Source organism: Caenorhabditis remanei, chromosome II (assembly GCF_010183535.1).
Source record: "Caenorhabditis remanei strain PX506 chromosome II, whole genome shotgun sequence".
NCBI lineage: Eukaryota > Metazoa > Nematoda > Chromadorea > Rhabditida > Rhabditidae > Caenorhabditis > Caenorhabditis remanei.
The window spans coordinates 3,413,515-3,648,735 of record NC_071329.1 but is presented as its reverse complement, the minus strand read 5'-3'; the positions used below and the strand labels follow the sequence as shown (position 1 = coordinate 3,648,735).

The 235,221-nt window shown below is 39.4% G+C and overlaps 37 protein-coding genes across 37 annotated transcripts; 19 read left to right on the top strand and 18 right to left on the bottom strand.

The window, feature by feature from the left end:
- Window positions 1–521: 521 nt before the first annotated feature.
- Window positions 522–915, top strand: GCK72_004333 (uncharacterized protein; the record flags this gene model as incomplete). The annotated part of the gene is made up of 2 exons (XM_053724611.1): window positions 522–614; window positions 709–915. The coding sequence occupies 2 exons, from the start codon at window positions 522–524 to the stop codon at window positions 913–915; spliced, it is 300 nt and encodes a 99-aa protein (XP_053588805.1).
- Window positions 916–1,986: 1,071 nt separating this feature from the next.
- Window positions 1,987–5,155, top strand: GCK72_004332 (uncharacterized protein; the record flags this gene model as incomplete). Its single annotated transcript, XM_053724610.1, has 10 exons — window positions 1,987–2,078; window positions 2,130–2,413; window positions 2,463–2,648; window positions 2,701–2,906; window positions 2,953–3,111; window positions 3,981–4,081; window positions 4,133–4,308; window positions 4,463–4,648; window positions 4,700–4,905; window positions 4,952–5,155. The coding sequence occupies 10 exons, from the start codon at window positions 1,987–1,989 to the stop codon at window positions 5,153–5,155; spliced, it is 1,800 nt and encodes a 599-aa protein (XP_053588804.1).
- Window positions 5,156–8,716: 3,561 nt separating this feature from the next.
- GCK72_004331 (uncharacterized protein) lies at window positions 8,717–10,788 on the top strand (the record flags this gene model as incomplete). Its single annotated transcript, XM_053724609.1, has 6 exons — window positions 8,717–8,730; window positions 8,799–8,901; window positions 8,954–9,044; window positions 9,535–9,948; window positions 10,441–10,553; window positions 10,609–10,788. 6 exons carry the CDS (start codon window positions 8,717–8,719, stop codon window positions 10,786–10,788), a joined length of 915 nt encoding a protein of 304 aa, XP_053588803.1.
- Window positions 10,789–10,967: 179 nt separating this feature from the next.
- GCK72_004330 (uncharacterized protein) lies at window positions 10,968–12,012 on the bottom strand (the record flags this gene model as incomplete). Its single annotated transcript, XM_003092005.2, has 3 exons — window positions 10,968–11,265; window positions 11,317–11,528; window positions 11,932–12,012. The coding sequence occupies 3 exons, from the start codon at window positions 12,010–12,012 to the stop codon at window positions 10,968–10,970; spliced, it is 591 nt and encodes a 196-aa protein (XP_003092053.2).
- A 1,538-nt stretch (window positions 12,013–13,550) lies between these two features.
- On the top strand, window positions 13,551–14,717 carry GCK72_004329 (uncharacterized protein; the record flags this gene model as incomplete). Its single annotated transcript, XM_053724608.1, has 5 exons — window positions 13,551–13,642; window positions 13,695–13,870; window positions 14,025–14,210; window positions 14,262–14,467; window positions 14,514–14,717. 5 exons carry the CDS (start codon window positions 13,551–13,553, stop codon window positions 14,715–14,717), a joined length of 864 nt encoding a protein of 287 aa, XP_053588802.1.
- A 139-nt stretch (window positions 14,718–14,856) lies between these two features.
- Window positions 14,857–16,514, bottom strand: GCK72_004328 (uncharacterized protein; the record flags this gene model as incomplete). The annotated part of the gene is made up of 4 exons (XM_053724607.1): window positions 14,857–15,113; window positions 16,002–16,170; window positions 16,216–16,421; window positions 16,469–16,514. 4 exons carry the CDS (start codon window positions 16,512–16,514, stop codon window positions 14,857–14,859), a joined length of 678 nt encoding a protein of 225 aa, XP_053588801.1.
- A 1,360-nt stretch (window positions 16,515–17,874) lies between these two features.
- GCK72_004327 (uncharacterized protein) lies at window positions 17,875–19,165 on the bottom strand (the record flags this gene model as incomplete). Its single annotated transcript, XM_053724606.1, has 4 exons — window positions 17,875–18,090; window positions 18,481–18,689; window positions 18,738–18,899; window positions 18,946–19,165. The coding sequence occupies 4 exons, from the start codon at window positions 19,163–19,165 to the stop codon at window positions 17,875–17,877; spliced, it is 807 nt and encodes a 268-aa protein (XP_053588800.1).
- A 1,155-nt stretch (window positions 19,166–20,320) lies between these two features.
- On the bottom strand, window positions 20,321–21,276 carry GCK72_004326 (uncharacterized protein; the record flags this gene model as incomplete). Its single annotated transcript, XM_053724605.1, has 4 exons — window positions 20,321–20,536; window positions 20,583–20,791; window positions 20,840–21,001; window positions 21,051–21,276. 4 exons carry the CDS (start codon window positions 21,274–21,276, stop codon window positions 20,321–20,323), a joined length of 813 nt encoding a protein of 270 aa, XP_053588799.1.
- A 650-nt stretch (window positions 21,277–21,926) lies between these two features.
- Window positions 21,927–22,846, bottom strand: GCK72_004325 (uncharacterized protein; the record flags this gene model as incomplete). The annotated part of the gene is made up of 5 exons (XM_053724604.1): window positions 21,927–22,066; window positions 22,112–22,142; window positions 22,189–22,394; window positions 22,443–22,586; window positions 22,633–22,846. 5 exons carry the CDS (start codon window positions 22,844–22,846, stop codon window positions 21,927–21,929), a joined length of 735 nt encoding a protein of 244 aa, XP_053588798.1.
- A 1,294-nt stretch (window positions 22,847–24,140) lies between these two features.
- On the bottom strand, window positions 24,141–25,084 carry GCK72_004324 (uncharacterized protein; the record flags this gene model as incomplete). The annotated part of the gene is made up of 4 exons (XM_053724603.1): window positions 24,141–24,356; window positions 24,403–24,608; window positions 24,657–24,818; window positions 24,865–25,084. The coding sequence occupies 4 exons, from the start codon at window positions 25,082–25,084 to the stop codon at window positions 24,141–24,143; spliced, it is 804 nt and encodes a 267-aa protein (XP_053588797.1).
- A 3,062-nt stretch (window positions 25,085–28,146) lies between these two features.
- Window positions 28,147–29,298, top strand: GCK72_004323 (uncharacterized protein; the record flags this gene model as incomplete). The annotated part of the gene is made up of 5 exons (XM_053724602.1): window positions 28,147–28,238; window positions 28,291–28,592; window positions 28,640–28,798; window positions 28,843–29,048; window positions 29,098–29,298. 5 exons carry the CDS (start codon window positions 28,147–28,149, stop codon window positions 29,296–29,298), a joined length of 960 nt encoding a protein of 319 aa, XP_053588796.1.
- Window positions 29,299–30,058: 760 nt separating this feature from the next.
- On the top strand, window positions 30,059–31,164 carry GCK72_004322 (uncharacterized protein; the record flags this gene model as incomplete). Its single annotated transcript, XM_003091999.2, has 5 exons — window positions 30,059–30,150; window positions 30,201–30,478; window positions 30,528–30,671; window positions 30,718–30,914; window positions 30,967–31,164. The coding sequence occupies 5 exons, from the start codon at window positions 30,059–30,061 to the stop codon at window positions 31,162–31,164; spliced, it is 909 nt and encodes a 302-aa protein (XP_003092047.2).
- Window positions 31,165–32,332: 1,168 nt separating this feature from the next.
- GCK72_004321 (uncharacterized protein) lies at window positions 32,333–34,930 on the bottom strand (the record flags this gene model as incomplete). Its single annotated transcript, XM_003092007.2, has 6 exons — window positions 32,333–32,524; window positions 32,576–32,768; window positions 33,905–33,999; window positions 34,051–34,152; window positions 34,209–34,427; window positions 34,703–34,930. The coding sequence occupies 6 exons, from the start codon at window positions 34,928–34,930 to the stop codon at window positions 32,333–32,335; spliced, it is 1,029 nt and encodes a 342-aa protein (XP_003092055.2).
- Window positions 34,931–39,953: 5,023 nt separating this feature from the next.
- Window positions 39,954–42,358, bottom strand: GCK72_004320 (uncharacterized protein; the record flags this gene model as incomplete). The annotated part of the gene is made up of 4 exons (XM_003090306.2): window positions 39,954–40,173; window positions 40,920–41,019; window positions 41,149–41,283; window positions 42,190–42,358. 4 exons carry the CDS (start codon window positions 42,356–42,358, stop codon window positions 39,954–39,956), a joined length of 624 nt encoding a protein of 207 aa, XP_003090354.2.
- Window positions 42,359–47,537: 5,179 nt separating this feature from the next.
- GCK72_004319 (uncharacterized protein) lies at window positions 47,538–50,023 on the top strand (the record flags this gene model as incomplete). The annotated part of the gene is made up of 6 exons (XM_003090467.2): window positions 47,538–47,593; window positions 47,639–47,702; window positions 47,771–47,935; window positions 47,994–48,124; window positions 48,173–48,296; window positions 49,781–50,023. 6 exons carry the CDS (start codon window positions 47,538–47,540, stop codon window positions 50,021–50,023), a joined length of 783 nt encoding a protein of 260 aa, XP_003090515.2.
- Window positions 50,024–52,359: 2,336 nt separating this feature from the next.
- On the top strand, window positions 52,360–57,285 carry GCK72_004318 (uncharacterized protein; the record flags this gene model as incomplete). The annotated part of the gene is made up of 6 exons (XM_053724601.1): window positions 52,360–52,442; window positions 54,973–55,307; window positions 55,356–55,471; window positions 55,517–55,767; window positions 55,878–55,953; window positions 57,220–57,285. The coding sequence occupies 6 exons, from the start codon at window positions 52,360–52,362 to the stop codon at window positions 57,283–57,285; spliced, it is 927 nt and encodes a 308-aa protein (XP_053588795.1).
- Window positions 57,286–64,360: 7,075 nt separating this feature from the next.
- On the top strand, window positions 64,361–67,395 carry GCK72_004317 (uncharacterized protein; the record flags this gene model as incomplete). The annotated part of the gene is made up of 8 exons (XM_053724600.1): window positions 64,361–64,475; window positions 65,245–65,513; window positions 65,981–66,085; window positions 66,133–66,232; window positions 66,287–66,477; window positions 66,523–66,698; window positions 67,145–67,223; window positions 67,318–67,395. The coding sequence occupies 8 exons, from the start codon at window positions 64,361–64,363 to the stop codon at window positions 67,393–67,395; spliced, it is 1,113 nt and encodes a 370-aa protein (XP_053588794.1).
- A 289-nt stretch (window positions 67,396–67,684) lies between these two features.
- Window positions 67,685–87,480, bottom strand: GCK72_004315 (uncharacterized protein; the record flags this gene model as incomplete). Its single annotated transcript, XM_053724599.1, has 9 exons — window positions 67,685–67,792; window positions 67,860–67,922; window positions 69,050–69,922; window positions 72,443–73,419; window positions 74,871–75,318; window positions 77,125–78,071; window positions 79,630–80,051; window positions 82,463–82,763; window positions 87,453–87,480. 9 exons carry the CDS (start codon window positions 87,478–87,480, stop codon window positions 67,685–67,687), a joined length of 4,167 nt encoding a protein of 1,388 aa, XP_053588793.1.
- On the top strand, window positions 84,011–84,306 carry GCK72_004316 (uncharacterized protein; the record flags this gene model as incomplete). The annotated part of the gene is made up of 2 exons (XM_003090885.2): window positions 84,011–84,175; window positions 84,220–84,306. 2 exons carry the CDS (start codon window positions 84,011–84,013, stop codon window positions 84,304–84,306), a joined length of 252 nt encoding a protein of 83 aa, XP_003090933.2.
- A 2,063-nt stretch (window positions 87,481–89,543) lies between the features above and the next one.
- GCK72_004314 (uncharacterized protein) lies at window positions 89,544–94,554 on the bottom strand (the record flags this gene model as incomplete). Its single annotated transcript, XM_053724598.1, has 5 exons — window positions 89,544–89,956; window positions 91,342–91,383; window positions 91,431–91,594; window positions 92,890–93,004; window positions 94,182–94,554. The coding sequence occupies 5 exons, from the start codon at window positions 94,552–94,554 to the stop codon at window positions 89,544–89,546; spliced, it is 1,107 nt and encodes a 368-aa protein (XP_053588792.1).
- A 1,474-nt stretch (window positions 94,555–96,028) lies between these two features.
- On the top strand, window positions 96,029–103,219 carry GCK72_004313 (uncharacterized protein; the record flags this gene model as incomplete). Its single annotated transcript, XM_053724597.1, has 4 exons — window positions 96,029–96,096; window positions 97,924–98,160; window positions 102,328–102,593; window positions 103,113–103,219. The coding sequence occupies 4 exons, from the start codon at window positions 96,029–96,031 to the stop codon at window positions 103,217–103,219; spliced, it is 678 nt and encodes a 225-aa protein (XP_053588791.1).
- Window positions 103,220–104,033: 814 nt separating this feature from the next.
- On the top strand, window positions 104,034–104,300 carry GCK72_004312 (uncharacterized protein; the record flags this gene model as incomplete). The annotated part of the gene is made up of 1 exon (XM_053724596.1): window positions 104,034–104,300. One exon carries the CDS (start codon window positions 104,034–104,036, stop codon window positions 104,298–104,300), a length of 267 nt encoding a protein of 88 aa, XP_053588790.1.
- A 2,609-nt stretch (window positions 104,301–106,909) lies between these two features.
- GCK72_004311 (uncharacterized protein) lies at window positions 106,910–120,136 on the top strand (the record flags this gene model as incomplete). The annotated part of the gene is made up of 9 exons (XM_003093256.2): window positions 106,910–107,015; window positions 108,576–108,660; window positions 111,698–111,764; window positions 113,047–113,181; window positions 113,907–113,986; window positions 114,727–115,086; window positions 115,692–115,898; window positions 117,362–118,232; window positions 120,011–120,136. The coding sequence occupies 9 exons, from the start codon at window positions 106,910–106,912 to the stop codon at window positions 120,134–120,136; spliced, it is 2,037 nt and encodes a 678-aa protein (XP_003093304.2).
- A 9,468-nt stretch (window positions 120,137–129,604) lies between these two features.
- Window positions 129,605–130,347, bottom strand: GCK72_004310 (uncharacterized protein; the record flags this gene model as incomplete). The annotated part of the gene is made up of 2 exons (XM_003093260.2): window positions 129,605–129,763; window positions 130,270–130,347. 2 exons carry the CDS (start codon window positions 130,345–130,347, stop codon window positions 129,605–129,607), a joined length of 237 nt encoding a protein of 78 aa, XP_003093308.1.
- Window positions 130,348–136,379: 6,032 nt separating this feature from the next.
- On the bottom strand, window positions 136,380–148,137 carry GCK72_004309 (uncharacterized protein; the record flags this gene model as incomplete). The annotated part of the gene is made up of 7 exons (XM_053724595.1): window positions 136,380–136,517; window positions 138,145–138,458; window positions 144,391–144,477; window positions 145,253–145,436; window positions 147,243–147,339; window positions 147,441–147,538; window positions 148,096–148,137. 7 exons carry the CDS (start codon window positions 148,135–148,137, stop codon window positions 136,380–136,382), a joined length of 960 nt encoding a protein of 319 aa, XP_053588789.1.
- A 6,238-nt stretch (window positions 148,138–154,375) lies between these two features.
- Window positions 154,376–161,938, top strand: GCK72_004308 (uncharacterized protein; the record flags this gene model as incomplete). The annotated part of the gene is made up of 7 exons (XM_003093247.2): window positions 154,376–154,573; window positions 155,388–155,514; window positions 155,572–155,662; window positions 155,707–155,752; window positions 155,799–155,859; window positions 158,675–159,590; window positions 161,731–161,938. The coding sequence occupies 7 exons, from the start codon at window positions 154,376–154,378 to the stop codon at window positions 161,936–161,938; spliced, it is 1,647 nt and encodes a 548-aa protein (XP_003093295.2).
- A 92-nt stretch (window positions 161,939–162,030) lies between these two features.
- GCK72_004307 (uncharacterized protein) lies at window positions 162,031–166,072 on the bottom strand (the record flags this gene model as incomplete). The annotated part of the gene is made up of 7 exons (XM_003093254.2): window positions 162,031–162,150; window positions 162,219–162,311; window positions 163,308–163,490; window positions 163,645–163,802; window positions 164,810–165,209; window positions 165,266–165,370; window positions 165,923–166,072. 7 exons carry the CDS (start codon window positions 166,070–166,072, stop codon window positions 162,031–162,033), a joined length of 1,209 nt encoding a protein of 402 aa, XP_003093302.2.
- A 2,693-nt stretch (window positions 166,073–168,765) lies between these two features.
- Window positions 168,766–170,900, bottom strand: GCK72_004306 (uncharacterized protein; the record flags this gene model as incomplete). Its single annotated transcript, XM_053724594.1, has 4 exons — window positions 168,766–168,915; window positions 170,199–170,344; window positions 170,387–170,637; window positions 170,758–170,900. The coding sequence occupies 4 exons, from the start codon at window positions 170,898–170,900 to the stop codon at window positions 168,766–168,768; spliced, it is 690 nt and encodes a 229-aa protein (XP_053588788.1).
- Window positions 170,901–173,992: 3,092 nt separating this feature from the next.
- Window positions 173,993–175,400, bottom strand: GCK72_004305 (uncharacterized protein; the record flags this gene model as incomplete). Its single annotated transcript, XM_003093245.2, has 3 exons — window positions 173,993–174,155; window positions 174,202–175,278; window positions 175,327–175,400. 3 exons carry the CDS (start codon window positions 175,398–175,400, stop codon window positions 173,993–173,995), a joined length of 1,314 nt encoding a protein of 437 aa, XP_003093293.2.
- A 1,187-nt stretch (window positions 175,401–176,587) lies between these two features.
- On the bottom strand, window positions 176,588–178,031 carry GCK72_004304 (uncharacterized protein; the record flags this gene model as incomplete). Its single annotated transcript, XM_053724593.1, has 3 exons — window positions 176,588–176,747; window positions 176,807–177,898; window positions 177,958–178,031. 3 exons carry the CDS (start codon window positions 178,029–178,031, stop codon window positions 176,588–176,590), a joined length of 1,326 nt encoding a protein of 441 aa, XP_053588787.1.
- A 1,598-nt stretch (window positions 178,032–179,629) lies between these two features.
- On the bottom strand, window positions 179,630–181,080 carry GCK72_004303 (uncharacterized protein; the record flags this gene model as incomplete). The annotated part of the gene is made up of 3 exons (XM_053724592.1): window positions 179,630–179,786; window positions 179,833–180,957; window positions 181,007–181,080. 3 exons carry the CDS (start codon window positions 181,078–181,080, stop codon window positions 179,630–179,632), a joined length of 1,356 nt encoding a protein of 451 aa, XP_053588786.1.
- Window positions 181,081–184,906: 3,826 nt separating this feature from the next.
- Window positions 184,907–186,005, top strand: GCK72_004302 (uncharacterized protein; the record flags this gene model as incomplete). Its single annotated transcript, XM_053724591.1, has 3 exons — window positions 184,907–185,008; window positions 185,068–185,279; window positions 185,684–186,005. The coding sequence occupies 3 exons, from the start codon at window positions 184,907–184,909 to the stop codon at window positions 186,003–186,005; spliced, it is 636 nt and encodes a 211-aa protein (XP_053588785.1).
- Window positions 186,006–187,891: 1,886 nt separating this feature from the next.
- On the top strand, window positions 187,892–189,392 carry GCK72_004301 (uncharacterized protein; the record flags this gene model as incomplete). Its single annotated transcript, XM_003093258.1, has 4 exons — window positions 187,892–187,987; window positions 188,042–188,182; window positions 189,185–189,259; window positions 189,339–189,392. 4 exons carry the CDS (start codon window positions 187,892–187,894, stop codon window positions 189,390–189,392), a joined length of 366 nt encoding a protein of 121 aa, XP_003093306.1.
- Window positions 189,393–189,737: 345 nt separating this feature from the next.
- GCK72_004299 (uncharacterized protein) lies at window positions 189,738–191,873 on the top strand (the record flags this gene model as incomplete). Its single annotated transcript, XM_003093251.2, has 5 exons — window positions 189,738–189,911; window positions 189,968–190,064; window positions 190,433–190,620; window positions 191,603–191,701; window positions 191,763–191,873. 5 exons carry the CDS (start codon window positions 189,738–189,740, stop codon window positions 191,871–191,873), a joined length of 669 nt encoding a protein of 222 aa, XP_003093299.2.
- Window positions 190,671–191,399, bottom strand: GCK72_004300 (uncharacterized protein; the record flags this gene model as incomplete). Its single annotated transcript, XM_053724590.1, has 5 exons — window positions 190,671–190,803; window positions 190,881–190,975; window positions 191,050–191,145; window positions 191,209–191,283; window positions 191,346–191,399. 5 exons carry the CDS (start codon window positions 191,397–191,399, stop codon window positions 190,671–190,673), a joined length of 453 nt encoding a protein of 150 aa, XP_053588784.1.
- A 19,293-nt stretch (window positions 191,874–211,166) lies between the features above and the next one.
- Window positions 211,167–221,726, top strand: GCK72_004298 (uncharacterized protein; the record flags this gene model as incomplete). Its single annotated transcript, XM_053724589.1, has 13 exons — window positions 211,167–211,277; window positions 212,276–212,468; window positions 213,030–213,233; window positions 214,435–214,769; window positions 214,816–215,049; window positions 215,104–215,172; window positions 215,753–216,112; window positions 217,198–217,598; window positions 218,806–218,873; window positions 220,394–220,515; window positions 220,567–220,635; window positions 220,682–220,836; window positions 221,627–221,726. 13 exons carry the CDS (start codon window positions 211,167–211,169, stop codon window positions 221,724–221,726), a joined length of 2,421 nt encoding a protein of 806 aa, XP_053588783.1.
- A 9,322-nt stretch (window positions 221,727–231,048) lies between these two features.
- Window positions 231,049–232,792, top strand: GCK72_004297 (uncharacterized protein; the record flags this gene model as incomplete). The annotated part of the gene is made up of 3 exons (XM_003093244.2): window positions 231,049–231,059; window positions 232,191–232,294; window positions 232,698–232,792. The coding sequence occupies 3 exons, from the start codon at window positions 231,049–231,051 to the stop codon at window positions 232,790–232,792; spliced, it is 210 nt and encodes a 69-aa protein (XP_003093292.2).
- Window positions 232,793–235,221: the final 2,429 nt, after the last annotated feature.

The following is a 235,221-nucleotide window of genomic DNA, read 5'->3' as shown; positions in this document are numbered from 1 at the left end:
CTAAAATGGAAGGTGAGCCATATATTTGAAGATTTACGTGTACCTCACTCAACACGAGGAATCGAATAGACATGGTCCCAGACCTTTTTTTTTTGAAAATGGTCACTTTCTGATTTCATGAGTACTGTCCATTTTTACGTTTTGATTTGTATCTTTTCAGGTTTCAGTTTTGGTAAATTGGTCCAATGAGCTTTTTTTATAGCCCACACTTTTAGCTTTTTATAACACTTTGAATTTTAAGAAATCCTTCAAAATGAACAAAGTTACGATGTCTCAAGGTGGCTCGACCACAAAATTTTGAAAAAATGAACAATGATCGTCATTCGCTGGGAACGAGTTTGTTGCACCTAAAACATATAGTTTTGTTCTAGTCTCGGTAAGGCCTATTTTTGGTAAAAACATCGTAGAGAAACTCGGGTCACACTCGGGGTCATTCCCTTGTCAAAAACATTTCAGGTATGTTAAAATCAATTGAAATGCGAAATATTGGTAGAGGTGGTGAATTCAGTCGAATTCTAAACATGGAACAAGTCCAACAAGCAAAGTCCGTTAAACTTAATAGTTATTTGGACAGTTTCCCTTTCCACTCATCGTTGAAAAATACGGAAATTTCGGTTCGACTGAAGAACTTTTTCGAGAACGATTTGAACCGACTCATTCGGGCATGACAACTCTCCGGAATATACTTTTTAATCACCTTTTTTTCAGAAATATCTGAACTACGACACATTTGAAAAAGTTGTGATATTGAATTACGATATCCATGATAAACAATGGATGAAAAAATATGTTTCGAAACATAAGAAGCAAGGAAACGACGGGGTGACTATGATTGCATTGGTGAACGGACCGAGATTCGAGTATGAAGTGGTGGTGGAAGAAGATTTGGTCACAATCAGAAGAAAACGTTCTTAAATATAAGAATTTCAGTTTTGGTTAAAAATTTGGGTTCCGTTTCGCGCCCCTGGAGCCTAAATTTTAAATACAAATTTAATCAGAAGCAGGCTTGGTCGGAGTCGGAGAATCGGATAATCCGATTCTCCGATTCTCCGACTTTTTTCGGAGAATTTCTCCGACGGATAATTCTCCGACTTTTTTTTCGGAGAAATTATCCGTCGGATAATTCTCCGACTTTTCATTTCGGAGAAATTATCCGAAATTCTCCGATTCTCCAAAAAAAAAGTCGGAGAATTTCGGAGAATATCGGAGACGGCGACACTCTGAACTCTGTTTTTGATGTATTTCTTCTGGTAAACGCTTTTAAAACATGTTTTAAAAAGGTGAATTCTGAAAAACGCAACAGAAAATCCGTTTTAGAAGCATTTTTGGGAACATTTTTGGATTCTCCGAAATTATCCGAAATTCTCCGATTCTCCGAGAAAAAAAGTCGGAGAAAATTTCGGATATCCGAATCTCCGACTTTTTTTCGGAGAAAAAGTCGGATATCCGATTCTCCGACTTTTTTTTCGGAGAAAATTTCGATTCTCCGATTCTCCGAAAATTTTTCTCCGACCAAGCCTGATCAGAAGAAAGTTTTGAAAACACCTCTTTTCACAATAATTGTTTATTGATATTTAAACTGACATTCCACTTTCACTTGTTTTTGTTCAATCTTCAACTTTTTTTATTCGTTTCTTCAAAACCGGCCTTTGTAATATCTGCATTAATAAAATGAAGCCCGTTTTTTTGAAATTCAGTTTTCTTGATTTGCAGTACATAAGTATTGCGATGTCTTAATGAGACCCGTGTATACACATCGGCCACCTAATGTTGAAGAGATACACAATGTGCACCATTGAGACCACACACGCGACACAAGGGGGCTTGTGACGCGTACGACGAGAGACGGCATCAATAATTTTTCTTCGTGTGCATTACTGTCTGCTTGAAAACCGATTCATTTATGCGTTTTCCCGTTGTTGTTTCTTATTGACTATCATCCAGCGCTTCTTTTTTTCAGATTAGCAAATTTTAAAATAATTCACTATGTCTCAAAGTTCTCGAAACAAGAACTTGTTACTGTCAACTCCATATGTATTTCAACGTCAGTTATTCGATTTCTTATGTTTGGAAACCAGGTATCATTTCACACTAATTAGAGTTTGATATTACAATTTCCAAATTTCCAGACTAATGCTCCGTAAATGCTCCAAACGATGTGAATTACTCGTCGATTACATGCCACTGACCTTAGATTCACTCGATATTAAGGCATCCACCTCAGTGACTATCAAATATTGCGAATCTAAAAATCGAACAAATGACAAACTTGTAAACCTATACATTGCTGACTTTTTCTGTTGTGGTGAGAAAAAAGAAGATGTGACAGATTGTGTTGCGACCAAAGCAGCCAATGAAATTGGAATTATTTTATCGAATCCGAATTTGAAAATAGGGTTACTAGGCCTAACAGGTGAGTGTTATTTTTGTAAATTTACTCTTTTTCAAAAAAAAAATTTCAGTTGGTCATGAAGTTCGTAATATTCAATATAAAGAAAAAGTCGAATCGTTTCTATCCATTTTCTTGAAACACTTGAAATTAATGCTCTCCTCTCTTTCACACCAAATCAACGTCCAGTGCCTTTTTCTCGAAGGGAACTCGACAACACCAGAGAATTACTGTGTATTGTTGTCATGTTTAAAGCCCGGTTGGTTTTGAACCATCTCAATTTATCTTTTCACATATTCCCCTATTTTCAGAAAAGTTGAAATCAATCATTTTCTTAGCGGAAACTCCCAGTGATACATTCCATAAAATTGCTCATTTAGAGCAGATCAAGCGTGTGTCAACTATTGACATTCTTTATACGCTTGATCGTGTTCCATTCGAAATTCTATCAAACACTTCAATGTTTCGTATCTTTGTGGAGAACTTTTCGGAGCCCGAGTTCAATCGAATTGTAGAGGTATAAAAATATTTCTCATAATTTTTCTTACCTATTATTTGTTCAGCATCACCTGCAACGTGACAACTTCATGTTCTGCAGAATTCACTTCAACAAAAGTGATATGGAACCTTGGATAACCGACTTTCTCATAAAGAACGCGGCTGTTAAAACCGACTGGGGAAGTATGACTGTAACACTTGATGGACCAAAGTTTAAGAATACTGTAAATGTTGGGGAGGGTTCAATTGAATTCAGTAGAACAATTTGAGATTCATGTTTTTGTTTTAATCTCTAATTTTTTATTCGCTTCTTCAAAACCGACTTTCGTAATATCTGCCGTAATAAAATGATCCCTTTCTTGAGATTCAGTTTTCTTAATTTGCACTTACTTATTTTACAATATCGTTTCATTTTCACAAATCTTTACTATTAACAAACGCAAACGGCTGTATGTTTGTCTGTATGTCGCCGATCCTACAGCCCTTCCTACTGAACCGATTTTTTTCAAAGTTCGACCAAACGATAAGAAATTTTCCCCACTTGATGCCCGTCTATTTCTTTTTTTCAAAAATCTCAAATTGACGTCTTCTGAGCCAGAAAAAATGATGTGGAAATCGATCGGCGTTTCTCTTGATCCAGATTGATCCACGTCATTAATAGATACGGGCTGTTTTCTAAAAAGTGACGAAAGATTTTTTTGTTAGGATTTCGGGTCAATAACGATCCACACAGAAGGTTAGTGTTGAGAAGGAGGTTTAGTAGCCGGGAGGCGACGTGAACCGATTGACACGACATAAAATTGAAGTTGATTAGTACGGCGAGTTGCAAAAGTGGGATGAGCCGAGACACGCCCATTTCACCGTGCCGCAAAAATTGTTATTAGATGCAAGTACCTTCTATTGTGATTCCATAATATGATCGGTGTATATACAATGCGCACCATTGAGACCACACACGCGACGCGAGGGGGCTTGCGACGCGTACGATGAGAGACAGACTCAATAATTTTTCTTCGTGTGCATAACTGACTGCTTGGAAACCGTCACATTTTTATGTTCATTGGTTTTTCTTTGTGTGATCACCATTTTCCAGATTTCAACAATGCCTCAAAATTCTCGAAACAAGAACTTGCTACTGTCAACTCCGTATCTATTTCAACGTCAATTATACGATTTTTTGTGTTTGGAAACCAGGTATCATTTCACACTAATTAGAGTTTGATTGTACTGTTCCCACATTTTCAGGCTAAATCTCCGCAAATGTTCCAAACGGTGTCAATCACTCGTCGATAACATGCCTTTGACCTTAGACTTCCTCGCTATTAAAGCATCTAGCTATGTGAATATCAAATACTCTGAATCTAAAATACACACAGAGGACGAATATGTATCCTCATACATTGCTATCCTTATCCTTTGTGGTGATAAAAAAGAAGAACCGACAGAATGTCATGCGAAAGAAGCAGCCGATGAAATTGGAATTATTTTATTGAATCCAAACTTGAAAATAGGGAATCTACACCTAAAAGGCTAGTGTGATTTCTATAAATTCACTCTTTCTTCACAAATTTTCAGTTGCTAATGAAGTTCGTAATATTCAATATAAAGAAAAAGTCGGATCGCTTCTAGCAATTTTCTTGAAACACTTGAAATCCATAATTTCCTCTCTTCCCCACCAAATCAACGTCCAGCATTTTTCTCTTGGAGGCAACTTGTTAACACCAGAGAATTATTGTGAACTGCTGTCAAGTTTGAAGTCCGGTTAGTTTGAACCATTTCAATTTATCTTTTGACATATTTCCCTATTTTCAGAAAAGTTGGAATCAATCAGTCTGTTTGGAGAGCGTACTGGTGATTCACTCGACAAAATTGCTCATTTAGAGCAAATTAAACGTGTGCCAAGTATTGAAATTCGTCATGTTGTTGATCGTATTCCATTCGATATGTTATCGAACACTCCCAATTATCTTATCAATGTACGCAACATTTCGGAGCTCGAGTTCATTCGAATTGTAGAGGTATAGAAACATTTCTCATAATTTTTCTCACTTATTACTTTTTCAGCATCACCTGCAACGGGACAACTTTGAGATGGGCAGGTTTTGCGTTATGAAAAGTGATATGGAACCTTGGATAACCGATTTTCTTGTAAAGAACGCTGCTGTAAATAAAGACGATGGAAGCATGACTGTTACACTTGAAGGACCGAAATTCAAGAATACCGTAAACGTTGATGACGAGTGGATTGTATTCAGAAGAATGATTTGAGATTTATGTATGTGTTTGTTCAAAAACGACCTTTGTAATATCTGTCGTATTAAAGTTTACCTCTTTTTTTGAGACTCAGTTTTCTTAATTTTTTTTTCCAAATACACAATTCTCTATATCAAAAAAGAACACGCTTTGATAAAGGACACGACGATCGGCTGGTGGCGGTTTGGCTTCTTTGATGAAGAATTATGGACCCAAGTAGCACGATTGATCAGTACGGGCCTTGAAGACTTGTGCTCTTGAATTGGTGTTTCCTCCGGATCCTCCTTGATTGTTGTTGTTCGATCCACCAGATCCTCCAGAAGCATAATCCTCACGAGCGTATCCAGCAGAGTTGTCCGGAATTCCGGAATTCCGATTTATTTTTCATTCCGGATTCCGGATTTTGAAAATATGATTCCAGTTCCGGATTTCGGATTCCGGAAAATGAAAATTTTTATTAAGATTCCGGATTCCGGTTTTTTGAGTCTCCTTTTTCCGGAATTCAGAGGTTGAAATTTGGAAATTGTTTTGAGTTTAAAAGACAGCTATAGTACGTCTTTTTCGGTTTTGATCCTCAAAAGTAGTTCAAAACTTTATATATCATCGAAAACACTCGAAAAAATGACTGGGCCTTGCAAATTTATCGAATCATTCCGAATTCCGGATTTTTTTGCCATTCGGGTTCCGGATTCCAGATTCCGGAAACTTAAAACTGACATTCCGTACAACTCTGGTATTCAGACGAGGAGGCGTTGGATCTCATGTATCCGGAGCTGTATCTTCCAGAGGACATATATGCGGACTTGTCAGCCATTTCGAGATGTTCTTGAGTTGTTGCTTCTCAGAATTTGCAGAATTTGCAGTACTTCTTTTTACAATTTCGTGCATGTAAAACAGTCTTCATTCTTTGATTAAGATCTTGCACATAAACACGTATAACATTGAAGACGATTAGTATGGCGAGATGCAAAAGTGGGATGAGCCGAGACACGCCCATTTCACCGTGCCGCAAAAATTGTTATTATATGCAAGTACCTTCTATTGCGATTCCATAATAAGATCGGTGTATACACAATGTGCACCATTGACACCACACACGCGACGCAGAGGCTTGCGACGCGTACGATGAGAGACAGACTCAATAATTTTCATTCGTGTACATAGCTGACTTCTTGGAAACCCCCACATTTTTATGTTCATTGGTTTTTCTTTGTGTGATCACCATTTTCCAGATTTCAACAATGTCTCAAACTTCTCGAAACAAAAACTTGTTACTGTCAACTCCATATGTATTTCAACGTCAATTATCCGATTTTTTATGTTTGGAAACCAGGTATCATTTCACACTAATCTGAGTTTGATTGTACTGTTCCCACATTTTCAGACTAAACCTCCGCAAATGTTCCAAACGGTGTCAATCACTTGTAGATACCATGCCACTGTTCATACGAACTTTCGATATCGAAGTTATTGGCCTTGTAACTATGCGATATTGGGAGCCAAAAATAAGCACATATGACATAATTACATACAACTATTCTGAAACGAGCAATTACCGTCAGTACAAATCAGGGAATGAAGAACCTGTGACAGGATGTCTTGCGACAGCAGCAGCAAAGGAAATCGGAATAATCTTATCGAATCCAAATTTGACGATAAGAAATCTAAAGCTGGAAATTCATCACAAATTTTCAGTTGAGTTGCCAATGCGCCCTCGTTCTTGTGGCATGCGCAGAATTTCAGTCAAATTTCTATTGGAAATTAAATTGAAAATTAATTTCAGATGAGCCTCAACTCGGGATGGATGCTCGCTGGCTGGTTAATGGGTGACACTCCGATGAGATCAATCCATCGGGAGAGAGTCGAGAAACGGCTTGAGGAGGAGGAGGCCGCCCGTGTCGCTGCATTGCCACCACCACCGGCCAAGTTTGTTGGAAAGGGGAATAGAAGACGTCAAGTGCGATAATCTCATTATTCTAATTTAATTTGTGATGGTATTTTGCCTAAAATCGTGTAATTCTACTTATATAATCTCACTATTTCATGTAATATTTTGTGTTTTGTGATATTTTGCATAATTTTAATCTCGCTATCTCAATTTCACTTTGTGAAAATTCTTGTAACTATAATTGCTGTAATAATAAGAACTCGACCTTTCACACAATTCGAAGCGTTTTCCTTCAAAAATGTTCCCTTTTTCTCGCTGAAAATTAATTGTTACCAAACTCATTTTTGAATTTCGCGCCAAAAAGTTCAGTCCGCAAACGTCATTCGGTGAACTTTCGAACACGCGAAAATGCACAGTTTTGGAAACACGGCACGGTGATTTTTTCGGAACCACTTGGTTTGATTTCTATGCCATCACATTGGCGGCCGCGAGCAAACCCGCTCTACTGCACCGTTGAAATTTCTAGACCCTCAACTTTGGCTTGAATTTGCTAAAAAGTGAATTGTAACAACCAGCAGTTTAATTGTAATGCCTCTTAAAGAAATGATGGAGAATTTTTAACAATAAGTTTCATACTATATGGCCGTCAATTTCACAGTTTAATCCGCCAGTTACTTTTCTTGACATTCAATACAGTGTAAAAAATTATTCCATTTTCGAACGCGCTCTACCTGCACGTGCGAGAGAAGAGAGACGCAGAGCCAAACGAGTGCCGCAGTTGCAAAAACCGCGTGCCAAGCTTGCATCAAGACTCCGCCCATTTCATTTTCCACTGCGGCCGAACTTTTTTTGGCGCTACCTACTAGCTGGTTCCGAAAAAATCACCGTGACACGGGCGGTTTGAAATTTGGGGTTTTTTAATTGATTGTTCGCGATTTTCAGCGGTTTTTGACTAGATTACTCAATTTTTCAGAGGAAAACTTTAAAAATCGGATGAAAAACGTGATTTTTGAGCTGTACACGTGCTTTCCGATCTCAAAATTTAGAAAAACCATGTTAAAGAGACTTTTATAAGTTTTGGTGAATTTCTCATGTTTTTTCACTGAAAATGCACATTTCCAGTGAGTTTTCCAGTCTAAAAAAAGAAAATTGCGATAAAAACCATACTTGCAACGGGCCGGGCCGGGCCGATTTGAGAATTTTCACCGGCCCGGCCCGGTCGGCTCGGGTCACAGTACAAAAATTTGAAAATTTGAATTTTTTTGAAAATTTTTTGATTTTTTCGCAAAAAAGTAGAATTTTCGACTATGTTTTTACATATCGATAAAACTCAAGTGTACATAGGATTTTTGACGATTTTTGATGAAAATTTTAAATAATTTCGAAAAATTTTGTGAAAAAATTGTGCTCATTTTTTGACTCCGGGCCGACCGGGCCGGGCCGGGCCGGCAACTTTCTCTACCGGCCCGGGCCGATATTTTGCAAGTATGATAAAAACACTATTTTCATCCTGAAAACGGATTTTTTTTTCGCTGAAAAAATTATTCTGACAAAAAATTTTGATCTACCTTCTCATTTTACCGCCGAATATTAGATTTGATGAACTTTGTTGCCGATAAAATCGAGATTGATTTTCTGATTTCAGAGCCCCGAAAATCAACTAACAAAGGAATCCTACGAACGCAGCGATGCCCTTGGTAACGTGAGTTTTTGTGACGATTTTTGGCCAATTCTCTTGTTTTTTCGAGAAATATCCCATCTTCATTCCAGAATACTCCCTCAAGACCTACTCGCCGAACAATCACTAAACCAGCTCTATACCTGCATTGTCTACTCATGTATCGTATTTGCCAGCACTCATTTCGCCAGATGGGTAGGTTTTACGCACGTAAATCCACACGAAAAGCAAGAAAATCGATTTTCAGATCGGACAGACGTATCTGGACGCTGACTTGGAGTGGAAATTCAACGAGTTGCTCAGTACGTTGGCGAGATGCGCGTGTCTCTGGCCAGAAGGTGAATCGATGAAAAAATCGGTGGAAAATCACATTTTGCCTGTTTTATCCCGATTTTTTTTATTTGAAAATTCGGTTTTTTCCAAATTTGTGAAAAAAAAAGATTTCTCTGAATTTTTTCTATTTTTCTTGGGAAATAGCCGATTTTCAGTTGAAAAGCCGAAAAATCAATCAAAAATGACGATATTTCACGAAAATTTAAGTTTTTCTACTCAAAAACAGAATTTTTCAGGATTTCAAGCAAAAATTAATGGAAAATTCCTGCTTTTTTTCTGTTTTTAGCATTGAAAACGGTCGAATTTTACAGTTTTTCCATTCGTTTAGTGAAAGCAGCACAGAAAATTAGTTTGTTTCTGACTTTTACGACGAAAAACACGGTTTTTCAGCTCTCCAACCCCTCAATTTGTTTGTTTTTCAGCCAAAAACTCATTTTAATGATAAAAATTGGATTTCACTATAAAAAAAACCCCCAAATTTCTCGCATATTCCAGGAATAATCCTTGCCCACTACGGCTACATCGCAATGTTCATCACAATCGTGATCCACCGAAAACTCGCCGAGTGTCTCAACAGCGGCGCCGGCGAAAACGCATCAATTCTCGTCGAAGAGGGTGTCGTTCGCGATCGAATGTTCTTCGGCGATCGTCTTTGGCTCACCGTTATTCAAATGTTCACCGCTCTCTTCTCTTATATTTATGCAGCGGAAAATTTTGGATACGCGGGCAAATTGACTGGATTCCCTGCGTTGGGCAAATTGTGTCTGTTGAATGAGACGATTCCGCTGGTGTTGGTGGGCGTGGCTCAGTTTGTGGGCACTTTCTCATTGAGATTCGTTTTGCATCGAACGGCGACGCCGGAGTTGAAGAAGTATCAAGCAGGCGTCTACGCGTTTTTCTTCGTTACAAGTAGGTGTAGCGGCTGGTGTGTCTTTGGCGCGGATTTTTCCTCAGATGATCAAAAGAGCCGAGTAATAACGATCAGAATATCGAATTTCAGCGATTTTCAGCATAATTTAGGAGCCAGAACGGTAGAAAAATGCTTCTACTGGTTCTAAATGCCACAAATATTAACTGAAAAAGATGAAGTTTCCGACTGAAAATAAGTTTTAATGACTTGAAAACGTACTTTTCCGTAGAAAAATCTAGAACAATATGAACACACTTTTTCAGGTCATTTTTCCCCCGAAAAATCAAAATTTTTGAGTAGAAATTGATCGAATACTTATTTTCTGCAGGAAAATCTCTGACACAAAAATTTCAGCTTTTTCATTTAAATTCAGAACAGTAGCTTCTTTTCTACCGCTCTAGCCTCGAAATTTTCATGATCCTCTGAAATTCGATGGTCTAAATGCTATAACTCGGCTGAAACCGTAATTTTCAACCCTTATCCAATTTCAGGTCACTATCTGACCGGTGTCACTGGTCTCGATCCCATCCTCTGCCTCGCAATGGTCTACCCTTGTACCATGAAACAGGAAAACATATTTATGAAATACCTTAGTATCTACTTGGTATAGCTATCTGAATTCTATTCTTTTTTTAATTTTAAACTTCTGAAAATTGCAGTTGTGCGTCAACAGTGGATACGCAATCTCTGCTCGTCTATGCGGTGAATACCCACTGAGAAGCATCCATCGTCAGAGATTCGAGGTTGCCGAAGAAGCTCGCATCGCCGCTCGCCCACCACCATCGCCACCAGCGCCCAAGTTTGTTGGAAAAGGGAATAGAAGACGTCAAGTGCGATAATTATGACTAACTAATTATTGAATTTTATGTATTTTGTGATATTTTGCGTTCATTCTTGTGATATTTACTTCTGTATTGTGTATTGTGTATTCAACTTGAATTATGCCATGAATCTCACTAATTTTGAATGTTTTCAGGTTCTTCTGGACAATCATTTATTCAGTTCAATGGAGCGCATTTCAAAACTTGTACTCATACAACGTATAGTACTTGTAGTTGCACTCATTCCGACGTGGCCCACGAACCTCCTTGAAAGGTCTGACCCACGACGGCTTCTGGGAATAATTCTGATAATTTATCGGCTTTGGCTTTAGGTCGTTATAAGCGTCCGCCCATTTCTGCCACAATGCATCTGGTTTATCGATTTTTTGAAGGACATCTTCCTGTTTCATACGGAGAACTGGGTCTCCGTTGGGCTTGATGATAAAGAGACACGGAATGTTGTTGTTCTTGACGAGATAGTTTTTGGCGAAGGATCTGGAATTTTTTGACTGAAAACAATTTAATTTCCTCTTGGATCAGACTCACTGATACTCCTTCTCGCCGAACGGTGCGAGAACCCATGGGAATTTGAACGGGAAGTGTCTCTCATGAACCGTCAGAAGATTGTTGACAATGAAGACGAGTTCGAAGTCATCGTGCTTCGACTTGATGGCTTTGTAGAGGTCTTTGAGAAGGGTGTTGAAAGAGGTGCAACGCTTGCTCCGCGGGTTGATCGAGGTGAACACGAGGGCTACCATCTGGAGATTTAGAATTAGGGAATTATGAAATTGGTCGAAATAGGAGAAGTTGAGTGCGCTTTGGCTGCGTAGCGACTCATTCTTGAGTCAGTTGATACATAACTAGTATCGCTAGAAGGCTAGAGTCGTGGGGATTCTGAATATGTTTTCAGTTTTTGTCTTGCGTCAAAACCGATGGAGATTCGGTTCTTTCTGTCAGAACTTGATTAAAAGCTCCGTATCTCATTTGATTTTGATTCAGAGCAAAATCTGAAAACATATTCAGAATCCCCACGACCTCAGCTTTCTAGTGATACTCGCTTTGTATCGACTGACTCAACTATGAGTCGCTACGCAGCCAATTTTCAGGCGCGCGTGCCCACTGCGTAGCGACTCACCTAGATAGATACGGAGCATCTCTTACCTTATCCTTCAAAAACGCCCCACCATCCACATCGTAGTCCTCTTCCAAATTCAAACTGTGTCCTTTGAATAGCTCGGACATTCTTATTACAGGGAAGAAAATAAGAAATTCGAACGAAGAAAAAAAAAGAAATGACAGTTCTTGTCCGCCCGAAAATGGGCGGGCGGGAGACAATAACAGAATAATCTAATTATGGACGGTTCACTCCGACGGGTGCGGTATACTGTAGCTGGAGTAATAGACAAACAATAACATGTTTTCGAAAACAAAATTACTGGCGTGCGTTTGACGCGTTTAAGTTATTCCGGACTCAGACTTGTCAAGGGCCGGGCCGGGCCTAAATCAGGAAAAATCCCTGCCCGCTCGGCCCGTTTTGAAAAATTTTTTCAAAACATTTTGTGTTTTTTAACTTTTTTTTTGGAAATGTTTGAAAATTTTTTGAACTTTTTTTGAACTTTTTTGAAAAAAATATAGTTTTCGAATAAACATTTAAAATTGAATCAAAATGTGAATATGTATGATAATTTAAGCATTTTTACTCTTTTTTTTCGAAAAATTTCGAAAAAAATTGGTAAAAATGGGTACCCATTTTTGAATCCGGGCCGATTTTTTTTTGAATCCGGGCCGAATTTTTTGAAATTTTTATCAAAAATAGTCAAAAATCCTATGTACACTTGAGTTTTATCAATACTGTCGAAAAAATAAAGTTTCGACAAGGATTTTCAAAAATAATTTCGCGCAAGCGCATAAAGTTGTGGGCGGAGCTTAAACTGCAAGCGGCGCGGTTCTTCATTTGGAAAAAACAACTGGAATTAGAACCGCGCCGCTTATTTAAGCTTGCAGTTTAAGCTCCGCCCAGAACTTTATGCGCTTGCGCGTTTCAGCGCGCGAATTTTTTTTTGAAAATCCTTGTCGAAACTTTATTTTTTCGACAGTATGTAAAAACATAGTCGAAAATTCGACTTTTTTGCGAAAAAATCAAAAAAAATTCAAATTTTCAAATTTTTGTACTGTGACCCGGGCCGACCAGGCCGGGCCGGGCCGGTGAAAATTCTCAAATCGGCCCGGCCCGATTTTTGACAAGTCTGGTCCGGCCTGACTGGCGCGCTGAACAGTTGTGCTGTCTGGCGTGCCTCGGACGCGTTTTGAATAGTTTGGGATTGCCTGGCGTGCCTTAGGCACGTTTCTCAAGCACGTTAGAAAATTTGAGCTGTCTGGCGTGTTTTTGCGTATGGTTAAGGTCTGTCGTGCGTTTTAATCAGTCAGGATTTGCAGATGTACCTTTGACGCGTTTACTGGAATCACGCTGCACTGCAGCGATGTTTTCATGGGGTATTTCGTAAACGTTGCAAACGCGCCCCACTGAGAACAAACACGCGACACAATGGACTTGCGATGCGTACGATGAGAGAATGAGAGACTCAATAATTTCCATTTGTGTACATTACTGTCTACTCGATAAAACGCACATTTTTATGCTCTCTTTCATTGGTTTTTCTCTGCGTGATTACCAACTTCCTCTATTTATTTTCCTCTCACATTTATGTTTTTTTCCGTTGTTTCTTCTTTGTGTGATTACTATTTTTTCTCATTTTTTTCTCATTTTCCAGATTTCGACAATGTCTCAAAATTCTCGAAACAAGAACTTGTTACTGTCAACTCCGTATCTATTTCAACGACAGTTATCCGATTTTTTGTGTTTGGAAACCAGGTATCATTTCACACTTATTTTGAGTTTGATATTACAGTTTCCAAATTTTCAGACTAATGCTCCGTAAATGTTCCAAACGGTGTCAATCACTCGTCGATAGCATGCCTTTGACCTTAGACTTCCTCGCTATTAAAGCATCTGACTATGTGAATATCAAATACTCTGAATCTAAAATACACACAGAGGACGAATATGTATCCTCATACATTGCTGTCCTTTTCCCTTGTGGTGATAAAAAAGAAGAACCGACAGAATGTCATGCAAAAGAAGCAGCCGATGAAATTGGAATTATTTTATCGAATCCAAACTTGAAAATAGGGAATCTACACCTAAAAGGCTAGTGTTATTTCTGTAAATTTACTCATCTTTTGCATATTTTCAGTCCAATGTGGAGATTGGAACATTAGTTATAGTGAAAAACTAGGATCGCTTCTAGCCATTTTCTTGAAACACTTGAAATCCCTGATTTCCTCTCTTCCACACCAAATCAACGTCCAGCATTTTTCTCTTGGAGGCAACTTGTTAACACCAGAGGATTATTGTGACGTGTTGTCATGTTTGAAGTCCGGTTGGTTTGAACCATCTCAATTTATCTTTTGACATATTTTTCTATTTTCAGAAAAGTTGGAATCAATCAGTTTGTTTGGAGAACGTACCGGTGATTCATTCGACAAAATCGCTCATTTAGAGCAAATCAAACGAGTGTCAACTATTGACATTCGTCATGCTGTTGATCGTGTTCCATTGAATATGTTATCGAACACTCCCAATTATCTTATCAATGTACGCAACATTTCGGAGCCCGAGTTCATTCGAATTGTAGAGGTATAAAAACATTTCTCATAATTTTTCTCACTTTTTATTTTTTCAGCAACACCTACAACGGGATAACTTTGAAATGGGCAGAATTGCCGTCGGGAAAGATGAAATGGAACCTTGGATAACCGATTTTCTTGTAAAGAACGCGGCTGTAAATGAAGACGATGGAAGCATGACTGCTACACTCGAAGGACCGAAATTCAAGAATACCGTAAACGTTGATGACGAGTGGATTGTATTCAGAAGAATGATTTGAGATTTTTTTAAATGTGTTTTTCAATCTTCAACTTTTATTTATTATTCAAAATCGTCTTTTGTAATATCTGTCGTATTAAAGTTTATCTCTTTTTTTTGAGACTCAATTTTCTTAAATTTTTTTCCAAATACACAATTCTCTATATCAAAAAATAACACGTTTTGATAATGGACACGAAGATCGGCTGGTGGCGGTTTGGCTTCTTTGATGAAGAATTATGGACCCAAGTAGCACGATTCATCAGTACGAGCCTTGAAGACGATTGTGCTCCTGAATTGGTGTTTCCTCCGGATCCTCCTTGATTGTTGTTGTTCAATCCACCAGATCCTCCAGAAGCATAATCCTCACGAGCGTATCCCGTCGCACGCGTTGCAAGCCCCTTGCGTCGCGTGTTTGCTAGGTTTAAAAATGGAAAAATTGGACAATGTATACCGGTCACAAACGAAAAGAACGATGACAGCGAAATGCAGCGTTTTCCCAGAAATTCGCAAAAACTATTATGAAAAAGGGAAGGTAAACGATGGAGTGGTCGGCCTAGCAGCTATCGCCAAGGACAAAGGAGCTTACTCACACTTTATAACACACGCAAGCCAGAAAGATGCCGACTTTCTGACCTTTCCAGTCCCTCGCTCCCTTTCTGAATGCCTTCTACAACAACTTAACTCTTAACTTGTCTCTTAAGGTGTTTGCAATGGTTACGAAATATACAACATCCCCCTGAATGAGTGGCCTAGGTTGGAGGAGAAAATTGACATGAAAATTCTATTGGTATTCTATTACAATTCTTGACCAAAACACGGAAGAAAAAGACTGAAAATAAATAACTGAAAATAAATACTTTATTCAGGGATATTCAATCAAAGATTTGATCACAAAAATGAGAAAAAAAGTTGAAGATAAAGTTTGATTACAGTTGTTGAACATAGAAAAGAAAGATGATCTTCTTGTGAAAACGATGTGGTCACGGTACGACCTCACATTTGGGTAGTTAAACCATTTTTAAAAAGTTATTAAAAGAATTATAAGAAAGGTTACAAAGTTATCACAAGAAACAAAAAAACAAGTCAAAGGAAGGAAGCTTCTAGATATGAAATCGTGTTGAGAGAGAGGGCCCTTGGGTCACTGAAAACTGATAATGAAAAACATAAAAAGTTGAAAAATTGTTGAAAAATTATAGTGTAGAAAAGACGTTTTTAAAAACTTTCATACGGAAAGTGTGTCTTTTCTGTTTTGGGGGCGGGGGCCTGAAATTCTAATCAAATTTTCTTTTGATTGTGACCAAACTTTCTTCCACCACCACTTCATACTCGAATCTCGGTCCCTTCACAATTGCAATCCCGTCATTTCCTTGCTCCGCCTGATTTTTCGAAACATATTTTTTCATCCACTCTTCATTTTGGATTCCAATGTTCCTTATTACAGCTTTTTCAACTGTTTCGTAATTCAGAGAGTCCTGAAAAATTGGTGATAAGAAATATATTCTAAGATGTTGTCATACCTGAATGAGTCGATTCAAATCTGACTCGGAAAAGTTCTTCAGTCGAACCGAAATTTCCTGATTTCTTAACGATGTGTGGAAAGGAAAACTATCCCTATAACTGTTCAGTTTAAAAGACCGTGCTTGTTGGACTTGTTCCATGTTTAGAATTTGGTTGAAGCTACCATCGCTTCCAATATCTCCCATACGAATTGATTTTAACATTCCTGAAAAGTTTCTGAGATGAAATTTCTGTTTAAATTGATAAGCAAACCTGGTTTCAGATATGGAATGATGGATAGATGCTGCTCATATTGCATATCCCCGAAAAATTCAACTTTCTGTACTTGTAGGTAATGTGGAAGTGCAGATAGAATAGGTTTCAGCTCTAGAAAGAACAAATGGTTATCATTCCCTCTATCGGAGGGTGTAAGGTGCCTCGAAAAGGACTCCCAATCTGAAAGAATTACAGTTTTCAGATAAATTAGATAGATGTTGCTCACCACGTATTTTCATTTTATCGATTTTCAGTCTTGGAAGCGAGAAAATGACCCCGAGCTGTTCCGCCGCCTTTTTTGCAAAACATCCTTTTTCTACTCTTTGACAGACTTCTTTTCCTGATTCATGGCGACGGTATATTCTACCTTCGTCCAGTTCTCTGTATGATACTTTATCTAGTGTTCCAAATGCCGCTTCCGGGTACTCAATGAACATAGGAAAGCTTGACATATACTTGTCTGACAGATTGTCGATCGAGTTCTCAGATCCAATAATAGATGAAAATGGAAGATCATCATCAGAAATACCTGGTTTCCAAAACAGAAACAGTCGAAAAGATCCCGTTGGAAGAGATACGGAGTCGAAAGTATTACGTTTTTGTTGCGGGAAGTATCAGACATTATCAAAAACTGAAAAATGGGAAAATTAGACAATGTATACCGGTGACAAACGAAAAGTACGATGAAAAAACTATCGATTACCCAGGGGGGTAATTATCGAGAGAGTAGACCGTCGCACGCAACGCAAGGCCGTTGCGTTGCGTGCTTGTTCTCAGTAGAGGGGCGGCATTTGCTTGGTTTACGAATACCTTGACGAATCTAGTGAAATCAGATTTCGAAAAGTTCCTTACGATTATATCAAACTTTGACGCGTTCGATAGAATATCAAATGGAGCATGATCCAAAATGTGTAGAATTCCAGACGCTTTCTAGGTTGGAAGAGAAACTGATGAGAATTCGAGTTAGAAAATTAATATATATTAGTAACAGGGCTGGGCAAAGTATTTGAATTCTTGTTTTGGATGTTTGATATCTTTGGTGAAAGTTGACCAATCTGTTCAAAACTTTCTCGACTGTTTCAATTATCAATTTTTTCATTAGGTGACTCAATTCAAGGAACAAGGTTGTGCGGTTACGGTGAACTGAAAAAGTGGTCAAATAATTTGCCCAGCTTGATTGATATATTGTAAGGATTTTTGACCAGAATACGGAAGAAAACGGCTGAAAATATGTAGCTGAAAATAAACACTTTATTCAGGGACATTGAAACAAAAATTTGATAAAAAATATGAAGAAAAAAAAAGTTAAAGATAAAGTTTGATTATTGATGTTGCACATAGAGAAGAAAGAAGTGATAGTCAAGGTTTATTTTAGGCTCCAATGAGAAAAGTGGAGAAAGATATCAAGTAGTTCTTTTGAATACAATTGCTTTCTGTCCTTCAATTTCTCCAACTTCCACAGTATTCTTGAATTTTGGTCCTTCGAGTGTTGCAATCAAATATCCATCATCGGTTTTCACAGCTTGATGTTTCAAAAGAAATTCTGTTATCCAATATCCTATTCCATTTCCATCAATGTGTACCTCACCCAACTCAAAGTTCTCTTGTTGCAGGTTCTGCTGAAAACGAAATGTGTCAGTAACGAAGGCTGTCAAAAAGGCCGTGGGGCGATTTTATATCTCAGCTCCCAGCCATGGAAAATTTTCGGTTCTTCAGGCGGCCTTGTAGAGGACCAAAAGATTAGTCGAAAAAAAATTCAGCCCATTTGGTTGATCCGCGGCCTCGAAGGTCCTAAAAGCCGTGGGCCGCGGCCTTTTCCTAACGTATTATCGAAATACATCCTAACGTATTATCGAAATAAAAAAGCTCCTACATTTTATCTCACGCGTGTTTGCGGACTTAGTGCAAAATTTATTAATTTATTAATTTTGCACTAAGTCCGCAAACACGCGTCGGTAAAAAATGTCGGAACTTTTTTGTTGCGACAATAGTGATAAATGTTTTTATACCTCGACGAATCTAGTGAAATCAGATTTCGAAAAGTTCCTTACGAATATACCAAACATTGAAGTGTTCGATATAATATCAAATGGAACATGATCCAACATGTGTAGAATACGAATAGCTGGTAAACGCTTAATTTGCTCTAGATGAGCAATTTTGTGAAGTGAATCATCGGTGATTTCCATTGGTGACAAATCGATCATTTTCAACTTTTCTGAAAATAAAAAAATGTTTCAAAAAATCGAATGGAAATTGAACGAACCGCTTTTTAAAAATGGGAGTATTTCATAGCATTCCAGAAACACATATTCAACATGAATTTGGTGTGGAAGAGATGACATCATAGACTTCAAGCTTTGTACGAAATTTTCTTGGAACGAAATGATTTCATTGTGGTCTTGTTTGTCCGGATTGGTATAACCCACTGTAAAAATGTTTTTAAAAAATCGGTTTGAAGAAGCATTACTCACTTCTCAATCCAAGATCAGTTATTTTTAAGTTTGGATTTGAAAAAACTATTCCGATGTCGTTTACAGCTTCTGAAATCGGTTTTTCACTTCTCTCGAAAGAATAATAAAATCTATAAGGCCGATTCGCGTATGTAGTGATTCCATTTTCTTTTCTTATTGGATCTGAGAACTCGATCGACAATCTGTCAGACACGTTAATCTCAAGCTTTCCAATGTTCATGGGCAAGCTATCGACAAGTACCTGACAGCGTTTGGAACATTTACGAAGATTCAATCTGTAAGTTTCAGATGAGACTTTTTATGAAAGAATTAGAACTGTACCTGGTTTTCAAACACAAAAAACTAGACAAATGACGTTGAAATACATAAGGCGTTGACAGGAATATGTTTTTCCCGCGAGAAATTTCAGACATCGTTCGAAGATGTGGACGGCTGAAAAACTTGGGGAATGTGTGACAGACACAACGAGAAAACGGTAAAAAGATGAGCGTGGGTCGATAATTATTGAGTGTGTAGCTCGGTAGACGCGTTGCAACCCCCTTGCGTCGCGTGTGTGTTCTCAATGGTGCGGGGTCGCAATGTGTGTCTTCCTAGGAGTAAAAATTGTATATACCGTTCTCCAGAAAGACTGTTCTCCAGAAAGACGTAATAGAAGGTACTTGCATGTAGTGTCTTCAAAAATATAATTTGCGGCACGGAGAAACGAGCGTGCGGCTTCTCTTACTTATGCAACTCAACGCACGATTGAACGGAATTTTTAGACACGTTTAAGAAAAGGTTGTCTGATTGATATTTATTTCGGATTGAGACTCAAAACCAGAAAAGTGACATATTAAGGAAAAATGAATTCAAAAAAAGAGAAAATGGAGGAAGATATCAAGTAGTTTTTCTGAATACAACTCCTTCCTCTTCAACTTCCACAGTATTCTTGAATTTGGGTCCTTCGAATGTTGCAATCATTTTTCCATCGTCCTTTCTCACAGTTTGATTCTTGTTTTGAATGTTTGATATCTTTGGTGAAAGTTGACCAATCTGTTCAAAACTTTCTCAGATGTTTCAATTATCAATTTTTCATTAGGTGGCTCAATTTAAGGAACAAGGTTGTGCGGTCACGGTGAACTGAAAAAATGGTCAACAATTTGCCCAGCTTGATTGATATATTGTAAGGATTTTTGACCAGAATACGGAAGAAAACGACTGAAAATATGTAGCTGAAAATAAACACTTTATTCAGGGACATTGAAACAAAAATTTGATAAAAAATATGAAAAAAAAGGTTAAAGATAAAGTTTGATTACAGATGTTGAACATAGAAAAGAAAGAAGTAATAGTCAAGGTTTATTTTAGGCTCCAATGAGAAAAGTGGAGGAAGATATCAAGTAGTTCTTTTGAATACAACTGTTTCCTGTCCTTCAATTTCTCCAAATTCCACAGTATTCTTGAACTTTGGTCCATCGAGTGTTGCAATCATGCTTCCATCGTCGGTTTTCACAGCGTGATGTTTCGAAAGAAAATCTGTTATCCAAGACCCTATTCCATTTCCATCAATGATTACCTGACCAAACTTAAAGTTCTCTTCTTGCAGGTTCTGCTAAAAACGAAATGTGTCAGTAATGTAGTGATAAATGTTTTTATACCTCGACGAATCTAGTGAAATCAGATTCCGGAAAGTTCCTTACGAATATGCCAAACTTTGAAGTGTTCGATATAATATCAAATGGAACATGATCCAACATGGGTAGAATACGAATAATTGGCAAACGCTTAATTTGCTCTAGTTGAGCGATTTTGTGAAGTGAATCATCGGTGATTTCCATTGGTGACAAATCGATCATTTTCAACTTTTCTGAAAATAAAAAAATGTTTCAAAAAATCGAATGGAAATTGAACGAACCGCTTTTTAAAAATGGGAGTATTTCAATGCAATCCAGAAACACATATTCAACGTGAATTTGGTGTGGAAGAGATGACATCATAGAGACCAAGCATTGTACGAATTTCTCTTGGAACAAATTGATTTCATTCTGGTTTTGTTTGTACGTAGTGGTAGAACCTCCTATTGTAAAAGTTTTTTGAAAAAATCTGTTTGAAGAAGTATTACTCACTGTTTAGTTCAAGTCTAGTTATCTTTAAGTTTGGATTTGAAAAAACTATTCCGATGTCGTTTACTGCTTCAGACATCGATTTTGCGCTTCCCTCGAGAGTGTATTGAGATCTGCAAGGCCAATGCGCGTATGCAGTGATTCCATTTTTTTCTACTATTGGATCTGAGAACTTGATTGTCACTCCCCAATCCACGTAAATGGCAAGCTTTTCTATGTTCATGGGCATGTTATCGACGAGTACCTGACAGCGTTTGGAACATTTACGAAGATTCAATCTGTAAGTTTCAGATGAGACTTTTTATGAAAGAATTAGAACTGTACCTGGTTTTCAAACACAAAAAACTAGACAAATGACGTTGAAATACATAAGGCGTTGACAGGAATATGTTCTTCCCGCGAGAAATTTCAGACATTGTTCGAAGATGTGGACGGCTGAAAAACTTGGGGAATGTGTGACAGACACAACGAGAAAACGGTAAAAAGATGAGCGCGGGTCGATAATTATTAAGTGTGCAGTGTGGTAGACGCGTTGCAACCCCCTTGCGTCGCGTGTGTGTTCTCAATGGTGCGGGGTCGCAATGTGTGTCTTCCTAGGAGTAAAAATTGTATATACCGTTCTCCAGAAAGACTGTTCTCCAGAAAGACGTAATAGAAGGTACTTGCATGTAGTGTCTTCAAAAATATAATTTGCGGCACGGAGAAACGAGCGTGCGGCTTCTTTTACTTATGCAACTCAACGCACGATTGAACGGAATCTTTAAACACGTTTAAGAAAAGGTTGTCTGATTGATATTTATTTCGGATTGAGACTCAAAACCAGAAAAGTGACATATTAAGGAAAAATGAATTCAAAAAAAGAGAAAATGGAGGAAGATATCAAGTAGTTCTTCTGAATACAACTGATTCCTTTCCTTCGATTCCTCCAACTTCCACAGTATTCTTGAATTTTGGTCCTTCGAGTGTTGCAATCAAATGTCCATCGTCGGTTTTCACAGCGTGATGTTTCGAAAGAAATTCTGTTATCTAAGACCCTATTCCATTTCCATCAATGATTACCTTACCAAACTTAAAGTTCTCTTCTTGCAGGTTCTGCTAAAAACGAAATGTGTCAGTAATGTAGTGATAAATGTTTTTATACCTCGACAAATCTAGTGAAATCAGATTTCGAAAAGTTCCTTACGAATAGTGAAAACTTTGAAGTGTTCGGTATAAGATCAAATGGCATATGATCCAACATGTGTAAAATTCGAATACCTGGAACACGTTTAATTTGTTCTAGATGGGCAATTTCGTAGAGGGAATCATCGGTACTTTCCCCTGCCAAACTGATCCACTTTAACTTTTCTGAAAATATTAAAATACTTTAAAAAATCGAGTGGAAATTGAACGAACCGGCTTTTAAAAATGGAAGAATTTCAATGCAATTCAAAAGTACATATTCGACGTGAATTTGGTGTGGAAGAGATGACATCATAGACTTCAAGCATTGTACGAAGTTTGCTTGGAACTCTTGTTTTGCCGGATCAATATAACCCACTGTAAATAGGATTTGAATAAATCTGTTTGAAGAAGCATTACTCACTGTCTAGAACAAGTCTAGTTATCTTTATGTTTGGATTTGAAAAAACTATTCCGATATCGTTCACAGCTTCTGAAATCCCCTTGAGAGTATAATAAGATCCATAAGGCCAATTCGCGTATGTAGTTCTTCTATTTTCTTCTATTATTGGATCTGAAAACTCGATTGACACTCTGTCAGACAAGTGTATGTCAAGCTTTCCAATGTTCATGGGCATGTTATCGACGAGTATCTGACAGCGTTTGGAACATTTCCGAAGATTCAATCTGTAAGTTTCAGATGAGACTTTTATGGAATAATTAGAACTGTACCTGGTTTTCAAACACAAAAAACTAGACAAATGACGTTGAAATACATAAGGCGTTGACAGGAATATGTTCTTCCTGCGAGAAATTTCAGACATCGTTGGAAGATGTGGGCGGCTGAAAAACTTGGGGAATGTGTGACAGTCACAACGAGAGAACGGTAAAAGGTATGAGCGTGGGTCGATAATTATTGAATGTGTGTGCCTCGTCGGACGCGTCGCAATCCCCTTGCGTCGCGTGTGTGTTCTCAATGGTGCGGGGTCGCAATGTGTGTCTTCCCACACTGGAACTTGGGGGTGTAATTGATTTCGAACCGCGCGATTAAGTTCGGGATCGTCATTTGAACCTTATTTAACAAGAACATAGTAAAAAAAAAGCGTTTCTGACAGTTTATAAAGCTGCCATAACACAAAATTACTGTTAAAAAACTCGTCCATTAACAAAAATGACTTGAAAAGGAAGAACTATGAATATGAAAGAGAACGTAAATAAATACATAATCGTAGACACATAGGGTATTTATTGAGTATGAAAAATGGACCCGTAAAACGCCTCACGCCCGTCTTGCGTTGCGTGCTTTTTTTCGAAAAAGGATGGACGCATGTTTCAAAGCTCTAATAAAAATTACTGCGAATTTTTATTTGAGCTTTGAGTTATTAGTGAAAATGATACAAGACCAGACGGTATTTTATATAGTTATTAACATTGGGGGATAAATAAGATTGAAACAAAAACGCTTCAATAATCCCGAGACGCGTCGCAAGCCCCTTGCGTCGCGTACGCAGCTGCTGAGGCAAAGATCTCGATAACTATCTTCTGTCCTATTTGGACACAGAAGGTGAGTGTCCTACCAGACCGCGTCGCGTGTGTGTTCCTAGTAGGGCTGCATACACAACGTAACGTGCACGCGACGAAAATACGACATCCCCCTCAAGAAATGGTTTAGGTTGAAGGAGAAACTTGGCATGAAAATTGGAGCTAGAAAGTTCTATTGGTATTCTATAAGAATTCTTGACCAGAAGACGGAAGAAAAAATACTGAAAATCAATAACTGAAAATAAAACGATTCATTCAGCGACATTGACACAAAGATTTCAATGAAAAATTAGAAAAAAAATTGAGGATAAAGTTTGGAAAGAAGTGATAGTCAACGTGTCTTTTAGGCTCCAATGAGAAAAGTGAAAATGAGATAAATCCAGGAAGATATCAAGCAGTTCTTCTGAATACAAATTCTTCCCCTCCTTCGATTCCACCAACTTTAACAGTATTCTTGAATTTTGGTCCTTCGAGTGTTGCAATCATGCTTCCATCGTCGGTTTTCACAGCGTGATGTTTCGAAAGAAATTCTGTTATCCAAGACCCTATTCCATTTCCATCAATGATTACCTGACCAAACTTAAAGTTCTCTTCTTGCAGGTTCTGCTAAAAACGAAATGCGTCAGTAACGTAATGATACATATTTTTACACCTTGACGAGTCTTGTGAAATCAGATTCCGAAAAGTTATTCAAATATATATTGAACTTTGGAGTGTTCGATAAAATATCAAATGGAAAATGATCAAACGTGTATAGAATATCAATAACTGGCACACGCTTAATCTGCTCTAGTTGAGAAATTTTGTGGAATGATTCATCGGTACTTTCCCCTGCCAAACTGATCCTTTTCAACTTTTCTGAAAATATAAAAACGTTTCAAAAAATCGATTGGAAATTGAACAAACCGCTTTTTAAAAATGGAAGAATTTCAATGCATTCCAGAAACACACGTTCAACATGAATTTGGTGTGGAAGAGAGGACATCATAGACTTCAAGCATTGTACGAATTTCTCTCGGAACAAGGTGACTTCATTGTGGTATTGTTTGTTCAGATTGGAACAACCCACTGTAAATAGGTTTTGAAAAATCCGGTTTGAAGAAGTATTACTCACTTCTTAGTACAAGTCTAGTTATCTTTAAGTTTGAATTTGAAAAAACTATTCCGATGTCGTTTACAGCTTCTGAAATCGATTTTGCGCTTCCCTCGAAAGTGTATTGAGATCGGTAAGGCCAATGCCCATATGTAGTTCTTCCATTCTCTTCTACTAAAGGATCTGAGAACTCGATTGTCACTCCCCAATCCACGTAAATGTTCAGCTTTCTTATGTTCATGGGCATGTTATCGACGAGTACCTGACAGCGTTTGGAACATTTCCGAAGATTCAATCTGTAAATTTCAGTCGAGACTTTTTCAGAAATATTTAATACGCTACCTGGTTTCCAAACACAAAAAACTAGACAAATGACGTTGAAATACATAAGGCGTTGACAGGAATATGTTCTTCCCGCGAGAAATTTCAGACATCGTTGGAAAATGGGGGTGGCTGAAAAACTTGGGGAATGTATGACAGGCACGACGAGAGAACGGTAAAAAGATGAGCGCGGGTCGATAATTATTGAGTGTGTGTGTCTCGTCGTACGCGTCGCGAACCCCTTGCGTCGCGTGCGTATTCTCAATGGTGCGCGGTCGCAATGTGTGTCTTCCCATGAGCCTACATATTTTCTTGACGGTTGTAGGACGAGGTTATCGAAATGAAGGAGGTTACTAGAACTTGGGGGACATGGCTGACTTTGAGCCGTAACATTAGGTTCACGATCGCCATGTCAACCGTATTTAATAAAAACATAGTCACAAGGAAACTTTTCTGACAGCGATAGTTTATAAAGACGCCGCGTGTGTGTTTTCAGTAAAGCACGCTTGTAGTATAGGATCAGGGAACGGAATTCCGCTTTCCGCTTTCTGCCTAGAGGATTTCAGCTGACAAAAGTTGTACTATCAGTTTTTACCAACAAAAAACAAAATTCAACACAAATTAAAGCATTTTAGGGGCTTCTAGTACCAAAAAGTGTTCATTCCGCCTTCCGCCTTTCGTCATTTCAAAAACCGCGTTCCGCTCAACTATGTATATGATGGACCGTCGCATGTATCAATGCTATAATTGAATCACTGCGAATTAGTAAAAATGATACAACCCCAGACGGTATTTTATATAGTTATTAACATTGGGGGATAAATAAGATTGAAACAAAAACGCATCAATAACCACCAGACGCGTCGCAAGCCCCTTGCGACTGAGGCAAAGATATTATCTCGATAAATATCTTCTGTCTTCAAAAACCTATGTGAACAGAAGAAGGATCGGGTGTGTGTCCAACCAGACCGCGTCGCGGGCATCTGCGTCGCGTGTGTGTTCTTGATAGGGCATTATACACAACGTAACGTGCTCCCGACCCTGCTGGTGGGATACCCGGTCGATAATAAACAGGTATTTCGTTGTTTGTTTCTTTGTGACCACCACCAGGGTTGAGCGGAATTCCGCCCTCCGCTTTTCGTTCAAAATAGTTTTTTTTCCGTTTTTTTGCATTCCGCTTTCCATCATTTCAAAAACCACATTCCGCTCAACTCTGATTATTTTAGTTTGATTATTTAAGACACGGCGGGGCTGCGCCAACGCGCGGACTCCGCAGCCAAATTCCTCGGCCCCGCCTCCGCGGCGCGCGAAATTCAAACGCCAATTATTATCACTTAGCGTCGGCAGGTTATTCCACTTATAGGGGACAGACATATAACACATTATTGGTGATATTAACTGAATTAAACTATTTTTGATTGTTGGAAATTGTGGAAAACTAAAAATCTCGATTATTATTACGTTTTTATCACAGAAAACGACTATTTTGAAAAAAAAAACACGTTTTCTCAAAACTGAACTGGATTTTTTGCCGAAACAGTTCCCTAAAGTAAAATCAGGCCGTGAAATTCAATAAAAACAACAGTTTCAGTCCATTGAAACATTTTGAAGGCCGTTTTCCTTGAAAATATCGAAAAATTAGTGAAAAAAAATCATAAAATTTTTATTTTCTCAAAAACTGGACTGGATTTTTTTCTGAAACAGTTTTCTAGAGTAACATAAGGGTCTAGAATTTTATAAAAACATGAGTTTCAGTTCATTGAAACATTTTGAAGGTCGTTTTTTCTTGAAAATGTCGAAAAAATAGGGAAAAACAATGTATTTATCAGTTTTTTTCAAAAACTGGACTGGATTTTTTGGTGAAATAGTTCCCTATAGTAAAATCAGGCTATAAAATTCAATAAAAACATTTTCCATTTCAGCCAACCTGATCCGTTCTGGTTGATTTTTTGATATGTTATCACCCAGGGTATACTAAAAAATTTCATCTCTTACACCAGAGTTGCGCGGAATTCCGACTTCCGACTTCCGGCGTCCGACTTCCGTTTTGAAAATTTTACTTCCGACTTCCGGCTTCCGAATTCCGTTTTGAAAATTTTACTTCCGTCTTCCGACTTCCGTTTTGAAAATTTTACTTTCGACTTCCGACTTCCGTTTTCGGATGTTTACTTCCGACTTCCGTCATTCCATAATTGTGGAATTTCCGAAACATGTATTTGGCAGAGAAATACAAGGAAAAATGGTCTAAAAGGACAGAAAATAGGCTTTTCTTCAGCCAAAAACTAGTTTTCCACTGATTTTCGCGAATTTTATGAACTTTTTCTAGGAGTTTTTGAATCTTTGTGAAAAAATCTACTTCCGACTTCCGACTTCCAACTTCCGACTTCCGGGCGTTTTTTTCACTTTCGACTTCCGGCTTCCGACTTCCGTTTTCAAAATTTTACTTCCGACTTCCGGCTTCCGACTTCCATTTTCAAAATTTTACTTCCGACTTCCGACTTCCGGATTAGAAATTTTACTTCCGACTCCCGACTTCCGTTTTAGAAAAAATCACTTCCGCGCAACTCTGTCGTACACCATTAGGATCCGCAACCTTTGCTGACCAAAATCAACGATATTTCTGTTTTGAGTTATTTACAGCTACAATAGTACTCGCGCAACCTTGCAGCCTGTTCTGACCATGTTTCAGTCAAACTTGTCACGATCGGCCCGGGATTCGAAATTCAAAACTTCTTGAACTAAATTTTGAAAGAAATTTTGAAATTTTTTCGACTTTTTTCCCAAAAATGTTGAATTTTGACTATACTTCAGGATTCAATCAAAAAATTTCGTTGTACCCTAAGAGCAACTTACTCGTTGTACCCTAAAAGTATAGTACCATGGTACCCTAAGAGTAACTTTTTCCTCGTTATACCTTTTTTCGTTGAACCCTTGTAGTATGGGCACTGATTACCCCTCATCGTTTTTCATTCAGATTTGACTATGTCTCGAACTTCTCGCAACAAAAATTTGTTGCTATCCACACCATACGTGTTTCAACGTCAGTTATCCGATTTCTTGTGCTTGGAAACCAGGTATCAGTTTCAATCTTCCTGAAGTCCTAAAGTCCTGAACTACAATTTCCAGACTAAACCTCCGCAAATGTTCAAAACGATGTCAACTACTCATCGATAGCCTGCCATTGACCTTGAAAACTTTTCATATTTATACAACGGACGGCGTGGTGACTTTAAAATACTCAGAACCTAAGACAGAAACATATCATGGAATAGAATACAGAATGGATCTTCTCACCGACGCTTTTAGTCATATTTTCTTAGGGAATACAGAGTGTGTGACGAGAGGTTGTATGGCGACAAAAGTGGTCGAAGACATTGAAATAATTTTGTCGAATCCAGAGTTGAAGATAGAAAATCTGTGTCTGACAAGTAAGTTTTGCAAATTCTCCACTTTTTTTTTTAATAAAAAAGTTCAGTTAATCCGGAACACATCAAATCGTTCCAAGCCCTGTTTTTGCAACGAATGGAATTAATGATTTCCTCGCTTCCACATCAAATCAATGCCCAGAAAATCTATCTCAGAGGTCCCGTCTTTCGAAAGGATTATCATTTATTATTGTCACGTTTGAATGCTGGTTGGTTTTTTTACACATATATTTCAATGCCTACGTATTTTCAGAAAAGCTACAATTGGTAAATCTGACCTGTGAAATGAGCAATGATTCACTCCACAGGATCTCCCGACTAGAGCAAATCAAAAAAGTTCCAGAGATTTTTATTTTGAATAGTTTTAATAGATTCCCATTCAATTTATTGTCAAACACTTCAAGACTTGACATTTCCGTAAGGGATATTTCACAATCTGAATTCAATCTAATTCTCGAGGTATGGAAACATTTCTAGTTATGTTTTTATGTAACCCACTTCCTTTCAGTATTATCTACAACAAACCAATTTCAAGATGGCGCACATTACTGTCGATAAAAATAAATTGGAACCTTGGGTAACCGAGTTTCTTTTGCAAAATGACGCTTTGGAAAAGGATGATGGAATGATAGTATCAGTGGAGGGACCGAAATTCAAGAACACTGTGGAAATCAGTAATCATTTTGTTGTAATCAAGAGATCTATTTGAGAAGACAACAAGACAAATCGTTTAATTTTATTTATCTACTTTTAACTGTTAAGAACTATAAAAAATACCAACTCTTGTGTTATTTTTACTAAATCACAGTGATTTTTATTCAATCATGGCTTTGATACAATACATGCGGTGGTCCATCCTATACAGAGTTGAGCGGAATGCGGTTTTTTTGAAATGGCAGAAGGCGGAAGGCGGAAAGCGGAATTCCGCTCAACCCTGATCCTATAAACTATTATATCATTGTCAGAAACGCTTCCTTTTGACTATGCGTTTGTTGAATATGGTTGACATGGTGATCCTTAACTCACTACTTACGCCCCCAATTTAAGTGCAGCGAGTTGCATAAATAAGAAGAAGAAGCGCCCGCCCGTTTCTCCGTGCCGCGAAACGATATTTTTGAAGACTCTATGTGCAAGCACCTTTAACTGTAATGTCTTATTAAGATAGGTGTATACACAGCGGGCGCCTAAACACCTTGAGTAGATGCGTTGAAGAGATTGGGAATGCGCACCATTTCTCCGTGCCCCAAATTATATTTATGCAGACCGGTGGTCTTTCTGAAAAACGGTATATGCACATGACTCATAGGAAGACACACATTGCGACCACACACGCGACGCAAGGAGGGCTTGCGACGCGTACGATGAGAGACAGACTCAATAATTATCGACCCGCGCTCATCTTTTTACCGTTCTCTCGTTGTGACTGTCACACATTCCCCAAGTTTTTCAGCCGCCCACATCTTCGAACGATGTCTGAAACTTCTCGCGGGAACAACATATTCCTGTCGACGCCTTATGTTTTTCACCGTCAGCTATCCGACTTCTTATGTTTGGAAACCAGGTATCAGTTTCAATATTTCTGAATTCAATCGTCTCATCTGAAATTTCCAGACTAAACCTCCGAAAATGTTCTAAAAGATGTCAATCACTCGTTGATAACATGCCACTGACTATAGAGGAACTCGATATTTCTGTAGCTACCTGGGTGAAGGTACTTCTCATTGAGGCGAAACTAGGAATCAAAAATAGATATAAATACCCCGAAGAAAATTCCATTAACTCTCTTCGCATGAAGAACTTGAAGAAACGTGCGGCGGCGGAAGCAGTGCGAGATCTCAAAATTATTTTGTGCAATCCAAATTTACAGATTGAAAAATTGTATATGGATTGTTAGTTTGATATTCCTTTTAATCATTTTTCTACTAAAACAATTTTCAGTTGGTAAAGGACAATTGTTGTTTTTGCAACGTTTTGTATCAATGCTCACCTCTCTTCCACATCAAATTCGTGTCCAGCAAGTTAGTCTCGGAGCCATCTTGTCACCAGCGGATTGCGGTGCATTATTGTCGCGTTTGAAGACTAGTTAGTTTGATCAATTCCATATATTTCAATGCTTTCTTATTTTCAGAAAAATTACAGCTGTTAGGAGGAATTCTTGAAGATTCACTAAATGAGCTGTTTGAAATAGAGCAGATCAAACATGTGCCAGCTATCACCATTCGTCAGCGACTCAGCCGTTTTCCATTCAATTTATTATCAAACACCGAAGAATTTGTGGTTTTCTTTGAAAATTTATCTCAAACGGAATTTGATCGAAGCATTGAGGTTTGTTTAAGAACATATATCTCATTATGCTTCTGATCTATCATTTTTCCAGCATAGCTTACAAAGAGACAACTTCAAGAAGGGTCGCATTTATCTCAAAAAAAATGAGCCTTGGATAACAGAGTTTCTTTTGAAAAATCAAGCTGTGAAATCGGAAGATGGAAAAATGATTGCAACACTCGATGGACCCAAGTTCAAGAATACTGTGGAAGTCGAGGACTTCTTGATTGTATTGAGGAGAACTATTTAAAATCATTTTGAACATTTTGTGCTCTTCTCATTTTTTGAACGTCATCAAGTGTTTTATCGAATATGGATTGTTAATAATTTTTATACGTTTTTTTTGATAACCAGCTAAAGTATACATAAAAAATTTTCAATTTTTCTCAGTGGTGTATGGTTAACCAGTTTATCCCGCCAAAGCTGGAGCGATTTTCGTTTTTCTTCATCCTCCGCTGTGTCACGTCAAGCCAACTCGCTTTTTATTACATTTTTATAACATAATTCATAAAGATTGGAATCCTTGTTTTAGTACGTATCGTAGAGATGTATTCATATAAGAAATTGAAATCGCTGACACCAGGGTGGAATCGAACCACCGTCTACAAATTGAGCCTCCGCAGCCCAACCACTGCACAGGTAGACCGCTAACAAGAAAATGATAGCTTTAAACAACTTCTACAGACTCTACATGACATAACAATGATTTTGAAGAAGAGTTTCAGAACTGGGCCGGTAACGGACCGTTGTTCGTCCGTTCGCGGTCGTTTAGCCGCCGTTGGTTCGCCACTCCCACGCCTACGGTCGCTCGGCCGTGGCTCGTCCATTTTTGGGACTTAGTGGTCTACTTGTGTGTGCTACCGGTGCGCCCGAAATTATATCCAAATTTCTTATATGAATTTTAATAACGTGTGCAACAGGGCGTATTGAACATATTACTCATTTCCACTTTCATCATAACTCGATTAACACTTTTGCATATTGTTTAAAAAAAACTTTATTAAGAGGTTTGACAAAGAAATTTTGTAAATTAGAGGATTCTTTAAACTGGAAGAGGTAAACTCATCTGAGATTGGAGTTTTTTTTCTATAACAGGGTAAGATAGTTAAGTAATGAAAATATACAATTGATGGTTGAGTTAATGAAAATCGAAAAACCGGGTTGAAAAGAAACTGTGGAACAAGTAAAGTTATCTTTAGGGATTCCAGAAGATTTCTCACGCTCTATCAAAATTATAATTCTTTAAAATTCTTTAATTTCAGTGGAGCGCGACGACAACAGTGTTGGATCTGGATCACTTATGAAAGAGTTAACAGAGCACGCAAAAGTGGAGAGGGAGGGGGGCTGGAAACACGGGAAACTGATTTTGATAAAAATCGGGAAGCTTGAAAAACCGCACGGCCCAGTACTGTGCTTGCTTAAAATATGCTCTTCTTCGAGGAGTGTGTTTTCCAAATACTCAACATGGCCTCCTCATGAATTTGTGCTGCTTCATAACCGGCGTACTTGAAGGTGACTTCCGCGTGAACTTTTGCAGATTTCTCACCCTTCAATCGTCGTAAATAGATACACGAAGCGACGCCAATCACAAGGTTATACGTGGGAATTGTCTGCAAATCATTTTGATTTCTTGGAACTCTATCAGCGACTCAAAAACCAACAATGTAAACACCGCGGACGGCTACAAAATCGGCAGGCGTCGTGAGAAAGTTGGAGCCAAACAAGCGGATTCCAAGGGTGAAAATGAGGTAGAGTGAGAAGAAGAAGACGTGCACGAATGAGATGAAGGTGGAGAATTTGGTGGTGATGATGTTCTCTTCCATTTGGAAACGGGTGGAGAGGGAGGAGCGCCATCTGGAGAGAAAAAATGTCCAAAAATAGTTTTTATCTCATCAATCGTTTTTGCTATCAAAAAGTTGTCAACTACAAAAATGATAAGCATACAATTCTACATATTTTCGTAGTTGACCATTTTTTGATAGCAAAAAACCCTGCTGAGATATATGCTTCCAAACTTGAAGTCTAGTCCTGATAGACGCAGAGAAGCTAGAGCGTCTGACTGTCTGCGCTCTCTGTCATCGGTTAAGTTTGGCAGGGCTTATCACCTAAACCAGTGATGCATTCAAAAATTATTAACCTATAAAATGTGCAGAATTTTACGCGCTTCATTTTTGTAGTTGACAACTTTTCTGTATCTTCAAAACCTAAAGAGATATGAGCCGTCAAAGTTTTGAGAGACGCAGAAAAGCTAGAGCGTCTGAATGTTTGCGCTCTATCTCTCCAGCGTCTAATGATACGAAAAAGTGGTTTACTAACAAAAGTGCAAAATTTTGTGATCTACATTTTTACATTTTAAAATTTTCACATATTTCTAATTTTCATAAAGTTATGAGCTGTTAAAGTTGGGTAGCGAAATAGAGAGAGCGCAGAAAGTCAGGCGCTCTCGCTTCTCTGCGTCTCTCTAAATTTTGACGGCTTATATCTCCCCAACCTTCAGCGCTATTATAAAATTGTCAATTACAAAAATGTAGCGCTTGAAATTCTGCACATTTTATAGGTTTCTAATATTTAGGTGCATCACTTGTTTAGGCGATAAGCCCTTCCAAAGTTAACCGAGAAGAGAGAGCGCAGGCAGTCAGACACTCTCGCTTCTCTGCGCCTTTTCAAACTTTGACGGCTTATATCATTCCAACCTTCAGCGCTATTAGAAAATTGTCAATTACAAAAATGTAGATCATAAAATTCTGCACATTTCATAGGTTAAATTGTTTGGATATCTTAGATGGCTAGGGAGATACAAGCGTTTGAAGTTTCTGAGCGAGAGAGAGCGCAGACAGTCAGACACTCTAGCTTCTCTGCGTCTCTCAAAACTTTGACGGCTTATATCTCCCCAACCTTCAGCGCTATTAGAAAATTGTCAACTACAAAAATGTAGCCCGTAAAAATCTGCACATTATATAGGTTACATTATTTTGATATCTCACGCTCACTTTTTCTTCAATGCCACATTAACTTTGACCAGTATATAATTGAAAACCAGATTTGCCGCATTTGCAGCCAACAGCCACCAGCACAAAATATTCATCTGTAATAAAAAATTCCCAAATTAATAAATCTTTGTAGCTGTGTGACCTACCCTATACCCAGAGCTATCCGGTACCATAAAATAAGAAATCGATGGTTGTTCAAATGTCTCATACCGGAAAAAGAACCAGACCAGTACCATATCACAGACAACCTGAAAATCCATAAATTTTTGAATTTGAAAAAAAAAAATTTCCCGCCAAAACCTACTGCAATAACGCCAATAATGAGTCCGATGCATAGGCGAACACGTTCATAGCAGTGTGCAAAAATAAGAGCCAATAGACGTTCGAAAGTAATACCGAGAATTGTGAGCATTGGGCAGGACACCCCGAACACACCGATATTTTGGAACACCTTATTTTTCAGGGTGTCTACCAGTAGGTCACAATTATTTTCAGCGTAGATTGGGGTGATGACGTGGTGGGACTGAAAATAGTGTTGTGTGTGTGTACAAGTTGTCATAAGATACAGTGTCCACTTTTAAGCTATGCGCCTTTAAAGACAGATTACTGTAGCGATATCTATACAATCACTGTTATCTATACAGTACTCTATTTTCAAAGACGCATATCTCAAAAGTGGGCGGAGCTAATAAAAAGATGTCAACTACAAAAATGGAGTGCTGAGTTTGGCCTACATTATAATATAAAAATAAATTGAGTTCGGAAGTAAAAATACCCTTATAATAAATAAAAACTTACAAAAACGACGACATTATTAAAGACCGAGAGCAAAATCTCTGCGAAATAGAGCATGTATAAAAATTTGACATTATCGTTGAATGTCGAATTCCGAAGTTGAAAATAAATAAGAAAAGTCAGTGGGATGAGTGCGATGACGGAGGAGAAGAATGTGTAGTATTGACTGGAACGGTATAATGGGTCGAACGACACTTGGCGGGCCTGAAAGATGGGACGTTTTAGAATCATGGGGATATTTTAAAACCGTGGATAGTTTGGAACCGTGGTGGTTTTAAAATGAGCCCTTTTCTGAAACTGAGACGTTCCAAAACCGAGACAGTTTCGAACCGGAATCTTTAAATATAACTTTTGGACGTTTTGAAATCACCCATTTCAAAACCAAATAATTTTGAAGCCCGGCTTTGAATCGCAAACTTTATTACTGTAGGTGATCTTTATGAAAACTTTATGAATGAAAACTTTATGAATTTGTTTCCTGGACGTTTAAGAACTAACACATTTTAGAACCAGACCTTCTGAAACCGAGAATTTTCAAAACAGGACATTTAAGAACCTGACAGTTTTGTCTGTCTCGGTTTCAAACCGTCCCGGTCACATAACTTTTGGCCTAAGTGCTATATATAGCTACCGTAATCTTGATTGTTAATATTTCTGACCTGCACATCATAAGGTTTAATTAATTTGAATGCATTATTTAAACCAGACTCCCTTACTCCAAGGTGGGGGATTATTAAAATTACCTTTAATGCATCAAAATCTAGAACTTCCCTTGACCTTAAACTCAAAAACCAAATCAACTCACCAAATCGCAATACTCAAATCTTGCCACCGCCGCAGCCATTGACATAATGTGATTATATATCACAAATCGAATAAAAAGAGCACAAATGTTGTTACTCGGATTATCAGAAAAAGAAAAAGGAGAACTAATCTTTTACATACACATATGCGTATCAGTAGCAGAGTAGTTTCTGGAAAAAAACGAGTGTTGTTGTGTTGTAAATCGTGGGAAAGTGGTCTTAGAACGAGCGGAAAAAAAATTGTAAGATCTGAGTTTTTTTTTTGATTTCTTGGTCTCTTATAAGACCATGGAGGTCGGAAATCAGAAGGGATTAGTAATGAGATTGTTGTGAGGATACGGTGGCTCTGTTTTTTTGGGGTTTAGTGGAGCTTGTTAATTAGAAGAAGTCATATATATGAATGATCAGAAAAAGAAATAGCAGAAAAACGTGATTTAAAAAAATTTGATAGAGAACTCGGTTGTTGCTCGGATAAAGCAACCAGGACGTTTCGCAACCATACCAGATTTGCAAATTTGGGTCAGTTGAAAATGTTGAATATAAGAAAAGTTATCTGACCCGTTTTTTGACAAAACTATGTTAAACTATTGCTAGTCTTATGCATACTTGCAAACCGAAAAAAAAAAACGAGCCGGCTCGTAACTCGCGTCAAACTCAAAATTATGAGCTGAAAAATATACCAAAATGTAGATCTCGACGAGTTCTACCGTAAAAACTGTAATAGAAGCACAGTTTTATTTGAGGCGCCTTCTAATAGAGGCGCACCTTAAAAAGCGGTTTGAATAATAGTGGCGCACCCTCTAATAGAGGCGCCCCCTTAATACGTTTCGAATATTTTTTCTGGTTTCCAGTCATTCTTTTTCAAAATTCGTGAAAAAACACAACTAAACCCAACTTTTTCGTTCAAAGTAATGCAAATTTGGGGATTTTCGTGTAATTATGTCTGAGAAAGTGTTAGTTTGGTTGAAAATTATTCACTTAAAAGTTGAAGAAATAATCGAACGAACAGGTTGAAAAATAGAGGCGCACCCTCTATTAGAAGCGCCCCTGTAATAGAGGCGCATCTGCGAACTGGGGTTGGAAAATAGAGGCGCATGCGCTTCTATTACAGTTTTTACGGTATGTCCGTGTCCTATTACGGGACGGATGGCTATTCGTTAATGTGCCGCGGGCCGGGCTAGAATGGCTATTTTCGCTATTTTCGCGTTTTTTGGCACTTTTTCCCGGCCTGCGACATATTAACGAATAGCCATCCGGCCTGTACTAGGTCAGTGACATAGAACTCGTCGAGATCTACATTTTGGTATGTTTTTCAGCTCACAAAACTCAGTTTGAAGCGAGTTACGCGCTGGCACGTTTTGCCCGGTATGGGTTAAACTATTGCTAGATTTATGGTGGCGAAATGTTGTAGTTTTGAAGTGTCGCAGTTACGAAACGTCGCGGAGCCACAATAAACGAAGTACGTTCATTTCGGTCGTATGTTAAGTTTTAAAAACCAGACTCGTTATGATCAAAATTTCCGAAAAAAAAAATGAAATTAAGAAGATGTGTAATATGGTGGACTTTGAAGTGTCATGGGCTCATTTCGGTCGCATATTAAATTTGGAAACAGAATCAGAATCCGGAAGTGTTTTGCTTTGGTACTACCGTTTTCACCTGCTTTTTCCTTTGAAAATCACGACACATACAAAACGAACAGAAAAAGCATCCGAGAACTTTGAGAATAATAATTAACAGTAAATAAAAATGAAACGGAATATAACTGTCGAATCAAATTCTATCAAAAAAGTCAAAATAATGGACATATTCTGGGGTAGCAAAAAATAGTTTTTTGCTTATTTTTTGCTATTCAGAGAGTAGAAAAAAAAGCAAAAAACTTCTGGTTTGGAAGTATTTTTTGATTGACCTTTTCTAGGCCAGCCGGCGGATTTCTAGGCCATGTGTAGATTTACGGGGAGAATTATTTGTGATTTTTTCAGCAAAGTTCGGAAAAAAAGATTAAACGATTACAAAGCATGAAATAAATCAATAAAATTACGAACTCAGTTCAAAAGTAGCGATAAAGTTCATCGATGCTGAAAAAGACACAAAAAATTCTCCCGTAAATCTACACATGGCCTAGGAGTCCGTCGGCTGGGCAAGAAAAGGTCAAGCAAAAAATACCTCCAAACCAGGAGTTTTTTGCTTTTTTGCTACTTTCTGAATAGCAAAAAAATAATCAAAAAACTATTTTTTGCTACCCCAGAATAGGTCCATTATTTTGACTTTTTTGATAGACCAGAAGATTTCGGTGGAGCGCAGTTGTAAGAACTGTGCCGAGCGAACAGAAAACTTCATCTTTAGAAGCAAACGTTATATGCCTAGGGAGCTGTAGTTACGGTTATACTGTATCTGTTTTCGAAATGCCGTAAAAACTGTAATAGAAGCGCATGCGCCTCTATTACAGGGGCGCTTCTAATAGAGGGTACGTCTCTATTTTTCAACCTGTTCGTTCGATTATTTTTTCCACTTTTAAGTGAATAATTTTCAACCAAACTAACACTTTCTCGGACAAAACTACACGAAAATCCCCAAATTTGCATTACTTTGAACGAAAAAGTTGGGTTTTAGTTGTGTTTTTTCACGAACTTTGAAAAAGAATGACTGAAAACCAGAAAAAAATATTCGAAACGTATTAAGGGGGCGCCTCTATTAGAGGGTGCGCCACTATTATTCAAACCGCTTTTTAAGGTGCGCCTCTATTAGAGGGGCGCCTCAAATAAAGGAGCGCTTCTATTACAGTTTTTACGGTATATATATTATCTAGAGAGCTGAAATTCTGGATATTCTGAAGCTGTTTTCAAAATGTGTCCAACAACAAGATCAAAATTAACTGAGATGCAGCGGATTTTCCAAATCTCCGCGATCGTAACGAGCGGTTTCTAGTCAAAATTTTCAACAACAAAAAAATTTATAACAAAAGTTATATAACTGGAAAGCTGAAAATGTGAGGGTTCAAAATTTTGTTTCAAATTTTTAATTGTCCGAAAAGTTCTCTAACTACTTCCCCCATTCCAAAAATTACTACCTACTCCATCCGATTCTTGGAAGAAATCATTGAAACATAAATTATTAGAATCTGAAAGAAAGAAGTATAATTTATGACTTGACATTGTGACATCATTCTGTCAGAGTACTTCAGTTTGAGAAAAAGTCTGAAACTACAGAATTGTTTGTATGTCGGTTTGTCCGGATGGCTGAAAACGAATTACAGTTTTTAGTTAGTATACTCCTTGAAAGTTGTAAACGTTTATTGATAAAATAAAAAGAATTAAGGAAAACCTTAAAATTTAAAATCAGTGAAAATTCAGAGAAATACATTTTATTCTTATCTGGAAACAAGTTACGGACTTATGTTTGCAATGGTTTGTCTGAACTTCCACTTACTATTACCAGACTTGTCACGGGCCGGGCCGGGCCAAAATCAGGAAAAATCTCGGCCCGTTTTGAAACATTTTTTCAAAACATTTTGTGTTTTTGAACTTTTTTTGGAAATTTTTGGAAATTTTTACAACTTTTTTTGAAAAAAGTATAGTTTTCGAAGAAACATTTAAAATTGAATCAAAATGTGAATATGTTTGATAATCTAAGCATTTTTACTCTTTTTTTCGAAACATTTCAAAAAAAATTGGTAAAAATGGAAAAAATTGGTAAAAATGGTACCCATTCTTGAATCCGGGCCGACCGGGCCGGGCCGGGCCAAGAGAAATTTCGGCCCGGCCCGGCCCGATTTTTGACAAGTCTGACTATTACAATCTTTACGGACTATTTAAGGCACTCTGATTCTGAACGTAAAAATATTAAAACTGTCGTAACTTCCAAAAACAGGCATCAAAACCCTTAATTCTTTACTATTTTTGATTAATTGATTTCGAAATGTTTTTTGAACCGTTCCAAAAGTATTTCTCATTTGTTGGTTCCTGAAATATGCCCTGAATAAGATTTTTCACAAGAACAAACACAATTTTTTACGGGAATTTCTGAAAAAGTCAAAGTTGTAAAAAAAAGTAATAGGCGTTCATTCATTTCTCTGACGTGATAAATAAAATAAATATGTTTAAAAAAAGAAAAAGTTGGTTTCGTTCAAAAATTCAAAATCACAAAAATTCAAAATCACCTGCAAATGTTTGTTCGAAAAGGTGACAACCCACTCGTATACACATCTATTCTCTAAGCGAGGGAAAAGAAATTGGAATAAATAAATTATAGATACATACATAAACACGTACGGGGTTCGGAGAGATATCAAATCACAAAAAAATTTTTCGAAAATTTTGGGAAAAAGTAAAAAAAAGGAATTTTAATTCCCTTTTTTATACAAATAAGTTAAAAGGGTCTCCTCATTATTCTTGTCATGAGAAGGGTAGTAATCACCAGGTGTGTATGTTCTTTCAAGTAGAAACAAGAGCCTCCTATCGGACACACACATTATAACCGCATTGCGTCGGACAACACAACGACGGGGCCGCCTGAATGCTGTCGAGAAGGGAGGCGTCGTTGGAGAAGAACATATTCTGACGGGGCGCCAGATGAGGTGCACACTCCGCGTCCGAGGTGCACCAGTTGACGTGGCGACGACGGAAGGCGCAGTGGGAGACCAGGGTGGATGGTTGGGGGCACTCGGTGAGGGTTCTGAAAGAGGAGGTGATTTGGAATTGCGTCACGGAAATATGGGTTGTGAGCAGGGCTGTGTTTTCGAAGAAAAAGTTTCGAGAAACTTTTTTTTCGAAAACTTTTGAAAATAAGTTTTTCGGAGGCAAAAGTCTTGAATTTGTATGAAAATTTGAGTATTTCAAGGACAGACCTCCTAAAACCTGTTTTTTGAGTACAAAATTAGGAAAATCCAGACAAAATCGAAACATCACACTGCCTGGAGAGACGCAGAGAAACTAGAGCGTCTGGATGTCTGCGTCTTTGTCTCTCTCACTCTTGCTAGACCAAATTCAAAGCGGTTTATCTCGATAATGTTCAGGGCTACTAACAAATTTTAAACTATAAAAACAATCAGCTTAAAATTTTACACATTTTTGTAGTTGACAACTTTTTGATAGCACTTAACCCAACAAAGTTATAAGCGTTTGAAGTTGAGCACCGTCTTAAGAGACGCAGAGAAGTTAGAGTGCCTAACTGTCTGTGTCTCTCACCTCTTCAAGTTGTTGATAACTCAGTTATCTCAGCGAAAATAAGTGAAATTAAAAAATTTTAAACTGCAAAGTTGAAGAGCGTAAAAATCTGCACATTTTGTTAATAAACAACTTTTTGATAGCCCTAAGCCATAGAGAGTTAAAAGCGCTTCAAGTTTTATCACAATCTGAAGAGACGCAGACAGTCAGACGCTCTAGCTTCTCTGCGTCTCCTGGTGGCCTAACTTTCCTCACCTCTTACTCCCACAACAATACCCATTACTATCAATACACAACTGTCCCGACGAGCATTGTCCAGATTGTTGACAACTTGTGTGGTGTGGACGGCAGTCACCTAAAAAAAAGACGTCACAGATTAGTGACGGTAGGGCGCACTTGTTTATTTTTAGAAAAATCACATTTTTTCTTGAGTAACAGGTCTTTGATGGTTCAAAAGTTGTGTTTTTTTGTTGTAAAAACATACCGAATCCATTCTCATTAGTCACGGGGAGTATCGAGTTGGTGTTTAAGGAGAAGGAGTTGAATCGGGGGACCGGTCTGGCTGGTGTCCATGGGACACTTGATTGTTGAGCAGTTATTTGGGGTCGATGGTCGTGAGCTGGAATATTATATGGTACTGTAGTTCTAAGGGTACTGTAGCTATAGGGGTACTGTAGCTAAGGTAGCAAAGGCCTTTGACGCTAGTTGTCATATTCGCTGAGTAGCGACTCAAGACAATACCGTGACACTTCAAGACTACGGTAGTCCCTCCCTGTAGTTATCGGGTTACTGTTGAGGTACTGTGCTAGAGTATTCCTATGGTAAGGTACTGACGCTAGTTGTCATATTGGATGAGTAGCGACTCAAGAAAGTTCTGGCTTACAGTACCACAAGGTGGAATCGTACGGACCAGAGTTGCGCGGAAGTGGTTTTTTCTAAAACGGAAATCGGAAGTCGGAAGTCGGAAGTAAAATTTTTAAAACGGAAGTCGGAAGTAAAATTTCTAATCCGGAAGTCGGAAGTCGGAAGTAAAATTTTGAAAACGGAAATCGGAAGCCGGAAGTCGGAAGTGAAAAAACACCCGGAAGTCGGAAGTCGGAAGTAGATTTTTTTTTCCAAAGATTCAAAAACTTTTAGAAAAAGTTCTTAAAATTCGCGAAAATCAGTGGAAAACTAGTTTTTGGCTGAAGAAAAGCCTATTTTCTGTCCTTTTAGACCATTTTTCCTTGTATTTCTGCAAAATAACTTTTCGGAAATTCCACAATTATGGAATGACGGAAGTCGGAAGTAAACATCCGAAAACGGAAGTCGGAAGTAAAATGTTCAAAACGGAAATCGGAAGTAAAATTTTCAAAACGGAAGTCGGAAGTGAAAAACAGCCCGGAAGTCGGAAGTCGGAATTCCGCGCAACTCTGGTACGGACACTTCAAGACTACTGTAGTAATTGGGTTACTGTTGAGGTACTGTGCTACAGTATTCCTATGGCAATGTCCAAAAATCCGGATGTCCTTCCCCCAAAACCAACCTTTATGCTTAGCAAACCTCAGCCGATACACTCCATTACACTCGGGTCGAAACTGATCCTTATTCAGATATCTCCAGTAGAGACACCAATCGATGTGAGGCATTGGAGCCATGCAGATGACAATGTCGAGGAAAGTGACGGCGAGCAGGTAGGGAAGGGGTGAATGCATTCTGGAAAATGAAATGGTCACGAAATTTAGAATAACGGGATATGAACGGTTATGAAATGTGATAACTGAAAAATCTGGGTGTGACGAATTGCGAGATATAATGGTTTGGGTGGTATGGGCCAGGAAAATGGAAACGGTATGACATGTTAAGGCTAAAGAAGTTCCACAAAGGTTTTAACCGAAAAGTATAGGGAAACTATAATTTAGAGTCCTGCAATAATACCAATTACGTAAAATCCGAAATTTGTTTTGTCAAAACCGCAAAAAAGGGAAAAAACATCGGGAAAATTGTGATTTGAAAGAATCCGAAATTTCATGACTTTTCTTTCCCGTCTGTACATGTACTTAACTGGAAAATACACGTTTCACAAAAAATGTATTTTAAATAAGATTCCGTCACGGTTGCCGTACTAGTCGCACTGTTTTTCAAATTTCAGTATGTAATAGAACAAATGTAGATCTCTGTTTTTGTAGTTGACAACTTTTTGATATCTCAAATCCCTGAAGAGATATATGCTTCCAAACTAAAAGCCTATTTCTGAGAAACGCAGAGAAACTAGAGCGTCTGGCTGTCTGCGTCTCTCTTTCTCTCTCTCTCTCTCTTGCCTGACACGTGCAAAGCAGTTTATCTCGATTGAAAACTTTTTGATAGCACTTAACCCTACAAAGTTATTAATAATAATAATAATAATTTATTCATCTTTTGTTGTGCAAGAGAAAAAAAGAAATGGGCGAAATCTATAAGAACATATTAGCGTTTGAAGTTGTTCCCCGTCTTGAGAGACGCAGAGAAGCTAGAGTGTCTGACTGTCTGCGTACTCTTCTATGAGTGGTCGTTAAAGCACAGAAAAGAGCAATTTTGGTGCAAAATAGTGAGCTTACTTAACTGGATTATAACTCCTTTAAAGGGACCCCATAAGTTGTAATTATAAGAAAATCAGGTAAACCGTGGCGGATTCACCTAAGAACAGGAAAATGTTAATTTTTGTAAGAACAAGCATTTAAAAAAGAGCCCCCAAAACTCAAAAAGAAATGGAATAAATTGGCACATCCAATACACCCGAAATGCCACACACAGACACCTATTTATTTGCACTAATCGAGGAAGAGAATAGAGAATAGAAAACACCCGTATTGTTTCTTTTTTTGCCCCTTTCTATTGAGACGGAAAATATTTTATTTGATGGTCTAGAGGGGATATCATATTTATTCTCACCACTAGCACCAGTAGCACCACTTGTGCAAAAATTGGGGGAAGAACAGACCGCCCGTGTAGAAATATTATACCACCTGGAGGCTCCGCCCACTTAAGATGTTCTTGATATGTTTACGTGTGTAAGGTTTTGCGTGGAAGAAGAGGACAAAAAATAAGTGAAATGACGGAAGGTGATACCGGAAGGATGGGTGAGTCGGAAGGAAGGTAAGGCGATTGGTGTTAAGAAGATTGAGAGGAGGGGGAAGGGAAAACAAACATGTTTAGGGGGCTCTTCGACGTAGGTGGCATTTGTGGCAAGAAGATAGTGAGATGATATTTTGATCTACTGGGGTGGGCAAGTTACTGTACGGTACAGTAATGGTCATAATTCCAAGGATGTCAAAAAGGCCGTGGGGCGATTTTATATCTCAGCTCCCAGCCATGGAAAAATTTCGGTTCTTCAGGCGGCCTTGTAGAGGACCAAAAGATTAGTCGATATGCAAAAATTCAGCCCATTTGGTTGATCCGCGGCCCTAAAAGCCGTGGGCCGCGCCCGGCCGTGCGACAGCCTTGCATAATTCTAATTTTAGGGGAAAATTTTCAGCTTTGAGAGGGTGTTATGGTATCAGTGATTGTCCCACCAAATGTCCCACCATTGTGTCCCACCAAGTGTCCCACCAAGTCGACGTAGGTGACATTTGTGGCAAGAAGATAGTGAAATGACATTTTGATCCACTGGGGTGGGCAAGTTACTGTACGGTACAGTAATGGTCATAATTCTAACTTTAGTGGAAAATTTTCAATTTAAGAGGGTGTCATGGTATCACTGATTGTCTCACGAATAAAAGTTTTTATTGGATCATACAAATCAAAGGTAGAGCTTTATTGCTGTAGTTGACAACTTTTTTGTACGGACACTCCCTAGCAAGTTACATATTGTCGAAGTAATTTCTCCCTCAAATCGACTCTTTTCAGTGCAAAATAGTGCGATTTTTGAGCTGTCGTCTTAAAATGACCATAACTCTTTAAGGAGTATTCGTACGAAAAAGTTGTCAACCACAAAAATGGAGCTCTATTTTCGAGCTGTACGATCCATTAAAAATCTACTAAATGGGACAGTAAGTATTACCACGACACACTCTCAAAGTTGGGCGTTTTCAACTGAAAAAAAAACCAAAACTTAATACACTTTTGAGCGGTACTGTACAAAACAATACAAAAACTCTTGATAGCGTCTGAATCATTTTCTAGTAAGCCATCAATGTTCACAAACCACCTAACACCAGAAAAAATGACAAAAATGCCAAATCCTCCTGCTCCTAATCAGGTGTGAAACCTCGCCGAAGAATGCCGAAAGGTATTTGCTTCCGTGGAGATGAGCTCATGATCTCACACTTGAGCCGACTTTTTTGTCTATCTCCGCTAGCGGAAGCGGCGGCGGTAGATCAAACAAAAAGGGGGGGGGGGCAGAAGAAAGAAATTGATATGGTCAGATGTTTTATATCAAGAAATTCAAAAAAAAAGTTGTATTTGGAAGAGAGGAACGGAGTATTAGGGGCTTAAGCCATAAGGGGGTGGCTTAAGGGAAAAGGTACACGTCACGTGGAAGCCGCGGCGCCTGGGGGAGACAACAATAGTCTTAAGTTTATGTCATAACAAAAAAACTAGACTGGTCAGGTACAGTAGTCAGACACCATGCGAGTACAACAAAAGTGAATGCGTGATTTCGAGTTGGTGGTCAAGAAATGAAAGAAGGGGGGGGGGGGGGGGGGGGGGGGGGGGGGGAGGTGGAGAGCAAATACTCACATGCTCAAATAATATTGGAGGAGGAGGAGAAGGTAATGTGAGAACAACAACACTATTCGGAAGGAGCGGGGCAAGAAAAGAGTTCTTGTGTTCGTTATGTTCGTTATGCACCTACTTTTTGGGTGTAGTGGAGAAAAGGGGGGAGTAGAATGTTATGAACATCTGACAAACTACAGTACCGGACAAAAAGGTCAACTTCGGCTACTTTGGCTGTTTTCGGAAATCGATACTTCAGGAGGTACGGTGTCAAAATCCATATACAGTACCGGACATAAAAGTATCAACTTTGGCTGTTTGGGAAATGACCAACTTTGGCAGTGTATTTCGGTGTCACCTGATTGTCCGATAAACTCAAGTTTATATTGGTTCGACAGAGCAAAAATAGCGCATCATTTTTGTAGTTGACCATTTTTTTTGTTGGGACACTACCATGAAAGTTACAGGTAAAGAAACCCATTACTCCCTGAAATCGACTAATTTCAATGCAATTTAGCGAAATTTTGGAGATTTTGACTTTGACAACCTATAACTTTCATGGTAGTGTCCCTACAAAAAAATGGTCAACTACAAAAATGATGTACTATTTTTGCTCTGTCAAACCCATATAAAATTGAGTTTAGCGGACAATCAAGCGATACCGAAATACACTGTCAAAGTTGGTCATTTTCCACTGAGAACAGCCAAAATTGATACATATTTGTCCGGTACTATACAAACTATTTAGGGATGAAAATTGAAAACTTCATTTGAAAATTAGTTTCGAAAAACTAAAAGTTTTTTTCCAGTTTTCAGTCAAAAATTATCAACTTATTCGTCGTGATGTCCCGGATTTCCTCATGGTCTCAAATCTTCATGGTCTCAAAAAACTGCAGAAAATTTGCGTTTTGACGTAAAAATTCCAATAACAACAGTTTTTGACTGAGAAAATCGGCATATTTTGAGATCCCGTCACGGTTACCGTACTAGTCGAAATATTTTCAAACTTTAGTATGTTATAGAACAAATGTTGATTTTCATTTTTGAAGTTGACAATTTTTTGATAACTATAAACGCTGAAGAGATACGAGCCGTCAAAGTTTGAACGTCGTCCTGAGGGACGCAGAGAAGCGAGATCTCTTGCTTGACTACATTCAAAGCGGTTTATAACAATAATGGTAAAAGCTACTGACAAATTTAAAACTAGGAAATTGATAAGCGTGAAATTTTACACATTTTTGTAGTTGACAACTTTTTGATAGCACTTAACCCTACAGAGTTATAGGCGTTTGAAGTTGATCCTCGTCTTGAGAGACGCAGAGAAGCTAGAGCGTCTGACTGTCTGCGCTCTCTATCAATATGTACTTACAATCTTTACCCAACATGTGTGACGATTGAAATCAACTCCGGAACAATGGAAGTAATGTATTTTTGTTTATTTTTATCGGACATCAAATTTCATAATGGATTCAGAATCCTCGTGATATCAGCTTTCCAGTCATATAAGTTTTGTAGAACATTATTTTTTTCATTTCAGCTAGATTCGATCACAAATAGTTAAATTAAAAAACAAATAAGCTCGAAAATGAATTTCCAGTCTCGAGAGAACAAGTGAGAGAGTGCGCAGACAGTCAGACGCTCTCGCTTCTCTGCGTCTCTCGAGACGAGGCTCAACTTCAACCGATTATAACTTTGTAGGGTTAAGTGCTATCAAAAAGTTTCAACTACAAAAATTTGTAAAATTTTACGCTTACCATTTTCATAGTTTAGAATTTGTCGGTAGCTCAAACCATTATCGAGATAAACCGCTTTGAATGAAGTCAAGCAAGAAATAAAGATTCTCTGCGTCTCTCAGGAGGGCGTTCAAATTTTGACAGCTAGCTCATATCTCTCCAGCGCTTAGACCTATTGAAAAGTTGTCAACTACAAAAATGGAAATCTACATTTGTTCTATAACATACTAAAATTTGAAAGCAGTGAGGCTAGTACGGTAGACGTGACGGGATCTTAAAATATCCCGATTTTTTCCAGTCAAAAACTGTTTTTATTGGAATTTTTACGACAAAACGCGAATTTTTTGCAGTTTCACGTCAACCCCATATGTACCCATTCCCCCATAACCTTTCCCAAATCCTCCATAATTTATTTCTCGCCAATTTCTCCCAAATTCATAACCATTTCCTATTCTCGCTAATCGTTTAAATGACACAAGAGGTGAACTATTGCATTTTGAAAAGTGACAATTTGCAAGACAATAGGTAATTGTTTAATTAATTATTCAATTAATCCAAAAAATGTTTTAGACAATCTCGATTATCACCACCAGACGAGCACAGTGAGGAGGCGCATGTGAAGACTCCAGTGAGGGTGAGTTGGCATCTGTCTGTCTGTCTGTGTGTGTGTCCGGATGTCCACAAAAAATTCTGAAATTCCAGCGCTACACATTGACGACTGTGGAGAGCCCTCAGACCGAGTCGACGACGTTCCGAAGCATTTCCGCGCCGGTGCTCGCCTCGCTGCTCCGCGATCGTTCTCGTGGACTCCAACTAATAATTTTCGATTGCCGCTACCCGTTTGAATATTTTGGCGGGCATATTAAGGTAGGCCAAAATTCTTTTTGAATTTTAAGTTTGAGCAAGTACGCCCCACTGCACACAGGGCGCTATCAACATCTACTCGCTCGATGAGTTGGAGAAGTACCTGTTCGACGAGTTCGGTGTGAGAAGTACGATGGGCGGTCTCCTACCGATTTTCTATTGTGAATATAGTCAAGTTCGCGGGCCGGCGATGTAAGTGTCTATTGAAATTTTGAGATTTAGCAACATTTTGGGATTTAGGGCGCGACGTCTTCGAAAAATCGATATGCATCGGAATCATCATCGCGCGTCGTCGTTGGATTTCCCGGAGATTTATTTGCTGGATAGAGGATACTTCAATTTCTGGTCGGATCAGATGTTGAGGGTTAGTTGCAAAAATTTGGCACCAACTTTGTAGATCAAATTTAGATCTAGATTTTTGTAGTTGACAACTTGCTGATATGTTTGAATGCTAGTGAGATATGAGCTGTCAAAGTAAAAGAGAGACACAGAGAAGCTAGAGCGTCTGACTGTCTGCGCTCTCTCTCTCTAGCTTGGCTATATTCAAAGCGGTTTATCTCGATAATGGTTAGGGCTACTGACAAAATTTAAATTAGAAAAATGAAAAGCATGAAATTCTACACATTTTTTTAGTTGACCACTTTTTGATAGCACTTAACCCTACAAAGTTATAAGCGTTTGAAGTTTGAAGAGACGCAGGCAAGCTAGAGCGTCTGACTGTCTGCGCACTCTCCCTCTCTACCTCTCGGCCATTGCTAAGTTTGAATGTGTTTATCTCAATAACTTGAATAGCTATCAAATAGTGGTCAACTACAAAAATGTTGAACATGAAATTTTACACATTTTTGTAATTGACAACTTTTTAATTGCTAGTTAGGTTGAGGAGATACAGAGCGTCAAACATTAGGTACCATTTGGGAGAGACGCAGAGAAGCTAAAGTGTCTGCGTCTGTCTCGGATATCACTTAAGCAGTTTTTGAGCATTTAAAAAAAAAATTTTTTAACTGAAAAATTTCCAATATCCTTTCTTTTCGTTACGAAGGGGTAAGTGTTTTTCCTTATACATCTATTTGGTAGTTATAAAGCGTTGTATCTCACCAGGGACGGACTTCACAAGATAGTTGTCACATACAAAAATGTAGATCATAAAATTTTGCACATTTTTTAGTTGACATCTTTTTTATATCTCAAACTCCTAAAGAGTTATGAGCCCTCAAAGTCAAGAGAGACGCAGAGAAGTTAGAGCGCCTGCCTGTCTGCGATCTCTTATCTCCCTAGGGAGCGGTAACAAACACGTTGCCAACTTCAAAAATGTAGATCAAAACTTGTTTTTTTTGCATATCAAAAACTTGAAGTAGAATATTAAAATTTGAAGTCCTGACGAGTTGTCAAATTTGTTCAATGATTTCAAATTTTCAACTGAAATTTTCTTAAACCTAGCTAAAAAGTACCGTATCTCTCTAGATCAAGTTCGCACAAAAAAGTTTTCAACTACAAAAATGTAGGTCAAGATTTGTTCTATAATATAACAAAGATTTGAATTACTGGGATTCCGTGTTGGTGTCTCAAAATTAAAAATTGAAAATTTTTCCAAAATTCAACTTTTTTTAAATTCTTGATTTGACACAGCGTATCAACTCGGCACTGTTCTTAAAATTGCGCTCTACCAAAATGCCTTTAAAAAATGTATCTTTTTCTCTGCGTCTCTCAATTTCGCCCACTATTTTCTTCGGTTTCGGTAGAGCGTGGTTGTAAAAAGCGTGTCGTGCAAATAAATATACAAAAAGGTCTGTCTGTGTGTCTGTTCATCCAGATGTCCTTTTTCTTTCCAATTGAATGATATTCCAGGACCTTTGCGAACCCCGCTACTACATCTCAATGCACGCCCGTCCGTACAAACACGCTCTCCGTCAATACACGCAACACCACCGCTCGAAAAGTATCTCCAATGAGCACAAGAAGAAGAACCATTTGAGAGTGTTCAGTGAGGAGCATCTTCTGGAAGAGGAGCCACCCGTTGTCGAAGAGCTCATTGAGGAAACTCCATCACGACGTGCAACAACGCCACGGACTCGTTTGCTATTCGAGTAGATCAAAAGAGAGAGAGAGAGAGAATTGAACTTTTTGTAATCGGACATCAATGTATATAAAGTCTAGACACTCTAAGAATTGTTTTTGATCAAAAACAATTCTTTTATTGTAGTGCTTTCAGCAGAATAACAGGAACTGAAAATATGAAATATAAATTTAATTCCCCTGTTACTAGGTATAAAAACTCTGAAAAACGTTTTTTGTCTACCTGAAGACGATGGAAAACCAGACGATCATCACTGACCATCTGAAATATGTGATGAGTTTGGACACTTTGACGGAATACTTGTCGATTTTGATTTGTACGCCAGGTGAGTTAAGATGTTTTGGAACTACATACAGTACCGGACAAAAAGGTATCAATTTTGGCTGTTTTCAGTGGAAAATGACCAAGTGTATTTCGGTGTCACCTGATTGTCCGATAAACTCAAGTTTATATGGGTTGGACAGAGCAAAAATAGTACATCATTTTTGTAGTTGACCATTTTTTTGTATGGACACTACCATGAAAGTTATAGGTTGTCAAAGTGAAAAGCTCCGAGATTTCGCTAATTTGCATTGAAATTAGTCGTTTTCAAGGAGTTATGGGTTTCTTTACCTGTAACTTTCATGGTAGTGTCCCTACAAAAAAAAGGAAAAAAAAAAAGGTCAACTACAAAAATTATGTGCTATTTTTGCTCTCTCCAACCCATATAAACTTGAGTTTATCAGACAATCAGGTGACACCGAAATACACTGTCAAAGTTGATCAATTTCCACTGAAAACTGCCAAAATTGATACCTTTTTGTCCGGTACAGTAACTAGGGAATGTTCTAGATATATCTCGACACACTAATTTAGTTTTCTTGAAAATTCTGATTTTCAGCTCAAAATAATCATGCCCTATAAATTCTAACTTAGATAGACTAAAAACGCGCCTAAAGTGCGCCAGACAGGATTTTATACCTAAAACATAGTTTTCAAGGCCCGGTAGAAAATTTTCAAGGCTCTGCCCGTCCCGAAGACCCGGCTTCAAAAAATGACCCTTTTTTCCAAATTTTTTTGTTGAAATTTTTTCAATTTTTCATCGAAAATGTGACAATTTCAAATGATTTTCCAGAATTTCTTCCTATTCTGAATGGTTGGCAAAAATTTGACATTTTCGCGAAAAAATTTCATTAATTCAAAAAAAACTTGAATTTTGAACTTTGGCGCCAATTTCCCGTGCCGGGCTTCAAATTTCGCCTAAAAATGATTTATTTTTATTTTAAAAACCATTTTTTTTGCTGAAAAATTGTCAATTTTCATGTTAATTTCAACAAAAATATGATTTTCGGCTTACATCTGAAAACGCGTCAAACGCGCGCCAGTCAAGATGCAAAACTCAAAACTTCTTCGATAAATTTAGAATGACTAAAAAGCTGACGTCGTAAGGATTCTGAATATCCGTTTTCGAAATTTCAAAAACGCGTCAAAGGCGCTCCAGACAGGCAGAAACCGCTTTTCTCAAAATAAAGGCTCGAAAATGAGCTAAAGTCCATAATTTTGAGACTAAAATCCGCTGAAATCACTGAAAACCATATTCTCCGGGTAAAAAATGCCCCAAAATTGGAAGATTGTCACCTGGAAATCTGGATTTTAGTGAAAAGTACCATTTTTGGACAGAATTTTGCTATCTATGAAGACAACCGGTTGCGAAACGTCCTGGTTTTTACGTGTACCTTTAAAAACGTTTCTGTTTTTTTAACTATCACTGCTTGATTTGAAGTGATCCGTAAGAATTGGTCTTCCTGATAATTCCTTATAGAAAAACCTTCTGAACGGCAAAATTTTCACAAAAATTATTATCACTCGCAAGCTGAAATTATGAGGATTCTGAGTCTGTTTTCAAATTTAATCTACGACCAAAATGAGCCGAGATACACCACTTTTTGATAACGCTCTCCCTAAAAATCGCTGTATCTTCGTTCAAATTAGACTTTGACATGTCCCCTTGGTGTCACATTTTGTCCCAACTGTCCCGAATTAGTATTTTTCTGGTAGATCAAAAATAGGACTACATTTTTCTAGTTGACAATTTTTCGATAGCTTTTCACACTTTCGAGATACGCGCTTTCAAAGATTAGCTGAGAGAGGGAGAGACGCAGACTCTCCTCCCAGGTGCCTAACTTTAAAGGCGCATATCTCGAAAGCGTGAAAAGCTATCAAAAAGTTGTCAACTACAAAAATGTAGTCCTATTTTTGATCTACCAGAAAAATACAAATTCGGAACAGTCCTCCTGATGTCTTGTCGATTCCAGGCGCGATTTTCAACGTCCTTCTGATCTACCTGATCATCGAGCGGACCCCTCTCCAAATGCGTTCGTACGCCGTCTACCTCCTCAACTTTGCCTTCTTCGACTTCGCCACCTCCATCATTTCGTTTTTCTCGTGCCAGAAGTGAGTCAAGTTGTGTTTGTATTTGTATGGATGAGAGATAAATTATATTGTGTTGTTGTGGTGGCATGTTTGTTGTACTTAGAGGGAACAATGAAATGTCTGATGAACGGATAGACATCAGGAAGAAAATCAACGTGGCTAGGTGGCTAAAATCTGCAGAAACGAGCTAAAAATTGTCCTAAAAACGCTCGACTACAGTAGGCAGCAGAGTTGCGCGGAATTCCGACTTCCGACTTCCGACTTCCGGGATGTTTTTCACTTCCGGCTTCCGACTTCCGACTTCCGTTTTCAAAATTTTACTTCCGACTTCCGACTTCCGGGATGTTTTTCACTTCCGACTTCCGACTTCCGTCTTCCTTTTTCAAAATTTTACTTCCGACTTCCGACTTCCGACTTCCGTTTTCGGATGTTTACTTCCGACTTCCGTCATTCCATAATTGTGGGATTTCGGAAAAGTACATCTCGCAGAAATAGAAGGAAAGAAGGTCTAAAAAGACAGAAAATGAGCTTTTCTTCAGCCAAAAACTAATTTTCCACTGATTTTCGCGAATTTTATGAACTTTTTCTAGGAGTTTTTGAATCTTTACGAAAAAATCTACTTCCGACTTCCGACTTCCAATTTCCGACTTCCAACTTCCGACTTCCGGGCGTTTTTTCACTTCCGACTTCAGGGCGTTTTTTCACTTCCGACTTCAGTTTTCAAAATTTGGCTTCCGGCTTCCGACTTCCGACTTCCGGATTAGAAATTTTACTTCCGACTTCCGGCTTCCGACTTCCGGCTCCCGCCTTCCGGATTAGAAATTTTACTTCCGACTTCCGACTTCCGTTTTAGAAAAAATCACTTCCGCGCAACTCTGGTAGGCAGGTACCTAGCATGTACCAATGTGAGTAGGAGTACTGTACCAAGACATTAATTAAATTTAGCCTCCTGGTAAAAAAGAAGTGCATTCTGTTGAGTTAGCCCACTTGAGCAAACTTTGAGATTCTTGTAATATGAATTATGGGAAGTGTAATATGTTATTGGCAAAGTCTAGAAACTGTGGGTGTCTCCCAAGAGAGGGTATTTTCATAATTGTACCACAGGGGTTGTTCGAGTAGCTACATGCACGTCAGAGTTGCATGGAAGTGAAAATTTCTTATCCGGAAGTTGAAAGTCGGAAGTCGGAAGTGATTTTCCTTATCCGGAAGTCGGAAGTCGGAAGTGAAAAAACGCCCGGAAGTAGGAAGTCGGAAGTCGGAAGTCGGAATTAGATTTTTTTGCAAATACTCAAAAACTCCACGTGGAAAATTAGTTTTTGGCTGAAGAACATCCTATTTTCTGTCCTTTTAGACCATTTTTCCATGTATTTCTGCGAAATTAACTTTCCGAAATTCCACCGTTATGGAATGACGGAAGTCGGAAATAAAATTCCTTATCCGGAAGTCGGAAGTCGGAAGTCGGAAATAAAATTCCTTATCCGGAAGTCGGAAGTCGGAAGTCGGAAATAAAATTCCTTATCCGGAAGTCGGAAGTCGGAAGTCGGAACTCCATGCAACTCTGATGCACGTCTAACAAAGGAATTGACTTTCCGTACCCGTTCAGACTTTCGGAGCAAAAAAATCCAACTTTTTTGCACTTTTTGACTATTACCATTCAAAAGAGCAGACTCGAAACTATTAGGGTGCAATTTTATAGAGAACGGGTACGGAAAGTCAAGTTTTTTCTTGTAAAGAGTTGATTACATAAAAAACGGAAATATTTTTTGTGTTCATGGAAAATAAGCAATGAAAATGACAAACGTGAAATTTTACACATCTTTCTAGTTGAACACTTTTTGATATCACTTAACCCTACAAAGTTATAAATGTTTGAAGTTGAAACCGTTATTGAGAGACGCAGAGAAGTTAGAGCGTCAGACTGTCTGCGCTCTCCTGATCTCCGCGAGCCTTTTAAACTCTTCTATCTCGCCAGCATGAAGGGCTACTAAAAAGTTAACAACTACAAAAATAATCAGCATAAAATTTCACGCATTTTGTTAGTTTTCAGTTTTATGATAGCACAAAAGGTTAGTGAGATATAAGCGTTTAAACTTTGAACTGTAGGAAAGGGAGAGCGCAGACAGGCAGACGCTCTAGCTTCTCTGCGTCTCTCAAGACGGGGTAAAACTTCAAACGCTTATAATTTTGCAGGGTTAAGTGCTATCAAAAAGTTGTCAACTACAAAAATATGTAAAATTTCACGCTTATCATTTTGATAATTAAAAATTTGTAAGTAACTCTATAATTGAGATAAACCACTTTGAATGTAGTCAAAGCAGTTTACTTCTCTCAGGGCTATGCTTTAAGTTTGAAAGCTTATATCTCTTTAGCGTTGAGAGCTATCAAAAAGTGGTCAATTACATAAATGGAGATCTAAACTTGTTCTATAACATACTGAAATTTGAAACCAGTACGGCTAGTACCGTCGCCGTGACGGGATCTTAAAATTTACCAATTTTTCAGTCAAAAACGCGAATTTTTACGGATTCTTAAAACATGTTACAATTTTCAGGGTAATCTTCTCTGGCTTCTCCCTCATCTACATCTTCCACGGCCCATGCAAGTACTTCTCCCCGTGGTTCTGCTACTTCTGTCACTGTTTCGAGTGTCACACCCTCGCTCATTCCCAGTGGATTCTTCTCGCCTCATTCATCTATCGTCATCGAGTTCTCGTCGGTGGCTCGCCGAGTGTCAAGGATATGCTCAGGAGCTCCGTCGCGTTTTATTCAATGTCCGCCTGTTTTTTATTGATTTATTTATGTGATCGGAGTGATTCCGATGAGTTGTTGAGGATAATGGCTAGGCTTCACCCGGAGTACCATTACGATGACGACAGGATATGGCATAGTAGGTGGCCTAGGAAAATCCTAGGCCACCCACTATGCCAGATTACAGGTCTCACGCTAAGCGGCAATCTCTCAATGTTCTCCCCGATCACCTTCCTCTCCATTCTCTACATGACATTCCCTTGCGTCCCGATCTATTGTGCCATTTTATACTTCCGGTATAATGTAGGTCAAACACAAAAAACAATGGTAGATCACAAAAAATTCTAGACCCTAACTATCCTCAGCGACCCTGCTATCAATTTATCGCCAGTCTCCAAAAAGAGCCATCAAAAATTGGTGCGCGCTCTCACTGTGCAGGCGGGGATCCCGATTTTCTGGTTGGTAGCGTCGGGGATTTATACGATGGCGCAGTTCGGGTTGATTGGAGGACCGATTCCTGAGAATATCACGTTCCGATTGATGGATTGTATTCCGATGGTTAGCCCCGTTGTCACCATATTTTTTATTCAGCCGTATAGGTGAGTTGTTGGAGCGCGTTTGCTGAAAATGTAAGCGCGCTCCACCGTACTCGGTCTGAGCGCAGTGGAGCGCCTTTGCCTTCTATGTAACTAACAAACCTTTTTTGCAGAGACGGCCTGCTCAAAATCGTTTTCCGAGGATCCGGAATCTTCATTCCGACGACTATTGGGAGTAGTGTTGTTGATGTAAGTGAGCACAACCACAACTTGTTGAAAAACACAAGTTGTTGAAAAAAAACAAGTTGTGGACAAAACACACAAGTTGTAGCCAAAAAACACAAGTTGTTGAAAAATCACACAAGTTGCTGAAAAACACAAGTTGTTGAAAACACACACACACACACAACCACAAGTTGTAGCCAAAAATCACAAGTTGTTGAAAACACACACACACACATGCACACACAACCACAAGTTGTTGAAAAAACAAAATTTGTTGAAAATCAAACACAAGTTGTTGGAAAAAACGCAAGTTGTGTTCAAAAAACACGAATTGTTATAACACACACACACACGCAAGTTGCTGAAAAACACAAGTTGTTGAAAAACACACAAGTTGTTGAAAAACAAAATTTGGTGAAAAACACAAGTTGGTGAAAAACACAAGTTGTTGAAAAACACAAGTTGTTGAAAAAACACAAGTTGTTGAAAAACACAAGTTGTTGAAAAACACAAGTTGTTGAAAAACACAAGTTGTTGAAAAACACAAGTTGTTGAAAAACACAAGTTGTTGAAAAACACAAGTTGTTGAAAACACAAGTTGTTGAAAAACACAAGTTGTTGAAAAACACAAGTTGTTGAAAAACACAAGTTGTTGAAAAACACAAGTTGTTGAAAAACACAAGTTGTTGAAAAACACAAGTGTTGAAAACACAAGTTGTTGAAAAACACAAGTTGTTGAAAAACACAAGTTGTTGAAAAACACAAGTTGTTGAAAAACACAAGTTGTTGAAAAACACAAGTTGTTGAAAAACACAAGTTGTTGAAAAACACAAGTTGTTGAAAAACACAAGTTGTTGAAAAACACAAGTTGTTGAAAAACACAAGTTGTTGAAAACACAAGTTGTTAAAAACACAAGTTGTTGAAAAACACAAGTTGTTGAAAAACACAAGTTGTTGAAAAACACAAGTTGTTTTAAAAACACAAGTTGTTGAACAAAACACAAGTTGTTGAAAAAACACAAGTTGTTGAAAAAACACAAGTTGTTGAAACAGAAAACACACACACAAGATTATTACAACTGGAATACACGATCTGGCACACACACACAAAGACAAGTTGTTGAAAAAACACAAGTTGTTGAAAAATCACACAAGTTGTTGAAAAAAACACAAGTTGTTGAAAAACACAAGTTGTTGAAACAAAAAAACAAGTTGTTGAAAAACGAAACACAAGTTGTTGAAAAAACACACACACAAGACAAGACACATCATCGTATCGTTTGTTTCCAGCCAACACAATCGGCGCCAGTCGGCGATACGGCAGACAAGAAGTCCTACATTATGACCCAACTATAATTTTTATACTCAATACTTCAATAAAGTGATTCTGACTGCTTGAACTTTGATATTCCATTTGTTTGCACTTCTGCGAGTCCTTTGAATTGTAGTTGGAGTCGGAGAGCGTTGCTGATATGTGATGCCTTATATTTTGACCAAAAACATACATATACTAAAATAAAACAAAAACTCAAGTCTAGCATAAAGAAGTTCGTTATAAGATGAGCTGAAATGAAACGAAGCAAAAAACATTAAAAAGGGCAGTGTCTGGGCGGGTGACGCGGGAGAGGAAAAAAGATATGGGTGGCCAAAAAACGCGAATTCTAAAAAATGGGTCAGTTTATTCAGGCAGACAAATTGTGCATTCGCCTCTGTCTGTGCGACTGTTTTTCCGGATGTCCGTCACATCTGATATCTGTTTCCTTGAGGACAGCAGACAGAATATCAAAAAATTAAACCAAAATCAGTTTGAGTTCCTGTCGATCGACATCTCTGTCTGTGTGTATGTTGGTCCAGATGTTCTTAAAAACTATAAATTTATAATTCCCTACCCCGAGGTCAGCAAACCATGTCTTCTAGTAACTAGGAGCTATCTGCCTCCGTCAAAAACTTGAAAAATGTAGATAACTTTCGCATTGAATGCAATACCCTATCGCTTAAATCAGCTCCTATCAGTATATCTGTTCATCAGAATATCCGGATGTCCTCCTGTTTGTCTGTTTGTGTCATTTAAATTACCGCACGTTTACATTTTCTGTTTTTTGATAATAGTTTTACTCGAAGGTATGTGCAGTACCGCTCAAAAGTATGTTAAGTTTTGTCTTTTTCCGTTGAAAACGCCCAACTTTGAGATTGTGTCATGGTTATACTTAATGTCCCATCAATTAGATTTTTAATAAATTATACAGATCAAAAGTAGAACTCCATTCTTGTAGTTGACACCTTTTCTGTACGCACACTCTCTAGAGAGTTATGGTCATTTTAAGGGGACAGATCAAAAATCGCACTATTTTGCACTACAATTGGGCGATTTGAGGGATAAATTACTTTGACGATACGTATCTCTCTGGGGAGTGTTGGTACAAAAAAGTTGTCAACTGCAAAAATGAAGCTCTATTTGTGATCTATACATTCCATAAACAATCAATATTGTGAGACTATCAGGGAGGCCGTGTCACAGTCACAAAGTTGACCATTTTCAACTGAAAACTGCAATTGGCGCATTCTTTATGGCCAGTACTGTATATTTTCTGTTTGTTGATAACAGTTTTACTCGAAAGTATGTTACCAGTTTGAAAATATATTTTTAATAGCCTGTCTGAATATCTTGTTTGTCCAAATGTCCGGATTGCTGTCTGTCAGCCCATTTTCACTCTCAACGTATTTTTTTAAATTCAATTTCATTACGTGATTCTCAGAAAAAGAACTTACATTAAAAAGACCACCCATATCGGCTGTTTTTTTGTGTCTTCTCTGTCTAGTCTTTCTTTTCTTACTTATTACACATCATGTGTAAAAAAATGAGGACACACACATCATCAGAAGTGTACTATTGGAGTTTGTCTGAAAATGTTCGTCCATACTCCATCGGGGTATTCTATTCAGGTTTCATTTGGTTTTCAGAAATTGAACAACATTTTTGGAGCATAAAAATTTGCAATTTAAAAAAATGTCATTGAAAGTGTTCATATTTTAAGGAATCATTTAGTTTTTGGTCAGGCTCTAATATATAGTCGAAAAAATGACTGTTTGAGTCAAAAAATCTGAAATTTTCAAAAAAATTTGAAGAAATTATACAATCGAAAAACGCACTATCACGGAAACTTTCAACCAGATCACTGTCATTTTTTTGTATGTATATTGGTACAATTCCCTTAAGCTCTACCAGTCGAAAATTTCGTATAGTGTATATGCATAGTTGTATCATGTTTACTACCACCAGCACCACCTGATAGCTTCTGTCCATCTTCTAATCTTTGTCTCTGACTCTTAGAACTACAAATACAATAAAATATAATAAAAAAGCAATATTCTATTGTCTGGAATATTTGAAGTTTGGAATGAGTGAGCAACCCTCAATAATACAATTAGGTGTGCACTATACTAGACTTTGTTTGTTATCTTTTAGGTTTCAGTGTTCAAGATGACTAACTAGGATACTGTAGCCGATGTTCTGAAAAGTCTGAATTTGTTCTTAAATTTGTTAGTTTGGTATGACAACGTCTACAGTTCAAGATCGCAGATCTCGGCAAGTTCTTGTCGGAGGTCAATTTTGAATACAGATTCAGAGTCCTCATGTCTTTGACTTTAAAAAAAATGATAACTTTTTTCAAAACTCAGAAAAGCCGGATTTGCACTTACCCGAGAATCTTTTAAGCTTTTTAGTTTTTGGCTGTCGTACAGGTGCGGAATTCCGCCTTCCGCCTTCCGCCAATTCAAATACCGCATCTCAATTCTCTTCACGTGCCCTTTTATCTTAAAAACCAAAATATACTACCTCCGAGGGATTTTCTTTATATTCCAGTAACAATAAAACTCAGGATCATTTAAAAAGAAAAAAGTGTTTACAGAAAAGACAAACTGACCACCCATTAAAAAAACTCAAAATAATGCATTCCTTGAATTTTTGGATTCTGAGAATCCCAAAATTTTTGCCTAAGAATTGGCGTAGGTAGAAAATAAAAATGTTAGTCTTTCATGAAATTTATATAATCGAAAAGCTGAGACAGTGAGAATTCAGAATACATTTTCAGATTTGACCTGCCACAAAAATTTAAAGAGGTACACTGAAAACCTTATATCTCGGTGCATTTCTAATGTCGCTCAAATTTGAAAACGGATTCAGAATCCTCACAATCAGAGCTTTTAGATGTGCTACATTTCGAAGCCAGGACCATTAGAAACTGGTAAATTTTAGACGTTTTCCACAACCTCAAGTCAAAGTTCATCAGTTTAATTCGGTTTTCTAAAAAAAAATGCATTTCGAGGCAGTTATTTTCACCTGAGGACTGTTAGCCTAGTTCCCAAGTGTCCCGGTTTCGAAACGTCTCACCTACCGAACAGACCAAATCTCACACTGATCAATGACTCCACCTCTAACATCCAAAATCGCTCTCTCTTTCTGACTTATCCCTCCTATCTCAGACTGTCTACATCCGCTCTTCTTGACGTACGAAAATGACTACAACTCTCAAAAAATATAAATTATTTTGTCGGCGCCCCCCTTTCTTTCGATTCTCTAACCGGTCTCTTCTGAAATCCCCACTATCTTTCCCTTTTTCGACCTCCCAGTCAGATTTTGATGATCATTAGATTCTTGAATAATAGGAAGTGGTGGTTATTGTGCATTGTAACAGGAAATGAGATTATCGAGTAGATTGTTCGAGAGAAAAATCTAAATGAATATTAGGTTTTGGAGAAGTTTCTAGACGTGGGTTTTTTGTTTTGTTTAATAAGATAACGCGGATGACGTTCTTTGTCTGAAAGTATTGTAGGTATGTAAACACGCGCTACGGATAAGATTATTTTGGTGCGCCTCTTTTAATCAATATGATACTCGATAGTATTAAAACTATTGATTGAAAAGTTGAGACCGTAAGAATCCTTACTAGGGAAGGCCCTCTCGACTCGGTCTGGAGTTATGGGTCGTGACCTATATCGTTGGAAAGCTGAGAAAACGCTGATTTCAAATATATATTCAGTTTTTGCCCTCGAGGCCTGGTATTCGAGAAAAACGAGGTCAAAGTTTAGAGCTTTTAACACGTCAGGAAGGTAATGACTTGTTAGGGGTCCAAACTTTGACCTCGTTTTTTTTGAATACTTGACCTCGAGGGCAAAAAATGAATATATATTTGAAATCAGCGTTTTCTCAGCTTTCCAACGACATAGGTCACGTCCCATATCTCCACAATGACTCGAGGGCCTTCCCTAGTTAGTGCAAACTTTGTTCCTCATTTTCTTACAAGGGAAGTACTCGAAGAGTCCTCTTTCAAACGACTCAAAAATTTGGGCCCTGATACTTTCGCGTCTGTAGATTCCGAATCTGAAATATAATTCTGCTAAATGTCTCTGTGAAATGTTGGTTAAAAATTATGACTTCAATTTTTTCAAAAAAAATTCAACTTTTTATATGATTAAGCTGTTTTTGCGTGACACGCGTTCAGCCGCAGTGTTTCAGCCGCAGATCAGCCGGGTCAAATTCTTGAGTCGTTTGAGAGAGGACACTTCGAGTACTTCCCTTGCTAGACATGGTGTTTGGTTAGGTTGAAACTGAATACATATTTGGGATCACCATGCACTCAGCTTTTGGATAATATGTAACATTTCCGGATTTTTAAAAAATCATTGTATATCGGTTCATATTTGTCGTAAATCAAATTTAAACACAGATTCAGAATTCTTAGGATTTCCACTTTCTTACGGTATAAATATTTGATAGCTGTGTGTCCTAAAATAACGTTTTATAAGTCATAATTTAATCGAGCGGTGTTTTATGGTGATTTGAGGCGTTCTTGACTTTGAAATATTATAACTCGGCTCCTTTTGGTCGTAGGTCAAATTCGTTAACATATTCAGAATCCTCGCGTTTTTAATTTTGCAGTTAAGAAAAAATTGTTTTCAGTTATTAAGCGGCAATGCATAAATACAGAGTTTTCCGAAAGTTAGGGTTCAAGATTTTAGTACAATTTAGATTTTTTTAAAAATCAGAAATTCCATCACTTTTATATTTTTTCAAATAAAGTAAATTCTGAATCAGATTTCAATATGACCAAAATGAGTACCACACTTTGTAGATGTTTATACTGAAAGACTTGTACAGTACCGCTCAAAAGTATATTAAGTTTTGCCTTTTTCAGTTGAAAACGCCAAACTTTGAGAGTGTGTCATGGTAATACTTATTGTCCCATCAAGTAGATTTTTTATGGATTATACAAATCAAAAGTAGAGCTCCATTTTTGTAGTTGACAATTTTTTTGTACGGACACGTGCAAAATAGTGCGATTTTTGAGCTGTCCTCTTAAAATGACCATAACTCTCTAGGGAATGTCCGTACAAAAAAGTTGTCAACTACAAAAATGAAGCTCTACTTTTGATCTGTACGATTCATTAAAAATCTACTTGATGGGACAATAAATATAACCATGACACAGTCTCAAAGTTGGACATTTTTCAACTGAAAAACCCAAAACTTAATATACTTATGAGCGGTGCTGTATATCGGTAAGTTTTTGTCATTTTACAAATTTAAAATCAGAGTCAAAATTATCAAACTTCTTAGTCATATAAAATTTGGTACATCCAGCTTCCTTCTTTTTGATCTCCGTCCAAGTTTTACTCTATTTTTCGTTGGAACTCTCGAAATCTCGTGCCTTGATCCCCTATTCTCCCGGGACCCATCTTAATTAACACCATCATGTGATTTTAAACGAATCATCTAATTCTACAAACTCTTTTAGTTTCAATATTTTTGTCATCCTGAAGAGCAGAAACTATGAAATTAAAACACATATTCCGCTAATGAGCGTATGTATATATTGCATGATTTCTAATTGGGAACTTCCGGCAATTTTTAATAAGAATTGAGTTATTTTAAGCGTTTGTGCAAAAGAAAAGCATTGTTTTAGTTGATTCGAGGAAACTATCACTGAAAAGTGGAGAACGTGAGGATTCTGATTTTTTTTTTAAGTTTGGCCAAGATAACAGCCATTTAGTGGGAAGCGTTCCCAAAACTTGGTGTACCTCGGTTTATTTTGGTCGTGGCTCAAATTTGAAAGCAGATCCAGAATCTTCATCACTTCAGCTATCTAATGGTATAAATATCCGGTGGCTGAGTTTTCCAGAAATTAGGTTTTCTAGGCCATTATTGCTTATGAGGGATTTTAGAGGGGATTTGAGGTGTTCCTAAGAGTCTCATAACTTTGTTCATTTCAGTTGTAAATCAAATTCAAAAATTGATTCAGAACCCTCATAATTTAATCTTTCTAATGGTATGAATATGATGTGGCCGAGTTTTTGAGAAATTAGGTTTTCTAGGCCATTATTGCTTATGAGGGATATTAAAGGGGATTTGAGGTGTTCCTAAGAGTCTCATAACTTTGTTCATTTTGGCCGTATATTAAATTTGAAAGCAGATTTGGAATCCTCGTGACTTAATCTTTCTAACGGTGTATATATTCTGTGGCCGAGTTTTTGAGAAATTAGGTTTTCTAGGCCATTATTACGTGCTTTGAAGCGTTTTTCAAAGTTTTTCCGGATTTTGAACAGTTTCTAAAACGTTTTAAGACCAATTTTCATAAATAACAAGGCTCGCAAGGACGGGTCCTCAAATTTCAGACGTTGGAAGTCATTTAAGCTAAATTTGACAGTTATCTAAGATTCGACTGTATCCTTAAAGGCTATTGTACTTTTGGCATCAGAATAAGCATACAGTAGCACAGTACCCCTTGCTAAACTACAGTAACCAAGCTCCTCATGATAATAACCAAGCTCCTCATGATGATAATATAAATAGATCCAGGAAGCGCAAAACCTACAGTAAGCTACGATCCTGACTAGAACTCCCTTAGCTACAGTATCCTCAAAGGCTATAGTACCTTTAACACCACAATAACGCTACAGTAACCCACAAGATACAGTAGCCCAGCTGATGATCTCAGAAGTCACTAACGTAGTTGAAGTCTCATAGCTCAGTTCATTCAGAACGCAGAATCTTCACAATTTCAGTTTTCCTTAACATTCCAAACTATGTCAGATAGCGTTCTGTCACATGCCTTCACTTTAATTTCTCATGGGGACTGTTAGGCAGATAGGTACATCTATAATTTGTTTTTGTTACTAATATCTACAATTTTTGCCTCTCATCATTATCTTCCCATCCAAGACCTATGTACCCACATCATTCTCTTCTCTTCCAAGAATTCCCCCCAGATAACCAAACTACATTTCCAAGCATTAATCAGACGCCCTAAGGGGGCGTGGCCTCCACAGAAGCCCCGCCCCTTCTTCACCAATTCTGTTTGGTTTCTCTGAATCTCTCATCTCGCTATAAATTGTGTCCTCCTCATATATTCATATTCATTTTCAGTCTGAAAACATGGCGACTCCCACCGAGCTTGCCTACAATCGGGCCGCCCTCATCGACAGTTTGCAATTCACTTTTTTGATGGACGAGGTCGGAAAACATCTTTCGGAGGCGATTTGTGGAGCTGGTGAGTTGAGGGGTACTGTAGTGAAGATCTAAGAGTACTGTAGCTCTGAAGGTACTGTAGCCCTAAAGATACTGTAGCTTCAATGACTTACTGTATGCCTAGATTACGTTTCTGAGGTTACTGCAGTAACTGAGGGGCTAAGGGGTACTGTAGCCCTAAGAGTGCCGTAGTGAAGATTTATCAGATTACTGTAGGTTAACAAGATCCTGGATCCAACTCTGGGTCAGACTACAGTAGGTAGATGGGGGGTACTGTAGGATAAGGAGGGTCTGGTCTTACGGTCTTGGGATTACTGTGGCGTGAGGGGGTTACTGTTACCGTAGTTGCCAGGGTACTGTAGCTGGGGTACTGTCAGGCTACTGTCGACAACTACAAAGGTACTGTAGCTTCATTAGAGTACTATAGGTTCCTGCAACGCGTGGAGATCCCGCGATAATAGCTGGGTTCTGTAGGTGTCAAGGATACTGTAGCCTTGCACGGTACTTTAACAAGAGGAGTTGAGAGATGTGTTACAGTATGCTAGCAATAGGTACTGTAGGCTAGCTGGGTACTGTAGGTGTCAAGGATACTGTAGCCACTAGATTTCTAGTCAGGATCGTTGCTTACTGTAGGTATTGCGGATCCTGGATCAGAGGAGCTGCTGGGTTACAGTAGTCTCTCGCCAAACTTAAAAACCTCGTATCTCCCTTCATTTTCGGCGTAGATCAAATTTCCAACCTCTATCAGAATCCCCACGACTACCTCTTTCCAATCATTCCCCTTATTCCAGGTATCGTTCTCAACCTGCTCCTCATCTACGTCATCTGCCACCGTACCCCTGTCCACATGAAAAGTTACGCCGTTCTCCTCTTCAACTTTGCCATTTTCGACTTGCTCACGTGTGTGGCGTCGCTGTTCGCTTGTCAGAAGACCATTTTCTCGGGATTCTCGTTGACCTACATTTTCCACGGACCGTGCAAGTACGTGGCGCCGTGGTTGTGCTATTTCTGTCACTGTTTTGTGTGTCACGCGATGGCTCACTCGCAATGGATACTGCTGGTGAGTGGGTACTGTAGCTCAGAGGGTACTGTAGTGTCTCAGGGTACTGTAGCTCTGAGGACACTTTTGCCGTGAGGGTACTGTAGCTTCATTCGGGTACTGTAGTTGGGAGGGGTACTGTAGCCCCAAGAGTGATGTAGTAAAAATCTGAGTGTTCTGTATCTCTGAGAGTATTGTAGTTGTCAGAGGTGCTGTAGTTGGGAGAAGTACTGTAGTGAATCTGAGGGTACTGTAGCTTCATCGTGGTACTGTATGACTAGATTACGTATCTAAGGATACTGTAGCTTCCTGAGGGTACTGTAGGTCTGAGGGTACTGTATGATTAGACTATGCTTATAATGGTACAGTAGGTCTGAGGGTACTGTAGTCCTAAGGGTACTGTAGACACTGTAACCATGCTGTAGCTGCATGATGAGTACTGTAGCTCCCAGGATACTGTATCCCCCAATTTTTCCCCCGCCTCGCAGATCTCCTTCATCTATCGTTGGCGCATTCTCGTCGACGAGGCCCCCGGCGTTAAAACCATGTCAATGATCGTCGCCGGCTTCTACTCCATGTCTTTCGTCGTTTTCGTAAGCCACGCCCCCTTTTCTGTCAAATCTTTAAAAACAACTTTCAGCTCTTCTACTACCTTGATATGGGGGCTTCCGACGAGTTGAAACAAATCATGTATGATCTACACCCACAGTACCACTATGAGGATGTGGATATTTGGGGAAGTGAGTAAATAGTCAGAAATTTTTTTTTCAAAAAAAAATCATTTTTTTTTGCAGACCTAACCGTCAGCGGTAACACCACCATCTTCACCATCCCCTCTATGACCGCTATCATCTACATGACCGTAACCTGCGTACCAATCTATTTTCTGATCCATTGGTTCCGTAACCAGACGCTAAGCATCCTAGCCTCCAGTGCTTGCAGCATGTCTGAAACCACCAAAGCGTCTCACGCTAAGCTTATACTGGTAAGCCACGTGGCCTAACTTCCCCCAAAAACCAAAAAATTCTAGGCCCTGTCTATCCAAGCCACCATCCCATTATTCTGGCTACTCGCCTCGTTCATTTTCACGTTGGCCGAGTTCGGTGTGATCTCCGGTCCGATTCCCGAGAATATGACGTTCCGTTTGATGGATTGCATTCCGTCGTCGAGTCCGCTGGTCGCCTTTATTTTCATCGCTCCGTATAGGTTTGTAAGGCGGAAAAAGGGAATAAACAAGGAAAAAAGAGTTTGGTCGTGAAGTTCCGACATTTTTTCCCCCTCGGTGTTTGCGGACTCAAGCCAAAATTTGATAATTGCTTGAGTCCGCAAACACCGACGAGGAAAAAATGTCGGAACTTTTTTATTTCGATAATAGAGGTCTAAGGAGCGCGGGCGTATAAGAATGCGCGCCGACCTGCTTGAGGTGGTACTGGGTATCAAAAACCGAAATCACACTTTCAGTTTGTGAATCCGTAATTCCGGATGAGTCTACAACCATTTCACAAAAAGAAAAAATGGTTTGCCACCATGAGGAATTGAACCCCTGGCCCCTCGGGCGCGAGGCAAAAGCGTAACCACCTGCGCCACAACAGACACAAAGATAAACAAGAGGGAGTGCGTATAAAAACGATCTAATTTCCAAATTTTTGCAGAGAAGGTCTGCTACGCCTCATCTCAAAAACCGGCATCTACAAAAAGGCCACCGAAAATCGGGTTTCCAGCACTGTCGAGGTAATTTATTCTTAGATTTTCAGTTATATTTAGTGTTCTTCCTACTCAGTTCTCTATCCCTTCTAACTCTTTTCATACCCATTCAGAAATTCAGCCAACCACCCAAGCAACCGTCCAATCCATTCAACAATACCGCTCCAATGGTCGCAACGATATGAGGGCGATGGCTTGAGAAAATTAAAAAAAAACGTAATAATGAATATTTTGGTTCCTGAATAAATATTTTTCCCAAAAATCCTAACAAAAAAAGTTACCAAAAAGTTATTAACGAATCAAATTCATCAGCTTACTTATTTCGGTGATTCACACACATATAAGAGGGATATTGATGAGGTAATAACATGAAGCAGTAAAAAATGGGTTTGGAAAAATTTTTGAAAAAAATTTCCAAAAAATTTTTTTTTTTCAAAAATTCAAAAATTTCAAAATTCGAATAAAACAAAAATTCAAAAAATTATGATCTACTGTTGCTGGTAGTCCTCTTCGAAGACCTCTTCCTCCTCGAATTCGAGAATTTCTCCTCGTGCCTGCGCCTCGCGGATCTCCTCTTCGGTTAGATAGCGGACGGTCTGGAAATTCATGGTGGCCTAGGAAAAAGTTAGGCCATGGTGTGTGGCCTAGAAATCCAAAACTCACTCTATTATCCTCTTCGATCTCCTGATAGTCGCCTTCTTGTATCATTTCGTAGTTGCCTTCGGCCTGGAAAACAATGGAAAATTGAAAAGTGTGAAGTGGTGGCCTAGAAAACCAAATATGGATTTCTAGGCCATCAAGTCAATTTTTGAAGTCGTGGCCTAACTATTGCTCAGTTAGGCCATCCGAGATTTCCGACTTTTTAATAGTGGCCTAGGATTCTAACGTGGCAGATTTCTAGGCCATGGCCTAACTTTCAACATTCTCAATTCCTAGACCACCTACTACTACTGACGTTTTTTTTAATCATTTTGAGCCTTGAAGCCACAAATTTTATGCCCGAACTCAGAACTTTTGAAACGTGGCCTAGAGTTCTCCGTTCACAGATGGCCTAACTTTCCAAACATTGGTTTTCTAGGCCATCACCTCAAAATGATTCTTTTCGCAGCTTAAAGTCTCAATTTGTAGCTTAAATTCCGCGTTTTTCCCTAGATGGCCTAACTTCCCGAAATCTGGTTTTCTAGGCCATCACCTCAAAATGCCTTATTTTTTAGCAAACACTCAATTCAAACTAGAAATTCAGTTTTTTCAAGATGGCCTAACTTTCAAACTATGTGGTTTCCTAGGCCATCATCTTTACCAATTTATATTTTTGCTGAAAATGCATTTCTAGAATCCTAATAACATCCAACTGCAAAGCTCAAATCTATTGCATTTTGTCGGTGGCCTAGGATACCAAATTTCCGGTTTTCTAGGCCATCGCCTGCTATCATCTATTAATCACCTCAAAATGCTTCTTTTCGCAGCTCAAAAAGTCTCAATTTGTTGCTTAAATTCCGCGTTTTTCACTAGATGGCCTAACTTTTCGGTTTTTAGGACATTTTCAGCTTAAAATGTTTCAATTTGTTGCAACCTCTCCCTGATGGCCTAACTTTTCGGTTTTTTAGGCCACCACGGCCATTTTCCGCTTTAAACTTTCAAGTTGACGCTCGAAATTCCGCGCTTTCTCCCAATGGCCCCCTAACTTTGTGGTTTTCTAGGCCACCATGGCCATTTTCAGCGTAAAATGTTTCAACTTGAAGCTCGAATCTATCGTTTTCAGACGGTGGCCTAAGATACCAAATTTTTGGGTTTCTAGGCCACCAACGCCTAAAATCACGTTTTTTCCAGTTTTCAGCCAATTCAAAACCCACCATAATCTCATTCTCCTCAATCAGCACATGATCCGGATTATTCGCATCATACGTCGGCATAAACTCCGTCTCCACCTCTCCTACCACATCATTCTCCTCCTGCATGATCTCCTCCCGGTATTCCATAACAATCGGTTTCACTTCTGTACGGAGCACTGGCTCCGCCTCCTGTGGCATCTCCGGTGGCTCATCGGCTCTGAGTTTCTCGGCCATTTCCATCGCCGTCTTATGATCCATTGTCTCATTTTCCATTAGTAAAATGTAGGCGGGTTCGTTGTTCTTCTTGATACCATAGACCACTTGAATCTTATCAAATTGCTGATCGAAATTCTCTTTTCGAAACTTTTCCAACTCAATCGGGTCTGTAATCAGATCTCCGAATCGGATCACCGGTTTCTTCACCGCCGCTTTTTGGATGTTCGTCGTCTCAGCGATCTCGGCGCCACTTATCGATTTTCCAGATGTTTCCGGCATGACTTCCGGGTGTTTCAGACGGAGATGACGGATGGCTCGACAGATATTAAATGGTTTATGAAGGGCATAAGTCAGACTACAAATGAGACACTCCACAAGTTGCGGATGCACGAATTCCATCGATCCATCGCCGATTCGTTCGAGTCTCGCCTTCACAAGTTCATATTGCATTCGATCGATTTCTGCCGGGTGGAACTCTTTGAAGTGTTTGATGGCGCCGGCGGAAATGACGGCTCCGTAGACGGCACGAGAACACAGACGACACTTCCATTCGCATGCGGATTTCGCCTCGAAATACTCCGAGTTTGTTGGACAGATTTGACGGAAACACGGTTTGACGAACTTCCGTTTTAGACGGTTACGACGACCGAATGATTGTTGAGAGTTGGTGATTGAGATCTGCAACAAAAAGAGAAAAATTAGAGAGAGAGTTTCAGGTTTTTTTTTCTCTGATTGGAAAGACTACAATTTTGGATTTCAAGATCAACGATACAATATGCCCTTTTTTCTGTAAAAAATAGGGCACAATTTCAAATTTCTAAAACGCGTCAAAGGCGCGCCAGACAGATGGATCCTACTCCAATTTTTGCGAGGATTTTTCCAAAAATAATCTAGCTAACAGCGCGTCCAAAGCGCGCCAGACAACGGAAATCACTAAAAATCAAGGTTTCTAGTTCAAAAACCAGCTTAATTTTTAATTTTTGGCAATTTTAGAGTCAACAAATGAGCTAAAAACCCCAATTTATTAGTCCAGAAGCCGCAAATGCGCTAAAAATCAAAGTTTCCAGCTTAAAAATTGTTTTTTTTAAATCCGTTTTTTGGCGATTTTTGAGGAAAAATTGAGCTGAAAACTCTAAGAATCGAGATTTCGGCCCCTCTTCTTAAATCGCGTAAGTATGAGCGTGCCGATTTGGAGTGGGCGGAGCTTGTCCAAAAAAAAATGTCGATAATTTTGAAGCGCTTTTGCTTTTTGAATAACTTTTTTCGTTATAAACATTTTCGAAAACTTCTTTTTTGTTTTTGTTTCAAAACTTAAAACGTATGTGGCGACTCAGATAAGGTGGGTTCGAAGTATTCAGACCAAAGTTGTGAGTACAAAAGTAAGAGCAACTTTTTTCGCTCAAAAAAATGGCTTGAGAAATTCACGATTTTCGCCTTTTCCTGCTTCGTACGGCGCCAGTTTTGAACATTTCCGACAGATTTTTTGGACTTAAGATCTCTGAACATCTGGCTATCGAGACATGTAAAAATTATCTGGAAATCTGGAAAAATGTGATTTATGGCCATAAAAGAAAGGGAACTACTTTTTTTCCCGAATTTTTTACTTTCCTCTCGATATCTCGCGTTGTATTGAACGGAGAGCTTTGAAATTTGGTACAGATATGAAACTTGGCACGGGGAAGGTGACTAAAAAATCAGATTTCAAATTGGGTATGATGCATTCGAGTTATACTCAAAAAACAGTTAAAAAATGAGCAATTATCGATCGATCCTCCTTTTTCCGCCCAAAACTTTGACCGGCTGTAACTCGCTCAGTTTTGAGAAATTTCAGGATCCGAAAAAAAGGAAATGTGTAGAAAAAAAATCTCTATCGAACCATGTAAAATTCAATATACTTTTAGCTGAAAAAACTTTCAGAAAACCGAATTTTGTGATTTTCGTGGTTTTTCGGTCCGGTTTGGATTTTTTCTATTCGCTGTCCTGGGAACTGGATCCACTGAATCGCTCTGAATTTTTGACACCGATCCAAACTTTTGGAGATCTAATGGAACCAAAAAGTCCGATCAAAAAATATTGATATCGGACGATTCTGTGGAGAAACCTGAATCTACACTGACATTTTTTTCGAATACACTGACCATTTTGTCATTGTATGTGTCATTGTACAGCTGCGAGGAGCTCCCCTCTTTTCTATTCGCTCCATGACGTTGTTTTTCTGTGCACAAGTGGCGCAGTGGAAGAGGGCGGGGGTGATAATCGGTGTGGTGGGGGTTCGAAACCTTCTTATTCGTTTTTGTTTTTTTTGTTTTTTATGAACTTTCTAAATGAATATGAAAGGAAATATTGTAAAAATTTCGATTGTTCTGGTCGAATACGGGGAAAATGGGATCAGTCGGTGTGTCTGTTTTGAATTTAAAAGCTGGACGTTCTTCCATTTTCCTTTAAATCGAGCAAGCTAATTTTTGAATATACCATAAGAACTCTATTTGAGGTGCCCCTCTATTTGAAGTGCCCCTCTAATAGTGGTGCCCCCCGACAGACTCTTTGAACAATTGAGGTGCACCCTCTAATTGAAGTGCCCCTCTAATACAGTTGCACTCCGACGGACCCGTTGAACAATAGAGTTGCATGCACCTCAAATAGAGTTTTTACGGTAAACCTTGCTAAGCACCGCGCACGAGGCGCAGCCGAGTACTGCGGAGCCCGCCGGGAGGCGGGGGACGCTAGTCAAGGTTCAAAAATCAACTAAACATCTAGTAGAAAAATTTCCCAACAACTGGATTTCTGAAAGATTTTCATCCGAAAACCAGGATTTTGTGTCATTTTTAACAGAATTTTGCTGCTACCGCACAGGGTCTCGGGATGAGTACTGAAAATAAACGCGCTCCGCTGAAATCAGCTAAAATTTTAGCGCGAAATTAAAAATAATTTTTTATTTTAAAATTGTATTTATTTATTTAATAGAATTGATCTTGAAAATATGCGAGACAGTCGAAAAACTGGCCAAAAATGCAGGAAAACTGACATAAATCGGCTCAAAGATTGGTCGATTAGGCTGCGTATCAAAATGCCACGCTTAACTTCGAATTGAAAACAATTAAAATTTGAATTTGCCGCCAATGTCTAGTGGAGCGCATACGATTTCACTACTAACCCCTAGACCCTGTGCTACCGATTTCCAGCGCTCATCAAACCTACCGTAGTATCATCATCGGCATCTTCATCCTCATTATTCTCATTGGCATGCTTACTAGCCCTCTTCAAATACTTATCAATCGCCTTATCCATCGCCTTCTCCGTCGAACACTTCACATTCAACTTTCCACTAAACAAATGGAATTCATCAGGTAGACTAATCCCATAGTCCTCTCCATACTTCTCCATAAGACGCGCGGTCGCCACCATTTCCTGAAGACAAAGCGAACAATTCGGTACGATGACTTGCTGCGAGTGAATCTCCGAGAAATGCATGCCCAACGCTTTCCGATCCATCATCATTCCACACCATATACACTGCAGATTATTCTGATCAGTTTCAGTGCTCACCACTGCAAAGTCATGGAGTGACAGCGGTTTTCTGGCGCCGTTAGATGACACCATCGGCTGATCCTTCCACTCTTGGGAGCAACGGTGCTCCGCGGGGTGCCACGCGTTGAAGTGTCGTACCAAGTGTACGACTTCAAATTTCTTGTTTAACGAGACCACCGCCTGACAGATATCACACCGCGCATGAAGGCGATCGACTAGGGAAACTGGAACTTTCCTTCCCATTTTCTCTATTATTTTTCGTTTCAACGCCTTTTCCAAGTCGTCAAACGTCATCTCATTCGCATTAATTCGAATCTGTGAGACCTTTCTCATCTGTCGTAAACCCTTCGAATACAGTCTCATCGCGCCTCCAAAACCACCGCCATCGTGCTCATCGTAGTGACGGAATCCGTTTTCCATCATTTTCGACTCGTGTTTCAGACGGGATTTCAGCCATGAGTTATAGGGAACCTCTTCGAGTTGAATTCCTGGAGCCAGGTACTCGGGATGGGCGTTTGGGAGATGCTCTGAGACGAGTTTCTCGTAGAGAACAATTTCACCGCACAGACCGCAGCAGATGTTGTTTGTGTCGAGGAAACTGCATGAATTCATGAATTCAATGTTCGCACGCTCGTTTGATACGGTCACTGTAAAGAAATGGTTTGTGGGGCTTAAAAATGCTAGTTTTCATGCTAAAAAAATGATTTTCCGTCTAAAATTCTAACTTCGCTAGTCGAAAAACGCGCCAAAGATGCGCCAGACTATGTAAATGTGTTTTTAATCTGAAAATCGGGGTTTTGAAGTGATTTTCGTTTGATAAGGTCACTGCAAAGAAATCATCGAGTTTGTGGGGCTTAAAAATGGGATTTTAGGGCTAAAATTACTGATTTTTTACAACTTTTAACTGAAACCATGATTCTGAGGCCCAAAATTCTGATTCAGATCTGGTAAAAACGCGCCTAAGGTGCGCCAGACTTAAAAAATATGGACTTTCGCTCAAAAAATCAAATCTAGCTAATCCGAAAACGCGTCCACGGTGCGCCAGACGATTTCCAGATCAAAAATCGTCCGAAAACCAGATTTTTGACAATTTTTAAGTCAAAAATAAGCCAAAAAACTCAAATTTTAGCTTAAACTGTTTTAAAAATTTGCAGAAAATCACGAGAAAAACCAGTCGGAAAATCATCTAAACTAAGAGCGCGTAGAAGGCGTGCCAGTCAACGGAAATTGCTGAAAATCAAGATTTCCAGATCAAAAATCACCTAAATATCCGATTTTTGGCAATTTTATAGTAAAAAATCAGCCAAAAGTCCCAAATTTTAGTTCAAAATCAGCTGAAAATCACGAAAAAAAGCTGAATTCCAGGCTGAAAATCATCTAAAAATCTCTGTTTGTCTGTCCCTCTGTCCATCCAGAATAAAACGCGTAAAAGGTGCGCCAGCCAGATGGATTCTTCTCCTAGGAATGACGATTTTTGGCTTGAAATTTCAGCTAAAAGCGCGTCCAAGGCGCGCCAGACAACGGAAATCGCTGAAAATCAAGGTTTCTACGTCAAAAACCACCGAAATATCCGATTTTTGGCGATTTGAGAGTAAAAAATGAGCTAAAAACCCTAATGTATTACTCCAGAAGCCGCAAATCCGCTAAAAATCAGAGTTTCCAGCCAAAAAATTGTAAGAAAATCTCGTTTTTTGGCGATTTTTGAGAAAAAAATTGAGCTGAAAACACTAAAAATCGCATTTTTCGAGGTCCAGATGCTAAGAAATTGCTGAAAATCACCGACAAATTGTGATTTTCAGGTCAAAAATAGCCCAAAAATCAGTTTTTTGGCAGTTTTTGAGGAAAAAATAAGCCAAAAAATCCAAATTTTAGCTTAAAATCTTTTAAAGTCTGCTGAGAATCACTAAAAATCGGGATTTCCAGGTCAAAAAAGACCTAGTTGTCTGATTTTTGGGGCAAAAATAGGCCTAAAACCCCAAATTTTCGCTTAAAATCCCAACAAAACCAAAATTCCAGGCTGAAAATCATCTAAAAACCCGAATTTTTGAGTCTGTCTGTCCGTCTGCCCATCCAGATGTCCCCCCCCCCCCAAACTCACCAACACCCTCTCCGACTCCTCCCCCATCTCTAGCTCCGCCCACTTCTCCTCCTCCACCAGCTCCGCCCCCCACAATCTGTTTCTTCTCTTGCTCCTCCTCCTCCTCCTCTTCCACAACCATATGCTCTTGCTGAGCTCCGCCCATTCCACTCGGCTCCACAAGTGCTCCAGAATCGGTGACGAGCTCCACAATATGGCCATTCTCATCCAGGAATACCGTATTCCCTTGCTCATCTCGGACGAGACGGACGTCGTGGGAACGGCCACCGGGTGACTGTAAACGTATCGTCTCGCCATCGTCCATCATGTTGAAATCGAAATTTCCGTCCTCGTCGACGGGCATTCCTTTGTCTTCTCCGACGACGTCGCCGCCGACGTCTTCTGGAACACCTTCTGGTATCAGATTCGGTGGTAGATCGTCGTCATCGTCATCATCTTGAAGTTCCGTCTGAAATTTGAGCATTTTTTGACGGAAATTAGCTGAAACATGACGTTTTAGACATAAAAAATTATAATTTGTCATGTTTTTTAATCTAAAATATGGATTTTTGGCATTAAAACAAAACAAATTAGTTGAAAAACGCGCCAAAAGCACGCCAGAGAGCATTTTTTTACTGAAAAATGATTTATTTTTAGTCTAAATTGCATTTTTTGATGGAAATTACTGTTTTTCTAGGCTGAAAACCATATTTTTAGGTTCCAAAATTCTAACTGAAATAGACTAAAACGCGTCTAAGGTGCACCAGCCATAATATTTGACTTGAAAATTGGAATTTTTTTCCTTAAAATCGCTAGTTCTTTAGAAAAAAAAAACTTTAAGAACGCGCCAAAAACACGCCAGAAATTGAAAAATTGCCATTTTCATGTTTTTTACATCAAAAATATGGATTTTAGGTCTAAAATTCTAGCTCAGACAGCATTTTTTCATGTTTTTCTGTAAAATCGCTAGTTTTTCAGAAACATATTCCAAAAACGCGCCAAAAGCACGCCAGACACTATTTTACACTTAAAAATGATTTATTTTTAGTTAAAAATTGGATGTTTTGCTAGAAATTGCGAGTTTTCATGCTTTTTTCACATAAAAATAAAGGATTTTAGGCATAAAAATCTGATTTAGCTAGTCGAACAACGCGCCGAAGGTGCGCCAAACAGAATTTTTTACTTAAAAATGATTGATTTTTAGCCTTTTTTGCTGAAAATTTGCCAATTTTCATGTTTTTATCAAAAATATGGATTTTTGGCATAAAAATCTGATTTAGCTAGTCGAACAACGCGCCGAAGGTGCGCCAGACAGATTTTTTTACTTGAAAATTGACTTTTCAAAATTGAAAACGACATGTATATAATATATTTGAAATGACTAGTTTTTTCAGAGAAAGATTTCAAAAACACGGCAAAAGCACGCCAGACAAGATTTTATACTTTAAAATGATTTATTTTCAGTTTAAAATAGGATTGTTTGCTAAAAATTTGCCAATTTTCATGTTTTATATCAAAAATATGGATTTTCGGCATAAAAGTCAAATTTAGTAAGTTGAAAAACGCGCCTAAGGTGCGCCAGACTATGTACACGTTTTTTAATTCAAAAATAAGGTTTTCCAGAGATTTTCTGGCTGAAAAACTTTTAAAAACGCGCCAAAGCACGCCAGACAGAATTTTTTACTTAAAATGATGTTTTTTCAGTCTAAAATAGCCAAATTTCATGTTTTTATCAAAAATATGGATTTTCGGCATAAAAATCTGACTTAGGTAGTCGAAAAACGCGCCGAAAGAGCGCCAGACTACGTATACTACTTTAAGCTGTTGCTGATGTTGCTGCTAAAAATCGAGACTCCAAGGCCTAAAAATTGCTTTAAAATCTCTGAAAATCGCTAAAAATCAAGGTTTCTAGATCAAAAATCACCAAAATATCCCAATTTTTGGCGAATTTAACGTAAAAAATACACCAAAAAACCCTAAAAAGAACTCTAAAACGCGCCAAACACACACCAGCCAAGGTTTCTAGATCAAAAAACACCTAAATATCCAAATTTTTGGTCATTTTTGAGTCAAGAATACGCCAAAAACCCAAATTTTTAAATGCGTCAAAGACGCGCCAGCCGGGTGGATCCTACATCACCGGCCTAGAAACCCTAAAAGAGGAAAAGTTCGGCCAGCATTGGTCACTTCGAACGTTTTTCAGGAAGAAAATGTGCGATTTTTTTTGTATCATCATTCTCCTAAGCTCCGCCCATTTTATGAACTCCGCCCCTACTTTAAGCTGTTGTTGCTGTTGCTGTGAGCTCTCCTGCTGAATCAAGTACTGTTCCTCCTCCTCCTCCACCCCAACAGGCTCCGCCTCCTCCTCCTCAATCACATCATTCGGATCGACTTCATACACCACTCCATCCTCCTCCATTATATACTGATTCTTCATCAATCCTTTCATCTCCTCATCCTCCATCATATCCGCCCGTCCAATGCGATCCTCAATGAAGCTTCCACCTTGAAGTGTCAAAACTCGTTGATGTGGTGGCGCAGCGGGGTCTTCTTCTTCTAATAAATCATATCCCAACGCAGCCTTATCCGCTCCAAATGGGTGGAGTCCTCGGGTCGACACATGGCGTGCTTTCTCCTTGGGAAAGTGCTCAGACGGCAAATCTTTTCCCGCTTCTCTCTCCTTTTTCTTGGCTCCGCCCTCCTGCTCCAGAAGCTCTGGGGCGGCTCCCTCGTCGTCTCCTATCACCACTTCCTCTACCGCTTCAGGCGCCGCTTCCATTTTCACCTCCATTTTTCCGCTATCATTCAACTCTTCCAGCAGAGCCATTTGGCTCATCGCTCCGGCTCCAGCTCCAACTAAACGTGGCGGATGCAAAAGGGGCGGGGCGTCACCGCCGTCAAGATTCTGGAGCCCCCCTTCCGTTTTTAAATCCCTCCGTTTCGCTGCTAGCCCCGCCCCCTCCCTGGCTCCGTGTCTTTTCAGAATCGATGCTCCCGGTGGCACCAAGTCTTTCGGCAGAGGACGACGATGCGGTGGAATCGGATTCGCCGGTCGGCCACGCCCATTCGCTTTGTTCGCGAGGTGACGTGGCGCTGGTGGTGGACCGGCTGGCGTGTCGTCGATGACGTCATCTGGAGGAGTCGTCGTGGTGGTGGTGGTGGGGATGTTGGGCTCTATGGTTGGTGGCGCTTGTGTCTCCGTCGTCGCGTTGGTTGTTGGTTCTGAAAATCGACAAAAATGATGGCCTAGAAAGTCAAATTGTGTGGTTTCTAGGCCATCACCTTTAAATCGGAATTTTTGATGGCGGCCTAGAAATCCTGGAATTTGGGATTCTAGGCCACCAATAAAAACCAATTTTTCCGCACAAAATAGACACTTTTGAGCTGAAACTGGTGGCGGCCTAGAAACTCATGAATTTGGGATTCTAGGCCACCAACTGAAAACGTTCAAAATTGGCACTTTTGAGCTCAAATAACATTGGTAGAAAGCCTGAATTCAGGTGGTGGCCTAGAATTCGAGAATTTGGGATTCTAGGCCACCAATTAAAACCAATTTTTCCGCACAAAATTGACACTTTTGAGCTCAAACTGATGGTGGCCTAGAAATTCGAGAATTTGGGATTCTAGGCCACCAACTGAAAACCTTCAAAATTGTCACTTTTGAGCTCAAATAACATTGGTAGAAAGCTTGAATTCAGGTGGTGGCCTAGAAATTCAGAAATTTTGGATTCTAGGCCATCATTCATAAACTATCTTGAAGCTTATTTTAGGGGATTTCAGGGATGTCCTAGAAACGCGAACATGAGTTTCTAGGCCGCCAATCTAAATTGGAACGGGGAATAGTTGAAAATCGAGTATTCGGATTCTCAGAACACTATCTTGGAGCACAGTTTTAGCGGATTTCAGGTGATGGCCTAAAAATTCGAAAATTTGGGATTCTAGGCCACCAATAAAAACCAATTTTTCCGCTCAAAATTGATACTTTTGAGCTGAAACTGGTGGTGGCCTAGAAATCCTGGAATTTGGGTTTCTAGGCCATCATTCCAATTCTCCGATCACTATTTTGAAGCTCAGATCTAGGGGATTTCAGAGGTGGCCTAGAAATCCAAATACGGATTTCCAGGCCACCAGCCTAAAATCGAACATAAAATAGTTAAAATCGAGTTACTGGAGTTCTGAAAACCCTGTCCGGAAGCCTAGATTCAGATGGTTTAGGTGGTGGCCTAGAAATTCGGGAATTTGGGATTCTAGGCCACCGCGTATGCTTTAGTGGAAGAGAATAGGCCTAGAAACCCAAATTCTCTGAAAATCCCCTAGAACTGAGCTTCAAAATAGTGATCGGAGAATTTGAATGATGGCCTAGAATCCCAAATTCTCGAATTTCTAGGCCACCATCAGTTTGAGCTCAAAAGTGCCAATTTTGAGCGGGAAAAAAGGTTTTTGCTGGTGGCCTAGAAACCCAAATACCTGGATTTCTAGGCCACCATCAGTTAGAGCTCAAAAGTGCCAATTTTGTGCGGAAAAATTGGTTTTTATTGGTGGCCTAGAATCCCAAATTCTCGAATTTTTAGGCCATCACCTGAATTTCGGCTTTCTGACAAAGTTTTTGAGCTTGAAAATGCCAATTTTGTTATGAATTACTTATGAATTTTTGGACTCTGAGGACACCGAATTGTAGCTCAGATTCAGACGGTTCAGGTGGTGGCCTAGAAACCCAAACTCAAGAAATTCTAGGCCACCGCTTAAAAATCCCTCAAAAATCTCGAATTTGCGCGCTTACTCAATGTCTCTTGCTCCTGTGCTCCTCCTCCAACTTGCTCCGCCCCTTTTTCTACTACTTCTACAGGCTCCGCCCCCTCTTCCACCGTATTCTCAATTTTCTCTTTAGACTGTGGCGGCTGTCCTCCGATCACAAAATCATTGAGTCGTTTCGGCGCGTGTCGTTGTCTCGTCCCTCTTCCTGATGGCTCCGGTAGTGGCTCCGCCGTTGATGACGTGGATTCCAGGGGTCCCGATTGAGATTCTGAATCCTGAATCACTTGTTGCATCGTCATCTCCTGCTCATTGTTGTGATCTACATCTTCTTCTTCTTCGGCTCCGCCGAGCATCAATTGACTTGAAGTACTCTGACGACGTGGACGACCACGTTGACGTTTTTGAGCTATTGGCGTGACTAGGAGCATTTTTTGCTGCTGGATTTGTCTGAAAATCGAGAATTTAAGTGGATTTTCAGCTAATTTTGAAGAAAAATGGGTTAAAATGCCGTTTTTTTAGGTGTAAAATTAAAAAATTCGAATTTTTGACTACATTTGTGAGTGCTTTTGGTGCTTTTGAGCGATTTTTCAATCTTTTTCAGCAAAAATTTATATACAGTGCAGGTGAAAATGCGCTCTATGGAGAATAAGCGCGTTATGTAACTTTGAGCGAATTTTTATTAAGAATGGGTTGAAATTCGTTTTTTTTTAGTCAAAAACAAGTTTTTTTTTAGAAAATTTTTGAGCGATTTCTCAAGTTTTTTAGGCTCAGCAAAAATTTGTATTTGTAAAGAGTGAAAATGCGCTCTATTGAGAATTATGAAACGAAAAACATTAAATTTCATTAATTTTCAGCAATTTTTGGACAAAAAATTTCGATATTTTGCTCACCGGTGCAACTACGCTCTACTGAGAACTACAGAGGCATTCATTCTCTATGGAGCGCGATTGCAACAGCGGCGGAAAATAGTCGTTTTTGAGTTTTCAACCTAAAATATAGGAAATTGGACGGAAAGTTCAGATTTTTGACTGAAAATCAGGATTTTGAGTGAAAAATGTGCCGAAAAAACTGATGAAATCGCTTGAAAATAACATTTTTGACTTATTTATGTAGATTTAAGCGTCAGAGCTGAAATTCGATGCTCAGATGCTCAGAGGAACACGGTCTGGAATTGCTTTTAAAAAAACGTCAAAAACTGATGAAAAATTCAAAACTGGGATTTTTCAAGCTTTTAAGTAGGGACCGCAATGAACGTGGGCGGAGTTATTCATTTTCTTCTCTTGGGACGTCATGGAGAGATTATCAGAATGTTTGACGGTCTGCCCTGAGAGCCCAGAACGCTAAAACAGAATGAAAACTTTTTTACCCTATGTAATCGAGTACGTAGAATCCGATGAACACACTTTCGTTTCACCCAAATTTTTAGTTTTCTCAGAAAACTCAAAAAACGTTTTGATTTTTTCAGAAAAATGTCACGTTGAGATCGATGTAGGTCAGACTCGCATCGTTTTTTTACTGTTTCTAGTAGTTCTTGACGTACTCTAATAGGTTTTGAAGGAAAATTTAATTTTCGTGTTGTCGAATTTTTTTGGGAGCCAGCTGAACTTCGAGGCGTCACATGAAAAAATTTACAGTGATTACCTTTATATTTTTGGACATATTGTTTTCGGAAATCTCTTCAGATACCTGGGGCCAAGATTTGGAAAGCCATTGATTCGTAAAATGTGGTTTTTTTGGTGTCGGAAGACAACAGGCTCAAAAAGAAAAGTAGTTTTTCCGAAAGTTCAGGTTAATGCAAGTCAGACTCGCATCGTTTCTCGACGGAATCAGAATCTACGCAAAATTTCGATCTAGACCCACTTAGAAATTAAAAAAATCCGTATTGTAGAACTTTAGATATTTGATGTTTTATCTCGAAATATGCTGAAAATCCTACAAAAAATTCTCTTGAATTTTAAAAAATCACGTCAAAAATATATTTTCCAATTATCAGCGTCACATTTGTGTTCATTTGGCTCAGTGGATAACACGCTGGGGTTTTAATCAAACGGTTTCTGGTTCGAACTTTCCTAAATTTTGCAAAAATTTGACGGATTGAACGTGAAAATAGAAAATATTTTTTGCGTGGTCAGGAAAACGAAAGAATTCCCCAAGAGAATTCAGTAGAAACCATGGCTGACTAAAAGGTCCTGTAACTTCGGAGAGTGTGAATATTTTCGGAAAAAAATTTGGGAATGTACTTCCATTTACCTGAAGAACAGGCCAGGATGAAAATTTTTATGGAAAATCGAGTTTGAAAAAAATGTTGCGGTCTCTACTTTTAAGCAAAAAATTTGTATCGAGTGTCGGTGAAAATGCGCTCTATTGAGAATTGATGAATCTTGTTACGAACAACGTCAAATTTGACAACTTTTTGGCTTCTGAGCTCTAGAAAATTCGAAATTTGAAGAGTTTTTTCTGAAAATTTTGTTGAGTCTCCCAACATTTTCGGTGGTTTCCAGTGCCCTGACACCATAATAATCGAGTTTTTTCGTCAGAAGTTCAGTTGTTTGGAAAAAAAAAGAAGCTATTTTTCAGCATTTTTAGATACATTACAACTGTGAGAATCGCAAAAAGACACCTTTTTGACTGAAAAACTTGAAAAATCGGTCAAAAAACCATATTTTCCAGCCATTTTCCGAATTTTTCTAACATTTTCCGGCTTTAAAACGCCAGAATCGGTTGAAAATCGCAAAAAAACTCAATTTTTTGCACTTTTTCGACTGAAAAACTTGAAAAATTGGTCAATTTTCACCAATTTTTTCCAATTTTTCTAACATTTTCAGCGTCTAAAACCTAAAAATTTGCCAATTACGCACTTAATCTTCTCCATATCCACTCCTCCGTCCTCTTCTCCGTCTTCTCCTCCTCCAACTTGTTCTTCCGTTTCCACTTCCACTTCCTCCTCTACCAACTCTCCATGGAAATACTCATCATCTTTATCATCTCCGACACGAAACATTTCCCCCTCCTCTTCCACCTCTTCTCTCGTCGTCACTTCAGAAGCAGAAGACGTCGGCATCTGAGGCTGTGTCGCCAGTGGAAACTTGCGTGGGCGACCACGGCCACGACGATTGTCGAATAGGTAATCAGAGTGGGAGTGGTGAGAGCGCGGGGCGCCTGGAAAATGCAAAATTTCAGAAATTTTCAGAAAAATTCAAATTTTGGATAGTTTTCAAGGCCCGGATTAAAAAAAAAAAGATACCTATTTTAACCAAATTTTTGAATTTTTTTGAAATTTCACATTTAAAATTTCAATTTTTGATGCATAACATTTTGATTGAATACTGAAGTATAGTCAAAAATTCGACATTTTTGGGAAAAAAATTCAAAATTTCGTTCAAAATTTCATTTCAAATTTTTTCGTTTGCTAATTTAAAGAAATTTTTAAAAATTTTCAATTTTGTATTCTACAAAAAATGTTAATTTTTCGACAAAAAAGTGAATTTTCTGGCTTTTTTCAACAAAAAACCTTCAAAAATGAGAAACTCAGGCAACTCGATGTTAGTCTAATTAGACAACCGAAGTCTAATTAGACAGAACACCAATCTAAAGACAATCTAACTAGATTAGCTCAAATTCCAAGGCGCGATCGCTGTGCGCGCAATCACAATCATTTGCGCATATTATTTTTTATTAAATAAATATATTTTTTTTAATTTGTTGAGCCTAAATAATCTTTCCAAGCATTTATTCTTGTTTTTTTTCGCTGTATTAAATTCTGAAACTGTCAAGATTTTCCTCAATATATGTTTTTAAGGAACAAAAATCATTTCGGTTCATTTTTTGCTAATAATTATGTTGTTTAAGAATATCTTTTTTCCAGCGTAATATGTCGAAGAGACATGAAAGATTGACTACTGGTGTGATATTGAATCGTGTGCAGAGGAAAAGAAAACGGGTCAAAACAGCGGCAGTTAATTCTACTCATGTCTATGCAGTTTTCGGACGGTGACTTCAGTTCAAACAAAAGAGATGAGCAAGATGAAAATGCTTGGAGTTGTCTTGAATCTGAGACGCTTGCCAATTATGAAAATGCTTTTTCCCGAAGTTAAAACTATGAAAATATGCCTTTTATTCTTTTTAGAAAATGACTGCCGGTCAACCACAAAATATCGAACGCGATGAGGAGACAACTAATATGTACAATTTCATGATTGAAAAAGCGAAAACCCCCGGAATCTCCGTTGAAAATCAAAAAATTGTGCGAAGAATTTCAGGCAGAAACGAAGAGGACGCTCACATGAGCTCACAATCAATAGCTTGTGTATACAACGTAAGAATAAATTAGTTCGATGTCATAAAATTTCCTAATTAATTTTTACAGAATCATTGAATATCGTGTAAAAATTCATGAACTCGAAAATATGGACGAAGAGACGAAAATTCGAATGATATTCGCTTTGAGCGCTCCGATCGACAGTAGTTTTCTTGTTAAAATTAAGGAATCTGATGACGTTCAAACAGATCATGCACGGAGAACTACTGAATACACAACGAAAGAAGACGGTTTCGAATTGAAAGGAACTTATGTAAGTGCACCGGTGTATATTGGTAGCAATTCGTGCATTTTCAGCTGTGGCCACATTGTTTGAGTCAAAGAGAGAAGAAGAGAAGAGAACGCTGGAGTTTCTGGCAAGAAAATCAAAGACGACCGATTTGACTGCATTTATAACAGATTTCCAAAATTACACTCAGACATCAGTCTCACTCTCGACATTAGAGCAAAGGTTTTAGAAAGTTTGCAACGCAAGACGAAATAATCATCGAATTCAGATCTCGGACCATCAAAAGACATTTGCATTCGTCTTCCAGCAACCACGTCCGTTCTACAGACACCAACAAATCAATGGACTGGACAACCGCCAATCAAAATGTCAAAGGAATAAAAAATTTGTAGAAAAATTTCATATATATTCTCTAGTTTTGTTGTTTTTCCTATTATTTTTCTTTTTCTGTTGATTTTTCCGTATTTTTCAATAAAATTTTATTCGAAAATCCAGCAAAATTCAATTCAAAAAAAGCGATAATAATTAGATTGAAACGGAATCTAGCTAGATTGTTTGTGAGTCGCATTAGACGAAATGCTAGTCTAATTAGAAGAAATGCTAGTCTAATTAGACGAAATGCCAATCTAACTGGGTCGCGTTAGTCTCGCATTTTACTACAATTAGATTACCATTTTGTCTAATTAGATTGATATCGAGTTGCCTGAGAATCACCCCAACCATTTAAAAATTGAAAATTGTATGTTTTTTCGGTTCGAAAAAGTGGGCGGAGCCTAAAAGGAGCGTGGTCTGAAAATGGGCGGGATCTAAAAGTGGGCGGAGCTATTAAAGTGAAAACTGTCAAAATTTGACATTTTTGCCAAAAGAAAGTCCGAAATCCCGTTTTTTCATGAAAAACCAGCCTGTCTCCCCCGCCTTCGGCGGTTGAGCCGGCTGGTCTCTCTTCATTCGCGTGGCCATTAACTTTTGAATGTGCCCGCATGGCCGAGTGGTCTAAAGCGGCGGTCGTTGTCCAAAGCACGCCAGTTCGGTTTTGCCCGCTGGCTCAGTTTCTCTTCTCTTTCCAAAACCGCTGCGGACATCGCCTCACAAGGGAAGTCTTTGGAGACGCCACTTTCAAACGACCTATAAATTTGGACATAGGTACATTCGACTACGCAGATTCCATTTCTGCAATCAAAATCTGCTAAATGTCTCTGTGAGCCGAGTTATGAGCTCCCAAACATTTCATATGGTTAAGGTTTTTTACACGGAACTCCAAATCGGCGAATAGTAAACGCAAAAGTGTTCACTTTTTTTCAACGTACGAGTGGTTGAGTGGTAGTGGGTCGGTGTAGGGGGAAATAAGGCCATGGTTCGGCCCCGATACTCATTTTTTCTTTTTTTGCTTTTTTATTTTATCGCTTTTTTCTCTTTGTATAAGTGTTTTACGGCGAGAGTGATTACATCATTTTCAAAAAATATAAAAAAACACATTATCAGTAGCAAAGATGCCAGTTTAATGTTTTTTCCAGGGATGACGAATATTATACGAAAATGTGCAGAGATAGTATCTATATAATTAGAAAAATCTTCACAAAGTTCCCTGCAGTTACTTATGAAGTGAGAGAACGATAAAATAAAAAAGCAAAAAAAGAAAAAATGAGTATCGGGGCCGAACCATGGCCTTACTTCCCCCTACACCGACCCACTACCACTCAACCACTCGTACGTTAAAAAAGGTGAACACTTTTGCGTTTACTATTCGCCAATTTGGAGTTCCGTGTGAAAAACCTTAACCATATGAAAAGTTTGAGAGCTCATAACTCGGCTCACAGAGACATTTAGCAGATTTTGATTGCAGAAATGGAATCTGCGTAGTTCAATGTACCTATGTCCAAATTTATAGGTCGTTTGAAAGTGGCGTCTCCAAAGACTTCCCTTGTCAGACAAACAGACAACGCCCAATTGTCTTTTATATATAAGAATGATAACAAAAAAATTGACTTTTTCATCAAAAAAGGTGGATTTTCTGGCTTTTTTCAACCAAAAAAACGCTTTATTACCTCTGCACAGTTCTTACAACTGCGCTCCACCGAAATGCCCTTGAAAAATGTCTCTTTTTCTCTAAGTTTCACCATTTCGCACACAATTTTCTTCGGATTCGGTAGAGCGCGGTTGTAAGAAGCGTGCCGTGCTAATAGGGTCTCGAAGCGAAATTCACAAAATGGTTTTATTTTAAATTTATTGAAATCGTGGTGAGACCAGCCGGTAATAGGTCTCGCAACGATTTTACAGGTAAATTTTCGCTACGCGACCCGAGTTGAGCGAAAACCGGATTTTCGTGGTGGGACCCGGAGTTTTGGGTCTTGAAACGATTCTACAGGGAAAATTTCGTGGCGAGACCCAAAATTGGTGACTTTTAGCATAAAATTCAAATTTCTTAGTTAAAAATTGCAATTTTGAAACGAAAAATCAGATTCTCTGCCAAAAATTGTGATTTTCGTGGTAAGACCCGCTTGGATAAGGATAAAGGTCTCGACACGAAAAGGAATGATTATGTTTTCGTCTCGGGACCCAAATTAGGCAATTTTCGTTGCAAGAGTCTCAAAGTTGGTCAGATTTGCCGCGATTTTGGGTCTTGCAACGAAAATTGCCAAATTTGGGCCTCGAGACGAAAACATAATCATTCTTTTTCGTGTCGAGACCTTTATCCTTATCCAAGTGGGTCTTACCACGAAAATCACAATTTTTGGCAGAAAGTTTGATTATTCGTTCCAAAGTTGAAACTTTTAACGAAAAATTTGAATTTTCTGCTAGAAATCACCAATTTTGGGTCTCGTCACGAGAATTTCCCAGTAGAATCGCGCCAAGACCCAAAACTTGAGGTCCCACCACGAAAATCAGATTTTTTGCGTTATCTGGGTCTCGTAGCGAAAATGTTACTGTTTTTTACAGAAAATTTGATTATTCGTTTCAAAATTGCAATTTTTAGCAAGAAATTTGGAATTTTCTGCTAGAATACACCAATTTTGGGTCTCGCTACGAAAACTCCCCAGTACGATCGTTTCAAGACGCAAAACTCCGGGTCTCGACACGAAAACCATAAGAAAATGTCGCTGCGAGACCCGATTACGTGTTTCGAAATATTGCGAAATATTTCGGAATTTTTGGGTCTCAACACGAAATTTTTTCGCTTCGAGACCCAAATTTCCGATTTTTACAGGATTTTTTCGAGTTTTTCTCCGATTTTATACGAACTTTTAGCGGATTTTTCGATATGTTTCATTTTCGAAAAAACCGCAATTTTCAGTGCACAAACCTCTTGACAATTGACCTCTTCCAGTCATTTTCAGCTATTTATTCGATATAAATCTGAAAATTTCCAATTAATTCATTATTCAATTGGCTAATTAAGCGAAAAAGGAAACTGTAAAACGAAAAGCGTTGCGAGACCCCGATCGATCGTGGCGAGACCGCAGGGGCAGACGGCGGCGGTGAGAGACGCTTCTCTGCACTCTCTTCACTCTGTACGCTCTCTCGCCTCGTTCTCTTTTTCTCTGCGTTCTCTCACTCTCTCTCTTTACACTGTTTTCTTTGCAAATAAATGAGTTATACATTCAGATATTTCGACAGAAATAGGCGAAAAATAGTCATTTTTAGATTTTCAGACAATTATACCAGTATTTATTAGAATTTCAGAAATTTTCGGCGGGAAAAAAAGAGAGAAATCTAAATTTTTTCTGGAAAAATCGGGTTTTGAGATTCAAAATGTCGTTTTTAGAGCTAAAAATAGGGAAAAAGGGGGCTAAAAATAGGGAAAACAGCAGAAAATGAATGTTTTTTAGGTCTTAAATAGCGGGAAATTCAATTTTTGGCTGATTTTTCGGGTTTTTTTCGAACATTTTCAGAGTTTTGCCTAAAAATATGTTGAAATTAGCCATTTTATAGTTAGAAAACCATTTTAGGCGGAAAAAACTGAAAAATTCGAATTTTGCACCGAAAAACAGAAATTTCAGCGAATTTTCAGCTAAAACACTAATTTTTGTTCAATTTTACCTTAATTGGTCTGAAATTTTGGAAAATTGCCAGTTTTCTGTTCAAAAACATGTAAAATTCTGATTTTGGACTGAAAATTGCTTGAATACGATAAAGAATCACAAAAATTAGCCAGAAAATGAACGAAAACCTATATTTAGCCTAAAATTGCTCATTTTTGGTTGAAAAATGATAGTTTTCTGCTCAAAAAGATGTAAAATTCCGATTTTGGACTGGAAATTGCTAATTCTTAGCAAATTTCGTGTTAGATACGGGAAAACCATTTAAAAAAACCGAAAATTTACCATTTTCAGTTGAAAAATGCGATCAGGGGTGTGCGGAACGGAATTCGGAATTCCGAAAAATTCCGAAAATCGGCTCATTTTCGGAACGGAATTCCGATCGGAATATTCCGAAAAAAAAAATTCGGAATGGAATTCCGATCGGAATATTCCGAAAAAAAAATTTCGGAATGGAATTCCGATCGGAATATTCCGAAAAAAAAATTTCGGAATGGAATTCCGATCGGAACGTTCCGAAAAAAATTCGGAATGGAAGAGAAAGTACTGTATTGATGGGATTTGATTAGTCTCACATATTTTCTGTTAAGATTTTCTGTTTTCTTGTTGTTTGGAATCTATTTGCTGAAAGTTAAAAAATGAAAAATCCGAAAGTCCGAAAATCGGAATATTCCGACATTCCGAAAGTCCGAAAATCCGAAATTCGGACAATTCCGAAATTCCGAAATTCCGAAAATCCGAAATTCGGAATAGTCCGAGATTCCGAAAGTCCGAAAATTTGAAATTCGGACAATTCCGAGATTCCGAAATTCCGAAATTTTGAAACTCGGACATTTTTTAGTGTCCGAAATTCCGAAATTTTCCTGTCCGCACACCCCTGAATGCGATTTTTCCTTTGAAAACCTCGCAAATTTTAGTCCAAAATCGTATTTTTACACGCTTTTTTAGCAGAAAACTGACATTTTTCAAATGAAAATGACTAATTTTTGGCTTAAAACTATTAAAAAAAATCGTGAAATTTTCAGATTTTAAACAAAAAATGACTGTTTTTGCTGAACATTCGCTGAAATTGCTATTTTTCAGAGCAAAATTCGAAATGTTCAGTATTTTTCGCTTAAAAATGTGAAAAAATCGGGTTTCCGAATAAAAAACATCTCAAAATCTGAAAAATCAGTCTCTTTCATAATTTCAGACCGATTTAAACTGAATTTTTGATAACAAAAATAGTGATTTGGCTGAAAATTCGCTGAAATTGTTACTTTTAGTTGAAAAACCTCTCCAAAACTCCAATTTTTCCATTAAAAATCACAAATAAATCAATAAATCAATCAAAAAAGCACAACAAATAGAATAAATTAAATGAGTCCATCGAGTTCCTTCATAAAATCATTATACGCCTCATCAGTGTTCTTCGCCTGTTGTTTCTGCTGCGTCTCTTGTCTTCTCTGAACGGGCGGTGCCATCTGATGCACAGCGGCACTCCGATTGTCTCCAGGACGTCGGAGCAGTTGAGCCGGCACCAACTTCACAGTCTCTCGACGCAAATTTCGGAGTTCCGGAGCGGCGGAGAGCGTCGCCGGCGCGCCAGCCGCATCAGAATTGCCACGATTGATCTGAGGCGCTGACGAGATGACGGCGTCTTCGTGATGATTTTGGAAACCCATTGGATTGTATGGGTGATGAGAGTGAGGGTGTGGATGGTAATTGGGCATTCGTTGTGGCGGTGGTGGCATATTGTTGTGGTGGTGATATGATGATGGGGGACCGTCTGGAAATAGAAATTTGTGGATTTATGAAAGAAAAAACGGCTCAAATTCTGAAAAATTAGTCAAAAATTGACCTTTTAAGACCCAAAAACATCTATTTTCAGCTGTTTTCCCTATTTTTAACTATGAAAACGACATTTTCGACACTTTTGGACCCCAAAATTGCTTTTTTTAGTACAAAAAACATAGATTTTCAAGGAATTTCGAAATTGAGGGTCCAAAATGGAATATGTCATTTTTAGAGTTAAAAATCGGAAAAACCGCTGAAAATTGACGTTTTTGGATACCAATTTTTGAGATTTTTAGCCGTTTTTCTGCGGAAACACTATCATTTATGAGGTTTTTGAACTAAAAACATAGATTTTCAAGGAATTTCAGCATGAAATCGTCTTTTTTGACATCCGGACACCCAAATTTTTCGGAAATCTGGACAAAACCAGACACAGACAGACCATTTTAACAAATAGGAGTTGAGATGAAGTCTGGCGCGTCTTTGACGCGTTTTATTATCGAAGTAAAAAAGTTCCAACATTTTTTTCTGGGGCGCCTGCGGCGCGAATCGGGGTCTTAGAAAGGCTGGCGCACCTTGGACGCGTTTTTCGGAAAGTTGTAGGTGTTGACAAACCGACACACTGATAGACAAGTTATCACAGAATTTCAAATTCATATTCAGTCTGGCGCGCCTTTGACGCGTTTTTCAACAAAAAATTGCGACTGAGTCTGGCGCGCCTTTGACGCGTTTCCCGAAACATGAAATTTCGAGATTTCGGAGAAACAGACACACATACAGACATACATATTTACTCAGAAAGTGCGTTAGGCCTGGCGCACCTTTGACGCGTTTTTCAGAAAATTAGAATGGTAATTCGGACGAACAGAGACAAACATGTCATCACAGAATTTGAAAAATTCTGAATTTCGGATTGAGATTCAATCTGGCGCACCTTGGACGCGATGGAAAAAAACTATAAACACGACATTTTCGACCAATTTTTGTGCCTCACAAATCCATTTTTTCCTAGAAAAATTCAAAATTTCTCGATTTTTCTCTTTTTCCCATCGCGTCCAAGGTGCGCCAGATTGAATCTCAATCCGAAATTCTGTGATGACATGTTTGTCTCTGTTCGTCCGAATTACCATACTGATTTTCTGAAAAACGCGTCAAAGGTGCGCCAGCCTTTCTGAGACCCCGATTCGCGCCGCAGGCGCCCCAGTCATCAATATTTGAATTTGGATCTTAAAAATCGATATTTTTAGAAATTGCTTGAAAATATCTCGATTTTTTTCGTTTTCCCGCCGAAAATCTCTAAAATCCAAAAATTTGCGAGATTCAGGGACAGCCACTGATTTCAGCGATTTTCAGCGATTTTCCCGTCTAAAAACTCACAATTCCTATGCATCGGCGGGTAGTGATTGTCGAATTCGGGAACTGAAAATGCATCATTTTTCTGTCTATAATTTCAGCCAAAAACTCACTTGGCACCGGTGCCAAATCTCCATCATCATACTGTTCATCGTCGTTGATTCCCTCGTCTTCCTCTTCGCTATCACTGAAATTCGGAGCCAATCCACACGGGGGTCCAGGTGGTTTCTGTCCAGCACGGGCGGGACGGGGTGGTAGTTGGAAGTCGACTTTTCGTCTGAAAATTGGCAAAATTTTAACCAAATTGCATAAAAAAAACGTCGGGTTTCTGATCAAATTTTGATCAAAATGTGAGATTTTCGCTGAAAAATTTTCAGATTTTTCAACTCGAAATTGCCAAAAACACTAAAAAAAGATATTTCCACGCCCTTTTTTATAGCATTTTGAAGCAAAAAAAGTCAGTTTTTGACTAAATTTCAATGAAAATGTGAATTTTTCAGTGAAATTGTTCGGTTTTTTGGTCAATTTCGGCATATTTTTAAGCAAATTTTCAGACTTTTCGACTGAAAATTGCCAAAAACACTAAAAAATAAAATATTGGAGAAGCCACGCCTCCTTTTTTGCGTCTGGAAGCAAAAAAAGTCAGTTTTTGACTAAAATTTAATGAAAATGTGAGATTTTCAGTGACATTTCTCGGGTTTTTTGGTCAATTTTGACTTATTTTTTAATTAAATTTTCAGACTTTTCGACTCAAAATTGTCCAAAAGCTCTAAAAAATGAGATATTGGAGAAGCCACGCCCCCTTTTTCAGCTAAATGTTGCGACTTTAAGCTCAAAATAACAGAATTCGAACCAAAATTCTCGATTTTCGGCTTTTTTTTCCATTGAAAACAGCCTTAAACATTCTGAAAAAAAGAGATTTTTGCGGAAAAAATCTGATAAAAATTGTGGTTTTTGGCTTAAAAATCGGAAATTTTTGGTTTTTTGGTCAATTTCGGCTCATTTTTGGTGAAAAGTGTCAGATTTTTCGGCTCAAAAATGTTCAAAAGCTCTGAAAAATGAGAGAAGCCACGCCCACTTTTCACACGGCAAAATGGACTGAAAAAGTCTATTTCTTTGTGAAAATCTGACATTTTTAGTTCAAAAAAACCGAATTCCAACGAAAATTCTCAGTTTTTCATCATTTTTTCTCCTAAAAATCAATTTTTCAACTGAAAATTGCCCAAAAACTCTGAAAAAATGAGTATTCTGCGGAAAAATCTGATAAAAATTGTGGTTTTTGGCTTAAAAAATCGGAATTTTTCGGTTTTTGGTGAAAATTTTCAAATTTTTCGACTCAAAATTCTCAAAAACCCTAAAAATTAACTATGGAGACGCCACACCCACTTTTTGATGCCAATTTCAAGCAAAATGGACCGAAAAAGTCGTTTTTGACTATTTTTTCAGTGAAAATTTCAAATTTTCAGCTCAAAATGATCGAATTCGAACGAAAATTCTCAGTTTTTGGTCATTTTTTTTTTCAAAAAAACCAATTTTCAACTGAAAACTGCCAAAAATAGGGATTTTCTTTACTTAATCATCGCGGGCGCCAACAATTGGCTATTCCTGTCGGGTCCAGCCATCGATACTTCACCCATTGGAAGTGGAATCATGTCGGGATCGGCTTCACGAGCGAGACGCGCTTGTTCTGGAAAAAAATATGGATTTTTACCGAAAATTCTGAAATTTTTGGCTCAGAATTGTCAATTTTCGCATTTTTGAGCAGAAAAATCGGTTTTTTTACTGCAAAAGAGCCTGGAAATAGATTTTAGAGCCCCAAAACCTGCTCTACAACTAAAAAGTTGATCAAAACGAGGATTTTAGTGAAAAATCTGAAATTTTGACTTAAAAATGTGAATTTTTGCATTTTTGAGCAGAACAATCAGTTTTCAGTCGCTGGAATCGGATTTTTCACTGTAAAAAAGTTTAGAAAGACTTTTTTTTGAGATATTCAGTTCAGAAATCCAGTTTTACACCCAAATTCTCATTTTTTAGCACAAAAACCTGCTCTAAAGCTTAAAATAAGACTAGAAATCCCAATTTTTGGACTAAATTCGAGATTTCCGCTCAAATTCCCTATTTTGAGCTTTAAAGAGCGCATTTTGTGGTGAAAAATGTCAATTTTCGCATTTTTGAGAAGAAAAAATCAGTTTTCAGTCGATGAAATCGGATTTTTCACTATAAAAAAGTCTAAAAATGGATTTTTGAGCCCGACACCGGCTCTAGAAGCAAAAAGTAGCTCAAAACGAGGATTTTAGCACAAAAACTTGCTCCAAAGCTCAAAAAAAGACTAAAAATCTTAATTCTCGGTATAAAATTGAGATTTTGACTAGAAAATCTGAAATTTTTGGCTCAAAAATCACAATTTTTGCATTTTTGAGAAGAAAAAATCAGTTTTCAGTCGTTGAAATCGGATTTTTACTGTTAAAGAGCCTATAAATGAATTTTTTGAGGATTTTACCTCAGAAATCAAGTTTTTGACCAAAATTCTCACCATTTGAGTACTAAAACCAGCTCCAAAGCTTAAAATAAGACTAAAAATTCTAATTTTCAGCGAAAAATCGAGATTTCTGCTCAAATTCCCCATTTTTAGAGTTAAAACTAGCTTCGGAGCGGATTTTGGAGTGAAAAATTGGGGTTTTAAGCTGGAAGAGCATTTTTGGGCGGTATGTGGGACTAACGAGCTGAAAATACCAATTTTTAACAATCTAATAAGATTTCTCTCGTCTAAACCCAATTTTAGGCTCAAAAATTGGATTTTTAGCTTGAAAATCAACTTTTTCAGGTCAAAATCTTTTTAAAAACTGCATTTTTTGAAAACTTACGAGCTAGAAGAGCCAATTTCTGGCAATCCGCCTGATACGCATTAATTTTCTCATTGAACTTTTTCAGCTCGTTTTCCTCTTTCCCCTGTTGCAGTGTCAACCGCCGTTTATTAATCGAATCTTGTAGAACTTTCTGTTTTTTTCTCAACACATCAATATGAAACGGTTGGGGATCGAGCCCGAGAATCTGTCGTTCCAACGCCAACAGTTTACTCGTCGTCTCATCCAAATTACAGAATTTGGCCATCGCCTGTCTTATCTGTTGTCTGTCTCGTTTATTCCGCTTATTCTCTTTTTTTCGGTCCTGTTTTCGAGCCTGATCGGTGGGCGCGCGATAGCGCTCACCGCTTTTTGTTTTACTTATTGACGGCATTTCTGGAAACATATTTGGTGGTTTTGGGTGGTTTTTCAGCAAAAATCAAGCAAAAATCGAGAAAAAACGAAGGAATTTGGGTATAAATTAGCAAAAACTGGCGATTTTTGTCTTGAAAACATCGAAAATTGAAGTTATTTCAAGTTTTTCACAAACTTTTGGCGTGGAAAGTGCAAAAATTCACTTTCCACACAGAATTTAAACCGGAAAATCAAAAAATTGGAAAAAATATTTTTCAAAAAAATCAAAAATTGTGCAAAGAGATGACAAAAAGCGATTGTTTTAGGTTAAAACTTATCGAAAATCTATCAAAATTCGTTTTCAATCAGTAAAAATCGGATTTTTTGCCATTTTTTTGAGATTTCTGCCATTTTTCATGTTTTTTCAACCTAAACACGTTTTAAAACCTTTTTTAATTTCAAAAGTGCAAAAAATCATAAAATTTGATTTATTACAATTTTTCACAAAAATCCAATTTCAAAATGTCATTTTTCACATGTCAAAATTATCTTTCTCACTTCAAAACCTCATTATTTAGATTCAAAATTCAATTTACTTTATAAAAACAAAAAATTTAATTAAAATCCCCGCAAAACCGACTGAAAAATAGATTATTTTAAAACGAAAATATGGAGTGAGCATCGTCGGAGGCGTTGCGTGCGGCGACCGCCACGCGTTCAATGGTCCATGTTTGCATTATCTTGGTGGTTGACAACGGCGGCGTCTGCAGGAAAACGACGATTCTGGGGCGTGGGAAGGTGCAAACGGAAATCTGATGATGGGATCGGATTTTGGAGGTCTGAAGGATTCTAAAAACCTAAAATTTTCTAGACTTTTCTCGTAAAACTTTCGAGAAAATCGTGTTTTAAAATTTTTCACTGGTGCAAAACTAGAGAAGCCGCCTTAGGGGGGCGCAGTGAGGCGTCTTGGCAACTAGCAGGAGAGCATCTCCATTGTTGGGAGTGAAGGGACCCTTCTTCCGCACACATACACACACATCTCCTCTTCTCCTCCCCTCGTCCCGTCGTCAGCCGCCATCTCCTCAACAACACGAGAGACCCGGCTGACCAGAAGAGACCGCAGAGCGCCGTTTCTCTGCTCCTCCCCGTGAAGACCCAACAACAAACGACACTCTCTCACACGCACACGTACACTCCCCCCGGCAACCGAGGGAATAACGAAAAGGAGATTGCTGGTGAGAGGGAAGGGGGGAGAGAGGGAGAGGCACAGCAGAGTGGAGACACCGAGAGACACACCCCAACACTGCCCGCACATATTTTATCGACGACGCAGCAACTTAGTTTCGTCCCTTCCCTCTCTCTCTCTACTCTCTCTCTCCCTAGGCAACCACCTTCTCCTCTCCCTCTACCTTGTTTTCCACTCGTTTTACGGTTTCCATAGCAACGTGTCTCTGCTCTCTCCCACTCTCTCACTCATATTTCATTTTTCAGGGGGCTCATAGAGAAAAAGAGACATGACCAATGAGGAGCCGGTGCCGTCGACGAGCTGTGTGCTCAGCGCCGCCGAGAAGAATGTGAAGAAGTGAGTCTGAAAGTGTGGAGAAACCTGTGGGAAAGAGAACCAAAAAGAAAAAAAAGAAGTGACGCGCGGCAAAACTCGAACTCGGGATGTGTGGGGTGGCGAACGGGTGTGTTCCCGCCTGCGCCAAGTGTGAAGATAAAAGTTTGAAGGGCGCAGGTCGTACAAGAGTAGGCGGCTTTTCGGGACTTCTGCAGAGGTGATAAAAGGTAGTGTCGCCGGGAATTTGTGCCTGAAATAGATGGAAAATAGGGTTTTCCGTGTGTAGAATCTAATTTTTGTGTTTTTTCATGTTGAAAATGTGGTAAAACCTGCCAAAATCTGAAAAACCTTGCAAGTACCCATAACGCCCAGTTTTTGGTGTTTTTTACTACGGAAGAAGAGCGGAGACTCGATTTTTTGTAATTAGACGTTAGTTTTTCTACTTTTTTTGTATAAAAACTCTAAAAATTGCATTTTCCGAGGTAAAACAAGTAAGAAACCTTTCTTGCACAACTATTTTCGGAATTTTCTTTCCAAAAACCTTAAAAATAGCCTTGCAAAAAAAACCAAAAAACAAAATCTCGTGCAAAACTCGAACCAATAACCCCAACCCACACCAACACGTTCCCGCCTGCGCCACGCGTGCACCTTCTGTTACTACCATGCTCGGCCCAATATAAACCTTCCGCCTCCCCCGTTTTATCACCTTAAAAATCAAAAACCACACAAGACCACCAACGCCGAGGAAACTGTTATCTTATCAGTCACCTTCTCTTCATATCCCATCACTTTTTTCCCTTTTTTTTCGTCTCAATTCGAGAGAAACAGAAATAAGAAACAAAAAAGAAGACAGATGACCTTCACTTGACTGGGCGATATCAGAAGGGAACGATTCGACAAAAAAGGCGAAAAAAGAAGAAGACACACACACAACGAAAAAAAAGTGTGATAGTTATATTGAGACAAAAAAAACTTTTTAGGCGAATCACCTGGGGGACAGGGAAGTTGTAATCACTTTATTCGACGAAAAATTGGGGGGAAATTGAGAAAATACAAACCTGTTATCGATGGAGCGCAGTTGCTGAGCATTTGATCTGGAAGGGGAAGTGGACGAGCTTTCGCCTCGTGGCCGAACTTTTTCGAAGTTTCGGAAAGTTCGGCCACCGGTGAGAAGGGGGGGGGGAACTAGAAATCCCATCATTTGGGTTTCTAGGCCACGAGAATAGAAAGTGAAAACATTTTTTAAATTTTCGATTCAAAACTCGGAATTTTCAAAATGCGCTCTATTGAGAATCTTGAAAACCGAATTTTTGGAATTAGCTGTAGAGCGCACTTGCAGACCTCTTTGCTTTTTCAAAACTGCGATTTTCAGTTTTGTCAGTAGAGCGCATTTGCATAGCTACACAATTTCAAATTTCAAAAACTTTGCGAAAAAATCCCTAAAATCCCATTTTTCAAGTAAAACCGCAAAATTTCGATTTGTATCAGCAGAGCGCATTTGCATAATAACGAACATTTAAAATTTATCTGAAAATTTATCAATGGAGCACACTTTCTGCCACCTTTTTAGATGAAATTGAAAAATTCCGTTTGTTATCAGTAGAGCGCACGTGCATAGAAATGAAAGTTGTCAACAGAGCGCATTTGAAACCAAACCGTTTCTGCGTTCAACGAGTTAGCGATAGAGCACGTTTGCAATCCCAATGTTTTGCAAAACCACGAAAACCCGAGTTCTGATCAATGGAGCGCACTTACACAGAAACAAATTTTCAAACAATTGTCAATAGAGCGCACTTACCTCTAACCATATCAAAATCTCAAAATTTATCCAAATCTCTCCTATTTCAGCCCGACGCCTCCCTCCTCCTCAAAAAAGCGTAAAGGTCTGGATATCGACGCGTTGTGGCGGAAGAAGTTAAAAGATGTCGAGAATCAGGTGTCACCGGAGAAGTCGGACACGTCTTCAGAAGGCGGCACGTCATCAGAAAGTGTCAAGGTGGTGAAGACGACGGTTTCAGAAGAAGATGAAGAAGTGAAGTCAACGACGTTAGTGGAAGAAGTGAAGAAAGAAGAGGAAGTTGTGAAGTAAGTGGTTAGGTTGGAAATGGTGGCCTAGGAGTTTTCTAGGCCACCAGGTGTTGTATCTCCTGTCAGTGATAAGTGTTGTCGTGGCCTAACTTTACCATCTAGGCCACCTACCCAAGGTTGATGACCTGGTAGCCTAACTTTCGCAGCCTAGGCCGCCTCTCATATCCTATTCCTTTTCTCTGCTCAGAATTTTCGTTCCTTTTCTGGGGTCCTCTCAGGGGACGTCGTGACGACCACCGCGAGCATAAATTAGGAAAGGAGTCCCCCTCTTCTTCTCCTCCTTTTCGCCTATTCAAAACCCGAGTGAGAAGAAGAGAATGACCAAAATAAGTGAGGCACACAGGAGGAGAAGATGAAATTATAAAAGTTATGCAGGAGGTGTCGAGACGAGGAGATGTAGTTGATGGGTAAGGGAGGGGGGACTTCTTGTTTTGGTGGCGGAGCAAAATGAGCAAGATGAAGTGAGCAGTACACACACATTGGAGCAGGACAGGAGGGGACGATGAGATTCTGCAAAAAAATAACGAATTGGGGAAAGTTGAGATTTGAAAGAAGAAAGGGTGTAGGTCAGGGAATTGGAAAAATGCATGGAAATTGAAGGATGCCAAACCAAGACCTACATTTTAGCAGTAGACAACTTTTTTGTAAGAGCTGATCCTAAGAAGTTATGGGTTCTTGAAGAAGTCAGACAATAGATATTCAGTACAATATACCAAGTTCTGCACACTATCCAAATCATTAGATTTTTCTACCAAAATTGCTATGACTGTATTCCTCAAGTTAAGACCTTCAGTTTTGTAGTTGACCACTTTTTTGTACGGAACCACCCTAGAGAGTTATAGGCCAGTTTAAATATGAGGGAGGATGTCCAGGAACGCTCTGTACAAAAAAGTGGTCAACTACAAAAATGTGTAGCTCTAGACTTGTATAGTATGGGTACAAAATTTTGGAGTTATAGGGAAATTTAGTGAGGCCATCTTGAACCTAACACGTAATTTTCTGTGGTTTTGGTTAGAGCGTTAGAGCAGTTGTAAGTGGCGTGCCGTGCTAATAATACAAAGTGCTACATTTCTAGAACTAACTAGGGAAGGCCCTCGACTCGGTCTGGAGATATAGGACGTGACCTATATCATTGGAAAGCTGAGACAACGCTGATTCCAAATATGTATTCAGTTTTTGTCCTCGAGGCCTGGTATTCGAGAAAAACGTGGTCAAAGTCCGAAAATGTCCAAAAATAGTCTTATTTTGAGACAGTACACCTTTCCACACATTACATATTCACTAGCTTAATTATTATATTCCCTTGGTACAGTCACAAGTCACAATACAGGGTGCCATTCTATTAATTATGGTCCCACCACGACAATTGTGTTAGTATGTGGTGATCAAACTTGTTCAAAATTTTTGTTCAAAATTCAGTATGGATCCGCCTTCAAACGTCTATAACTTCCTACTGCCCTTACAAAAAACTGTCTACTGAAATATATTATGTAGGACCTGTTTTATATACTCACAGAATTTTAAGCCTCATGGATTATACGTGACACCGTGACAGTAGACTAAACGTTGTTCTAGTAGGTATAGGCTTGAACACAAGCGTACATAACTATTTAAGAACCGCTCCCTTACTGAAAATTTGTCAGCCACAAAAGTGTACAGTACCGCTCAAAAGTATATTAAGTTTTGGTTTTTTCAGTTGAAAAGGTCCGACTTTGAGAGTGTGTCATGGTTTTACTGATTGTCCCATCAAGTTGATTTTTAATGGATCGTACAGATCAAAAGTAGAGCTCCATTTTTGTAGTTGACAACTTTTCTGTACGGGCACTCCCTAAAGAGTTATGGTCATTTTAAGGGGACAGCTGAAAAATCGCACTATTTTGCACTGAAATGGGATGATTTGAGGGACAAATTACTTCGACGATATGTAACTTGCTGGGGAGTGTCCGTACAAAAAAGTTGTCAACTACAAAAATGGAGTTCTACCTTTGATTTGTATGATCCATTAAGAATCTACTTGATGGGACAATCAGTATTACCACGACACACTTCCAAAGTTGGGCAATTTCAACTGAAAAAGGCAAAATTTAATATATTTTTGAGCGGTACTATAACTCTAGGCTTGTTTCTTAATCTCTAAAAATTTTGGGCTTAAAGAAGCATACACAGAATTTCTTACCTGGCACCATGACAGTAGCCTAGCCTTTAACTCTCTAAGGACCGCCCCCTTACTGAAAACGTGTCAACTACACGAATGTAACTCTAGGCTTGTTTTTCAATCTCTAAAAGTTTTGGGCTTAAGGAAGCATTCTGAATTAGGCTAAACAAGCATTTTGTGGACTTGTGAAGTTCCAATGCCCATAACTTCGTAAGAGCCGCCCGTACAAAAAAGTTATCAACTACAAAAATGAAGGTCTAGATTTGTTCTATAACATGCTAATATTTCGAAAAGATAGGATTGCATGGAACGTTGCGACACACTTTCAAAAGTGAGAGTCCAAAAAACTTTTAAAATGTTTCTTACCAATTTTCCAAACTTCACAACTCAAAAGATACGCTTGTCAAATGCGAACCGGACACGAAGCCAATTACGGAACTAGCCGAGCAAAGAGAAAGACACTTCTGGTTGGTTGACTGGCATAGTCAGTGGCTGTGTGCTGTTTTGAAGGGGGGACTGGACACAAAATAGATTTGATAACAGAAGCCCCCTTTTTTTCTCTGGGTTACCATGGAAACGTTGGGGAATAATGAAGAAAAGGCAACCACGACGGCTCCCCCTTTGGCTGTCTCCGTCGTGAAGTCACACAGCGCCGAAAATATTGAGACGTCGCTTTTTTTCTCATTTTTTCAATAGGAGACTATAAATCTTATAAGATTCGTCATGATTCGAAAACTTTAAGTTGTTTATCTTGGAGTGGCGGTTTTAATTAAAGGTTTAGAGTTCATGTTGTTAAATAATGAAACCTTGTCTGGAAGAGTGTGGGCGGAGCTACCTATAAAAGTTACTGTAGCTCTGTCAGGTGTAACCCCTGTCAGTGGTAATCTCAGACGATGCGAAACCTTGAATCATGGATCCTGTAAAAAAGTTGGTGGCCTAAATTTCTTTTGCATTCGTTTTCTAGTTCATAGAGACCGACTCCAAATTTATATATGTTCATCATATTTCTTTCTCGTCTAGCTTCTCAATAACATTATCACATAAAACCTTGGCACCATAATTTTTACAATGAAAATTTTTGTACAGCTACATGTCTAGCTATCCCCCCATGACTGTCCTACTCACCGGCTTTATCATGAAAACCTGATTTTTTCTCAAGAAAATCTTCTGCTGCCACTTTATGCGATACATTTCACTATGGAAGTGAAATTTGCGCGAGCAAAATAGTTTAACCTATGAGTGCTGCCCAAGTCAGAACTATCCAAGTTAGAACCGCCCGGATCAGAACTGGTACGAATCAGAACCGGCAAATCTAGGTCTACTGGCTTAACGTTTAACCATGTTTCAATCGGTTCTGATTTGTTTCAGTTATGATTTGGGCGGTTCTATTTCGGGCGCAGCATACTTGCAAACCGGGCCGGCTCGTAACTCGCGTCAAAATGAATATTATGGGCTGAAAAATATACCAAAATGTAGATCTCGACAAGTTCCATGTCCGTGACCCACTACGGGCCGGATGGCTATTCGTTAATGTGCCGCGGGCCGGGCTAGAATGGCTTTTTTGGCAATTTTCGCGTTTTTTTGGCACTTTGTTCCCGGCCCGCGGCGCATTAACGAATAGTCATCCAGCCCGTAGTATGCCAGTGACATAGAACTCGTCGTGATCTACATTTTGGTATATTTTTCAGCTCATAATATTCATTTTGACGCGAGTTACGCGCCGGCCCGAGTCGGCCCGGTTTGCAAGTATGGGCGCAGTATCATCCTAAGATAGCAAAACCTGATATTTTGTAAAAAACCAAGGTTTGCAGTCTAGAGCAATGTATACCAACGCCACCTTGTTTATTGAACATCACTCCGAACAATTCACAGAGCTATAACTCGGTTACTGCTAGTAATTAAGCAATTCTGATTTAAAAAATGGAGTCCGCAGAGTCGAATTAGTCTAGTACATAACAACCAGCCCAGCAAATATAAATCTCATCCTAACCAATCTTCCCTCATTTCAGAATCACCCCACCTGCTCTACTTCTCCCTTCAAAACAACAACTCCTACAAGAAGAAGTCAAAAAAGAGGAGGACTCACCTCCAGTGTACCGTAGTACTCGTTCCTCCAGAAAAAAGGCCGAAACCGAGAAGACAACGACGACGACTCGAAAAATGACGGATCTGGAGGATGTGAAGCCGAATATCAAGGCACTGCAACAACAACAACATAAGAAGACTCCCGCATCGTTTCAATGCTCGAATTTGGACGATGGAAGTGTGAGAGAGGGTGAGTGTAACGGAGGTGATAAAGAAAGATGTAAATGGGGGCGGGGGGTTGGAAATTTGGAAGTGACAGGAAGATTTGAAAATTGGAAAGGTAACTTGCTTCACGCTCAACATTGTGAGCTGAAAAATATACCAAAATGTAGATCTCAGCGAGATCTATGTCTGTGATCTACTTTTATCGGTTTCAAACTCATGCCGAGGTATTAAATTTAACTTGGGAATTTCGCGGAATGGCCTCATAGTTGAGAAAACTCAAATTCATTCTTTTTGAGCTTTGGAGGTGTGAAAAAAACTGCAAATCGTGTTTTTCGCTTCAAGGACGTCTTGTACAAAATAGATACTCGGGTCCGGGTGGCTATTCGTTAACGTGCCGCACGCTACCATAGAATGGATTTTTGGATCATTTTCACGTTTTTGGCACTTTTCCCCCAACCGCGAATCCTTAACGAATAGCCTTCCGGGCCGAATTATATCAAAGACGTAGAACTCGCTGAGATCTACATTTTGGTATATTTTTCAGCTCATAAAAATCAGTTTGAAGCCAGTTGTCCGGTTTGCAAGTATAATAATTCAACAGGAACAAAAATAACAATTCTGAGAAAAGGGGAAAATGGAAATAAAAAGTAGAAAGTGTAGTACATGGGAATCTGAACAAGAGAATATCAACAAAAAAAAATTAACACAAGTTGACTAGGATTTCTAGACCCTAGACTCCGAAAAACCTCTAAAACTTTAAAAATGTTTTAAGAAAACTGGAAGTTTCAGAACTACAGTAACCTAAAAGACATAAATATGTAACTGTCAAAGTATTGAAGGCTTCCTCCTCGTTCTCACTTGCTTAAATTGGTTGTCTAGAACTTTCCCCCACCCTTATAACCCCCTTACGCCTGCTCCCTAAATGTCTCAAATTTCAATTTATAAGACGACTCCCGAAAATCAACCACCTGGTGCCATACCCCTCAAGGATGAACCCATATCTCACAAGAAGACAAATGACGGGACGCTAATCTAACTCCTCCGCCTCCTCTAAGGGGTAAACCATGTGCCAAAGGGTAAAATTAAAACGCGCGCGGGAAAAGAAAAGAGGAGGATAATCAAAGGTGTGTATATATGGCAAAAGAAAAAGCGAAAGAGAGACGCAGAGTGAGCAACCCCCCGGATAGAGATAAGGAGGGAAACAGGAGACGTCGTGTGATAATAGGACAGCTCTCTCTTCCACCCCAACGACTCCGTCTGCTTCGTTTTGAGAAGAGGTGAAATAGAGAGAGAGATAAGGCACATAGAGAGAGAGAGCTGGAGCCCACCCGAGCAAGCACCACCCACTATCTCCACACACTCTTCCCACTGATACATATTAGTAGTATTGTTATTATTGTTGCTTCTCCCAGTTGCTACTTCTATTCAGTTTCCTTCCCCCGATAACTATACTACCACCCCCCTAATGATGGACCATCTTACCAACCACGATCCCATCCTCCTCCCCTGTGTGGAACCATGTTGTGTGGTGGTCTCCCGGGAGGAGATTGTCTATACAAGCAATCATCGGTCATCTCTTGTAAAAATGGAAAGCCTCGATGATGAGTATGAGCCGAATATGGATGGAGGAGATGAAGAGGTGGAGGAGGATGGGATTTATGGTGGTGATCAGTATGTTGGTTATGGTAGGTTTGGGATATGGGAGGAGCAGGAGCTGATGGCTGATTTGTAGGTGGTAATAGGCTCAAGGCTTGTAGGGTCCGTGAGAAAGTTCGAAAGTGAAATTGACAAATATTTTAACGGCTAGGACTCGTGTAGGTTGTTAGGCTTAAGGCTTAAGGATTTAGGCTTAAGGCATAAGCATTTAGGCTTAAGGCTTAAGGATTTAGGCTTTAGGCTTAAGGATTTAGGCTTAAGGCTTAAGGATTTAGGCTTAAGGCATAAGCATTTAGGCTTAAGGCTTAAGGATTTAGGCTTTAGGCTTAAGGATTTAGGCTTAAGGCTTAAGGAGTTAGGCTTAAGGTTTTAGACTTTAGGCTTTAGGCTTATAGGATTGAATAAAACGGAAACTCTATTGGTAAATCACAAATTCTCGGCGTTACGGGCTTTAGGCTGACTCGTATGGTGGCTTGGTTGGTACATCAAAAAATTCTTTAGTCAAAACTTTTCACCTGAGGATCTGGTAGGAGGCTTGAGTGGTAGACAAAAAATTTTCCGCTAGGCTATTAGGTTCAGGGCTAAAGGAATGGAGAAGACAATTTTGGGGGTTATAGGCTACTAGGCTTGGAACTTAAGTAAGGTCCGTTAGAAACCGTGTCAGGATTTTACGTTATTTAATTAACTAAAATTTGATATTCGATGAGCCTTACGTATAAAGGCACCTTGAGTAGCACCAGTTAAACTAACCAACTTGTTACACGGAATATCGGAATATCGGAACATCGTAACAACACAATTTTGGGCTTATTAGGTTTTAGGTTAGTCTAGACAACCTCTAATCAACTAGTTAGTTAATTTTGAGACCTTGAGGGATGCCCCGCGTTATTTGAATCCTAAATGCTCACGGGATTGCGAAATTTTGTCGGATTTTTCCAGAAAAATGGGAATTTCCGGTTTTGAAATTTTGATCAACCTAGCTTTCTAGAGAGCTGAAATCCTGAGGATTCCGATTTTGAATTCAGATTTTCCCTACGAACAAAATGAACCGAGGTACTTGGGTAAAATTGAAAACAGACCCCGAACCTACATAATTTCAGTTTTTCAGTCATATAACTTCCATTTTGGAAATCTAAGCACTCGAATTCTGACTCCAACTTTTTGAAACCCCCATTCCCCATAAAAACAAATTCACACTCACCTCATTTTCTCATAACCGCCACACAGATTAATAAGGAGAAATACATTGAATAGACTCTCTCCCTGACACTAAGATTAAGTCCACCTGCCCCCGTTCATCGAAGGAAGTGAACGAGGGCAGCGAGTGAAAATTCAGAAGCAGAAATAGGGGGAGTTGAGTAAAAAGGGGGAGGCAAGAGATGATTGCTCCGGAGACGTTAATGGGGAAGATGGAGTCTTTTGAAAACGGTGGGGGCACCTGTCCTAGGATAAAAGGTAAATGGGCTTTTGAGAAAGGTCAGTGTTCTTCCTTCCGGTGTTCGACTTTTTTGGAGTGGAGAATTTTTGGTTAGTTAGGGCACAATTGGGGCTTTAAGGCGCAACAAAGGAATTTCAAAATCGCGTTAATAGGTCAGGAAGATCGAAATTTTGCCTTTTTTAGGTACACCTTACAAAAGGACAGTTTCAAAGAAGGCTCAAAACTCAAAATGTCGGGAACTTGTAGAACAAAGCTAGGCCTACATTTTTGTAGTTGACAACTTTTTTGTACGAGCGGTTCTTAGCAAGTTATGGGCATTTGAAGTCCACAAGTCCGCAAAATGATTGTTAAGCCTAACTCAGAATACTTCCTTAAGCCCAAAACTTTTAGAGATTGAAAAACGAGCCTAGAGTTACATTCGTGTAGTTGACACGTTTTCAGTAAGGGGGCGGTGCTTAGAGAGTTAAAGGCTAGGCTTCTGTCACGGTGCCACGTATGATCCATACGAGGTTTAAAACTCTGTGAGCATATAAAACAGGTACTAAGTTTTCTCAATAGACAACTTTTTTTTGTACTGGAAGTCTCTATGAGGGGTACAAAGCCTAAACCCCTGTTTCTCAACGACAGGGATGTAATTCCGTAAGCCTAAATTACTAGGGAAACTCAGTTTGGAGATATGGTTGGTGACTTATATCATTGGAAAGCTTAGAAAATGCTGACTCCAAATATACATTCAGTTCTTGCCCCCGAGACCTGGGTTTCGAGATAACGAGCGTCAAATGTAAGACCGCTATCACACTTCTACAATTTTTATTTAAAAGTCTTACATTTGACGCTTGTTGTCTCGAATATCAGGTCTCTAGGTCAAAACGAACTTTATCAAAGATCAACTTACTCCTTTAAGCCCAAAAACGAATCTAGACTTACATTTTTGTAGTACACTTCTTAAGACGATCTCTATCCAACCAGCACAACAAAAAAATTTGAACCTACCCACCTAACCTAAATGGCAGAGACACACCTGCCTTACGTTTCTACCGGAAGGGCGGTCCCGTCGCCCTTCTCTCTCCAATCCAACCTAACGAGCTTCCACCTTAAATCAGCCATAAGCTCCTGTCTAATTGGTGGCGTGTGTGTGTGTGTGTCTCTCTCTCTCTATTCGTGTTTGTCTCTTTGACCAGTCCCCCTCCCATTCCCTATTCCCCCACCCCAATATTCATAATCTACGGCTTCTGTAGAGATAGACTATGACCATCTTCCATTTAGCTGCCATCAACCAAGAAAGTATGCATGTCGATCCGGACAAAGTCACACTTCATCAAGTGACAGTGTATGGTGAAGAGTCGCAGGATGGTAAGGATATATGAAATTGGATTTGTGCTGTGTTAACTAGGGGTGTCAAAATGATAGGTGTGCTCCTGGAGCTTGTTTTGTTATATAGTGGTTTGTTTTGTATAGGCTTAGAAACCTGACCGAATCTATTTTTGGGTTTTTAAAAAGGTTAGTATAAATTTGAAAACAAATTCAAAATCCCTAAAATTTCAGTTTTTAGACTATGAAGTTATGAAGTCCTGGAATCAGAACCGATGTAGCTCGCTTAATTTCAACCCTAGGAAAATTTTGAGTACAGATTCAGAATTTTTAGAATTTCCACTTTTTAATAGTATAAACTTGATTTATTTCTACAAAATTGTAGGCTAGACGGACCTTAGTTAAGATTAAGCTCCAAATTTAGTTTCAAAAGGTGTAAAACTAAATTCCTCGTATCTCTTTTATTTTTAATGCTAGAAAAGTTTCAAATACAGATTCAGAATCCTTAGAATTTCAGCTTTTCAATAGTATAAACTTGATTTATTTAAACAAAAATGTTGGCTCCAAATTTATGTTCCAAACTTTTAAAAAAGTGCAAAGTTTAAAAAAGTGCAAAGTTAAAAGCCCCGTATATTGGTTCATCTCGACGCTAGAAAAATCTTGAATACAGATTCAGATTCCTCAAAATTTCAGCTTTTTTTGTGATTAAAAATTAATTTGCATTAACAAAAATATTCGCGGAACACACCTAAAAAAACAAAACTTGTTACTCCAGCTCCAAGTTCCAAAACTAAAACCCGCATATCTCAGTTCACTTTCACATTAGGAAAATTTTGACGAGAGTTTTAGAATTCTCAGAATTTCAGCTTATCAGTCATACAACTTTAAAACTAGACGCCTGCCCTAGAGTCCCCCAACCTAGATAGCCTGATTTCTAAAACCTAGAAACCTAGTGACGTCTTCAGATTTCCCCCTTCAGATGAATACGTTGCTAATGACATTCTTTGGTGGAGCTTAGATTTTTAGATTCCCCAAAGAAGGAACATATAGAAGTCTTAAAATTTTAGACTATACGGTCCACTGACTAATCCTTTTGCCCCTTTTACTCAAAAATCCAAAATTCACTTCTGTCTCATAACCCCTTAATCAGGCCCAGCGCCTGCTGTTTTTTTTGCTTGTTCGTGTCTTTTCTTCTCTTTTTCACCTTGCCTTTATCGATTTCTTTCTTATTTCTTCGAGCAAGCCCACGGCACTCCCCCCTTTTCTTATCACAAAAATATTATTGGACTGGAGGACCATTCTTAGAGCGGTAGGTCTCTAAAAGAAAACAATTAGAGCTTATATATAGAGACAGGCGGTTGGCTCTAGAGCTCGACCTCACACAAAAGAAATTCTAATTATCTATTATCCTCTTTTACCTCGTCCGTCCCCGGGTAATTAGAGGGACCCCCTCATTCATAATAGCTGTCAGATGGGTGGGCTACCTGAGACGGAGAAAACAACAATGAGAAGAAAAGAATCCGGAAAAGAAATTAATATTTCATGGGGAAGGGGAGCACTTTAAGCAAAATGAATATTCAAAATTTACCTTCCTTTTTTCAGAGATGGAAGTGATTCCACGCAGAAATGGTGACGAGTCGACGGACGCCAGAGGAGAGGATTATGCGTATGGATTGGAGTATCAGAAGTGAGTACATATTCCCCTGGGGAAAAGGATGGAAGAGAAAATTCGGGATTTGGGTTGTTAGGTCATGTTAGGGCCTTAGATTCCGGGTGGTTTTGAAGTGTCTGGGGACGCTCTAGACACCTCAGACTGGGTAATGGTGTCTCAGGAGGTCTAGACACCTCTTACCGACTCAGAGCTCAAAAAAGTCTTATGGGATGCTGGGGTGCTTAGGAGGTCAAAAAAGTGCTCAAGACAGGGATAGCGCAAGAATGATGTAAAATAGAGGTATGTGCGTGCCTAGAGACGTCTCAGGCGGTCTATGAATGGCTCGGGCGGTCCGAACAGGGCTCGGGTGGTCTAGACGGTCCAAAGAGTTTTTAGCTACCTGGACAGAGCTAGGACGGTACAGTAATCTCGGACACCCCAGACCCTGGGACTGTCTCAAAGAAGTCTAAGATATGGTACTCGGGCGGTACAGAATCGCGTCGGGGATCTTTTCAGAGCGAGGGGGTCCAAAGATCCCCAGGTGATTTGAAGGGGTCTGAGACCCTTGAAAGGTTGAAAATGATCTAGAACACAGGCTCCCTAAAATGTTCCTTGGAAAACATTAAAAGCTTTTGAGCAGTCTTAATATAGGACTCTAGGTTTCTAAGGCCCAAAATTTTTTCGGCTTACTTGAACCGAGCCGTTGTTCCCTAGACTTACCATATCTCCTGTCCGTCAAACCATAAAATCAAAGTGATGAGTATATAGAATGTCACAAGTTGTCTCAAGGAGTTTTGAAGTGGTGTACATATAAAATGTGACGACGGCAACACAGCTCAGTATAAGAAGAAGCAGATGAAGACGAAAAGGGGAGAAGAAGGAGAAAACCGACCGATCATCTCCAAGGTGACACACACACATATAAGATGAGGCGCATATACACAAGGAGCCATGTCCGGTGGTGGACTACTCTCGAGACCAACGGTTTCCTAGGAGAGCACCAGGTGCCATGGATACCTAGGAGTATTGCACCTCTTATAGCCAGAAGGAGGATGGATTTTAAGACGAAAAACGGGGTGGAGTGGAAATGAGATGAAAAAAAAGTCGAGTTGTTGTTTGAGTGTGGCGGTGTTGCACCTTGGCAACGGTGGCGATGGAAACCGAAGAGAGAGAGAAGGAGGAGGAGGACTCTCTCTGGAAGTGGTAGTAGTAGTAGAGTCATGTATATATATATACATATAATGGAGACTGGAATTTGTAAGTGTAGAATGTTATGATGTGAATCGGAAGTGACATGGAGGGGAGACTTTGACTTTAGCTTAAGAGATCGAGCTAGAATTTAAAATTGAAGTTAAGGCTATGACAAGGGTCTCGGTTTTGTGCTAGTGGAGAAAACAAGGGTTACAGTAAGACAGAGCCGGTAACTGAGGTATTAAGGCACCTGGGCCAGGATATTGGGACGTGCCAAGACACTTCGGCTATGATCAAGCTAGATTCTGAAATATTTGAGGTGGTCTTACGGTAACGGAAAATTGAGAACCTATGGCCTGATTAGCTTGAAACAGTGTTCTAAGGGTGACATAAAGAATTTTCACAAAATGACGGTATTACGGTACTCATGACGTAAATTATTTTGGGTAGTGGTAGGTGAAAATCGTCTAACTCAATCATGAGCTTAAAATTGAGCTACCGGCCTAAAAATTATCCTATTAAACGTGGGCTATCCTTACTAGTTAGAACGTTGTTTTGAGCCTAAGAAAAAGTTGAAAACCTCGATTTTGGTTTGTTCTAGATGGTCTTGGTCCAGGCTAAGACAGAACCAAGTTAGGTAGGGTAAACCAAAAATTTTACCAAGTTTTAGGCCCACACTTGATTTTCAGCCTAACCTTGCCTAAATAACCTCCAAACTTTAAAGACCGTAGCCTAAATTACCCGAATTCTATCTGAGCCCAAAAATGTTTTTTTTCCCTGAAAACTGACCTGAAAATTCCAAAAATCCATGAATTCCCGAAATCCAAGAAATCATAGCTGTGTAGCGTCTCGAGTCAAAACCAAACAGGAATGCGCTTATCTCTCCGGGCAACCATGTCTTAGAAAAGAGGTGTGCCCCCCTTCTACCCGACTCCTTCCCCCTCTTGGCTCATACATAGCTTAATTGTCTTGGTAACCGTTTCGATCGTCTTGGTAACCGGGAGGGAGCTGTGCTCTCAAGAAGCTAAGGTGGCTGGAGAAAAAGGGGCGTGGTTTGTTGTGGATCTGAGGACCCTAGACATGGTCGGATGAGCAAAAATATACGAAAAGTTTTGTGCCGTAAAAAAGTCATAAATCCCGAAACCCATTAAGCGTGGCGTATCCGTCCGTCGAGTGAAGTCTCAAGCCCCTCGGTCTGGAGCTCCGAGTCCCGACCTGTAACCATGACGCCTCTCCATAGTTTCAAGACACAAAAGGGGGGCGCGTCCGCAAAAGGATGGCACAAAAGGGGGAAACGTAGACTTTGAATCGTTAATGGCCTTTTTTGGCGTTTAGCATTACAAAGCCACACACGGGCGGCACACATTTGTGGCTCTGAGCTCCGAGCGGCGCTCCAGATTCTGATTCTGATTCTGATTCTAATTCGTTTTTACTCACGTCTTCGGCAGCTTAGCGATGTATCTCCCACAGTGTAACGCAATGTACAGGTATGTTGCTCCGCGAGCCGCGTCGGAGCTTTTGAAGACAATGACTCCTCCGAGGACACCATTGGTTACTGTTGCCCCAGGCTCCGTCCCCCTATTGTCATGTATAGAAACGTCTTCGACATATAACATATAAACTATTCTCACCAAACTATGGAAACTGCTTTCGCCCTGGTATGGCCAATGAATTTGTCATCAAGGTTTGAGGGAGGCAACCGTCATTTTTTTTTGCTAGGGGGTGGCAGGCAGGTGGTGTCCGCGTGAATAAGCAGAAAATCTTAGAGACATAATTATGGGTCTTGTACCGGGATTGTGCGGGACTGAGCACCTGTACTATCTACAGTACCTCAAATTATTTCATTTCATATGTTTATGTATATATACAATATGTGTTGCAGCGCTGTCACACCCAATGGCACCTACACCATCTACGCGCCCGATTCGACATATGCGCAATACTATCCGGTAAGTGGTTCTGAGGGATTACGGTAGCGGGAAAATAAGATAATTAAGTTAGTATACTGTCTCAAAACAAGCCTATTTTGGCGACTCTTGGTTGTTTTTTTTTCTAGAAATGTAGCATTTTGTATTATTAGCACGACAAGCGTCTAACAACTGCGCTCCTCCGAAACCACAAAAAATTGAGTGCGAAATTGAAAGACTTCGATGGAGCGCAGTTGTAAGAGCTGTTACGGTAGCTGGAGCGAATTTTTTGAATTACATATAGGCTTTAAGATGACATCACCAATTTGCCCTATAGCTTCAAAATTTTGTACCCATAGAAGGCTAGAGCTACAATTTTGTAGTTGACCACTATTTTGTACCGAGGTGAGTTTTAGCGTCCTCAACTTTAACGGTCTATAGCTCTCTATGGTGGCTCCGTACAAAAAATTGGTCAACTACAAAAATAAAGGTTTTGAATTGAGGAATACAGTCATAGCAATTTTGGTATAAAAATTTAATGATTGTAAGAGTGTGACATAGAACTTGAAGGTTCTCACTTCTTCAAGGGCCCATAACTTCTTGGTGTGGGCTTATACGGAAAAGTTGTCAACTACAAAAATGAAGGTTTTGACCTGAGTAATACAATCATATTAGTTTAAATACTTAAAAATAGATTTTGAGACCATGGAATAATGCTGAATTTGAAGAGATTTTCGGTCAGCAGTACTGTCCTCCAAAAATATTTCGTCTGGATTCTTTAAAAGCATATAACTTCTTTAACATTGGAAAAGTTGGTAACAAAGAAATCTCCGTTTTAAATTCGCCCATCATAACCAATACATATTATCTCTAAGTTGATGATATGTATAATCTACTCTGGCGCGAAGTTTTATGTAGCCGTTTAAAAAGTGCCAGCCTTGCACCGCCCATCTTTAAGTCTACCAAAAATAGCCATGTTCAGCATTATGTCACACTTCCAAAAATATCATATTTCTAACACCAAAATTGCTATGACTGTATTTTTCAAGTCAAGATCTTCATATTTGTAGTTGACAACTTTTTTGTTAAATTTGAGGACGCAAGAACTTCCCATTGGTACAAAAAAGTGGTCAACTTCAAAAATTTGGCTCCTGTCTTTTTTGTATAGTAGCCCTACAAAATTTTGGAGCTATATCGCAAAATGACGCCATCTTAAACTTGACCTATATAAACCAACTTATAACTACAGTAACACTCAACAATCCCCCCTCCCCTCCATTAGACCTAAGCCCTCCTACAACTACAGTAACCCTCAATATTACAGTACCAAAACAACATGCAATCAAGTCCACAAGACAACGGTGCCTACCAGGTCCTCGCCGCTCCACAATCCCCAGTCTCCATGGACGATCAGGATGGCATTCAGCAGCCGAATGCTCAGCGAGCATCGCCAGCGACGGTAAGAGAGTGAGGGTAGCAATCAGTGTGATTGAATATGTGCATATATGAAAATGGTGTGGGAAAGAGGAAAAAGAGGAGGATAATCCGGCGGGTTTACGAGTCTATCATCCTCTTTTGAGTTCTCATCATCACCAGGGTAACCGAGAGATGGGGGAGGATAAGAAAGTGGGCGGAGCCACCGATCAATAGGTTATGAAATCCTATAGATGTAGAGGGGTGGGGGTATTGGGGGTATTGTGCATTCAAGTGAGCCATAACGACCGGAAGCCGTGTGTCGAGCAATTTTGAGTCCCTTCCATTGCTTTTACCTACTTTTTCTTTTTGTTGACCTCATAGCCCCCGCCAAGAAACCACGCCCCATTTTACATATGCGGTGGGGAGGAAGACGACAGCATCCCTAGCAACCATCACTCATCCCGAAGAGAGATAGAAAAGAGATATATATTTTTTCCTCGTTAGTCGTCTTCTTTTTCCTTTTCGCGTTTTTTCGAGAGTCAACACGACTTGTTATACATAAATGTGCTTGAAAAGAACACCGCGACCGAAAAAATCGCTTGACATGTTCTTATGGAAAAAACGGATGACGTTAATGGGATGCTCACCGCTTGACGGGTTGGTCACCGATTCTAAGTTACATGTGAGTTGTAGAAAGGGCGGTTTCGAAACGGTATATACTTGTTGGTTTTGAAATAACGGGCGGCGCGAAAATGCTTGATATTGCAGGTCAATTGGCTATTCGACAACTATGAGATTGCGGAGGGCTCTTCGTTGCCGAGATGTCAGCTGTATGATCATTATAGGAAGTGAGTTAACCACTTTTTTGTAGGAGTATTTCCTTATGAGCAATTTCTTAGTTTTGAGCATATAGAAGCTATTGACAAGAATTGATAGAAACTGACGGAAATATGAATTAAGAAAATAACGTGCCTAACATTCATATATATGTATAGGAATTTATGTTTATAAATAATTGACGGAGTCGTTCAGGGAAAAATGAAAACACGTTTGACCGATTTCTGAAAAAGACTAGGAATTAAATATGGCAAAGAATAATGAAGTTAAGTATGTTAAAACCATTTTTAAGCATCGATTTTGATTTTTCAGTTTTTGGGAAAATTCGAGTAAATGTTAAAAATCTGAAATTTTCAGAAAACTCTTTAGTTTGATTGTTAAATAATCTTATTTGCCATAGCTTATTTAGTATTCTAGCCGATTTTCAGAAATTTTGAATATATAATTTTTGAGAAATTTTTGAGAAATTTTAGAGCTTAGATATACAGATCACTACAGCCGGTCTTTTTCTAAAATTTCTCCAAAATTCTATGTTTAAAATCTCTGAAAATCGGCTGAAATACTAAATAAGATATGCTGAATAAGAATATTTACAAAAATATCAATTAAAAGTTTAGTGAGTACATTACAGTTCCCAAAAATTAGAGCCCTTGTAGAGACTGCTGAAAATTACAGTTTTTAACCAAAGCCTCTTTTTTCTTAAAAACTGAAAAATCGAAACCGCTCAAAAAGGACCCCTCCCTATTTCCAGACACTGCGCTGAGCATCGTATGGACCCCGTGAACGCCGCCTCCTTCGGAAAACTCATCCGCTCAGTCTTCCAAAATCTCAAGACGCGTCGGCTCGGCACTCGCGGAAACTCCAAATATCACTATTATGGAATCCGGATGAAAGAGGGATCGACACTAGGCCAAATCGCACCTCAGGAGAATCTTCTTATCCAGGATAATACGTATATTCCGCCAATGCAACAACTGGTTCAACAAAGAGACGCGTATGCTGACACCGTTAATCAGGTGGCCGGGGTGAAGGTCTATTTGGATGGAGAGATTCCACAGAAGAGGATGAAGAAGGAGCAGCATCACTCATCGTCATCCTGCTCTTCCAGGGAGTGAGTTTTCTAGGCCACGGCCTCAAAGTGTTTAGGCCAAGGACTTAAAAGTACGGGCCGGAACTGGCCGGCGCGTAACTTGCGTCAAACTCAAACTTATTAGCTGAAAAATATACCAAAATGTAGATCTCGACGAGTGCTATGTCCGTTTCTTACTACGGGCCGGATGGCTATTCGTTAATGTGCCGCGGGCCGGGCTAGAATGGCTTTTTTGGGCATTTTCGCGATTTTTGACACTTCTCCCCGACCCGCGGCACATTAACGAATAACCATCCGGCCCGTTGTAAGTCACGGATATAGAACTCGTCGAGATCTACATTTTGGTATATTTTCAGCTCATAATATTGAGTTTCAAGCGAGTTCCGCGTAGGTCCTATTTCGACCCGGTTGACAATTCTGACTAAAACCAAAAGTTCATTTTGACGTTAGACAATTTTTTAAAACAGATTCCGAATCCTAACAATGTTGGCTTTCTGATAATCTAAAAAAGTTTCAAAAAATTTTGAACTCAAAAAAGTTCAAAAAAAGGTTTTGAAAACGCTTCAATTGCGCGCCTTTTCTCTGGTTGACAAGTATACAAAAATTGAATACAACTTTTATTACAGTAGTATCTCCCCACCACTCGACATTATCCCAAATCAACAAGTGCTCGTCCATCAGACCAGTGTCGACGGTGTCCTCCCCCCACAACCACAACTTCAGATCAATATCCCCGCCTATGTGTTCACGGAGAGTGATAAGGCGGCACTTGGAAAACTTGACATGCCGCCGGTACCATTTCATAATAAAGAACAGTTGTTGGTGACGATCAAGTGAGTGATTCAGTTTCGAAAAATAAGAAGAAGAAGAAGCCAGGAGACAGAATATTTGTTTAAAAAATTTACTTTTTTTATTTCAGTGAAATTTCACGAGTGAACAGCAATGGAGTGTATGTTGACTTTTTTTGGTTTGAAAACTTGTAAAAGATATTGATTTTTTTAAACTCTAACCTATTTATGTGTTTCCTCTTGTCCTTCCTCAATATCTTCTACCTTCTACTTTTTTCCCCTCAAAAACTGAAAAAGCATGCACTAACCATACATCACTAAACTTCTCCTAATTTTTTTGTTTCAAACGCTTCTAACCTGGGGTTACGGTATTGATTGATGAAAGGGGATGAAAATTCTGAGAGGAAGGTAATTGGATCGTGAGGATTTCGATTTTGAACTCAGAATTGAAAAAATGTTGAAGAGGAAAGAGTTAAGAGTGTCCAATTTTTTAGGGTACTCAAAATTCACGAAAACGAAAATTTTAAGTTTTTTCAAGATTTTAGTTCATTTTTGACAAGAAAATGGTAATTCCAGTTAGTGGTAGCTTTGAAGGTTTTTTGAAATTATAAATTTTAAAAAATTGAACTGTTGTTGAATTTTAATGAAATTCTCAAAAAAAAAAAAAATTTCAAAATTTTTTTCAATTCAACAAATTTTCGTATTTATCTTAAATTTTTGTTACTCTATCAATTTAAAATGTGGATTTTCTTGCTTTAGAACCCATAAATTCCATTTTTTAGAATAAAAAAACTTTAGGCCAAATTTTGTTGGCCACTTTTTTTTTAAAATTCGCTGAGCAGCGACTCGTGGAATGAGACCGTGGTTTTTTTTTCCTTTAAAAAATTTTCGGTTTAAAAAATTCCAAACAGTGACCAATTTTGTAAATTTTGGGCTCTTACGGGCTGGGCTTATTGCGCGAAAACTTCGTTTTCCACTTTTTAAAAAATTCGCTGAGCAGCGACTCGGAATGATCATGATACGGAGCTCAACTTTTTCAATGTCTGACTTGAAAAATTTACGTTTTAAAATTCCATACTTGCAAACCGGGCCGAAACGGGCCGACACGGGCCGGCGCGTAACTCGCTTCAAACTCGATATTATGCGCTGGAAAATATACCAAAATGTAGATCACGACGAGTTCTATGTCCGTGATCTAAGTGCCAAAAAACGCGAACATGACCAAAAAAGTTATTCTAGCCCGGCCCGCGGCATATTAACGAATAGACATCCGGCCCGTAGTAGGTCACGGAGATAGAACTCGTCGAGATCTACATTTTGGTATATTTTCCAGGGCATAATATTGAGTTTGAAGCGAGTTACGAGCCGGCCCGGTTTGCAAGAATGAAAAAATCCTCTCGTCTCAAAACTCTTATCCTCTTAAATCTAATTTTTGCAATAATCAACACCGCAACCTCACAAACCAATTCCCTTATCCGATTTTCATTAATTCAACTTTTTTTTTGCAGTTTCCGCAAACTCGGCATGGGCATCGACGAACTCAACAAACTCATCGATTGCTATCATTTCATGTGCAAGGAAGTGCTAACACTTGTCAAAAACGTTCAGTTCACGAGTGTAGAAGACGTGTGGGCACGCTTCTGGCTCGGCGGTGGTGGCATCTCTCACGAATCGTTGTCTGCTCTATGCACACTGGATAGGGTACAGGAATATATAATTCAGGCGGATCTAGCCCTCTACCAGACTATTGTGGACTGCCTGATTCCGAATGTGTTGCTCAGCGAGTTGTCTGCAGGAATGACTCAATCCTGTAGAACCTTCGCGAAAAATATCGATTTATACCTGAAAAAAGCGCTTCAAGATGGCAAAATGACGGATGGTTTTATCAAGAAAAAGCTGCAGGCTATCAAGTACATGCAGCAAGGACTCAAGAGGTACACGTCGCTGAATCACTTGGCTCACGCCGCCCGTGGAGTACTTATGAAGGAGGAGCAGTGTCAACAAATGTATCAGGACTATATAAAAGTGGATATCAATACAGTACACCAGCAAGCCGGTTGGATTTGTGGGTGTGATAGTCTGATGGTGACTCATGTGAACAACGCGTTCAAACAAAACCTCCAACAAATGAGTCCGATGAGTGTATGGGCGGAATGGTTGGAGAGTATCGTTGATCAGGTACTTGCCAAGTACCATGACAAACCGGCTGAAGTGGTGTCCAATGTTGGGAAGCAGTTCTTGCTCAATTGGAGCTTCTACACGTCGATGATCATTCGAGATCTCACACTGAGATCTGCGATGTCGTTCGGATCGTTCACGTTGATTCGGTTGCTGGCTGATGATTATATGTATTATTTGATCGAGTCGAAGATTGCGAAGGTTGGTTTCTTCTAAAAATCTTCGATAAAAGGGGATTCTGAATCAGGTTTCAGATTTTAGCTAGGATTAAGTTGAGCTGACTAACTGCGAACTCTTGTAACTAGGCTCATTTCTATTCTAGCTGAATTTTGAAAGCAGATTTAGAATCCTCATGACTTTTGCTTTCTAACGGTGGAAATATGATTTGGCCGAGATTTTGAGAAACGTGGTTTTCTAGGCCATCATTGCAAAAGTGGAGGAAATGAGAGAACCGTTCTTGACTTTGAAGTCTCATAACTTAGTTCGTTTTAGTCGTTAATCAAGTTTGATTATTGATTCAAAATTTTTTTGATTTCAGCTTTCTAACGGTGAAAATATGATTTGGCCGAGATTTTGAGAAACATGGTTTTCTAAGCCATCATTGCTTAAGTGGGGGAAATTAGAGAATTGTTCTTGACTTCGAAGTCACATAACTCGGTTCATTAATATTATAGATTAAGTTTAAAAACAGATTCAGAATCCTCATGACTTCAGCTTTCTAACGGTGCAAATATGTCACGGCCAAGTTTTTGAGAAATGAGGTTTTCTAGGATATTATTGCTTAAGTGGGAGTATTAGAGGCAATTTGAAGAGTTCCTGATTTTGAAGTCTTATAACTTAGTTCGTTTTAGTCATTACTCAAGTTTGATTATTGATTCAAAATACTTTTGATTTCAGCTTTCTAGCGGTATAAAAATGATGTATCCGAGTTTTTGGGAAATCAGGTTTTCTAGGCCATCATTGCTTAAGAAGTGTTTTGAGTCGATTTGAGGTGTCCTTGAGAATCTTATAACTCAGTTCATTTCAGTCATAGACCAATTTTAAAAACAGATTCAGAATCCTCATGACTTCAGCTTTCTAATGCTGTAAAAATGTTGTGGCCGAGTTTTTGAGAAATGACGTTTTCTAGGCCATCATTGCTTAAGAGGGGTATTAGATGCGATTGAAGAATTCCTGACTTTGAAGTTTCATAACTCTGTTTATTTATATTATAGATTAAATTTAAAAAATGATTCAAAATCCTCACGACTTCAGCTTTCTAACGGTGTGAATATGTCATGGGCGAGTTTTATGAAATGAAGTTTTCTAGGTCATTATTACTTGTAACGTGTTTTGACCACTTCTCAAACGTTTTTCAGCATTTTGAATAGTTCTTAAAACGATTTAAGATAAATTGTTTCTAGTTTTACAAGTTTAAGACCGGTTAGGATGTATTCTGAAATGTTTAAAAGACAATTTTCTGACATTGGAAGTTATTTTAGGAAGTGTTGGGCGTTTTTTCTGAAACTTTGAGTAATTTCTGTGCCATAGACGTCGACAAGATCAGAACTTGGAGTTATGGAACGTGATCTATATTGTTGGAAAGCTGAGAAAACGCTGATTGCAAACATAAATTCAGTTTTTGCCCTCGAGCTCTGACATTCTAGAAAAACGAGGTCAAAGTTTGGACTGATGCCAAGGGGTGCCACACGTCGGTAAAGAATGTCAGCGGTCCAAACTTTGACCTCGTTTTTCTTGAATTCCAGATCTCCAGGGCAAAAATTGAATATATATTTGGAATCAGCGATTTCTCCGCTTTCCAATGATATAGGTCACGTCCCATAACTCCACGGTCATTTCTTCCCTAGTCAGTCTCAATGTAACCTTAACAAAGTCGAAATTCAAAAAATATACAACCACGCTCAATCGCTCTCTCTCTCTCTCTCTAGTGGAGCGCACTTACTCATAATCCCGTCATATATAAATTTCTTCATTTCCAGGCCGGCAAACAACAACTCATCACGGTAATCCGCCAGGAGAAAGATTGGCCCCTCGCGAAGAACAATCAGGAGTATATAGTGACCGACAGCTCGGAGGATCAGGATGTCAGGCATAATGTTGTGTAAAGTAGTGCATTTTTTGATCTCTTGAGAATTTTTTTTTTTGTAAAAAGTCCCTAGTACAATAGTATCTAGTCTCCTTCCTCATCCCGATTTGAACTTTTTTTTGAAATAATGTCACTCTAATTAGTCTTCTGAAAAAAAACCTCCATCTTGCCATACACCACTCTCCCGAAATAATATAATTGTGACATAATTGTCTTTTATTTTCTCTCCAGTTCCAATTGATCTCAACCCTCCACTTGATAATCCTAGTGATACATATATATATATTTTAAGTTCAATTTCATTTTCGCCAAAAAATTTTCGTTTTTCTCGATTTCAGATGTTTCCCCTTCCAGATGCCATGATTCTTTTCTAATCCTTCCTTTCAAGATTTTTATATAATTCTAAGTCAGAAAAAAAACACCTTGTGATTTCCCCCATTTTTCGTAAATTTCTATTTTTTTCCCGCCCGTAATAAAGTCTGTCTCCATGTTTTGAACATCAGCTCATAACGTAAGTGAATTAACTAAAAAAAAGTTCTTGGAAAGAGAAGAAAGGCGACTAAAAAATGGGGAGGATGAGTGGGTGGAAGAAGAAGAGCAAAACAACAACAATAATAATAATTTTTAAGTGGAAAATATTTAGGAAGAAGAACAGACAAGTACAAAAGATTTGTGATCCCGTCCTGGGAGAAATGGCCTAGAAAAACGGAAAACTAGGCCACGTGTAAAACTTTTTGATTCGGTAGGGAAAGATTAAATTCGAAGCACATGAACAGGTATAAGAGTTGCGCGGAATTCCGACTTCCGACTTCCGACTTCTGGGCATTTTTTCACTCCGACTTCCAACTTCCGTTTTGAAAATTTTATTTCCGACTTCCGTCATTCCAACACTGTGAAATTTAGGAAGAATACATTTCGCAGAAATACATGGAAAAATGGTCAAAAAGACAGAAAATAGGCTTTTCTACAGCCAAAAACCCAATTTTCCAATGATTTTAGCGAGTTTTATGATTTTTATCTTTGAATTTGGAATATTTTCGAAAAAAAATCTACTTCCGACTTCCGGGCGTTTTTTCATTTCCGGCTTCCGACTTCCGGATTAGAAAAAATCACTTTCGCACAACTCTGCTGCTGACTCTTCCGTCTGATTTGGTAGGGAAAGACTAATACATATCGAAGCACATGAACAGGTATACATTTTGATAAGACATCAATACTACGAATAATTGAAAAAAAGAAGAATATACAATATACCATGAACAAAATTAGAAAAAAGCGTACAGTACCGTTAAAAAATATATTAAGTTTTGCTTTTTTCAGTTGAAAATGCTTAACTTGAAGAGTGTGTCATAGTAAAATTAACTGTATTACAAAATAATTTTTTATGACATCATACAGATCAAAAGTAGAACTCCATTTTTGTAGTTGACAACTTTTTTGTACGGGCGGTCCCTAGCAAGTTACATATCGACAAAGTAATTTCTCCCTCAAATCGACCAATTTCAGTGCAAAATAGTGCGATTTTTGAGCTGTCTTCTTAAAACAACCATAACTCACTAGGGAGTGTCCGTACAAAAAAGTTGTCAACTACAAAACTGGAGATCTACTTTTGATCTTTATGATCCATTAAAAATCTACTTGATGGGACAATAAGTATTACCATGACACACTCTCAAAGTTCCACTGAAAAAGGCAAAACTAAATATACTTTTGAGCGGTACCGTATATTATCTGATAAGACATCAATACTACGAGTAATTAAGAAAAATGGAAAGAAAGAAAAATATTTATATTTGGAATATATCATGAACGAAATTAGAACAAAAAACGTATTTTGACAAGAAAAATATTGAACTCGACTGTTTTGCCAGGTTATTTTGATTTATCAGTTCTGCAAATTATCCGAAGGAAATTGCCAAATACAAGAAAATATTGATGATTTCTGTAAAATGGAGGGAGTGAATGTTAGTGTTACATCATATAAAAATTGAAGCGGAATCAAAACAAAAGAAGGGGGTATTTTAAGATTAAATCATTTTGATAAGACGATCAAGCACTTTCACTTTGGTATTATCCGACAACTTTTCATACTCCGGAGACTGATGCAATTTCTTCACCTTCTCCACTGTATCCAGTTCGCGAATACATCTCTCCAGAAGGCTTGGCATTACATACTCATCAGCCAACCATATCATCCTCTCGTTATTGATTTTTGAGTTGTTTAGAAGATGATAATCGGAAATACTTATGGTAGACGACACCAGGAAACGGCTACCCATTTCTAGAAGTTTCTCGACAGTTCTGTCATTTGGGAACACTGGATTTGGGTAGAAACTGCTGAGAAGTAGAGCGAAATCTTCATATGAGACTTCTCCGATTGAAATTTCATCCATTTGTCCTTCTTTGTAGTTCGATGAAAAGAGTGCGCGGAAGTATTCGGAGTGGTAGGAGAGGAACTGAAACATTTGTTGGCTCTATTCCAGTTTAGATGTCCTTTGAAAACTAGAACGTCCCAAAAAACACTTACAAGGGAAGTCTTTGGAGGCGCCACCTTCAAACGACCTATAAATTTGCTCATATATATTTTCTTTTTTCAAACCTGCTAAATGTGTCTGCGAGACGAGTTATGAGCTCTCAAACTTGTCATGTGGTCAAGCTTTTTCACATAGAATTCCAAATCGGCCGTATATACGCCACCGCGTGGTTCCATTTGTGTTCCACAGCGGTTCTCCTGTGCTCGTACGTTGCAAAAATGAGAACATCTTTGCGTATACTACTTGTCGATTTGGAATTCCATGTGAAAAATTTCAACCATATGTGTTGTGTCCTTGGGATCCGGCATACTGTAGCCCAGGCTTGGTCGAGAAAAACTTTTCGGGAAAATCGAGAACGAAAAAAATTCCCGAAATTTTTTTTCGGGAAATCGAGTACTCGAAATTTTTCTCGAATTTTTTTTTCGAGAAATCGAGTACTCGAAATTTTTCTCGAAACTTTTTTTCGGGAAAATCGAGAATTTTCGAGAAATTCGAGAATTTTGTCAAACTGACTTCAAATGACTTAAAAATAACTATTTTTCGATAGATTTTATTTTTATTCATTAATGTATACTTGTTTTGGCTCTTTATGATTTAACGGGGGTTTTAAGAATTAACGGGGGTTTTAAAAATAGACGGGGGTTTTAAGAATAGACGGGGGTTTTGAGAATAAACGGGGGTTTTCGACAAGTTCTATTTACTTATACTAAGAAAACCCCAAAATGGTCAGAAATGACTACATTCCCTCCAGTACACATTTTTTCATAGGCTAGATCTCTCCCTAGTGACTCGACTTCTTCTGGGTCGGTGCCCGACTCAGAAGCTTCAGGCTTAGCTCTATTAACCTTTTTTCCTAGTAAATCTGGAAGCTCACCGATTTCTAGCAGATGTCTTTGAAGGGATTCTGCGATACGGGGAGCGTGGACCTGCAGATTGAAAAGCAACTTTTTCGATTTTTCAAGTTGTGAAGCTTGGAATTGGACGAAAAGGGACTGTCTGTGACATAGTTTGTCGGACTTGGGGTCGAAGTGCCTTTTGACGATAATTTGGACACTCCCACTATTGATTTTTAGAACCATAGCGATCTTGCTTATACTGATATCATAATTGCGGGAGATTTTTCTTTTGATTATTCCTCGAGCCCTACAAGTGTTGCCTGTTGCTGGTCGGCCGGATTTTTTTCCTTTCTTAGAGACTTCCATCCTTTTTGAAGGTAACCAACAGCGTACTGATGCTGATGGAATGTCAAGACGTTCTTAAATGTTGGCGCTCTTCATTCCCTCCTTGAACAAAGCCCCCATCGCTGATAATCGTTGTTCTTGCAAAAATCTCTTTTTTAATGTTTTTTTTTTCAGAGATCATACCAGGTTTCAGATTACGTCTGATTATGGGCAGCAGGATTATCGAATCTACCTTATTAGTCTTCCTTTCCAGCAATCCAAAAACCCAAACAGTTGGACGATCTACCATATGATCCCGATTATATTTCGCCCGAAACATCGCCGTTTCGTCGATTTCAAATGTAGAGCAAAAGAAGAAGGAGGACAATTATTACACTTCTCTGATCAAAAAACAATGCGACGTACAAAATATATAAGTAAATGAGAAAATGCAGAAAAAACAAAAATAAACAAAAAAAACCAAAAAAATTTGAAAAGCCTATGAAAAAAAATGTGTACTGGAGGGAATGTAGTCATTTCTGACCATTTTGGGGTTTTCTTAGTATAAGTAAATAGAACTTGTCGAAAACCCCCGTTTATTCTGAAAACCCCCGTTTATTCTGAAAACCCCCGTTTATTCTGAAAACCCCCGTCTATTCTTAAAACCCCCGTTAATTCTTAAAACCCCCGTTAAATAATAAAGAGCCCTTGTTTTCACAGTTCGAGATTGGTACCCCATCAATTAAACGTTTTGCAGGAGAAACATCAGTTTCGAAAAATTTTCAGCACTCAATAGTTTTCTATTTTGGAGCACCATAGGTGAAAATTGAGAAGCATTTTGTTCAAAAACAACAAAAAATCGGTTGAAACCCTGTAAAAATAAATGGAAAATTTCGAACTTTTGAATTTTACTGTTACAAAAAATTTCCCGATTTTCTCGAAATTTTTCGGGAAATTTCCCGTCGGGAAAAATTCTCGAAAAAATTTTTCGGGAAAATTCTCGTCGGGAAATTTTCCCGAAAAAAGTCGGGAAAACCGAGAAATCGAGTATCCCGATTACCCGACCTCGACCAAGCCTGCTGTAGCCGGGTTGTGGTCCAATGAACAGTGGAGAGAATAGAGATAGAGTTTATTCAGGGGGCTAAACGATTACAGAATAGTAGCCACTAATAGGCTGGGAAAGAAGGAAGAACTAGAATGAGGGATGTCAGTCCCTTATATAGGGAAGTCTGACCAAACTACAAACAATGTGTAAGAGAGACGCGCATACAGACCAAGGTGCGCGCTCTCACTTGGGGTAGATCATACCTAAATACTTATGGATGCGAGCCTAGAATGTAACAATATGAAAAGTTTGAGAACTCATAACTCGGCTCGCAGATATATTTAGCAAGTTTTGACTGCAGAAATGGACTCCTCGTGGTCGAAAATACCTATAATCAAATTCATAGGTCGTTTGAAAGCGGCGTCTCCAATGACTTCCCTTGTTAGACGTCCCAAAAACATCCCTTAAAACATTTAAAAGTCCTTTGGGGTTTCAAATATGCTCAAAAATGTTTAAACGGCCCTCAAAACATTTAGACACACCTTGAAATATCAAAATTTGGTTTCACATAATTATACGTCCCAAAAAACATTTAGACGACCCTTCAACATTAAAAGTCGCCGAAGGGTTTCAAGAAACGTCTAAATATTTTTTGGGACGCCTAAACGTTTTGAAGGACGTTTCAAAAATAAATAGAGTTTCAAAGGACGTTTAAGAGTTTTATAGAACGTCAAAGTGTTTAAGAGGCACTATCTGTAAGAGTGAGAATGTTTGTGTTGGGCCTTGGCACAGTTGCAAAAAGTAGTTTCAATCCGAACTCTTTTTGCAACATATGTACCCCTATGGTAGTGATTTACAAACATTATGTCACCAGTCCCCTATGACGTCATCATAGGAAAATATGACCAATAATTGACTTTTCACCCAAAAATTCATAAAAATTTCTATTTTTCAAATAACTTTAGGAAACTTTCGCAACATGTTAGGAGTGTTTTTGACTACCCCTACACACATTTTCAGCCCCTCAGACACCCCAAAAACCGTTCAAGTGAACTTCACTTTCATGTTTTTCCAACTTTTCTCGAAAAATCCCTCTAGAAGTACTCAAATTTCAAATCGTATTCGTATTCACCGCAAAAAGTTATATTAAGTCCAGTTAAAATCATCAAAAAACCATTGCACCATTTTGAGATATTCCGATTTTTTCAAAAATCACATAAGGGTCCCCCCTTATGAAAAAAAATTTTTCACTAAAAATTCCAAGAAAAAATTTGTTCCGAAAATAATCAGAATATTGATAAACAATTTAGAATAAACCAATTTCGAGATTATATACCTCAGAAATTGGTTTGAACCGATTTCATTTTTTTCTTCATCGAAATTTTTTCCCATTTTTTTTTATGTTTTCATCAATAATTTGTACTGAAGTACACAAATTTCAAGTAATGTACTTATTGCTTGCTAAGTTTAACAAATAATCAAAATAAGACAAATGAAAAACCATTGGACCATTTTGAGATTTTTCCATTTATTTCGAAAATCACATAAGGGTCCCCCCTATGGAACAAAATTTTTATAGAAAAAAAATTTCAACATTATTTTGATTCAAAAACGTTCAGAACATCGATGCAATATTACAAAATGTTTTGTAAAAAAGTTTTGAGCGTTTTTGAATCAAAATAATGTTGAAATTTTTTTTCTATAAAAATTTTGTTCCATAGGGGGGACCCTTATGTGATTTTCGAAATAAATGGAAAAATCTCAAAATGGTCCAATGGTTTTTCATTTGTCTTATTTTGATTATTTGTTAAATTGAGCGAGCAATAAGGACGTTACTTGAAATTTGTGTACTTCAGTACAAAATATTGATGAAAACGTAAAAAAAAATGGGAAAAAATTTCGATGAAGAAAAAAATGAAATCGGTTCAAACCAATTTCTGAGGTATATAATCTCGAAATTGGTTTATTCTAAATTGTTTATCAATATTCTGATTATTTTCGGAACAAATTTTTTCTTGGAATTTTTAGTGAAAAATTTTTTTTCATAAGGGGGGACCCTTATGTGATTTTTGAAAAAATCGAAATATCTCAAAATGGTGCAATGGTTTTTTGATGATTTTAACTGGACCTAATATAACTTTTTGCGGTGAATACGAATACGATTTGAAATTTGAGTACTTCTAGAGGGATTTTTCGAGAAAAGTTGAAAAAACATGAAAGTGAAGTTCACTTGAACGGTTTTTGGGGTGTCTGAGGGGCTGAAAATGTGTGTAGGGGTAGTCAAAAACACTCCTAACATGTTGCGAAAGTTTCCTAAAGTTATTTGAAAAATAGAAATTTTTATGAATTTTTGGGTGAAAAGTCAATTATTGGTCATATTTTCTTATGATGACGTCATAGGGGACTGGTGACATAATGTTTGTAAATCACTACCATAGGGGTATATATGCTGCAAAAAGAGTTCGGATTGAAACAAGTTTTTGCAACTGTGCCAAGAGGAATCCTCTTCTTACAGACAACGCCTCTTAAAGGGACATCCAAGAGTTTTTTGGGACATTCTAGTTTATAAAGGAATCTAAACTGGAATAGAGCCCATTTTTTAAATTAATAGATTTTCTGATAGAAAATAAACTCACCGATCTGCTGACATGAAGCTTCTTTCCGTCGACAATCAGAATAGTATCGTTTTGATCGGACGATGCAAACATCTTATCGTATGACGGATTCTCAGAAATGGGGATGTAATGAGGAGTGAGAGAATATTTATAGTAGACAATATTGATATCAACATTGCATGTCACTTCTTTTGTGATTACTTGGTTATTTTCTGTCAGTATCACATCAATTGTCTCTGGAGCTCGATAATCGTTTGCTGGGAAGACATAAATGTGTCCAGTGAGCTTGACGACTCCTTGATTTTTGAGCTCAGTCCAATCAAATTCCCATTTGAAATTGAATCGAGTGGGTAAGTTACCAAAATGTCTTCCGCTCCAGATACTGAAAATATGTTTCGGTTTTGTTCCCGTACAAATCATTTAACCATACTTGCAAACCGGGCCGGCACGGGCCGACGCGTAACTCGCTTCAAACTCAATGTTATGAGCTGAAAAATAAACCAAAATGTAGATCTCAGCGAGTGCTATGTCCGTGACTTACTACGGACCGGACGGCTATTCGTTAATGTGCCGCGGGCCGGGAAAAAGTGTCAAAAGTAGGCCACGGGCATAGAACTCGCTGAGATCTACATTTTGGTATATTTTTCAGCTCATAATATTGAGTTTGAAGCGAGTTACGAGCCGGCCCGGTTTGCAAGTGTGCAATTAACTAACCATGTGATTCCATTATCTGTTTTTGTTGTCTCCACAACATCATTACCCTCAAGCATTTCATAACGGTGGCTTCTGTACTCAATTGCGTCACCCAACATTTTCGTTAATTTCCCTGCAATTTTTGTTATTAAAACGGTTAGAAGCAGTCTTGTAACCGGCCGGGTCGGGCCGATTAAAAATTTCGGCCGGACCGGGCCGAGATGTTGCAAGCCTAATAAGAAGTGAAGGTATTTAATGAAGAAATTGTGGCGAAAAGATTTAAATACGGGCAAACAACATCAATTGAAAAATAAATAAAATTGCTTTTTTTTTGCTGAAATTTAATTTCAAAATAAAATGAGCAACATTTCAAAATATCTATTCACTGCCTAGCAACGCTAAATGCACGAGAAAAGCGACGTCCGACGTCTCCACTCTCTCATGCGTGCAAATAGAGCAGTTGCATTAAACACTGACATTTTTTTTTGTTGCTGGAATTGAAAAGATTGTCGGCAACTGGAAAGACTGAAGATTTGGAGACTGAAAAATGGAAAAGGAAGATTTTTAGGTGTAATTTTCGATACGAAACATACATTATGACTGGAACAGTTATAGCAAGAAAAACAGCAAGAAATAAATATGAATTTATAACATTATCAGAAAGTTTTTTAGTTTTTCTGATTTAAAACTTATAAATTGTGTTGATTTATGATGTAATATTGTTGTGTAGCAATGCCCACATAAAACGCATCTGTCTCGATTTGCCACATAGACATACAGTACCGCTCAAAAGTGTATTAAGTTTTGCCTTTTTCAGTTGAAAACGCCAAACTTTGAAACTGTGTCATGGTTATACTTATTGTCCCATCAAGTAGATTTGTAATGGATAATACAAATCAAAGGTAGAGCTCAATTTTTGAAGTAGGCAACGTTTTTGTACGGACACGCGATTTTTGAGCTGTCCCTTTAAAATGACCATAACTCTCTAATGAGTGTCCGTACAAAAAAGTTGACAACTACAAAAATGGAGCTCTACTTTTGATCTGTATGATCCATTGAAAATCTACTTGATGGGACAATAAGTATAACCATGACACAATCTCAAAGTCGGACCTTTTCAACTGAAAAAACAAAAACTTAATCTACTTTTGAGCGGTACTGTATATGCATTAAAATGTTTGTACACCTTCATATAATATACAATTTTTCAGCGTCCCTGATTCTTGAGGTCACACACTCCACTCTCAACTTGACTAATTGTTTTTGTTTTCGAAACTTTTTGGTTTTTCAGTGTCTGTTTTCATATCATGTCTATTTTCGTCAAAAAGGAAGAAACAAAGAGACGGTTTATTCGGGCAAACCCGTTGAAAAGCCAAACATTAGAGTTTTTTTTTGGGAAAAATGGTTTCAGAAGATTTAGAAGACGTCCGAGAAAAGGAATCACCAGAACTTTCTGGAGAAGATCTGACGTCGCACAAGATTATTGTTCATCTGCTCGACACTCTGCACACGCATTATCTCGTTCACCATGTTCTCCAGAACGCCCTGTTGCGGGAATTGGCGGACGACGTCTCCGTCGTCGGACAGCGACGATGAAGCCTGCAAATAATTTTCTATTCACACACACACACAATTTTTGCACCTGTCTTTTCTCAATTTCGAAAATGTTAGCGTTTTTTTTTCAACATTTTCGTGTCTTAGTTATGTGCATATGCTATGTATGAATAATGAGGTTGTGTCATTAGGGGAAGCTGGAAAATATGACAGGGGAATGCGTGGGGTCTGGTAAAAAAACATATTTCGTCACAGACATTATTCATGTTTGTAAGTGCAGCGTACTCAGTGGCGCCAGGAGTACGGTAGACATCAGTAGAGTGCATTTTCTGACTTCGGATCCTGTTAGCTAACGGCTGGACCAGGAGTACGGTAGAGCGCACTTGCTAGAGGTAGAGGTCTTACTGTAGATAACGCTAGATATCATTAGAGCGCACTTGGCTTTTTCAGCTTACGGTAAATTACTGTGGCTAACTATCCGTCGAGCGTGTTTGCTATGGCTTATCAGTAGAGCGCACTTGCTAGAAGTATGGGTTCCGCGTCGAACTTACATAAAATGGCATGGCCGACGAGACGGCGACAAGAAGGGCCAAGCAGATCAGCACACACACGAACACTGGTGATTGCATCTGAAAATAAAAATTTGGAAAATGAAAATGTCTCAAAAAAGGAAAAAGCAGACGAATAATTAGAAGTATCCGGGAGGAGAGGAAAAAACAAAACAAGACAAGGGGGAGGGGGCGGAGCTTCAGATTTTGCCCTAAAAAATTTTCACCACCGTCATAAAAATAAGAAAAGGAGATGAAGCCTTTTGACTAATTCGAAAATGAGGACATAAAGATGAAATTTCAAAAGTGGAGAAAGTTTTTATGGGAAATGGAGAGATTATGGATAATTGGTGCAAATTTTGAGAAGGGATTACGGTTGGTTGGTTGAGGTGACGTGACCTAGAAATCCCGATATAGACTTATCGGCCATAATTCAGAACACAAAACAACTCGCTTCAACTTCAACACGATGTATCTCGGCTCGTTTTGATCGCAGAGAAATTTTGAAAACAGATTCAGAATTCTTATAACTACTGCTATTTGCTTATATGAATTCATTTCGGGAAAACTTGAGCTCTTTATATGACATTGGACCCTCCGTAGGTTGCTACTCACTAGGGAAGGCTCCCGAGTGACCATGGAGTTATAGAATGTGACCGATATTGTCTAAAAGCTGAGAAGACGCTGAATTTAAATATGTATTCAGTTTTTGCCCTCGATGTTTGGCATTCAAGAAAAAAGAGGTCAAAGTTTAGGCCGCTAACAAGTAATTCCTTACCTAGTGTGGCACCCCTTTACAGCGGTTCGAACTTTGACCTCGTTTTTCTCGAATTTCAGATCTCGAGGGCAAAAACTGAATATATATTTGGAATCAGCGTTTTCTCAGCTTTCCAATGATATAAGTTACGTCCCATGCCTCCACGGTCATTCCTTCCCTAATCAGTCGCTATGTAACCCTAAGTCTCAGTCACCACAAGCTGGGCCCAAAATCTTGGTCCAAAGAGTGTGGCATGGATTTTAAAAACAACACTAAAACAATCTAAGAACCTAAGTATTGGATGGTACAATTTGTATAAGAGACTTACCGAAATTTTTGGTTAGATATGTACCTACATAAGCCTAAGGCCTTAATAAAGCCTAAAGCTTTAAGCTTAAAGCCTTAAGCCTAAATTCTTAAGCCTAAATCCTGAAGCCTAAGTCTTTGAGCCTAAGTTTTTAAGCCTTAGTCACAAACACTTTTGACACACCAACCTAAACCTCTGCTAAAAATGTTCTTAAATCTGAAATCCAGGATTCTGAACAGGCCCCTAACATATCAACAGTACTTTTGGGCGACATTACAAATAACTTCCCAAAAAATTTCGGTCACATAAAAGGTCTGGTACTGCACACTACATTTACTAGAACTTTATATGTCAGAAACCGAATACTGGAAAAAGAAATTAATAGTGAAATAACATTTGAATAATAGGAGAATACATTTGAGCACAATAAAAACAGAAAACTGCTTGCCATTTTATACCAAAAAGTTTTTCTACATACTAGACAGGTGAAATCTTAAATAACTCTTAGAATAGCAACACCCTCACCCGATGCTCCACGTAAATGCCTGCGTGCATGCATGGAACACCTGTCTCTCCTCTTAAAAGGGGCGGAGTTAACGGAGAAGAGTTAATGGATGCACACAAACTTTAGAAAAGGGGAGGAGCCTCACGTCACCGACTCTGAGGAGTCAAGAGGAGGGGGAGAAGAAGACAAATGGGCGGTCGACATTCGAATGAGCACTTTTTTGGGGCTAAATATGGACTAAATGAAGAGAGAAAAGATGAAGAGATGAGAGGATAATTAGTGTGATTGGTCTTTGAACGGAAAGTTTGAAAAGATGGGATATGATATCAATGGGACCAGTGAAAGATGAGAATATGAGAAACTGAAGGATTGGGAAACACTTCTGGAACAGTCTCCCCCGCTTCCGGTAAAGCAAGGTGCGGTGTTGCGCGTTTCGCGTGTTTTTGTTTGCGCACTTGCCGATTTTTGTTGACGCATTTCGCAATTTCGGCGCGAATTCAAATTTTAGACCCCATTTTTTGGCTTGAAATGCAGTTTTTTGGGAATTTAAAGTTTCTGTGACAATTTTTCCGAAAACAATTCCCATACTTTTTTAAGTTAGTGTTTTTCGAGTCTATTAAGCACAAAAAGTTGAATTTTTATTCAGCGTAGGAGGAGTTCTATACTTTTGAAGTTTCATGAATTTCACTGTGAAAACGGCCGTATCTTTTTATTTACTCCACCAAAATTAAAGTTTTTACACTTTTTGAACGTCTCTCAGTCTAAGGAATGTCTTTCTAACAAAAACAATCCGTGAAATGTAACAGAATAAAAGATCGAAAAAGGCTAAAATTTTCGAAAAATCGTCCGAATTTGCGCCAGCTACTTGATTGACGCGTCTTTTTCTGGCATTGCTTGGCGTATTGGAAGCTTGGGAGCCTGTGTTCTGGAACAGAGTTGAGCGGAATCTTTTTGAAATGGCGGAAGGCAGAATAAAAAGTCATAGTTAGAAGTTGAAAATGATCATATGTACTCATGGTGAATTTTGTTTTCAGGTAAAATTGATATCTTTGTTGCAAAAAACCTCAAAAATATCAGTAAATTCGAGTAAGCGATAGTTAGTTAAGTTTGAGGTCCCGTCACGAGCCTAACTAGAGCTGGTAGATCAAATCTCCATTTTTGTAATTAAGACTTTTTTCTACAAGTTAATCCTCGAGAGATACGGTAGCGTAAGCCTCTACCGTAACGCTACCGTATCTCCCCAGGGACCGCCCGTACCAAAAAGTTGTGAACTACAAAAATGGAGGTCTTGATTTGATCTACACAATGAGTATAATTTCAATACGATTGAACATGACAGTCAGCCGTGGCACAATCTTAAATTTGGTGATTTTTAACCGAAAATTACCTAATTCCACCTTGATACACCAGTAGTCCTACAAAATTTTAAAATAAATGGCCTAGAAACCCCAAAACAGCAAAATCTAGTCCTCAATCTAAAGACCGTGGGAAAGATTATTCAAATTTTTCTATAATAGGTGGCAGAACTTTTGCACGGCCATGATACCAAAATCTAACACCGTTATGATATTATTTCTAAGAACCTGAATCGACACAACAAGAGAATATAAAAAATATCTCAAATTCAAAAATATTTTAAGATTTTGCACAAGACCACAGTGGCTTTCGTATGAAATAACATAACATTAGTTTAGTTTTTTGAAAGGGTCACTCAAATAATCACAAAACGTCACTTTTCCATAGTCCACCTCAAATTTTGTACTTTTTTTGCACTTTTTAGCGTTCATAAATAATATTTTCTTCTTACTTCCCAGTATTTTTTTGACTACTGACTATGAGGACTAAGTAAGATCGTGGGAACAGCTTATTCTTCTTATTCTTATTATAAGAGGAGTGCAACATAGATTGCTGGACTAAAACCCTTCTACTTCAGTACGCTTTGTGGTTCTCTAAAATTTGAAAACGGATTCAGAATCCTCACTTCTTTAGGTATCCAGTCATATAAAAATGTGAAGATATTTCAAGGGTAGTCCATTAAAAAACCGACAAAAAATGCACCTAGTCATTCACTCATTCAACTGGAATTCCAAGAATCCTCTCCTCCTCAGCGATATTTAAACAACATTCATTCCTTATTCATTCCGCCCTCTCCCCATGTCATGCTGCTAATTTTATTGTAGGTCAAATATTTCCACTACTTCCTCCCCCCGCTAGTAAAAGATGCTCATTTATTTGTGATCTCTAGGAAGAGAGAGAGTTGTTGTTTTTCATTTCTATTAGCTGGCTTAGCAACTTTTTCGGTTTTTCGTCCAAACATCAAACACCCAGGGAAAAACAACGAATCGTAAATTGGAGATCATGAATGATGTAGATTGGTGAGGTTAGAACAAAATAACATTTGGTATCATGGCCGTGTGCAAAAGTTCGGCCATCAAATTATTGAAAAACTTTTTTTTAAAAATTTCGATCCAGACGGAAACTGACACTTATGGACATCTGGATAGACAGACAGACATGTGGACACTGAGGAACACAGACATATTGGGGGGACCGAATATGGAAGTGGACATCTGGACACACAGACACACAGACACACAGACAGACAGGCTAACATAATTGTACACTTTTCTAAATCGGTAAAGATTGCTGTCAGGGGCGCCATTGACGCGTTTTTCAACAAACAAAAAAAATAGAAAATTAGTCGGGGGCGCCTTGGACGCGTTTACTTGGAAATCAACATTTTTTGAAAGTCTGGACAAACAGAATCTTACAAAAAAATTGAGAGTGAGTCTGGCGCGCCTTGGGCGCGTTTTCCAAAAAATGGGAATCCGGACACTTTTGGACATTTGGAGAGCCAGACAGAAATTCGGATACGGAGGAATACGGACATCCGGACATCCAGACACACAGACAAACCGACAGACACAACTTCTAGAGGACGCGTCAAAGGCACCCCAGACAATGTCCGGTTTTTGAAAAAATCTTTCTATCTGTGTGTCGGTTTGTCCAGATTTCCTTCATTTTTACCCGTAAATATCAGTATTTTGGACATCCAGACACACAAACACACATACTGAAACTCTTTTTCTATTCTCAAAATTTCTGGGAACATTCTTTTCCGAAAAAACCTAAAAATTCGAAAAAAAAATCAAGAAAAATTTCTGAAAAAATGAGTTTTTCGGATCTTGAATTTTTATGAAAACTGTAAGTATTTCCTGTTTCTGAGTACAAATTTAGAAAAAAAATCAGGAGAAATCGAAAAATCACAACTGTTTTGTTTAATTTTTGAAATTTTCAGCGGTAATTTTCAAATTTTTTCGAACGGTTTTTTTTGGAAAACTGTTTAAAATTGGTCTTTTTTCAAACAACCCTGGTCCTAGAAATCCAGTAGTCCTACAAAACCAAAAATAGCGAAATCTAATTCAAAATATAAGGACCGCAAGAAAGAAAAATTCGGTCACCATGATTTTCGATAATTCTAATTTTTTAATAACTACATAGGTGGCCGAACTTTTTCACAGCCGTGATACCAAATCCTAGCATCATAAGAATGATAAACAGATTTTTGAAGTCTTTCCTTTAAATACTTACAGTACCGCTCAAAAGTATATTAAGTTTTGGTTTTTTCAGTTGAAAAGGTCCGACTTTGAGAGTGTGTCATGGTAATACTTATTGTCCCATCAAGTAGATTTTTAATGGATCATACAGATCAAAAGTAGAACTCCATTTTTGTAGTTGACACCTTTTTTGTACGGACACTCCCTAGAGAGTTATGGTAATTTTAAGACGACAGCTCAAAAATCGCACTATTTTGCATTGAGGGAGAAATTACTTCGACGATATGTAACTTGCTAGGGAGTGTCCGTACAAAAAAGTTGACAACTATAAAAATGGAGTTCTACTTTTGATCTGTATGATCCATTAAAAATCTACTTGATGGGACAATAAGTATTACCATGACACAATCTCAAAGTTCAACTGAAAAAAGCAAAACTTAATATACTTTTGAGCGGTACTGTACACTTCTCATAGAAATTCAACATTTTTGCCGGCAAAAACTCATCTTTTCAAACGATTTTCTTGAATTTTTTTTTTTGAATTTTTTGGTTTGTTCGCTCAAAAAATAAATAAGAGACCAAAAAGTTCATGGACTAGGATTTCCAAGAAATGAAACGTCTAGAAACATTCTCTCATATTCTCCATATTTAACATAAACAGGGGTAATTTCTTATAATATCTGAATAAATTAATCCCTCCCCGTTCTTTGACTCGTTGAATCGAATAATAATGATATATTTATTTACTTTCATGCTTAAAGAAAATAATTCTGAGATATAAGGAAAAGCAAGAGAAGATTATAAAACAATGGACTCGTAAGGGAAGATTGGAATGCTGAATTCATAGAATCCACGTCATCTGAATGATGTCAGATGAGTCGATGACCGTAAAAGTTGTTTAAAACCAAAGCGATGAGAATTTGAGAGAGTGAGAAAAAGAGATTTATGTGATAAGAGGAGACGTTTCGCAACCATTTCAAAACGTCCCTAACTGGATGGTGGTGACGAATGAGTGGAGGAGGGGCTCGAGTGGAGTACGTGTTGGAAGAAGAGTGGGTTGAGTTGGGGGCTCGTCGTCGCGTAGCCTGGCAGGAACATCATTGATGGCAGGAGTGTGGGGTACGGCTGAAAAAATATAGAATGGAAAATATTTTGATGGCCTAGAAACATGAGAAAGCTGGGGAACTAGTCCGCAGTACTGACCACGAAAAGCAGAACTATCTGGTGGCCTAGGAAACTCAAAATCTGGCGCGTCTTGGACGCGTTTGCCAAAAAATGGGAATCCGGACACTTTTGGACGTTCGGATAGACATCCGGACATCCAGGCACACAGACACAATTCTAAATCGGTAAAGATTGCTGTCAGGGGCGCCATTGACGCGTTTTTCAACAAAAATTGAGATTGAGTCTGGCGCGCCTTGGACGCGTTTTCTTGGAAATCAACATTTTTTTGAAAATCTGGACAAACCGATACACGGACAAACCGAATCTTACAAAGAAGAGACTGAGTCTGGCGCGCCTTAGACGCGTTTTCCAAAAAAATGGGAATCCGGTCACTTTTGGACATCCGGATAGACATCCGGACATCCAGACACACAGACACACCGACAGCCACAACTTCTAAAAGAACACGCGTCAAAGGCACCCCAGGCAATTTCAATTTTTCGAAAAAATCTGTCCATTTGTGTGTCGGTTTGTCCGGATTCCCCTGTTCTTGGACATCCGGACACACAAACACACAACCATCTGGAAAACGCGTCCAAGGCGCGCCAGACTGATTCTAAAACAGAAATTCTGTGATAACATGTCTATATGTCTGTCTGTTTGTACGGATTCCCATTTTCTGGAAAACGCGTCCAAGGTGCGCCAGCCCTTCACGCGTTTTTGGATAGTGAGTATGTGTCTGTCTGTGAGTCTGTTTCACCGGAATCTCAAAGTGTCAAATTCAAGGGAACGGCGCGCCAGAAAAAGGGAAAAAACGGTACATTTTGAAACGGTGTGCGAGCGCCTACCTCATGAAACTTGTATTGGTCATGTAGATCAAATCTAGATCTACATTTTTGTAGTCGACCATTTTCTTTTACGGGTGGTCCCTAGGAAGTTACGGGGGTGGTAAAGTGAAGATAAGCCATATCTCCTTAGGGACCGCCCGTACAAAAAAATTGTCAACTACAAAAATGGAGATCTAAGTTTGATCTACACAATGAATATACATTTCGTGCTAACGTATTGTAGAGGGAATCGCGACGGGATCCTAAACTTTACTGATTTTTCAATATCGAGCAATCATCTGTTGTAGAACGCAGTAAAATGATATTCAACTTTGAGGTCCCGTAACGAGGGAATTTATAGATAAGCCGTGTCAAATTTATATTTTATTTTGTAGATCAAACCTAGATCTACATTTTTGTAGTTGACAACTTTTTTGTACGGACGATCCCTAAGGAGATATGGCCTGTCGGAGCTGCAATACTCCAACACACCGTAACTTTCTAGGGCCCGCCCGTACAGAAAAGTTGTCAACTACAAAAATGTAGATCTAGGTTTGATCTACAAAATTTAATACAAATTTCATGAAGTCGGTGCTCTGACACACTTTCAAAATTGACCGTTTTTACTGCAACCCCTAAGTCGCATCTTGCCCGCTTTTCACCTATTTTTTGGACTGTATGTTCAATTCAAAGCCATGGAGACTAGTTTTCAAATTTTGAGATTTTTCAGGTCATCAGATTTTTAGACCACGCCCACTTACCGTCTGTGTGCCTGCCGCAAATCCCTGATGCACATTATACTGATGATAAATGGGCATATTCTTTCGACACCTCGCCCTCCGATTCGAGAACCACGTCATAATTTTGTCCTCGCTGAGTCCGGTCTCCTTGGAGATGTTCTCCCTCGCCGGTCCGTCTGGATACGTCGACGCACGGAACGATGTCTCGAGAATGTCGAGTTGTTCGGCGGAGAATGATGTACGATTGCGGCGGGCGGCTGAGGAGTCGTTCGTTGTGGTGGGCGATGTCGAGGAGCTGTCTCCCTCGTCATCTGACGATGATTTACTGCATTCGTCTGGAAATTCGAAAAAATGACGATTTTTATGGGGCAACTATAAAAATTTGAGGTGAAAAAGGAGCGCGGGGACTGGAGAATAAAACTGAAAAAATCTAGAGAGGCTGGGGCGCCTGCGGCGCAAATCGGGGTCTTAGAACGGCTGGCGCACGTTGGACGCGTTTTTCGGAAAGTTTTAGCTGTTGACAAACCGACAAACCGACACACAGATAGACAAGTCATCACAGAATTTCAAATTCATATTCAGTCTGGCGCGCCTTTGACGCGTTTTTCAACAACAAAAAAATTGCGACTGGGTCTGGCGCACCTTGGACGCGTTTACTCGGAAACCAAAAGTTTGTAAAAATCTGGACAACAGACACACAGACAGACATACATTTTTACTCAGAAAATGCGGGGCTGGCGCACCTTTGACGCGTTTTCTAGAAAACGGAAATCCGGACAAACAGAGACACAGACAGACATGTTATCACAGATCTTCTGGTTTAGAATCAGTCTGGCGCGCCTTTGACGCGTTTTCCAGATGGTTGTGTGTTTGTGTGTCCGGATGTCCAAGAACAGGGGAATCCGGACAAACCGACACACAAATAGACAGATTTTTTCGAAAAATTGAAATTGCTGGGGTACCTTTGACGCGTGTTCTTTTAGAAGTTGTGACTGTCGGTGTGTCTGTGTGTCTAGATGTCCGAATGTCCAAAAGTGTCCGGATTCCCATTTTTTGGAAAACGCGTCCAAGGTGCGCCAGGTTATGTCTCCATTTCTTTGTAAGATTCTGTTTGTCCGTTTTCTTGTTTCGGGTTTGCCCAGATTTTCAAAAACTTTGATTTCTGAGAAAACGTGTCCAAGGCGCGCCAGACTCAATCTCAATTTTTTGATGAAAAACGCGTCAATGGCGCCCCTGACAGCAATTTTTACCGATTTAGAAAATTGCACAATTATGTTAGCCTGTATGTCTGTGTGTCTGTGTGTCCACTTCCATATTCGGTCCCCCCAATACGGAGTCAATTGTAAAGTGAATGTAAGGGGGAAACGACGGAAAGATTGAAATCGACACATCCGACGGCACATCCAGCCAATTACAATATATCATGTTGCGCCACCACCACCACCTCACCGGGTGGTCTCTTCCCCGAGGAGGATAATACTTCTAATCGATAAGGATCATTGACTGTCTCCCCCCTTCTCCGGGAAACTAATTTATAGACTTGACACCTAGTCACGATGCCCTATTAATTTGTTTTTTTATCTATCTCTATGTCATTTCTCAGGTGGGTGGAAGGTGGTGGCCAAGTTTTATGAGCTATGCGCTAATCGGGGGTGGACAAAAGATGGATTGCTTTATTATGACGACGGACAACTTGGATTGATTTCAAGGACTTTATCCTTCTACAGTAATCTATTAGAAATGCGCTTCACAGAGTTACAGTAACCCAAAGGCAGAGTACAATGACATAGTACAGTAATTCAATGGTATAGTACAGTAATCCAATGACATATTACAGTAACCCAATGAGATAGTACAGTAACCCAATGACATAGTACAGTAACCCAACAATATAGTACAGCAACTCAATTACATAGTACAGTAACCCAATGAGATAGTACAGTAATCCAATGACATAGTACAGTAACCCAATGACATAGTACAGTAACCCCAATGACATAGTACAGTAACCCCAATGATATAGTACAGTAACCCCAATGATATAGTACAGTAACCCCAATGATATAGTACAGTAACTCTCTCTCACCACACTAATCACATTATCATTAGAGCGCACTTGATTTTCATTAGAGCGAATTTAGAGCGCACGTGGTGAATTTTAAGTTAAATTGAGCGACGCAATTTCAGGAAGAGGAAGGTAACTTTTTGCACCTGTTCAACAAAATAATGTCAGTCCTAACGTCTTCTTCCTATTTTTAGTTTTTTGTTTGACGTTGTGTTTCTTTTTGTGACCAAGAGACAGGTGAACTACTAATTTTGACAAAAAAAAGTTTTTAAGTGTTGCAGGTTTAAGCGAAAAAGGGGTTAACTTAAGTTATCACGGAAAAAGTACACGTCCAAGGCGAGCCAGTCTGGTGTTTTTTGAGACCCCAAAGGCAGTCTGATCATTTTAGTAACGCGCCAAAGGCGCGCCAGACAAATTTTTTCAAAAGTACAAGTAATCTCACAAAATGGGAGTACTGTAGTTAGAAGTATCATTGTAGTCGAAAACGCGTCAAGGGTACGCCAGTCCCCAAATTTTGTCAGAGGTCTAGGTGCCACGGTGTGTTTCTGTGTGCCGGATGTATGTTTTAAAAACGCGTCAAAGGTGCGCCAGACACTTAAAATGTGCTGACGCGTTTTCAAAATATACATCCGGACCAGACAGACAGCTGGCGCACCTTTGACGTCAATGATATCCGGACATCAGGACTAACAGACATCGTTATATCACATTAAAACTTGAAATTTCCCATTTTTCGCATTAGAGCGTGCTTGCCGCAGGGTTTGCCGTCCGATGAGAAGACATTCGGACACCCGGACACACAGACAGACATATAACTTTCAAATATACAGATAACACAACGAAGGGTTTGTCTGTGTGTCCGGATGTCCAGTTGTCATTATCACGGTGTACCTTATGTGGCAAATACGCTCTAATGCGAAAAATGGGAAATTGTCGGGTTTTGACCAAAAACGCGCCAAAGGTACGCCAGACGATGCTAATTCGGTCCGACGGTAAACTTTTATTTTGAGACGCATCAAAGGCGCGCCAGTCAGCCAGTCTGTCTGTGTGTCCAATGGTCCCGGATCTCTGTTTGTCATAAAAACGCGTCAAAGGTGCGCCAGCCGGTCCGTCTGAGTGTATGTTTTGAAAACGCGTCAAAGGTGCGCCAGACACTTAGGATCTTTCTTGTCTGTCAGTGTGTCCGGATATCCAGAATATTGTACCACTTAAGATAGGTGGGTCTACAAACATGCTGTAATGCGAAAAATGGGAAATTTCGGTTTTGACGTGATATAGCGATGTCTGTTAGTTCGGATATCATTGGCGTCAAGGGCGCGCCAGCTGTCAGGTCCTTAAAAGTCCCTAAAATCCCTTTTCCAACATTTCCCCACATACCGTAATCCCCTCCCCCCGTTGTCTCCTAAACACTGACATTTCCCATTGTTAAATTTTTTTCGCGCATCTTCTCTCTCTCTCATTCCGTCCGTCCGTTCCCTTCGACCCCTCATCACTATTGCCGTTTAGTCTGATCAATTGGCCATATTGGAATAGTGTCCCCCCTCCCCCCTGACTACCTATTTGAATAGGAGGGGGGCACATATCAAGTGCGCAAATCTATTTCTTAATTGCTATGTGAATTGAAAGGAAGTTGAGATGGGGTAGGGGGGAAGAAAAGTTAAATGAATGTTCACACCTTTTTCTCTACGTCTTCCTCTTCTGATGACTTGACATAAGATTGACGATGACACTTGTTGTGTCAAAAAAAGTTAGAATACGACAAGTAGGAGGAAAAAGAAGAAAGGAATTGAAACAGCGGGTGGTGGTGGGACAAGAATATGACTCCCGGGTGGTACGGTATTGAGGACATCCGGACAGACGTAGACAAGAAAAACACTTTTTGCATTAGAGCGTGTTTGCAGCAGCAGGAAACCCCATGTCTTAGGTTGTACGGTATTTTGGACATCCGGACAGCTGGCGCGCCTTTGACGCCCATGATATCGGGAAAAGAGGACATAGTGGTGGGACAAGAACACAACACCCGTAGACAATTGATATCTAAATTTTAAAAAATCAGATTCCTTCCGATTTTAGCGTTAGAGCGTATTTGCAGAAGAAAGACCGGCTGGCGCGCCTTTGACGCTGACCATCTGTCTTACGTGGTACAATATTTTGGACATCCGGACATCCGGACACACTGACAGACAAGAAAAGTCCTAAGTGTCTGGCGCACCGTTGACGCGTTTTCAAAACATGCACTCAGACAGACAGCTGGCGCGCCTTTGACGCCATGGATATCCGGAATCCGTTTGCAGTGTCTGGCGCACCTTTGACGCGTTTTTGTGACAAAAACACACTGGACCATTAAACAGACAGACTGACTGGTGTGCCTTTGACGCGTCTCAAAAATCTGTGGCGTTGGAGCGCATTTGCATCGTCTGGCGTACCTTTGGCGCGTTCTTGACTACAATGATACCTGTACTTACTACAGTACTCCCATTTTGTGTAATTCTTGGTATTTTGGAAAACTCCAAACTTAAAATGTGGCTGGCTGGCGCATCTTGGACGCGTTTTCAAAAATATTTGTGGTGATGCTCAAAAATTTCAATTTTCTCATGATTTTCAAAAAAAAATCCAAATATTCGTGAGAATTCTGAATCTGTTTTTGAAAATTGTCCTGTAGCGGAGGTATAAAGTTTTCAACGGTATCAATTAGCTAACCTACAGTATCCCCTGATTCGAATTAGTCATGGTTCCCCCCGTGATCACTACAAAATTGACCCCCCCCCGCCACACAGGTAAATATCGAATTTCTCAATTCATTTTCTCATCTCGTTGACATCCCCCCCCCAAACACACTTTTCATCACCTCCGCCCGCAGGCGCCGTATTCTTTATTGTCTTATCACACACCGTTAACATACAGAGAGAAGAGAAGACAACGACTACATGATGAAGACGTCGACGTCTACACTAATCAAAGTGTTAATGACCGTTATTATATCAAGTGGAGAGGTGGTGTTGAAAAGGAGGGGGGGACTAAGAGATACGGTAGAAGCGCGTGAAATAGTGTACGCTGGTTACAGTAATCCGGGATAGGTGCACTTGAGGTACAGTACTCCTTGAGAGATACGGTATGCTCAAAGTCAGTAGCGTCTGGAAGGGGTACTGTACTCTTTAGGAGGTACTGTATGCCTAAGGTAGAGATTCGGTAGGGGATAGAAGCCCGTGAAACAGTGTGTGACAGAGGATACGCTGGTTACAGTAATCCGAGATTGGCTTAAGGTACGCTTGAGGTACAGTACTCCTCTAAAGAGTACTTCTCAGATACAGTAACCTAATGAGGTACAGTACCTTCTAGAGTGAACTTGAGAGTTTGAGCATTCATCAGATATAGTACTCCGTAAGTGGTACAGTACCTTTAAACCAAAAAAACACAAATTTTGAGGATTTTTGAAAAATTAAGAATTTCATGTTTTTTTTTCAAAAGTTGAAATATTTAAGGTTTTTAAGAACATTACGGATACAGTAGGCTTACAAAACCCCTACAAATACGGTAAAGTGATTTTGCGTGATTTCATCAGAAATCTTTTTTTTTTTTGAAATTTCACAAATTTCCGAAAAATGTGATATTCGGGTACAGTATCCTTAAGAGTTTAAAAGCTCAAGGTACAGTACTTCTTAGGAAGGTACTGTAGACTACAGTAATCCGCTTCGGTAAATCAAGGTAAAATTTTCACGACTTTCCAAAACTTTTATATTTCCAGGGTTTTTACGAACGTTGAGCGTGAAATTTTTGAACGGGTACAGTAACCTTTTATGCGTACTATACTACTCACGAGTGACTACAGTACCCACCATGCTGCTACCGTACTTAAAGGGATTTAAGCCAACACAATCTTAAGGTACAGTACTCCTAAAGTATTACTTACATTAAGGTTACAGTACCCCTATTAAGCATTTTTAAGGGCTGATGGAATCTCAAGGTACCGTACTCCTTAAGGTACCCCCATACAGTACTGCTCAAGGTACAGTACCCCCCTCAAACCCCTCCCGTCTTCTCCAAACCATTTTCCCAAAAAGTAACACTTTCCCCCTTCCCCTCCGTTCCCCCTCAAAAAAAAAGTGGTGCGCGCAAATTGGACAGGAAATGAGTGTCCTCCAGCAGCAGCCGAAACACAAATTAACAAATGTGTGAAACCCATCTCTAAGGCTAAGGCTTACCAATCGAAATTCCCAGAATACTGTCGATACTGTAGCTGAGACGTTTTCGTTCCATTTTTTTCGTTTGTGGCATCACACCACCGAGACCTGCAAAAATTTCAAGTAGGAGATATGAAAAAAGGACAAAGGGAGATGATGATTGGCGTGAAAAAATGATTGATAAGGTGACGGAAAGAGACCTAGATATTCGTGACTTGATAAGCGTGGCGATGTGTTCTTTCATGACTTTTTTGATTTTTTGATTAAGTACTTACGTGCAATTTCCTGAGACCAAAAATTTTGGACCACTTGGGATCGATGGCCTAGAAACTGAAAGGGTCGGACTTTAGGCCACTAGCGCAAACCACGGTGGCCATGGACTCGACTCGGCCATGGTCTCAACTGTTTTAATTTTAAAAATCGAAAATATTTAAGTTTTTGTTAAAATTTTGAGATTCTAGGGCCTTAAGGGCTTAGAGGCTTAGGGCTTAAGGGCTTAGATCTTAATGGTTAAAAGTTTTCAGTATGGCCTAGAATCTGCACAAGTGTGACTTCGATCGAATTCTAGGCCACCAGCAAGGTGACCGCTGGCCTAGAACCTCCCCCTGTCGGATTCTAGGCCACCGTCTAGTTGTCAGCCAAACCGTACAAATGTGTTCCCATGAATCAATTTCCCCACTTTTTTTTTCGAAAAAAAACCGACATTGAAACATGACGATGCCATGCGTGACTCCTCCGTCCGTCTCTCTTTGAGAAAAAAGAAAAAAAAAGAGAAGAAGAACAAACAAACGTCACAGCTATCAGAAGCGGAACACCTATTGTTTGTCTTCAATTCCGTTTTTTTCCTCCATTCAAAAAAAAAATTTGTCAAATTGCTACGTACTTTTCGACCCGATTAGCCTTTTAATAGCGGGTACTGTCGGTGCATTCCCTTTTGTGCAAATCTCTTTCTGAATGAGTAGATCACGAAGTTCTGCGGGGCTGAGATGCGGATTCTCCTCGTAGGCGATAACGATCTCCTTCTCGACGGCTTGTACGGTGAGACGGGCACGGGGACTTCCACCGATCTGGAACGAATTCTTAGTGCTGATAAGGCATTATTTTGTAGTTGACCATTTTTTAGTACGCGGCTCTTCTTGAGAATTATAGCCCGTGAGACATGGGCACTTTATGTCATCTACAGTACCGGACAAAAAGGTATCAACTTTGGCTGTTTTCTGTGGAAAATGACCAACTTTGAGAGTGTGCCATAGTAATTCTGATTGTCACACCAAAAAAATTTTTAATGAATCATATAGATTGAACGTAAAGCTCCATTTTTGTAGTTGACAACTTTTTTGTACGGACACTCCCTAGAGAGTTATGGTCATTCTAAGACGACAGCTCAAAAATCGCACTATTTTGCAGTGAAATTGGTTGATTTGAGGGAGAAATTACTTTGTCGATATGTAACTTTCTAGGGAGTGTCCGTACGAAAAAGTTGTCAACTACAAAAATAAAGTTCTACCCTTGATCTGTATGATCCATTAAAAGTTTTCATGGTGTGACAATCAGAATTACTATGGCACACAATCAAAGTTTGTCGTTTTCCACTGAAAACAGCCAAAGTTGATACAATTTTGTCCGGTACTGTAGGTCTTCCAGTTTTGCACATATAACAATAATTTGTATACCATGTTAAAGAAAACTTCAGGACCTATATTTTGCAATATTGTTTCCCTTTGAACTCCTTTTTCAAACCTTATCCTCAAAAGTTAAGAGCGCTCGAAGTTTTTCAAAATCTTCAAAACTTTTTGAAGTTGGTTGACTTCAAAAGTGTTCCAAGCAGCAACAATTATATAATTTGCAAAAGTTTGTACATCATTATATCAAACACACCTCGACCTTCATTTTTGTAGTTGACAACTTTTTTTCCCAAGCGGTCCCTGGGGAGATACGGGGGCCCCAAAGACCTCAGTGCACTTAGTGAGACCGCGCCATTTCCTGGGTACCCCTTTTCACCTCACTGTAAACATCTAGGGACCGTCCGTACAAAAAAGTGGTCAACTACAAAAATGAAGGTCTAGGTATGTTTGATATGATAATGTAAAAACTTTGGCAGAAAAATCAATTTTTACTTTTTGGGACACTTTTGAAATCAAAAATCAATAATTTCAAAAAAAAAATTTGAACATTTTGAAAAATTTTGAGCGTTCATAACTTTCGAGGATAAAGTTGCACAAAAAAGTTGTAAACTACAAAAATGTAAATCAAAACATTTTCTATTAGTCTACATTAAAAAGTGTTTAAAATTTGCGTTATCGGAAAATTTGACGTTGCCTTAAAGGCGCCACCAACTCCTAGTCGATGAAAACCACTTGATGGATAAAAATTTTTTGCAAAAAAGGGCTCAAGGTAAAAAAATTGCAAAATGAAGACCTTGAAATTATCTTAAGTATGGTATATTTAATATTGTTAAATGAGCAAAACTGGAAGACATAGATGTCATAAAGTGTCGCGCTCTTTGATTTTCCTATAAAATGTTCATCCCGGTTACAGTACCCTATCTTGCCACGCATATACCAATGTCTAAAAAGAGAGACGCATTTCATTCAATTTTTCAAAAAACCATCTCCATCTCGCTGCCATCTCGCTGTGGGGCGCCCATCGTCGTCGCACCTGCGCGGCCCCTTTTGCAAAAATATTGTTTCCCGCTCACGAAAAAGTTGTTAGTGTCTTAGTGTCTTACTGTACCTTTTTTTTGAATTCGCCTATAAAAAGACGGGCGGCACGTGTCCTATTCAAACACAATTTTTATGGTTATGATTTGGGTGACCTAATTAATTGGAGACTATCTTATCATTAAGAGCAACAAGAGAGCAACGAGACCGTACCTGTCCGGGAGATATCGATCCGGTTTCCTGGTAGCGATTCAAGATTTTTGAGACAGCACCGTGGGACACTTTGAGTTGACGACTGATGTGGCAGGGTCTGGAAAAAGGGGCGGGGCTTATATTATGAGAAAGCTTTAATTGTCGTAACTCCGCCCACTTTGTTCTGATCGAACATTTGAAAATGGCGCCAAAACTCACTTGACACCCTTCTTCGCCATTGTAATAATGGCATGCCGGACTTGAATCGGTAGCGGCCGGCCGTTGATGAAGACACCGCCGAGTTGGTTGACACGGCCCTGGAAATTTGGGGTTTTGGGCTTAAGTTAAAAATTTGGACCCTCTTGGAGCCTTCCGAAAAATTCTGACCCCGTTTTTGAGCCACGCTAAGTAGATATGACATCAGGAACCATTTAACTAAAAATAATCGAAAAAAAAATGCGAGCTACAGTATACTGAGACTCAAAATTTCGGAGCCAGAGTCTTCAATGTTTTGAAGTTTAGCACTTTACGGCCAAAATTTTTTTATCGGGGGTCTGAGAGGGTCTCATGCAAAATCTTAAGGCACTTAGGGTAAAAACTGTGGACCTCTTAAAACTTGTAAAAAATTTCGGCGCCAGGATCCTCAAAATGAAAAAGTATGCTACAGTATACTTATAAGCCTGAGACTCAATATTTTGAGATCTCTTAAAGTGACTTTAAGCATGACCAACAAATTTTGAGTATTTTAGGTAAATACCTGAAAAAATGCGTGCTACAGTATACTTATAAGAGTGAGACTCAAAATTTTGGTACCTCGATGAAAAAACTGTTCTTTAAGGTTTTTCCCTTTGGTAACACCCAAAACACCGCTTACCTGCCCAAGAATATGATTAAACGTGATAGAATCTGTTGTCATTTTTGTTAGTAATTATATAAAATATATCAGAGTCGAGTGGGATTAGGACATGTACCTACAAAATATATTATATGTAGAGAGAGAGTGTGGATACGCTTAAGTGGCGAGCTGACACGCCTTGTCGAAAAACTGTGAATGGGCGGGAAATGTCCATGTCTCTGTCTGTCGTCTCGAGACTCCGCCCCTCCCCCCACAACATCTTCACGCCGTACGGTCTCGAGGATACGGTAGGTGTGAAGGGAGAAAGAGAGAGGGGGCAGAGAGACACGGGCGGCCGCATCAAAGGGCGTACTAGTAGTCGGGCGCGTGTGCCGCATTCTATATTATCAGAATTCACGGGGAGGTCTAGGAAGATTTATGTGACGGCTCTTACTACATCTGCTTAATGAGTCAGGGAGGATCTGATGACAATGAATGAAGTAAGGGAGTGTGCGCCAAAAAGTTTAAATACCTGGGAGGGGACTAGTTTGGGATTCTAGGCCTCGGACGGTCGGTGTGTCCGGATGTCCAGATGCCCCCTCTATATGTTATTTCCCTTGTTCTATAAAGTACAAAACCGTATCTTAACGGAAACCAGTATCTACTATCGGCTACCGATAAAAAACTGCAAACTAAGCAAATAGAGAAGGTGGTGGCAGAAGAAGAAGATGACTAAACCGGAGTAGTGTAATACACGGGGGGAACAAGGGTACTAATAGTAAGGTACCAAGAAAAATGACTAACTTTTTTTTAAAGTTTGAAAGTTTTCGATAAGTTTGTGCGGGGGACTATTACCTTTAAGCTAATAAACTTGGAAATCGTTAGAGGGCTAATACTGGCTGAAACTCATCTAGGTCTTCCAGTTTTGCACTGAAAACAATATTATGTATATACACATTTGTAGAGAATTTCAGGACCTTTATTTTGCAATATTTTTTACCTTTGAACTCTTTTTTTGAAAAAAGTTATAAGCCAACGCCTATAAGGCGACGTCAAATTTTATTTATTTTTGAATGTGAAATAATATAAAATGTTTTGACCTACATTTTTGTAATTGACAACTTTTTTGTGCAACCTTATCCTCGAAAGTTATGAGCGCTCAATTTTTTTTTTCAATTTTCAAAACTTTTTGAAATTGGTTGATTTCAAAAGTGTCCCAAGCAGCAACAATTAATATTTTTGTAAAATTTTTTACATTGTCATATCTAGCATACCTAGACCTTTATTTTTGTAGTTGACAACTTTTTTGTACGGGCGGTCCTTAAGGTTATATAGCCTGTTGAAAAGAAGTCTCTGGTTTCGGAAGTAGATTTTTTCGATGGTCTATAACTCTCGAGAAGAGGCGCGTACTTAAAAGTTGTCAACTACAAAAATGAAGCTATCAACTTTTTCTATCATTTTTTACTAAAATTACAAAAACTCCACGTCATCTAACGCACGATGACAATGTCTCAAAGGCTGCATGTATTCAACATTTTCGAAAAAATAATTGCATTTTGAAGGTTTCAAATTTTTAAAAAGCATGTCGCTTCTAAAACTGTCTCAAAATTAACCAAACCGGTTCACATGACCCCAAACTTTTAATAATAATTAAAGAAAATTCACAAAATTATAATTTTGGACACCTGTGACATGTTGTCTTCCTGTTAACCGGACGGATTTCCAATTTCCAAATTTGCAGGTGTCTCTATGATGAGGTGGAGAAGATTCAGGAAAATATTGGGTAGGCTAAATATACTGTAAATATGAGAAACGGGATCGTACCCATTGGATCTCATTGGTTGTCATGGACCACTTTGGAGAAGTCTGTCTTATCTCCCCGCATATTTTCACATTTACATTTTTGCATTTTTGCTACGAGCCCTTTCAACTCCACCGCCTCCCCGTCTTATCTTGTCTAAATCTATTTTTGATCTACCAACATCAGATATACAACACAAAACAAGTTCATCCACGAACTGTCACTCTATCTATTAGCAAGTGAGCCGCCTCCCCCTCCAATTATCGAGTCGGTGTTGTCATGAGTCGTTTAGTGAGAAATGAGTTATAGGCTCTATGTAGATCGGGATCTCTGAAAGAAAGTGTGTACATACACTAATTGAGACGTATAGTTTATTACTGACAAGTCGAAAAATCCCTGGTAGCTCTTTTTTTTGTAAATTCTTTTACAGCCAATTTTCAATTTTTTTTTGTCTTCGGTAATTTTTGTCTCCGGTTGTCAATTAGTCGATTAACGGACTCCTCTTGTTCCCTGGGGTAGTTCACTTCCGTTTACCAGAAGGCACATCTGCAACCTGTCTTGACTCCAATTAACCCCGGAAGGAGTCATAAGTGAGCAGGTGTCATGTCATGTCAGTAAGGTTGAGACGGAAAATGTGTGAAAAGTTTTGGAGATGTGGAGGGAATTGGTTAAATGTTTTTCAGAGGGGTCAGGGGTCTTCTCTGGTTTTAAGATACGTAACTCGCTTAAAACTGAGTTTTATAAGCTGAAAAATATACCAAAATGTAAATCTTCACGAGTTCTCCATTTTGGTATATTTTTAACTAATAATATTGTGTTTTGAGCGAGTTACGCTCAAGGATATCAACTTCTGGTTTTTCGACCATAACTTTTGACCTGAAAATTTGGGAAAATATTCATTGTAGACACTTGGCAAACGATTTGAGGGAAAATCATGTTTCAAAAGTTTTTGTAAAAGTTTCGAAAACTCTAAAATACGCGCGAACACACCTTCCCTCTGGTTGACACCCTCCCTCTGATCGCGGACATTGATGGAGTTTTACTGTAGGAGGCCGGAATATTTATATATTGCTGGAAAGCGGAAATTATGGGGATTCTAAACCTGTTTTCAGTTTTTTTCTGGGACCGATTTGAACCGAGATACAAGCGATTTTGTGAATGTCCGCGATCAGAGGGAGGGCGTCGAGCCACTTTGGAAATTTTTCTCGCGGTTAATTAATGTTCAGCAAATTGTATATCGCATAAAAGCTGAAACCATGAGAATTCTGAATCTGCATTTAAATTTCATCTACGACCAAAATGAATCGAGATACACCGCTTTTGGTTTCGCCACTTTTGGAGACCGCTCGTATCGTTGACACCCTCCCTCTGGTCGCGGACATTGAGGGATTCTTTTCACAATTCTATATCACTGGAAAGCTGAAATTATAAGAATATTGAATCTGTTTTCAGATTTTCTCTAGGACCGTTTTAAACCGAGATACACCAGTTTTAGTGGAGGTCACTTTGTCAGATAAAATATGTTCCTTTTGTATCTCTTGAAATCTGTAATTTCAAGAACCTATACCAAATAAACCAAATTTGAAATCGCATGGTTGAAAAGCTGACGTCATCAAGATTTCGAAACTGTTTTCATATTTGATCAGCGTCAAAAATGAGCCGAGGTACACCAGTTTTAGTGGAGGTGACTTTTTCAGCAGTTGTTTATTTCTCCTCACGAAATCTCAAGTCCTTATAACCTAAGCTTTCTAAAAACCATCATTTTTATCAATAGAGCGCGTTTAACAACCGGACCTTACACCATCTAGTTAACCTCTCCTAAGTAATAGATGCCCTTTTCCGATAGCATCCTCCATATTATCTCGCGCGCGAATCAAATCGGATAAAGATGAAGATATCAGTCATACAAAAGTGTGAACCCCCCTCTTGTCATCGGCACGGGCCCTTAATTAAGATCAAAGGGAGACGTGCCGCCTGTCCTGATAACATGGTGGTCCAGAGATTATCAGTGGTAGAAACAACCTTGCGCAATTCGTGGAAGACACGTGCCGACCGGTGCGCGGGGAAGGATGGAAGTGTAAGGTACTCGAATTGATCTGTTTTGGGTTGTTCGGATTAGAATAAAGAACAGAAGTACATAGTAATGGCGGTGAGCTTTGAGGAGGAGAGGTTGCGTAGGAAGGGTACAACTTTTTTTAAACGGAAGCTCAAGACAGGAAAGGGTACTGTAAATATGACACAGGGAAGCGTACACCTAGCTAGGTTAGGTTCCTCTTGGTTGTCATGGATCTCTTTGGAAATATTGGCTACGGACATACAGTACCGGACAAAAAATGACCAACTTTGGCAGTTTTCAGTGGAAAACGCCAAACTTTGAGATGGTGTCATGGTAATACTTATTGTCCCATCAAGTAGACTTTTGATGGATCATACAAATCAAAGATAGAGCTCCATTTTTGTAGTTGACAACTTTTTTGTACGGACACTCCCTAGAGAGTTATGGTCATTCTAAGACGACAGCTCAAAAATCGCACTATTTTACACTGAAAATGGTCGATTTGAGGAAACAATTAATTTGTCGATATGTAACTTGCTAGTGAGTGTCCGTACAAAAAAGTTGTCAACTACAAAAATAAAGTTCTACCCTTGATCTGTATGATCCATTAAAGATGTTCATGGTGTGACAATCAGAATTACCATGACACACTCTCAAAGTTGGCCAATTTCAACTGAAAACAGCCAAAGTTGATAGCTTTTTGTCCGGTACTGTACTTGGCAACCTTGTGATTTCCTTTCCTCGGTTTCTCAACAATTTTTCGAAAATTTCAATCAAAATCAGTCGGGCGTACCTTTTGCGTGTTCTCCTACTACGGTAAGGTACAGTAATCCAAACTAAGGACATCCGGACATTCAGACAGACAGACACACAAACAATGTGATCATAGGATGGCGCTCCTATGCCGCGTTTTCCCCGAAAAAAACTTTGTGGTTTTTGATAAAATAGCGGCTTCTGTCAACGAGCTTCAACGCGATTTCAGATTTTTGAAGGTTTCCAACCCCAGTAATTGCAACAAAATGTAAGGACATTTGTACAAAATGACAGCTGGCGCGCCATCGACGCGTTTTCAAAAAAAAATCTTCAGATAGCGAAAAGTGTTCAGAAATTTCAAATATAGTAATTTTAAAAATCGCGTTAAAGGCACGCCAGTTTGTGCTCACATTGTTTGTATGTCTGTCTATCTGAATGTCCGGATATCCTTATCTCGGATTACTGTAGCTTGAAACCTTCCAAAAAACTTAAAAGGAGTACTGTAGTAAAAAGAAACGCGCCAAAGGTGCGCCAGATTGATTATGTTGAAATTGCCAAAATTTTTGAAAACAAAGGAAATTGATCAAAACCAAGAAGTTTTTTTTTCAAGGACGCGCGTCAAAGGTGCGCCAGCTAACACTTTCTTATTTTTCCCATCAATTTTTTTTGCCCCCTGACAATGCTACAGTACCCCTTTTTTTTTGCAAACCAATTTTGATAAGACAGCTCGTTTAGACCAGTTTTAGACGTTTGTCAATAAAATAATGGGAAATCGAATGAGTGTGTGATTGAAAAAGAAAAACGGGGAAGGTGATATGAGAGCGAGGGTACACACAGCAATTTATCAACACCCCTTAATTAGTCCTAATTAACGACTGACACATTTAACCATACGGAGTGCGGGGAGGGGGAAGAAAGGCAGTTAAGACATTTGATATATATTTTTTGAGGGGACTCGATATATTGAGAGGTGAGGTGACAAGATAATATCCCTCCGGTGTGTCATCACTATGTAGATCAAAACCACTTCCGCCTAGAGGGGGGATTAGGAAGAGAAGATGTTCCTATGTTACAAGTTGCCGCCCCCCCCCCTGACAGGTAATCCTCCCGGAAGAAACAATATGGTGTATGACGTAATTAGAGGGGGACGGTGAGGAGGAGCAGATGGGCGGGATGATGACACGTGGCATGTCTAGGAAATAAAAAATGAAGTACCAGAGGATCCACCGGGGGAAGAAAGGAAATACGGTAGTTTTATAATATATATTTCAGATTTTCAGATTTTTTGAGAATGGTCTGAAGTTCAGATCGCTTCAAGGCAGTCGACTGTAAATAAAATGTCTGGAGGCCCCGGCAGGCGTACTTTCGGCGCGAACGTGAATTGGAGGAATTTCGAAATTTCTTCAAGATTTGCTTCGAAATGTCATGGTTCTGGAACGACTTGTTTCAAAACATTCCAGAAATCTTTAAAAATCAAAAAATGTTAACCTCACGTGACTTTTTTGGAAAAATTTTCAAATTCCCGCCTTCCCATAAAAACAAAAAATTCAAATTCCCGCCGCGTGACCCTCCATATTTATTTTTCCTTTCTTCAGAAAATTCCACGACTACTAAAAAAACGTTCCACGTCTTCTCCCTTCCCCGATTAAAATTTCAGTTCTCATCACCATCACTCTTCCGGTCAGCCTTCTTCTAGTTGTGTATGAAAGATGAGCGAGAAATATTCGGGTAAGGAAGAGCTAAACGATGCTCCGATCACCCGGGCGCTTCCAGATAACACATTCTTCTTCGCCAACTATGGATGTTGTATTCCGACGGAATCGTATGCGTGGATACTCGTCGCGTTGTTCGTCACCGCGATTTTGGTCCTACTTTTTTGTATGCTAGCCACGGCGACTATTCGATGGGTTAGTTTTCTGAAAAATCGGGGTGTTTTGAGCTAAAAATTATGTTTTTGCGTTCAGAGAAACGCTTAGTGGCAGTTTTGGCGTAGTTGTCCTCCCTCTTTCTGATGTGCGGTGGAGCGCGTTTGATCATCTTCTGACGCAATGTTTTTTCCTTCAAATTCCGGCCATTTTGAGCCAAAAATCAGGTTTCTAGCATGATTTTGAGAAAGTTAAGCTTAGTAGCAGTCCTGCGTTGTTTGCCCTCCCTCTGATCGCGGACATTCCCGCATGTGCAGTGGAGCGCAATTTCTCATTTAAAATACAGTTTTCTCCTTGAGATTCCAGTCATTTTAAGCCAAAAACCACTTTTCTAGCACGATTTTGAATAAAGTTACGCTTAACTGAAGTGGAGTTCTCTCCCACTGCCTTTGTCCTCTCTCTGATCGCGGACATTCCGGATTTGCGGTGGAGCGCGTTTGCTTATCTATGCCTTCTCCTTCAAATTCCGGTCATTTTAAGCCAAAAATCACTTTTCTGGCACGATTTTGAATAAAGTTACGCTTAACTGAAGTGGAGTTCTCTCCCACTGCCTTCGTCCTCCCTCTGATCACGGGGATTGCCGGATATGCATTGGAGCGCGTTTGCACTTATCTTAAGATATTGGCTTCTGGCTCAAGATTCCAGTCAATTTAAGCCAAAAATCACGTTTCTAGCGTAAGTTTTAGCGAAGTTACAGTCTGCTGAAAAAGTGCTGGCGCGCAGTTGACGCCCTCCCGCTGATCCGGATGTGCAGTGGAGCGCACTTCCCTCGAAGCTCTCAACCCAAAAATTGCAGATGTACAAACGCCGAATGCGCAAACGACTGCACGACTTGAAGCGAAAATTTCTGATGGAACAGTTCAAGGAGGAGGAATTCGAGGCGAAACTCAATTATGTGGCTCAAAAGAATAAAAGTGATGTTGGTGCGTAAGGAAGCAGCGCTCTACTGACAATTTTCAATATTATTTTTAAATCTTTAGGTGAAGAGAAGTCGAAAGAAGAGGGGAAGGAAAAACTGGAGATTTTGGTAGATCAGAATAATCAGGGATCCCAGAAAAAGAAGAAGCAGAGGTACGGTTTGAAAATGACCTGACACATCATAAATCATATTTCAGTAGTCTCCAGAAGGCCGTTGCTGGTGGTCATCAACCTGTTGCTGGGGTAAGTGTCGTACCTCATCATGTTATACAATTTTATATTTTTCCAGCCGATTTACGATCGAGATGAGACGCCGATAGCGCAGAGTACCTTGGCGAGTCAATCAAATAGTAAGTGTCGGAGTAGTGAGGGGAAAGGGGGGTACTGGGGGCAGAAGGGGAACTTGGTAGATGAGGGAGTTGCTTAAGGCGCTAGGGGTACTGTAGCAAATCCAATTCCAGGGACAAATACCGTAACAGTACTGTACCTAAGCATGTCGGTAGTTAGGTGGAGAGGGGCCAAAAGTATTGTTATGGAATCAGAGTTTTGTAGCAAGAGGATTGCCGAAAACGCGCCAAAGGTCCGCCAATCCGCGCCGAAGGTACGCCATACCATACATAAGTGTCTATCTGTGTGTCCGGATGTCCGTAGTCGAGAAATTTACTGATATCTTTGAGGTTTTTTTTGGCAAAAAAAAGAAAGAAGTTTGACTAAAATTTAATGGTTTTTAGGGGCTTTTCGCAACAAAATAAGGCAAAAATCGCCTTCAGGGATCTATTTACAACTAGTCTTTATGCATTTCAATACCGTGGGACGCAAAAAAAAAACCGGGCGACATTTCAAAACCAGAAACCAAATTGAAACAAAGATCCTAACATGTTTTGCTCCAGTTTCAAAACGTCCCATTTGCAAATACCGTAAGAGTACTGTACCTCAGCTTGTTGGTTGGTTAATACTATAAAAGACTAAAGTTACGGTAGTTTGGTGGAGAGGGGTGTACTGTAGGCTGCAGATATTACTGTAGCCGTCATGTCATTGTCCGAGTGTACTGTAAGGGAGATAAGGGATACTGTAGGAGGCTAGTAGCATTGTGGTGTACATAGACTACATAGCTGAGGGTTACTGTAGTAAGCTTGCCGGCAGCTGAGAGATTCTGTACCGATCTTTCCATCTAAGGATTTACACTGTTACGCACCAAAATTTTCCTTTTTTCAAAAATTTGAAGTTTTTATATCAATGAAATTAGAATTTTTCGCAGATTCTAATGGCGCTATTTGTAGCGTTCAAAGTTCAATTTGAGTAGAGTTATGAGGGTTTAAAGATTTTACGCTATGACAACAGGAGCAATGTGGTGGACAGTAGCGGGTACGGTGGCGAACATGGGGTACTAAAGTTAATTTAGGGGTGCTATAACAACCACATATTTGAGGTTACGGTGCCTATTTTACATTCAATAAAGCTACACATCTAGAATGTCTTCAGTTTCAAAACGTCTTTTTTCCTTGCCGCCTTATCTTATCTTGTCTCAATCTATCTTTGATCTACCATCCAGATATATATATTTCAAGAAACGTCGTGCGGAACTTCAACGGTTTACGGTTCACATGACCCCAAACTTTTAATAATTAAAGAAAAATCACAAAATTATAATTTTGGACACCTGTGACATGTTGTCTTCCTGTTAACCTGTCTTAATCCGCGGACGGATTTCCAATTTCCAAATGTGCAGGTGTCTCTATGATGAGGTGGAGAAGATTCAGGAAAATATCGGGTAGGGTAAATATACTGTAAATATGAGAAACGGGATCGTACCCATTGGATCTCATTGGTTGTCATGGACCACTTTGGAGAAGTCTGTCTTATCTCCCCGCATATTTTCACATTTTCATTTTTGCATTTTTGCTCCAAGCCCTTTCAACTCCACCGCCTCCTCTCTTATCTTGTCTAAATCTATGTTTGATCTACCAACATCAGATATACAACACAAAACAAGTTCATCCACGAACTGTCACTCTATCTATTAGCAAGTGAGCCGCCTCCCCCTCCAATTATCGAGTCGGTGTTGTCATGAGTCGTTTAGTGAGAAATGAGTTATAGGCTCTATGTAGATCGGGATCTCTGAAAGAGAGCATGTACATACACTAATTGAGATGTATAGTTTATTACAAAGAGGTGTTTTACAATGTTTACAGTAATTAGTACGGTAGGGAGGAGGGGGGGATGAGTTATGAGCGTTTGACGAGTCGGTGGTCTTGGGAGGAAGAAACCGATTATTTAGGAAGTGTCGGTTTTTTTTGGGGATTAGGTTTCGAGTGACCGTGAGGTAATTTTATTACGATCAGGACTTTAAAAAGTCGGTGAGAGTGCGATTTTTCGAAAATTTTGAAAAAAAAGGGAAATTTTGGTGCGTAACAGCGTAAATCCCTTAGATGGAAAGATCGGTACAGAATCTCTCAGCAGCTCACTACAGTAACCCTCAGCTATTTAGTCTACACCACAATGCTACTAGCCTCCTACAGTACCCTTTATCTCCCTTACAGTACACCCGGACAATGACATGACGGCTACAGTACCCCTCTCCACCAAACTACCGTAACTTTAGTCTTTTATAGTATTCACCAACCAACGCGCTTAGGTACAGTACTCTTACGGTATTTGTAATTGGGGACGTTTTGAAACTGGAGCAAAACATGTTAGGATCTTTGTTTCAAATTTGGTTTTTGGTTTTGAAATGTCGCCCGATTTTTTTTTGCGTCCCCCGGTATTGAAATGCATAAAGACTAGTTGTAAATAGATCCCTGAAGGCGATTTTCGCCTTATTTTGTTGCGAAAAGCCCCTAGAAATCATTAAATTTTAGTCAAACTTCTTTCTTTTTTCTGCAAAAAAAGAACCTCAAAAATATCAGTAAATTTCTCGACTACGGTATTTGTACAGAAAAAATGTGTTTCGTTTTGCATTGGAGCGCGTTTTCTGATAACAAAAACGACTGGCGTACCTTTGGCGCGTTTTTCGGCAATCCTCTTGCTACAAAACTCTAATTTCATAACAATGCTTTTATTTTTGAAAATTCTTGGTCTGGCGCACCTTTGACGCGATTTTCAAATTTCGTATCAAAAACGAGCTGGCGCACCTTCGGCGCGTAAAGAACACCTCTTTTCTTTCAGCCAACAACGCGAAACCACCCATCATCAAACCTGCTGACCGTTGGCTCCATCTCCCGAAGAACCAGCAGAGACCCCGTCAATTCTCCGATGGCCCACCGACCCTACCGACACCAGTGCCACCTCAACATCGTGTACCTTATCAGCCGCCGGCTCCAGCTCCTCTAGCTCCACCACAAAAACCATCGTCCCAACAGAAGCCGCCGCCTATCTCCCCGGCACCACCACCACCACCACACCTACAAAATCAAGTGCATCCATCGATGCTACCAGCTGGCTCGTATTACGATCTACCGCATAATATGACTGGGGGACGTCCGAGAATCTCACCGCCCAAGAAGTCGCCACCAAAAACAAAGCCTGCAGTTCCGGAAGTAGATTTTGGTGGCACATCCCCAATCATACCATTGGACCCCAATGATGTGTCCCCGGAGGTCACAAGGAATCTGTTGGCGCCACCGACGACGACTGGCACCACGTCATCTGGAGGAGTCTCCCCACTGACCACCACACCGACAACCGGATCCACAACTGGAGGTACAACTACTCCAGAATCCGCCTCTACACCACTCACCACCGGATCCAGCACCACCACGACTCCCCAGACTCCTGTGACACCAGGCACCTCTGACTCCTCGTTCACCAAACCGCTCACCATCCCGTCATCTGGATCACCGAAAAACAAAATCCCGTCGCCACCACCGAAGAACCTTCCCCTATCGACGGAAGATGACAAAGTGAAACAACACTTGCAATACGGTGGCGATGATATTGTGAGTCCAGTAGTGGCGTCGGAGCAGGAGCAACAACGGAAACAGGGAGCCGGAGGACGTGGAGAGTGGAAGTATTACTATACGAGTGCGGATGAGGTGGATGGGGGAGGAGTTTCGAACAGTTGCGTTGTCACCAAGTCGTCCACGTGAGTTTTTCGGGGTTTTAAGTAAAAAAATTGAAATTTTCCAAACCTACTATGGATTCTGAGAACAGATTCTGAATCTTCACGCCTTCAGATTTTTAGGCATATAAGAATAATTCATATTTTCTAAAAGTTAAAAACGTGAGAATTCAGAATCTGTAAGCAATTCTCAGGTAGCCTCAAATTGAGCCGAGTTATGAGGATTTGAATTTTTTGGCGTGGCCTTTAGCTTTAGGTAGCGGATTCTAGGTCACTGTATGTGTCGTGGTGTGTAAGTATGCAAACGCGCTCCACCGCACAGTTTAATTTTTTCACTTATGCAGGCTGACTCTTATCTGGCGTACCTTTGACGCGTTTTCGCGCCAAACAGCCGTCCGGAGTCCGGACAGTAAGGCACACAGTCAGAGGAATAGGGTTTAAAGTGAAAAAATTTGACACTTTTCGAGAAAAACCCTTCTATCACGGCTAGTTTTAGCACGCCTTCAGCTTTCTAGTCGTATAAAAATGATATATTTTCCAAAAGTTGAAGACGTGAGAATTCAGAATCTGTCAGCAGTTTTCAGGTAGACTCAAATTGAGCCGAGTTATGAGGAAAAAAGAAAAAAAAAGAATTTTTTGGCGTGGCCTAGAATTTTAGATGAGGAGGATTCTAGGTCATTTCCTGTGTCGTGATATGCAAATGCGCTCCACCGTACGGTATCGCAATTAGAGAGATGAACGGACGTCCGGACATGCAGACTTACAGACAGACACTTATGCACGATGTTTGTAAAGAACATTTTTTCCCAATTTTGCATTGAAGCGCGTTTTCTGACCAAAATAAGGCTGGCGTACCTTTGGCGCATTTCCCGACTAACCGACAGACAAAGAGATAGGGTTTTAAGAATAAAAAATAGACATTTTCCAAAAAAAACCGGTATAAATCGGTTACTTTTAGCCCTAGGCGGATTCTGAGCAGCAGAGTCGGAATCCTCACGTCTTCAGCTTTTAAGGCTGAAGACGTGAGGGTTCAGAATCTTTTTTACCTTTGACGCGTTTTCGCGCTAAACAGCCGTCCGGACAGTATGCCTTACAGTCAACGGAATAGGGTTTAAAGTGAAAAAATTTGACACTTTCCGAGAAAAACCCTTCTATCACGGCTAGTTTTAGCGCTGGACAGGTTCTGAGAACAGATTCGGAATCTTCACGCCTTCAGCTTTTTAGTCATATAAGAAAAATTCATATTTTCTAAAAGTTGAAGACGTGAGAATTCAGAATCTGTAAGCAATTCTCAGGTAGCATCAAATTGAGCCAAGTTATGAGGATTTGAATTTTTTGGCGTGGCCTAGAGCTTTAGGTGAGGTAGATTCTTGGTCATTTTCTGTGTCGTGATATGCAAACGCGCTCCATCGCACACAGGTTTGTTGTATCACAATTAGAGACAAGGGTTTCTTGTCTACGGACATCCGTACATCCGGCTTTTCTGATCAAAATAAGTCTGGCGTAACTTTGGCGCGTTTTCGACTCAAACAGCCATCCGAACAGTAAGACACACAGATAAAGGAATTTAGGCAATTCCAAACTCCAAATGGGACTGGCGCACCTTTGCGGCGTTTCCCGAGCAACTGATACCCATACAGTAAGACACACAGACGGAGGAATAGTGTTTTAAGAATATGAAAATTGACATTTTCCCAAAAAATAAACCGGTATAAATCGGCTAGTTTTAGCCCTAGACGGATTCTGAGAACAGATTCAGAATCCTCATCTCTTCAGGTTTCTGGGCATATATTTAATGTTTTTTTAAAAATAATTTTCACGGGAAGGTGAGGCCTAGAATGTAGCTGGAGGATTCTAGGTCATCTCTGCAATTTTTATCAAAAAGTGTCTGGCACACCTTTGGCGCGTTTCCCGACTAGCATCCGGACAGTGAGACGGCCTAGAATCTCCTCAGATACGGTATCGGTCGGATCCTGGGCCACGGCTGTCTCGGATCCTAGGTCACCGTCGTCTAGCTTTAGGCCTCCGTTCTAGACCATCTTCAAGCCGAGAAGATGGCCTAGGATCCGACTCAGTGTGGCCTAGGATCTCTTAGGCCACTCAAACTCTTCCACGACCCCCCCCCCCCCCCATTACCTAACACCACCTCCCTATCTCTTTCCAGCAGTCACAACCGCCACCACCGCCGCTCTGTCACCGGCTCTTGGCTCTTTGACTCGACCGGCTCGAGCCGTTTTGACTCCGCCCTCTCGGGCTCTCCTGCTCCGAGAACCTACTCTACCGTATCCAGCTCCATCTTGAAAACCGACTCATCCCAATACAAGACTGCGTCGACCGAGTCGTACCCACATGGAGCATTCGCTTTTCAGTAGATCAAATATTTTCTTTTTTTGTTTGTTTTTGTTTCTGTTTTTTTGTAGATCAAATGAATGCGTATTTATTTTTTGATGGAAAAAAAGATAGATTAGAACGCCCAACACGGATTTGGACACTTTTGGACAAAAGTCTCGAAGTAGCCCTTGGTAACAGACATTAGGACGGTGTGGACGGTGGTCTTGTTGAGATTTGGCTTCGAGGAGAGCACCTGAAAATTCAAATTTTATATGGTGGCCTAGGATTTGGGTTCTAGGATTCTAGTCCGCCACGCCTTACCGTGTAGATACCCTTCATTCCGACGCCGGCACGTGTCAACTTCTTCATACACGCGTTTCCGGGATCACGACGGTTGTCGATGAAGAGCGGATTCTGGAAGAGCTTTTTTTTGTTTTTGGAAGAGGAAATTCTAGTCCCCCTTGAGTACTGTAGGTGACAGATTGTATGGAAGGGATTACGGTAGGGATTACGTAATTAGAGGGGGGGGGGTGACACGTGGCAGCATGATATTTTTTGATCTACCGCTAAGAGTGTCCGAATGTCCAGATGGTGGGGTATTAGGAATCGTATGTGTCAACTTCAACAACTTGTGTTTTTAGCAACTTGTGTTTTTCAACAATTTGTGGTTTTTGTGTGTTTGTGTGTGTGCGTGTGTGCCAAATCGTGTGTACCAGTTGTGAAAAATCATGTGTGTTTGTGTTTCAACAACTTGTGGTTTTTTTCAGCAACTTGTGTTTATTTCCACAAGTTGTGTTTGTTTCAACAACTTGTGTATGAAAACACAAGTTCTGGACACAAACACACACACACAGCTGATTTTACGAAAACACAAGTTGTTGAAAAAAACACAAATTGTTACAAATACACACACACACACACAGACTTTCACGAAAACACACGGATCCTCAAAAAACACAAGTTGCTACAAAAAAGCACACAATTTTTCAAAAACACACGATTTTGCACAAAAAAAAACACAATTTGTTGGAAAACACAAGTTGTTGAAACAAAGACACAAGTTGTTGAAACACAAACACAAGTTGTTGAAACAAAAACACAATTTGTTGAAAAGACACAAGTTGTTGAAAAGACACAAGTTGTTGAAAAACACAAGTTGTTGAAACACAAACACAAGTTGTTGAAACACAAACACAAGTTGTTGAAAAAACACAAGTTGTTGACACTAAAACACAACTTGTTGAAAAAACACAAGTTGTTGAAACACAAACACAAGTTGTTGAAAAACACAACTTGTGGAAACAAAAACACAAGTTGTTGAAACAAAAACACAACTTGTTGAGATTCCTCATCTTGTGGAAAAACACAAGTTGTTACAAACACACGATTCCAGAAAAAACGGCTCCTTACCTTATCGGGATCATAGTTCGTCTGCAACAAGAACCAATCATTGTCTCCGTCGAACAGTTTTCTCTCAAATTGAACCGACGTCGTGTTTCTCACCAGAACACTTCCCTCACCCGGATTGACACCTCCAAGAATGAAATAGGCTCCGGTGAGCAGTTTCACTTCGGCGATCTTTTGGCGGGCGCACTGAAAAAATGTATGTTGATTTACGGAGGTTACGCTGACTGCAAATGTGGATTTACGGAGGTCCGTCTACAGAAGTTGTGTCTGTGTGGGTTTACGGGCGTAAATCGACAATAAAAACTTCTAATGTCGATTTACGGGGCGTAAATCTACCCACCTGGAAGTCGTCACAGTTCTCGAAAAGCCAACGTTCGAAATACATGACGAATTGAAGATCGGTGTTCTCATAAGCGCCCATGTACCATTTGGCGACATTTATCAAATCGGGTTGCACTTTTGCATTCATCGATAGAGAGAATTTGTGCGGTTTCATGGCTGAAAATGTAAAATTTTTTTTTGAAGTTTTGGAATAATTTTAGGCCATGTATCTTATTCGTAGATTAAATACAACACCTGATTCAGAATCCACACTTTTTTTTATAGAAAACTTCAATTTTTTTTTCCTTTTTCTACAACACGCGCCAATGGTACGCCAGACACGTGAAGTATTTGCATGAAAAATGCCACAATTTTTTGAAAACGCGTCTAAGGCGCGCGCCAGACAAAAATAAAACAAAAAACATATGAAAGTTCTCGATTTTTCCTGTTGTATCTTGAAAACTTCTAAAACTCATAAACGCGTCCAAGGCGCGCCAGAATTAAACGGAAATTCCCCCTTTTTTCCCGAGAAACCAATTATTGAACACACGCCAAAGGTACGCCAGCCGTTTTTAATAAAGAAAATTTCCTCGGTATGTACGTATTAATGCGCGGATGTCTGTTTTTCGAGAAACGCGCCAAAGGTACGCCAGACACATTTTGAGTTCGTAGTCGAAAAAGTTGAAGAATTTACATAAAATTGGAGTACTGTAGTAAAAAATTCAAAAATACGCCGAAGGCGCGCCAGCCGAAATTAGTCAGTCTGCGTGTCTCATCTGGATGTCTGTTGCTCGTAAAACGCGCCTAAAGCGCGCCAGACCATTTTTTTTTATATGAAATGTCAAAATTCGGTATGTCTTACAGTCCAGATGTCTGTTAGTCGGTCGGAAAACGCGCCGAAGGTACGCCAGCCCGTTTTTTTTAGAAAACACAAATTAAAAACATTTGTTCTGTACAAATATCGTACATAAGTATCTGTCTGTGTGTTCGGATTTCCGGATGTCCTTCTGTTAGTACGGTACGCTTCGTACAACCGCGCTCCTCCGAAATTCCCTTTAAAAATGTCTCTTTTTCTTTGAGACTCTCAATTTTGCACACAATTTTCTTTGGTCTAGCTAATCTTTGCGGTACCAAATAATTGTGTGCGGTGGAGCGCGTTTGCATACTCAGTCACCACGACTCACCCGTCAAAACACCGACATGTCCAGCCAACGTGGATCCCTTGAACACGAGTTTTCCATTCTTGAAGAAGTTAATATTGACACTGACTTTCTTCAACGCATCCGTCAATCCCCACGACTGAGCGTCGATATCCCACACGAAGAGTTGTCCGAAGTCCAAATTTCTCGCGTGATACAAATCCTTATTATCCTCAGTCTGTGCGACGATCGACGTACAAAAACGTGACATCTCGTAGAAGATGTTCAAGAACACCAAATTTCCGATCGGCACCTCGAGGACCTCGGCGATTCCTAGCACCTCATCCTTGTAGGGATTCATGATCATTCCCTTGTCCAGCGCGCTTGCTGTCACGTTTCCGATGAGTTCCCACGCGTTGACGCCAGGGATGATGGTGAGGAAGTACTGTAGGTGTGGGTTTACGGGGGGCGTAAATCTACACAAGGGAAAAAAAAACTTACATTGAGAACATCAAAGACCGCGCGGATGTCGTCTTTGTAGGCCGCGGCGATTTGTTTGAAGCGTTGACGTGGTGGAAGGTCGAGGTTCACGTCGAACCATGGGACCTGGAATTAACTGAGTAACGACTCAACACACATTCTAACGATACGGAGTCTACAGTACCGTCCAAAAAGTTGTAAACATAGGCCGTTTTTGGTTGAAATTGGTCAACTTTGAGAGGGTGTCATGGTAATACTGATTGTCCCATCAAGTAGATTTTTGATGGGTAATAGAGATCAAAAGTAGAGCTATATTTTTGTAGTTGACAACTTTTTTGTACGGACACTCCTCAAAGAGTTACACATCGACAAAGTTTGTCACATTTCAGTGTAAAATAGTGCAATTTTTTAGCTGTCCCCTTAAAATCACCATAACTCTCCAGGGACCGCCCGTACAAAAAAGTTGTCAACTACAAAAATGGAGCTCTAATTTTGATCTGTATGATTCATTAAAAATATATTTGATGGGACAATCAGTATTACCATAACACACTCTCAAAGTTGACCAATTTCAACTGAAAACGGCCAAAGTTTACAACCTTTTGGACAGTACTGTTGTGAGGCGCTCCATTATTTTGACTGAGTAGCGACTGCATATGGATACGGAGTGTTTCTTACCTTTTCCGCCTGTGTTGGATCGTAGATATCTGGTCCACCAACTAAACAATTTGGCTTGAAATCCGGATTCTCCACATTTCGTTGGTATGAGACGGGAAGGAGCTGTAATTGTGAGGACTTGGGTGAAATTTCAGAAAAATTATTGGGCATGACTAGAACGCGGAACTTATGAGGATTCTGAATCTGTTTTCAGAATCAGTCCAGGGCTAAAACTAGCCGAGTTACAAGGAATTGAAATTCTAAAAGAACACATTTATTGACAACCAAAACTTCAAAGCCTCGTAACTCGGCTCAATTTGATGCTACCTGAGAGTTGCTTACATATTCTGAATTCTCACGTCTTCAACTTTTGGAAAATATATCATTTTTATACGACTAGAAAGCTGAAACCATGAGGATTCCGAATCTGTTCTCAGAATCCGCCTAGGGCTAAAACTAACCGATTTATACCGGTTTTTTTTGTTGTTGGAAAATGTCAGTTTTTTGTGTTAAAACACTATTGTTGAGATTTTAAAGATGTTTATTAGAATTTCGGAATTTAAAGTTACTCTATTTCAGCTAAAACTTAACCTACCAAAAATCTAAATACAGATTTCTAAAGTTCTTGTTTCAAGCAATTTTTCAAATTGGAATCTAAATTTTCAGACTTACCGCAGCTAGGACGAGCAACGCCGAAAAAGCAACGACTGGTTTCATGGTTACCCTGTAAATCGAACTATTTTCAGATTCCGATATTTCAGAAAATTCTAAGAAGCTTTTATTATTGACGCTTATGCCTTGAAATCGCCCGTTCTTCTAATGAGCTTTGGTGGAAGAGTTTTCCCACACCGCCGTGTAGTCCTCTCGGACAACACAGGGGTGCGAGACGTAAGGTCCGCAACGAAAAGTTTTGAATTTACCGGCCAGGTCGCGCTGCGGTCGCGTCGCGTTTTTCAATAAAAGATACGACAAACACACGCTAAACTTGGATTTGGCACTCAGCCAAGTCGTTTTTTGGCACCGTGCCAACCGCTGTGCGACGCAGCGCATTTACGCGACCTTACGCTTTGCACCAGAGTTGTACGGAATGCGATTTTTCAGTTTCCGGAATCCGGAACCGGAACCAGAATGTCAAAAAAACCCCGGAATTCCGGAATCCGGAATTTCCGGAATCCGGATTCCGGACAACTATGCTTTGCACTCCTGTGGGACAAGAGTTTTGTGTTCAATTCCACGTTTTCTCACTATTTCCAACATTTATATTGCAAAACCACGAAAATTTGTTGAAAATATCAAGGAAACGTGGAATCGAGCAAAAATCTTGTCCGAGAGAACTACACGGTAGCGCGTGGGAAAACTCTTCCACAAAGGCTCATTTTGAGAATCGGGAGAACGGGAATTTAGGGTGTTTAGAGCGATTTTAAGGCGTTTCGGCCGAATATTCAAAAATAATTCAATAATTTTCCAAAAAGTGGTGCCTCACTAGAATCATACTAAAATGAAAATTTTCGAGAAAACGGAAAACTCGTGGCCACGCGGTTCTTGATAAAGGAATCAGGCTAGAGACACACAACGTGTTAACGGTAACCATAAATCACTTTGAATGTGTTGGAATAAGAAACATTTCTTGGTGTGCTGACATAAAATAAAAAGAGAGAGAAGGGGAAATAATCATTATTTCGTCCTGATAAGCGGGAAACGGTTTATCAGCATATCATCAACGACGTACATGCTCGCAAATCAAAAAATTTTCTGCTAGTCAATCATTGTCAAATTCGGGTATTTGTTTAAGGTTCAAAGGTCTGTGTGTGTGTCTGTTTGTGTCTCTGTGTGTCCGGATGTCGCCAACAATTGGCCCGTGGGTCCGTTAGTATGTATTTTATGTCTGTCTGTGTGTCCTGTTGTCCGGATGTCTCCAAGAGAGGTTTGAATAGGTTACTGTCTCCTTTCATCATCGTGATTTGTGTCTGTCTGTCTTTCCTGGCATCCGAATGTCCAGATGTCCTGTCTGTCGGTGTGTCTGCACGTTCGGATGTCCCAACTAGACAGAAAGCATTTTACTGTCATGCTGGACCGGAGTTGTTGTTCGGTATGTGAGTCAGTTTATCCGGATGTCTGTAACCTTGTCTGTTTGTCCGGATGTCCAGATGTCCCAACATTTAACAGAGACGGGATTGAATCGGTTACTGTCTTGCTTCGTTGTAATTTGATTTCGGATCTGTTGTCTGCCTATTTGTCCTGATTTCCGGATGTCCGGATGTCCGCAGGTTAGGAGGAATAGTGTTTGTCTGTCCTGATATCTGGGTGTCCGGATGTCCGTATCGATCTGTGTGTCTCTTTTTCCGGATTTCCCATTTAGTCCACCGTTGGAGTATGAAGAGGCTACTGTGTTCATACATTTTCAGGACTTGGATTATGTCTGTATGTGTGTCCGAATATCCGGATGTCCGCTTGTTTTTTGTCTGTCTGTATGCCAGTTTGTCCGGATGAAGTCCAAAAAACACGTTTCAGAGAGCCAAAAATGTGTTTGAAAATCGGCTCTATCTGTCTGCCTGTCTTTCGGATGTCTTTCTGTCTGTGTATTTGTGTGTCCAGATGTCCGGATGCCCAAACTGTCTATCGGTTTGTCCGGATGTCCGCACGCCAAAACTTCAAAAATAATTTATTCGTTACATATAATAAAACACGTGACTTCTTTGATATTCTTTTAAAACAGGGACTAGAAATTTTGAGAGAGAAAAGGATTTCTAGGCCACCGACAAAAAAAAACAAAACAAAATAAATAAGTAAATTAAAACATATCACAGAGCAAATGATTCAAAATCACAGGGGGAAGAAAATTTTCAGAAAAACTGCACACATTTTCAGAAAAAGAGCACAGTGAGCAAGTAGACTGCGATGGCGGTGATGATAGATGTGGGGTGGCTGACTGAGGAATCGGCCAAGTCGTTTCCTCCAGGAGCATCCGTGATCGAGTTGTCCGATGGGGAGAGGGTGACGCCGCCGGGGGTGTTCTGGAAATGGTGGGACGTTTCGAAACCGGTACTTTTTCTGACTACGGAAATGTTCTATTTGTCACCATTCTTGTCGCCCGAATACAATCTAGCCAAGGCCAGAGTTCAGTGACTGATAATGAATAGAAAAAGTTCAGAAACCATAAATAATAGTTTTTGATGAAGATGACAATTCTATTTTCCTGCAGAACGCAAAAAAAAGGAGATAGCAAAAATTCTACAGTACTGCTTATGTGGCAAGCAAGCTCTCTTACTGTTTCATAGCAATTAATCACAATTAATGTAACTGCGCTCTATTGAGAATCATGCAATGGTTACATGGTGTCATTTGCGATTACCAGTAGAAAATGTGCAGCTTTGAGCACATTGTCATAATCTTCCTGATTGTTATATAAATTTAATTGTTAATTAAAGTTGTAGAACAAGTCTAGGGCTTCATTTTTGTAGTTGACAACTTTTTTATACGGGCTGTCGCTAGAGAGTTATAGCTTGCTAATGGCAGCCTTTTCCGGTGTACAGTAACTTCCTAGGAACCGCCCGTAAATAAGTTGTCAACTACGAAAGTGACACATTTAAATACTTTTAGAAAACAAAACTTGGATATTACATAATATCAAGAATTATAAAAACGGTTAGAAGTTTGTCAAAGATAGAAAATTCTGACTGATAAAAACTACCTAACATTGAACGTCTGTACCTCTGCCAAAAAAAGTCTCATCGGTATGAAGTTACATTATTTGAATAACCCTAGTCTAGACCTTCATTTTTGCAGTTGATAACTTTTTTGTACGGGCGGTCCCTAGCTAGTTATAGCTAGCTGAACGTTACAATGGTAAGCGCGCACTGCAGCTCTGATGATGTCGCCTCTCTTCGGTGTACCGTAACTCCCTAGGGACCGCTCGTATAAAAAAGCTGTCAACTAGAAAAATAGAGATCTAAGTTTGATCTACACAATGAATATACATTTGGTGCTAACGTAGTGCAGGGGGGATCGTGCCGGGATCCTAAAATTTACTGATTTTTCAATATCGACCAATCATCCGTTGCAGACCTAATGATATTCAACTTTGAGGTCCCGCAACAAGGTAATTTGTACATCAACTATATTATATTAAATTTTTTTTATTTAAAATTTATATTAAATTTTGTAGATCACACCTAGATCAACATTTTTCTAGCTGACAACTTTTTTGTACGGGTGCTCCCTAGAAAGATAGACTGCAAAATAGAGGAGATCTAGATTTCATCTACACACCCAAATTGTCAATTTCTGAAATCCTTACCTTCAAACAGACTCCCAACAAGTTATCCTTCAAATTTGTGCACAACTGGTCGTCTCTAGCAGTACAAGTACAATTCGAGAAGATACTTCCGACGGAGGTCTCAATGGTCTGGTTGAGAAGGGTCTTGCATTTTTCGCTGCATGCACCTGAAGTGAAATTGTGAATGTGATAAGCGCGCTCTACCGTACCTCTTGCCGCATCGGCTTCACACTCTGACATGAAAACGCCAAACTTCGAGTTACACTGAAGATCCCCTTCGCATGCCAGCTTTCCAAGACTACAATGAACGGTGGGCTCGGCTGGAAGGAAGTTACAGGTGCGAAGCTCGTCACGTCCCGGAATACACGTGGCGTCGGAGCGGAGCAAGATGCGGCCCAGCTTGTTTTGGTAGACATTGAGCACGGCGGATCGACATTGTGGCTGACACGTGCCGGTAGAGCTGGAAATAAGAGTAGAGAAATGTCAATATAAGTTTTCGGAGTGTTTGACAAAGTGATTACACATTATTTTTCTTTTCCGACAAGCTGGTCAGTGTCTTGCGAAAATTTTGCGTACTTACCACGCGGCCATCAACGGAGCCAACCGATTCTGACACTCTAGATCGTTCTCACAATCCGTTAGAGCTTTTGTGCAGGCCTCCGACGCGTCCTGTGCCCAGCATAGGGCGGTGGTGAGGAGTAAGGGGATGAGCACCCTTCGCATTTGGATATTTCTGGAAAAGGGGAACTTGGGTACTGTAGTTTGACATGATAGTAAGAAGGAACATGAAGAGGGTTGTAAAAAATAAGAAATTCGGAAAACGTATCCTAACTTTAAACCGCTTTAACTCTGCCATAAAAAAGTCCCACTGGTAAAAAATTACATTATTTGAATAGCCCTAGTCTAGATCTTCATTTTCGTAGTTGACCATTTTTTTTGTACGGGCGGTCCGTACTAAGTTATAGCTAGCTGAAGGTACCAAGCGATTCAGGTTACCTCACTTCGTTGTACTGTAACTCCCTAAGGACCGCCCGTACAAAAAAGTGGTGAACTACAAAAATGGAGGTCTAGACTAGGGGATACTTGAAAAATGAAAATTTTGTTGAAAATTATAGACTTTATAGTTTTTAAGCGATGAAAAAACTGGTAGGCGCGAGCGACAGTCAGCGTTTTAGGTACATAAATAAAGAGAGGGGTGGAAAACTTGATATTAGATAAAATGACGTGGTATTACGTAAATAAATGAGTCTAGGTGTCGATTTACGGGTGTAAATCGACACCGGAATGTTGAAATCCAAAGGTTCGGAGAGGAAACGCTTAATCACCTTTTTTGGTATAGAAAATTCTGGAAAATGCAATTTTTTTCTATTTCAAGCAAAAATTAGCGATAGCGCCAATTCAAAACCGGGGCATTTCAGAACTGAGATATTTTAAAACTAGGGACACTTCAAAACTAAGACATTTTAAAACTAGGGACATTTTTAAACCGAGTAGACACCCCAAACCTTACAGACACAAAACGGGAGACATTTCAAAACCAAGACATTTCGTAACCACGCTAAACTCTTGATGTATCTTACGGCGGTTTTGAAATGTCTCGGTTTCAGAATAACGCAAAGATTTCAAAACCGGGGACATTTTGAAACCGGGGACTTTTTGAAACTGCAAAAATACTTTGCTCGGTTTTGAAATGTCTCGGATCCGGCTGGAAAAATAGCAAATATTTTAAAGCTTAACCATTTGGGACACTGGTTTCTTATCAAAAAAAACAGGTACACTTCAAAACCGAGACATTTCGAAACCAAAACTTCAAAACAACACCAAAATGACCAGATAAGACTCGCAATTCACGGATAAAACTTAGAGAATGTGGTCATTTCTAAAAATTGAGCAAACAACACGAAAACTATGAAAGGATTGGGGATAAACTGTCAAAAAGAATGCCTCAAAACGGGTGGCTAAAGGTAATCGGGTAGGGGCGAGATAATCGAGTGGTGCACACTCTTTTGACAGCTCTCTCTCTATCATTCCTCTTTGTGCTCTCCGGATGCTTCTTCAAGCAAAAGTGGACAGTCCCCCCCCCCCCTCCCGACGGAGACAGGTCCAGCACAGGGGGGGGGTAAACAGACCGTCCGTCCCCCTGCTCCGAGAAAAGTTCTCTTTTGTTTGACCGCTTGGTGCTGCTGTGCTCTGAGCAAGAGCTCTCCTCTTGAGTTGTCGCCCGTCGCGTTTTACGGTTTTACCCAGTGGAAAAAGGGGGACGGGGGGTGAAAAGTCGTGTACATAGTGAGAGGGTATTAGGAGGGTGTAGACACTGTCCTGTGCTCTCCACACTAAGCTGGGGAAGAACAGGAGTAGATGATCAAATTGGAGAGGACAACACAGAAATAAGAGTGAATCATAAAATCAATCTGCCACCGCCGCTATGGACTATTCCGGTTTCCGCGTTTTTCGGTTCTAAATGAAAGGGGGAGCGGTTTTTGGGGTGGAGAGGGGGAAAACAACGGATGGAGACAGAAGATGATGTCAATTACTGGCACTTTATGGGGAGGGGGTGTCAAGTAACATGGACGGTAATGACTAAGAGGGGGAACTGGATGAGAATAGAACGTATTAGGGTAGTTAGGAATGTGGCAAGTGCGCTCTATTTGTAAATTGCTAACACCTAGTTAAACAAGTGCGGATTATTACTGAAGATTAAAGACGCATAGAAACAAAGTTTTCATACAGTGTACAAAAGTTACTCATTCAGCCAGAAAATTTGATTTTTTTCCGGTGAAAACGTTTTCAAACCATTTTTATCGCAACTTTTCAGAGAATTTCGGTGGAGCACGTTTGGCAGTGCAGTAGCGAATAGAAATATGCATGTACTAAATAGCTAATGTCATTAACTACAGTAACGGTCAAAAGGTTATCAAGTTTTGCTTTTTTCAGTTGAAAATAACCAAGTGTATTTCGGTGTCACCTGATTGTCCGATAAAGTATATTTCATACTTGCAAACCGGGCCGAAACGGGCCGACACGGGCCGACACGGGCCGGCGCGTAACTCGCTTCAAACCGAGTCTTATGAGCTGAAAAATATACCAAAAGGTAGATATCGACAAGTTCTATCTCCGTGGCCTACTACGGGCCGGATAGCTATTTGTTAATGTGCCGCGGGCCGGGCTAGAATGACATTTTTGGTCATTTTCGCGTTTTTTGGCACTTTTTCCCGGCCCGCGGCACATTAACGAATAGCCATCCGGCCCGTAGTGGGCCACGGAGATAGAACTCTTCGAGATCTACATTTTGGTATATTTTTCAGCTCATAAGACTCAGTTTGAAGCGAGTTACGCGCCGGCCCGTGTCGGCCCGTTTCGGCCCGGTTTGCAAGTATGGTATATTTTGTATGGGTTGGACAGAGCAAAAATAGTACATCATTTTTGTAGTTGACCTTTTTTTGTAGGACACTACTACCATGAAGGTTAGAGGGGATAAAAGCCAATTCTACCTAAAATTTCAGTGCTTATTAGCGAAATTTCGGATCTTTTCACTCTGACAACCTATAACTTTCATGGTAGTGCCCCTACAAAATGATGGTCAACTACAAACATGTTGTGCTATTTTTGCTCAGTCAAACCTAATAGCAAGACTCCCCCTTCAATAGAGACATCGATTATCACTTTCTGTTGGGACATCTCAACCTAACAGCTCTCCCCAATTTCTAATACTTCAGGAATACACAAATAGCTTCGAAATAAGCGCATAGACTCAATGGAGACGTTTTTATTGTAGAACAGAAACCAGAATTTTTGTATTACATGAAAAAAAAACATTATTTAACAACTCTCGCATATCCTTTTGGCTGCCATTTCATTTTCAAAATGAACTCCGTGCTACAGTACTCCTTCTCTTCATTATTCGGCTCATTGCAGTAGACATTCAGCTCCGTGTTGTTTTTCATAGGGATGATGACGCATTCCGGGAATCTGGTCGATCTGCAATTAAGAAATATTTCGAATAGGAATTCTTGCTCAACCTCACCTGGTTTCTTTGTTCTCGGCGGTCTCAGCCCCTGGGAGTTTTCTAAACAAATTGAACAGCCCCTCGAGAAAGGGAGCCGCGTGAATTCCCATCGAGTAATATGTTCCAACGCTCATATCCGATTCCATCCATTCGTTTACTACGTCAGTAAAACTCAAACTGGGAAAATCCGTATATGAGTCAATATGAGTTCGATTGTTCGGACTTCTGCTGAGCACATAGAACGGCAATTTTCCAACCATCGAAACAAGCTGTGAAGTTTTGATGATTGGATCATCAGGAAACGATTGGTTCACAGTTCTCAAATGTTTTAGCGGCACAGCAGCTGAGAGAACTGTTCGAAGACTCGTCAATGCATTAGTCAAATTTTTAGTAACTTTCAACATTTCAACCTCTAAACATCCTTCTCGAATTGACAGTAATGGTTTTACTAGATCTCCTTGTGGATCTTTCCGGAAGAGAGGTTCTAGAGGGATACCGTCAAGTAAATCGTGTTTCTTAAAATCTTCACCAATTTGGAGATTTCTCACTTGGATGTACCCATTGCAAAAAATCCGTCTCTCAAGGTACTCCCTAGCGAGTTTAAATGGTTTTTCGTAAGCCACAAGCTCCTTTTTATAATTTTCTCCTGTTATAACAGTCAATCGCAGATGATTACGACACGACGACGGTGATTTGTAAATTCGCATTTGGAGCACGTCGATTTTCGACTGAGCCTCTTCTATCTCAAACAGGATTTGTATAAAATTGTCATAGAATCCGAGCTTTCGTTGATTTTCCTCCAGTCTCTTGATTTCTCGCTGCAAAATCTCTATCTCTTCTTTATCATCCCGCATATTCCCGGTCGTGTTAATTGGTAGACCATAGACATCAACATCCGTTTGCAATCCTCCTTCATTGTTTCTCAAATAAAGAAAAGTGGGCGTCAGCTTATTTGTGTACTGGGTAATCACTCCCAGTTTGTAGATAGTGCCATCGATTTCAAATTTGTCAGGCCGAACGATGAGATCCCTGATTCTAAGCGTTTGATTTCGGTGAACAGTTTGAAACATTGGGCAGCGAAAGAAGAGTTGAAGTCTGGAACTTTTGAGATGTTAGCCTTTAAATTATCATGAATTAACTTACCGCACGTTGGGATTCATGTAAAGAGCGACGCATTTTGCAGTTCCATAGAATAACGGCTTGGGACGCGTAGTCATAATTCTGAAAATTGTACTTTAGTCGATTTTTGAGTTTTTGCGAACGGAGGAAAGGAAGGCTATGGAGATTTTTGGCCGTCTGCTGGATAGGGGGAAGGAGGCGTACATCGTCTGGTCAGGCTGATTGCTTTGGCAACGGACTGGTCCCTATTAGAGGTTGTCCTCCTCTTAATGGGTGTTTATTTTGCAAGGGGGGCATTACTGTCTGCCTCGATGACGTGGCAATGAACTGACCTCTCCTTTTCCCCCACGGTACCCGCAGGAAAGTACCATACTTGCCTACTGGGCGGGACTTAACCTGCTTCATACTGGGTTTTAAAAGCTGGAAAATATACCAAAATGTAGATCTCGACGAGTTCTATGTCTGTGACCTACTTTGGTCCGGATAGAACATCTATTGTGCCGCTAGTGGCTCAAAATGGCTTTTTTGGTAATTTTAGCGTCTTTTGGCACTTTATTCCGACCCACATTAACGCCTAGCCACCCGGAGCCTAGCCCAGTTGACAAGAACGGGCTATAGATAGAGATTTTTAGGTGTTTGTTATATAAATTGTACAAAAACGGTTTGCCCCCGGGGGAAGGAGGCGACGACTGTATTGCTTTGGCAACGGACCTTTTTTTGCGCATGAGAGATTCTTCTCTTTGCAATGTGTAGTTATTTTGCGAGGGGGGGATTACTGTCGACCTTGATGACGTAACCGCAGGAACGTATAGGCAACGTGGCAATGTGTGTCATTGTCACAGGGCAAGGCTGGCAGAAATTGCGGACGGCCGTGAAGGGAAAATCTCAAACAGCCGCGGCTTTCTAGAGTTTCAACTGAAAACATGACTTGATACACTTTTGACTTTTTGGTACCAGTCTGACCACCAGTGTTCGACACCCCACTGGTGCCAAAACTTTTTGGGCCGGCCGCGGCCCTACCTCGGCCGGCCGTACGACAGCCTTGCCAGGGGAAATCGGATCGACTGTGAGAATTCGGGTGCTCTGTATAAATTTATTCATTAAGTTCATAAAAGTAAGAAAAGAAAAGAGACTTCGTGAGTCGCGAAAATAAATCGGAAACAGTAAATACATAATGCATAATCAACACGTGGACAGTGAGAGAGGGTTAAAAATATAATGGAGCACATATAGTTAAAAGAGGGATGAGTTGTATGAATTGGAATTGGAAGTAATAAAAGGACGATCACCATTCAACTTCTCTCGCATATCCTCTCGGGTGCCATTTTATTGTCACAATACTACTGAAGGGGTCCCTCTCTACTTCAGTCGGCTCGCTGCGGTAGGCATTCAGCTCCGTTTCGTTTCCCATCGGGACAATGACGCACTCCGGATAGTTAGTCAATCTGCAATTAAGAATTACTTTAATTATAACTAAAAGTTTAAGAAAAAATTAAAAGCTCACCTTGTTTCTTTGTTCTCTCCAAACTTTGCACCTGGCAAGTTTTTAAACGTTTGGAAGATAGCCGTAATCAAGCGATCATAGCGAACTCCCATCGTGTAGTAAGTTCCGATTGGCATCTCCCTTTTCTTCCATTCGTTTATCAAGTCAATTAAACCTTCTCCATTTTGTTGATAAGCGTCACCGATATGAATTCGGTAGTTTGGACGGTTACTTAGTGCGTGTATTGGGCAGCACTCAGCGATTTCAAGGAATTGTGCTGTATTTACAATTGGCTCCTCAGGAAATGTTTTTTCATGACAAAGTGCTCTTAGTTCTTTTAATGGGGTCTGAGACAAAATAGGTCTAAGACTAGCCAACGCATTCGTGAGAATGCAAGTGACTTTCAGCACGCCTATATCTAAACTTCGAATCGACAGTAATGGCTTCACACTATCCGCTTGTGGTGTCAACTGGAAAAGTGGTTCGGGACGAGAAGGGCCCTGCTCAATACCATAATCATTAAAATCTTGATCAGCGCCTATTTGAAGATTTTCTACTTGAAATTTTTTGTTCCCAAACACTATATTCTCAATGTATTCTTTGCCGATTTCAAATTGTTTGTCATAAACCACACGCTCTATTTGGACTGATTCTCCTGTTGAAATAGTCAATTGCAGATAATGACGGTATGGCGGCGGGGTGTTGTTGATTCTCATGTTATATGCTTCCGCTTTCCAATTGAGTCGCTGAATGTCAGTACGACTTCCAAGATATCCAGGGAATCCTCGTCTCGCATTGCTTTGCTCCATTCCGGCTATCGCTTTTCTTAAACGGGTAATTTCTGCATTATCTAATTCCACATTTTCCGCCTCATCTTGTGTCTGTCTCGGCGGGAGACCGTAGATATCAATGTTTTCTTGAGTTCCTCCTTTAGCGTTGTCAACAGCAATCGGTCTGGGATTTGGTGTATCCGTGTATTGAGTGATCACTCCTAGCCTGTAGATAGTTCCATTGATCTCAAAGTTGTCGGGTCGCACTTTTAGATCCCTGATTCTTATCGCTTCATTTTCATGGGCAATTCCGAATGATGGGCAGCGAAGGTAGAGTTGTAACCTGGAAATGTTCCAGATATTGAAGGGCTAGGCTTGTTCTAGGCTTGTTATACTGTTTACCGTTTGTTAGGATCCATGTAGAGTGCCACAGATTTCGATGATAAGAAAGATAACGGCTTGGGAGGAGTGGTCATACTTCTGAAAAACTTTAAAAACTATGAATGAGAGAAAAAATAGGAGGGAGAAAGTCAACGCGCAGCACAAGAACTTGAGATGCCTACAAACACTGAGAAGGCAATGAACGTTGAGGTCATCCGTCCATAATTGCTTTTTGTGGCCTAAGACCATCATCTGTTCGAACTACAGGCCTTAATGACGTGGCAACGGAGTGCCCTCACTATCTCACTACCGACGAAAACCGAGTAGGCAATAAACGTTGAGAGAGACTGTTCTCTCTTCCGTCCTTATTTGTTTCTGGAGGTCCTAAGACCTTCTGCCCCAAGCAAAATGAAATAATGACGTAGCAACAGAGTGGCCTCCCCCTCTCAGACACGTTATCCGCAAGAGTCTACATGTGACGTGGCAATATAGAATTAAGATGTCACCTTCAAGATAATGACAAATACAAAATCGCTGGAACGCGCAAGCGTAGGAAGTTGTTATTTATGCTTGCAGTTTAAGCTACGCCCATAAATTCCTGCGCTTGTGCGTTCCAGCGCGCGAATTTTATTTTGAAAATCCTTGTCGAAAAAAACTGAACCTTTGGTTAGGCTACGATTAAAGATTAAGAAACATAATGACAACAAAAACGGGTAAAATTGGAACGAGGGGGGAGAACAAAGGAAAGAGTGCCTCGCTCTCGCCCCATGTGGGCGTGGCCAGACAGTGTCATTAGAGATAGAGAGAGGCAGAAGGGGATTAGCAAGGTGCTAATAGAGCTCTATGAGAAAGGGAGGAGAGAAAATAGTGTAGACTCTCTAATAGTCTTTGAGAAATAAGGGTTCGGACACAATTGTAAGTAGTGTCATTGAAATTCCCCGGTCTCAAAACGACCAAAATGTGTTCTTTTTCTACTCTGGCAGTAACTGAGAATGTGCCAGGTTAGAAAAAATGTGGAAAGTTGCTCTATTGAGAACTCTATGAAGAACTAACCAGATGGATACTTGTTAATGTGCCGCTGGTCGGGCTAGAATGATTTTTTAGGCCATTTTCCCGTTTTTCAGTACTTTGTTCCGGCCCGGTTGGTTGAAAAGTGTGGGCCTTACATATAGTGTCTAACAGGCGGTGCTAACAGCACGACTTCCCCATTCAATAGAGACAGCGATTATCACTTTCTGATGGATCAAGTCAATCAAATTGCTAATATGTACTGTAGGAATGGAGATTTTTGGGTGTCTGCTATGGAAATTGTACAAAACGGATTGAACCGGGGGAAGGAGATGACGACTCTATTGCTTTGGCAACGGACCTTTTTTTGCGCATGAGAAGTTCTCTTCATCGCAATGTGTATTTATTTTGTGAGGGTCTCTTACTGTCGGCCTTGATGACCTATCCACTGGATTAAATAAGTGTCGTGGCAATGTGTGCCGTTGTCAAAGGGGAAATTTGATCGACTGGAAGAATTTGGTTGTCCTGTTTAAGTTTATTCATAATAATTCAGAAAAGTGAAAACACAAAAAGAGTCGAGATTACAGCAAAAAAGAAAAAATGGGACAAAAAGTTAGTCAGGGAAAAAAAGTAATTTAGTCAGGGATTACAGCAAAACAGAAAAAGTCAGTCAGGGGCCTTAGTCTCATTCAACAGCTCTCGCATATCCTCTCGGGTGCCATTTTATTGTCACTATACTACTGAAGGGGTCCCTCTCTACTTCAGTCGGCTCGCTGCGGTAGGCATTCAGCTCCGTGTTGTTTCCCATTGGGACAATGATGCACTCCGGATAGTTAGTCAATCTGCAATTAAGAATTACTTTAATTATAACTAAAAATCGGGAAAAACCTTGTTTCTTCGTTCTCTCCATACTTTGCTCCTGGCATGTTTCTAAACGTTCTGAAGATGGCCGTAATCAAGTAATCATAGCGAGCTCCTATGGAGTAATAAGTTCCAACTGGTATCTCCCTTTTCTTCCATTCGTTCACCAAGTTGATTAAATCATCGTCATTTTGACTATGATTATAACCATGACCGATATGAATTCGGTAGTTTGGGCGGTTACTTAGTACGTTTATTGGGCAGAACTTTGCGATTTCAAGGAATTGTGCTGTATTTACAATGGGGTCCTCGGGAAATGTGTTTTCATGACAAAGCGCTTTCAGTTCTTTCAATGGGGTCTGAGACAGAATGGGTCTAAGACTAGCCAACGCATTCGTCAGAATGCAAGTGACTTTCAGCACGCTTACTTTCAAACTTCGAATCGACAGTAATGGTTTCACACTGTCCGCTTGTGGTGTCAACTGGAAAAGTGGTTCGGGAGAAGAAGGGCCGCGTTGTATACCAAAGTTGTTCTCATAATCATTGAAATCTTTGTCAGCGCCAATTTGAAGATTTTCAACTTGAACTTTTTTGTTGCCAAACACTATCTTCTCAATGTATTCCTTGCCAGTTCCAAATTGTTTGTCATACACCACACGCTCTATTTTGACTGAATCTCCTGTTGAAATAGTCAATTGCAGATAATGACGGAATGGGGGCAGAGTGTTGTTGATTCTCATGTTGTATGCTTCCGCCTTCAAACTGAGTCGCTGAATTTCAGTACGTCTTCCAAGTTGTGAAGAGATTCCGTGTCCAGGGAATCCTTGTCTCGCATTGTTTTGCTCCATTCTATCTATCTTTTCTTTTAAACGGGCCATTTCACCGTTATCTAATTCCACATTTTCCGCCTCATCTTGTGTCTGTCTCGGCGGGAGACCGTAGATATCAATGTTTTCTTGAACTCCTCGTTTGGCGTTGTCAACAGCAACCGATCTGGGATTTGGTGTTTCCGTGTATTGGGTAATCACTCCTAGCCTGTAGATAGTTCCATTGATCTCAAAGTTGTCAGGTCGCACTTTTAGATCCCTGATTCTTATGGCTTCACTCTTATGGGCGATTCCGAATGATGGGCAGCGTAGGTAGAGTTGTAACCTGGAAATTTCCATAATTTAACTGATATGATAGGGATATTATTGTTTACCGTTTGTTAGGATCCATGTATAGTGCAATACATTTTGATGGTCCGAGAAATAACGGCTTGGAAAGAGTAGTCATACTTCTGAAAAACATTGAAAACTATGAATGAGAGAAAGAATAGGAGGAAGAAAGACATAGCGTATCACAAAAACGTGAGATACCTACAAAAACTGACAAGGCAATGAACGTTGAGAAAGACTGTTCTCTCCTCCGTCCATATTTGCTATGGAATGACCAAAGACCTTCTGTCCGAGCTAGAGACCTAGATGACGTGGCAACGGAGTGCCCTCCCCCTCTCACTACCTACGAAAACTGAGTAAACGTTGAGAGACTGTTCTCTTCTCCGTCTTCATTTGTTTCTGGAGGTCCTAAGACCTTCTGCACCAATCAAAATGCCATGATGACGTGGCAACGGAGTGCCCTCTCCCTCTCCCACACGTTATCCGCAAAAATCTACATGTGACGTGGCAGTATAGAATTAAGATGTCACCTTCAAGAATGACAGGTAGGCAATCTCATCATGATTTGATGGGTGACGGGCCAGGGAATAATAAAGCTATAATCCCTGGGAATGCTCTTCCTGTGTCGATCCCAGACCAAACCGAAATGTACGATACTTCGAAACTGAACCTTTATTAGGCTACGATAAAAGATAGAGAAACATAACGATTACTAAAAGGGGTATAACTGGAGGAAGGTTCTCGAGGAGGGGGGAACGAACTATGAATAAGAGAAAAAATTGGACTGAGAAAGACAAAACACAGCACAAGAACGTAAGACGTTGAAAGAAAGTGAAAAAATAATGAACGCTGAGTTCATCTCCTATGGGGGATCTAATAGTAAGACCGAGCTACAGACCTAGATGACGTGGCAACGGAGTGCCCTCCCCCTCTCACTACCTACGAAAACTGAGTAAACGTTGAGAGAGACTGTTCTCTCCACCGTCTTTATTTGTTTCTGGAGGTCCTAAGACCTTCTGCACCAAGCAAAATGCCATGATGACGTGGCAACGGAGTGCCCTCTCCCTCTCAGACACGTTATCCGAAAGAATCTACATGTGACGTGGCAATACACATTAGGAATTAAGCTTTCAAGATAATGAGAGATAGGCAATCTCATCATAATTTGATGGGTGACGGGGCAGGGAATAATGAAGCTATAATTGCTGGGGGTTTGAATGCTCCTTCTGGGTCAAAACGTACAAGACGTCGGTAATCAAACCCTTATTAGGCTACGATAAAAGATAAAGAAGCATAACGATTACTAAAATGGGTAAAACTGGAGGAAGGTTCTTGAGGAGACAGACACAACGGAATGAATGAATCTGTCTCGCTCTCGCCCCATGTGGGCGTGGCCAGACAGTCTCACTAGAGATAGAGAAAGGCAGAAGGGGATTAGCAAGGTGCTAATAGAGTTCTATGGAAAAGGGAGGAGAGGAAATAGTGTAGACTGTCTAAGAGTCTTTGAGAAATACCGAACTGACTAGGGAAGGTCATGGACTCGGTCTGGAGATATGGGATGTGACCTATATCATTGGAAAGCTGAGAAAACGCTGATTCCAAATATATATTCAGTTTTTGCCCTCGAGGCCTGATATTCGAGAAAAACAAGGTTAAAGTTTGGAAAAATGACAAATTATTGTCTTTCAAACACGCGAAAAACTTTTTGAAATTTTTTTGTCATTTTCGCGTGTTAAAAAAACAATAATTTGTCATTTTTCCAAACTTTGACCTCGTTTTTCTCGAATATCAGAACTCGAGGGCAAAAACTGAATATATATTTGGAATCAGAGTTTTCTCAGCTTTCCAATGATATAAGTCATGTCCCATAACTCCAGACCGAGTCCATGACCTTCCCTAGTGAGAGGGAGAGAAAGGATCTCTTTTGGCCCCTCCAGGTAAATGACGTGGGAACTAGAAGAGGAAGGTCACATTAGAGATCTGATGTAAGTAGCATCGCTTCCCTGGTTTCAAAGTATCCCTGTTCCAAAACCGGACACAATTGTAAGTAGTGTCATTGGAATTCCCCGGTTTCAAAACGACCTTCTCTTGCTCTGACAGTAACTGAGAATGTACCAGATTAGAAAGGAATGTGTCCATTGAGAACAAATCAGATGGATATTTATTAATGTGCCGCGGGTCGGGCTAGAATGTTTCTTCGGCACTTTCTCCCGGCCTGCGGTACATTAACAACCAGCCATCCGGTGCAAGGCCCATTTCGACCCGGTTGGTTGACAAGTATGGGTTATACATATAGTGTCTAACAGGCGGTGCTAACAGCACGTCTCCCCCTTCAATAGAGACAGCGATTATCACTTTCTGATGGGTCAAGTCAACCAAATCGTTCTCCCAAGTTCCTGATACTGTAGGAATAGAGGTTTTTGAACGTCTACTATGTAAATTGTACAAAAACGGATTGCCCCAGGGGAAGGAGGTGACGACTCGATTGCTGCGGCAACGGACAGCCTCCCCTCTTTGCAATGTGTATTTATTTTGGTAGGGTCTTTTACTGTCGGCCTTGATGACCTATCCACTGGATTATATAGGTATCGTGGCAATGTGTGCCGTTGTTATAGGAAGAATCTGGCTGCCCTGTATAAATTTATTCATTACAATTCAGAATAGTGAGAACACAAAAAGAGTCGTGATTACAGAAAAAAAGAAAATTTGGAACGAAAAGTTAGTCAGGGGCGATCACCATTCAACTGCTCTTGCATATCCTCTCGGGTGCCATTTTATTGGCACTATACTACTGAAGGGATCCTTCTCTACTTCAGCCGGCTCGCTACGGTAGGCATTCAGCTCCGTGTCGTTTCCCATCGGGACAATGCTGCACTCCGGATAACTTTGAACACCTGTAACTCTACCAAAAAAGTCTCACTTGTATGAAATTACATTCTTTGAATAGCCCTAGTCTAGACCTTCAATTTTGTAGTTGACCATTTTTGTGTACGTGGCCTCTCTACTGAGTTATAGCCAGCTGAAGGTACCAAGCGCGCGATAACACCCTTTCAGGTTATAGCCTTTTGAAAGTACCCATGGTAAGCGCGCTCTGCCGCTTTCGGTGGTGTCGCCTCTCTTCGGTGTACCGTAACTTTCTAGGGACCGTCCGTACAAAAAAGTGGTCAACTACAAAAACAGAGTTCTAGACTAGGGCTATGCAGTGAATGTAAAATGTTTTTAAAACATTTGGATAGTCGGGAGTCCTAAAGCTTCCAAAGTTGATAGATAAATTTCAGGATTCACGTTGTACTCCGGGACTTTATTAAACGTATACATGGACATCCGGATATCCGGACACACGGACAGGCACACCGACACAATGCACATTTCAAATCAATGCCAGGTATGCAAACACGCTCCCCGGAAATAACCTTATGTCGAGAACATCGAAATGAGAATACAACAGAGCGCATTTGCAATTCACTTGAAACTACAGTAGGCATTCTGAATGGGCGACAGGCTATGGAGGTAACAATGGTAAGCTCGTGCTGCCGCTCACAGTGGCGTCGCCGTTTTTCGGTGTACTGTAACTTTCTAGGGAGGGCTCGTACAAAAAATTGGTCAACTACAAAAATGAAGATCTAGGTTTGATCCACACACACTACGAAAATTGGAATTCTTGGGCACCCGCGTACACCATTAGACACTTTCCAAGTGACTCACTACTCTACAGTACCCCCTATTCAAACAAATGGGTTACTGTAGCATCTTCTCTTGTCTGCCTGTGTGCCAAATCCTTTACATATTGTTGTAACCAAAAATATTTTTGTGTATGAACACAATTCTGTGTGTCTCCTGCATAATTGAATTATCGTGTCCCCCGGGACACTCTTATTCACCCTCACATTGTTTTCCTTTTTTAATTCTTACGGTTTTCGCTTCGAAACCTTTTTCTTTCAGAAATGTCTGAAAAATATGGAAAACTTGTTCTCCATATTATTGAAGCGACGGAAACTTTAACAATAACAAAAACAACAACCGGCAAGGAACAACTGGAGGATAAGGTTTGTGGTGTAGATTTTTTGGATTTACGCTCGTAAATCCACATCAATGTTTTCTACAGATGGTCGCCTTCGTGTTCACACACGGCTCGCCAAGCTTCCCGGGTTGTGTGGGATTCGAGAATCAGATCAGTACATTTTATGAAGCCGTGAAAGCTAACCATCCGGATTTTGAACTTGTCTATATTCCCGCTCAAATTTACCGTACTCCGGAAGACCATCACCCGAAGAACTATACATTTTGTTTGGCCAAGTTGAGGGATTGTGCTTTTATGTGAGTCTGACAAGGGAAATCTTTGGAGAAGCGGCTTTCAAACGACCTATAAATTTGGTTATAGGTATTTTTGACCACGAGGAGTCCATTTCTGCAGTCAAAACCTGCTAAATGTCAATGAGAGCCGAGTTATGAGCTCTCATGTTGAATTGTGAATCGACAATTCTTATTCTTGCAACGTACGAGCACAGGTTATCCGCGCAGTAGCGTATATGCGGCCGATTTGGAATTCCATGTGAATAAGCTCATCCATTCGAAAAGTTTGTGAGCTTATAAGATTTTGACTGCAGAAATGGACTCCCCCGTAGTCGAAAATACCTATAACCAAATTTATAGGTCGTTTGAAAGTGGCGTCTCCAAAAACTTCAGTCTTGATGATTTAAAAAATTGGCCCTTTTTTACAGACAACTCGCGAAAAACTACGGTATCACTATCGACAAAATCCCACAAATCCTTATCATCCGTGCCAATGGCGACGCGGTGGTCAGGATGACTCGTTGGGAGTTTGACGAGAATTGTGAGCAACCGGAAGAGCTTTGGGACGATTGGAACGAAAAGTTCCATGACCCGGATGCACCGATTCATATGAGAGGAGAGGTGATGAGGGGGGTTCAGACGGATCCGGAGATTCTGAAGGCGCTTAGAGATGAGGAGGAAAGGAGGGACATGTTTAAAGACTGGAAGTATATTGATGATAGTTCGGATGAGGAGGAGACGGAAATTTAGGTTTCCCCCATCTTGTACCCATTTACAACCTGATTATGTTATGGACGTCCACACGTAGAGTCCAGGAGAACCTATGCAGATGCGCTCTATTGTCAACGGGCAACAACTTGTCGTAGCGATGAACTTTCGAACTTTCTGCGCATACCGTGGCATTAGAAATGTTCACCACGGTATGCACAGAAAGTTCGAAAGTTCACCGCTACGACAATGTGTACCACGCTTGTCAATAGAGCGCATTTGCATAGGTTCTCCTGGACTCTACGTGTGTCCATGGACCCATGTCGAGATAATTTGTGTGCATTCATCTATATTTCTTTCTTCCAATATAATTTTTTGTGTTCTGATGATAGTTCCTGGTTTAAAATTGCATATGCCCCCATTTAACTTCAATTTTCTCGTTTTTCTCATACTTGCGAACTGGCCGCCGCGTAACTCGCTTCAAACTCAATATTATGAGCTCAAAAATATACCAAAATGTAGATCTCGACGAGTTCTATGTCTGTGATCTACTACGGGCCGGATGACTATTCGCTAATATGTTGCAGGCATGGCTAGAATGGTTTTTTGGCCATTTTCGCGTTTTTTGGCACTTTTTTCCCGGTCCGCGGCACAATAACGAATAGCCATCCGGCCCGTAAAAGGTCACGGACATGGAACTCGTCGAGATCTACATTTTGGTATATTTTTCAGACCATAATATTGAGTTTGACGCGAGTTACGCGCCGGCCCGGTTTGCAAGTATGGTTTTTCTTACATTGATAACTTCAGTTTCACATTTTTACTTCTGATTATCAGTATTTTGGATAAAATTGGATAAAATATCATTTTTGAGTTTCGGTTTTAAGCACCAATTCGATGACGAAAAATGGCATGGTGGTCAGTATACTAAACTGAAAACCAACGATTCCGCACAGATTTTTTTTCAGAATTTCATGTATAAGCTCCGCACAGTTCTTACAACTGCGCTCCACCGAAATATTCTTGAAAAATGTCTATTTTTCTCTGAGTCTCTCAATTTCGCACACAATTTTCTTCGGTTTCGGTAGAGCGCGGTTGTAAAAAAGCGTGCCGTGCTAATATAACCATATTGAAATAAGCTGAATTCGAAAATAATGGTATTTTATAGAGAAAATCTCAGAAAATAACATATTTTGGGCTCGCAAGCGAGAAAATCTCAGTTTGAGTTTAATTTTCTCATTTTTACAAGGCAAAATTTATTTTTAGGCATGCTCGATTCAAATTTTTTGCGCCATTATCTAGAAAAAACTAGAAAATCAAGGAATTTTCCATTAAAAACCTCTCAAAACAAGCGAAATCACTTTTTCTGGGATTTTTTTCAATGAAAAAATAAAATATTCAGAATCAGCGTATTCAGAAGTACCTATACACTAATTTACAGAAAATTTTAATCGGCTGAAATTATTTTTCGACCAACAATTGTTTTTTTAATTGATTTTTATAATTTTTCTTGTATTTTCAGACTTTATTTAGTATTTTAACTGTATAGCCGATTTTTCCGAATTTTTCAAATGTAAATTTCAGCTTTTTTGTCCATCTTTAACCCATATTTAACCCCCGAAAACTTTAAAACTCTGAAAAACCAAAAACCCGAAAAACCCATCTCCATGCGGCAAACTTGCGAAAACCACGCGCCGCACATTGCAACTGCTCGACTCCGCCCCTTTTCGGGTTGATTTTTCGTCTCTCGTTCGTGTTGCCAACGGTTGGTTTTCAACCTCTACGCATCGATTTTTGTCGGAATTTCAATTTTAAAACTTGTTTTTTGCACTGAAAATAAAGATTCATATGATTTTACTCGTTTTTATGTTAAAAATATCGAATTTTTTTTTCGAAAAATAATAAATTTTCTAAAATAAATTCTAGAAATGGCATCAGCTGTGAAGGGAAAGATTTTGGCTGTCATCGGAGACGAGGACACCGTCGTCGGATTCTTGCTCGGAGGTGTTGGAGAGCTCAACAAGGTTTTTATCGATTTTTTTCAATTTTTTTTTTGTAAAAATTTGATATTTTTTTAGGCTCGCAAACCGAACTACTTGATTGTCGACAAGTCGACGACTGTTCAAGAGATCGAGGACGCCTTCAAAGGATTCTGCGCTCGTGACGATATCGCCATCATTCTCATCAATCAGCATATCGCTGAGATGATTCGTTACGCTGTAAGGAGGAGTTTTTGGTGGAAAAAATGGAAGATTTGGGCTGAAAATGGAGTTTTTGAGCGTTCAAAACTCGATTTTTCCGATTTTGAACGCCTAGAATCGCTAATTTCACAGTTTTTTGGTTTGAAACGACTTCGGGAGGCGTCTGTTGTGCCATAAACCGCCCATTTTCAGGATATTCCTTATTTTCCGCAGATTTTCAACGTTTTCCGGCTAAAAACGACTAAAAAAAGCGGCTTCAGGCGTCTATTTTGCTATGAGCCGTCTTTTTTTCAGAAAATCACCACAAATTGCTTAAAATTTCGTAGTTTTCGAGTAAAACAGGCACCAACTGGGCGTTTCTGACCGTAAAAAACGGATTTTTCATCAATTTTTAGCTAAATTTTGAGGATTCTGAACTGAAAACTACCGGAGGAGTAGAAAATCACCAAAAAGTCCATATTATCGGCCAAAATCATCGAATTTTCTGGAAAAACCAGAGTTTTTCGGAAAATTTCAAGAAAAACCCAATTTTCACTATCAAAATCATGAAAAGTCTACTTTTTACGGTCAAAGACTTGCAGTTGGTACTTGTTTTAGTCGAGAACAACAGAATGTTAAGCACAATGAACAAATTTTGGCGATTTTCTGAAAAACGAGCGGTTCATAGAAAAAAAGAGGCCTGTAGATGCTTTTCTAGTCGTTTTTAGTGGAAAATTTCAAGAAAAAACCAATTTTCGCTCTCGAAACCTCTGAAAATTAAGATTTTTCTCAACATTTTCTGCAAAGTACGACGATGCGATCCTCCAGTTACGATTTTCAGCTAAAACTCATATTTTTAAGCAAATTCCAAGCTAAATAGCTAGAAAACCATCTTGTGATTGTTTTGAACCGCCCGTCTGTCTCTGAGCTCAAAAATCGCGAAATTTATACTGAAAAAAGCGAAAAATCCGCTTAAAAACGACGAAAACTACCTGAATTCCATTACAAATCCACCCGACAACTCAATTTCCCAATTTCCAGGTCGACCAACACACCCAATCCATTCCAGCCGTGCTCGAAATCCCATCCAAGGAGGCTCCATACGATCCATCAAAGGTAAGAGTGAAAAATTCTCAAAAATTGCCGATTTTTTCACTAAAATATCGATTTTTCATCAAAAAAATCATTTTTCCAGGACTCGATTCTCAACAGAGCTCGCGGATTGTTCAACCCAGAGGATTTCCGATAAATCAATAAATTTTCCATTTCTCACTTCGACATTCCCCCAAATGAAATTGCCCTGTTCTGTGATCAGAAATCCCCCGAATTTTCCTTTTTTTTTGAAATTTTTTGAGACTTTTTGTCACCCGGAATGTACATGATATATATTGCGAATCCTTAGTCATCACTCTCACTTTTTGTCACTAATGAACGATTTTTAGCTAGAAAACGCCCCCAAAATTGAAAAATAGTTACATTAGAATCGTGAACTTTGCGTTATATTTGTATTTTTTTGCTTTTTTTGCCACGTTTTCCATATTTTTCCGTCATTTTTCGCATTTTTTCACAGATTTTCACCATTCAGAATCCCAAAATGTTCCTCCGCCGCCTGGTGACGTCATCATCGCTGGCCTCCAGAAGCCTCTCATCCACCGTCCAATCGCGTGTCGGAATTCCGTTTGTAATCGATAACGAGGGAAAAGGCGAACGCACTTATGACATTTATTCGAGACTCCTTCGTGATCGCATCGTTTGTCTCATGACGCCGGTATCGATTTTCAGATTTTTTTCTGAAAATTTTGACTGAAAAAATTGGTTTTCCAGGTGGATGACTTCATCGCCTCAGCTCTCATCGCTCAGCTATTGTTCCTGCAAAGCGAGAGTGGCAAAAAGCCAATTCATATGTACATTAATAGTCCAGGTACTTACTGGAAAAACCGAAAATAGCGAAAAAAAAGGAATGGGCCGAACCGGGGATTGAACCCGGGACCTCTCGCACCCAAAGCGAGAATCATACCACTAGACCATTCGGCGGCATTTCATCACTGCTTCCTTGGGTGTACAGGAGTGCGCCGGCCGAAAGTTGCCAAACAAGGAGAAGCGCGCACTCCTGTACGCTCAGTGATCCGAATACTTTTGCGGCCGAATGGTCTAGTGGTATGATTCTCGCTTTGGGTGCGAGAGGTCCCGGGTTCAATCCCCGGTTCGGCCCATTCTTTTTTTCTTTTTTTTTCTTGACGATTTCTGAAATTTTCTCTAGTTTTTTCCCAATTTCTTCCAATTCTCCAGGCGGAAGTGTGACCGCGGGTCTTGCCATCTACGACACAATGCAAATGATCAGTGCGCCCGTTGCCACGTGGGTCATCGGACAGGCTTCGTCAATGGGATCGCTCCTGTTGGCCGCTGGAGAGAAAGGAATGAGAAGCGCTCTGCCTAATGCGCGGATTATGGTTCATCAGCCGAGTGGAGGGGCTCAGGTGAATAATTTATAGAGATCAATTAACGCAATTAAGGAAAAATACATAAATTAAGTGTGACGGAGGTAGAAATTCTCGCCGATTTCCCGCTCCAGATCGAGCAACATGTTGCTCACGTCCGAATCGATTGCCTGATGAAATTGTGATTGTTTGCGGAGCTCGTCCTCGCATTGGGCCTCGGCGCTGGAAATATTGAGATTTTCGGCGAAAATTCGGCCAAAAACGCCCAAATTTTTGCCAAAATCTGTCTTAAAACCTACGATTTAATGTTGTGAGTCAGGAAATGAAAGTCGTGAAGAATCAGGAACTCCTTGAGATCCGTTGTCAACCTGAGTAGCTCATCGGACGCTCGGACCTGAAAAATTTGAAAAATTTCAGTTTTTAACCGAAAAAATCGATTTTTTCAAAATTTTCAGCAAAAACCCCCACCATTAACTGCGCACGGACGGCCATCTCGTTCTTCGTGGTGTAGAATTCGGCCATTTTGCCCGTCTGATTTTTGTAGGCGTTGTCGTCGGGACTGACCTGAAATTTTGGAAAAATTGTGGAAAAATCCAAATTTTCAGTATTTTAAAGCGAAAAACCCACTTTTGCGGCTTGAATAATGTGGAAAAAGTTGTCATTGAGCGATTTGATGTTGTCGCGAAGGCGTCGTTTGAATTCCTGAAGAAAAAACAGTATTTTTCCGAAAAAAATTATTTTTTTGCGAAAATAGCGAAACTTACATCGATAATCAACTTTTTCGTGGCCATCGTTCGGCTACTGCTCTTTTTCGACATTCCTCCAGGCACTCCCGTAATTTTTTCAGCTAAAAATCACGAAAATTCGATAAAAATCACCCGAAAACCACTGATTTTTCTCTGGTCCGCAATTGCGCGTCATGGTGTACACACGTACACCGCCACGCGCAAATGCACACTTTTGGGCTTTTTTGAGCGGGAATTCAAATTGAGGTTTTTTCTTGCAAATTTAAAGTTTTCAGGGAACCTGCTCGGACATTGTCATTCGCGCGGAAGAAATTACTCGTCTTAAGAAGCGACTCAATGAAATTTATGTCCACCACACTGGAATTAGTTATGATGTGAGTTTGGAATTTTGATTTTTTTTTCAACGAAAAAAAAAGAAAAAATTATAATTTCCAGGAAATCGAGCGAACCCTCGACCGCGATCGTTTCATGAGCGCTCAGGAGGCGCTGAAATTCGGACTGGTCGACAAAATCGAGACTCACAGCGGATCGATGCCGTCGGACTGATTTTCTGAAGAATTTCTAGTGCATAATTATGGTTTTAGTCGAAATCGTTGGGTTTATCATATTGTAAAAATGCATTTCTCCCTCTTTTCTAAAAAAACTGTTCATTTCTATTTTTTTCAGCTCAAATTTTTAAATTTTTTTCTTCAAAAATCTCTAGTTAAAAAACTCGAAAACCAGGTCGCTGGTGTTCTCAATACGTGATATATTTTGCTTTTGCAACCCCAACCACGTCGATATCTCTGAACTCTCTCCACCGATATCCCACTTCTCGCGTTTTATCAGTTACGTCATTTGGCTCCCGGAGCAAGAATGTGACACGTGTGTGATGACGTCACACGTGTAATTTGTCATGTTGCTAATTGAGAGGGGCGGAGCTTGACATCTCGGTGGATCCTGATTAAAAAAAGAAAAGCAATTTGATGGTCCCTTGTTTACTGTTGTTTTTTTTGTTTTTCCGCGCGCGCCACACTTTTATTACCGCCCTTCACCTTATGTTAGCAGTGCGGTCGAGTGGCGCAGGCGGTGGCCGTTTTGCCCCACACCCGCGTGGTCCGGGGTTCGATTCTTCACCCTGTCAAATCATTTTTTTCCTTTTTTGTAACTACTTTCTAGCCTCCCCTGAGCATAATCTTTATGTTATTCTGAGTTTTTCTGATTTGTAACATGATAAGTAATGTAATGTACTGCTTAATCCTCCCATTAACATGACGTTTCTCATTGTTTTAAGGGAAACATCAAGCGGTAATCCGTTCTTGTTTTTGAGATTTGTGTAGCCTTCAAAACGATGTCGTAGTAGGAGAAGAGGGGATTAAAAAAAAGGGGGCGGGGCTAGAAGAGGGTTGAGCTGAAACAGAATAACTGATTCATATAGTGAAGAAATTATGACTTGGAAAGAGTTTATTATGTCTAGGCTTACTGTAATTGAGGATGGGGTACAGGTAAGGTATAGAAAATTTGGTTGACCTAAAAATGTGTAGAATTTTCCGCTTATTTTTTCCATCCAAAATTGTGAAAAATTGAGTGAAAAATCGAAAAGTTATGGGAGTTTTTAGTTTTCAATAATTGGTGGCCTAGTTTTGGATTTCTAGGCCACCAAACTAAAATGTGGTTAGTAGTGGAATTTCAAGCTGATAATTTCTGTCTAACTTTTATAAAGTTTGAACCACACCGTACCAAATTATAGGGTCTGGAATTTTACATGGCCTGACTTTTTTCTAGGCCATCATGCTTACCGTAGCCTTTGACATCATCATTTTCCAAAAGATCACAACACCACGTGTTCCGCACCACTGCTACCATAATCAGTTCACCCATCACTAGATTTTCAGAATATTCCTTCTGCTGCTTGACATCAAATGACGTAGGTCAAAAAGTTTGAAAAAAAGAAGATCAAGAGTAGCTCACGTGTCCCCTCTGTGTCACTTTTGGGAAATTTCCAGTTCCACCCTCTCTTGCTCTCGGCTACTAAATGGAAATGAGCTCCGTTCATTTATTTCCCATTTATTTGTTTGGATGACGTGAAAAGGTTGGGGACGGAGATAGACAAAGGGAACGGCGCCGCCTACACGATTTGTTTTTTGCTTGACTTGACAACTTATTATATTATTTTCTATGAGGAAGTGGTCCTTGAGGTCTAAACCTTATGACAAAAAAAGAAAAAAAGAATGGGCCGAACCGGGGATTGAACCCGGGACCTCTCGCACCCAAAGCGAGAATCATACCACTAGACCATTCGGCCGCAAATTTTATAGGATCACTGGGCGTACAGGAAGACGCGCTTCCCAAAAGAGAGTAAACAGGTGGGGGCGCGCGCTTCTGTACACCACCTAACAGCTGTTTTCACCGCGGCCGAATGGTCTAGTGGTATGATTCTCGCTTTGGGTGCGAGAGGTCCCGGGTTCAATCCCCGGTTCGGCCCATTCCATTTTTGTTTCTTCAAAAACCCGCCCCCGTCACATCTCCCGCTAATTGCTAATCGCCGTCTCACTGATCATGGCTCTCAACCTTAATTGTTGTCCACTACTGCGCTCACACTCTTCCTTCCTTTACTTCTTCCGTCGTTTAATTTGTCTTCGCAACTTTTTTCTCCTTTCCTCGCCATTCCAGAACTTTCTAGCACAGACACACATACAGGTGTACAAACAGAGGAGGGGGGGGGGGGGGATGAAACAAAAAGAAATTAATATTTCGCTTCCGATTGTCATGAGCAGACATTTTTCCCATTTTTCTGCTCTTTTCGTTTCAATCTTAGAGGAGAGACATTTATTTTTATTTTTTTATTCTTATGAGCGCGCTTTTGTCTAGACTAATCGTTCTTCGGTCCGTCAAATCTCCGAAAATGTCTCCGTGGCCGAACTTCCCCACACTATAAAAAGCTAGGCCATCCTAACAGAATTCTCAATCCTCCCACTTTTTTCAATAAGTTTTTATTTGCTCACTGCCACCTCATCCCTCATTTTTTTTTCCTCTGAAAAGTAGGCTATAGTCTTATTTTTTTTATTTTTTTTCTTGACACGTCACTTTTTAAATAGCTGGAAATTGTGAAAATGAAAAATTGGACTTTTTTCGAAATCTCAAAATCGTATACCTTTGACAAAATGTAACGTCGCTAGGATTAGTTCTAAATTATTGATTTTTAATGGATTTTGTAGAAAAAAACCCAGATCTCTATTTTTGCAGTTGACCATTTTTTTGTACGGACGGTCCTTAGGGAGTTACAGTACACCGTAATAGAGGCGACGTAACTGAGTGCGGCAGAGCGCGCTTACCATGGGTACTTACAACAGGCTATAACTCAGTAGGGAGGCCACGTACAAAAATATGGCCAACTACAAAATTGAAGGTCTAGACTAGGGTTATTCAAATAATGTAATTTCATACCGTTGAGACTTTTCTTGGCAGAGTTACAGGGGTTCAAAGTTAGGTACTTCTAATTGTTTTTATATATTTTTCTATCATGCGATACTAGTCCCCTCGCATACTTTTAACATAGTTTTGAGATTTTCGAAAAATTCAGCGTTTTTAATCGAAAATCTCATTTTTATCACTTAAATTGATTTTGTGCATAAAACTTTCTATTTTACTACTAAAACAAGAATTGAGATTTTCAGGGTATCGAAGTTTTTCAGAAATTTCGGTTGTGGAAAATCTGTTATCCAAGTGTTTCGAATAGTTTACACAATAATAAGCATAAGATACTATTACTGTGACCTAGAAAACCAAAAAGCTGAAAATTCTAGTCCAGGTGGACAGTTTAAAGGGGGATTTAGGGAAATTGAGAACATATTTTAAAATTTGCAGAAAAAATATAGACATTCCTATGATAATACTCAAAAAACCCTGAAAAACTACGCAAGGTCGAAATTGGTCACTGCTGGTGGCCGAAATTTTTTGTTTTCGTGTTCCTAGGCCACCGACAGTTTTTCCCCGGAGTTATACCGTTTTCCTGATTGTTATATAAACTTAATTGCTAATTAAAGTTGTAGAACTGGCCTAGGGCTTCATTTTTGTAGTTGACAACTTTTTTGTACGGGCGGTCCCAAGGCAGTTACAGTACACCGAAGAGCGATGACATTACTGAGAGCGGCAAAGCGCGCTTACCATTGATACCTTCAGCAAACTATTACTCGCTAGGGACCGCCCGTACAAAAAAGACGTTAATTAAGAAAATGGAGGTCAGGACCTGGACTCTTCAAAAAATATAATTTTAAGCGAGTGTAATTATTCTTAGCTGAGTTACAGGTGTTCAAAGTTGGGTAGTCTTCAACCTTGAAAAAATCCGCAAGCCGCGAATTTTCTACCCGAAAATGCTCAAAAACTGTGCTGGCCGAACTTTTTTGCTTTGTGTTTCTAGGCCATGGAAAGTTCTTCCATCGCGAAGCAAAAATAAAATGCTTCGGGTGAAAAATTCGCGGTTTGAAAAGGGTTTTTGAGTATAATCATAAGAATGTCCATATTTTTCTACACATTTTGAAGCATGGCCTAGCTTCCCACTTTTCTGATTTCCTAGGCCACCAACGTTTTTTTTGCAATTTTTTCATTCTCCACTGATTTTTAGACCCTTATTCCCACTTCCGATCATCGGTCAATCTTTTTTTTTTCAAATCATGTCATTTTTTTCAGCGATTGACCTGGAAATGTTTCCTGTCAGTTCATGTTTTCCCTTAACATCTTAATCCATTTATCTTCTCCTCCCACCCCACCCTATCATCATATCTGATATGTCCTAACCACTCGACGTCAATCAAAAAAAAAGAAAGAAATGCACCCGGAACTGCTCCCATCCTCATTTCCTTTTTATCTCACTCACACTCACATTTTTTCTTAGAAGAGTGACACAAAAAAAAAGAAGTTACCAAGGGTGCCCACACCACCCTCCCCGCCAATCGACACGAATGATGGAACTGTCCCTGGGGTGTCACTCGATAAGAAGACTCAACAACACTTTGAGAGGGCCCCGCTTAGTGCCTTTTTTCTCTGTGTGCTGGAAATATTTAGAACCTTTAAAATTTTAATTTTGAAAAAAATCCTGAAAAGGCCTATTTTTTGCAAAAACTTGTCCAGCTAACTGTGCCGCACTTTACCACTTGGCTCCGCCCACTTTTTCCAAGTCATATTTTTATATTTCAGATTCTGATACTACAGAAAGTTCTGTAAGAAACTTTAATTATAGACGATTATGCCTTAAAATCACTCTCAACGCCTCAGTTCCCGTTCTCTTCTGACTCAAAATGAGATTTGATGGAAGAGTTTTTCCGCGCTGCCGTGTAGTCCTCTCGGTCAAGGCAAGAAATTGAGAAAAAATCTTGTCCGAGAGGACTACACGGCCACTCGGAAAAATTCTTCCACCAAAGCTCTTTTTGAGTCAGAAGAGAACAGGAATTGCGCCGTTTTGAAAAAATCGGAAAATACAATTTTTCGGACAATATTTGGTGATTTTATCCAGTTTTTTCACGAAAAATGAAAAAAAAGGAGAATTTTGGTGGCCGAGCTTTTTGCACGACCGCCCAAACATTTCATCACTAATTTTTTGAAAAATACGTTTTTGAGCGTTTGTAAAATAATTCTTCAAAAAATTAGGCTGTGGCATAGCTGTCAAGGTCCGGCTTCAAAAAATGACCTTTTTTCCAAATTTTTTTGAAATGTTTCAATTTTTCATCAAAAATGTGAACTATTTTTCAGAATTTCTTCTAATTCTGAATGATAGTCGAAAATTTGACTTTTTCGCGAAAAAATTCAAACATTTTCAAAAAAATTGAAAAAATTTGAAATTTTGACTTTCGCGCCAATTTGCCCGGACTATTAACAACTATGGACTATGGGATTTTTCAAAAAATAAATGCTGGCCTAAATTTTTCCATCGGTTTTCTAGGCTTCATGGATAAACATGAATGTTTATTTTTTTTATAACGCAATGTATCTCCTAAGCCTGTTAAGCTATAAAAAAGTTGTCAACTACAAAAATATAGAAAATTTGACGGAAATTACTTTTTTAGTTGACCGCATTTTTCTAAATCCACTAGGTGTTTAGTTATACCGTTTTAAAAGTACAGTACCCCGAATTCGTTAACCAAGGGGGACGTACTCAGGGCCTCTGTGTTATTTTCTATTTCTGCAATTCCCTCTTGTTAACTTCTTTCCCTTTGTAAAGGTTTGACACGAAATTAACATTTATTGCGTGGAAATTGATGACTAATGGATGATTATATTCTTTTTTTGAAATTCTGTCATCTGAAATTATTATTTGTCCTATTCTAGAATGTTTTCAAGTCCTTTTTCATTTTTCCCTGTCAGATTTTAGTTCTTAGAAGTTTTCTGGTCCCGGTAATCCAGCTGATCCCAGGATGGACTTTGGTCCAGCAGTGGTGTTTATGATCTGAAATTTTGGTACTTAATTTCAGAATTTTCAAAAATATTTTTTAATGGAACATAAAGTACCATCTTGTTTTTTTAAAATAATTGTGTTTTTTTTTAAATTTTTTAATTTTCCAGACGAGCCGTTGCAAGAAAAGGCGGCGTTGCAGTGGCGGTGGCGAAGCAGATGCGATCAGTCGACGGAATTCTGTTACGGATGCGGATATTACAAAGATTATGGTGAGTTTTTAACGCTTTTTTGAGAATTAAAAATTTTAAATTTAAAAAAAAAACTTAAATTTTAAAATCGGTTAAAATTCAGCAAAAATTCAAAATATTGGTTTGTTAAAACAAATATTTATTAACTGCGGCCTAGTTATCAACTCAAGAAGTTTCCCACCATCAAGAGACGCAGAGAAGCTAGAGTGTCTGACTGTCTGCGCTCCCTCACTCTCTCCTTTCCACCTGGCTACAGTAAAACGCAGTTATCTCTGCGAAAATGAAAGATGTCGAAATTTTTTAAATTGTTAAGTTATAGAGCATAAAATTCTACACATTTTTCTAGTTGTTGATTTTCTAATAAATAATGAACCTGGAGAGATATAAGCGTTAGAAGTTGAAGTGGGTGGGGGAGGGGGGGAGGCGCAGACAGTCAGACACTCTAGCTTCTCTGCGTCTCTCACAGTGTATATTTCGGCGGGATGGGGAAGATATCAAAACGTTGTCCACTACTGCAAAAAGTCAGATCGAAATTTGCTTTATAGAATTGAGAAAAATGATGGAATTCATCCAGGGTTACTGGAAGCAAATCTCTCAATTGGGAACAAAAAATTAAAAACGTGAACTAGGTGACTAAATTAAATAGCTATGTATGAATCCTTGTGTATCCGTCAGTCCTAACCAGTATCAAAAACTAGAGACGCAGACAGTCAAACACTCTAACTTCTCTGCGTCTCTCTAGACGGGGCTCAACTTCAAACGCTTATAGCTTTGTAGGGTTAAGCGTTATCAAAAAGTTGTCGACTACAAAAATGTGTAAAATTTCACGCTTATAATTTTTACAATTTTAAATTTGTCAATAGCTCTAACCATAATTGAGATAACCAGCTTCGAATGTAGTCATGCAAGAGGGAGAGAGAGACGCAGGCTTCAAGTTTGCAAGCATATATCTCTTCAGGGATTTGAGATATCAAAAAGTGGTCAACTACAAAAATGGAGATCAAGACTTGTTCTATAACATATTAAAAAGCTGGAGTGATCTTGCACAATAGAGCGCGCTTCCCTTCTCCCCAAGTCGCCAAATCCTGTCCGTGTTTTTGCAACACTTCCTTCCTTATTGTCTTCTTTTTGTCTTCCTGCAAACAAAAAATATACACAAAATCTCAAGTGTGGTCTTCTTGCTGACTATGATTTCAAGGTTATTATATATTTGTCGTCACCAGCGCCACGTCATCCCTCTAACGGTATTTCTACTACTAGAAAGTAGAACATAAGGCGTGGTGTTGGTAGGGGGAGAGGCAAAAATAGAAAATATGTAGAAAAATATGAAATTGGCTATGATTATAGGGGGATAGTGAGGGGGTGGACACGGGGTAACTATAAAAGGAATCGGTGGCCAGCAATCGCGCTCCATTGGAACTTCCTGGCACCGTGCCAAGTTCCTTCTTTCCCTTTCTCTGCCTTCTGTTTTTTCTTCTCTATTAATATCTATTGACGATATGGTCCTATCAATCATCCCTCCTTATCATTTTCTTCTAAACGCGCCGTAACGTCTTCATATTTTTTTTGATGACGTCATTTTTTAGATACAGACGGGCGGTACCAATGGCCACGTGACCTATGATGCAAACGGATGTACGTACTCCTTTTCGGACGGTCCCCCCCCCCCTCTCCGCGCATATTTCGAAAAAAATTCTGATCTGTGAATTTTCTGTCTTTGTGTCTTGTCATATCGATGCATTATATATCAATCAGAAACAATTTCTTCTAAAAAATTTCCCTGAGAACCACACCTTTTCTCTCGCAGTGGCTAATAAAAAATGCCCCAAACTTGGTGATGCCGTCCCCGGTCCACAACTTTATCACATCGCTCCAGATTTTTGATATGTTATAGAAAAAATCATGTTCTTCATTTTTGTAGTTGACCACTTTTTCATATCTCTTGATCCTGCCGAGATATGACCTGTTAAAATTATGAGAGACGCAGAGAAGCTAGAGTGTCTGACTGCCTGCACTCTCCCCTCAACTTCAAACGCTTATATCTCTGCAGGTTCATTTTCTATCTAAAAATTGTCAACTAAAAAAATGTGTGAAATTTTATGCTCTATAATTTACCAATTTATAAAATTTTGATATCTCTTATTTTCGCAGAGATAACGTGCCTTATAGAGGGAAGTGAGAGAGTGAGAGAGCGCAGACTGGCAGACAGATACTCTAGCTTTTCTGCGTCTCTCTTTCTCTGAAAATGTGTTGTTTTTCTCTAAATTTAAAAAAATACATTAGTGAACCAGCAGGAGAGAAGACGCAGTGAAGCGAGAGCGTCTGACAGTCTGCGCACTCTCTCTTGCCTGACTACATTCAAAGCTGGTTATCTCAATTATGGTTAGAGCTATTGACAAATTTTAAATTGTAGAAATGATAAGCGTGAAATTTTACACATTTTTGTAGTCGACAACTTTTTGATAACGCTTAACCCTACAAAGTTATAAGCGTTTGAAGTTGAGCCCCATCTAGAGAGACGCAGAGAACTCACCTTTCCACCTGTCGACAGTAAAACGCAGTTATCTCAACGATTGTCAGTGATGTCTAAAAATGTTAAACTGCAAAGTTATAGATCATAAAATTTCACACATTTTACTAGTTGACACCTTTTTGATAGCACTTCACGTTACAGAAATACAAGGGTTAGAAGTTAAGAGGAGAGCGCAGACTGTCAGACACTCTAGCTTCTCTGCGTCTCTCCGCGCCCGTTCCACCTCCTCCAAAGTCTCGAAACCACACCTTTCTTATTGCCCACTACCCCCCCCCCCCCCCCTAAACCAGTTCCAGCCACAGACAGCAGCTTCTCAAAGAAACACACTTCATTTCTAATTTCCGTCTTCCCCCTATCATTTCCCCATCACTAAAAGTTGCCAAAACAAAGGGACGGCAATTTTTTTCAGTGGTCAAAACAATTCAACTTTTTTTTATTGGAACGTGATTTGCCAAAACTTTTTTATTTACATTTCATCCTCTCGGTGTCATAATCTTCCGGTAATCTGTCACCTTTTGGTATTTACTGGTTCACATGAACTTTATTTTGTTGCGAATTCAACAATAAGAACTCACGTTCCGTGTTGAATTGTGTTTTGTAGCCATTGGCTGCTACAGTAGGCCTAGTTCAGTTTCAGTTAAGAAGGGGAGGGTTATTCTAACCTACCATCTGTTGCGGGGCAGTTGGTTTGCAAAGTTTTTCCTATTCTGATTTTCAGTGTTCCTATTCCTGTGGTAGAAATTTAAGCGTAAGGCTAATACTGTTTCTGTAAAAGTCTAGCTTGATATTTCTCACAGCACCACTATCAAACGACGCAGAGAAGCTAGAGTGTAGAGACAGTCTGCGCCATCAACTCTCTCACTCTCCCCTTTCCCACCTGGCGACAGTAAAACGCAGTTATCTCTGGGAAAATAAAAGATATCAAACGTTTTTAAACTGCTAAATTATAGAGCATAAAATTTTACATTTTCTAGTAGTTTACAACTTTTTAATAGAAAATGAACCTGAAGAGATATAAGCGTTAGAAGTTGAAGCGGCGGCGGGGGGGGGGGGGCGCAGACAGTCCGACACTCTAGTTTCTCTGCGTCTCTCACCATGGTAGGATCGTGAGATATCAAAAAGTTGTCAATTACAAAAATGGAGATCAAGACTTGCTCTATAACATATCAAAATTTTGAGACATTGGGACAGTTAGGGGAACCGTGAAGTCCGATCTCGCAAAATAGTTTTCGAGTTTTGACGTACTGCTTTACACTTAACATTTAGGATCACCCCCCCATTAAAAATTTCGGTGACCTAATTTTCCACGAATGAAATTTCTAGGCCACTTAACTTATTTCGAGAATGCTCAGACACGAAGTAAAATAAGTTTTACTTTTTTTTGAATGCAAGGACTAACTCTTCAAACTCTCCAAAAAATATACCAAACTCCTCGTCAATCTTGTCAAAAATTGCAAAAAACTGACCCGGAAATGTTTTTTTTATTTGACGCGCCTGCCTCCTTCTCTTCTTTGTTTTCATTCAAATCGAAAGTTCACTTTTGGGTTTTCAGTATTTTTTTATTTAGAACGTTTTCAAAAGTGATTTTCAAAAAAAAAATAATAAAATGTGATATTTTGTAGGATACGGTTTTTGGTGTTCTAGAAAGGAATTAGGGGTACCTATGTCTATTTTTGAGTGTAGTGACGTAGATGTGTGTTAGTCAAATTTAGACTCTTCAATTGAGGTAAACAGGGTCAGGAGTAGGTCATGGGGTTCTTGTTGGAAATATCTTTTGATATACTTTTTTGGAGAGTTTGAAAAGTTAGACCATGGGAATCAAATCTAGAACTCCATTTTTGCAGTTGACAACTTTTTTGTACAGGCGGTCCCTGCCGAGTTACAGCGCTTTGAAGCATAGCGACCTGTGCCCGCGGAGCCCTACCGCCAAGGCTGTCAAAAAGGCCGTGGGGCGATTTTATATCTCAGTTCCCAGCCATGGAAAATTTTCGCTTCTTCAGGCGGCCTTGTAGAGGACCAAAAGATTAGTCGATATGCAAAAATTCAGCCCATTTGGTTAATCCGCGGCCGCGACGGCCCTGAAAGCCGAGGGCCGCGGCCGGCCGTGCGACAGCCTTGCCTACCGCACTCCCCCAACCCATATCTCTTCAGAGAGCGCCCGTACAAAAAAGTTGTCAACTACAAAAATAAAGAACTAGATTCGATCTTTAAAATGCGCTAAAAATCAACAAAATCGGACAAAAACTAAAAGAGTTACATCATGTCAAAGTTAGGAGCTTCTTTGGCAAAAAACCTTCGAAATTTTTTTTTCCAATTTTTTAACATTTGCCACATAGTCAGTTTTTACTCCAATTTGTTGATTTTTAGTTCATTCTATAGAACAAATTTATATCTCCATTTTTGTAGTTTACAATTTTTAGGTAAAAGCGTTTCCTAAAGAGTTGCGCCGTCTTGAAGCACGGTGACTACCGGTGGACGCGCACTATACCTACCGTACTCCCCCAAGCAATATCTCTCTAGGGACCGCCCGTACAAAAAAGTTGTCAACTACAAAAATGGAGAGCTAGGTTAGATCTTCAAAATGCAATAAAAATCAATAAAATTGGATAACATCTGAAAAAGTTACAATATGTCAAAGCTGGGGGATTTTCTGATTTTTTTGAAAAAAAAAAGTTGCACTTTTTTCAATTTCCATAACCCACTAAGAGGAAATTGTACAAAAATGTGGTGACTCATTTTTAGTAAACCTTGGCCTAGACATTCGACCTCCCGGATCCAACATTACCTTTTTTGTTGTCTCCCTTCTCATCCATCTGAAACCCAATATTCTCCATTTTATTTATATATTCCATTTTTATCTTCTTGTTTTTTTTATTTCCCCGATCCCTTGACGTCAATTCATTTCTCATTTCGGTGGTATCCATCTCCCTACCTAATTGGTCGGGAATCCTTCCTCATTTCTTCCAGTGAGAAGACCAGAAGACCTCCCATCTCCCAATGACAAAGCAATTTGTGAAAGGGGGGGGGGAATGAATAGTAGTAGCCAACCGAGCGCGACACGAGACAAAATACGTAGAAAATAAAATAAAAGGTCCAATTTATTGGATATCCTCCCCCCCCCCCATTTCTGCTTTGCCCCACGAGATAGAGTGTCATGTTCCGTGCTCCTCCCACCCCATTTTAAGTGCCCTCTTGGTATCTTCTTCACTTTTTTTTTGGAGTTGGGGGATACTACTTTAGTTTTTATGGAGAATGACCGAACATAGATTCCTGGAGTTCCAGAAATTCGTCATTTTGACCAATTTGCTGTGATTTCGAGCGTTTTTAATCATTTTTAGTTTTGGTCAGAATCTAATTGTGCTTATCATTGAGTACTAATGTTGGGGTTAGTGGATTTGTCAAAGACTAGCTTAACTTTCCGGCGTTGGGGGTTTCTAGGCCACCACCTGGATTTCTAGGTCATAAAGATTTTAGCGTTTTACGCTATCATAGGCTTTTACGGTACTGGGGAAAACAACCTATTTTGAATTTCTTTGGTTTTCTGGGATTCCTAGGTCATTATCCAGGCCATTTTAAGTTTTTTTCGGAGCATTTAAGGTCATTCTGTGAGTCACAATTTTTTTTTTCATTTTTGGGTTCCTAGTCCATGAGTTTGGTTTTCTAGGCCACGGCTCTTCTTTTTTTTCAAAAACCAGGAAATCTGGCTCCCACCCCATTTTAAGTGCCCTCTTGGTATCTTCTTCACTTTTTTTGGAGTTGGGGGATACTACTTTAGTTTTTATGGAGAATGACCGAACATAGATTCCTGGAGTTCCAGAAATTCGTCATTTTGACCAATTTGCTGTGATTTCATGCGTTTTTAATCATTTTTAGTTTTGGTCAGAATCTAATTTTGCTTGTCATTGAGCGCTGGTGTTGGGGTTAGTGGATTTGTTATAGACGGCTTAACTTTTGGGCGACAGGGGTTTCTAGGTCACCACCTGGATTTCTAGGCCATCTAAGTTTTACTGTAGGTTTCTTTATTACTGGTTTCTTGCGAAATGTCCGATTTTGGATTTCTTTGGGTTTCTGAGATTCCTAGGTCATTATCCAGGCCATTTTAAGTTTTTTCGGAGCTTTTTAGGAAATGCTGGGAGTTTTTAAGTTTTAGGTCAGATTTGGGTTTCTAGTCCATGAGTTTGATTTACTAGAGCGCGACTTCTTTTTCTTTTTTTCAAAAACCAGGAAATCTGGCTACCTGCAACATCCGAGAAATCGAAACCTAAGAATCTGAAAACTCTAAAATTCTGTGTTCTGATGCCATCTAGATTCTGACTTTTATTGAATCTAATTGTAATCATAATGGGTCATAATGGGAATTTTCAGAAAATTGAGGTTGTCATATTTCCGAAGAATTCCTTCGATCAGAAACGCAAAAATACAACAAAAAAAACTCACAACATGACCTAGAAAACCAAAATCATGGCCTAGGAATCCTAGAAAATCTAATCAGTTCAAAATCGATTACCATCGCCTAACTTCCAAAAAAATCTGAGTTTTCTAGGCCACGGCCATGCAAAACCAAGACCACCCCCTAGTCTCTGATCATCTTATCAAGCAGACGACTCTCCAAAATGTATATTTTTCAAAAATCCAAAAGTTTCTCTCCTTGCAAAACTTGTCACTTCCAGATCTTTCTTTCCTTATTCTTTGTCTTCCAATTGTCAATTATATCCCCCTCTATACTTGCCCACGCTTTCCCTCTATTGTCAATTCATGAGATTCTTATTTAGAGACCAGGAAGCATACAAACTTAGTGTGACATTGAGATTTTCGAAAGGAAAATGTTAAATATTCAATCGGAAATCTACGGGCAGCCTTTTTTTAACGCTTTTAAAGTTTATGCGTATAAATGATGTCAAGTGTCAAGAATCAGAGCGTCATATAAATTGTAGAAAAAAAAGAAAAATCACGGAGACCACATTTGTTATTCTCAGAATTTTCAAAAAAATTTTGACCTAGAAACCCTAAACCGAAAAATTAGGTCCAAATAGTAGGCTCAAAGTCATGGCTCAATATGTCAGGTTCTTGAAAAAAAAAAGTCAGTGGCCTAAAAAACCAAAGCCATGGACTAGAAACCCCATGACATAAAACTTAAAAACTTTAACATGGCCTAGAAAACCGAACCATGACCTAGGAATCCCAGCAATTCAAAATTTGTTATTTCGCAAGTCACCAATAAGCCTATGATAGCGTAATACGGTGAAATTTTGATGACCTAGAAATTCAGGTGGTGGCCTAGAATCCCCCAAAGCTCCAAAGTTAGTCCACATAGCAAAATTTTGATGCTGTTATCTCAGACAATGCAAAAGTTAAACCACTGACACTCTCACTATCAGTTTCTAGATGTCGTGGCCTAGAAATCTCATGGTGGCCTAACTTTGGAGTGTTCGGCCACCCTATGAAACTCAACTATCTCCTAGCCATGGCCTAGGAATCCATGGACTAGGAATCCCAGAAAACCAAAGAAATGCAAAATCGGAGAAATCCACGTGGTGGCCTAGAAATGAAAAAGTTAGGCCATCACACTTCTCTCAAGCCAAATCACTGAAAATCTCAGTGTCTCAAGCTCGTGGCCTAAAAATCTCATGGTGGCCGAACTTAGAATCTCAGGATTCCCTCTGATGGCCTAACTCCCAGCTTCTAGGCCACCAATTCTTGCCTTGAAACATTTTTGTGTTCTGACCCCCATCCTCTTTCTTTTCCCTTCCCCCCCCCTTTCCACGGAACGGAAACACCATTTGTTTCGAATTTCACCAACAAAATGCACAGCGATGCCTAAATTTAGGCGCATATAAATTTCACGATTAACTCACTCGAGGGAATATTCTTGGAACATTTTTTTTCGAAAATTTTCAAAAATTTTCAAGTTTTTTGGGTACAGTTGTTATTTTAGTCGTGAACACGTACGTGGCCTAGAAAACACAAATCTGAGGAACCTAGTCCCCGACTCAATGGCCACGCATTCCAAAATCTATGATTTCCGGTCCATGTTTTTCGCAAAACCCCGTTTTTTGTTTGAATTTCAGTTTTTGGCTCGTGGCCTAGAAATCCCAAAATCTAACTAGTCCCTGACTGTAAATACGATTTTTCTAGAAGCGAGGCCCCGCCCATTTTTAGCGATTTTACCATTTATACTAAACACCTGCATAACTCGAGTTCCGCTAAGTTCGTGATTATAAATTTTCAAAATTGACAGTGCGGCAACATTACAAAATCAGTAGTCTTGTATTTACCACTGTATTAGCTTTGTACAGATCTTACAACTGCGCTCCACCGAAATGCCCTCGCACACAATTTTCTTTGGTTTCGGTAGAGCGCGATTGTAAACAACGTGTTATGATAATATGATCTCATTCTTTTTCTATTCTTGGAATTTCTCAAAATACCAAATCTCCACCCGTGAAAAGCGTCACCAAGATTTTTTTCCGCTCAGTGAACCATATCAGGTACATTATATTGTTGGCTAACGATCTCTTTTTTCTTTTCTTTTTATAGTTTTTGATATGGAAAATCATCTTGGTTTTCGCGGTTTCTCACGTATTCTGTTCCCTTAACCAAAAAAAAATTGAAATTGATTAGAACCCACCAACCAACAACACGAAAACAAAAGCCTGGGAGGGGTGGTAATTATATATGTTTTCTGTAATTTTTTTTCAGTCCACATTCGATTCTATAGAAAAGTGATATCATTTTGGAAAAATGCTTAAACCAATGATATCATGTTTCAACATTCACTTAATTTGGCGAATGACTCACAAGAGATGGACGAGAGGGATGAACCTGATCATCCCTCACCGGTTTGTACATTTGTAGTGGAACACTTGAACTTAATTTTTTTGGAAATAGTGGTTGATTACTCATGATTTTATAGTACGGTACAGAGTTGCGCGGAATTCCGACTTCCGGCTTCCGACTTCCGGCTTCCGACTTCCGGATAAGGAGTTTTACTTCCGACTTCCGTCATTCCATAACTGTGGAATTTAGGAACAGTAAATTTTGCAGAAATACAAGGAAAACTGGTCCAAAAGGACAGAAAACAGGCTTTTCTTCAGTCAAAAACTAATTTTCATCTGATTTTCGGCAATTTTATGATTTTTCTGTTGGAGTTTTTGAATATTTGCGAAAAAAAAATCTAATTCCGACATCCGACTTCCGGGCGTTTTTTTCACTTCCGACTTCCGGATAAGAAAATGTCATTCCGACTTCCGACTTCCGACATCCGGATGAGGAACATCACTTCCGACAGAAATTTTCACTTCCATGTAACTCTGCTACAGGGACCAAGTTACACTGACAAACAGGATGGAGCGGAGTGTGTTTCAATTTGGTCATTGTATTTTTGTCAATGTATTTCAATCATGACTGCTTTTCCAGAATCGCCCTTCGCCGTTAATGTGCCGCTTTAAAAATCATTTTTGCGTTTTTTTTTGCCATTTTTTCCCAACCCGCGGCGCATTAACGATCTGCCATCCGGCTAGTAGTGTAACTCGCTTCAAACTGAGTTTTATGAGCTGAAAAATATACCAAAATGTAGATCTCAACGAGTTCTATCTTCGTGAGCTATTACAGGGCGGATGGTTATTTGTTAATGTGCCGCGGGCCGGGAAAAAGTGCCAAAAAACCATTCTAGCCCGGCCCGCGGCACATTAACGAATAGCCATCCGGCCCGTAGTATGTCACGGATATAGAACTCGTCGAGACCTACATTTTGGTATATTTTTGAGCTCATAAGATTGCAATTTAAGCGAGTTACGCGCTGGCCCGTTTAGGCCGTTTCGCCTGGAAAATTTGGATTTTCAAAATTTTTGAATTTGTTGAATTCAGCATGTCGTGAGCTTTCAGAAAAACTGAAAATCAGCTAAAAATAAGAAAAATTGAGTGAGCTATAAATTTTCGAAATTTTTCGAAAATCCCAAAAAAAATTAGTCGTAATTTTGTTATTTTTGGCTTAAACTGATTAAAAATAACATTCTCAGAATAACCGGGTTCTCTGCTATCAGAAAAGTATAATCATGCCTAGGTTTGTAGGAAATTGGGTCTCGTCACGACGACTACAGCAACCACAATATTCTGAATTACATTTTTCATTATAACTTGGTGATTTTTGGTCAAATCGTTCTAAACCTGTACGAATCGATTCACCAAGTTTTCACCTTTCAGAAAAGTACCCACAAGCTTAGATTTGTAGCGGAAAGGGTCTCACCACGAAAACTACAGTAACCCGAAAATCGACGATTTTTGCGTCAAGACCCGATTTTTTCCAACCCCGGCATGATTATACTTTTCTGAAAGCTCTTGACACGCTGAATTCAAAAATTAATACAAAAATTAATATTTTTGAAAAACTAACTTATTACACGTGCCAACTGGAACCGGAATCCCTGTTTTCTCTATTCTCCCCTCGCCAGACAATCCAATAATCTATATCAAACTCCTACATTTACTCTTTTTAATAATAAAAACATAGTGTCCAGTGTAAAAATAGGGTATGCCCATATAATATACAAATCAAAAGTTGATTCACTTTGCATATTACTCACCAAATACCAATTATTCCTCACCCCTTTCTTCTAACTAGAGAGAAGTGTCATGACCCTCTCTAGTTTATCCAATTGTTTAAATCAAATTGATTGAATAAACCAAGTAACCCACGCGACTGATCTCTATACAAAGGGAAATATGGAAGGGGGGAATTGGGATATTGTTTTTAAAAGTTGAATGCTCAGTGAGCAATATGGTCTAGACAAAAAGGGAAAATAAAACATCATTAGGTTAGTAGGGACCTTTAAAATGAAGGAAAATCTCACTCAAAGTTTTTAGAATTTTTATAAGTTTTACCTAAGAATCCTCTGTAAGACCTGGAATTTTCTTTGGTAACTAACTACAATACTATAACCAGATTTGTCGGACCGGCACGGATCAAAAAATGGGTACTCATTTTTAACAAATTTTTTTTAAAGGACCGGGGTGAAAATAGATTTGGTTTTGGCTAGGCTCTAACTTTTTGTATAGTTTTGAAACTGTCTCACTTTTTTATGAACTAAGTTACGGTATTTAAAATACCAGCACACGATCCCGACGTTTACGTTCCTGTAGCTGATCTGGTAACCTGAAAATTTTTACAGTAACACGTATTAGTGTTCTAAGGCCAAATGATACTTAATTAGAAAAAATAAACATTCTAGGAAACTACTGTAACCCAGTTTGCTGTAGCTAGGAGTTATTAAACAGTGTCCAATAGCACAGTTCTATTTTTACTAGACAGGGGCCAATATATTTTTTAATTCAAGCCAAAAAAATTCTGAAATTATCCAAAACGAAGAAAGTTACAGGTTTTTGAAACTTTTCAAATAACCGTTTTCTATAAAAACGATATTTGTGAAATGAAAAAAAAAACTGGATTACTGTAGTTTTCTCACCGCGAAAACTACAGTAATCCAGTTTACGGTAGCTAGCAGTTGCTAAACAGTGTCAGCTCACTAGGGAGTGTTCCAGACGTAACTCGGCCTTTCAAATTGGCTCATATCCTTTTTAGTACTTCTCAACACGCTGATTCCGAATATGGAATCCAATTTTGCAGAACGCTTCACTGAACTGAGATATATGCATTTTAAGCCATTTCCAGTGCCAAAATTGCATTTTTCGAGTGACTTAAAATCAATTTTAGACCCAATTTTTCCAATTTTTTCTTTGTAATACGTGTAAACAAAGGTTGAAAAAGCACATTAGCAGCGTTTTCTGTGGATAAACTTTTCAGACGAAAAAATTGTCTCCCTTTCATTTTTGACATTTGGACAGTTGTGATAAAACTTTTTTTGAATTTTTTTTAACCAGTAAGCATTCCTAATGTGCTTTTTAACCTTTATTTACACGTATTACAAAGAAAAAATTTTTAAAAAAAATTGGGTCTAAAATTGATTTTAAGTCACTCGAAAAATGCAATTTTTGCACTGGAAATGGCTTAAAATGCATATATCTCAGTTCAGTGAAGCGTTCTGCAAAATTGGATTCCATATTCGGAATCAGCGTGTTCAAAAGTACCTTATAAGATATGAGCCAATTTGAAAGGCCGAGTTACGTCTGGAACACTCCCTTGTCAGATCAGGTATATTTTAAAGAAAAGTTAGAGATTTTCGAAACATTTTTTTGGAGTTGATCATTTTTCATCTGAAAACTACAAGTGTCGGGCAGTACAGTACGCCTCTAGTCGTGAAGTCCTGTCAAACCTATCAAAACCACTTCCCTGTCAAACTTTTATTACCCTTTCAGATAAGACAATCAACCATTTCTACGCGTACATATCACATAAATCATTAACTTATTGCCTCCCCCCTCTCCCCTTTCATTCAAAACTTGAATGGGTGTGACCTAGAAATCATTAAGGCAGGCTGATCAGCTGAGTCACCCCACGTGCATTTCGTCGTTCATTTTCTTTCAAAAAATGAAAATCCACACATTTTTCCGTATTACACATCGTACACTCCACTTTGCAACACATACATCTTTCTTATCTCTCTCACGTATGTCTTCCTGCAGATTTTCTCTTGTGTCGTCATCAGTTTATCTCTTTTCCCCCTTGATCTTTCATCATATATCGTTTTTTTCCCTTCTGGAATCTTCTATAACTAAAATTCCAGCAAAAAAAAATGACCAGGTTACTGGAAAAACTACAGAGAAGCTTATCGCATGAGATGCGTTCCTACAGTTCACTGAATCCGTTATTACCGTCGGAAGACACGCCGATACAGTCGTTTTCGGTAAGAGTTGAAAAAATGTTGTGAGAGACGCAGAGAAGCTAGAGTGTCTGACTGTCTGCGCCCCTCCCTTCAACTTTTAACGCTTATAACTTTTGAGCCGTTTGTCCTATCAATGAATGCTCAACTAGCAAAATATGTAAAATTTTATGCTCTATGATTTTCCATTTAAAAACATTTCAATATCAATTATTTTCGCAGAGATAACAGGTCTTAAAGAGGGAAATGACAGAGAGAGAGAGAGAGAGAGAGAGAGAGAGAGAGAGAGAGAGAGGGCGCAGATAGTCAGATGCTCTACCTTCTCTGCGTCTCTCGAGGGTGGGCTGTGAGAGTTATCAAGTTCGTATTAACTAGTGAACCAGTAAGCTGAAGATACAGCGGTGAGAGACGCAGAGAAGCTAGAGTGTCTGACTGTCTGCGCCATTGCCCTCTCTCCTTTCCTCCAAGCGACAGTTATGTGCAGTTATCTCATCGAGAACTAATGATATTTAAAATTTTAAAATTACTATTTTATAGAGCATAAAATTTTACATATTTTCTTATTTGGCACCTTTTTGATATCTCTTGATGCTCAAAAGTTATAGACGTTTGAAGTTTGAGTAGAGAGGAAGAGAGCGCAGACAGTCAGACTCTCTAGCTTCTCTGCGTCTTGTATCTCTCTCTCTCTCTCTGCCCGTACTCTGTCCTCCTCCCATCTATCCAAATCCATATCCCATGATAAGCCAATCTTTCGGAATCTCAAAAATTGTATTTCCACTATCAACACACAATATGACTAAAGGCACATACAAAACAGAAGATTTCTGGAATTGTAGCAATCTGGTTTAATCCGAGTGGAATTTGAATAATCAGACTCTACACATACCAAACACTTTTTTCGTCTCTTAGTTCAATGGCTAAGGTTTATAGAGTTCTAAAAAACCAAAACTCACTAGCCTATTCTGTGGAGGTACTCTTCCTAATTAATTGCCTAATTACCCGCCCAATTATCTTTTTTTCAGAATGGCGTATCTCTCGAAGAGGGAAAACAAGCGACGTCCTCATTGTTGCGTGATACAGGTCAACCCCCGTCAAGCCGGTCAAAAGAGGCGGCTGGCAGTTCGAAAGGCTGCGTGTTGCTCACCACACTTGTCATTTTTCTATTCGTAACCCTCAGCTTCGCCATCGCCACTTTTCTCTACTATCAAACATTACGTAAGCTTGTATCCCACTTGTGATCTGCAGTATCGCTCAAAAGTATATTAAGTTTTGCTTTTTTCAGTTGAAAAGATCCGACTTTGAGAGTGTGTCATGGTTATACTTATTGTCCCATCAAGTAGATTTTTAATGGATCATACAAATCAAAGGTAGATCTCCATTTTTGTAGTTGACAACTTTTTTGTACGGACACTCCCTAGAGAGTTATGGTCATTTTAAGGGGACAGCTCAAAAATCGCACTATTTTGCTTAATATACTTTTGAGCGGTACTGTAATTCCCCCTTAAAATCGTCCCATCTTAATGCAAAGTAGTGCGATTTGTGAGCTGTTCCCTTAAATTTTCCATAACTCTCTGGAGAGTGTCCGTACAAAAAAGTTGTCAACTACAAAAATGGAGCTCTACCTTTGATTTGTACGATCCATTAAAAATCTACTTGATGGGACAAAAAGTATAACTATGACACACTTTCAAAGTTGACCAATTTCAACTGAAAACGACCGAAGTTTACAACATTTTGATCGGTACCGTATCTCTAAAACCCTAAAAAAATTTCCAGCGTGCACGACAGAAGACTGCGTGATGACGGCGGCACGTCTTCTGAAACGAGTCGACGCGAGTGTCGAGCCGTGCGACAACTTTTATCAGTTTGCCTGCGGCGGATGGATCAATCAATCTGTGAATCTTAAATACGACTCCTGGAATACTTTGTATGAAACTCAACGCACCGCCCATGATCAGATGGTACAGGCAATGCATAAAAGTGAGTGCTCTTTTTTGGAAAAAGGTTTTAGACTTAAGGCTGTTAGGCGAAAGGATGATAATGCGTTTATTTTTGAATCCGAAGAAATAGAGACACAGAGAAGCTAGAGTGTTTGACTGTCTGCGCCATCACACTCTCTCCTTGGCGACAGTTACACGCTGTTATCTCAGCGAGAATTGACGATATTTGAAATTTTCAAATTGCTACTTTATAGAGCATAACATTTTACACATTTTCTTAGTTGACACCTTTTGGCTATCTTTAGAGGCTCAAAAGTTATAAACGTTTGAGATGGGAGAGAGCGCAGACAGTCAGACTCTCTAGCTTCTATGCGTCTCGCTTGTCTGTTTAATATTTCAAACTCGGGCTTAGGATTTTAAGTTCAGGCTAAGGATTTTCTGCCTAGACTAAAATTTTCAGACTTAAGCCATGCTCGGTAGTCTTAGCCTAAGATTTTTAGCAAAATTTGAGAACATCGGTCTCAGATTCAAAATTTCTGGTTCAGATAGGCTTAGGTTTATGTAAAATGCTCGTAAAGTTTCGAGCCCCCGAATTTTTAAAAACGGTGCACAAAAAAAAATGGTCTAGCTGTGCTGTAATTTTGGAAAATTTCCCGTCTTGCACATGACAAAGTTGTTAAGCTTAGGCTTAACCGGACTTTTAGGGCTCAAGCTTGAAAATGAGTTCTGATCATTTTTTAGGCTGTTGTGCTTAGGCAATAGATTAGGAAATTTGGTCCGGAGCTAAGCATTTCAAGCTTAAATCGATGATTTTGAGTTTTGGCTCAGAATTTAAAAGTTAGGCTAAGGATTTAGAGCGTGTGCTGAAAATAAGGCAGCCTATTATAGTAAGAGGCTGCCTTATTTTTATCGCACACTCTCACTTCTTTCTAGGGAAGGCCCTCGACTCGGTCTGGAGTTATGGGACGTCGGTAAGGTAATCACTTGTTAGAAGGTTCATACTTTGACCTCGTTTTTCTCGAATACTAGGCCTCTAGAGCAAAAACTGAATATATATTTGGAATCAGCGTTTTCTCAGCTTTCCAATGATATAAATCACGTCCCATAACTCCAGACCGAGTTGAGGGCCTTCCCTAGTTAGCCTAACCTTCAAGTTTTGAGCCTAAGCCCCAAAGCCTAAAATCCTTAGTTCCCTAGCTTCTCTAGTTAGGCTCAGCTCAACCGTTCCCAAAAATTTCCAGTAAACGACGGTTCCTACCCTTTACCCACAAACGCCGGCGAACGGGCAGCGGCGAAAATGTACGAACAATGCATGGACACGGACACTCTCGAACAGACAGGACTACACTTGTGGGAGCGATTCGTCGACGAGCTCGGCGGATGGATGCCAGAGCTCCGGAATGGAGCATTGGAGCAGGAGGAGAGTTTCGAGATTGAGGTGGATGAGGATGAGAAGAAGCGGAGGCGATTCGAGATTGAGGATATGATACTCAGCGCGTTCAATTATTCGGTTTTTCCGTTGTTTTGGGCTGGTGTGGAGGTGAATTATTTGGATTCGAAGGAGCACTTGATTACGGTAAGCTAGGAGGTGTGCCCGGAGGACTATCGCCCATTTCTTATAGATCTACGAGCAGCTCCCGATCCTGTTGGCTCCGGAGAAATATCATTACGACAAAGAGTTGACGCCTGAAATGATCTACGGAAAAATGGAAGGACCACCGGTGACACGGGCGTTACAACAAGTCGGTGAGGAGTTGGCCGCCGTGTTGGGATTCGATTCGAGCGATGAGAAAGTCCGGATGATGATTGCCAATATGATTTATCTCGAGTACCAGATTACGGTCGCTGGGTCTACGGTAGGTACCTAGAAGGATTCTAGACCACGTTGAACAATTCTCGAAATTTTGCAGTTCTACAAGGAGAAAAAGGAGCGGTATACGGTGGTCTCGCTTCGGGAGCTGCAGGAAATTGCGCCAGCTGTGAGTTGAGAGACATCCGGACATCTGGAAACACAGACAGACAGACAGAAAGACATCTGGACATACGGATTTTTTAATTCCAGAAAAAATTTTCCTTCAAGAAAGATTTTTTCCCTCAAGAAAGAGTTTTTTCTCAAGAAAGAGTTTTTTTCTCAAAAAAAAGCAGAAATTTCCGTTTTCTTTCAAAAATTTCGGACAGACTTGTAGACATCCGGACAAACAAACATACAGACAAACTTAGACAAAACATTCGGATGACGTTTTTGGACATCTGGATAATCGGACACACAGAAAGACAAAATATCGAAACATCCGCACTCATATACACACAGCAGAGTTGTATGGAAGTGAAAATTTCTAATCCTGAAGTCGGAAGTCCTAAAGGAAAAAACGCCCGGAAGTCGGAAGTCGGAAGTCGGAATTCCATGCAACTCTGATATACACACAGCAGAGTTGTATGGAAATCCGACTTCCGACTTCCGTCTACCGGAACTCTGACACACAGCCAATTAATTGAAATGCGGACACACGGACACACAGACATACTCTATCAAACATATTTTTTGTATTCCATTTTCAGATCAACTGGCACTATTTCCTGTCTCGTCTCGTCGGCGAGAACCTCTCTCACTCGGAACCGATCGCTCTCAAAACGGGTACCCAATGGATTCCGATCCTCTCGACGATTGTGCAAAAACTGAAAGAGTCGAGAAGCGGTGTGGCGATTCTAAAGAATTATGTGAAGTGGAAGACTATCATGTTCCATTTGGCGTACGCGTCGCCAAAGTGTCGCGACGGATTACTGTGGATGGCTGTGTCGTTGTACTCGGGCGCTGCTAGTCAGAGAAAAGAGTTTTGTGTGTTGAGGTTGTCGGGCATCTTCCCGTTGTCACTGCCATCGATTTTGAGGAAAATTGATGGAATCGATCATACAGAGAGGGTGAGTGATGGTTATTATAGCTTTGTTATCTCTGCAAAAACATAATATATGAAACAAATTTCCAAGCAGAAAATTATAGAGCATGAAATTTTACACATTTTGTTAGTTGACAACGTTTTGATAGCTCGCTATCGCGCCGAGATATGCGTTATCAAAGTTGTGAGAGACGCAGAGAAGCTAGACTGTCTCACTGTCTGCGCCCTCCGCTTAACTTCTAACGCTCATTGCTTTTGAGCCATTTGTGCTTTCAAGAAGTGGTCAACTAACAAAATGTGTAAGATTTTACGCTCTACAATTTTCCATTTTGAAATATCTCTATATCAATTTGTTTCGCGGAGATAACTGCCTTAAAGGGAGATATCTTAAGGGACTCTAGCTTCTCTGAATCTCTCCGCACAATTAGAACGCTTATGCTTTTAAAATCTAAGAAATAACAAGTTTACATGTTTACATGTTTGAACAGAGACGAGAGACACAGAGCAGCTAGAGTGTCTGACTGTCTGAGGCTCTCTTACTCTGTCACTTCTACTCCGCAATAAAAGTCTAGTTATCTGCACAAAAACATAAGATATGAAAAAAGTTTTAGGCAGAAAATTATAGTGCATGCAATTTTACACATTTTGTTAGTTGACAATTTTTTGGTAGCACAAGCGGCTCAAAAGTTATGAGCGTTAGAAGTTGAAGGGAGAGAGCAGACAGTCAGACGCTCTAGCTTCTCTGCGTCTCTCGAGAAACTTTGACAGCGTATATCTGTTAATCAAAAAGATATATCAAAAAATTGTGAACTAATGTAATGTGTGAAATTTTGAGCTCTACAGTTTTGTAGTCGATAAGTTTTTATGAAATTTAATAGCCAATAAGATATAAGAGTTAAAATCTCGCTCCATTGTATTTTTTAAAATTTCAATGGACTTTACATGCTGAAAAAGCTGAAGACGTGAGTATTCTGAATCTGTATTTAAATTTTAATAAAAGTCAAAACGAACAGAGATTTCTTGTGTCTCCGTTCATTTTTATCGTAGATCAAATTTACAAGCGGATTCAGAATTGCCACGTCTTCACCTTTCCAATCATCCAAATTTCAGAACGTGAAAGCAGTCCAAAACATTGCCGATCGGATACAAGAAAAATACGAGGAAATGGTCAAATCGAGTAACCAGTTCTCCGACTCTGAAACCCGTCAAAACGTCGTCGACAAGGTGAGCAACATGACGAGATTCATCGGATTCCCCGACGCGATGAGAAGTGACTACGAGATGGAAAAAGAGGCCGTAAGACTACATGACAGTCTATTCTGGTCAATGGTCCTGGGAAGCTCGTCTGTCTACAAGGAACGTCTCCAGCGGTTACGTCTACCTGTTGATCCAAGAGCTTGGGTCGACACGAGACCAGCGATTTCGGTGCCGGCTCATAATTATGAGAGAAATCTCATACAGATTCCATTCGACTCGTTGAGACTTCCGTATTCCGATGAACATCAGTTAGAGTGAGTTTTTTGTTAGTTTGAAGGCTTGGATAGCAGAAAAACACAGTAAATTCTGTTCTGTCTGTTTGTTCGTGTCTCCGTCTGTCCAGATGTACGGTGAAACCAGGACATTCAGAAACCGTGACACTTTGAAAAGGGACATTTTGAAACTGGGAGAACAGAAGTTGAATTTTCACAGTTTTTCAAGTGTAAAATTGTTTTCTGTCCACGTGTGCCCGGTTCAAAAACTTCTGGCTTTGAAATGTCTTGGTTCCAAAACAGGAGAGTTTTCACATTTTTTGAGTAAACAGATTAAACGATCCCTCCTCAAACCTGTAAAATACGAGCACCGAACATTCTACAAGAATAAATAAAGGCTTCGAGACGTTAGGCGTTTCGACACTATGATCTTTTTTCTCGTTTTTTCCAAAATTTCAAAATGTCTGTTGTGAATGTCTCATTTTTCCGAACATCTGGTGTCGAAACGTCCCGGATCCAAAGAGCCAGAATAACACATTTGTGTGTTAGTGTAAACATTACATTTTAATTTTTCTAAAAAGCTGAAGTCCTGAAGATTCTGAATATGTATTTAAACTTCGTTTAACATCAATTTGAACCGAGATACAACACTTTTTTGCTTTGAAATCAAATACAATAAGATATGAGAGTTAGAAACTCGCTTAATAGAATCTACATGAAGAAAAAGCTGAAGACGTGAGGATTCTGAGTCTGCCTTTAAATTTTAAGGTCTTCTCTAATTTTGCCAAAATTCTGAAGCCTAACACACAAAAACTTTTGTGTCTCCTTTCCAGTTCAAATTTAAAAACAAATTTAGAATCCTCACGTCTTCAGCTTTTTTGGCATGTACATAAATTCCATTAAAAGAAATTTGGTACAGATAGTCCATTTTCTAACTCTTATATCTTATTGGCTATTAAATTTTATTAAAACTTGACGACTACAAAACTGTAGAGCTCAAAATTTCACACATTACATTAGTTGACAATTTTTTGATATATCTTTTTGATTAAGAGATATACGCTGTCAAAGTTTCTCGAGAGACGCAGAGAAGCTAGAGCGTCTGACTGTCTGCTCTCTCCGCTCAACTTCTAACGGGTATATCTCTGCAGCGTCGTATTCTATCAAATAGTTGACAACTAGCAAAATGTGTAAAATTTCATGCACTATAATTTTCTGCCACACAGATTTTCATATCTTCAATTTCCAGCTTCGCCAACTACGCCGGTATCGGAACAATCATCGGACACGAGTTCACACACGCATTCGACGGACAAGGTTAGTCCCCCGGTCATTCTGAATTATTCTGAATATATTCTGTTTCCGCTTCTGAATACTACTAGTCATTCTAAACGAGTTAACGAGAGGGAGAGACTCTCCCTTTTAATGACCGCTTCCTCCTCTCTAGTGTCCCAATGCTCTCTCATGTTTGTGGTCATCTGAATTCCGCGAGAAGGAAAACGAGGCTAGTTTAAGCTTCTCGCTCTAATTACACACTCCCCTTGTCGCTATTTTTAGCTATGTACGACCCACGCACACTTTTTGTTTTGGCGAAACTCTTCTGAATCAGAATCAGATGATGACGTGGATTCTGAATAGAAGGCGGAAGTTATGAAATTTAGTTAATTGGTTACCCTCAACCTAGGTGTTATGAATGGGTGTCTAGTCAGAAGGTGTGTGGCAGATGACGTGGCCGAAGCCTCCTTCAGGAATAACAAAAAATAGAAGAAAGGAGAGGAAAACAATTAATTAGAATCAAGAGTGCTTTGCAGAGATCTCACATCTGGTTTGGATATTTGGAAATGAAAAACAAATTGAGTCTGGAGAAAAAAAAATAGAAAATGCGAGAGAGGGACTAGCGGAGAGCTAGGCTATGGAAAGTTAGGCCACGGGAAACTAAGTCACCTCGGATTAGGTGTTCACCACTAACCGAACGGAGCTATCAACAAAAATGTCAACATTTCTTATCCGGAAGTTGGAAGTCGGAATTCCATGCAATTCTGATCGCCTAAAAAGTTTAGCCATGAAAAGTTAGGCCATCCCAATCTAGGCTGCCATGAGTTAGGCCACACAAATCCGACTATTGATAGCTACATAGTGCCGGAGTATTACATGAATGAAATAGAGGATTTCATGAAATTCAGTCACTGAAACTTAGGTCACCAAAACAAAGGCCACCATGAGTACGGTCATCACAAGATAGGTCACGTTAAGACACATCAATGGTGTTTTGGCTTGGGTGATTTATACCGCAGATACATTCTAACAGTTAAAAATTACACAGCCATAATTAGAAAGTCCACAAGCTATCAGAATCTGTACTGCCTGGAAGTTAGGTCATAGAAAGTTAGGCCACGACTAACCACACAAAATACCTAACCACAAAGTTGTAAGCTAGTCTGCGTGAAGTTACACCAGAGATCTAATTTTCAGCCAATGAGAAGAAAACAATCGGAATCTCTGATATCATACCGTCCTGAAACGCGCATGACACAAAATTTTAAATTTATAAAAGTGATACCACCGTAAACTAGCGCGCCACTATTACACCGAACTTTGCTGTAATATTTATCCGAATCTGTGTTGTCTCAAAGTCAGTCCACCGTAATCTGGGATCAGCTACGACAACACGTTCCTTAGTGACACAGCACCACAGTTTTACATCCTGAAAGTCAGATTACCCGAACGTTGGTCAATTATACCCCGTAATAAGGACGGTGTCCGTGTTTTTCCAGAATTTTCAAACCATCACAGACATATCTCTGATAACGATTTCAAATCATCAACCCATTTTCCAGGCAAACTCCACGGCCCGACGGGTAACCTCGGCACCTGGTGGAGCGCCGAATCCTCCCGACGCTTCAAGACCCGTGAGCAGTGTTTCGTTAAACAATACGCCGGATTAATGGATTCACATGACGTAATTTCCTTTCCTGTTTTTTTTCTCCCCGCCAACTAATTTGTTATTCAGATGAACGCCGCGAAGGAAGGTCTCTACGAAAACATTGCCGATCATGTGGGACTTAAAGTGGCTTATGAGGTAAGGGACCCGGTAGGCCCATCATCAATTAATGAATGATTTCCAGGCATGGAAAGCGAATGGAGAGAAGACGTCTGCTAGAATGCCTGGACTGGAAAAGTATTCACAGGACCAACTGTTTTTCCTGGCTTATACCCAAGGGTGGTGTGCTTTGAGGTCGAAAAGTTATAAATTGCAACCACATATGGAGGAGAGAATACGGTAGGTGTCATGGGTTACTGTAGTTATGCAGAGACGCAGAGAAGCTAGAGCGGCTGAGTGTCTGCACCCTCCATATCTCCGCAACGATCAGTGCTATCAAAAAATTGTCAACAAACGAAAATGTGTAGAATTAACAATTTTCAGTAGAAAGAGAAAAGAGAGCGCAGACAACTAGACACGCTAGCTTCTCTGCGTCTCTTATGGAGATGATCAAACTTTGAAAGCTTATAACTCTTTAGTCTTTAGTCCTATGAAAAAGTTGTCAACTACAAAAATGTGTGAAATTTCCTGCTAATCATTTTTGTAGTTTACACTTTTTTGATAACTGTGGTAGGCAAGGAGATACAAGCGTTTGAAGTCAAGCTATCAGAAAGACAGAGTGCAGACAACTAGACACGCTAGCTTCTCTGCGTCGCTGCTTTAATTTTAAGGGCATGTAACTTTTTAATCTTTAGTGCTATTAAAAAGTTGTCAACTACAAAAATGTGTGAGATTTCCTGCTAATCATTTTTGTAGTTTACACTTTTTTGATAACTGTGGTAGGCAAGGAGATACAAGCGTTTGAAGTCAAGCTATCAGAAAGACAGAGCGCAGACAACTAGACACTCTAGCTTCTCTGCGTTTCTTATGAAGATGCTCAAACTTTGACGGCTTATAACTCTTCAGTTTTTAGTGTTATCAAAAAATTCTCAACTACAAAAATGTGTGAAATTTCTAGCTGAATATTTTTGTAGTAAATGCTTGTTAGCTGGCACTAATCGCTGATGAGATAATAGCCTTCAAATTCCAGAATGCTCGGCTCTCTCCAAAACTCTCCAGAATTCGCAGAAGCCTGGAAGTGCCCAACCACAAGTTTCATGAACCCACCAGACAAGTGCACTATTTGGTAGACCCCCCCCCACTGGCCTAACTTTCCTTCCTAGGCCACCCATTATCTCATTTACACATTCTTTACTCATTGATCTCTCTATTTATCGTCGTCATCTTTGGTTGTGTTGTTCCACTATTTTAACGATTCTTCACCTGTTCTCTCTTTCTTTTTTACCAAAAATCATTCCAATTTTCTTTTTCTTCGTCTTTAATTTTTTACCTCAGCTTTATTCCCCCACCCCCTTTGACCAAATATGCCTAATCGCAGGTGTCTTCTCTCCCTTTCCTTCTCTGAATCAGAATTTCTGTTTTTCGGTTTTCAGATTTTCAGAGATATAACATCTAATCTTTGAATCAATCTGAAATGTGAAAAAAAATCTGGTTCTATTCCTTTCTAGTCACACTCTCCAATTCTCCATTTTTATTAAAAAAAACAATGTCACGATCTCTATTTTCCTCTCTTTTGATATATATTTTATTGATTCCTGCATAAATGAAAATTCAGTTAAAAATGTGTCCTTGAGTCGCTACGCAGCAAAAGCGGATATCCGAGAACGAGATTAGAAATGTTAAACAGGCGGTATGCTAGACAGGTACTGAACTCTAGATACTTGAGTCGCTGCGCAGCGAAAATTGATACAAAATGGCGGATCTTGTTCTACATAGAATCCTCCAATGTACCTTCAAGATCATAGAAAAGACCGTTATAGTAATCCTGCTCAAAAGTCCAAAGCCCTTCTCTGGTAGATTAAAAAAAGGTTGGAAATAAGTGATCGTACACGTTTTTCCAGAACTAATCACTAAAAATTGAGCTCAAGAGACCATAAAGTTGGTAGCTATATATAGCTGGAGTTGCAGAAAATGTATGCAGCTGTATTTACCCCTTCAAGTGATCAAATTTCTAGAACTGAACTTTAAATAAGAAATATTTTATGACCAAACTGTATCTCAGACTGTTAAGCTGATACCTGCCAAAGAATTCTTCATTTTCTCTAATTCACTAAAAATATTGGAATTATTGAAATCCCGTCACCACTTCCTATGTCCTACAGTAACTCTCCAGGAAGTGTTCGTAGAAAAAGTGGTCAACTACAAAAGTGGAGATCTGAGTTTGATCTATGTAGTTATGCCAAAAAAATTACATGATGGGATGGTCAGTAGACAATGGCACACTTTCGAAATGAGTCTTTTTCATAAAAAAACTCAAAAACTTTTTTTGAAAAACTTCGAGAGTGGTACACCTTTAGTCCTACAGAAATGCACGTGTTTCTCTATTTCTTATGTTATTTTTTGACACTTGCGAGTTCTATATCCGTGACCTACTACGGGCCACATGGCTATTTGTAAACGTGCTTCGTGCCGAGCTAAATTGTCTTTTTTGGTCATTATCGCGTTTTTTTCAGGCCTATATTCCGGCATAATACAATGATACCGTATTTGAAATGATACCACACGTGAACTATGAACTATGCATACCGTCAACTCCCGATTATTTAGGCGTAGTTTCAAACATGAGTCTCTCATTAAAGTTATTCTTATGAGCTGCAAAAACACTTAAAAACCGAGCAGACACTTTCTGAGAAAATTACTAAAAACTAAAGTAGTTCTGAAATTGCTCAGTTTTTCAACACATTTTTAACCGAAAATGTTTCGATACTGTAGAAATGTCTTGGTTTCGAAACGTCCCAGAGTCGAAAAATGTATCAAAATGTAATTCTATGTCAATGGTCTACTCCGAGCCGGTTGATACGTTGTGAAGTGGACTAACGTGTCAAAAACTGCAAAAACGATCAGAAATGCAGTTCTTGAGCGTAACTTTCTTGAAACTCAATGATATGAGTTGAAAAATATACCAAAATGTAGATCGCGGTGAGTTCTATGTTCATGACCTACTACGCCATTCTAGCCCGGCCCGCATCTTCTCAAAGAATAGCCATGCGGCGCGTAGTAGGTCATCGGCATAGAACTCACCGCAATCTACATTTTGGTATCTCATAAAATTCCGTTTCGGCCAGGCTCGGCTCGGTTTGCAAGTGTGTCTGGAAGTCTGGAAGTCCTGATGCCTGGGATCGGACTATTTCAGCTTATAACGTGTAGAACTGTGCAGTACTTAGTCAAGAGTGAATAATCCAATTTTCAAAGTGTACGAAAACGTTTCTGAGTAATTTCATGATAATTTAAAGATATTAGTTTAAAAAGAGTATGCGTATCACGATGTCACAGAAACATAGAATATTCAGATTTGGTAGTTTAGTTCAAGAACTCTCTGACTGAAACGCTCGTTTAACATTATTAATGTCTCCAGAAATCTAGTCATCCCCATCTCGTATTAACCTTTTGAACGAAACGAATCACAAAATAACACAAATGTTCATTTGTAGTATAATTCGTATTTCCGATTGACTCCCTCCACACTAATCCACTTTTAATCGAATCTCATGACTCCTTTTCTCTTTTCTTACAAATAACTTTTTATGTCGAAGAAAGAAGAATCTTTTCCGGAAGCATGAGATGACACACACACGCAATTTTGACATTTGATTCCTCGGTTTTCTCGAAATTTCTTTCTTTCTGACTTTTCATATCTGTTACAACACACGTAATACTACTTTTGGGGAATATACATGTTGTTCATTTCTGCAAGATTTTCTTGTTTCAAAAAAAGTGAATTTGATTGTTACATGAGATGTACAATTGAAATTTCTTCCCAGAAAAAAACAAAAGAATTCCATTGTGTTCAATTTGTTCAAGTTGAAATTTGGTTACACAGCCCCACTCTATTCTAGAAAAAAAACGAATTTCAAGGGGGTATTGGGTTCAAGGACCTGTTGGAGTGAACAGTGGCTTTCGAAATTTTTTTTAGAGAATTTTAGAAAACTTCTCGGATTTTGGGTTTTTATAAGTTAGTACTTTCAAATACATTGCTTACGAAAATCAATGTGACGTTTTTGGCATAACGTTCGGGAGTTTAAAAGTTTCATCCTAAAATACTTTTTTTTTCAAAAAAAATTGCCCACCAAGACAGTCAAGGAAGTGCGTTAACCGCATTTTTTAAACTCTACTAGGTTTTTAGTTGAACCGTTCTAAATGTACAGTACCCCGAATTCGCTAACCAAGGTGGACATCCTTAAAGGAGGACAGAAGTCAGGTTTCAGAAAATTCTAAAAAACTTTTATTAATGTCTTCTTTCAAACGATCTATAAATTTGGGTATAGGTATTTTTGGCTCCAGGAAGACCATTTCTGCAGTCAAAACCTGCTAAATGTCTTTGCGAGCCGAGATATGAGCTCTCAAACTTTTCATATGGTCAACTTTTTTTCACATGAAATTCCAAATCGGCCGCATATACGCCACTGCGCGGTTCCAGTTGTGTTCCACAGCGGTTTACCTGTGATAGGGCGTTGCAAAAATGAGATTATCTTGCGTATACTACTTGCCGATTTGGAATTCCATGTGAAAAAGCTTGAACGTATGAAAAATTTGAGAGCTCATAACTCGGTTCGCAGAGACATTTAGCACGTTTTGACTGCAGAAATGGACTCCCCGTAGTCGAAAATACCTATACCCAAATTTATAGGTCGTTTGAAAGTGGCGTCTCCAAAGACTCCCCTTGTTAAAATCGCTCTAAACGTCACAATTCCGGTACTTATGACTCGAAAGGAGCTTTGGTGGGGAGTGTCGTGTAGTCCTTTCGGACAAAATTTCTGTTGAATTTTTCAGTGATATAAAGCTGGAAAAAGTGAGGAAACAAGGAATTGAACGAAAACCTTGACTTCTGTCCTCCTTTAAGGATGTCCACCTTGGTTAGCGAATTCGGGATACTGTACATTTAGAGCGGTTTAACTAAAAACATAGTAAATTTAGAAACATAGGGTTAAAGTAATCGACGTTAAATTTTCTACATTTTGGTAGTTAAAAACTTATTTAAAGCTCAACAGGTTTAGCGTACAAAAAAGAGAGCGTGTTCCATATTCAGGCAGCCATTTATTAGTTGGAAAACTGGTGAAACATTAAAATTAAAATTAAATTTTTGTTATGTCTATTCCAAATCTTGCCCATTCGAACTTCCACCACAAAAACTAAAAATCATAAAGCAATTCCTCAAAATCGTTCTTCTTTTGGTAGAATCTTTTTGTAATTTGTCACCCAATTCCTTTGTGTGCGTTCCTCTCAAGTGAATTCGTCACTTGGATTTCCATCCCAGGAGAGAGATCCCATTATTATTTGTTCTTTGTCTTGTTCTCCTCCTCATCAAACATTTTCCACAGTAAATGACATCATTTTCTGAATAAGAACACTCCCTGATTGCGTGCCTTCTTGTACTTTAATTCCTAAATTTTCGAAACTTTAGGGGCTGTGTTCCCTCATTCCCCTCCCCACTACTTTCATTTGACATGTCAAATGTCACCGGATTCTCGAAATTCCGAATCCAGAAGGCCAACATTCAGTATGTGACTATTTTTGTGCACCCTACACGTGACCCATTTTCCTTATCAGCACACCTAAGTAGTTCTGATAAAAAATAATGTTTTTTGAACACCACCCATCATCAAACACGACCGAGAAACCGGTTGTGTACTAGAAATTGTACTAGAACAATTTTTAAAATAGTTTTTCGTATATGTGTGTATGTTTTGAAAAAATAGTATAAAAAGGAAAAAAAAACAGAAATTAATTTTTGATCGCTGTTTTTGATGAAGCCATTAAGTTTGTTTTTGCAATTTTTGAAAGTTTTGTTTTTTTGAAAGCTGCTAATCAGCAATAAGATATTAGTAGTTCTTTAAATACTAAGCGACTAGAAAATTCTGAGATTCAAAAAACTACGCCATCTTGACCACATTTTCCAAAGGATTTCGAAAATTGAGAACTGAATGTTTTAATCCGGCAAGACTTGAGTTAATATACATAGGTGCTACCCCAAATCAGAAGCGCCCGATTTAGAACTGATACGAATCAGAACCGACTAAATACGAGACCTACATAGCAGAGTTGCGCGGAATTCCGACTTCCGACTTCCGACTTCCGGGCTGTTTTTCACTTTCGACTTCCGACTTCCGACTTCCGTTTTGAAATTTTTACTTCCGACTTCCGTTTTCAAAATTTTACTTCCGACTTCCGACTTCCGACTTCCGGATTAGAAATTTTACTTCCGACTTCCAACTTCCGACTTCCGGATTAGAAATTTTACTTCCGACTTCCGACTTCCGACTTCCGACTTCCGACTTCCGGATAAGGAATTTTACTTCCGACTTCCGACTTCCGACTTCCGTTTTAGAAAAAATCACTTCCGCGCAACTCTGATGTAGATTGTATTGTTTGTGTTGGAACTTTAGAAAATTTTCAGACAAATTTTTTGTAGAAGCGTCATTTTTGAAAATTTAAGAAACTCCACAAACATTTTTCTAAAAATAAATTCTGAAATTAAACTTTGTCAAAATCATCTTTAGATCCGTACTCGTACGTACAAAACAAACAATTTGGAAAAAAATAAGAAAAACGTTAATTTTGGGATAGGGCTGTTACTTGCGGCAATCGCCGGCAAGCCGGCGCCGCTTTTTTCACGTTAATTGCATGAAAAGCAAGTTCATTTCTAAAACTTGCTTCCATCGCCGGTTTTCATTTCCAAACCGGCGTCAAACGCCGGTTTTCATTTCTATACTGGCGTCAGACGCCGCTTTTTTGAGTAGAAAATATACTGAAAATGAATAAAAATGATAAAAACCGGCGTTAAACGCCGGTTTTTAAAATTGTACTTGCCGCAATCGCCGGTTTCATTTCCGGCGATTGTCGCCCACGCCGAAAATAAAACCGGCGATTGCCGCCGTAAAACGCCTGTTTTAACAGCCCTATTTTGGGAGTCTTAAAATGCTCATTTTTGCACTGAGAAGCCACAAAAACGCAAATAACGTTTTTCACGACATCGTTCTGCAAAGAAAAAAATACAGATTTGGAATCATCGCAAAATTTCCGTTCTAGTGATATATATCTCGACCTGTAACTCCATCTCGACTCTGGATCCTTCCCTAGTTAGCATGTATTTACCGCTCCTGTAGTGCCCCGTTTCAAAACGTCTCGGTTTGGAAAAGTTAGTCTTCAAGACTTTCGAAGCCGGTGCATTTTCAAATTGGACGTTTTGAAACCGACAAAAACATGAGTAAAATCTGACTTTCTAAAAAAGTAACACTTCGACAGAAGCTTTTCTGCTTGAAAGAACATTTAGCAAGCTGTTTTTACTCGCGATAGGCTTAGTTACAAAACGTTTGGTTATGAACTGTCTCAGTTTCAAAATGTATTTTCCAGCATTTTTTTTAATGTCAAAAAAAAAATAATTTTTTTACTCACGTTTTTCATTCTTCCCTAGTGATCGCGGTTTCAGAAAGGCCCCTGGTTTCAAAACATCCCAGATTTGTAGTGTCCAAAATGTCAAAGACCCATGAAACTAAATAAGTTTTTTAAAAACTCAAAACAACCGCATTATCAAAAACATTATAGCTGGCCAAACTTTTCCTTAAAACCGTACTTTTCAAAATTTTCTGGTTTCTGAACTCAAATCGTCAAAATTCGTCTTCTAAAAATAGTCTGATTGTTTCCGTTCTCTCGTCATCTTTTTTTCTTTTTTTTTCCTTTTTTGCACCTCTTTGTCTTTCCGACCACCAATAACCGAAACTTTAGACATTCGTTGTTTTTTGAACCCAGTGGTACAAAAAGCACAAAAAAGAACATCTTTGGTCATTGTATAAGGCCTAGAGACCCAAAATTTCTAGTCCCTCAGATGGCCTAGAAATTCCTGAGCTAGGATTTCTAGTCCCCCCGAGCAAATACTGAGAAAAGCAATATAAGTGACTAAACAAATTCTGACACCCCCACATTCCCCATTTCCGAAACGTCTTCCGGATTTTTTCACACCCACCCTCATTTAATTTTTTTGCAAAAAAAAAATCAAATTTCAAGCTGCTTAGAATTCGAAAAACCCGTTTTTTCGCCTTTTCGGGTTCAATTGGTCCTTTGGGGAGGGAGACAAAGAGGAGGAAATCCTTATTCTTATTTTTGTGGTTTTGTTTGGGGAGGACACTGGTGGGCGTGTCTGTGTTCCATGTATGTTATTATTATATTAGTGAGAGATAGGGCTGGATTTTATTTTCAAGAATAGCGTGATTAGGTTACGGTACTCATAGAAATGTAGAATGTCATCTTATTACTTGGATGAAAACAACAAAACTGAAAATATTTTTTGAAAAAAAGTGAAAGCTGAAATTACGAGGATCCTCAACCAGGCTTTGAATATTTTGGTTCATTTTGAATGTGGAGATTAAATACAAATTCAAAATTCTCAGAACTTCAACTTTTGAACTTTTCGCGCCAAAGCTCCTTTTTTCAGTTTGCTATAATTTGTGGTTTTCCATCGAGCTTCTTATAAAAAAAGTGATCGAAAATACCTTTAAAATTTGAGAAAAATCAACATGGCCTAAGTCGAATTCCTAGACCATCGCGCAAATTCTCTCGGCCGTTTCACTGGTTCAGACCGAATTAAAGAATTCTTGAAGTATGAAAATGAACTCGCCGAAACGCTTACTAGGGAAGGTCACCGAGTCAGTGTGGAGTTATGGGACGTGACCTATATCATTGGAAAGCTGAGAAAACGCTGATTCCAAATATATATTCAGTTTTTGCCCTCGAGGCCTGGTATTCGAGATAAACGAGGTCAACGTTTCGAGCCCTAACATGTCATTACCTTACCGACGTATGTAAAATATCGGCAGTGTGGTGTAGGTGGTAGCAGAGATGGTCAATGCGCAACCACTTTTTGGTTCAATTCCATCCGTTCACCAAGTTTTTTTTTGGTTTTTTGAATTTCTCATTTTTATCTATTTGAGCAGAATTTTGAAAAAAACCAATTCCTGATCCAAAAAAAACGAAATTTAAAAAACCAAAAAAAAACTTGGTGAACGGATGGAATTGAACCAAAAAGTGGTTGTGCATTGACCATCTCTGCTACCACCTACACCACACTGCCGATATGTTACATACGTCGGTAAGGTAATGACATGTTAGGGCTCGAAACGTTGACCTCGTTTATCTCGAATACCAGGCCTCGAGGGCAAAAACTGAATATATATTTGGAATCAGCGTTTTCTCAGCTTTCCAATGATATAGCTCACGTCCCATAACTCCACACTGACTCGGTGACCTTCCCTAGTTAGATTATAATGTAAAAATATCATAACTGACCACAATACAACTTTAAGGCATACTTGCGAAATCCCAGCCCAGCCGGGATTCAAAAATTGTGCACACTTTTTTCACAACATTTTTGTTGTTGATTATTTTTGATTATTTTTGTCAGAAATAATTTGAAATCTTACGTGCTTTCGGGTTTTAATCAAAATTTGAAAACATAGTCGAAATATCGAATTTAAATTATTGTTCTCCATCCTATGTGTGCCAAGAGAAGGCGCGCCTGTTTTTACCAGACTTGCAAAATTCCGGGCCGGCCCGGTTTTGGCCCGGCCCGGCCCGGTCGGCCCGGATTTGAATTTTTGAACTTTTTTCACTACAATTTTTTGTCCAAAAATTTATTTTCTGAAATTTTTTCATATTTTTCCTCAAGTATATTTTTCAAAAACCTTTGAAACCTACAAAAAATTGTTTTTAAGAAATTTTTTTCAAAAAAAATCGGGAAATTTTCGAAAAAAAAATTTGAATTTTTTTCAGTACTGAACTTCCGGGCCGGGCCCTAGAAATTTTCATTCCGGCCCGGCCCGTTGCAAGTCTGGTTTTTACCAGCTTCATATAACAAACCCACTGTCCCTATCCCTATTACCCTACCCTAAAAAAGTTCAAACTCCACTCTATCCGTTTCTAAAGTACATACACGTACATTGACCTCAATAAAAACTTTCAAATTGAAACTTATCCTCCTCCAAACTGACCAAACTGACAAGAGGACCCCATATGTGTGTGTTTGAAACTTTTTTTTCATGTTTTCCCAATCGTCACGTGCTCTTTTTCTCTATTTTATTCCTTGCTCTTCTCTTCTTCTTCTCAATTAACTTCATTTTTTTTTGAATAGGATGTCCCGTCATTCAATTTTTCATTCAACTTTTTTTTATTGTGGGTTCTAGAAGAATAAGTTATTTTCGTTCGCGGCCTAGTTTTTCATGATAGAGTTTTCTAGGCCATCCCTATCATCTATGAATCACAACTTTTCCCAAACATCATCTCTACGTCATCGTCCCAAAAATTTTGTGTTGGCTCAAAATTCAATTTTACAGATTAGCGCCTCCCCGGTCGTCGCCTTTTAGGAAGACTCCCCGGCACCAAACTTTTGGGAATACACACAAGATGAACGCTTTGTAAGTTTTCTTTTTCATTTTTTTGGTGCCAGGGGAGGGCTACGGTAGTTCTAAAATGGTTAGAAACCAGGAAGCATGGTAGTTCAAAATACGTTTTTTTTTTATTTTTGCTAATTCTTCCAACTGGCTGAGATACAATAGTGTAATTTTTTGGTTGTTACAGAAAAACGTGTATCCCCTTCAATTTCAGTTCTACCTACCAAAAATTTGAAAAAACAGTTTCAGAATCCTCATAATTTCACTATTTTAGTCATGTAGACTGAAAATTTTTTGAACATTTCCCGTAAAAGCTACGAAACTACCAAGCGTGAACTATGCATATCGTAAACCTCGATTTTTTTAGCAGAAATTTGAAAACCGAGCCATTTGGCCACCTTAACATTCTGAAACCAGCCATTCCGGCAAAAAACTAGTGAAAAATTACTGAAAACAACTAAAGTACTTCTAAAGTTGCTCAGTACATTTTTTCAACCGAATATGTTTCGATACTGTAGAAATGTCTTGGTTTCGTAACGTCTGGTTTCGAAACGTCCCAGAGCCAAAAATATATCAAAATGTAATTCTATGTCAATGGTTTACTCCGAGACGGCTGGTACGTCGTTATGCGGACTAACGTATCAAAAACTGCAAAATCGATCATAAATGCAGTTCCTTCATTTGAAACTCAATGATATGAGCTGACTGAAAAATATATCAAAATGTAGATTTTGGCGAGATCTAAATCCGTGAGTTACTACGAACCGGATGGTTCGTCGCCATTCTAGCCTGGACGGCATATTTGTCAACCGGACCGAAACTGGCCGACAAGGGCCGGCGCATAACTCGCTTCAAACTCAATATTATGAGCTGAAAAATATACCAAAATGTAGATCTCGACGAGTTCTATGTCCGTGAGCTATTACAGGGCGGATGGCTATTCGTCAATGTGCCGCAGGCCGGGCTAGAAAAGCTTTTTTGGCCCTTTTCGCGTTTTAGGCACTTTTTTCCGGCCCGAGGCACAATAACAAGTAGCCATCCAGCCCATAGTAGGTCATGGACATAGAACTCACCGAGATCTGCATTTTGGTATACTTTTCAGCTCATAAAACTAAGCTTGAAACAAGCTACGTGACCTTTTCTATTCATTTCCAGAATAATCAAGGTGATTGCATTGTTTGCCGTGTTCTCCCTCCTAATTGGACTCTCCTCATCAGCACCGTCTCCAAGTCAAACGGATCTCAAGAGAATATTTAGAGGTATGGTGTCTTGGTTCTGATTTATGACATAATGATGGTTAAAAAATAATGAAAACAAAGAAGGAAGTGAGTAAGGAGTGGGTGGGATAGAAAAAATTAATGAAGTTTTGAATTCAGAATTCAGAAATCACTAAATTCTAACAAAGACCGAATAATGACTAGCTTATGCGAATTCGGATTATCAAATTTCAAAAAATATTGTTTTTCGTTCGGAATCGACCGGTTTTGTGTCTGTCTGTCAGTCTGTGTGTCCCGATGCCTTACCTTCTCCCCTGTTGCACCAAAAACTCGTCAATCTTTATGTAAACTAAATTAGCTTTTTAGACAAATACTCAAAATAGGGATCCTGTGGGTGTGCTTCAATTACGGTACTTATTTTGGTAATAAGAATAATAATTTCCAGAAATCGCCGCCAACGAAAATGCGTACGGTGTGATTCAAGTGGTTCCATACTCGGAACGTCTTCCCGCCTACATGGTTATTTCTAACAAGTGGTGAAAATGGAAACTAAGACTCTCTCTCTCTCTTTCTCTCATTTCAATTTTGCGTTGATTTTGAATAAAACAATCAGTGTCTTGGACTTGTTGAGTTGAACTGTGCAACAAATTTTCAAATCTCAAAAAAACTTACTCCAAAAACAGTAAATCTTTTTAAAAAATTGTGCGATTTTAAGGTTCCAAGGCGACATAATTTTGCATTAAAAAAGGGGCGGAGCATTAAGGTTGATTGTGATGTGATGTTAGGTGCTAGAACCTAGAATATTAGGTTGTTGTCATGTTACATTTCTTATAAAATTATCATTTTTGGAGATTGTATCTGTGTACTGTAGCATAGCACGAAATAGCGTCCAAGGCGCGCCAGGTCCTTAAGTCTCATATTACGTTTACCACTTTCCCAGAACTGTTCCTAGATTTTCAATGCTCTAAAAAGTTTTCGCAAGTAAGTAAAGGTACTGAAATAAAACGATATGCGTGTACAAAACTTTTTTCATAAACCTGAAGACCCCGGACGTTAAGGAACTTATTTCTAACTTTGAGCATAATGGTACTGTCAAGAATTTGAAAATTGCTTTCCAACCAAATGAAAGTGTTTTTATTTATCTTACTAGGTTCCGCGACTTCCTCCATCTTACTGTAGGCGATGAAAAAATCTCCAGTAACTCTGTTCATGCGGAAGCTAGTTAAAATTTGAAAACAGGGCAAAAATCTTCAAAACTTACGCTTTCATATCATCTGAATGATGTTAAGCTACCTCAGTTGCCTATTGACGCCGACAACCTTATCGGTGTCTAACTATAAGCACAAAAATTTCCACAAAAACATGCATAGAAGCATAGTTGTCAAGGCCCGGGCAAATTGGCGCGAAAGTCAAATTTTGAAATTTTTTGAAATTTTTTGAATTAGTCAAGCGAAAAAGTCAAATTTTCGACTATCCTTCAGAATTAGAAGAAATTCTGAAAAATAGTCAAAAATGGTCACATTTTCGATGAAAAATTTAAAAAATTTCGAAATAAAACTGGAAAAAGGGTCATTTTTGAAGCCGGTCATTTCGAAACTTGTGAAAATGCTCAATTTGAAGCTGTGGGCTCGAAAAAACGTACATAACTTTTTTAAACAAAAAGACCCTGCAAAACCGGAATACAGATTCGGAATTAGCGTGAAATGTTCTCCATCCTATGTGTGAGTCATTCCCTAGTGAAAAACGTTTCAACATGCATATAGTAACTATTTTTGTGACTACCTACATATTTTCAGAGAATTACCAGATTCCCGGAACATAAATTTCCTAAACATGAACCGGATCTAAGGCTGTAGGTCAATTCCCATCCTAATTCCTGCTACTTTGATCTTTTTGACTTTAACCCACGCGTTCCAGTCATTCCTATTCATTGAATCAAGCAAAATTTCAGCTCATCTTTATCTCCTCTTTCCAAACTTTTTTCTTCTATTTCCATAGAACACAATTTCACAATTGCCACTGATTATCCACAACTATATATAAGTATATGCAAAAAATATATATACATATCACAAGTGCTAACACCCACCCCCACCAACCGGAGCCACCTTCAATTTCCGGATTTCCCAACAAAAAAAATAGAAAAATAGAGAATATTTTTTTTGCACATCATGACGAATTCCCACTACCTCTGATTCAAAAAAGACCTAAAAATACTGATGATGTGAGTGAGTGAAGAGTGACACACACATGTATGTTAACTCATCTTAATTGGCATCGTCATTTCTTCAAGATTTTCCCCCCGACGATGTAGACGACGTTGTTATTTGTTGCAAGAAGAAGAAGAAGTGATTTCATAGTCTGTATAGCATTCATTTTTCGAATCAGACAATATCTGCATCAAAAAATGGGCGGAGCCTTGTGCTAGAACCCAAGTATATCATTTATATATTTCTGAAAGACTATTTGGTCGCTGTCATGCTACATTTCCTATAAAATTATCACTTTTTGGAGAATGTATCGGTGTATTGCATACTTGCAAACCGGGCCGGCGCGTAACTCTCTCCAAACTCAATATTATGCGCTCAAAAATATACTAAAATGTAGATCTCGACGAGTTCTATGACCGTGTCCTACTACGGGCCGGATGGCTTTTTGTTAATGTGCCGCGGGCCGGGAAAAAGTGCCTAAAAACGCGAAAATGGCCAAAAAAGATTTTCTAGCCCGGTACGCGGCACATTGACGAATAGGCATCCGGCTCGTAGTAGGACACGGACATAGAACTCGTCGAGATCTACATTTTGGTATATTTTTAAGCTCATAATATTGAGTTTGAAGCGAGTTATGCGCCGGCCCGTGTCGGCCCGGTTTGTAAGTATGGTGTACTGTAGCATGAGATAGCGTCAAAGGTGCGCCAGTCCCAAAAGCTACGTTTACCATAAACTTATAATGTTTGGCGCCTTCCCAGA